Source organism: Mesoplodon mirus, assembly GCF_964341445.2.
Source record: "Mesoplodon mirus genome assembly, chromosome: 19".
Taxonomy (NCBI): domain Eukaryota; kingdom Metazoa; phylum Chordata; class Mammalia; order Artiodactyla; family Ziphiidae; genus Mesoplodon; species Mesoplodon mirus.
This window is the reverse complement of record NC_138995.1, coordinates 10,249,375-10,537,732: the sequence shown is the minus strand read 5'-3', so window position 1 is coordinate 10,537,732 and position 288,358 is coordinate 10,249,375. Positions and strand designations below refer to the sequence as shown.

The 288,358-nt window shown below is 44.5% G+C and overlaps 2 protein-coding genes across 3 annotated transcripts; both read left to right on the top strand.

Moving 5' to 3' along the window:
* The first annotated feature begins 84,330 nt into the window (after positions 1-84,330).
* On the top strand, positions 84,331-95,498 carry NUDT7 (nudix hydrolase 7). Of its 2 annotated transcripts, none has more exons than XM_082606380.1 (4): positions 84,331-84,395; positions 86,556-86,709; positions 89,342-89,500; positions 94,137-95,498. In XM_082606380.1, the coding sequence occupies exons 1-4, from the start codon at positions 84,361-84,363 to the stop codon at positions 94,503-94,505; spliced, it is 717 nt and encodes a 238-aa protein (XP_082462506.1). In that variant the 5' UTR covers positions 84,331-84,360; the 3' UTR covers positions 94,506-95,498. The 2 variants fall into 2 exon arrangements, with proteins under 2 accessions (XP_082462506.1, XP_082462507.1); XM_082606381.1 differs by lacking the exon at positions 84,331-84,395 and adding an exon at positions 84,678-84,820.
* Positions 95,499-135,558: 40,060 nt separating this feature from the next.
* VAT1L (vesicle amine transport 1 like) lies at positions 135,559-286,946 on the top strand. The gene is made up of 9 exons (XM_082607570.1): positions 135,559-136,048; positions 163,067-163,196; positions 167,768-167,983; positions 201,525-201,667; positions 209,416-209,519; positions 211,674-211,729; positions 215,221-215,415; positions 282,443-282,526; positions 284,400-286,946. The coding sequence occupies exons 1-9, from the start codon at positions 135,822-135,824 to the stop codon at positions 284,496-284,498; spliced, it is 1,254 nt and encodes a 417-aa protein (XP_082463696.1). The 5' UTR covers positions 135,559-135,821; the 3' UTR covers positions 284,499-286,946.
* Positions 286,947-288,358: the final 1,412 nt, after the last annotated feature.

Below are 288,358 nucleotides of genomic sequence, written 5' to 3'. Positions count from 1 at the left end.
CCAATGCCTCCCTGTCTCCCCCTGAGCCACCTGGCCTTCCTTGACCTAGGCTATTTCCAGCTCACTGACAGCTTCCCACCCCAGGGTGCCTATGTTTTCCATCACTGGCTCTGCCCACCTCGAAGCTCTGCTCACGGGTGTGTCTTACTGGCTTTTCCCCTCCCCACGCCCCTAATCCTACTTCTTCACCTGTGCTTCCCAGGGTCAGTCTCCTAATGACGCTTTCTTTTGCAGGAACACAAAGAGTTATTCACAGAGCAACTTACGCACAATGACCTAGATTTAAGGTCCAGTTCAGACACTAAATAGGTGTTTTTTTTAAAAGATTTAATTTTTTAGAGCAGTTTTAGGTTCATGGCAAACATGTGCAGAGAGTGCAAAGATTTCCCATATACCCCCTGCCCTCACATGTGCACAGCTCCCCCATTAGCAACATCCCCGCTACAGTGGGACCCACATTACAATCGGCGCAGCTACACTGCTACATCCTTATCACTCAACGTCCATAGTTTGCATGAAGGTTCACCCTTTTTTTTAAAATTTTTATAGGAGTATAGTTGATTCACATTGTTGTGTTAGTTTCAGGTGGTCAGCAAAGTGAATCAGTTTTACATATACATATATCCACCCTTTTTTTTTAGATTCTTTTCCCATATAGGCTATTACAGAGTACTGAGTACAGTTCCCTGCTGTATAGCACAAGAGGGTCCACTCTTGATATTGTACATTCTATGGGTTTGGACAAATGTATCGTGACATGTATCCATCATGACAGTATCATACAGAGTAATTTCACGGCCTTAACAATCCTCTGTCCTGATGACTGGATTTTTTACAAATGAAATCAGATTCACGCTCCAGATTCCAAGTTTTCAGCAGACATAGACATTTTCTCTTGAGACAAGCAGTTAAATTCTCCTGTCAAAATCAAAAGAGTTTAAGCTTTTTCTTCCTTCTGACACTAAGAATTTTTTAAAAAATGTTTTTTGAGAAATAAGTCTGTGTTAGAGATAAAGCATTTTTGCCTTATCTTAAGAAAGTAAGCAGGGCTTCTCCATTTTTGTGCCCACTGGTGAAAGGTCACAGACAAATAATCAGTCATGTTGCTAGAATGTTCTTTGAGATCTAAGAAGGAAACAGAAAAGCTTAAGAAAGTTGAACTCAGGAATTTCTGAATAGGCTGCACATCTGAGGTGGCTCCAGGCGGCCAATTTTTTTTTTTTTTTTTTTAAACAGTGAATAAATTGCTCAAGAAATTAGCTGTCAATAGCAGGGGTATGAAAACCCAGCCAGAGCTCTAAGTTTGGCCAAGGATCTCAAACTGTTTTCCAGATATTTGGGGCTCAGTAAACTCTAACACATTTTCCCCAGAAACTTCTTTTCCCCTTTAATTTCCAAACCCTGAAATTACAAAAGAACTTTGATATATGCTTTTTAAACATTAGTTGATATCAAGCAAGCAGATAAGCATTTTCTGATTATTGTTTTAATGGAAGGATTTTCAAGAAACTAACATTTGATTTTGGTGATTGCGATTTTTTTCCCATATTTAAATTTTGCACACTCTATATGCCGAGGGTGGACATTTATGGTTGAAAGCTCATGAGAGAAACTTACATTTTCACAGGGAAGGAGGGAAGGAGGGAGAGAGACAGAGAGAGACAGAGAGTGGGGGAGAGGGAGAGAGTCTACAGGAGTTTCAGGAGACCTACCCTTAAGAGAGCTGGGAGGAGAGAAATATCTACTAAGGTAGAGAAAATGCAGCCCTTGCCTTTCACCTTGGAGGAGACTGATGCTGTCTAAGGCCAGTTGGACAACAGTCAGAACAGGCATTACAAATAGATGAATAAGTTGTTAGAATCTGTCTGCTCCGCTCTGAGTATTTTCAGAACTGACTGGATCCAGAGTTGTGTGCTTCAAAACACAACTACATCTGACTGCTCTTCATCAAAAGTCACGGTGCCTAGAAATCCATTCCCGGAAGTACCGCTCTTGTGCCCCATGAGGGTGTGACCTGTCACTCCTTCCTAACTGCCTTCTCGATCCTCAGCTCTCATCATACCCATTGCCAGAAACTTCCCACCATCTCGGGGTCTGACCTCGATCCCAGACAAAGGACCAGACCATCTGACTCTCCACTAGCTTAGCTCTGAAACCAGATTTTGTTTTGAAGGGCGGAGAGTCCGTGTGAAAATGTTGTTCTCTGTCATCTTGACCTCACACCGTGGAGCTCCTGCTAATGGCAACACCAGCTCATCCCCCCATTTCCACCCAAGCATCTCACTAAGCATCTCTCCATGGACATTCTACCTATACAATACAGTGCACATCACCTTGCGGGTGCAATCCACCCTCTGTGGATTACATAAGGGGTCTCCTACAGGGAATGTTTTGAGAGAGTGATGGAAAAAGTCCCCTTTGACCGAAAATGACTCCCTCAGAAGCCTGCCATGGGACTGAAAAGCCCACCATTCTTTTCTCTGGATTGAAACATGGAAGGCAACTGTCTAGGGAGATGGGGAACTGGTGAAGTCATAATTAATCATAGGTACTCAGGCTAAAATGAACTTAACAAATTCGCTCTGGCCACCAGCAGGGCTAATGAAAACAGATCATGGACACAAAATATTTGTTTAGATCTGACAAGGAAAGATGCCTGGGGCACATGGGGCTGAGCAATCAAAATGTTTCTCCTTAGAAAAGGGAACCCGCCTACACTGTTGGTGGGAATGTAAATTGATGCAGCCACTATGGAGAACAGTGTGGAGGTTCCTTAAAGAACTAAAAATAGAGTTACCATATGATCCAGCAATCCCACTCCTGGGCATATATCTGGGGAAAATGTTAATTCAAAAAGATACATGCACCCCAATATTCATAGCTGCATCATTTACAATAGCTGAGACATGGAAGCAACCTAAATGTCCATCGACAGATGAATGGATAAAGATGTGGTACATATACACAATGGAGTATTACTCAGCCATTAAAAAAGAATGAAATAATGCCACTTGCAGCAACATGGATGGACCTAGAGATTATCATACCAAGTGAAGTAAGTTAGAACAGAGAAAGACAAATATCATATATCACTTGTATGTGGAATCTAAAACAAAATGATACAAATGAACTTATTTACAAAACAGAAATAGACTCACAGACACAGAAAACAAACTTATGGCTACCAAAGGGGAAAGGGGAGGAGGGATAAATTAGGAGTTTGAGATTAACAGGCACAGGGAACTATATTCAGTATTTTGTAATAACCTAAAATGGAAAAGAATCTGAAAAAGAACACATATGTATGTATTATATATCTGAATCACTTTGCTGTACACCTGAAACTAACACAACATTGTAAGTCAACTATACTTCAGTAAAAAAATGTTTCTCCTTAGTTATGGGAATAATAAGGAGGTGGGCAGGAGTTAGGAGACAAAACAAGAGTACTACATGCCTGTAAAAGAACATAACCCCAAGGAGAAGACACACAGATAGGAAAAGATGATGAAATGACCATGAAAACAATGCTGGAGTCATCATTCAGGGAGAAGACAGTGTTAGACATTTACAATTGAGCCTCTGATTTGATTATCATGATCCTTATACTAGGTGGGTATTCTCATTTCCATTTTACAGATGAGTATACTAAGGCTCATAGAAAATTCATCCCTTACCTTATTCACACAACTAATAAGTGGCAGGTTGTGGGTTCAAGCCCAGATCCCCCTCCAAAGTCATCCTCATTCCATTTGGTCACACCATCTCCCTAATTATGTCTTAGTTGTAGTACAGTTAGGGGCACATATGTGCTTTCTCAGGGAAAGAGAAAGACAGAGAAGGAAAAATTCCACTAGATTTCAGACTAGAGACTTGGCGCAGAGAAGCAGCAATGTCACTGAACTCAACGGACGACTGTTCCTTAGCCTCATGCCCCACGATTCACCTAAGTCTGTGGCTCCCAACTGGGTACTCAGAGGTATTGCAAGGGGTCTGTGTATCCATATGTACATAGAACCTTGTCTGCAGACAACATACATCACGGACATCTATTTCTGTGACTGATAATATACCAGTTGATTCAAAAGTGTTATTGAATTCACAGGAGATATTTATCATTGTATATTTCCCAACCCAGGAATATTAAAAGCATAATTAGAATCACATGAGATGGGAGTTTTTGTTATTAAAAGGGGATTTTCAATCCTACAATCCAGAAATTCCATTCTTAGATATATACTCAACAGAAATGCAGCAATGTGTTCATCCATAGACATTATACAGGAACGCTCATAGAAGTGTATTCATAATTTCCCCAAAGTGGAAACAACCCGACAAATGCCAACAAGAGTGCAGTGGATAAATACAGTGTCGGACAATTATACCACGGAATACAATGCAGCAGCAAATGTGAACAGACTGCAACTGCACACAACAACAGGATGAATCTCGCAATGTGATGTGGAGCAAGGAAGACAGAAACCTAAAAACAACCCTCTGTGTAATTCCACTTATATAATATTCAAAGACAAGCAAAATGAATCTATGCTGTTCAAAGTCAGGAGAAAGTTTACCTTGAGGTGTGTAGTGGAACTTGAGTGGTGGGGGCTTATAATGTTCTGTTTCTTGATCATCTGGATGTTGGTGACGTGAGTATATCCAGTTAATGAACATTCCTTGAGCTGTGCATGTGATTTATATGTTTTTATATTTCTATTTTAATAAAAGATTTTTTAAAACAGAGGCAGTCATACCTATAAGATACATGACCACCGCTCTCTATAAAGGTTCATCGGGCTTCCCTGGTGGCGCAGTGGTTGAGAGTCTGCCTGCCGATGCAGGGGACGCGGGTTCGTGCCCTGGTCTGGGAGGATCCCACATGCCGCGGAGCGGCTGGGCCCGTGAGCCATGGCCACTGAGCCTGCGCATCCGGAGCCTGTGCTCCGCAGCGGGAGAGGCCACAACAGTGAGAGGCCCACGTATCACAAAAAAAAAAAAAAAAAAAAAAAAAAAAAGGTTCATCCCAGCCAGTTGCCTCCCCATTTTCACCCTGGCCATCTCCCCAACTTCAAATCCCCCACCCCACCCTCTCTGCCTATAAAAACCATTTTTTGTTCTTTCAGACTCAGCTCTGTCGCACCACCTCCAAGGAACTTTCTCCCATTCTCTAGCCAGAAGTGAATTCTTGCTCCACAAGCCCCAGAGAGCTTTAACAGCGATTTCTCTGATGACGAAGCAGAGGTCCCCAGAGCCTAGCATAGCACAGTGCTTGCCAAATGATAGGATAACAACAAAGGTCTTCTGTTATTATAGTAACCTCCACATCTTAACCTCCTAATGAAGGATTTATGTTCACCTTACTTCCTGCCCTCAAGAAACTCACAGTCTTGGAAGAAACATAAGTCTGCTAATCTGTGTATTGCTCACCAGACCCAACCCATTACCATGCATCCAGCAGGTGCTCAGGTAATGAATGAAGACATATGTCACCTGTAAAAAGAACTTGCAATGAAAGATACCTTGAAGATCTCAGCAATTCTAGATCATACATGAACAAAGGAAAATAAAGAAGAATTCGATATGAACATTGCCCTTTCCCCCCGGTGGCTGGTATTTTGTCAGATTGATACTAGACTGAATACCCCTTTGGGGGTCCAATGATCTCTACAGGCAAAAATGTGCTTTTGTTTTCTACAATAAGAAAACTGAAGGGCGCTGAGATGTTTGGATCGTGGGGATGAAAAGCTCAGCCCAATTCCAAGCCCCTTGGATCAACCTTGGCACACACTTCCACCACGAGGAAAAGGCATCCGACAACAAAACCGACAAGGCTACATCCCAGGAAAGATGACAGAAGTGGCATAGACGGATAAGCCTTCAAATCCACTTCAGCCTTGTGCCCCGGGAGGGGTCACGGTATTTCTGAAGGGTCCTCAGAGAGTGTCCTCAGTCCATCCTTCTGCTTCTTTCCTTCCCTGTTTCCTCCCCTTTTCTCACTAACCTGCACAGGACAAATTCACTGTGAAATGATTTTTTTTTTTTAATCATTAGGGCAAAATGAGTGTCGCTGGAGCGCTAAGATTCCTGAATTAATAATATTGCTGCCATCCGTGATTTGAGCTTTCTCTTTTCTGTTGGCAGAAGCCAAAACATGAGGAGATATTTTCCAGCATTACAGTCAAACTGTGCATTTTTAGATTTGTGGGCAGGCTGAGTGATCTCCGGCCAGAGTCTCAGCCCTCAGTCCTACATTCCAGTGTCATTCTCTGACCACAGCATCATTTCTGGTCTCCCCCAAGTCACTGCTTCGGAGAAAATGAAGCATGTTTTCAGAATTTAATTTAAGAATAACCCAGGCAACCTAAGGCCAACTGACAAGGTAGTGGGTCCAGTCAACAGAAGGAGGGGCAGATATTGAAGACAGACGTGGTCAGCACCTCCCACCAATGAGACCTTTTATGCCTGCACTGAGAATTTCATCGAAAGTTGGAGTGTATAGGTCCAAGCAGCTTCAAGTGCCCACATCATTTGCGTTTTATTCCAATCACAAGAAAACAGAGCATTTGAGTTAAAACATGTATTCCAGGTATCATTACCATTCAGGTATCAACTGGAATTGCATTTCTCACGGAAGCCTAGCCAAAGGCTTGTTCAAGCTAACACTCTTCCTTCAAAGATTTTACTGCAATTGTCATTTGCTAATAGTTATTTGGGCAATCCAGGAGGGCAAGGATTGAAGCTGTCTTGTTCACGGCATCAGTGGTACCTGGGAAATACTTGGTATAGTTAACACAGGCTAGTTGGCTACACGGACTACTAGGACACAGCAATCAGCAACCCCACCCCCACCCCCACCATGGTTGGAAAGCAAGAGAAGTGTTTTTCATGTTCATGGTGAATCCATGATCAAATTTTCCTTCCTTTTTCTTTCTCCCAGCCTTCAGCGCCCCAAAGTGTCTCCTGTCCCTAATTTATGGCACCACCATCCTCCAAGTTAATCGGTTTCAAGACCTAAGAAGCCTCATTGGTTCCGTCTTCCTTGTCTGCCTGCCTCCGACTCACGGATGCTCATGGATGCTCATGGATGCTACCTCTAAAAGCTGTCTTCCAGCTGCCTGCTCCTCTCCTTCGACTCATACCACTCCTACCCAGGATCTTGTTCCCACTCGCCTGGACATCGAGCTGGCCTCTGACTGTCACTCTTTCTCTTAACCAAATCTCTTCATTTCTAGCTAGCGGATAATTCTTGGTACTTTCAGATCACCCCCTCCTAGAAAAAGCACTCATGAATTCCTCACACTCAGGAATAAAATGTACGAATTTTATGAATTACATGAATAAAATGTAAATGCCATACTTTGGAATACTCCTCGGTCCCCAAGCTGTCTCCAGCTTCCCTCCAGATGATCCTTCTATGTCTAGTTGAAATGCCATTTTCATGCAGGAAGTCTTTCCTAAATCCATCTCCACCTGAAAATGCAACCAAATGCTGCCACCACGTTTTTGGGAATTTTGTAAACGTTCAATTTTATAAATTCTAAAGCATCTCCTAAATCGTTCCTATTAGTCTGGAAAGATCTTCCAGCCATAATCTAGATCATCTTGGTCTTTGTTTACTCCCAAATGCCTAACACTATGCCTGGCACAGAGTAGCTTTTCAAAAACTATTTCTGGAACTTAATTAAATTCATTCCTTCATTCATTCTTTCAAATGTGCAGTCTCTGTTCACCAACCCCGCCCCAGGGATAAGATGTAGAATAATTGTGTGACCTCAGACATGTAACTTTCATCCTTTTATAGTTTCTTCATCTGCAAAACGAGCTATGCTGTGGACCAAATAAAATAATGCATGTGAAGCATTTAGTGTCTGATGCATAGTATATGCTCAATAAATGTTAACCTCTTATTATTATTATTTCACAAGGCAGTCTGTTCCACTGTGGGACAGCTATGGTTACTAAAACATTTTTTTCCCCAGTTCTGAGTTAAAACTGACCTCCTGGGCCTCCCTGGTGGCGCAGTGGTTGAGAGTCTGCCTGCCGATGCAGGGGACACGGGTTCGTGCCTGGTCCAGGAAGATCCCACATGCCGCAGAGCGGCTGGGCCCGTGAGCCATGGCCGCTGAGCCTGCGTGTCCAGAGCCTGTGCTCCGCAACGGGAGAGGGCACAACAGAGAGGCCCGCGTACAGCAAAAAAGAAAAAAGAAAAAAGAAAAAAAAGAAAAAACAGACCTCCTTATAACTCCTCTTCATCGATCAGAGCTTCTTTGCCTGTGGGCAACAAGCAGGCTCAGATACACTTTTAAAAACCTGATTCGCAGCCCCAGGCCTGGAATGAAGAGAGGAAAACTGGGGTCAGTTGGGGAGAGAAGCTGGAATTCATTAAATCCATGGGTTTCTGAAAAGGGCTAAGGTTCTGTAAGTTGGTGTTCATTTTCTACCTTAGGACTTTTGCTCTGGGAGTCCAATATACTGCTTAAATTTCTCTTATTTCCTTCAGCTGTAGGATTTGGGTAAGCAAGGAAAATTCTGCAAAATGACTTCACCATTGGCAGTCATTTGCCCTTGGCCAAATTGGCTTGCAATTACTCTAAGAATGTCAGGAGTTTCCGAATTAGCTTAGGCCGCCTGATGCTAAGTAGTCCCCGTGGGGTGGGTCGTGTCCATGACTTGAGTCTCGCACACGGTGGATCCCGCTGCCCTGAAGAAGTGTGTGCCCTGCTGTCCTCACTCCCCCCCCCCCCAGCACCTGGTTCAACTCCTGCTGGGAACCATGACACCTCAGGACTTGTTTTCATTTCTCCAGTTTCCCACCTCCTCTTCCACTGGGCTTTGTACCTCTGGGTTAATTCTTTTTTTAATAAATGGCCTTCAACTGACAGAAGGCTCCTTTCTTCAAGACACCAGGCTTCTCCCTTTCGTCAATGTGCTCTGTTCTGCAGTGCTGTAAGTTGGCACAAACCAAGCTGTGCAGAAGCTGCCACACCCACACACAGGTCTAAGAGCTGATGACACCACAAGCTAATTTTCAGAAATCTTGAAGTTCAAGAGGAGTCTGTAACTCTCCAGGGGTAGCAATGACTTATTTTCAACTAACTTCAGAATAATCCACAGTTTTCTTCAACTAAAGCATGTTAGGAGAATGAATTATGTAGTATTTTTACACGATTCACTGAGTATCTACTCTAACTCACAGCCTGACAGCACAGCCTCCTGACTGACTTCTGCCTCTACTTTTGTCCTCGATAATCTATTCTCTACCAGACCGCAGAGTGATTTTTTTTTTTTTTTTTTTTTTTTTTTTTTTTTTGCGGTACACGGGCCTCTCACCGCTGTGGCCTCTCCCATTGTGGAGCACAGGCTCCGGACGCGCAGGCTCAGCGGCCATGGCTCACGGGCCCAGCTGCTCCGCGGCACGCGAGATCCTCCTGGACCGGGGCACGAACCCGTGTCCCCTGCATCAGCAGGCGGACTCTCAACCACTGCGCCACCAGGGAAGCCCAATCAAGATGCTTTTGCACAAGGCTCCCAGTTCCTCAAATGTATCAACTCTGTCCTGGCTACGGGCCCATAGTTTTTGTACTTCCTCTTCCCTCCACCTAGATTCTTCTCCCCCAAGTTCTAAATATATGTCTCAGTCACATATTTTTGCTCCCATCTTACATTTAGCTTTCTCTGAGAACTGTAAAATAGGACCCCCTTCCTCAAGCTGCAAAGGTGCTCTTTAAATATTTCAGCTTATTTTCTTTATATCAGACTTCTTGGGATCGCCATGATTTATGTAGTCAATGGCCCCAATTCTATATACATAAATAAGAAGTCTAAGGAGAGTCAACAAACATAACTGGCTGCATTGCCCAGTGTGGGGAAAATATATCAATCCTGTAGTCATTAAACGAATGTGAATCATATATAAAAGTTACCAACATAAGAGCCACAGAGCGCCAGGGAAAAGGATTCAGAAGAGAAAACACTCCTTTCCCTTTAGCAGGGTCTTGCTCACTTTGTAAGAAGGAAACCTTACCCACGATGGAGCTTCTCATTGCCACTGGGAGAGGCGAGTTTGCTGGGATTGCAACAATAAGTTGTTTCTTTAATATTCCAGTTTCCTTCTAGGACTGAATTACCAGCCTACTTCATACTCCTCAGATGTCACAAGGGCCATAAAACTAATCAGAAGAGGAATTTCTCCTTGATCACTGTCCACAGTCCTTTCCCTCAAAGGCAGACTCCTGACACAGAAACTTCTCTCAGTGCTGAACAAAAAAGCCTGTGGCTTGTCAAGTTAGCAACAGGCGTGTCCAAGATTCACAAGGCCTAGAAGCTGCAAACACAAAAATAAAAGTCAAAAATAAAATAGTAAAAATAGTAGCAATATGAGTAAATCCTTGCATAGAGTGTTTATTCTGTGCCAGAAGTGATTCCAAGCCTTTCTTATACGTTATTTCATTTCAGTCCCATATCCATTGCTTGAAGATGCCGATATTACCTCTCCATTTTACAGACGAGAAAACGGAGGCACAAAGAGATGAAATAAACTAGCCCAGGGTCACTCAGGCAGTAAAGTGGAGGGTCAGAATTTGAACCCAAGAACTCTGACTTCAACATCTTCGTCTGAACAATGTACTGCGCCTCCGTGTGCTAGAGAGGCTTGGAGGTCAGGACGTCACCAACAGTGCTGACACCACCCACGTACTCTGAGTCCCAGAGGGACAGGGTTTGCAAAAGTGGCCGTGCAAGGCCTCTGCCAACTTGATGAAATCGTGAGAGACTGAGAAGTGCGACGGGTCCACTCCACCCCGTGCGATAGAATCGCCCAAAACGTTCCAGGAATTCTTGCAACATCTCCCCTCTCCTGCACTGGGCAGGTCTTTTGTATCTAACCCTTGTCCGCGCTGTTTCAGTAGGCGCTCCACCATCCATTTCTTCTGTGTCATCATGGAGCCAACGATTGTTCTCAATCTCATTTCTAATCACGTTGACCCCATTACCCATTACCTACTGAACCACCTGGGTTTGATTCCCAGCGTTGGCGCTTACTGTGTGGGGAAACTTGAACACGTCACTTACCCTCAACTAAGGTTAGGGGTCTTCATCTTACATCGGACTAGAATAAGTTTCTTACAATGTTCTTCTGAGGACCTAGTTCATAGTGACTGCTCAAAAAAAAATGGTAGCTCTGTGGCAAAATAAAGCATTTAGCACGTAAGACTTTCTGTGTGCATGGCTCCTACCAACCTTCCCAAGTTTATCCTTCGTGAATGCCCTTCAACAAATACCGCTACCTCTGGGGTTCACCTGCTCTCCTCTAGACCAGCATTTCTCCAGGGGTGGTCCTTGGACCCTCTGCATCAGATTCACGTGACATGTCCTTAAAATTCACATCCTTAAGCCCCACCCTGGCCTTGTCAATCAGAATTTCTCAGGATGGATCCTGACTACCTTCATTTTTAACAGGCTCTCAGGCAATACTTACGGAGCCCTACAAGGTAGTCCCACTTGCCTTGTCTACGACAAGATTCTCTGTGCCTGGGACTCCTTCCTGCTCTCATATCCATCACCCAAATCCCACCGATAATTCAAATCCTGACTTATATTTCTCCTCCTTCATACAACCATTCGAGATTCCTCCCTCCAGAAACAATGTGTCCTTGCTCTGAGTTATCGTGGCCCTTACTCATGGACGTGGCGACTGTCCCCAACGTTTTCAAGCTCCTAGAGGCGACAGTCAGTATGTAAATCGCACTAGCATCTCCAAAGTTATCTCTCACAGGACTTCGCACAGAGTAGGTGCTCCGTGAAAATAACTGAATGGGCAGCATAAAGCCCAACCCAAGATTTTTAGATCATCTTGATAAATTAAGTAATAACCGACTCACTTGAAGAAGAGAAGGGAAGCTGACTGATCAGACTTTATTTATTTAAATAAATAAATTTATTTATTTCTGGCTGCGTTGGGTCTTCGTTGCTGCACACAGGCTTTTCTCTAGTCGCGGCAAGTAGGGGCTGCTCTTCTTTGCAGTGTGTGGGCTTCTCATTGCAGTGGCTTCTCCTGTTGCGGAGCATGGACTCTAGATGCACGGGCTTCAGTAGTTGCGGCACGGGAGTTTCAGTAGTTGTGGCTCACGGGCTCTAGATCACAGGCACAGTAGTTGTGGCGCACGGGCTTAGTTGCTCAGGGGCGTGTGGGATCTTCCCGGCCCAGGGCTCGAACCCATGTCCCCTGCATTGGCAGGCGGATTCTCAACCACTGCGCCACCAGGGAAGCCCTGAGGAGACTCTATTATCTTTCTCTCCTCCCCTTCTTCTCCCTGATTCCTGCTGCCCCTTTATTCCTTAGCCCAAGTCTTGGAGTGGGAACCCTTCATGTCTTCCCTTTAGCACACTTGAGGCTGGCTGCCAAAGTTAGGTCATTTCTCTTTCTATTTAAGAGTAGGCAAAATAGGAAATCAATATAACAATAATAAACCATGTAATGTTGTCAGATTTCCATGGTATGGGCTCCTGTTTAGCTCAAAGGGCTGGAGAAGGTTCCCCAGCACCTTGGTTAGATTCTGACTTTGTGAATGCTGCAGGTTGGTCACTGTTCCCAGTACAGCTGAGCAGAAACGCTCACTCAATTTGCTCCCTTGTTAAAGCACCGCAGTACTTTTCACTCCTACGTCTTAGGCAGCTCAGGCTGCTACAGCAGAACACCATAGGCTGGGTGGTTTAAACAACAGACACTTACTTCCCACAGTTCTGAAGGCTGGAAGTCTGAGATCAGGGTGCCAGCATGGTCGGGAGCTTGGTGAGGATCCTCTTCCTAGTTTATAGACCACCCAGCATCTCACTGTATCTTCACATGACTGAGAGAGAGAGAGAGAGAGGGAGGGAGGGAAAGAGACAGCATGTCTCTCCTGTTGCTTCCTTTAAGAGCATTAATCCCATTCATGGGGGTTCCACTCTCATGACCTAATTACCTTCCAAAGGTCCCACCTCCAAATACCACCACATTGCAGATTTGGGCTTCAATATATGACTATGGTGGGGGGTGGTGCGGAAGGACACAAACATTTAGTTCATAACACCCCAAGCACTGTGACCTCAGTACAGCTCATCCTGAGTTTTGCTGGAAAGGGCACACCTTACCCCCAGGCAGTGGCCAGCAAGATGGCAGTGACTATGCCACTGTAAGTTCAGACCCAACAGTGTAATCACATTTCAATAAGGCAAGAGCAGGAATAATCACTTTCCCTCCACACTTATCCCACTCACTGTGCTCCAGCCACTTCGCTCGCCCTGCAGTTCTTCAAACGCACCAAGCTCCAAGCTCTTTCCCATCTCAAGCCCTTGCCAATGCCCTCTGCCTGGGATGCCCTTCCCTTATTCCTATAAATATACAAACTTTTCCTTTAAATCATCTTTCTTTTAAGCATCGGCTTAAATATACAGTCTGCAGAGGGAGCTTCTATGGTTGTTGTTTTTTTTAAATTAAAGTAACCTCCTTTCCCAGTTCATTCCTATTTCACCCCCTTTTTATTTCCTTCTTGACATGTACCACAATCTCCAATTCTTTTTTTTTTTTTTTTTTTTGCAGTACGTGGGCCTTTCACTGTTGTGGCCTCTCCCGTTGCGGAGCTCTGGACGCGCAGGCTCAGCGGCCATGGCTCACGGGCTTAGCCGCTCTGAGGCATGCGGGATCTTCCCGGACCGGGGCACGAACCCGTGTCCCCTGCATCGGCCGGCGGACTCTCAACCACTGCGCCACCAGGGAAGCCCAATCTCCAATTCTTGTATTCATTTTTTAAAATTTGCTGGCTCCTTGTCGGTCTTTCCAGAAAGGATATACATGGAACAAGGCCAAGAACTGTGTCCATCTTGTTCACCATTCCTGACACATAGTAGCAGCTCAATGAATATTTGTTGAATGATTGAATAAAATAATTATACAATATATAATCATAAGGAAAGGGGAGTCACAATAAAAACATCACATCTTTTATTCATATATAATGTTACAACCAGGAAATAATCATCTTATTTAATTTTATAACAATATCAGATTTCAACATGAACTCCCTGATTTAAGTTACTTTGTTGCTAAAAGAAACAGGTCCTCCTCTTTATCCTGGACTATAATTTACCATGATACTTATTCTATAGACTCTGAATAATAAATCTCATTTCTCCCAATGGAACTCAACTCCTAGAGACTAAAAGTTGACATCCTTACGAGACATCAACCAAGAAAAGACAACTTGAAGAAGCAAGTGTGGCTATTTTAGAAGGAAAAAATGTCTACATTCTGTTTTGACTTTGCAAGTCTCAAAGAATACTTTCATGACAATGCATGCAGAACTACGTGAAATTAAATAGCCACAGTGGAATGTGGATTTAATTGCTTGAATTGCTGCATTAGCTAAAATAAAACAGCTGTCATCACACTCTGGGGTAAAAACCATTGTTCAACAAAGACTTCTATTAAAGATCATCCCAGTGATGAGTCTGGCTTTCTAAAATCAGGCATACCCCTTCCTGGACCACAGGTTGTCCTTAGGGTAACAGTGATTTCAATCTGGGGGGCATGTGGGTTGGAGAAACGTTGTCTGTGCCATAGGGCAGGGCACAGGACTGCTTGATAGATTTTTCTCTTTTCCCCCAAGTACACAGCTCAAGCTACTCAAAATTACTCAGCAAAGCAAATTCCTTTCATATTTCCATAATCCCAAGACGCAGGAAAGGTGTTGGGCTGGCTGCTGGGGCTTTTAGAGTTCCAATTCACTAAAAGATGAAACTAGAAGCAAACTGTGTCCGAGTTCTTCCTTAAGAATCTGTGTGAATAGACCTTGGTCCCTGAAAAAAAACGAGTCTCTGAGGTGGTGGTTTTTGATATTTCTCAGGATCAGAAACCACCTTCACATAATAAGAAAGCCATAGAGACTTCCACAGAACATTCTTGTATGTACTAATACAAAGTTTGAAGCCTAATCTCCAGAAGCTCTGTGAACACCCTAGAATTATCCATGGACCACAGACTCAGAACTCTTGTTCTAAAACGCAGTAGCAGGGCTTGAGATGGGGAAAGCCAAGAATTCAAATGTTTTTTTCACCAACCACCATCGTGTATCTACTCTAAATAACTCTGCCACACACCACCTCTAACCCATCTGCAGACCTTGAAATGTGATCAATATCATGGCAAGTAACTAAGTAGAAGGGAAAGTCTGAGGGAAAGCACAGAAGGGCAATTAAGCAGAAAGCCAAAATTTTAACTTCTTAATATTCTGTCCAGTCCTCCATTCCTAAGATTCTGTTCCATTGACCTCACAAGTCAGTCACTGTCAAAGTCAAGTGTGCCTCAAAGTCAACCTGAGAAGGTCGCCTTAAAATGCAGATTTCTAAGCTCACCTGGTTTCTGATTCAAAGGGATTCTGTAGTTTTTATTAAACACCCAGATACTTCTGAAGCTGGCGGCCGCTTAAACCACAGTTTCAATTACTTCCAATCCTGTTTCTTAGCGTCTAAGAAATCCCAATATTTCAGGATCCAAAATACATACTCCTTCCTCTTATATCCAGAAGTGACACAAACACCCTTTGTCCAATCCTGAGTACCAGAGATGCCACGCTTTCCTTCTCATCTACACCCCTTTTAAGGGGGAACTTTCAGGGAAGAGATGGAGTGAGCTGTTTCTAGATGACCCGGTGCCTGAGAATTGCCCAACTTCTGATTATCAATTGACTGCTAGCCTTATTTCATCTGCAAAGTCCCTCTTGCCATGTAATGAAACATATCCATAGGTGTGACACCAGGGGAGGTCAGGGGGCCAATATCTTTCCTAAGGCAATTGCCTACCTTTTCTGCCCATCCTTCAAGACCCTTCCTCTCCAGAATGTCTCAATAATGATTTTACCCCTAATTCCTACAGATGATCTCTCCCCTTTTTCAGTTCCTATTTCACCTGGTTTAACTGCTTATTGTGAACTATAAGATAGAGATAACGCCCCTTTTTGTTCTCTTATTGTTTCTTGTTATCTGCCACCTGAGTACTAGTTCTTTGACAACATGGCAATGCTTTAAATGCCTCTTCATCCCATACAATACACAACCAGTCATAAGCACGGAGGAGGTGTAGCAGCACCTGTTGCTTTGGCCTGCCCAGTATCTATTCCCCGCTTTCCCCCATTCTTTCCGGGTAACCATATCTCAATTTCCGTTTAGAAAACTACCCTCCTCCAGCCGAAATCCATTTGTTTCAGAGAGCCTAACTCCACTCCCTGATTCCAGATATGGGCACATGATCCAGGTTGGGCCAATCAGCATAAACCATTCCCCTGGCACAAGTGATTGGTTCACAATTGTCACATGACCCAAGCTAGGCCACTGAGATTCAGTGCCGATACCTTGGCAAGTATAACCAAGGAAGTGAGTAGTCTCTTTCTGTGCAGGTTCCTGGGGCCAGTGAGCTTCACCAGGCATCTTGTCATCACTAGAGGAGGAGCTGCTCAATAAGGAGCCACACAGATACAAGCAGGGCTGAGAGATACAGAGCCAGTGACCGAGGCCTAGGGACCTGGTTCCTGGATTCAGCCAGGCCAGAAGCTAGCCCCACCTCCCAAACTGTTCAATTATACACAGTGTACAACAAATAAATTTCACATAGTATTTGAACCAATTTGAGTGTGGTTCTATCGCTTCAACAAAAAGAGTACAGATTTATTTAATAAATATTGACTGGTTGAATTAATAGCCATTTTCGTCTTGGGAAATGTTGGATGTATTTGCGTTCTTAAAGCCTACAAAGTACTTTTTGGCAGAAGAAGGTTCAGTTGCTTAGCTTACGTCTTTGGCAGTGAACACTGATATGGTCATAAAGTTATGGCCTTTGGAACTGGACAAATGAACTTGGAACCCAGCTCTGCCACTTAACAAATTGTGTAGCCTTGGGCATTTTACTTAGAAATCTTTAAGCGGGGGAAGATCACAGCAAAAACTGTGCATTGTTATTGGAGGATCATTTTTATGTAGATGATGGAATGAAGGATGGAAAGACAGACGCAGGAAACTGTTATCAAGTTCAGGCGATAGCAGGTGAGACTTTAGACGAAGGCAGCATCACTTGAGACACAGACCAGAGAACAGATTGCAAAACCTACAACATAGTAGCAAATTGAATGTGGGATGTGGGAAAAACAAAGGAGTCAACGTTCCTGAAAACTAGTTCAATTATTTTTAGTATGAGACATTAAAATAAAGAAAGAAATGCAGCCTGCTAGCCAGGTGGTGGGGATGCTCTTCAATTCTAGTCTATCTGTTGAGTTATCTTTAATAACACAGCCAGCTTTGGAGGTAGATCTGTAGCTTCCTTCTTCTTGAAGAAGTTCAGTGGCTTCTCATTTCTAGGCAACAGAGGGAGATCTTTCTAGGAGGTGATGCTTTCATGCCTTTGATTTAAACTTGTGTTTTCCAAGGGGCTTCCCTGGTTGCGCAGTGGTTAAGAATCCGCCTGCCAATGCAGGGGACACGGGTTCAAGCCCTGGTCTGGGAAGATCCCACATGCCGCGGAGGAACTAAGCCCGTGCACCACAACTACTGAGCCTGTGCTCTAGAGCCCGCGTGCCCCAACTACTGAAGCCCACGCACCTAGAGCCCGTGCTCCGCAACGAGAAGCCACCGCAATGAGAAGCCCGCGCACCGCAACAAAGAGTAGCCCCCCCTCATCGCAACTAAAGAAAGACCACATGCAGCAATGAGGACCCAACACAGCCCAAAATAAATAAATAAAAATTAAAAAAAAAAGAATAAAGTTGTGTTTTCCAAAGTATTAGAGGGGTCTGCTGGTGGCAGAGTAGTTGGTTTTAGGTGGATTACAGGATGACTAGCTGCACACAGACAAGACATGAAATAACTCTGCATCACATCAGGGAAAAGCTGTTCCCTTTCAGGCCTTTTGATTATTTTGTCAAAGAAAAGAAAAACCTCATACGGGGCCTAAACCACCTTTAACACGTCTTTCTAGCACTTGCTAATCTTCTTGCTTAATAGGGAGCAGGTCTCAGGCTTAAAATCTTGAGGAGGCCACAGTATCCATCTAAGCAATATCATTGTGTCTTTGCTGAAGTTATCTTTACATGTGCTTTCTATCAATGGGAAGTGGAACTTATTTTCCACTTATAATAGCTATACGTCTTTTTTTAAGATAAATTTATTTCATTAAAAAAGGTGACTCCATCTAAAGGCAACTAAAGAAATGCAGCACACAGCCATGGCAGGAATTGGGAAAGGGATCTACAAGAGATGGCTGTCCTGGGCCAGGGGTTCTAAAACATCATTCATCAGTGGTGGAACTTCTGGCACTCTGACAAATGTCTTCTTAGGAGGTATATACTTGGAGCACCACTGAAAGTACACCTTGCAGCTAAAAGCCTACAGTGAGTAAATAAATGTGCCTACTTTTTGGACAGGTACCAGTGCTGAGAACAGCCCCGCTCTGTGTGCAGCAACCCTGCAAGCCCTTGGGAAGCCAGCACGATCTCCTGAACAACTCCTGATTCTAAACAATGCAGGAGTTTGGTTCACTCGTTATGAATAAACACCCTCAGCCCCGATGTTTGGAAACACTGGGGCTTCTGCTCCCAGACGCCGCTCCGCTCGGCTGCGTGTCCGATGGATACATCAGCCCTTCCCGGAAGCGCCGCCACGCTTCTGTAAAGGTGCCGCCGGAAAACTCAGGACACGCACACCAAACAGTCTGGCGTAGGGGTGTGTGATTTCGCGAGCGATCTTTTGTTTATTGAAGAGTCGACTTTTCAAGGGGGAAAAAAACCCACTTCTGGCTGAGCGGGGGAGTTCCAACGCTACTAAACTTCTCCCCCTAGTGGACCTTTCATTAAGACGTAAATCATTCAGAGCTGGAAGCACAAGGACCATGGAGCTGGTAGCTTTTAAATTTCACCGTCAAAAACGGCATTAAAAACCAAAAAAAAAAAGGTAAATTGCTAACTCTGTGCAGTCCTTGCCTTGTATACTACTTAATTTTGTCAACTAAGATCATTAGAAAATATATATCATCTGACATCACTTGAAACTCATAAAAGCATTTTTTTAACACCAAAAAGTAGGAAGGACAGAATCTCTGAGTAAAGGCCAGCACCAGGGTTTCCTCCATGGACAGCGGGGACGGCTTCCCATGCTGAGTTAAGTGGTCTTTCTCCTCCAGCGACCCCATATATGCATTAAATATAAATGCACATGAATATAGTCAGATGACCTTCAAAAGGAACAAAGGTAATACAACAGAGCAAAAGCAGGCCTTTCAACAAATGGTACTGGAAAACTGGATATTGTAAGGCAGAAAAAAAGAGAGAGAGAATCTTGATACAGATCTTTCAAAAAAAATCAATTCAAAATGGATCATAGACCTAAATGTTAAACATGAAATTATAAAATTCCTGGAAGATAACATAGAAGAAAATCTAGATGACCTTGGGTATGGTGATGACTTGTCAGATACAACACCAAAGGCATGATCCATGGAAGAAACAACTGATATGTTGGACTTGATTAAAATTAAAAACTGCTCTGTGAAAGACACTCGAGAGAATTAGAACACAAGCCACAGGCCAGGAGAAAATATTTGCAAAATACACCATTGAAAAAGGACTGTTATCCAAAATATACAAAGAACTCCTAAAACTCAACAGTAAGAGAATGAACAACCTAATTAAAAAATGGGCAAAAGAAGTGAATGGATGCCTTACCAAAGATATACAGATAGCAAATAACTATATGAAAAGATGCTACATGGTTCCTCAAAAAACTAAAAATATAGTTACCATATGATTCAGCAATCCCACTCCTGGGCATATATCTGGAGAAAACCATAATTCAAAATAGATAAAGAAGATGTGAGATAAATAAATAAATAAATAAATAATGGAATATTACTCAGCCATATAAAAAGAATGAAATAATGCCATTTCCAGCTACATGGATGGACCTAGAGATTATCATACTAAGTGAATTAACTCAGAAAGAGAAAGACAAATACCTCGTGATAGCACTTATATGTGGAATCTAAAATATGACCAAATGAACTTATCTACAAAACAGAAACAGACTCACAGACATAGAGAACAGACTTGTGGTTGCCAAGGGCGGGGGGAAGCATTGGATTGGGAGTTTGGGGTTAGCCAATGTAAACTATTATATATAGAATGGATAAAAAACAAGGTCCTACGGTATAACACAGGGAACTATATTCAATATCCTGTAATAAAACATAATGGAAAAGAATTTTTAAAAAGATGCTCCAGATAATAAGTCATTAAGGAATTGCAAATTAAAACAGGGAGGGGACCTTCAAGATGGCAGAGGAGTAAGACGTAGAGATCGCCTTCCTCCCCACAAATACATCAAAAATACATCAGGCTTCCCTGGTGGCGCAGTGGTTGAGAGTCTGCCTGCCAATGCAGGGGACACGGGTTCATGCCTCGGTCTGGGAGGATCCCACATGCCGCGGAGCGGCTGGGCCCATGAGCCATGGCCGCTGAGCCTGCGCGTCCGGAGCCTGTGCTCTGCAATGGGAGAGACCACAACAGTGAGAGGCCCGTGTATCGCAAAAAAAAAAAAAAAATACATCTACACGTGGAACAACTCCTACAGAACACCTACTGAATGCTGGCAGAAGACCTCAGACCTCCCAAAAGGCAAGAAACTCCCCACGTACCTGGGTAGGGCAAAAGAAAAAAGAATAAACAGAGACAAAAGAATAGGGACGGGACCTGCACCAGTGGGAGGGAGCCGTGAAGGAGGAAAGGTTTCCACACACTAGGAAGCCCCTTCGCGGGCAGAGACTGCGGGTGGCGGAGGGGGTAGGTTCAGGGCCGCGGAGGAGAGCACAGCAACGGGGGTGAGGAGGGCAAAGCGGAGAGATTCCCGCACAGAGGATCGGTGCCGACCGGCACTCGCCAACCTGAGAGGCCTGTCTGCTCAGCTGCCAGGGCGGGCGGGTCTGGGAGCTGAGGCTCGGGCTTCGGGCGGAGCGCAGGGAGAGGACTGGGGTTGGTGGCGTGAACACAGACTGAAGGGGGCTAGTGCGCCACGGCTAGCCGGGAGAAAAGCCTGGACCTGCCGAAGAGGCAAGAGACTTTTTCTTGCCTCTTTGTTTCCTGGTGCGCGAGGAGAGGGGATTAAGAGCGCCGCTTAAAGGAGCTCCAGAGACAGGCGCGAGCCGCGGCTAAAAGCACGGACGCCAGAGACGGGCATGAGACGCTAAGGCTGCTGCTGCCGCCACCAAAAAGCCTGTGTGCAAGCACAGGTCACTCTCCACACCTCCCCTCCCGAGAGCCTGTGCAGCCCGCTACTGCCAGGGTCCCGCGATCCAGGGACAACTTCCCTGGGAGAACGCACAGCGTGCCTCAGGCTGGTGCAACGTCACGCCGGCCTCTGCCGCCACAAGCTCGCCCGCATCTGTACCCCTCCCTCCCCCCGGCCTGAGTGAGCCAGAGCCCCCGAATCAGTGGCTCCTTTAACCCTGTCCTGTCTGAGTGAAGAACAGGCGCCCTCAGACAACCTAAACGCAGAGGCGGGGCCAAATCCAAAGCTGAACCCCAGGAGCTGTGCGAACAAAGAAGAGAAAGGGAAATCTCTCCCAGCAGCCTCAGGAGCAGCAGATTAAATAGCCACAATCAACCCGACATACCCTGAATCTGTGGAATACCTGAATAGACAACGAACCATCCCAAAATTAAGGAAGTGGACTTTGGGAGCAACTGTAGACTTCTTTCTTTTTTTTTCTTCCTTTTCTTCTGAGCCATGTGGCTGATAGGGTCTTGGTGCTCCGGCTGGGTGTCAGGCCTGAGCCTCTGAGGTGGGAGAGCTGAATTCAGGACATTGGTCCACCAGAGACCTCCCAGCTCCACGTAATATCAAACGGCGAAAATCTCCCAGAGATCTCCATCTCAACGCCAAGACACACCTCCGCTCAACAACAAGCAAGCTACAGTGCAGGACACCCTATGCCAAACAACTAGCAAGACAGGAACACAACCCCACCCATTAGCAGAGACGCTGCCTAAAATCATAATAAGGTCACAAACACCCCAAAACACACCACTGGACATGGTCCTGCCCACCAGAAAGACAAGATCCAGCCACATCGACCAGAACACAGGCACCAGTCCCCTCCAGCAGGAAGCCTACACAAGCCACTAAACAAACCTTAGCCACTGGGGGGCAGACACCAAAAACAACAGGAACTATGAACCTGCAGCCTGCGAAGAGGAGAACCCAAACACAGTAAGTTAAGGAAAATGAGAAGACAGAGAAACACACAGCAGATGAAGGAGCAAGGTAAAAACCCACCAGACCAAACAAATGAAGAGGAAATAGTCTACCTGAAAAAGATTTTAGAGTAATGATAGTAAAGATGATCCAAAATCTTGGAAATAGAATGGAGAAAATACAAGAAACGTTTAACAAGTACCTAGAAGAACTAAAGAGCAAACAAACGATGAACAACACAATAAATGAAATTAAAAATACTCTAGAAGGAATCAAAAACAGAATAACTGAGGGAGAAGAACGGATAAGGGACCTGGAAGATAAAATAGTGGAAATAACTACCACAGAGAAGGATAAAGAAAAAAGAATTAAAAGAATTGAGGACAGTCTCAGAGACCTCTGGGACAACATTAAACGCACCAACATTCGAATTACAGGGGTCCCAGAAGAAGAAGAGAAAAAGAAAGGGATTAAGAAAATATTTGAAGAGATTATAGTTGAAAACTTCCCTAATATGGGAAAGGAAATAGTTAATCAACTCCAGGAAGCCCAGAGAGTCCCATACAGGATAAATCCAAGGAGAAACATGCCAAGACACATATTAATCAAACTATCAAAAATTAAATACAAAGAAAAAATATTAAAAGCAGCAAGGGAAAAGCAACAATTAACATACAAGGGAATGCCCATAAGGTTAACAGCTGATCTTTCAGCAGAAACTCTGCAAGCCAGAAGGGAGTGGCAGGACATGTTTAAAGTGATGAAAGGGAAAAACCTACAACCAAGATTACTCTACCCACCAAGGATCTCATTCACATTTGACAGAGAAATTAAAAGCTTTACAGACAAGCAAAAGCTAAGAGAATTCAGCACCAGCAAACCAGCTCTACAACAAATGCTAAAGGTACTTCTCTAGGCAGGAAACACAAGAGAAGGAAAAGACCTACAATAACAAACCCAGAACAATTAAGAAAATGGTAATAGGAACATACATATCGATAATTACCTTAAATATAAATGGATTAAATGCTCCAACCAAAAGACACAGACTGGCTGAATGGATTCAAAAACAAGACCCGTATATATGCTGTCTACAAGAGACCCACTTCAGACTGAAGGACACACACAGACTGAAAGTGAGGGGATGGAAAAAGATATTCCATGCAAATGGAAATCAAAAGAAAGCTGGAGTAGCAATTCTCATATCAGACAAAATAGACTTTAAAATAAAGACTATTACAAGAGACAAAGAAGGACACTACATAATGATCAAGGGATCAATCCAAGAAGATATAACAATTTTAAATGTTTATGCACCCAACATAGGGGCACCTCAATACATAAGGCAAATGCTAACAGCCATAAAGGGGAAATTGACAGTAACACAATCATAGTAGGGGACTTTAACACCCCACTTTCACCAATGGACAGATCATCCAAAATGAAAATAAATAAGGAAACACAAGCTTTAAATGATACATTAAACAAGATGGACTTAATTGATATTTATAGCACATTCCATCCAAAAACAACAGAATACACTTTCTTCTCAAGTGCTCATGGAACATTCTCCAGGATAGATCATATCTTGAGTCACAAATCAAGCCTTGGTAAATTTAAGAAAATTGAAATCCTATCAAGTATCTTTTCCAACTACAATGCTATGAGACTAGATATGAATTACAGGAAAAAATCTGTAAAAAATACAAACACATGGGGCTTCCCTGGTGGCGCAGTGGTTGAGAGTCCGCCTGCCAATGCAGGGGACACAGGTTCGTGCCCGGTCCGGGAAGATCCCACATGCTGTGGAGTGGCTGGGCCCGTGAGCCATGGCCACTGAGCCTGCACGTCTGGAGCCTGTGCTCCGCAATGGGAGAGGCCACAACAGTGAGAGGCCCGCGTACAGCAAAAAAAAAAAAAAAAAAAAATACAAACACATGTAGGCTAAACAATACACTACTAAATAACCAAGAGATCACTGAAGAAATTGAAGAGGAAATCAAAAAATACCTAGAAACAAATGACAATGAAAACACAATGACCCAAAACCTAAGGGATGCAGCAAAAGCAGTTCTAAGAGGGAAGTTTACAGCAATACAATCCTACCTCAAGAAACAAGAAACACCTCAAATAAACAACCTGATCTTACACCCAAAGCCATTAGAGAAAGAACAAAAAAAACCCCAAAGTTAGCAGAAGGAAACAAATCATAAAGATCAGATCAGAAACAAATGAAAAAGAAATGAAGAAACAATAGCAAAGATCAATAAAACTCAAAGCTGGTTCTTTGAGAAGATAAACAAAATTGATAAACCATTAGCCAGATTCATCAAGAAAAAAAGGGAGAAGACTCAAATCAATAGAATTAGAAATGAAAAAGGAGAAGTAACAACTGACACTGCAGAAATACAAAGGATCATGAGAGATTACTACAAGCAACTATATGCCAATAAAATGGACAACCTGGAAGAAATGGACAAATTCTTAGAAAAGCACAACCTTCCGAGACTGAACCAGGAAGAAATAGAAAATATAAACAGACTAGTCACAAGCACTGAAATTGAAACTGTGATATAAAATCTTCCAACAAACAAAAGCCCAGGACCAGATGGCTTCACAGGCGAATTGTATCAAACATTTAGAGAAGAGCTAACACCTATCCTTCTCAAACTCTTCCAAAATATAGCAGAGAGAGGAACACTCCCAAACACATTCTACGAGGTCACCATCACCCTGATACCAAAACCAGACAAAGATGTCACACAAAAAAAGAAAACTACAGGCCAATATCACTGATGAACATAGGTGCAAAAATCCTCAACAAAATACTAGCAAACAGAATCCAACAGCACGTTAAAAGGATCATACACCATAATCAAGTGGGATTTATTCCAGGAATGCAAGGATCCTTCAATATACACAAATCAATCAACGTGATAAACCATATTAACAAATTGAAAGATAAAAACCATATGGTCATCTCAATACATGCAGAAAACGCTTCTGACAAAAATCAACACTTGGGCTTCCCTGGTGGCGCAGTGGTTGGGAGTCCACCTGCCGATGCAGGGGACACGGGTTCGTGCCCGGTCCGGGAAGATCCCACATGCTGTGGAGCGGCTGGGCCCGTGAGCCATGGCCGCTGAGCCTGCGCATCCAGAGCCTGTGCTCCGCAATGGGAGAGGCCACAACAGTGAGAGGCCCGCATACCGCAAAAAAAAAAAAAAAATTTTATGAACTCTAAATACAGATCAAGGATTTCCAGAAATTTAGCATCTGATTTGAGATGTACTATATATGTAAAATATACACTAGATTTGGAAGACTCAGTATGAAAAAATAACATACAATATCTTATGAATCATTTTATAGTGAGTATATGTTGAAATGATGATAGTTCAGAGATAATGGAACAAATATACATTAACAAATATATATATACAAATATACATTAACAACAGGTTTCTAAAATTAATTAGTTTATGAAATTAACAGGTTAATTTCATGTTTCTTTTTACTTTCTAGTGTGATTCCTAAAAAAGCAAAATTATATATGTGACGCACATTATATATCTATTAGTATGTACTGCTCTAGACTCCAAGGAAAGTCCTTGAAACTGGAACCAAGTATCTATTTAACTTTTTTATGTTCACTTCCCAACATAGTATATGGTAAACAATAGGTGTTGAAGAAATATTTGTTTGACACTTGAATAAATGAATGATGATCCATATCTGTCAAGGCTGAGAGAGAAGATGGAATATTTGTCCTATATTTTCTAACTGTATGCTAATTTTTTCCTTTGACTAGCATAGGGCTTTGAAAATAATGATAATAATAACGACAACTATCATTTCCATTCACCTACTATGTACACTTTTAATCTATTGGAAACTTGTTATAAAAATTAGAGAGAATGTACGGGAAGTAACTTGTCCAAAGTCACATTATTAATGGTCAGAATTTAGCAAATGCTTTCTTATGAATAATTGAATGAATGAAAAAACAAACTTATGAAGCCCAAGAAGAGGGAGGAGAAAATTTTTCCAGGCCTCTGTTGTCTTGAATGTGAATATGAAGCCTTTCAGTTTTATCTGATTCAAGATTGCTCGCCCCAGCTTAGAAAGGCTCATAAGAGATTTTCAAATATGAAATCCTGGAATAGAAACAAGAAAAATACCCTACTGGCAGGCAAGTAACTTGCTCAGGTTACAACAATAATTAGATTTGGCAACGCTGAAGACACATCTGCCTTCGGGAGCTTAAGAGAGAGAAGGTCCTGGCTGTGGTTCCCTCCTCGTCTGTCATTTGGCCAAAGACCCTCCAAAAGCACCATAAAACCCAATTAATTAGAAATAGATGAACCGCCATGTTCTCGGGCCATACAACATTTCAGGCCAATGAACCAACCTTCCAAGCTCAAGGAAACACATTATGCATTTGACCACATGCTTTGCTCTCAACTTTTAAACCCGTATGTCTATTTCAATGGCAATTTAAGCCACCTATTTCCGATCATTTGCATTAGCCTCATCAGAAGCAATTTTGGAAAGAAGCTACAATCTGGTAACTCCCTCAGTGCTGTCTGCTAGACCTGAACTCCCCTCCACAGTCCCTCCAGCAGAGTCTGCTGGGTGGCATTTGTATTAGCTCGAGATAGCATGGAGATTGAGAACTGGGACCCTTGAAGCCAGACAGCCTAGGTTCAATTATAGAAGCCTCACTGGGTGCCAGGCATGTTTCTAACCATTAGCTATTATTTCTATTACATTTAGGGGCAAGTGACAGAAAGCCAACATTGGAATGGCTTATACATGGTAGCTAACACAGGCAGTCCAGGGCTGGAAGGATGACCCCACCTCACCAAGAACCCCACGTTTTCTATTGTGTTCTCCCAGCAACCTCAGCACACAATTCTCACCTTCTGATCCAAGATGGTGACCCCAGTTCCAGTCAATGCATTGACACTCCAGCCAGAAGGAAGGATGAAAGAGGAGAAAAATCAGAGACGCTTCCTTTAAGAATGGTTTCTTGAAGTTGTATACACCACTCCTGCTACATCCCATTGAATAGAACTTAGTTTCGTGGTCATGTGTCATCTTAAAGGAGACTGGGAAATGTAGCTCTTTAATCTGTTATTCTGTTATTGTTGTAGAAAAAAATGAAGGATAGATATTGGGGACAGCTAGCTGTCTCTGTGACAGAGTCAGAGTGGAAGATCAGAAACACCATCTGACATGCACCCCAATGTTCACTGCAGCATTATTTACGATAGCCAAGACATGGAAGCAACCTAAATGTCCACTGACAGATGAATGAATAAAGAAGATGTGGTATATATATACAATAGAATACTACTCAGCCATAAAAAAGAATGAAATAATGCCATTCACAGCTACATGGATGGACCTAGAGATAATCATCTGAATGAAGTAACTCAGACAAAGACAAATACCATATGCGATCACTTATATGTGAAATCTAAAATATGACACAAATGAACCTATTTACAAAACAGAAACAGATTCATACACATAGAAAACAAACTTACAGTTACCAAAGGGGAAAGAGGGTTGGGGGAGGGATATATTAGGAGTCTGGGATCAGCAGATACAAACTGCTACATATAAAATAAACAACAAGAGGTCCTACTGTACTACACAGGGAATTATATTCAATATTTGGTAATAAACCATAATGGAAAAGAATTTGAAAAAGAATATATATATATATGTGTGTGTATGTGTGTGTGTGTGTGTGTGTGTGTGTATATATATATATATGTATATATATATAACTGAATCATTTTGTTGTACACCAGAAACTAACACAACAGTGTAAATCAACTAGTCTTCGATTAAAGAAGAAAAAACCATCTGGATCTAGAATGCATACAGATGGAGGAGACTTTTGGGTACTGGAATGTACTTTGAGAAATCTGCATCCATATCTTAGTACTCAGCCATCTCCACATTCTCTTTGCTTCTAGATCCCATAAATGAAAGCTGCATAAAACACCAAATAAATGTGTACTCTTATCATTGTACAAAAGTGACCACAAATCTCTTCTTTCTACTCTCACCAGAATTATATCCATGGGAGGCTTCAGATGCTTGTAGATACAGAAAGAAAAGATCTGGTGACTTCTAACACTGCTTCAGCTTAAAAGGAAGACTCCTCAAACACCCAACAGCAGTCACACTCCAAAGCCAACCTCTAGCCCTTTGTCCTCTATCAAAACTGAGAAGGCAGGGGCTTCCCTGGTGGCACAGTGGTTGAGAGTCCGCCTGCTGATGCAGGGGACACGGGTTCGTGCCCCAGTCCGGGAAGATCCCACATGCCGCAGAGCGGCTGGGCCCGTGAGCCATGGCCGCTGAGCCTGCGCGTCCGGAGCCTGTGCTCCGCAGTGGGAGAGGCCACAACAGTGAGAGGCCCGTGTACCGCAAAAAAAAAAAAACAAAAAAACTGAGAAGGTGGTGACACCCCAGCAGGCTCAGGGTGCCCCTCCAGCAACTGACCGCAGATGCCCATGGTAGACAAGGCATCTTCCCATTCTGTCTGAGCCTTCACAAATAAAAGTGGTTGACGACACCTACACAGATAATAGGAAACATGTTTTTGGCTGGTGAGTTAGCTTCTAAGTCGGGCTTGAATACTGTAGCAGATACTCTGGAAGCTTCCCCATTATCCCACTGCACTCTCTCCTTCTGAACAGAAATGTGTTTCCCAGCCTGGAGGTTAGGTTTGGGATTGGCTTAAACCAACCAAGTGTATGCAAGCCTGTATCCACAATAATTACTGCAGTGCTGGTCCTGTGATTGAACGAGATGTACAGGACGATGGCAGGGGCTGGGGGTGTGGCTGGAGAAAGAAGCATCGGTTGATGTTGGCCATTGTCTTGGGTTCACAAAGAATATTCAGCCTTAGAATTAAGACATCAGATTAACAGCCTATATTCCATAGAAACTAAAATGGCAAGACGAAAGCAGGTCTGTAATGACGTTGGTTGGGTCAGTGGCTTGAAACCTACCTAAAGTCCACCATACTAATGGACTTTGAAATTCACAAACCATTAAGTTCTCTTTATAGTTTAAGCCTCCTGAGTTGAGGTTCCTGCTAAGTAGTATTCTAATGGACGCTGAGTCATTAAATGAAAACCTGGGAATATTTAACACAAGACGAATTAATCAGGAAGCTATAACCAGACATCTGCCATATCAGCCATACCAAAATTGGAATGCTGGTCTATCATTTCAGCACTTGTGTGAGCACAGGCAAGTTATTTGAAGAAAACGTGAGACTCTGTTTGTGTTTTCTGCCATGACTTTTTTTTTCTTTCTTTTCTTTTTTTTTTTTAATTCTTATTGGAGTATGGTCGATTTACAAAGCTGTGCCAGTTTCAGGTGCACAGCAAAGTGCATCAGCTATACATATAAATATATCCACTCCCTTTTTTTTTAGATTCTTTTCCCATATAGGCCATCAGAGAGCACTGAGTAGAGTTCCCTGTGCTATACAGCGAGACTCCATTTCTTAATCAGGAAATTGGGAATAACTACTAATCTCACGGATTGTTGTGTGTATAAGCCATACAACCTAAATGAAACTGCCCTGGACCAAGCCTGTTTCCTAGACAGAGAAATCAATAAAGATATAATAAAGTCACAGATAAATGGAAAACTAAGACTTTGGTTTACTGAAAAATAAACTGTGTATGAAGAGTCTCTCTAACATACACCCAAAGAGGAACATGGACAGAGCCTGGATGGACAAAGGTGGACCCCAAACTTCACAAGACGTCACATGGTTGACAGAGAGCCCAGACATTCCTCAAGTAAAGTTTATATATAGTTAAAAAAAAAAAAAACTTTGATGGCACAGTTCCATCAGTTTTGACAAATGCTCGCAGTTATGTGACCATACATCACAGTCAAGGTATGCAACCGTTCCATCATCTCCCCAAATTCCCTCATGCTCCTCTGAAATGAACTCCTTCCTGCATCCCCAGCTCCCACTCCCAAGAGATCAAAACAAACCACTGATCTGTTTTCTACTCCTACAGTTTAACCTTTTCCAGGATGTCATATAAAAGGAATCACGCGTTAGGTCGTCTTGCGAGTCTGACTTCTTTCACTTAATAGGGTGCGTTGAAGATTCATCTGCGTTGGGGTTTAAATTGGTCCTTTGTTTTCACTGCTATCCTGAACATGTGATTAAAGCCTACCTTTCTTCTTAACCATATATCCCACATGAGATGACAGGCTGTGGGCACAGAGAGCTGGCTTCCAATGATCATTTTCATGCCCCTAATTTTTTAAACCCTTTATTTACTGAAGTATAGTTAATTTACAATGTTGTGTTAGTTTCAGGTGTACAGCAAAGTGACTTAGGTATATCTATATCTATATCTTCTTTTTCAGATGCTTTTCCGTTATAGGTTATTACAAGATACTGGATATAGTTCTCTGTGCCATAGAGTAGGCCCTTGTTGTTTATCTTTTTACATACAGTAGTGTGTATCTATTTATCCCAAACTCCTCATTTATCTCCACCACCACCCCCTGCCCCACCCCACTGTTATCCCCTTTGGTAACCATGAGTTTGTTCTCTCTTTTTTTTTGGCCACACTGTGTGGCTTGCAGGATGTTAGTTCCCTGACCAGGGATTGAACCGCACCCTCAGCAATGAAAGCTCAGAGTCCTAACCACTGGACTGCCAGGAAATTCCCCATAAGTTTGGTTTCTATTTCTGTGAGTCTATTTCTGTTCTGTAAATAAATTAATTTGTATCATTTTTTTAGATTCCACATATAAGCAATATCGTGTGATATTTGTCTGACTAACTTCACTTAGTATGATAATCTCTAGGTCCATATATGTTGCTGCAAATGGCATTATTTCATTCTTTTTTATGGCTGAGTAGTATTCCACTGTATGTCCCTAATGTTAATATGTACTTGCAACTGTTGAAGGGAAAGAAGCATGTTAGAGTATGTCATGGACTGAACTGTGTCCTCCCCCCACCAAAATTCATGTGTTGAAGCCCTAACTGCCAGTGTGACTGTATTTGGAGATAGGGTCTTTAGGAGGTAATTAAGGTTACAAGAGGTTGTAAGAGTGGAATCCTAATCTGATAGTGTTGGTGTCCTTAAAAAAAGAGGAAGAGAGACCCAATATCTCACGTGAGGACACAGTGAGAAGATGGAAACTAGAAAGAAAGTCCTCTCCAGAAACCGACCCTGCTGGACCTTGATTTGGGACCTCTAGCCTCCGTAACTGTGAGAAGACAAATTTCTGTTGTTTAAGCTACCCAGTCTGTGATACTTAAATATGGCAGCCCCAGCAGAATAGTACAGTGACTCAGAAGAAAAACCTGGAGTTGGTCATCGGTGAGATGGATTTAGTCCTAACATCTGTTTCTTTTTTGTGGGATAAAGATGGAAACAACCTTCCGGGAAGGCTCATGATGAAGACTAAACTACAAGGGTAATATGTGTAAATTGTTTAGCACAGTTCTTGGCACCTGGAAACGCTCAATATATGACACTTCCTATTGGCGAGCTTTGTGTCCATCCCTATGAACCTTACACATACAGGGATGCTCAGGAAATATTTGTAAGAAGTAACTGAAATGTAATTGGACATGCTAGGGGACCTCTCTGTATTTTAATTTTTTAATTTTCAAAACGAAGTAATTGATGCAAAAGGATGCTTCTGACATCTGACACCCATCTATTCTGCTTCCCACAATCTAAACAGGAAAGAAGCTTTGACTAGTCATTTTCAATGTAGTATAAGCAGATTTCAGTCAGCCATTATCACAATGAGATGTTTGCATGTAATTTACCAGTAATTATGAAAAGGAAACGTGTACTGCCTTGAAGCATGACATCTCTACAATAAGTTGGAAAAGACTGGGATGGGGGGCAGACAGTGAGGTGCTTTCTTGGGCACCTGAAATCATAATTGGTAAAGAGGAATGAAAAGTGTCCTTGGACTTCACAGCTCCCTTGGGGAAGGAAGGGGGAATAGGTGGCCATGTTGTCTATGCGTTGACACCCAGTGGTGTGCTGGAGTAGGCCCCTTCCAGCTCTCAAGAGCCCATGGTAGACTTCTCTTCCTAACTTCACATTCACATTCAGTGATACCATGTTAGTAGCTTAAAATTGGTCATGGTGAGAGTGTTTCCCCACAGAAAACTAGAAAATGCTATAAAGCAGGGCTTCCCTCACCCTCTGCAGAGCCAGTGGTTAAACATTTACCAGCACACGCTGGGTCCATGGCCCAGGCTTGCTACTGCTTCCCAGGGGTTCAGAAATCTCTAAGAATGGATAGCAGGGATCTGAGATGCATGGGCCACAGGAAAGATTCAAGGAAGTTAAGGGGGCCCAGATTTTGGAGTTTGGATGCCAGACCTTGCTTTAACTTTCACCATTTTTGAGATTCAGTGGATTATTTGTAACCTGGCTCTGAGAATTAAACCATGGGTGATATTGAGAAAATTATCCTCACAGACACTGATAGTACTTTTTTAACCTAGCATCTCCACTGCCAAAACAGTCATCCCCAATAAAAGTATTAAGAATATGCAGAAAGATTTAGTCACCAGGAGGTTCCACACAACATTCATTATTATTCAGTATATTTTGGAATCACCTAATGTCCGGCAACAGGGAATCTGGCTTAACTTTATTAAGGTGGATACTATGGATACTATGCAGTCTTTAAATATTCTTCTAAAACTTGATTTTTACTGTTATGGGAGAAGAGTGATGATAAAAAAGTGAGAAAAGTAAGTTGCAAAACAGAGTGATTTAATGATCAGAGTTTTATAAAATGCAAAAGCCTTGAAGGTTACAGAGTAGTTAACTAAGAGTGGTCCACTTTTTTTTCTTTGATGCTTTTCTGCATTTTCTAATTTTTCTGTGGTGAGAATGCACTACTTTTCGAAATAAGAAAAAAAAGAAATACTATTTTCTTTTTTTTTTTTTTTTGCGGTACACGGGCCTCTCACTGTTGTGGCCTCTCCCATTGCGGAGCACAGGCGCCGGACGCGCAGGCTCAGTGGCCATGGCTCACGGGCCCAGCCGCTCCGCGGCACGTGGGATCTTCCCGGGCCGGGGCACGAACCTGTGTCCCCTGCATCGGCAGGCGGACTCTCAACCACTGCGCCACCAGGGAAGCCCAAGAAATACTATTTTCTAAAGTCACTTCTCCAACTAGATAATCTGAGAAGTTAAGTCCTAAAATTTGGTTTACCTATATATAAAAGTAACACTAATTTAATTAGCAAAATTTAATAACCCTTATGCCAAGTAGTCAACATAGCAAGGATTATGAAATCATAGATTGTACCTAAAACAACTGTGTCTTTCTCAGCCTCCTTCGGCCACCTTCCTCTCCTTCTTCTCCTTTCTCTTCTTCTGATAATAATAATATTGTCTAAGCATTTTCCACGTATCAACCACAGCACCAAGTAAATGAAATAAACTTGTTTATTCTTCAGAAAAAAACTATGAAATAGTTACTATTTATATTTCCATTTAGCAGATGGAAAAACAGAAGCTCAGAATTGTGAATAACTTGCCCACATCCTCATAGCCATTCAGTGCCAGAGCCAATGTCAAACCTGAGTTAACAAAAGCATTCATTTTGTGCTGATAACAAATTATCCAGTTAAGCTTTGTGACTCATGTAGTCTCACCTTTAAGGAAATGGTAAGCTCAACAGTGACAATATTAAGGTCAATTCACATTTTCAGTTCCGTGGAGTCCTTGGGCTGAGTTGACAAACATATTCTAGAAGACTAAAAAAAATCCAGATCAATGATCCCTGTTGCGGGTACTCATTCTAAAATATAAAGAAACTTCTTTACCTGTAAACTACCAGCATGACTTAGAGGCAGTCCACAGAGTTTTGGTTTGTTTTTTTTTTTTTTTGCGGTACGCGGGCCTCTCACTGTTGTGGCCTCTCCCGTTGCGGAGCACAGGCTCCGGACGCGCAGGCTCAGCAGCCATGGCTCACAGGCCCAGCTGCTCCGTGGCATGTAGGATCTTCCCGCACCGGGGCACGAACCCGTGTCCCCTGCATCAGCAGGCGGACTCTCAACCACTGCGCCACCAGGGAAGCCCAGTCCACAGAGTTTTTAATCGGTCAAGCAATAACTAATTATTAAGCATCTCGCGTATACAAGGCACTGTGACTAGATTCTGGGGATACAGCAGCAAACAAGGGAAACATGGAGCTGGCAGTTTTCCAAGAAGGAGTAAGGCACTCAGTAAGCAAAATGGATGACGCTATGATGGAAAAGCACAGGGTTCATTGTGATCCTGCCACCCTCTCCTCTGACATCCTAACGGGAACGCTCGTAGCTATGCTAAGTCACAGCCTAACCTCATCATCATTTTTATAAAGCTGACTACGCTTAGCAATTTTTTTTTATCCGCTCTTTATTCTTTGCATCCCCTCTTCCAGATTTTTGTGAAATAATTTCCAAGATTTACAAACTAGAAAAGGGCAGGACTCCTGCAAAACACCTCTTAGCAATATTCTGGGAGTCTGAGACCTAGTAAGAGAGCAGTGATGAGGTGGCTGAGGTAACGGCATTTGCTGTATTCCTCTTAAAAGAAACACCAATCCTCCCATGCTCAGCCCCTGCTCCTTTCTTTATTTTTCTTTATTATTATTATTTTTTTTTTGCCCTGATCCTTTAATAAAAGCACAACACTTTCCATCCTGGCACTAGATTTCCAGGAACCGCCCCTACACACACCCCAAGGTACCCAAGGATTTCCTCTTCTCCTTAGAGAGAGCGTCTCTCAGTGTGATGTCTGGCTTGCTTTGTGGGTGGACTTCACCTGAGCTTCCCTTTGCGTCAATACATGTGTTATCCAGCAGAGGGTAGGCTTGCACAACGCACCCTGGTTCCTCTCCCGTTAGGAATAAAACGATAGAGATGGTCGATTTACCAGCATCAAGGCAGATTAAACCACAGAGCAAACTCCAGCCTGTGTGCTTAGAGATCACAGCATGAGAAACATTCTGCCCCAGGAGTCAATGTGCCTGGGCCCCAGTGTCGGTCTGGGAGTCATTTCACCTGGTCTCAGGCTATCGTAACCAATGTCATGGCTGGACGGGCCCTTGTGGTTCTTATGATTGCAAGACACCCTCGGCAATAACCATCAGGAAACTTTGAAATGGGAAAGATTGATTACTTACAGGTCCTGGAAATTACATGGCACACCCGAAGCCACACAGCGAAGTCACGTGGGGAGGGAAGGAGGGACGGAGGGGGAGAAGAGGAGAGAGAGACAAGAGACAGACAGACAGACAGACAGACAGAGGATGCCCCAGCACTACACAGTTCTGCTAGTACTGGGTCCACGGTGGGGCTGGGGTTCTGCAGGCTCACCCTTTATTGGTGAATTGAAGACATAATAGGGAATTCAAAGCAAGGAAAGAGGCCAAATGATCAGTTATTGAAATCAACCGAGATTTCCAAAGCAAAGAAGCCTGAGGATGACGGGGGTGGAGGGCTGTTTTTTTATGTAGCCTGTGACTGGTGTTTATGTGAGAGAGCCATCTTTGAAGTGGATGCCTCGGCCGCGAAAGCTTAAATCAGCCACTCGCCTTACAAAAAGAAAAGCCAACTGTCAGTATTTACACCGTAGGGTCTCAATTTCCCCAGCTGTGTGGCGAAGGCATTGTCTTAGATGACCCCCAGATTCTATTTCTCCTGGAAATTTCTATAATTAAATTTCTAAGTAATACTACACGCTGGTCTATCCTGAAAAAACCCTCTTGAAGTTGTCATCTTCCTAAAATGCAAATTGCAGCATGTGTGTCCTCAGTTGATAATCTGGGAGTAGGAGTTGGAATGTGAGCTCATTCACCCCAATGGCTCCAAGCTTCTCCTTCCAGCAGAGGGCGAGACTGTCTTCCCAAGTCTGAGTTAGAGGTTGGGGTGATTGTAGTAGTAGTAATAATAATCGGCTAATATCCATTGATGTGCCAGGCAATGTGCAAAGCACTTAACGTGAGTTATTTCATGTACTCTCCCACCCACCCCATTTTCCAGGTAAGGTCACAAAGCCACAGAGAGATTCCTTGTTCAAGAATGGGCTGATGGGAAATGATGGAGCTGGGATTTGAACTCCAGAGAATGAGCTCACAGCTGTTCTCCTCGGTGCCTTCCAGGAATCTGGGGATGGGAGAGGAGCTGACCAGAGACAACTATGGGTCCTGTCAACTCACAAAATATTCACAACCTAAAAGGTGAGAGTTATGTTTTATTCGGCAGGAATTTTTAGGACTTCAAGCCCGGGAGGCATCATCTCAAGTAACCCTGAGAGAACGGCTCCAAGGAGTGGGGGAGCCAGGTTGTATAAAAGTCTTGCAACAAAGGGCAGGCAGCTGGGGACGTCAAAGATTATTGTTAATTAAAGGAAAACCAGATATGTCAGGTTAAGGAATTTAGCGCTTTTCTATGTATGGGAAGATGCAAGGGCCTGGGCTCACTGAAATCATTCCTTTGATATGCACCTCAGCTCTCTGGGACCAGCATCCTGTGTTTACACATCCTGGGTTTCCTCAGGGTGCACCATGGGGAGTGGCTGCAGTCTGATGGCTGCTACATGGCAGGTATTCTTTCCTTCCTGAGTTCCCTCAGGGCTCACGTTGGAGGGCTGCAATTGCTGACGGCTGTGACATCCTTTGTTTACTGATATGGCAGGAAATATTCCATTTCTCAGTCCTTACATGGAACAAGACTGGTTCATTCATTCACTCACTCACATCCTCTCTCAAGATATACCAAGTGCCTACTATGTCACTGGAACTTTATTAAGCGCCGGAATCCATAATTTTGCAATGATGGCATCCTGTCCCGTCACATGATTTTCTACGCAAACTCAGAAGCCTGGGGTTAAGGCCATTTCAACGCTGACCTTGAGCTGAGGTTTTGCTGGGTAGGCACAGCGAAAAGTGGATTTGGGGGGAGTGGGTAAAAAGTGTCACGGAGACAGAGAGTCAGACAATCAAGCATGAGGTCCAGTTAAAGACAAGAATCCCCCCACCACCTCCCCTGGAAGCTGCAGCTGTTCAAGGTTTTATGAATGTTCTCCCCTCCCTTTTTCCTAGCACAATCCTCACTCTCTGTTGCTAAATGGGCCAGTTGCACCAGATGAATGACCAGGGCTACTAAGTTCCATCGTAGCTCTGCCCTGACCGTCCATGCAACGTGGAAAAACCATTCGCTGTCTCTGAGCTTTCTTCCCTCACCTATAAAATGAGGCACCACTCACACCAGTCAGAATGGCCATCATCAAAAAAATCTACAAACAATAAATGCTGGAGAGGGTGTGGAGAAAAGGGAACCCTCCTACACTGTAGATGGGAATGTAAATTGATACAGCCACCATGGAAAACAGTATGGAGGCTCCTTAAAAAACTAAAAATACAGTTACCATATGATCCAGCAATCCCACTCCTGGGCAAATACCCGGAGAAAACCATAATTTGAAAAGGTACATGCACCCCAAAGTTCATTGCAGCACTGTTTACAATAGCCAAGACCTGAAAGCAACCCAAATGTCCATTGACAGAGGAATGGATAAAGAACATGTGGTACATATATACAATGGAATATTACTCAGCCATTAAAAAAGAATGAAATAATGCCATTTGCAGCAACATGGATGGACCCAGAGATTGTCATACTGAGTGAAGTAAGTCAGACAGAAAAAGATGAATGTCATATGGTATCATTTATATGTGGAATCTAAAAAAATGGTACAAATGAACTTATTTACAAAACAGAAATAGAGTCACAGATGTAGAAAACAATCTTATGGGTAACAGGGGGGAAAGGGAGGGAGGGATAAATTGGGAGACTGGGATTGACACATACACACACTACTATATATATAATAGATAACTAATAAGACCTACTGTATAGCACAGGGAACTCAATTCAATAGTCTGTAATGACTTATACGGGAAAAGAATCTTAAAAAGAGTGTATATGTATAACTGAATCACTTTGCTGTACACCTGAAAATAACACAACATTGTAAATCAACTGTACTCCAATAAAGTTTTTTAATTAAAAAAATAAAAGTAAAAAAAAAAATTAAATGAGGCACCATTCAGTTAAATTACTAGAGAAATATTTTGAACCAAGTAAAATGTGCCTGGTACTATGCTTCATGCTGAGGACACAGAACAACAATTTCCCGGCTCAAAGTGGTCACATCTGAACACATTCTAGATATTTTCAATTGATGATAATAGAACAGTGGTCCTACCTCTGATGGAAGGTTCTACAGAATACCACAACTACTATGACGAATAGACCATGATTTGAGGCACCTAATTTGGGCCAAACTCTATATATGAATTATTTTTGTAATCCTGTACCCCAACCCTCTGGAATAGATTCAATCATTGTTTCCATTTTACTGATGGAAAAACTGAGGATTGAAAAGATTCAGTTACTTACCAGAAGTCACACTGATAGTGTCACCTGCCGTATCAGTAAACAAAGGATGTTTTAGCCATCAAGCCACCACATGACAGCCACCCCACAATGGTGCACTGAGGGGATTCAGGATGGAAAAAAACAGGATACCGGTCCCAGATGGGTGAGGTGCATATCAGAGGAATGATTTCAGTGAGCCCAGACTCTTACATCTTCCCATAGAGAGAAAAGCACTAGATCCAGTAACTTGAGAAGTCTGGTTTTCTTTCATTAACAGTCACCTTGTGATGCTCTGACTCCCTGGTTTTTGTTGCAAAAACTCCTATATATCCTGGCTCCCCCCTGACCTCTTCGGAATCATCCCTCAGAGCCATCGGAGAGGCTATCTCCTGGGCTTAAGTCCTCAGAAAAGTCTGCCAAACAAAACATAATTCTTAACTTTTAGGTTGTGCTTTTTTTTTTTTTCAGTTGACAACAGTAAGAACTAAAACCAAGCCTGTCAGAAACCAGCGACTGTTTGTTCCTAACCCCTGTGGAAGCACAGAACAAGGGACCCAGCTCTCCTAGGAGGTGAAATTTCAAGTGAATTTCAGGTGACACCTGCCTGATTCTTGAGAATGGATTGTGCTAATCTTATCAGTTCCTCTCCCAGAGCTAAATTGCTCTGCAGAATTTTCAGTCCTGACCCAAGAAAATTGGTTTAATAACCAGAAGTGAAATTTGAGAAAACTAGATTTCTTCAAATGTTTCCCATGACTTTCAGTCCAGAGCTCTTCAAAAAAGATGTGAGGGCTTCCCTGGTGGCGCAGTGGTTGAGAGTCCGCCTGCCAATGCAGGGGATACGGGTTCGTGCCCAGGTCCGGGAAGATCCCACATGCCGCGGAGCGGCTGGGCCCGTGAGCCATGGCCGCTGAGCCTGCGCGTCCGGAGCCTGTGCTCCGCAACGGGAGAGGCCACAACAGTGAGAGGCCCGCGTACAGCAAAAAAAAATAAATAAAAAATAAAAAATAGATGTGAACTGTTACTTTGATACATACCCCTCAAAATAACACTGTCTTGTTTTGGCTAATTCATAGCTCTAGGTTGAGGAATGTCATTTATTTCCAGGGCCATCCTTGGGTACAACACAATTATGGAAAAGAACTATCGGTGCTTATCTAGATCCATCATAGGCCCAAAAAGTCCTACAGAATCTGAAATGCTGACAAGAAGTTCAGATCTGCTGGAGAACGTCTATAAATCATATATCTTGTCATTTTAACTAACGTGATGAAAATGTTTAGCTTCCATGACTTACTAGTTCCCTGAGCCACCTTTAAAGTCTTGTGTTCTTTTCTAAGCCAAGGAATGAAACAGATTTGAAGGTTATGTTTAAAAGAGTATACAGCCAAGATGGCGGTTACAGTCGTTAATATTTAAAATGACATTTCAGACGCTCCAACTAACTCAAACAGAAATTTTAGTAGGCTATTGGTCATTTTTTTAAAAGATTTTTAAAGGTATAATTATGTACTGTAAAATAAATTTGTTTTAAGTGGACAATTCAAGTATTTTTAGTGAATTTTCACAATTTCTCAACTATCACCACAATTCGGTTTTAGAACATTTCCATCACCCCAAAGAGATCCCTTGTCCCAGTGAGCAGTTATTCTTCATTTCCACTCCCAGCCCCAGGAAATCACTAATCACCTTTCTGTCTCCAAAGGTCTCCCTTTCCTGCACATTTCATATACATGTTAGCCTAGGTTTCTGAGGTTCATCCATGTGGTAGCATGGAACAGAATTTTGTTCCTTTTTTTTGCCGAATCGTGTTCCATTGTATATAAGAACACGTGCTGTTTAGTCATTCCCCATTTGATGGACATTTGGGTTGTTACAACTTTCTGACCTTATGAATAAGGCTGCTATGAACATTCATGCATGAGTCTTCGTGTCAATGTATGTTTTCAGTTTTCTTGGGAGATACCTAGGAATGGAATGGCTGGATCATATAGTAAATGTATGTTTAACTTCTTTTTTCACTTTATTTGTTTCACTTTCCTTTTAGGTGTAACTTTTGAAAGTTTACGTGCTAAACTGTTTTGCAAAATATCTGTATCATTTCCCTTTCCCACACTGGTCATTTTTTATCAAAACACATTAATGGGAGCATGAGTTTTCTGAGCAGTGGCATTAACTCCACAATGCTGGGAATGTCAATTCTCTTTAATCCATTGAAGGCTTTCTGGTTTTAAGCTGCTTCAGACTTTATTTTTGCTCCATGGGTGGGGGGAAGCTGAAAGAATATTAGGCCTCTCACTAAAGAATCCAGTAATTGTATATTGAAGTGATCACCTCCACCCTTGCACATTTCCTGATTGTTTGCGATAGCCTTCTGGCTTCTCTTACTGGCTGCAGGCTACAATGATGAACTCCACTCCCACCCCCAAATTTGGAAGAAGTGCCTTTTTTCATGGTTCTCACAATATCCTAGGCATGCCTTTTGTTTCTATATAATTTTCCAGCTGCTCTCAAGGAACTACATTTTGCTCACCTTTGTTTGCTCAGTACTCAGCATAGACACTGCCTCATTGTATGTACTCAACAATATCTATGGATCAATGAATGAATTAATGAACACAGAACAAGCCTATCTGTTAAGTGTATCATCATGGTCTTAATCTCATTTAACGGAAATATGTTACAAACGCAGGTAATGAAAAACTTGAATCTCTGTCTAGGTAATTTCTGATTTTCTTCCAAAAGAACTAGGAACTAAACCTAGCATCAACTTAGTCCCAAGGCTCTAAAGGAATCTGCGAGCTCTAGAAAAAGGCTGTCTGTTCCATCTCTCATCAGCTTTGTGGCCTCAGTCGAGTTAGTTAATTTCACTAAGCCTCAGTTTCTTTATCTAAAAGCATTGCTGTGAGGATTAAAGGAGATAATCCACATAAATCCCTTAGTTATTATTTTATGGTGTCACCATTTTAACATTTATTGAGTATTTACTAAAATCATTATGAATATGAGGAAGGAGGTAGATGTGTCTTGCTTGTAAATGCAATATTCCCTGCTATAGGCCATCCTAGAAAGTGATGGTGCAGGTCACACCCCCAGAGAGCTTGACTTACATCACATAACAATCTCATCAACCAACCTCCAAATTATAGTCATCGATTGAGAGATTGTAAAATACAAGATCCTAAGGCAAAGATAGTGAAAGACAACGAATATTTGTACGTGTGTGTATGCACATGCACGCACACACACACATCTCCGCTGTATTCGGATCTCAGTGGATTCCTTTAATTTCAGGACTCACATCTAAGTGTAACCAAGCAAGTACCTGGACAGACCCCTCCCCCATATCCTCTGCGGAAGCTCCTCTCTGAAGTACCCAGGTAATAGGATCTGATGCATATTTCCTGAGTTTTTCAGATGCTAAAAACCACCAACAAATTGAAGAAATTAACTACTTGGTGATTATGATCAGGTAGACCCCAGACCTTCTGGCGCCTAAAGATCGATCATCATCAACCAATCAGAGAACTGTGCATGAGGTGATCACCTGCCCTGGGATGCCCCTCCCTCACCTGGCCTTTAAAAATGCTTTGCTGAAACCCTTTGGGGAGATTGGGGTTTTCTGAGCATGAGCCACCCTTTCTCCTTGCTCAGCCCTGCAATAAACCTTCCTCTCCTGCAAACTCTGCCATTTTGGTTTGTTTGGTCTCACTGTGTGTCAGGCACACGAACTTGCACTGGGCAAGACAAGGAGATTCTTCTTGAATGGAGGTTGGTTTTAGCACAACACCCAACATCAGGAGACACGCTGCTCTCCAGTGGTTTCACTCAATGCCACCCACCTCTTCAGTCTCTCAGAGGAAAGAACAAACACCACCAGAAAGCTCTTTAGAATCCTCAGACAGAGAGAGCAAGCCATAGCTGTGGAAATGCTTTCACCACACGTCATCCAATTTGAGAATGTCGGGGTTGCTAGGCTGCGGTACATCCTTGGTGCTGCATGGCCCAGTGACATGCATCGTGCAGCCCTGTGAGGCTAAGGAACCGTGAGGTGGCGACAGGTGTGTATGTGAGCATGTGCACATTTATGGGAAAATGCCATCTTTGGAGAAAAAATTTGACTGGAGTCCTCACCTACCCTTTGTTAGTCTTGGATAAATCATTTAGCTTTTCTGAACCCCAGTTTTCCTCATGTGGAAGTGGGGATCAAATACTTGGCTGACAGGGACTTCCCTGGTGGTGCAGTGGTTAGGAATCTGCCTGCCAATGCAGGGGACACGGGTTCGAGCCCTGGTGCGGGAAGATCCCACATGCCGTGGAGCAACTAAGCCAGTGAGCCACAACTACTGAGCTCACGTGCCACAACTGCTGAAGCCTGTGCGCCTAGAGCCCATGCTCCGCAACAAGAGAAGCCACCGCAGTGAGAAGCCTGCGCACAACATGAAGAGTAGCCCCCCCTCCTCACTGAAGCTAGAGAAAGCCCGCAGGCAGTAATGAAGACCCAACGCAGCCAAAAATTAACTAATTAATTAATTAATTTAAAAACAGTACTTGGCTGACATAAAAAAGAATGAAATATTACCATTTGAAGCAACATGAATGGACCCAGAGATTATCATACTAAGTGAAGTAAGACAGAGAAAGACAAATACCATGTAATATCACTTATATGTGGAATTTCAAATATGCTACAAATGAGCTTATTTACAAAACAGTAACAGACTCACAAAGAAGACAAGCTTATCATTACCAAGGGGAAAGGGGGGAGAGGGATAAATTAGGAGTTTGGGATCGGCAGATATGAGCTACTATATATAAAATAGATAAACAACAAGGTCCTACTATATAGCACAGGGAATTATATTCAATATCTTGTAATAAACCATAATGGGAAAAATATGAAAAATAATATATATATACACATATATATGTAAAACTGAATCACTTTGCTGTACACCCGAAACTAATACAACATTGTAAATCAACCATACTTCAATTTAAAAAAAAATTTTTTTAATACTTGACTGGGTCATTATGATAATTACATACAATAAATGTAAAATTGTCCATCAAAGTATATGGCAAATCATAGTCACTCAAAGGTAATAGGTGTTACTACTCTACAATGTCTATATGAACATACTTACACACACACAAATAGGACATTATGCTAAATCAATTATTCAGAAATATACTTATGAATACATATCTGGTGACATAAATCTCCCAGACAGAGAGATGAGAAGATCAAGATAAGCGCTTTCCCAGACTCTTCCCCACTTAGTTTGCAGAGTTCCTTTTACATTGGTCCTCCCGTTTGCACTCACTGATCGCCACTAAGCTAACTTTTTTGCACATGTATATTCTGATGACCTGTAACGGATGCCGGTGTCACAGAGACAGCAGAATACATGAGCTTGTGGGGGACAGGGGGGCCACCCCTGACCTGCTGGTTCCTGGCTACCCCGTGAGATCAAGCAATGAGGAGAAAGGTGGCGGACAGCGGTCCCAGCTACACTCAAGCACCTGAGTTAAGGGCACGGCCCCCAGGCTCCAGGGAGGAGAACACACAAGGAACACACCCCCTCAGAAAACTGGCAGCTCCTCAAACCGCACCCACCTGCCCCTTCCCCCGAGACCACTAACACCCCAGAACACACTTGTCAAAAGAGGAAAGACCATTGCCCAAATTGGTTTGGAATGCTTTTCCACTTCAGAGAAAGGTAAATACTTGTTTGTCAAGGAGAGAGTGTTGTCTGGCATCGTGGCTAGTAAAACCCCAATGTAATTTATTACACTGCATTTTCCTAATTGCTTATAAAATGTATCCTACCGCTCTGTGTAAATAACGGCGAGCCTTGCAGTCATTAAGTGTATGTAATCAACAGATGTCAGTTGTTCTCCACTTAAGCAACTTAGAAAAAAACAAAAATGAATTAGGATTATTGAATGCCGATGTGGAAAGCTGAGATGTTAAATATTTAACGCCCCGAACATAACGATGCAGTTGATTTTGTGTGCTTGTTAGTTGCGGCTTTATCATTTTGCATGAGTGATCCTGCAAATGCGTTCATTTCTCTGCAAGGCTCATCGGGTGTTGCTATGGAGACAAGAGCTGCTCTGCCATATTCCCACCGGCCCTGTTTGCCGGCTTTTTCCGTAAACACTTAATATGCGTTGCATTCTGCAATCAGTGTGGTTGCAGGACAGTTCGCTTAGCTGATTTCAGGAGAAAGATGAGTTCCCCTCGGAAGCAGATGCTTTCTTAAGTGTTGAGTGTGATTCTAATAAGCGGAGCAAAATCAAGAAGCCTCCAAGAGAAAGGCAAACCAATGAGGAGGCAAGGATTCATTCTAATTACTTCTGATTACCTACCTGTATGAAAGCTTATCAAAGTCTTAACAACAACTTTAACTCCATACTGAAACCCTTGATAGTTTGGGGAGGAGGAAGGATTATTCTAAACCACATAACCTAAGCATACAAACAAACAAACAGATCAACAACAACATATATATATATATATATATATACACACACACATACACACATATGGGGGCTATTCTGTCTAGGAAGAAGGTATTATCCAAATATAAGATCCTTCTTCTTTGGTCAGGGATTCTCAACATAAAAATTGACTTCTGGGCTTCTGGGGACTGTGATCTTCCCCATCTTTCCATAGGTGTAAGCAGCATATTGTTTCTGTGTGTATATGTGTGCATCTTTCCAGAAAGAAGCTCCATAACTTTTATCAGAAACCCAGAAAATCATCAGACAAAACAAGATAAAGAACCAATGATCGATTGTATTCTAGTGAAAAATACTCCATCTCCTCCTGAGAAAGTGTGAACTCTTTCCCATCCTGTGCGATTACCAAAATGCAGGAAGCGTTTCTGTGGCAGGCACCCCACCCCGAATTTGTTCTTTATCCAACTCTGGATTTTGATAGAGACATGCCTGGAATTCTCCCTCATTTGAAGGAACAAATACTGGGCTAGATGAAGTAAGCTGATCTGTGCCCAGCATTCTAAGGTACAACAAAAGTTGTGTCCCAGTGGACCCTTTCGTTTTACGAAAATGCTTCAATTTAATGAATGAAACATTTATTTGACAGATTCTCGTAGGAATCAGATTTCTATTTGATTTGCTTTTTACTAGGTATTTACTGTGTACCAGGCACTTCCTTATACACACTCTATTCTATATCCCCCTTGTGATTTCAATGTAGTTATTTGCACTGAAACTAGAAAAGGGAGACAAGGGTTTAGAGCCAAGCATAATTCAGACAGAACTATTGATACAAATTTGGGTATGAAAGAGACATGCTAGGAACAGCCAGAAAGGAAGGGCTCACCCTTCACCTTTACTAAATGTCAACAACGTGAATGTGAGTATTTGTGCAGCCACCTGGCATGTGTAACACCACCTTGAAAGCACAGCTGTCTCTTATGATCACTCATGGTTCTATGGGGATTCAGAGGGGCAAGCTTGTCCCTTCTCCACAATGTCTGGGGCTTGCCCTGGTTTGACCCAATGGCTGAGGACTGGACCACTGGGACTGCCTAGCGCCCTTCTTTATGCAGCCTCAGGGTCTCTCTGTGTGCTCGCACACAGAGTTGCCTTAGCATTAGAATTTCAAGGCATTCACACTTCTTGCATGAGGGCTCACCATTCAAGTCCAAATTTTCCAAAAGCCAGGGCAGAAGCTGCAAGGCTCCTTAGGGCCTGGCTTCATCAGTCCCAGAACATTATTCTATTCATCAAGAAGATGCTCAATGGGACTTCCCTGGTGGCGCAGTGGTTGAGAGTCCGCCTGCCAATGCAGGGGACACGGGTTCGAGCCCCGGTCTGGGAAGATCCCACATGCCGCAGAGCAACTAAGCCTGTGTGCCACAACTATTGAGCCTGCGCTCTAGAGCCTGCGAGCCACAACTACTGAAGCCTGCACGCCTAGAGCCCAAGCTCTGCAACAAGAGAAGCCACCGCAATGAGAAGCCTGTGCCCACAACGAAGAGCAGCCCCCGCTCGCCGCAACTAGAGAAAGCCCGTGTGCAGCAACTAAGACCCAACAATGAAGACCCAATGCAGCCACTCCCCTCCAAAAAAATAAATAAATATATTTTTTTTCTTCTTTGAAAAGAAGATGCTCAAGCCAGGGACTTCCCTGGTGGTCCAGTGGTTAAGACTCCACGCTCCCAATGCAGGGGGCCCGGGTTCGATCCCAGTTAGGGAACTAGATCCCGCATGCCACAACTAAGAGCCCACATGCTGCAACTAAGACCTGGCGCAGCCAAATAAAAGAAGATGCTCAGGCCAGTCCAGACTGAAGGAGAGGGGGATTCAGCTCTACCTCTCAACAGCAGGAGTAGCAAAGACTGCGTAGCTAAGTTCAGCAGCTCAAAAGGCAGGGCAGATCTATTAGGTAACATTGTTAAGCAACTGTCCTAACTTCTATACACACACATGATGTCAGTTACCTCTACAAAGCAGCCCCATCACCCCATGTTACAGATATGAACACTGAGGCAGAGTGGGGATTCAACCCAGGACGGTCCTCAAATTCTGTACCATCGACTACGATGCCTCCTGGTTCCACCACCATTTCACTCAAGTTACAGTCACTGCAGCCTCCGCCGATTTCTTCTCCCTTCCTTCACACTTGCTACTTGGATCTTACATGAAAGATAACGTAATTACCCATCATCTTTTGTGGTATACAGGCGTCTCCCCAAAGAGATCACAGAATCACAAAATGGGAGAGCTCTGGGTTCTGAGATGGGAAAACAGAAGGGTACACAGGGCCAGCATCTTGGCTGGGATTACACAGATGATTGGCGGGAAGAGAACTGGGCTCATAGGAGGGGAGTGGCTTCTGGTCCTACTCCCGGCTCTGTCTTCCTGTCTACAGCTTTCGGCACCATAGGGGAGGAAGAAATTTTCCTCTACCCTTCTAGGTTCTTTTGGCTGGTCTACTAATTAAATCGACATAAGACAGATTAGCAGGAGGAAAACAAATTGAATTTTGTACGTATGGGAGCCTCACATGGACATTGAAGCTTCTATGCCATCCTGAGCTAAGGAGAAAGAGGTAGGGGTCTAGGGCTTCAAAGGGAAGGAAGACAATTCACAGGAAGATTGGTAAACAAATCTTTGTCCTGGCATGCGCAGACACAGTGGGACACAGAGAGGAGTTTGAACAAACAGGCCCAGTTGAGGTCCTCCAGCACCCTACACTGAGTCTCTACATTTGTAGTTATCCTGGGTGATAGCTCTCTTCCTGGACCAGGCCCTCTATCAAAATTCTTTTTTTTTTTAAGAATTTGATCGAAGTGCAGTTGATTTACAATGCTGTGTTAATTTCTTCCATACAGCAAAGGGACTCAGTTATGCATATATATATTCTTTTTCATATTCTTTTCTATTATGATTTATCATGGGATGCTGAATATAGTTCCCTGTGCTGTACAATAGGACCTTGTTTTTTAATCTATTCTATACACAATCATTTTTTAATTTAATTTTTATTTTATATTGGAGTATAGTTGATTTACAACGTTGTGTTAGTTTCAGGTATACAGCAAATTGATGCAGTTTTAGGCAGTTAAGAGGGAGATTAAAAGTTCTTCCTGTTCCTTTTGGGCTTTGACTGACTTCAGCTCAAAATAATCCACATGCCAAAGTGGCACATTAGGGGGAGGCTGGTTCTGAACCCCTTCTGTACATAGGAGCCTCTGAAAAAACAATTGTGTGGTGAAACCAGTGATTACTGGTGATATTCCTTTCCTCTCTGTCTGGTCTAGGGCTGAACCTTGTCTAAGGGAAGATCATTTGCTCTCTAATGAGAGTGCTTGAAGTGCATTTCTTTCACTTGCTTTGAGATTTCTGTCAATTTTTTCATCTAGTTCTAATCTAATAGAGCCTAAATCCATTTTCAGCTAATTACAGGAAATGTTTCTAATGGGTAAATTAAGTCTGCTTCTACTCCGGGAGGCTCACCAACCAATACCTTTTCCTCTATTCCCAACAATTCACTTTTCCTCCTTCTTAAAGGGCTTGTCACTCCCAATCTCCCCAAATCACCAGCCATGGTAGAAGCTTCCAGAGGTAAATCTGCCCTCAAGAGGAAGTGGCCATCCACCAATGACATGTCCAAGACCCCTGAATTTACTGACCGCAAATTGCTGATCGTTGTAGCGCTACGAAACGTTCCTCTGGCTTTATGAAAATAAAAGATGGTTTTGCCACTTGCTTGGAAGCTACAGTGTCTGCCAAAAGCAAAGTGGTGGGAGTTGGAATTACCCAAAAGAATGCTTTGAAAATGTGAAAATGCCTATCGCATCCACAGTGCTACTTTGCTTCCTTTCAGAAATGCGCTGAAGGAAACTCCGGGCCACACAGCCCTCAGTGCTTGTGCTCATGAAAGAACTAGGGGAAACTTGGCTAAGATTATGCTTAGCAGTAAGTCCACCTACAGATATAATGGCAGCTACTGGCTGTTAAACAGAATTATCCATCATGTGGCCCATGAGGTTATAAGGGTAAGGGAAACAAGAACCAACCAAACAAAAAAAACAGAGAAGTGTACATCCTTACATATTTCTCAAGCATCCAACTGTTTTGCTCAAAACCAAATATGTTGGGTGGGGGAGAACTTGCCACCCCAAAACGTCTCTTTGGCATGTAGGTTATTTTGAGATGAAAACAATCAGGGCCCAAAAGACTTGGGAAGAAACTTTGACCTTCCCCCTAACCACCTAAAAGAATTTAGATTGAGAGCCTGTTCCCAGAACAGAGCTATCACCACAGATATCTGCAAAAAAGGTGGGCTAAGTGTGGTGGGGAAATTCTAGGCTGGGCCTAGAGATCAGAGTCCAGTCTCCATCCCATTGTCTCTGCAGGCCCAGCCAACATTTGTTTACCAAATATTTGCTTTTCCACCTACACGTGAATTGCCTTCCTCTCCTTTTAAATCCCAAACCACTACCCCCAACATCCTCTTTTGTCTTTGGCTGAAGACGATATTTCAAGTGAGGGCATCAGTCATTTTGGCAAGTTACTCAGTTTTCCTGGGTCTCCCCCATGTATACATGTTTTTTAACTTTTGTTTAATTTTCTCTTATTAATCTGTCTCGTGTCAATTTAATTCTTAGACCAGCTAGAAGCACCTAAAAGGGGAGAGGAGAATTCCCCCCACCACCACCAACACTGGTCAACTACCCCCACTAATCCTTAAAGCAGTTAATGATACGTCTGTAAAACAAATAAAGCAAGGCATAGTGTATCATCTCCCTGGAGGTATCCTACACCTCATTGACTCTATCTGCAACCGACTCCTCACAATTCTAGCTGCCCAGAATATCCCTCATCCCTGCTTTCTGATGTCTTCGCTTGTGGTTAATGGTGCACAGCTCCCTAAGATCAAAACAGAATTTTATTTTGCCTGCTTAGCCTCCAGGGTTAATCAAACGTTTGTGATAGATATTCTAATCATTGACCTAGCAATACTTACAAGAGAAAATTGATGGCTGGCAGAATTAAACAACAGTCCATGTAAAGTTTATCCACCATTTAATGGAAAGGTTTGAACCCAGGTCTCTAGTCTCCCAAGACCTTATGCTGTTTCCTATCTCAAGCTGCCACTTCTTCCTTAGATTATTCTGTCTCCTCATGAGGCTTCATCACTTCAGCCTGGTCCCGTTGCCTATCCTTCTCTTAAATTGTTCATGGGATGCTCTTCTCAAGCAAAACACCAACTGAGAAAGTGGTGATCTTGGAGGTTAGATGGTATTAAAATGGAATTAGGACAAGGGAGCTGGCAATGCCTGAATCTCACCTTTGCCAAGCATCCCTTTGTCCTCCTAGGAACTGGTGAGATGGATGCATTGGGAACTATTGTACCTGAAAAATGAGACTCTGCTTTATAAGAGAGACATGGTTCCTGCCCCCATGGAGCTTACATTCTGATGGTAAACATGCTGTGCTCCCCTGGTGATATCTGTAATGGACTCGGCAGGAAATGGCGATAAGGGTGTGCTACGTTCCTGCCAGCTCGGCACACTACTGCACACTGCTCACTAACCACCACCAGAGAAAAACTCTCTACAAGAATCAATACCTAATTCATGGAAATGTTTTCCAATACCCAAGCCAAATTATGAGGTTTCTCACTTTTCCTCTCCCTCCAATAAATCTAAAGTTTGGCCAGCTTACTGAGAAAAACGTACATATATAACTTAGGATTGAAACCACCTGCAAATTTCATTTTGTCATTTTTGTATTCCTTCCTTAAACCAACCAGGCTTTTGACTTGAAGTGTTCAAATAGGCAGGCTTGGCTTGAGGAGCTATTCAAACCATATTCAAAATCCACAGTCTGCCTTTTTTTATGAAACGCATTGCTTCTGCAGACATGATTTTGCTAGCTTTTAAAAACGGGCTATTAAATTTAGAATATCAGAGAGCGGAGCCCTGGGGATTCTAGACAGTGGGGGTGGGTAAGCAAAACCTTGATGTTATGAAGATAGACGGTAAATTCAGGGGACAATGACAGGCCATTCTGGGAAGCAGAGCATGACCCCTAAGGTGTGGGCCACGCTGGGTGCAAGGGTGCAGGGGAGAGGCCTGAATGACAGGCTAAGGCATTTGGTGGTGGTGGTTGTTTTTTCCATAAGGACTTTCTGTTAAACACAGACATTTCCTTATTACTGAGCCATAAAAAGAAACGAAATTGAGTTATTTGTAGTGAGGTGGATGGACCTAGAGTCTGTCATACAGAGTGAAGTAAATCAGAAAGAGAAAAACGAATACCGTATGTTAACACATATATATGGACTCTAAAAAAAAAAAAAAAAAAGAAATGATCATGAAGAACCTAGGGCAAGACGGGAATAAAGACGCAGACCTACTAGAGAATGGACTTGAGGACACGGGGAGGGGGAAGGGTAAGCTGGGATGAAGTGAGAGAGTGGCATGGACATATATACACTACCAAATGTAAAACAGAGAGCTAGTGGGAAGCAGCCTCATAGCACAGGGAGATCAGCTTAGTGCTCTGTGACCAGCTAAAAGGGTGGGAGGGAGGAAGATGCAAGAGGGAAGAGATATGGGGATATATGTATATGAATAACTGATTCACTTTGTTATAAAGCAGAAACTAACACACCATTGTAAAGCAATTATACGCTAATAAAAATGTTATAAAAAAAGTATCTACAATAGGATCATAATAGGTAAAACAAGGAGAAGACTTCTCACAATTCTCAAACACACTTAATACAATCATAATAAAAAAAATAGACATTACCTGTCTAACAGTACAGTGGGCTGATTTGTGAGGTAGTGAGCCCTCTGGCTCTGGGGGTGATCAAGCAGAGTACAGTACTCTCCGTCAGAAATGCTGCAAAATCAGATGGAAAGGTAAACTAATTCAGAGGTTATAATGTATGCCCCACAGAATCTGCTTTTTTAAAGGGGTACATGGAGGGGGGAAGGAGACATCAACCCCCAAAATTGGTGAGATAACACCAAAAGACTCCAGATTTTCTTAAAAAGTACAGAGCTCTAGAGACACTGGGCCCATTCCATTTGGACACATTTGATAACTAGGTTTTGCTGAGTAACTGTTTATCCTTTAGGGTCAGGTGCACTAGTCTGCCAGCTCTACGTCATTGATTTCAAGCACCTGTTGGGTCCCTGAAGGCATCTGCATATTTGACCCTGGGCCTTGATGCTATGTAAAGTTTTTTCCTATATTCGATGGTGAGCAATCATGCTTGACCATTCTGGACTTGAGAAAAGGGACTTGCACAGTCTTCAGCCAAAATAGGCCACCCAGGCTCACTGCGCTTCCTGAAGCAGGGCAGGGGACAGGTCTGAGTTGATTTGTCAACGGGGTCTCTCAGGAAAGCAGGGGAGCACAGTTTGCCCCTGGAGAATGTGTCGCTTTGGCATGAGGATTCTTTTAGGCTGGTTGTTCTCAAGAAATAAAAGGCTCAGGAAGAGCTTTTGCCTCCTCCCCCTTAACTGCTTAAAAGAATTTAGACGGGGGTGCGGGTGCTGCCCCAGGAAGAGAGCCCTCACCAGAGCCGGCTTATAAGGAATATAAGCTAGGTGTGGCTGACTGCAGGAAACTCAGCAAGGCCTGTTTCATCAAAGTCCCTGTGTCCCATGGTCTCTACATAGGACGGCAAATGCGTTGACCAAACATTTACATTTTCCCGCCTTCCTATAAATTGTCTGAAGTCCCAAACTCCTACCCACTTTTCCTTCTCTCAGATGCCAGATTAGCCTCAATTGCCTAACTTGTTTTTGGGAATCACATTCTTACGGAGCCCCCATACGTATGTCTTTCAATTGGGTTTTTCTCCTGTTCATCTGCCTCATGTCAATTTAATTACTAGGCCAGCCAGAAGAGCTCAGAAGGGCACAGGGAAAATCTTCTTCCCCAACAGGAACTACAGTGTCTCTCAGTCTGCATTTTCACAATAAAATTCTTCTCCCATGAAAAGATGTTACTTCCCATCATAAAGCCTCTTAAATCTTGAATTCATCCAAAACACTCATGAGATGAGGCAGAATCAGAGGCTCTTGGGTTTGGAGGGGAGGGGCTGGTGATGCCTCCATCATGAACTCAGAAGTTTTCAATACTGTGATTCCCTCCAGTCCAACCTCCAGTGCTACCACATTTCTGCAGGCAGAGCAGAGGAATCTTATTTGTGTAATTATCTGAATTTTGCAGATAATGAATGAGAAGCATTTTGAAAATCTAATTCCCTTTCCACTCTTCTCTCCACACTGCCCCTTGAGTGGTGCATCTAAAACACAGATGTGATCTTATCATGTACTCACTTGTAATCCTCCATCCCCTCTCTTTACCTGCAGCCTTATTAACAAAGAGAGACATTGCATGTGTGAGGTGATGTGGGCAGTGCACAGATGAGCCTTTTATATGTCAAAAATCATGTATGGGGACTTCCATTGTGGCGCAGTGGTTAAGAATCCGCCTGCCAATGCAGGGGACGTGTTTGAGCCCTGGTCCAGGAAGATCTCACATACCGCGGAGCAACTAAACCCGTGAGCTACAACTACTAAGTCTGTGCTCTAGAGCCCATGAGCCACAACTACTGAGCCCATGTGCCACAACTACTGAAGCCTGAGTGCCTACAGCCCGTGCTCCGCAACGAGAGAAGCCACCGCAATGAGAAGCCCGCGCACCGCAACAAAGAGTAGCCCCCGCTCACCACAACTAGAGAAAGCCCGAGCACAGCAACGAAGACCCAACACAGCCAAAAATAAATGTTTATTTAAAAAAAATCATGTATGCAATTTAATATGTATTATGTAAAAACATACCAGCACATCAAACTCATAATTTCAGTTGAAATGTAAATTTTCTTTAAAATATTATGTTCTTAATACATATAAGTAAACAATATAAATTTAAAGAAAAAGCCTTCATATGTGGAATCTTATTTTTAAAAATGATGCAGGTGAACTTGTTTGTGGAACAGAGACAGACTTATGGATATTGAGGACAGACTTGTGGTTACGAAGGGGGAAACGTGGGTGGTGGGGAGGGATAAATCAGGAGACTGGTATGAACATACACACACTACTGTACATGGAATAGATAACCAACAGGGACCTACTGTAGAGCACAGGGAACTCTACTCAATATTCTGTGATAACCTATATGAGAAAAGAATCTGAAAAAGAATGAATATACGTATGTGTGTGGCTGAGTCACTGTGCTGTACACCTGAAGCTGGCACAGCATTGTAAATCAACGCTACTCTGATAAGATTTTTTAAAAAAGAAAAAAGCACTATAAGTAAACAGTACTGGCAAATTCCAGCTAATAATTGTAGCATAAATGATAGGGGGAAAAAATTACCATCCTGTGACTCCTAATAAAATAATGTATGTAGTCAAAAATCATCAGTGACTCTTAAAACCATTAGGTTGGAAGGCTGGTGGGAGTCTTTTTTTTTTCTTTTTTTTTTTTTTGGCTGTACGTGGGCCTCTCACTGTTGTGGCCTCTCCCATTGCGGAGCACAGGTTCCGGACACGCAGGCTCAGCGGCCATGGCTCACGGGCCCAGCTGCTCTGCAACATGTGGGATCTTCCCAGACCAGGGCACGAACCCGTGTCCCCTGCATTGGCAGGCGGACTCCCAACCACTGCGCCACCAGGGAAGCCCGGTGGGAGTCTTTTTAATAGAGGGACCAGGCTGACCCCACCGGGACCCACTGATCAATCTTAACATTTCAGAAAGTGAAACCATCAGATTTTATGTGCTTCTTGATGTGCTGCAATCAGAAATGTCCAGGGCTTCCCTGGTGGCGCAGTGGTTAACAATCCACCTGCCAGCGCAGGGGACATGGGTTCGAGCCCTGGTCCGGGAAGATCCCACATGCTGCGGAGTAACTAAGCCTGTGCGTCACAACTACCGAGCCTGCGCTCTAGAGCCCACGAGCCACAACTACTGAGCCTGCATGCTGCAACTACTGAAGCCCGCACGCCTAGAGCCCATGCTCCACAACAAGAGAAGCCGCTGCAGTGAGAAGCCCGCGCACCGCAATGAAGCGTAACCCCAGCTCGCCACAACTAGAGAAAGCCCACGCGCAGCAACGAAGACCCAACACAGCCAAAAATAAAAAGTAAAAAGAGTACATGATGCTTTTTCTCAGTGCTTGCTTGCACCAGTGGTGTTCAAGCTACTTCCCACACTCATTTTTTTCTGGCAGTTTGAAGAAACCTTCCCCCACAAAAACCATAGTAAGCACTTAATACATTAAAAATAAAGGGCCTTGAATACATATTGAGCACTTACTTAGCACCAGGTCCTATGTTGAGTGACTGGATTACACTGGTGAAAAAGATTGGCCTGAACCCAAAGATCTTACAATCAAGGCCTTTTCTACTCATGAACCAAACATCTTCCCAATTAAACTGTTTCAATAGGGAAGATTGTCCCACCTGTTCCTATAGTCCTAACCATCTCCTGAAAACAGTGGCTAGGGGTCCTTTTTCCTTTACCTTAATTCCTGCAATGAATTCTTGCACATTCTGACCTTTGAAAGGAATATTCTTTACAATTTTCCTTTTTTTTTTTTTTTTTTTGTTTATCCCCTCCAGGACTGAATGTCTGGCCAGAGTCATCATGCAGGTTATGAAAAATCAATGCATTGCTGCTCTGAGTGTCCGCAAAAGAGGTCATGCTCTATCGATTCCCCAGACCACATTAAAGCCCTAAATCAAAATACTGACAAATCCTTACCCATTTTCAATGATTTTATCTGGCTCAAGAGCTACTTTGTAAGTTTTCTGCTATAATAAAATTCTGCAGCCTACAAGAGCCTCTGGTTTCAGACCACCGAAACTATTTGATTAGAATAAATCCAGTATCGGGTGCTCTGGAGAGTAATTGATTTATGGTTTAATGACTTTCCAAATACAGCATATTCTTCGGCAAATTATCTGCCGGGAACAGCATGCTGTGGTGGAGCGTAGAAGAAAGCTGTGTTAAGGATTCTCAGTGCCTGTTCTTGTTGCCAGAAATAGCGTGATTGCTCTGTGCTTAAATATCACCTAAGATATCCTTGAACCTTTGGCACTTGATTGAAGAATGGCTTCAGGATTCAGATTTCCATGTATACAGTTTAAATTTAAGGATGTTGCCTGCCCTTGTCAACTGAAAAAAAAATTGTACAACCTAAAAGCTGAGAATTGTGTTTTATTTGGGGGACAAAACTGAGGACTTAAGCCCAGGACTCAGCCTCTCACGTAGCTCTGAGGGATAGCTCTGAAGAGATGAAGGAGGAACCAGGATATACAGGAGTTTTTGCCACAAAGACCAGGGAGTCAGAACTTCAAAAGGTGACTGTTAACTAAAGAAAACCAGACATCTCAAGCTAATGAATTTAGCAGTTTTCTATGTATGGAAAGATGCAAGAGTCTCGGCTCATTGAAATCATTCCTTTGCTATGCACCTCAGCTCTCTGGGGCCAGTATCCTGTGTTTTTGCATCCTGAGTGTCCTCAGGGTGCACCGTTGGGGGTGGCTGCAGTGGCTGATGACTTGATGGTGGGCATCCTGTTTCTATCCTGAGTTCCCTCAGGGCCCACTGTCAGGGCGGCTGTCATGTGACTGGCTTGATGGCTGCAACATCCCTTGTTTACTGATACGGCAGGCAACACTTTTTCACTCATCCACTCTACAAAATCAAAATGGCTAGAGAGAATGAAATTCATGGAACAGCACAGTGGAAGAGGAATCGAAATAAATGGAAAGTTAGGAGACCTGGTTTCAATCCCTAACACTTCCATTCACTGAGTATACACAGATGTCACTTTTCTCCTTAGCATCATGACCTGTGAAATGATGTACCTGGACCACATCAGAAATCACAAACTGGCAGCCAACTGGCAGGATGTGGCTTGCAGACAAGTTTTCTTTGGGCTGCACAGTATTTAAAAAAAAAAGAGAGCAAACAAACCCTAAAAACAACATAGTAAGATTTTTAAAGGCAAGAGATGTCCAAGCAAATTCCACATGTCCAGCTTCTACTAAAAAGTCAGAAGATTGGGTCACATACATCTGCATTCCTCATGGACACAGCTGTTAGAGCTGTGTAGCTTCTACCCACTTAGATGGGGCCCTAGCACTCCAGTTTCTCACCACTGCCACACTCCCCATATTGGTCCTTGAGATTGAGGTAGAAGTTATTTTTTATTTATACTCACGTGACTCTGTTGTTCTCTTATAGTAGAGAACCATTTCATTTTCTAAGTAGTGATAGAAAAAAATATGTACAAGGGCAGGCAGACTATAAAAGCCACTTGGTTCAATAAAAGTGGCAAAGAGAACATGTTTTGTGGAACCGAAGACTATTTCTAAGTGTGTCATTTACAAACAGGATGTGTCCTTGCTGAAATGATGCAACAGGCTGATTTCACTCATTGAATAACATGGACATTAGAGTTTTCACCTCTCAGATGAGACGGTCTCAAGGGCTCCTTGTACTTCTAGAAACTTAGTCTATGAACATGTATGTTCTGTTATTAGAAAAGCCATTTATTTAGGACTCTCTCTTTCATTCTATTTAAGAGTAACTCACATACAAGCAAACTGATGTCTGTGGAGAAGAGAATCTTACCATATTAACTGGAAAAGTATGACCTGACAAAATGAAAACCTGCTGATGTTTAGAACACACACAAGCCCATCCATATATACTCTGCCTCCATAGGTGAAAAATCACCTATGCTCTGCAGCTGGGGCAGAAATAAAATTGCTAAGGTATTGATAAATTGTATATAGAAAGACAGTTCATTGCTCTAGGTGTACATCAGCATCCACCATCTACAGCAGGAATTCTTAATCTGGAGTCCACGGATCCAATTAGATCCTGCACTGGAATGGGCTTGAGAGAATATCTGAAACGTCCTAGAAAAATGCAAATTTTTGCATACCTATGCCTCTGTGCATTTTTCTAAATGATGATCCATAGCTTTCACCAAATTCCCAAAAGTCCCGTGACTCCCCACTCCCAAAACTTAAGAACTACTGAGATACACAGGGTATCAATTTAGCAACCAACTGTTATGAGTTCTTGCTGGGGAAGAATTACAATGACCTTATTTTCAAAACCAAAAGTTGGGGTGAAGATTTGGCTACAAAGCTGGAAACCAAGATAGGATATTGAAATGAGGATTGTTCCAGAAAACTCAGGACATAAGGTCACTTTAGAAATAGGGTCCTCAGGATGTGATGGGAGCTGGGAAAATGTGGTTTACCAGGGGCCATGCCAAACCAGGTAGAACAAGTAGTTGTCCTGAAGACCACAGTGTTATTGGCAAAATCGGTACTAGAATTGGGATCTTTTGTCATCTTTTGCAGTGGCATTTCCATAACCCCACCCCCTTGTGTTTATTCTAGAACAGTCCCTCTTCCCTGTCCGCCCCACACACACACACTTCCTGTTTTATCCTTAATCGGAGAAACCCTAGCAAAACATCTCCACTTATGGCCTCCTGTCTCTGGCTCTTCCCCTAGTCCAGGGCCACATGATATAGTGATTATATACCCTGGATTTATTTTTTCTTTTCTCGCTCTTTTTTTTTCTCTTTTTTTGGAGCACCTGTGATTTCAAATACCTTTTTCTTTTTCTTTTTTTTAAAAATTGAAGTATAATTGACTTACAATATTATATTCGTTTCAGGTGTACAACACAGTAATTTGTTATTTTAATATATTATAAAATGATCACCACAATAACTCTAGTTACCATTTGTCACCATACGGAGTTACTACAATATTATTGACTGTATTCCCTATGCTGTACATTATCTTCCCATGACTTATTTTATAACTGGAAGCTTGTACGTTAATTTTCCTCACCTATTTCACTCATTTCCACTCCCCCCACCCACCACCATGCCTGTCCCCTCTGGCAAACACTTGTTAGTTCTCCATACTCATTAGTGAGTTTTCATTTTGTTTTGTTAGTTCACTTGTTTTGCTTTTTAGATTCCACATACAAGTGAAATCAAACTGTATTTGTCTTTCTCTAATTTCACACAGTATAACGCTCTCTAGGTCCACCCATGTTGTTGCAAATGGCATTATTCCATTCTTTTTTATGGCTGAGTAATATTCCAGTGTGTTTATATACCACATCTTCTTTTATCCATTCATCTTTCAGTGGACACTTGGATGCTTTTATATGTTGGCTATTGTAAATAATGCTACAATGAACATAGGGCTGCATATATCTTTTCGAATTAGTGTTTTTGTTTTCTTTGGAAAAATACCCAGAGTGGAACTGCTGGATCGTATGGCAGTTCTATTTTTAATTTTTTGAGAAACCTCCATACTGTTCTCCATAGTGGCTGCACCAATTTACATTCCCACCAGCAGTGCACAAGGGTTCCCTTTTTTCCATATCCTCACCAAAACTTATTTGTTGCCTTTTTTTTTTCTTTCTTTTTTTTTTTTTTTTTTGGTACACGGGCCTCTCACTGTTGTGGCCTCTCCCGTTGTGGAGCACAGGCTCCGGACGCGCAGGCTCAGTGGCCATGGCTCACGGGCCCAGCCGCTCCGCGGCATGCGGGATCCTCCTGGACCGGGGCACGAACCCGTGTCCCCTGCATCGGCAGGCAGACTCTCAACCACTGCGCCACCAGGGAAGCCCCAGTTGCCTTTTTGATGATAGCCATTCTGACAGGTGTGAGGTGGTATCTCATTATGGTTTCAATTTGCTTTCCCCTGATGACTAGTGATGCCCAGCATCTCTTCATGTGCCTGTTGGCCATCTCCAGGTCTTCTTTAGAAAAATGCCTGTTCAGGTCCTCTGCCCATTTTTTAACTGGGTTGTTTGTTTCTCTGATGTTGAGCTGTGTGACTTCTTTGTATGCTTTGGATATTAGCCCCTTATCAGATACGTCGTTTGCAAATATCTTCTCTCATTCAAACGCTTTCTGATGCAGTCCCATTGGTTTATTTGTCCTGTTGTTGCCCTTGCCTGAGGAGTCAGATCCAGAAAAATATTGCCAAGACCCATGTCACAGAGCGTACTGCTTGTATTCTTCTAGAAGTTTTATGGGTTCAGGTTTCACATTTAAGTCTTTAGCCCATTTTGAGTTTATTTTTTTAACATGGTGTGAGAAAGTATGCAGAGACCTTTTTCTGGGCTTCCCTGGTGGCACAGTGGTTAAGAATCTGCCTGTCAATGCAGGGGACACGGGTTCAAGCCCTGGTCCGGGAGGATCCCACATGCTGCGGAGCAACTAAGCCCGTGCGCCACAGCTACTCAGCCTGCGCTCTAGAGCCCACGAACCACAACTACTGGGCCCGTGTGCCACAACTACTGAAGCCCGTGTGCCTAGAGCCCGTGCTCTGCAGCAGGAGAAGCCACCGCAATGAGAAGCTGGCGCACTGCAACAAAGAGTAGCCTCCGCTCACTGCAACTAGAGAAAGCCCACACACAGCAACGAAGATCTAATGCAGCCAAAAATAAATAAATTAATTAAAAAAAAAAAAGACCTTTTTCTGATGTCAGACCTTGTTTCAAAGCTCAAAACCCAAATTTTGGTCAATTAATGAGTCTGTATCAAAGTAACAAGACAGAAAAAATGAAAAGGAAACAAAAACTTCTCATACTGTACGTGCTTGTTTGTCAGTCGACCCGCAAAATGTTCTCCAGCCCCTCACTCCTGCACTAGACTGTAAGTTGCTCTTCAGAGTGTGGTCCCAGGACCAGCAGGATTGACACCACCTGGGAACTAGCCAGAAAATGCAAAGTCCCAGGCCCTTCCTCGGTCTTAGAGAATCAGAATGTGCACTTAACAGGGTCCCAAGGAGATTTGGATGCACATTATAGAGTTTGAAAAACTGTGTTAAAGGCAGAGCCCAGCTGATGGTGAGAGCGCCCCTGCTGGCCAAGGGTTGTTATTACATCCATTTAAATTTAATTAGAGAAACCAGAAAAGGCTCAAACGGGCGCTGTGAAGTCGCCTTATAGATCATGCAGTGTCCCTTTTCCTTTATAGAGACTGTAAAATGGTCCCCCTCCAGTCTGTTGAATGGAGCACGATGGAAGAGCCGAAGTACTAGTACTGTAAATGTCCAAAACCTGACTTCTAGTTGTAATCCTGCACTTACTTTTATTTCACCTTATTTCTCTATCTGATACAAGACAGAGAGAAATCACCTTTCCTGTCCATGGGGCAGCCTTTCTGTGAATGTCAAATGGAAGGGAGTGTAGGGTCATGGTTAAGAATGTGGACCCTGGGTTGAAACAGCTCCAATGATAAAGCCTATCTAGCATTGCTTAGCTGAGTAACCTTAGCTAAGTAGTTTGCCCTCTCTATAATAATAGTACCTATCCCATCAGCTTGTTGTGAAGATTAACCGTTACAACATTTAAAAAGCAAACAGCACTCTGTAGGCACATAATTAAGCAGTCAGTAAGTGTTATCATCTATGTGAAAGCATTCTACAAATTGTGAAGAGCTCTACAGATGAGGGAGCTTATTTTTACTGGTGGGCAGACATGCAAGGCTATCAGCTCTAGATGACAATTAAAGATGTCACCCATGGCTCACTAAGGAACTTCCCAGACCTCTGTCTCAGTGTCCCTAAAACACACATAGAGAGGCACCAGGACCTTACTTGCAGAGTAACTCAGGCTTCTCCGCAATGCTCAAGCAGCAAAGCCGTGAGGTCACGGGCTCTTTGTAAACATCGATGAAACAGTGTCTAATTATGAGCGTTTGTACTCACTGTATGCTCACCAACGTTAACTGCTACCCTTGCTGTTGTTTTTAGTGTTGTAGAAAATTATCCTGTGAAAGATCCTAATAAACAGAAGAGGTGGGGGGGGCACCAAAGGGTTAATCAATAGGAGTTCCTCAATTTCACCCACGTGATGTTATCACACTCATTGTGTGCACCTTAGAGGCTGTTTTGTGAACACACCTGAAATATACATGATGGCCCATTCTCAAGGCTCTGCGTCCCAGGTTTGACCTTTAAATTATCACACTTTTCATTCATATAGAGATAAAAAGTTGCAGAACAGAGACTAATATTTGTCCTGTTGGAGGTTTCCAGGAACACTGTGACCTGACCTACACAGACAGCTGCAAGAACAAAGGATTCCGGCACCAAGAAGTTTATAACAACCAGCCACACCCCCGCCCCTTGTAGCTTAAGAGAAGCTTGAATCCTAACTCAGAGAAGATAGTTCTTTGGGACACTAGTCCACCATCTTCTCCGTCTGCTGCCTTTCCAAATATAGTCACTATTCCTTGCCCCAGCACCTCGTCTCTCTATTTTTTTATTGGCCTGTCATATGCGATCAGTATGAGTTTTGGACTCCGTAACAAAACCATCACGTTTTAAGTACTTTACATGTAGAATCACATTTGGTCGTCACAATAATCTTATGAGTTAGGTACTAATAGCATCCCCATTTTACACATGGTGAAACTGAGGCCCAGGGAGATACAGAGATTTGCCCAAGGCCACACAACTGGGAGCAGGTGAAGGCAGGACTCTGGTCTGAGAGATTCCAAAGCCATTGCTCTTCCTTCCCAGGAGACAGCCTCACCCTATTGCTTGGTTTCTGCCAAGGTCCAGTTCACTGAATATCTGGGAGAAAAGAGTATGAGAGCCACCAGGACGATGGGCCTGTTGCATAGCAACCCTGAGCTTGAGCCTGGTGAGGGGAGATAGGCTCCTTAAGTTTGTAAAACACCATCACTAAAAATAGCCTGAGCTATGACAGCTTAACACGAGGTCTCCTCCAAGAAAAACCCATCTCCCAATGGAATGTCTTTGCTGTGCTGTCCTTGAGAAAAGCACGTGAAATTATGGGAAGCTGGGTACCAGCAGCTTTTCCCAGAAAACACACTATTTCATTCCACTCCTTCACCTCAGAGGGGAGGGTGCAGCCATGTGTATGCGACTCATTAAATTGCTATCTCCGTATTTTTTTCCCACTCCAAAGCTGGAATTCAATCCAGGTCGGGGCAAGAGCAGTCTGCCTGATTGCAAAACATGGCCTTCGGCTTCCCTGTATTAATCTCCCAGAAATTAATCACCTTGGTTGGAATCACCTTAGGTACAAACATTTATAATGCCTACATTTGTCACTCCAGAAGAAACCGTGCCAATTCCAGGGACACCAACTATAAATCTCATACCTTACAAAGAATATTAGATATTTAATTAGATCTTAAAAAAACTCTTCACCTAGTACCTTGACGATCTCTGGGTCCTCTTCTAAGGCTGATAATTAAAAGAACTCCTGTCTGAGCCTGCTGTATTTCTCTGGGAATCAGAAAGCGCCTATCACAGTAACTACTGAGCCTGAATATTGGCTTGGCTTGGGTAGGCACACGAAGCAACAAAAGAAGTTTAAATGCAGCCACTTGCCCACAAAGGACAGATGGCCATTTATTTATTCAAGGCAGAATAATGGTCCCCCAAGGTGTCCATCTTCTAATCCCCAGAACCTGTGAATTTGTTAAATTACATGGCAAAGGGAATTAAGGTTACAGATGGAATTAAAAGTGCTAATCTGCTAACTTTAAAATATTGAGATTACTTGGATTAACATATACACATTACTATATATAAAATAGAAAACCAACAAGAACCTACTGTATAGCACAGGGAACTATACTTAATATTTTGTACTAACCTATAAGGGAGAAGAATATAAAAAAGAATAGAAATATATTATATATATGTATAACTGAATCACTTTGCTGTACGCCTGAAACACAACATTGTAAATCAACTATACTTCAATTTTTAAAAAAAGGAGTATTTAACTCAAAAAATAAATAAAATAGTGAGGTTAGCCTGGATTACCCAGGTATGCCCAATGTAATCACAAAGTTCTTAAAAGTGCAAGAGGGCAGCAGAAGAAGAGAGTCAAAGGAATATATGATTAGAAAAGAAAGGCACACAGAGATGCAACACTGCTGCCTTTGAAGATGGAAAAAGGGGGTCCATGAGCCCCTGAATGAAGGCAGCCTCTACAAGATGGAAGGAGCAAGGAGACGCTTCTCCCCTAGAACATCCGGAGCCTCCCAACACCTTGGTTCTACCCCAGTGAAACCCCTTTTGTACTTCTGACCTCCTGAACTATAAGATGATACATTTGCTTTGCTTTGTCACAACGTTGTGGCAATTTGTTACAGTGGCGATAGACAGGAAATGAATACAAGCACTTACTTGGTACTTAATTATCAGCACAGTGGTCAGTACTAGGCAGACAACAGTGAAGCTATGGCTACCACCTTTCCCCTCTTGCAGTTTATACTGTGGTGGTGCAGACAAGAGGGGGAAATAAATAATTAAAGGCGATAAAACGGGCAAAGGAGAAAAAACAAAGAGCAGTTGGCGGAAAGGCTAACAGAATGGGGATGATGGGAGGTATCTCTGAAGAGGTGACATCTTACTCTAAAGAGAAGGAGTTGAGGGGGAGAGAATTCCAGGTGGAGGGGACATATGCAAAGGTCCTGGGGTGGAAAAGAGCTTGGCACATTCCAGGCACTGAGGGAAAAACAATGTGGTTGGAGCACAGCAGGCCAAAAAAACAGAGAGGCATGAGGTGACACTGACCAACAAAGAAAGGGACAGTTGTGCTGGGCCTCGAAGACCATGGTTCCAGTTTGGATTATCTTCTGAGAGTTTTGGGTTTGAAGGATTTTAAGTAGACTGCCAATGCAATTCAAATTTAAGAAGATCTCTTTTGCTGCTGTGCAGAGGAACAGGTTGAAATGGAAGGATGCAGAGACACTAGGCCATTCCCCACGTGGGGAAATGACTGTGGCTTAGATTTGGGCAGTAGCAATGGAGATGGAGAGGGTCAGGTTCAAGATGTATTTTGAACACAGAATTTACAGACTCGCTGATAGGCTACCTGTGAGAAGCAAAGGATGAGGAAAGTATAGCACCTTTGGGTTCGTTTTTATTGTTGCCACCATGGTTTTCTTCAGCAAGAGACACACAAGAGGTTGGGTGCCACCTTTATCTTGTACACTAGTCAATTCTTGAAAAAAAATTCATTCATTCAACAAGTGTTTATTGAGTACCGCCCATGAGCCAGGTGCTGTTTAGGTGCTGGAGATACAGCAGTAAACTCAACAGAAGCCCTTTTCCCATAGTGTTTATCTTCTAGTGGGTTAGACAGACAATAAATAAATGTAAAAATGTACAATGAAATTTCAGTTTCATAGTTACAGTCGATGAAAAGAAAAGCAGGGGATCGTTACTTCAGATAGGACGGAAATCCTGGCTAACTCATGGAAATCACAAGTTCATTAGATAGCCTAATTAGGAAATAGAAAATAGAGATGTTAATTGCACAGTTAAGATAATTAGTAATAACTGCAAACAGGACTTGTCATGAGCCCTGAGGCAGCTACCTCATTTTCTGTCAAAATGTGTTCCTTGGTGAATCTTGAATTGGGCCATGGAGAATGCCTTTATTTTTGATACAAGGAAGGAGCAGAAAGAATAGTATAAATCAAAGGGTAGAGGGGGAGGGGGCGGAAAAGAAATGGGCAGGCTGAAACCAAGCAGGACCCTGTAAGGCCCTCCCAAATACAAAGGCCTTTTTGTGACCCCATTGCTTGTTTGTAGGAAAAAGGTTTCAGCCTCCTAGACCTTCCCTGAGTTCCAAAGGGCAGATTCAAATAGCTACTAATTAGGGGAGTGAGGAAATGCAGAAAGAAACAATAGTGCAGCATGGGACCTGGCGCCCATTCTTCCTGGGGGCGGGGCGGGGCAGGAGCTGCGCAGAGAAATCTGATACAGATCTCTGAGTTCTTCCTCCAGAACCAAGCCCTCCACCCAGGCAGAGGATGGTAACCTCAGGCTGAGCACAAGCCCAGACTGGTTGGAACCAGAATGCTGATGGCTGAGATTCCCAGAAAGCCATCCTGTTATCTCACCACCAGAGAATCAGAGGGGGGTCACACACCTGCAGCCCTCCCCCCCAAATGTTGCTTCTATAAAAGCTTCTTCCCTGAAACCCATCCGGTCTTTTGCGCAGAAGCCGCCCTGTTCTCCTTGCACGGCCCTGCAATAAATAATCCTTTCTCCACTCCAGACTCCAACATTTCAGCTTGTGTGGCCTCACCGTGCACTGGGCACACGAACGCGGCTTCAACAACAATGACACGGCCAGGTCTCAGCGCTAGACTTTGCCAGTCTCATCACTGACAACTGGACCACTGCACGGTTTCTTAGAGACGCGAAAGTATCGAGAGGAAGAAGTAATGGGGAATTCCAATCAGGCTAACAGATTTATCTTTAAGATACCTGAACTGTATGATTTGTGTTGTATATTTAAATACAGAATTCCCCTACAAAATTAAACTTCCTTTTCATTCAGATATTCCTGAAATTGCTAAGACCAGAAAAACCCTGCTGCTCAAACTGGAGGTTTACCAGCCACCGCCAACAAAAGCAGTCCGGCAGGTAAAGTCTTTTGAAATTGCTCTGTGCTAAAAATAGAAGACTAGCCAAATGCTGAGCACATCACCGACACAAAAGAGATGTTAGACTTTCGGCTTCTTGATGGCAGGGGCCAACTTGCCAGTGTTCGGTTCTGGCCTAGTGCATGGTGGGTGCATATGACGATATGAGAAGACAGATTAGTTGGTGTATTTGAGGAATAAGTAAAATAATCAAGCGTGACTATACCACGACCATGTACAAAATGGCTCTGTTTCTTGCAGCCATGCCTGGGACATAGTCTTTAAAGTAAAAATGTCTATTTATAGAGAAGGCAAAAGACGTATGAAATGATCGATAAACATTTGTTAAGCAACTGCACCTAAGTCTGGGACACGATGCCCAGCGAAGGTCAGACAAGATATATGTCAAAGGAGAGCTTCTGCTTTTTGAGAGGTTTTCATGCTCGAGAGAGACAGAAAATATCCAAGTAAAATGTGAAGACGATGAGGATGATGATAAGAAGGAGGAGGAGAATTTCCACCATCGGTTGAAGTCTTACTATTTGCTTAGAATTCACTACAATGTTGTATTTATCATCACATTTAATCCACACAACAGCCCTATAAGGAAGTCACTGGATTATCCACATTTTACAGATGAGAAAAGTAAGGATCAGAGAGGGTAAGAAACTAGCCCCAGGTCACACAGCCTACAAATAGTGGAGCTGGGATTTAAACCCCTGTATCCTGCCCTCAAAAATCCTGTTTTATGTCACTCCCGCTGATCGGGTAATGAGGGGGGCACTTGATTGAAAGAGAAAACATCTGGGAGTATAAACTGCAGCCTCATATTCCATAATAAATACAGGAAAAGTTAGCAGCTATTCACTCTACCAAATGGAATAGAAAGACTCCTACTTTCTGGCAGAAAGAGAGATGAAAAGGCACTTTTTTTAGAGGTTGTAATTAGCATCAGTGTCATCCTCAACATCATCATCCTTTGAGAGAGAATAACTTTAATGACATCATATTCTTAGCCTACACTGATATAACAGAAACTGACTCAAACTTCAATCCATCAAAAATGCAAGTTTTGGGCTTCCCTGGTGGCTCAGTGGTTGAGAGTCTGCCTGACGATGCAGGGCACAAGGGTTCGTGCCCCGGTCCGGGAAGATCCCACATGCCGCGGAGCGGCTGGGCCCGTGAGCCATGGCTGCTGAGCCTGCGAGTCCGGAACCTGTGCTCCGCAACGGGAGAGGCCACAACAGTGAGAGGCCCGCGTACCACAAAAAAAAAAAAAAAAAAAAAAAAAAAGCAAGTTTTATTCAACTATTAAAACTATATTTTTGAAAAAAAATGATCTGGAGAAAAGTCCATGCTATACAATGTTTAGTGATAAAAAGAAGGATAGAAAACTGTATATAGTGTAGCATACTCCTATTTGTATGTCAGAAAACACCTTTCGAAGAATATATGAGGGAATTCCCTGGTAGTCCAGTGGTTAGGACTCTGAGCTTTCACTGCGGCCACCCGGGGTTCAATCCCTGGTCAGGGAACTAAGATCCCACAAGCTGCTCCACGCAGCCAAAAAAAGCACAGCTTTAGGACAATTGAGAGAATTTGACTATGGATGGTAGTAGTATCATATCAGTGTTAGAAATCATAATTAGTGTAAAAAAATTAAAATGAAATTGGAAAGAAATGAAATAAAATATTCATAAAAAAGAATATATGAGTTAAAATATGTAAAAAAAGTTACAGACAAATATAAATACTATAAGTATTCCTGCATGGTGGTATTTCAGGTTATTTCTATTTTCTCCCTTAATTATCTTCTTTTTACCAAGTTTTCTAGGCAGATTTATAGTATTCCTTTATCTGAAAAATTTTAATCTCAAAATCTATACACACACACATCTACTTACGGTATTAAAAACCAAATAGAAATTATACTGTTGTTCACAGACTATTTCTAAATTTATAAAAGTCAGTTGGTATACTGAAGAAGAATCAAGAATCCAGGATAATATTTCTTCTTGATTCATTAATTCTACTTTATTAATATGATGGAAGTCTATTTTCCTAGTTCCAGGAGGGTGTGAATAGGCTTTTCTCCTCTAAATGAATAAACATTACCTGGAGCCAAAGACTCATACACGACAGGGAGAAAAACACAAACATGATTTAAGGCTTCCTCTCATTTTCCCAGAAATCCAGTGTAAAAGAGAAGAGAAGAATCTTAGCAAAAAAGGAAAATAAGAGTTATAATTTCTCAACAACCCAGACAGAATCACATGTACCAGAGGGGGAAGGGACCATTGGACCTTGGTTAGATGTACTCTAACTTCCATGGCCAGAGAGGTCAGGCAGACCAGCCCTCCTTCAACCTAATGAAGGAGGCTGGAAAAAAAACCCACTATCCCCAGGCACTGCCAAACAAACATTTAGCATATTCTGTGTTTCAAGAAAAATGGGAGGGAGTATTTGTGGAAACGAAGATGATTCCTATTTTTTTCCCAAAGTTTGAGATGTAGGTAAATAAACAATTTCCCTCTCATCTTTCTCTCACTTGTGCTAATGTTTGTCTTACAATGATGGAAAGGGATGCTCAGCTCCAATGACTAGAGGACAGACGATAGGGAATGGTACAGACTATGGTGAACTTAAGGGGCAGCTGTCAGCCATCTCCAGCTAATTCGTGGCATATTCTAAGCTCAAAATGTAGCCTGCAGCAGAGTTACTGGGGACTCTTTTTAAAATTAATCGTGAGCCACAAAACCAAAGACTCCACTCACTTTGTGCAGACCACGTTTCTGGAATCTGCATTTGAACGATCGCCCTGAGTCAGCACGAGCCCATGAACAGACAACGTGTGCTACGACTGCGAAGCCACGCTGCAACTGTACAGTAGGCAGTCGCCACATGTCTAAAAAGTAAAAAGAAACAGAAGGCGGCAATGTTAATAGCATATTCCATCTCACCTCTCATTTCAGCACGTGATCCTAATTAACGAAATTATTAATGTTCCCTACTAAGTCTTCAAAATGTGGTGCGTATTTTACACTACAGCATACCTCAATTCATTGTAGCCACATTTCAGGCGCTCAGGTGTTATTGCAAGGCACTTATCTTTCTGGTTCATCTTTGTGAAAGTCATACTTAATACTGATTCCCAGTGCTGAAGTGTAAGCTGCTTGTCTTAGTCTGCTGAGGCCCCTGTAACAAACTACTGCAGGCTGAGTGGCTTATAAACAACAGAAATTTATTTCTCAAAGTTCTGAAGCCTGGATGTCCAAGATCACGGTGCCATTACAGGCGGGCAGGGGAACCTCTTCCAGGTCCCAGACTTCTCATTATCTCCCCACAAAGTGGAAAGACTCGGGAGCTCAGCAGGGTCTCTTCCATAAGAACATTAACCCCATCCATGCGGGCAGCACCCTCATGACCCCACCACCTCCCAAAGGCACCACCTCCTGATACCAGCACTTCGGGCAATACGTTCCAACCCGTGAACTTTGAAGGAATACAGACATTTAAACACAGCAGTGCTCAAAGCCAAAAGATGTACTTGGCCCTCACGTGCTCCAATACCTCTCTCCAGCTCTGCCACATAGTAACCCCACGACCTTGGACAAGGGGCCCCTTCCCCTGTCAAGATGACAATTTCCTCATCTACAGCTGAGTCACTTGAACTAGGAGATCCCTGGAGACTCTTCTTTGACGGCATAGTGCTAATACATGGATTATCTGTCCTTTGGTCCCAAGAAAAGAATATTTTTCTTTTCTTTCTGTCTTTGTTTTGTGATGCTTCTCAGGAAGTTAAAAGTGAGGCAGGAAGGACCTGGTAGAGACATGGTCCAAGGCATGACCTGGTGTAGTTAGCCAACCAGGAAGCTCCATTTCTGTGAGGCTGTGAGGAGGTGAGTCATCACCAACTTGTAAGGCACTCACATCTGGGAGAGCCCACCTCTCAGAAGAAACGCTGCTCTCAACTTCATGCCCCCTGTGAGCAAGCTGATTACTTACTGTGCGTATCATTTAAACTTCTGGTGTTAATTAGGACAAGGGAGACAATGCTGATACAACAAACAACCTTCAAATCTCAGTTGCTTAAAACAGAAGTGTATTTTTAACTCATACAACATATCCAATGTGGGCCAACACTGTTTTGGGTTTGAATTGTGTTCCCCCAAAATGCATATATTGATGCCCTAACCTCAGAATGGGACCTTATTTGGTAGTAAGGTCATGATGTAACTTGTTAAGATGAGGTCTCCTGGAGTAGGGTGGGCCTTTAATCCAATATGACTGGTGCCCTTATAAAAAGGGGAAGTTTGGAGACAGATGCACACAGGGAAAGAGCCATGTAAAGATGAAAGCTGAGATGGGGTGATGTTTCTACAAGCCAAGGAATGCCAAAGATTGGAAGCAAGCCACTAGAAGCTGGGTGAGAGGCATGGAATAGGTTCTCCCTCACAGCCCTCAGAAGGAACCAACCCTGATGACACCTTGACCTTGTGTTGATACTTCTAACTTCCAGAACTGTGAGACCACACAATTCTGTTATTTAAGCCACTCAGTTTGTGATACCTTGTTTACAGGAGCCCAAGCAAATTGTCCCCCAGCAGCCTGAGATAATGAATAATTTGCCATCTGGTGGCTGTGCCCTGTGGAACTCATGGCCTTCTCAGTAGTAAGACCCAGGGAAGAGCTGCCAGGAGGATCTTCCATGCTTTGGCCCAGAAGCCATACAGGCCACTTCTGTTCAAAGGCTGTTGGTCAGGGCTAGTCCTACAGATCTTGACAGCAGGGCTGAGAAACAGACACAACGTTGGGTGACCATTACTCTCTGGCACCTTCCACCAGGGACCCTCCCCAGAGACTAAATATTTCTGCCAAGCAATGCTTTGCTGGGTGGTAACTACGTAGTCATTCTCATCTTCCCCCTTTGCAAGTTGCAGGGGCGTTGGAAGAGCTATCAAGAAGTACTAGAAGCCCACGGACGGTTTCATTTCATTTCAGATGACCATTGTAATTGAACTGTTGTAACTTTAATTGGCTGTCAAGAGTGTTGTATCAAGACAGACTCAGCTCTGCATGGGTTCTGGGATGATAACTGATAGCAATTATGACGGGTGAACAATGGAAGAGAAAGAGAGTATGTATACCATGGACTTGCCCCTCCAGTTCGAGGGGGAACAGACTTGGATGATGGGGCAGCGGTTATATCTGGGTCAGCACAGAAAAGGGGTCAGAATGCCTGAGCTTAGGCCTCTTTTCCATATAACATGATGAAAATCCTTCCCCAGATATGTGTATCCCTTTGTGATTTTCAAACTGCTTGTACTTCTGTTACCTCGTTTGGTATTCTCAACACTCTTAGAAGATATGCATTTTAGATAAAGGAAAAACATGTTTCAGGGGAGTTAGATAATTTTCTGGAAGGTATGCAGTGTGAGTGGTTGTCAAAACCAAGGTTATAACCTACAATTCTTGCGGTTCCTAGCAGGAGCCCTTGCCATAGCCCTGGCACAGAGGCCTGGCTCTCATTAGTGACTGGAAAACCTCCTGGTCTCTGTTCTAGAAAAGTTTTTGAACCAACAACCAAAAAAGAAAACACTTTGCTCAGCAGCCCATGAATAAGACACCCTCTTCGAGCAAGGTTGTGGAAAGTTCTTGGAGTGACATCAACAGGGAGTTGGCCGCCATGATTCCTCTTGACCTTCAGGACTTAGTAAGGTATGGCTGGTTCTGAAGGATGCATTGGTTAAAGTGCTTTTGCTCCATCCAATCTACCTCACAGGCAGCATTGTAAAGGAAACCAAAGCTGCCTGCTCCAGAATTCAACAAAGAGGCCAGCATAGAAATACACATGCAAGCACCAAGCTTTTAGGTGTCCAGGGAACGCAATCAGGTAGGCATTCCCCTCCCCAAACCACTGGCTTGAGAAGCTTTCCAAATGCACAGCCTGAGAAAGATTATTAAAGTGTTTCTTTTAAGATGACTTTTTAATTGCAAAATGATAATATCCCAGCATCTCTGCCTCACAGACATTAGGGAAATATTTAGAAAGCGTTTGTGTGTCCTAAGAGAAAGGCTGGTACATAATTGTAAATTATTACCACTTTTGCAGGTCATGCTGACAAGATTATCTCCCAGCAGGCTGACAATCAGAAATCTGCTTCTAATCTAGTGGTTTTTCACAGCTGGTAACCTTTTTATTTATTCCTGGATAGAATGGAAATGAGTGCTGTATGTCTTCTCCTCTCACTTTCATGGACCATTTATCATATCAAAACCCATTTGTCTGCGTACCAGCCTAACCAAATTAGGTAAACAAAGTTCTAGAAGCAACCGACAGCTGTTAGCGAGAGAAGTAATCACAAGACACAAAGCTTCATGGCAGCAGCTGCCACATAAACACAGTTTTCAAAAATATGGCAGCTCAGAGGCAGTTTCAGGAGAGAATCTTCAGAGGACTGTTAGAGCGCTCATAATGCTTAATTTGAAACAGAGATTTGAATTTCCAATTCCTTAATATGGTAGGAAAAGCCCTGTATGATCGGGCCCCGCCCATCTCTCTGAGCTCTTCAACTCTCTGTCCATCCCCCTCCCTCCCTGCAGTGCCCTGGTCTTCTTTTGGGTCCTCCAATACTCTGAGCTCCTTCCGCCCCAGGACTTGAGTGTGTACATCCCTCCTTCTGCTGAAAGGCAGAGCGAACACACAGACCACACACAGACACCTGCATGTTCATTCATTCACCCAACACTTACTGAGCATCTAAGGTACCAAAGGACTTGTGCCAAGTGCTGTCAAGATACAGAGATAAATGAGACATTGATTCGCAAGTTCAGCCATCAGCACAGCCCACAGGTCGTGTTTAGACACCCATATAAGAAATCATGATAGAAGCCAAGACTTGAAAAGCTTCATAGGAGAATATATGCCCACAGTTGTTCTAAGAATTTTATGCACATTAACAATACAAAACAATCCTAAGAGGTAGATCCTGTTATTAGGCTCCTTTGAAAAGGAGGCTTAGGGAGATGATCTGGTCCAAAGTCACAAAAGAATAAAGGAAGGAAGAGGGGAAGGAGCTCTGGGGCAGGGCCTGAGACTCTGCAGCCTAACAAGCTCCCCGGTGATACAGATGCTATTAATCCAGAGACCACCTCTGGACAAACAGGGCTCTGGAGTGGCAGTTCTCAATGTGTGGTTCCTGGAGCAGCAGCAGCAGTATCACCTGAGTGCTTGTTAGAAATGCAGATTCTCAGCTCCACCCCAGACCTGCTGAATCAGAAACTCCAGGGTGGAGCCCAGCCGCCTGTGTGAACATGACCTCCAGGTGATGATACAGGCTGAAATTTGAGAACCACTGCCCTAGACAGCAGTGTATTCTCTAGTCTCCTTCATTTATGGGTGTTTTTTTTTTTTTTTTCTTCCCTGCTGGACACTCTGTCTCATTTCCAGATGAGGGAAAAGCCTTGATGTCCTTACTGCACGCACGGCGGGGCCAATGCACAATCCTCCCTGGCAAATCCTCTCAGCTTCTCAAAGATGGTGAATTGTACGGAGCATTCCTAAAACCCCAGACCAGGCCCCCGATTCAGCTTTTTCCAGATTCGCCATTAGCCCTTTTAGCCTGAGTTATATAACTCTCAAAAACCATGTGTATATATATACACATATATATATAGTTTATACACCTGTGTGTGTGTGTGTATATATATATATATATATGTGTGTGTGTTTTTGATTTGATAGATTTGTGGTAAGATACACACTGGACTATAAGGAATGTTTCCAAAATCTAAATGTAATAACAACAACACAATAGAAATGAAAACTGCTGAACATGTAGTATTACAGAAAAACACCTCACTTTGATTAACATGATATCAGTATTTGTTAGATAGAAGATTATAATCTCTTAACAAGGGTACAAGCAAGGGTACAATCATAATTTTATGAGCCTTGACTTTAATTTCAATAGAAATTAGAGACATTTGTTTCCACTGTATCAAATTTGCCTCCGGATTCTGGGAATCTGTACGAGTCAAGATAGAATGGGCTGAGTAGTAAATAAAAGAGATTTTCAGTGGTTTGTCTCTTTCATGATCACATGGCATGTCCAGCCTTGTGTGTGTGTGCGTGCGCGTGCGTGTGCGTGTGTGTGTGTGGTGGTGGGAGTGGGGAGGAGTGCTGTGCTCCACCCAGTCACTCAGGACCCCAGGCTACAAGAGCTCTGCCATCTTGGGACACAGCTCCCTCAGCCTGTGCCCCCAGATCCTGGTGCAGGGCAGAAACTGGAGACCTAGCTGTGGCTTTTTCACTCTCTCAACCAGAAGTGGTGCACGTCACTTCCACTCACATTTCATTGGCCAGAACGAGTCTCATGGCTCTGCTGAGCTGCAAGGGAAGCTGGGAAGAGTAGTCTCCTATACATCCAGGAAGAAAAAGAGAACTAGAAATCGATGAACAATAGTAATGCCTCCACACGCAGCTGAAATAAGTCGCATGTGCATCTCCATACGTGTAATAAGGTATCAAAATGGGTGACAATCAACTGAATAAGATCTCTATAAATCAGCATGTGTGAGACTGCCATTGATGAAGCATTTATTATGTGCCAGGCACTGACTATCCTATTTTGCGTACATCATCTCAACAGGTGTGGAAGCAGCCCTCTGAGGTGGTCCCATTTTTTACTTAGCCAGGGTAAACCTCTAGCCAAGATCTGAGGCAAGATTTGAACTCACTTTCCTCTGACTCCAGAGCACTCAAACCCAACCCATGTGCAGTCCTCATGGGTGACAACGCCCATCTCCTCCCATTGTTTCAAAGCTCCTGCTGGTTCTATATGGCCTTTCTGTGGACTACATAGCTGCTTAAATCAGATCCTACTAAGGATGGTCTTTAATCTCTGCAGGGCATTGTCTAGTGTACTGAGTCCAGGACTGCAGCCAATTAGAACTTTGTAAGGTCAGCTCTCTGGAAACATCATTATTAGTTAAACACACACACTTGTGTACACACACACGCAATGCCCCCACCCCTCAGGGGTCAGCACAGCCTTAAGACTTAGATGCTGATCTATTCTCACTCTGTCTTCTGTTCTATGAGAGAGATGGGGGCCCTGGCCCTCCCCAGAGCTAGAGGAGCCTATCATCTGCGGACACGCTACAAGGAAAATGTCATTTGGAAACATTTAGCAGGACATAGATGTGGAATGAGCAAGAGAGGAGGCTTCTTGCTTCCTTCCCTCAGCTCCCTGGAGGTTCAAAGATAAACTTCAATGCCATGAACATCTTCCCACCTTGCCTTTGGCCTCTGGTACAATGTCCTCCTCTTTCTCATTTGTACGAGTCATGTTCTCCAGTTGTCTTTAGTTTTATATCAAGCAAATCGTCTTAGACCAGTTTTTAATAGGCAGAGTATACATCACAAATAAAGGACATCAGAGGGCATATATGTATTCATATATATGCACATGTATGTATGTATATATTAAGTAGCAATCAAATGGACACAGAAAAATAGACCTAAAAAGTCTAAAAACCATGTTCAATAAGGAGCAAAATGTTATAGGACATTTTGATATGGACATTGGAGTGAAATGGTTTATATCCAAATCCTAGCCCAGATATGCCTGCTCTGGGATGCTCAGTTGTCTATCTGCTCGCTGCCTCAGTGCACTCACCACACACACAAAAAAGAAAAGCATCTCTACCTCGGAGGGTGGTTACAAAGGTTAACTAAGCCCGTCCATGTAAAGCAGTGAACGCACTTTCCTACAACGCCTCACACAGGGCTTGAAACAAGTGGTCGTTGTTGATGCTGATGTGTTGCTACTGACCTCATCACCCTTCAGTTGGGGTAAGGAGCGTAAAACTCACGTGACTTTGGCGGAGGGTCCAGGAGGGAAAAGTAGCAACTCCGGGGCTGCCGAGGCTGAGGAAGCTTCTGTGGGGAGCACCTTCTTACCTAGAGAGAACAGGATGCACATTTTAATCTCTGCACAAGGTCGGACAGGACTCACATTGTAGAAACGATGAACATCTCATTTCCCATGAGGCTGTACAAATTAGCCTAGTTAGCTGCACAGTATCTATTCGGGGAACAAAACGTTTCTTTAATTAGGAAGAAAGACAAACAACATTAAACATGTTCTGCTTTTTGTCCCTGCCTCTAAAGCACATCTGTATTCTGAATGACAAAGCAGAGAGGAAATACAGCCTGACGGGCAATGCCCTTTTTCCCAGAAGGATGACTCATCTCCTTAACATCCGGACAAGACGTTTATAAGGATGGCAACTTTTTTTTTTTTTTTTTTTGCTGTACACGGGCCTCTCACCGTTGTGGCCTCTCCCGTTGTGGAGCACAGGCTCCAGATGCGCAGGCTCAGCGGCCATGGCTCACGGGCCCAGCCGCTCCGCGGCATGTGGGATCCTCCCGGACCGGGGCACGAACCCGCATCCCCTGCATCGGCAGTCGGACTCTTAACCACTGTGCCACCAGGGAAGCCCCAAGGATGGCAGCTTTTGAGAGCCACTGGTTTGCACGTTTTAGGCTATGTCTTTTACTTCCCTGTAGATACAATGGAGCAAGTTCATTTTAAATGCAGAATCTTATAAAAATGTATAAAAGCGGGTACCAGGCATATTTCATGCGTGTGTATCATCGGTACAGATATATCAGTGGATTTGTGTGTGGGCTGGTAACCTGGCCAGAATTCCAGAAAACAGAGAGTGGCTTACTCCTCTAGCACTTTCTCTTCCCCAATAGAGAAGCCAGCACCTCCTGGAGATAGCGAGGTAACTCCAACATCTTGATCCTCTTAGAAGATGCTCCTATAAGGTGATTCTCTCCCTCCCTCTCTCTCTCCCTCCCTCTCTCCTCTCTCCCTCTCCTTCTTTCTCTCTCTCTCAATTCATGTACTGGCGTCGGGGAATCCTTGCCAAGTATTATCTCCTGTCACTGGGAGATCGCACTGTGTCTTCAAACAAAGCCAGCTTCTCAACAACTTGCTAAGTGCTTTTATTCTTCCGTGTTTCTCCTTCCTTCTAGAATGAATGTCTAGCCAATTAAAATCCTTCCACTCCTTCAAAGCCCAGCTGAAATATTTTCTTTCTTTCCATATTCAGTCAAAAGATATGCATTGATGAACTGGGTACTGAGGCCACAGCAGTAGGAAAAAGATACACTGTACCCTGTCTCCTGGAGAGGAGATTTTAGTGGCAGTGAAGTAGAGAATTAAGGAAAACTAAATATGTACCATATCACCTAGTGATGAATGCCATGAAGAAAAGAAAGTAGGTTGAGGGAGTAAGGAAGGGTGGCAACTTCAGGCTTCTCCATGGAATTGTCCTTCACCCTCAGGAGGAAGTAATTCATCCTTCCCCCGTTTCCTTACCCTTCACTCTAAGGTAGCACCACCCAAAGAGCTACATTCACCAACAAAACACAACAAAACACCAGTTCAGATGGATATTAGTGGATATCATGGGGGCAAAAAGAAGTCTGTGGCCAAGAGAAGAGAAAAGTTGGGCTAAACAAAGTAAGGTCGATTTCTTTACAGCTAAATATTTTGAAAACTTTACCACGTGTGGAATTAAAGGAACTTCAGATAAAATGACGGTCAGGACAGGCCTGTAGGGGGAGGTCTCATGCCCCTGCCATGCATCGTCAATTTCTCCAGACAGGTTGAGACAGCACCTGTACCTCCCACGGGAAGGTGTTGTCTGCCGTACTGTCCAGCAGAAAGAAGAAACCTTCTCTTTGCCCAACAGCCCAGCCAATCAGAGACTGGAGCAGCCCCACCAATGAGAAACCTCCATACACTGGGCTCCCAATATCCTCCAAAGGACTCTGGTTTTTATAGCCCTTCCCAACTACCCAGCCCCAACCTTTTTCCCTATAAAAGCAAATTCCCCTTCGTTGTTCTCTGCATTTGCCTAAGATCTGCCATATTTACAGGTCCCAAATTGCAATTCCTCAGGCTATTCTCAAGTAAACTCGCTTTTGTTGCTAAAATAACTGGCTATTATATTATTAAAGTTGATACATGTTAAAAAGGTTCCATACCTGCAAGAGGAGGTACCAAATGAAATCTTCCCAAAATATATTTGACCACAGTGCCCCCGTGGGTCTAAGGTTGCTTGGAACATACTTCGGAAAATACTTTATTTCCACTTCCACGATATTAATTATTTAAAGAGAGGTATGATAGCCAACCGTTGTGTCCAACATATAACTCAACACAACTCATGTCATGTAGTAGGTAGGTATAAACAAATAAGCATTTTTGTTGGTCTTGGGTAAAACTAAAGACCTGGTTTCAAAGCCCTCACTAATGTGACAGGTGGTGGGATAGGAATGGGTGCCCACTGGGGGGTATGTGAGCTTACTTTTTTCTTTTGTCAAAGAAAAGAAGTAAGATGCTTGCTTTCAGCTCCATCTCCCCAAAATACCCTGGGGAAAAAACTCTAAGAATTTTTCTCAAAGCAAGTTTTTAACCTGGAAGATATGGTAACCCCCCTCTGTAGAGGACTTGAGCTGATGTTTCCAAGAAGGTTGCAGGACGGAAGGAAACTTAGAAACCCTTTGACTGTACTAACACGGTAACCACAAGCCACATGTGACTATTTAAATTATCTAAAAGTAAAAAAATTTTAAATTTAGTTCTGTCACATTAGCCACATTTCAAGGGCTCAATACCCACATTTGGTTAGTGGCCACTGTACTAGAAAGTACCAATAGAGAGCATTTCCATCACTGTAGAAAATTCTACTGGACAGTGGCTGCTGGAAGTACAATCCTCCACCATCGGACCCTTGAAATTACTTCACGACAGCCCATGTTCTTTTCTGGCTTCCACTGAAGACCTTAAACCGTGACCAGTGCCCTCCATCCCAGACAAGACTACTGTGTGGTCATTTTAAGACAGCCCAGCCAAAGGACCGACATGGAACCAGAGGCTAGCAGCGAACGGAAGGCATCTCAAAGAGTTTCTCCATCTGTCTTTTTGCCCACCTGGCAGTGTTCATTGTCCCGGAGACACCAGGAGAGGCTGCGGGCCACCGTGTAGTCCCTGTGTGCAGAGCGCACAGAGCATGGTTTCTGTTGAGGAAGAAAGAATGGGTTGGGTGAGGCACCAGGCTAGGTAAGTGGTGGAGTCTGGATTTGGGGAGGGATGTGAGTTTCCATCTCCTCTCACCAACCTGTACAAGCAAAAGAGTTTAACCAGGGTTGAGTGGTGAGTTCCTGGTGGGCAGACCCAATGCCAAGGTGAGGACGCAGATGACGAATTCCCTGTAGAGCAGCATCTGTTTCTTCCATAGAGGCTGAGCTTCCCACATGCGCTGGAAAATCTTAAGCCAATTTCCCAACTAATTCACAAGCTAATTGAGACCAGACTGCTTCTCGTCGTGCTGCGCAGTCATGCCATTCCATGCATCCTAGGCTGAGCCTTCATTTAGATTACAAATTTCCCAGCACAGTTGTTACTGGTAATTAAACCTACTTGATTGTTCCATTACACAAAGATTACATGACGGTAAAGGAATCAAACATAACTAATCTTTATCTCATTTCTAAATGTGCATGGAAATGAGACCCAACAAGGGTAGAAAAATCTGTGAAAGATGGGCGCCCATCAGTTTTTAGCAGGTCTGGATCACGGAAACTCAGAGATTTAAGGCATTTTAATATACAAGCGTATACCTGTTTTATTGTTACACAATGAAAATTAAACGTGAATGAAAAATCATCATGAATTACTGTGAAAAATCACATTGGCAGTACCAAGAAATAAATTCCCAGCAAGTTACATTTTTGTAATCCAGGGCCGTGCTAGAAGCATTTTTCCAATATTCCCTATCTAACCTTTTGTTCCCAGTCCACACTCGCCGCCAGAAAAATAAAGGACTGCCTCAGGTCACCGACTTCTTGGCTGAAGTGTTTATCCAGACTTCCTGGGCCTGGCTGATTTCCACTCTTTTATTTTATTTTTTCAGATTCGAGTTCCATTTCTCCCCCTTTCAAAGTGTAGACTTATATCTGAATCACGCAAGGGTCTGGCTGCAAATGCAGATGCGTTTGTATTGCGAATGAGGCCACAGCCCAAGAGACTACATGTTTAATTAGCCCCCAGAAGATTCTTGTGCAGACTAGAGTTACTTGCCGCCATATTTGACATCAAAGTCCTCAACAACGAGGATCAACTGTCAGGTGTCCCTATATCTCCAACATCCAACTTGATGCCAAGCCCAAGAAGGAGCGCTCAGCCTTGAAAACATGCTGAATCAAATTCACAAGCTCTTTCCTTTTTAATGGGTCTTTTACCAAAAAGCAAGCACCACATTAAGTAGGGATCTGTACACTTCAGCCCACTTTGTACAAAACAATCCACTCAACTTCCCTGGAGTCTCTCCTGAGCTGGACCTGCCCCAGTTGCCAACTCCCAAGCCCAGAAAGGAAGATTGTTCCAGTGCTACCAGGAAGGACACCTCCTGGCACTGGTGGGCACCAACTGCCTTCCCTCTGGGGATTGTACCTCACCCAGTGTTCAAAGGAGGTGGCCTTACCCTCTCAACATCAGATGTCTCCCTTGGGAGCACTTAAACTTGTGTCTTCACCGTTACAACAGGATCACCTAGAAGCTTGCTCACAAATGCCTGTTCCTGGATGCATTTCCACCCTGAGATAAGTACCTGTAGGGTGGGATTCGGGGCACTTAGATGTCCACGCAGCCTCCTCGCCCCCAGATGATATTGATGCTGAGGACCCCTGACCCATTCATAAAGGAATTTCTACTTCAACCTAGTCCTCAAAGAACACTGTCATCTTCCTCTGCTAAAAGGGCAGAAGGCTGTGCCTCCTTAACTCTCTCTGACTTGCCAGGGGGAGGGGTGGGGAGTGGATGGAGGTGATGGGAGAAGTGTCTACTCCTCCAATACCCAGCCCAGCAACTGTAACCGTCATCCCCTGATGGATATGTGAGAACGAATCTGAAAGCTGTCCCCTGGGACTTCCCTGCAAGAGTTTAGAGACCCTCTGCAAATTGAGGAAGGAGTGGAGGAAACTCACATTTCTTGAGCTTTATCTTCTTAGGAAAGTAATGCTAAGTGCTCAGTGTTTCCTTATACCTTACCTTCTCACCACAGCCTACCTAGACCCCACTGCCTACCCCCAGACAGAATTAATTGCTTCCCCGCTGCTCCTGGCCCCCAGAGCACTTTGGCTCCCCTCCTCGATTAGAGCGCTTACCTGGCATTAATGCTAATTGTTGCAGGTCTTTTCCCCAGACATCCTTTGCTGCAAAGGCTGGTTGGTATTTCCTTTATCTCTGTACCACCCAGGCCTGGCCTTGAGGTGCTGCTCAACAATGTTTCCAGGTGGGTGGACTGCAGATAAGCTTCACCCTGGCCCCTGGGATGTGCTTTTTTGAGAGAAATGCACATGGAGGTGTTGGCTTTGCAGGCTGGCCTGAAGCTTTTTATAGCTTTGCTTTTCTTCAACACGTTTTCCAGAATTATGTCACTACCAACAAATCTGTGTGCAAAAGCTACAGAGACAAGTCATTTCCTCTAAAAGACATTGCCCATTAATCTTGAATCCTGTATTGTTTTGCAGATATATATATATATATCTTCTTATAATGATGCATTTTACCTTGTGATGTTCCCTGTGCTATTGCTTCCAGAATTACAAAAGCCATAAAAGCTAAGTGTTTTTCCAGCAGTATTTCTGATCTTGAAAGTAGATGCCCTGCATATAGCCTTGGTATACAGCAAAGCATCTCAGGACTCTACTTTTTACATGAAGGCAATCCAAACTCCTGCTACATTCTGATTTTTGAAGTCAGGAGTATGGATGGGGATTTTTCAGAAGGTTTAAAGCATTTTTTTTCTGGTTCCTTCAGCGCAGACTTTTGGAAGAGCTGCCCCCACCCAACTACCTCCAATCTCTCCTCACTTCCAATCCATCTCCCACCCTGATTCCACAGGGATCTTCCTGAAAACCCAGACCTGTTATTCCTTTCCTTTAGAAAGAAGGTCAACCTCCATCTGCTGTGGCTTCCAAAGCCTTTTCCTCTATTCCCAGGGCTCTACTCTACAAAATGACCTTTTTTGTTTGTTTTTTGCGGTACGCGGGCCTCTCACTGTTGTGGCCTCTCTCGTTGCGGAGCACAGGCTCCGGACGCGCAGGCCCAGCGGCCATGGCTCACGGGCCCAGCCGCTCCGCGGCATGTGGGATCTTCCCGGATCAGGGCATGAACCCGTGTCCCCTGCATCGGCAGGTGGACTCTCAACTACTGCGCCACCAGGGAAGCCCTGAGCTTAGTGGTTTTAAAGGTCTTGGGAACCGTGGCCCAACTATCCCATGACCCAGGGCCACACTGTGATTTTCATGGGCCCTAGGTAATTTTGGGTTTATGGACACCCCTTCCTCCATAAAATAATAAAATGAATTCTATTTTAAGATTGCATTGGTATAGAGATGAATATAAGCCAGGCTGGATTCATTATTATATTTTGCATATTATTGTATTCATTTTCTTCGTTTAGAAGAAATTAAAATTAAAGTATTTTCATGGGGTCTTGAAATTATTGAGGACCCCGGGCACTGCACCTTCTGTGCAGGATGGAGAAGTCAGCCTAGCCTTCAGCCTCTGAAGTGACCTCTTAAGTGTCAGCTCAAACCAGGCTCCCTCTCACTGCTCTTCTCCAGCTACTTCTGGGGTCTCTGCACAAACTTGTCCTTCTTCTTGGAACGCTCTCCCTGCCCTTCTCCCTCTCGGCGCATCAGAATCCCCTTCCAGTACAGATCGCTGTGCTCTACCCTCAGTTTCTGATCCAGCAGCCCCGGGGCGGGACCCCAGAATCTACCTATTTTTAACAGCACACAGGTGGTGCTGACGTGGACGGTCATGGCTGGTCCCAGGACCACACTTGGAGAATAGCTGCTTTCGACGTCAGCTCCGCTGTCAATCTCTCTGGTGAGCCTTCCCTGATCTGTTTCTCCCTCACATGCTCTCCAAGGACTAAGGACTTCTGCTTTATCTATGTAATTTTTTGATTCGTGTCTCTCTCTCCCATTTGACTGTAAGCTCTGCGGTGTCTTTTCGCTCACTGCGGGAGCTGCATCCAGCACAAAGTACGTGCTGGGTAGTCATGTGTTGACTGCTGTTTAGAAAAGTTGAACCAACTTGACCTCCTAGCAACAGTGAGTGCGAGTGTAAGAATACTCTCAACTCACCAGCACTGCATTTTCACTTTTGTCTTTTTTCACAGTTGTCAATTTCAGAATGCCTCATTTACCTCCAGCATTTGAGGGAGAGCTGAGAGCTACTTTGCGCGACCGGGAGGGCGCGGCTTTTAAAGCCCCACTAGCCCCGCCCTCACGTCTCGCCCCGCCCCGATCCTCCGCCTACGGCTCTCTGCTCAGTCCTGCTTCTGACCCTAGAACCCGCTCCATCCCCGCCTCCGGCCACAGGCCCCGCCCCATATCCGTCCCCAGGCCCCGCTTCTCTCCCTGCCCCAGGCCCAGAGCTGCTCTGCGCATGCCCGTCCGGGCGATTTGTTTTTCTCCCCCGCCCGCCCGGGTAGGAGTTACCGGAAACAAACTTTCCCGGGGACGATGTGGCGATCCTGTCCTCCCCAGGAGCCAGTCAGGTAAAGCCTCCCCGGCCCTGGCACCCCGAGCCCTGCCTGGCCCGGCCTTGCTCGCGGCGAGGCCGAACAGATCGCTGGCCACGTACGACCGGCGCCTTTTGGCTACTTTTTGCTGAGCCCGCTTGCCCACCCTCCGAGCCCGCTCTCCGGGGCGCTCACCTCTCTTGGCCGCTCGCAGGGTCCCTGGGCCTTCGCAGCTTCTCCCGCCAAAGACAGAGCCGTTTGTGGCTATCGTGGGTGCACACCCCTCCTCCAAGGACTTTCTTCTTCCGCTCACCCGGTCTCCAGAGTCCGACCTCAGGGACTGCGAGGCCGCGCCAGGCAGCTCTGGGTTCCAGGTCGGGATCTTGGGTCTCAGTTACGTAACCGCTCTGAGCCAGGACGTGATCGTGTTTTCACCTTAATGAGAAAAGCATGGGAAGAAGGTGAGGTAACCCATGGCCAGAATGGGGTGGATGCTACTCTTGGTGTTTTTATGGCGATTACCCCAAGGACCAGCCCCCTAATGGGAACGTTTTTGCAGACTTGCTTCTGCTGGTCCCTCTGGTCAGTTCTGGGCGCCTCTGAAAAGCCACACTTTTAAGTAGTCCCTCGCATTCCCGGTAGGGACAGTGTCCTTTTCTGGACGCGGGCCTGTGTGCACGGGATGCGCTCTGGAGTCCCCTCCAGTGCCAGCATTCCGTTTCTCTTTTCAGGCCATGTGGTCGCTTTTGACATCCACTGCTGTTACCCAACCACATTACTGAGCATTCTGCCTCGTAGAAAGAAGCAAAAATAGCAAACATCTCTGGCAACAACTGCCTAAGGACTGAGACATTTGTGATAACATGTTACCATTCCTTGGGCCCTGAGTGTCAGCCACAGAACCATGTCATTTAATCATCACAAATATCTTCAGCATGTCACAGATGAGGAAAGGGAGGCTTAGAGAGGTCGTTCCTAACACTTTGAAACCAGTTCTGCCTCACTTAAATACCCGATTTTGCCCCTTATGCAAAACTGCCTTAACCATAGAAAAGTTAAAATCAAACTGTTAGTTTCTAGGGCTGCCATAACAAAGTATCCTAAACTGGATGGCTTAAAACAACAGAAATGTATTCTTCCACAGTTCTGAGGCTAGAAGTTCAAAATCAAGGAGTCAGCAAGGCCATGCTCCCTTCTGTCAAAAAGACCAAAACAGACCCATATTTATGGATTCAGGGCATCATTTGTGCTTATAAATCTAAATACTTGGCTTTTACTAAGTCACAGGTAGACCCAGCAATCTATGTTGTAACAAGACCTCTGGGTGATTCTGTTGCTGCTTAAGTTTGGGAACCACTGTTACAAGGCATTTGAAGACAAGGGTTTGATAATGTGACATAAGGGCCAGGTTAAGAGAAAGTCCTTAACCTTACGATGGTCTAACCTTACAGTGACTTGCTCTGCAAACCTGTCTTCCTGAATATTATTATGGATTTCAACACTGAGCTACTGCACTGTTGAAAGAATATTTACCATCATTTAAAATTCATTTAGCTTCTAAAGTGAACTCAGGTACGGAACTGTGTTCTTAGTTTTTTGCCTCATTTTAGCTCGCCAACAGTCACGTGATTTGGGTATTATTACTGCTGCCATATTATTAAAAAGTACACTGAGACTCAGAAATGGTAAATGCCAGGACACACAACGAAGCAGAAACACTGCTTCAGGATTCAGAACTTTTTTTTTTTTTAGGACTATAGATGCTTTACAATATTGTGTTAGTTTCTGCTGTACAATGAAGTGAATCAGCTATATGTATACGTATATCCCCATATCCCCTCCCTCTTCAGCCTCCCTCTCCACCCCCCATCCCACCCATCTAGGTCATCACAGAGCACCGGGCTGAGCTCCCTGTGCTACACAGCAGGTTCCCACTAGCTAGCAGTTTTACACATGGTAGTGTATATTTGTCAGTCCTAATCTCCCAGTTTGTCCCACACACCCCTTCCCATGCTGTGTCCACACATCCATTTTCTATGTCTGCCTCTATTCCTGCCCTGCAAATAGATTCATCTGTACCATTTTTCTAGATTCCACATATATGCGTTAATATACGATATTTTTTTAATGACTTACTTCACTCTGTATGACATCATAACTCTGGTTACTAACCTGTTTGGTTTGTTTCCATTTTAGAAACAGTTTGATAGATGACGCTAAGGCCCTCTTAAGAAAACATGACGTTGGGACCAAATATTCTCACTTGTTGTCTAACAAATGTTCCATCCTTTTACCATTGTTGGCTAAAGAAGGAAAACTCCACCTGTTGTTCACCCTTCGGTCAGAGAAGGTAGGTGACAAAAAGGCTCCTTCCATTAAAGTCTCAGGACATGTGAAAACCCCATGAAATGCTGTCACTGGCACATATTTTGAGGTTCTAGATTCTCACCTGTACTCTCAAAATTGTGATGTTTGAGAAGTACATGAAGCCACAGGATAACAGGGCTGTTTTGGAGAAGTTTTGGAAAGTAAAATAAGTAATTTAGCTAGCAAGTAATTTAAAATACTTTTAGGCCAGGGTTTCTTATCCAGCCACTGGCATTTGGGCTGGATAATTCTTTGTTGGTGGAGTTGGCCTGTGCATTATAGGATGTTTAACAACATCCCTGGCCTCTACCCACTACATGCCAGTAACACACACACAGACAGACACACACACTCACACACACTTTTGTGACAACCACAAATGTCTCCAGACATTGCCTACTGTTTCAGCAGGGATGGGGAGGGGATAAAATTGCCCCCACTGAGAGCCACTGTTTTAGACTACTCCCACCCCAGGTATAATGTGAAAATTCTAGAGCACTAAAGTTGACAGCCTGGGCCCTAAGCTGGCTGCCTATGTTCAAATGCAGAGTCTTGTTGAAGCTGTGTGACTTTGTCCTAATTAATTACCCTCTCTGTGCTGTAATGTTTTCACTTGCAAAATGAGGACAAGCTATTAGTACCTGCATCATAGGGCTGCTGTGAGGGCTTGACAGGGTAACAAATGTAAAGCACCTAAAACAGTGCTGGCACTTGGCAAGGATTCAGTAAGTCTCAGCTGTCACCATTAGTATCATTAGCAGATGTGGCCTGAGTTTTTACGATAAATCGTTCCACTTTAAAGAAATGTTGGGCTTGGGAATGGAGTTCCCTTGGGTACACCCCTGGGTACTGTCACTCTCCCTTGCTATTGGGAGTACTTCTGAGGAAAAGTTGGGGAAACAGTCATTTCAAAGTTATCCTAGTAAAAAAAGAAAACAAGCCACAATAATGAGAAAATAGGCTTTGTAAGCAGAATAAGAAATATCCCTTGGGTGCGGTCAGGGGGAAGCTGAGGAATCAGCTGAAGATTTTTGGGTTTGGGATTAGACATGTGGATTCTCTGTGGTCTGGGTCTGGCAACAATGACATAAACACATGAGGTGATGAAAATCCAAGTTCCAATGGGAGGTACTCAGTGGGAAGCAGGGACCAGGGTCTGTTCCCAGCTCTGCCAAAATCACCAGAGAAGCACTTAAATATATTCTTAATATTATCAGACAGACAGACAGTAGTGTAGAAAATCTAGAGAACCCCAAAATGGGTCTCGGTTTCACTCGGAGTTGCTTTGCCTGTTGATTGTTACGTAAGAATCATCTTAGACCATAAATTTCACAGACCTTTTCTGTGAAAAGGTCACATTTTTTTTCAAAGAAGTATTTCAATCTAATTACATCTGACTTTAGGCCCTATTTGGCTGTGGGAGTAAGAAATTCCCTGAGGCATTACTGGAGCTGTGTCCCTCCCTGGAGTCTCATATAAGCAGGGCCCCAGGAGACAGACAGATGATCGATGGTGATAGATCGATGATAGATAGACAGGTAGATGACAGATAGACAGACAGATGATAGATAGATGATAGAGAGATGATAGATAGACAGAGAGATGATAGATAATAGATTATAGATGATAGACAATAGATAGATGATAGACAGATAGATAATAGATAGATGATAGATAGGCAGGCAGATAGATGATAGATAAGTAGACAGATGATAGATAGATACATACATAGATGATAGATAGACGATAGATAGATGATAGATGATAGGTGATGATAGATAGATGATAGACAGATAGATGATAGATTATAGATAGATTACAGATAGCTGATAGATGTTAGATATATAGATGATAGATGATAGATGATAGATAGGCAGATAGATGATAGACAGATAGATGTTAGATAGATAGATGATAGATGATAGATAGGCAGATAGATGATAGAGATATATATCTGATATATATAGATATAGATTCTGATATATATAGATATCTGATATATATAGATATAGATATCAGAATATATATCTGTATCTCAGAATATATGTATCTATATATATAGCTGAATCACTTTGCTGTATACCAGAAACTAACACAACATTGTAAATCAACTATACTCCAATGAAAAAACATATTAAAATTTTTTCTCTTAAGGGTTAATTTCATATTATGTGAATTTGACTTCAATTAAACAAACACTTTAAAAAATAGTCACTTATAGAGCTGTGCTGAGGACTCAGTGAAAAGAACTCCACGTGAAGCAGCATGCCCAGAACACGGTAAGCACTCAGTAAAGGTCACTGAGGACATTGCTCTTTTCGTTCTCCTTTTGTTCCACTTTTTTTCCTCATCCATGTAAATCTGTTTGTGTGTGTATGGTATCTTTGGAGGGCAAGGAGAGAAAAATCAGAAGTGAGGGTAGTTGTCCAAGTTCATTTTTTAAAAGGATTCAAAAAAAAACACCGAACTTTTCTTTTTGGTCTTATTCCCACTTGTTACCACGAGTGTGGGAATGGTCTCTGGCACAAGACAGAAATTCAGTGCATACTTGTTGAATGAGTGAACGGCACCAAACTTGGAATCCCACACTGCAGCTCTTTTCCCTCCATATCCAGCTGAGGAGGTCGCCTGGAGAGGTCTGCTTTCCTGGAGGCAAGTGCGAACCTACAGATGCGGACGACGTGGCCACGGCTCTCCGGGAAGCCCAGGAGGAAGTGGGGCTGCACCCTCATCAGGTGGAGGTCGTCTGCCGCCTGGTACCAGTGCTGTTTGACGTAAGGCTTGGGATGGAACTGGGTTTCTTAGACTCTCATGAGCACACAGTGGATATCTTCAGGATTCCATGTTTGGCCAAACAGGGCCCTCAAGAGTGCTGTACCGAGTCAAGAGCCTGGTTCATGTGTGGACTTTGCCCCTTGTGAGCTAAGAGGCCTTAGGCAAGCCCCCCTTCCTGTATGGGCCCCTCCTTCCCCATCCAGAAATGAAAGGGCTGAACTCCATCAGTGGTTTTCAAACCAGGTGCTGTGGAACCCTGCAGATGGCTCAGAATTGTTTCATTAACATTCAGTTCACATTTAGTTTTCTCCAGTGTGCATTTATTTTGAGAATTCTCTTGAAACAATAATACACACTTGAGCATACCAAATTTCAGCCCCTCGGAGGCCACCAGGGTATCACTTTTGCCCTAAGGATACTCATTTTTGCACATACCGTGGAACCAAGTTTCTCCATGTCACATTAATTGAGCAGTATCCTGAGATCACTAGGGTAGCTGTTTAAAAGCAGTTACTACTTGTAACTGCATTTCTGTGTGAAGCAGGATTTCCTTGATAGTATATACCAAACAAACAAACAAACATAACAACAAAATGAATCCTGGGGCTGAGATAGCCAGACCTTATTTCATATGAACTGAACACAACAATTTCGTTGTTGTACTAATTGACTTTAGAAGAAGTAAATACTAATTGACTTTAGAAGGAGTAAATTTGAAGTTGGATAACAGCGTTGTTTTATCAGTGTAACATTATTCATATAAACTTTTAATTTTAGAATAGTTACAGATTTACGGAAAAGTCACAAAGATATCACAGAGAGTTCTTGCATACCCGTACACGGGTGCCCCCCTTATTGACATCGGACGTCACTGTGGTACATTGGTGACAACTAAGAAACCAATGTTAGTACATTACCATTACCTAAACTCCACTCTTGTCTTTTACTAGTTTTTCTACTAGTGTCCTCCTTTCTGTCCTGGATGAGATCCAGGACACCATGTTGTGCTTGATTGTCATGTCTCCTTATTCTCTGATCTGTGACAGTTTCTTAGCCTTCCATTATTTTCATGACCTTGACACTTTTGAGGTGTACTGGTCAGGTATGTTCTAGAATGCTCCTCAGTTGGGGTTTATCCGATATTTTTCTCCTGGTTAAGCTAAGGTTATGGGCTTGAGGGAAGAATATCACAGAGGTGAACTGTACTCATCACATATCAGAGGTAGGTGTAAATTTTTTTATGTTTTAAATAGTATCGGGCTTCCAGGTGAATTTTTATGTCAAAGGAAGAATCCCACTGATACCTAAAAATTAGAAAACCAGATCACCCTTTGTGAAGATCGGTGGTGCTGAGATATGTCTTAGTTGGGTCCATTTTAAAAATAGAAAGGTCACCACTCAAGGGAGATTTAGTTTGGAAGAAGCTAATGGCAATAAATGCATCCTCAATGAAAAAGAAATGAGACAGAGAAAAGGAACATGGGATTAGGACAAGATATGTGTCAATTACTTCCTCTTCAACTGTGTTTTCTACTGGGACCCCTTTTCAGAGGATGTCTGCAAACCCCCCAGCACATCTTAGGGATTGATTTTAGAACTCTTGACAAAACGCATAATGGTTGTAAGTTCCCAAAGTAAGAGTAACTCCATGTCCAAGGTCCCCAGGAGCTACTGAGTTCTGCCCTTGAGGGGATAGGATATAACAGTCTTCAGAGGTGTTTATGGGTCTTCAGGAGATCTCCGTGGACCAGATGCTCCCGGAGCAGGAGGTTTCTAAGATGACCTGCCCTTGATATAATGCTGATCACATCAACGAGAAATTAGAATGAACAAAGGCTTTCACGAAAGGTGTACTGTGTTTTAGAAGCGCTAGTGAGGGTCATTTTGTTTTTTGGACCTTGCAGATCTTTTAAATGTGCTACCAAAATGCCATTTATTTAATGCTTAGAAGCTTAATCTAATCCAGTGGTTCTTAACTGGGGGTAATTTTGTCCCCCAGGGAACACAGGGCAATGCCTGGAGATGTTTTGGGGTGTCATTGGCTTTTACCCACACCCGGCGTTAACCCTCCCACGCCTTCCAGCCCCCAACCCGCTTGTCCTTTTGTCGTACACGTATGAACTTCTCTCTGCAGAGCCCTTGGGGGACCGTTCTCCTGTTTCTCTGTACGTGGCCCATGCCTGCCAGTCTCGATCCTTTTCTTTGCCTCCCAAAGGCCCAATTCCTGTAACATTTCAGTGGTGTATCCTGACTTCCGGGGATGTTTCTAATAGCCTGCAGCTTCTTCCAGGGGCCCTAAAGCCTGCCTCACCCTACGTCCACAGCAGAAGCCTGTCTCCATGGCATTTCAACTCAGCAAATGGCCAAATTCAGAGTTTCATGGGTCCTAGGATGTCTGCCATGCACCACCTTTTTTTCCCCTGCCAATTCAGACACCTGTGTTTCTAGAGACCGGATGTCCAGAGATGCTACTTCATCCACAGATTCCCAGAGTCTCTCTTACTCTTCTAAGCTTGAACCATGTTGAACGTGCCTGACTCTGCATCTGAAACATTCAGTCTTAAACCATGATCTCCTTTTGAGGCTTTGATTTTTTTTTTTCCCCACCAATTTCCTCAGACTCTGACATCCAATTTAAGGGCCGGCACTGCCATGCAAAGTCACTGTCCATGCACCTGCCTAACAAGTGTGGCCCTCAGTCCTCGGGAGGGGATGAAATCGGAGCTGCAGCTGGGAACTCTCCACCGTCGTATTTAAGCCACCCGCTGGTGTGCCATCTCGTGTTTGATAGAATTTGAGTGTGTGGGCAGCAGGCCCGTGGTCGAATCCTGGTTTCTGCCAAGTGTTAGCTGGACGTGACCTTGGGCAAGTTTTTCTTGTCCAGTTGCCATTGTTCAAGCTTCCTCGTGGGCAGGTTGTTGTGAAGAATCAGGGGGAGGGTGTTGGATTCTAGAGAAGGTTATGGTCTTTGAATGGAAATAGCAGCCACGGATGCGTGCTGAGCGATACTCCAGGCTCCGTCCAGATGCCTTCTTAGTCCTTTTAGGCCGTGTCTCTGATACACACACCAGCAGCTTTCTTCCAAGACCCGTGCCCTTGGACTACTGGAACCGCCTCCCCTGATGCACAGAGAGGCAGCACTGCCTTGATTTACTTCCAGCCGGGCAGTCCTCAGCCAATGACTGAGCGGCATGAAAGCCCAGCCCCCTCGCCTCGTGGGACAGACTCGAAGGTGTACTTTACATCCCACAGGTCCCCGCAGCATCCTTGCCTGGCTTCCCCGATACCCGTCTTTCTTCCCCGCTCCCTTCCTCACCACTTTCTCCTGGGAGCACTTCCTTAAGAAATCACTTGCATCTGAGTCTGCATTGCAGAGGCCGCCTTTGGGGAACCCTGGGACAGAAGAGGCTGAGCCTTCATGCAGGGCCAGGCACAGTGAGGGCTGCTGCTGGAACAAAGCCTCTGGCCTCTGGCAACTCATGACCCCAGATTTCCCACCCTAAGGATGTCTAAAGTCTGTGCTCCCATCCTCCGCTCCTGGTCCAAATGTTGACTTTCATCGTTAATTTGGTTAATGGTCTGAGTCATCACTGTTCTTTTTTTTTTTGGCTGCACCATGCGGCATGTGGGATCTTAGTTCCCCGACCAGGGATCGAACCCGTGCCCCCTGCATTGAGAGCGTGGAGTCTTAACCACTGGACCGCCAGGGAAGTCCCAGTCATCACTGTTCTTAAACATGCTTTAGCTGTCCTTCCTCAGAATTTTCCACAGGCCTGTTTATCCTCCTATAGAACCCCAGCCTCACAATGTATCCCTGGATTTTCCCACCCACTTCCTCTTAGGAGTTCTCCCAGGAATTCCTGATTCTTCTCACTTTCTAATTCAAGGTCATGCAGCCTTTATCAGCTCCTACACTAAACTCCAGGCCTCCCCTCAAGATTTTCAGTAGAATCTTTCAGTTAACAGCACCCTACATTCATTTCAGCACAGTAGTGGTTGTAAATAGAAATCCCCCCCCCACTTATAAACATATATGTTATATAAAACAGTATAATATATATATATATAATTTTCCATAAATGGGAATATGCCACAATTAATATGATGTCACTTTTCTATTGATAAGATGGCACATGTCTATACTGATAAGGAAAGGTGTCTTATCATATTCTTTTTAAGGGCTGCATAGTACCCCATTATATGGATATAGTTGTAATTGATCTACCCTAAATATCCATCCATTGAGCAGTGATAACTTTAGTTTGGGACTACTGCAAATAATGCTTCAGTCTTGTACGTTTATCTTTTCTCACTGGTAGGAATTTATCATACAGGTGTACTCACACAAATGCAATTTCAGGGCCAAAGGGAGCACATTTTTATAATAGTACTAAATCTCTGTTCCAAAAGATTGTACCAATTTATGTTCCCCAAAAATAGCATTTCCAGACTCATGGGCAGAGACCACTCCCATTTAGGGGGACATAAAGTTTACTTATGGAGCAAGTTTTATGTAACTGATTGCTTTGGCCTGTGAGCTTAGCTTATGTAGAAGTGGCATGCTTTTAACCATGTTTTTTTTTGAAACGGTATGTCTTCACTTCTCAGTTTGTATCTTTTGTGTTTTGCTTTCAGAGAGATACACTGATAACCCCTGTTGTAGGATTTATAGACTCCAACTTCCAGGCCAAGCCTAACCCTGATGAAGTTAAGAACGTGTTCCTGGTGCCTCTGGAATATTTCCTGCATCCCAGCGTCTACCAGCAGAATCACCTGACACGCTCTGGTCATCATATTATTATTCACTGCTTTGAGTACACGAACCCTGAAGATGGTGTGACTTATCATATCCGGGGAATGACTGCAAAATGTGCCTTGTTTGTTGCCTTAATTATTTTGGGGAAAAAACCCTCCTTTGAGGTTGAATTTAATCTCAACGATCTGATGTCATCCTCTGAAGAGTCTTTACTGAAGCTTCATAAACATGCTATAAGCAAGTTATGATTTATGAGACCAACACCCCAATAACTCTCTAAGCGGTGTTTGTGTGGGCTTATCCACAGAACAACAATAATGCCAGCTGTTGGAATTTGATAGGTATGAATATGTTTCCTGCAATATGAAGGTAAAACCCTTGCCTTTTTTCCAGTTCCCCTCTATTATCTGAAAAAGCAAAAGTCTTTCAAAAGTAAAAAAATGGGGACTTGCCTGGTGGTGCAGTGGATAAGACTCCACACTCCCAATGCTGGGGGCCCGGGTTTGATCCCTGGTCAGGGAACTAGATCCCACATGCATGATGCAACTAAGAGTTCATGTGCCACAACTAAGAAGCCCATCTGCCACTACTAAGACCTGGTGCAACCAAATAAATAAGTAAATAAAAATTTAAAAAACATTTTTTTAAGTAGAAAAATGTGTTTATACTGTTGCATAATTTCACCCACAGTATATTTAACAATGCTTTCCTTACACATGTACGAAAAAGGATCAGGCACATAGTAGGCACTTAATAAATATTTTTTAAATGTATGATCTTGTGGCATTCATCTTGTTTGTAGGAGGTAATACCTCTGTCTGTCGTTACATGTGACAAACTTCTGACTAGCCATCAGAATCCATCCTCCTTTTTTTATCTGGCAATAGAGTAGAATCTGAGCCCATAGCTGCCCAGGTAGAAACAGCATTACTTAAATTCTGGTGCAGTTCAATGTAGCTCTGAAATTTAACTTAAGCCAATGGGATATGAGTGAAAATCATTCTTGCAGTCATCTCCAATTTAGGGGACAAGCCAGATTCCCTGGATTCTCTTTCCCTTTTCCATGATTTATCTGCAACCCAGCCTTGACTACACAGATGAAGACAATTCCTGCAGGAAAGTTAGAGCCAGAAGATGGTAAGAGCTTGGATCTCTGAATGAGTCTGTGGAGCAAAGCAACCCACCATCCTGGACTATTCACTTGGGACTGTTACATGGGAGAAAAATAAAATTCTGTCATATCTGCCACTGTAATTTGGGGTCAGTTTGTTACAGCAGAGCTATAGCCCTAATAATACACCATAACACTTGAAAATGGTTGGATGGATATTCACCCAAACTTGAGGTGTTGCCAGCAATTAGAATTCAGGATGATCTGCATTTAACATATGAGTTCTGGGACATGCACAGGACAACTTTAGGTATTGGTGGGGTTTGGCAGTCATCATCCAAAATAACTGAAATGAAGGAATATGAGAGGCCTGCAATCAGAAGAGAGAACATTATCTGTCTTAATATGATAGCAGAAAAACACTGATTTCAAGCGCAATCCCCAAATCAAAAGCCAAAGAGACAAACATTCTGAATCGCATGCCTTGAAATCTACCACATCTTACATGGGCATCACCATATATCATGCTTTAGAGTTAGCAGGGATTTCTTCGTTTAATTATGGTATCAGCCGTCCTGCACCAGATCAGGGGCAAGGTGTGTGGGGGGTCTTGAATAAAGCCACATAACCTCAATTGTATGATGGCACTTTCCCATTTCCCTGAGTATTATTAGATTTTTAGAAAGCCAGACCATTTTTAATAAGACTGTGTTGTAGCTGAAAATGGGATGCCCACAGTAAACTCATCAGTCAGCCATGCAACTGTCCATTGCTACTGAGTTTTGATTTTCCGAGTGCTGGCAGAGGAAAACATTTGATCTGCTGCTTTATACCCATAAACGTTGAAATGGCGCAAATCTGGCTCCAACCACGAAAGCAGATGGTGGGTGAGCTTCCCCATTAACATTCTGTAACTAGCCCTGCGTGAACAGGCCTGAACTGTTTCTGAACAATTTTGGAGGCATTTGCAAATGTGTATTTACAATCTGACAGCGGTGTAATTGCCGGGTAGATGGCTGACCTCTCTGGCAGTGTGGAAAGCCACCTTTCTGAACTGTTTGTTTATGCGAACGCCACAGACCTGCCTGGTTTCTAAGAGGAGGTGGCCCAGCTGAAGTCTACACTCTGAATGACACCCATGGCCACCCACTTTAAGGGGCTCAGTGATGGAGGTATTGCCTCCACCCCCCTTTTAGTGGTGTTAAATAGCCTGTTACAGGGACAGACATCTAGGAAGTCTGGCTCAAATAAAAGAAGTTATTGGCAGAGTACTGATCTCACGGAATATACAAAACCACTGAAAAAATCAGTCTCAAGGAACACAGCGATGGGGATCAACCCCTACCTCAAAAGCAAGAGGATGTGAACCTTTACTTCTGCATCCTGTCGTTATTATGACAATAACCATCCTACTGAGTTTATTGATACAGACAGAGAAAAACAACAGAAACAGTGCTTCAGTCCCTAATTCCTCAGAGGAAACTCCATTTGGCCTCGCTTGGGTAACCTGGCAGGTTTCTAGGAACGTACAGACATGTTCAAGGGCAGGGGTCAGAGTTGGGGCCAAAATTGCATGTGTCTCCCTAAGTCCCCTGAGTCAGCAGGCTCTGGGTGGGAGCATTGCTGAAGATGGAGGGGGCTGGACAAACATGCCCAAACAGCTACTGCCTCCAGTCCTTAAAATCTGTAAGGTCTGTGGATTCTGCCAGCCAGGCATCTCAATTCTGTCTCCTTCTTTGCATCCCTGTGGCCTTGGTAAGCAGGTGCTTAAGTCTGAGTCTAGAAGTCAGGATGCCTAGATTTGAATCCCAGCTCCAGTATCAGTCCTTTCGGCGACCTTTAGCAAGTTACTCATTCTCTATAGGCCTTAGTTTCCTCTTCTGTAACATGGGGTAGAGAAACTATTTTAGGGCTATTGATGGGATTAAAAGAGTTAGTACATGCGACTCCTTTACTTAAAGCTCACCCAAATGCTCAGAATAATGCCTGGGAAACAGTAGCAGTATTACTGTTAGTAATTATGGCATTATTATAACCGTGACATTATATTACAACCATAATAATAAGCATTGCTATTTCTCTAGTTCTGAATATTATCATTTTCCTACACCAGAAGTTCCTGAATTTTCTTGGTTCACAATGAGTACCCTTGGCATCTCAGCAATTTTTTCACAGTACATCCAGGCCAAAGGAAACACGTAATAATTTGGTTTGTTATGTTATTAGAGGCAAACAAGTTAACAAGTGTTTATGTCCTCCTAACTTGGTAGCCGTTTGAAAATACACTATATACTAGAAAAATACTATTTTCATTTCAGTTTAAAAAAACACAATTGCTTATTGATGGGATGTGTGCACCAGCTGGTCACCCAAGTAAATGGAAAACTCAAACACAGTCATATAATAATGGGAATAAACACACAGTCACAGAGAGGAGGGACAAGATTTGAGACTCAGGGAAGCCATCCCAGAAGAAGTGGCGGCTGAGCTGAGCTTTGATGGGTAAGGAGATGCTACCCAGGTGAACGGGATGGTGGTGGTGACGATGGGGACTATTCTTATTAAGCACCTGTTATATACCTGGCCCTTCACTTTGATTATTTCATTTAACCCTCCACCAACTCTCTGCAGTGAGTACTATGATAATTCCCATTTTTAGGTACGAAAATTTGAGGGTCAGAGAAGTTCAGTATTTGCCCACGGTCACAGAGCCAGCATCCAAATGCACAGGTATGAATTTCAAAGCCCATATTCTTTCTACTACATCCACTGACTCAACATAAGACTCATTTCCTAGGGACAGAGGCAAGAATAGAAGGTTAACTTTATGTTTCCCTTGAATTACCACGTGGGAAAGGGAAAGCAAAACTAAATAAATTGGGCGAGAGCAGAGTTTATGTTTGCCTTTGTCATGTCCTCCAGCTTATTCAGCTGGTGTTGCACACAGTGAAACGAGTGATTAGCTACGACGATTTTAATTAAAATGGAACATACCAATAAATAAATGAGAGTGCTGGCATCCTTGCTCATTTAACCACCCCTTTTATGGTGCCAGCTTTCCGGTTAAAGAAATGAGACGGGGAAATGTTCCTCCACCCTTTACACAAGATGAATAAATATAATTCAAGTCTTTTTCTTATTTCCAGTTGCTTTCTTACCTGAGACTGGCACAAAGTTTTGATAAAAATTGCTGCCATCATCAGCCCCTGGTCCAGCTGTCTTTGATGTGGCATATTGGGGTCCCTCCTAGGGGCTGTGTATAGACTCCATTCAGAAATCCTGCCTGCCCTCCCAGCATCACTCAGCCACCTCCCTCTGCCTTCCCATGGTTGCACACCACTCAGACTTAAGAGTCAAGTCCTCTATGCCAACTCCTCCAACCACCCCTATTTCATAGCTCGGACACTGCTTCCTCTCACCCCTTTGCGTACCTGTTTAATATATGTATATCTTTCCGCTTATTCCAGCCATGACCCTGGAAGGAACAGATCCTCAAACCATGAGACCCCCTCTGTCTGACTTCCCCTGGCCTCTGGTGAACGGACCAAGGATCCATGGTCAACCCAAAGGTAGCATCTAATTTGATGGCCAGTAATCCATGACTTGTGTGGTCTACTTAAATAGCTGAGCTAAGTCCATTAGATTTTCCAAAGAATCTGAACTATGCCAGAAGATGATAGATGCCCAGGAACTATTTTGACCCACATGCAGGCTGAGGAGTAAGCCCAAGAAGTTAGAGTTTAAAGGTTAGTTGGACAATAATTGGTGGAAATGTCTTTGACGTAGGTAGTAGTTGTCATGTCAGACATTCCACTAGAAACAACTAGAAGAAGAAGAAATATTTCCCAAAGCAACTTAAAGATCCTTTTTAAAGGTCTCATATTCAAGTGCATAAATTTTTATTTTCTAGATGTAGGCTTGGTTTGATATTTCCTTGACTATAACTTCCCTCATTTTTTTCATTTTATATGTTTGAGCTTTTGTTCCTTACTTCATCATGATTGTCAATGGTACCTCTGTTTCCACTTTTTCTTTTTCACTTACTTCCCATGTAGAACTTGAAGTTTTTCTTCTGGTGATTTTGTTCTACCTTCTTAGTTCATTTCTCTTTCTTTATTAATTTGTGAACAGATTCTGCTCTGGGCTCATTTCATGTCCTTCCACCAACCTGGAGTTTTTCTTCTAAATCTGCTACATCCCATGGATCCCATAAAGCATTCTGAGAAGCTGCCTACATTTTTTTTTCTGACTATAAATCCATATGGCTTAACATCAGACCAGATGATAAACTGAAGATAGTTTTGCTAGAACTCCTAACCTGTTGTAAACATATACCGATCTCAGCCCTCTGTAGTGAATTGAATAGGGGCCCCCAAAAGACATACTCAAGTCCTACCCCCCCAGTACCCGTGAAGGTGACTTTATTGCAGATGTAATTAAGGATCTTGAAATGAGATCATCCTGGATTTAGGGGGGACCATAAATCCAATGACTAGTGTCCTTATAAATGGCAGGAGAGAGAGATTTAAGACACACAGACACAGAGACACAGGGAAGAAGTGTCATGTGAAGATGGAGAAGAGATTGGAGTAATGCTACCACAAGCCAAGGAACACCAGCAGCCACCAGAAGCTGGAAGAGACCAGGCAGCCTCCTTCCCTAAAGCTTTCAGGGGAAATGTGGCCCTGACCGTACCTTGATTTTGGACTTCCGGCCTCCAGAATTGTGACAGAATGCACTTCTGTTGTCTAAAACCACCAAGTTCATGGTCAATTGTTATATCAGCCCTAGAAAACTAAAACCTGCTGCTTCTGAAACCACCACCCAGTTTGAGGGCTAGCTCTCCCCTCTGTCTCAGGAGTAACATAGAAACAGCCAACTGTTCACTGCCCTGGATTGACACACAGCCTAAACTCAGTTAATCAGATTTATTCCCTCAGTAATTCCCTTGAGATTAGGACAAAGCAGGCAGAGTCTATGTGCCTGTTCCCTGGAGAGCAACCTTGGGTGTCCTCACAAACTAGCTCAGTTGCTAGACTATACATTCCATGAAGGCAGGGGCATTCCCAGGGTCTGGTAGTAGTGTCTGGCATGCAACATTTTCCAATGTTTCTTATCTCGGCAGCTCAACCCAGAAATCTAAGTTGCCTTTGACGCTCACCCTTACCCACTACAGCACTCAGTCTGTGCCCCAACCATATCCCTTGGGCCCTAGCATTGCCATGAGCTCCAGACCACTTCTAACAGCCAATTCGCACATCTCTGTTCCTGAAGACGTTTTCTAAATCCATAGCAGGCAGGTTGGGAGTGCCAGAAAATGAATGCTCCCACGTCAGCCTTCAGCCAATGACGGGTGGAATTTGGTGTATCAATAGCCCAGCTTCTTTACCCCTTGAGTGGGATAATTCTGAGACATGATTCTTCCCTGGCTCCCAGAATGACCTAAGCCCTAGTCCCGTCGCTCACTAAAGTAACTGGCTTAATACCTCCTTTTTTAGTGGCTGCCTTCCCTCCTTTGTCTCTTTTCCCCACCCCCATAACAATGTGCCCCGTATATTCCAATATGTTGAGTCTTTGGCTCAGAGTTCATTTCTGGGTGAACCCAAACTAAGATCCTCCTATATCCAAACTTTCACCAAACTCTATTGAATTTACCTTCAGAATATCTGTCAAATCTAGTTCTTCCTATCTCTACTGACATTAGCTTAGTTTAAGCCATCACAGACTTGTGCAAAATATCTACTTAGGAATTACCATCGCTCGGCACCATTTTCCTGTACAGCCAGCGTCATTATTTCAACCTTTCAATATGATCATATTTTCCTTGAGACAATTGGATGGTTCCTCGTTGGGTTTTTTTAACATTTATTTTTATTGTATTTATTTATTATAATTTTAAAAAATTATTTTTGGCTGCATTGGGTCTTAGTTGTGGCATGCTGGATCTTTGTTGTGGCACGTGGGCTCTCTCACTGAGGCACACAAGCTCAGTAGTTGTGGCACATGGGATTAGTTGGCCCGTGGCACGTGGGAACTTAGTTCCCCGACCAGGGATCGAACCCACGTCCCCTGCACTGGAAGGTGGATTCTTTACCACTGGACCGTCGGAGAAGTGCCCTCATTGTTTTTATGAGTAAGAGGAATGGAACTTGTAAGCCCTGTGTTCTGGCTCCTGTGTGTTGTACCATATGCCTCTTCCCTGCTCACCCTGCTCCTACAACACTTGCTTCAGTTCCTGGATGCCACAGGACTCTTGCACACACTAACGGCTCAGTCTGGAACGATTTCCCATTTGCCTTTGCCTGTTGTTAACTCTTACTCATCATTCAGATCTTAGCTCCTCAGGGAAGCCCCCTCTGGCACCTTAACTAGGTGTGTTTCCCTGGTTCTATGTTCTCTTGGTACCATATACCTCTCCTATAACTCCCATCACAGTTACAGTACCATATCCCTTTGTCTGCTTCTTTGATTGATGCCTCTCTTCTCCTCTAGACTCTGAGCTCCGTGACAATGAATCATACCTCAGCAGTGGTCCATCACTGCACTCAGAGCACTTGCTGCAATGCTTGGCCAGAAGGAGAGGCTCCATAGATATTTCTTCAATGACAGAATGAAAGGAAATGAGTAAACATGCAGCTATTTCTAATCAAAGAGCCAATTCAGTAGGCCAAGGAAAAAATTCAGTCTCTTCCCAACTGTCTACCTGACAAAGGGTAACCTAAGGTGGCACAATATCATTGTGAGTCATCTCCCATTTACTGTATGAAGTATATTAAGTGCCCTACCATGAGTCGACATGAGTAGCTCCTATCTTTAGCCAATTTTTGCCTTGTACCTTAGTTATTTCCATACCTAGCTGTCTGATGTACTTTCCTACGAGCTACCAGAGGACAAGAATTAGAGCCTCTTCCTCCTTCTATCCCCACTGCCTGGATATATTTGGGGCCCATGCCTCTTCAGATCTAGATAAACTTGACTGGACTCCCCATGGTAATTCCAATGCAAACTCAATTGTCTCCCAAGATTTATTCAAACCCTTAAGGGCTTACATTTCTTCTAATCGCCTCTGGTTCAATTTCCAGCTTCAATGAATCTTAGTTCTGCATCCTATACCTTGAGGTTTTGCCCCGCCTCCTTTACTGTAGTGTCAACCCAAATTCAGGATGGAGACCACTTCTTGTTTTTCCCAAGATTGCCTTTTACATAAATCTCTGAGTGACTTTAGTTGGAGACACAGGGGTATCAGCCAGGTAAACATAAACTGCAGAACTTATATTTGAATATCGTGTTTTCTTGTTCTTAAAAAGTCTTGTCCATTTCTGCCAAATCAGGTTTCAGGCTGACGCTGTGTTTCTTAGTGCTCTCTCTGGCCTTTGTCTTCTCTAGCTGCTCGCACCACCAATGAGGCACTCATTTTTTCTGCAGTAGAGTTGAATCTACCTATTTGATTCCTTGCATCTCATGCCCTCTAGGACTTGTCTTTCATATCCAATAAGCCTAGCAATGAATTTTCCTAAATAAGAATAATTTATCTATACATGGTACATTAATTCCAATAACACCTTTTTCTGACTCCACTGGATCTTCTTCTTTCTTTCTTTCTTCCTGTCTTCCTTCCTTTCTTTTTTTTTTCTTTTCTTTCTTTCTTTCTTGAAATGACTGGGTGAAGTGAGGACAGCCTTATAGCCAAACCCATGGGCACTGGTTTAAAAATATCCATTTGTAGGGCCTCCCTGGTGGCGCAGTGGTTGAGAGTCCGCCTGCCGATGCAGGGGATACGGGTTCGTGCCCCGGTCTGGGAGGATCCCATATGCCGCGGAGCGGCTGGGCCCGTGAGCCATGGCCGCTGGGCCTGCGCATCCGGAGCCTGTGCTCCGCAACGGGGGAGGCCACAACGGTGAGAGGCCCGCGTACCGCAAAAAAAAAAAAAAAAAAAATCCATTTGTGCAAAACACGTTTGATCTGTAAATGCACTGATCTTGTAAGGAGATAGATGAGCCTGGGAAATGGTGATGGGAGTGAATGATAAGATCAGAAGGACTTGGAGTAAGAAGCTGCATTTGAGGCGTGGGCAAGGGGAGGATAGCGATGAACAATAAGGATCAGAGATTGAGACTGGGTTGCAAAGGGTGTAGGTGAAAGAGAGTTGGATGTGAAGAATTTATACTGAAGGAGTAGTAGGGGTGACTTTTAGGAGAGAGGTGGTGAGAGGAACAACCTTGAAACAGAGACACCATTGGGTCACCAGCCAGGGGAAGTGAGCATTGGCCCTGGCACTGCCCATTAGTACACTGTGTGATGGTGGGACAAATTGGGAGATTGGGATTGACATATATATACTACTATATAAAACAAATAACTCATGAGAACCTGCTGTATAGCACAGGGAACTCTACTCAAGAGTGGATATATGTATCTGTATAACTGATTCACTTTACTGTACAGCAGAAAATAATACAACATTGTAAAGCAATTATACTCCAATAAAAATTAATTAAAAAATATACCATGTGACCTTGGACACATAAATCAAACTTTCTGAACCTCAGTTTCCTTATGTGTAATGCAGACTTGAACTCGTTGGTCTCTAAACAATGTCTACTTCTGAAATCTTGAGTTCTGGACTCTCTCCAACTCTATTTGAACACATACAGTTAATTAAGCAGTTTTGCTGAATGTTTTACAAAGGAAAAATCTGACTGAGGAAAAGAAAAGAACTGCTTTTTGTCTACTGTTTGAAGCTAGCAGCATGCAGAGTTCATTATGTGAAAATACCATTTGGGGAGATTAATTAAAAATTCTGACATTCAGAGCAGGGATTTGGGGCAGGAATGTACAAGTCCAGAACTCTGGGTAGAATTAGGCATCTAAACATTGCACCTTATTAGGCATATAGTCAGGTGTTAGGAGGGGGACATGTGGAAGCCAACATTCCAAACCCAAGTGCTGGTAGGCTTTATGCATTTTGTTTGAATTACTGCACGTTTAATAGGATTTAGCTACAGTGCCTCTGCTCAGCAATCTGTTTCCTTGGCAATGCAATCCTCAGAGGGGCAGAGGCCATATGGAAAACAAGGGTCATTTTGTAATTTAGTAAGTGAGGTGCAAGGAAGAGAATTTCATTCAATGGACATCTTTGTATTCCCTCTACACACACAGTAAGGAAAAGAGTGACCAGCACATGGTAGGTACTTAACAAATGGGATGCACTCATTATTATGAGAAAAAAATTCACCCTATGCATCATATTATAATAGGTGCCCAAACATGCTCTTTTTCCAAAAAATGCTTGGCAGACACAATAATTATTCTCCATAGTTTCACTGGCTCTTTTCTTCCTACATCTCTCACATGCATTCCATCAGCAAGTCTTGTTCATTCTGTGTCCAATTCATATCCCAAGTTCATCCAGGTCTCCCCAGCACTGTGGCAGGTGGTCCAGCCATTATCACTTCCCACCTGGGCCTACAACAGTCTCCTAATTTGTCTATTTTTGCCCCCTGCACTCCATCCTTCATGGAACATCTAGAGTGTTCATTTGAAAACATGAGTAACATCATGTCACTTCTCGGCCTAAGACCTTCTGGTACCTTCCAAGTGTGCCTATAGTAAGTTGCAAACTTCTTTCCTGGTTGACAAAACTGGCACATCCTGGACCCTTCTCATCCTGGGCCACTTTTCTGGCTTCCTTAGTGAGCTAAAATGTATATGGCCTTCCTTGTCTTCCTGAAACATGCCAAGCTCACTCCCACCACAGGGCTTTTGCACTAGCTGTCCCCTCTCCCTGGAATGGTCTTTACCCCTGGTCTTTGCATGGCTGGCATGAGTTTATCATCAATTCTCTGTATACTGGTCCTTTCCTGGGAGAGTCTCACCCTATTCCACTCTCTGTCACACACCCATATTTTAATTTTCTGCACACCATTTCTGTATCTGATATTTTTGTATATTTATTTACTTGTTTATTTGTTTTTTTCCCCTCTCTCTCCCTCTCTTCAGAACATAAGCTCTGGGAGTGTGGGGACCTTTTATTATATTTTATTTTCTGCCAGGAACTCAATAAATATATCTTGAATAGATGGGTGAATTAATTTTGTCTAAAATTAATGGTCAAGTCATGTTGCCACAAAGAAGTAGGTCAGCACAATAATGGAATAATATCATTGATTACGTAATGAGTCTGCCGGAGCACTTCAGTTTTTATTTTTAGTACTTTTTAAAATTGATAATTTGCTTCACTATATGACAACTTTATAACCATATATGTGTCTTTAGTTATGTTTCATAATTGTTAATTTTTTTTTCTTTTTAAAAAATATCTAATTTATTCCAGCTAAGTGCCCAGCTCTACATCCGTATACATTATGAAAAAATGAGGACACTCTAGACACCCAACAAGTTGTGAACTGTTTAAATAAATTATGATAAATTACAGAAAAACATAGGTAACTCCATTTTGTCAAATAATTATCCATACTTCTCTATTTAGAAGGATGTTCACCAAGCTGTTTAAAATTCTCTTCTCAGAAAGGGGGGTTGGGATTATGACTATCGTTTAAAAGAAAAACTTTGAAAGGCTATAAAATATAAGGGCTTGGAATGTTTGAGTTGGAGGAGAGAGTTTTTCACTTAAAAAAAGAAAAAAAAAAAAAAGCCAATCCCTAAGTGAAAAAGAAAAAAGACAGGAAGTAAAAATTCAAATTCTGAAACCAAGATTTTCTATTCGCAAATTCAGCTGGGGTGCTCAGATAACGGTAATCCTCAGGACATCTTTGCAGGCATTGGCTTAGCTGGCCGGGCCACACCACGACAGAACATCGATGGCTTTGAGACCATTTCCCTTTTGTTCTCTCTTCTTCTCCATCCCTCTCACGCCCCACAGCATCATCCGTCTACACCCCCGTGGTGTACTATATTCATGTGCCTGAATTGAAAATCGGCTCTGTGTAAAACACTCAGAGAAGGTGGAGAAGGTTTTCTACATGTGGGCTGTGACGGCTCCTCCTCTTAGGCATCTCTTCTCATCTACTGATTCACATGGGGTCTGAGCTCTGTCCTGGGAAAGTAAATTGAAGCCTGCCAGCAGTGGGAACCAGCAATGCACAGGCATGTCAGGGCTTGGTGGAACACAGCAAGTTGTCAGGAGACCCTCAGGGCCCCTAGGAGAAAATCAACCTGCAAGAAAAAGAGTCTAGAATAACAGACTGAGACTGGGCAAAGAACCAGAGGTTTCTTTGGAATTTTTCAAAAGGGAAACATCACACAAGATGCACAGGGGTGCCTGCTAATCCCCCTGCCACTTCGGCAGTGCCCGTGAGCATGGCTTCATAGAAGGGGTCTGAGGTTCTTGACACTCACTTGCCTTAAACAATGTTGCTGTATCTCTATTACAAAACTATGCCCTAGACTGGTCCAACAAGATGGGGGAAAAAGTTTGTAATCATGCAAAATTTCAAGGCCACGTGACAATCACAAGCTTCCTGAATTGAAGATATGGGTTTACATTATGGCCAGATGTGGGTAATTATTTGAGGGGAAAATAAAGGGGGTCTGAGCCTTCACGTGCAGAAGACACTTGCTTCTCATTCCACAGATTCTTTTTTTTAAAATATTTATTTATGTATTTATTTGGTTGCACCAGGTCTTAGTTGTGGCAGGCAGGCTCCTTAGTTGCAGCTCCCAGGCTTCTTAGTTGTGGCATGTGAACTCTTAGTTGTGGCATGCATGTGGGATCTAGTTCCCTGACCAGGGATTGAACCCAAGCCTGCTGCATTGGGAGTGTGGAGTCTTATCCACTGCACCACCACGGAAGTCCCCTACAGATTCTTAATATAAAACTAAGAGCAGGTCCTTTCGTAGGATCACAGATTTTGAAAACCTTCATTCCTCTGCCCACAATGATCAGGCAACTCTTCTCCTGTGGCCTCCTCTTCCACCCACCCCTCCTGGAAGGAGCTGAGTCTAAAAGGACTCAGATAACAGATGGAATGAATAGTCGTGTGTCTTTACAGCGCTTTCACGCTGCTTCCTATTTAGCAGTCCTTACAATCCTATGTGTGAGACTGGACAGGTTACCCCTGTGTATAAGGAGTAGTATAAGGGTATTTGGTTATGTTCAGTGCTTGCCTAAGAACCCGAGGCTATTTACATGAGGGTCTCCACAGCAGAGCCGATTCCCCAGTTCCACCTCCATCAGATTTCTCATGAAAGACAAAGGGAAGAGAAGCTGTGCCTCTCACCAGCGGGCTCTGTGGTAGCTACGCTTGTGATCTGCCCAGCACGTTTTCCTTTTGCCCTTGGCCATGGGTCATTAGTGAATGTCCCAGTTGCATTTGTCCATACAACTATTTTTTGCTTAAGCTGGTCTGAATCGGGTCTCTGTCTCTCATAACCACAGGAAGCCTAACACCAAATGCATTAATGACCAACAGCTTTGTCTTGCCCCAGTCACTCCTTTTGAGGTTCCTGTCATAGAGCCCAGTGTGGCTTTGCTCCTGTTTGGGCAGCAAAGTTTCAGATATTTTTAAAGGATATTATGGAAGTAGGGGGAAATACAATACTATTCAATCTTGCGCCCTGAGAATTCCAGGCAGCGTTGAGTTCAGAAGATCCCTAGGAGTCACATTAAGAAAAAACACTAAGCAGATGACAGAGCGGAAACTGACTGCCAAAAATCCTATCCTCTTCTATCTCCACTGGAGGCAATCGGACAAAATTTATTAATTTTGATTTCCAGCTAATAACATATCAGGAGATAAACTCACTGATGAACTTTTTCATTTGGAACAGAAGGCCATCGGTGTTCAGAGGGCACAAGACACTGTTAAATTAACGCTTGTGCTCTGCTGGGAGGACCAGAAAGTTGTGTTTCTTGGACTAAACTCATCAAATAAATTCTCTTGGCTATAAGTACTCAGGCCTCAGGGACAGACAAAAGTAAACAATGAGATTATCTTGATCTGCTCACACTTTACAGTGATTTGTTCTGTATAAAATTTCCCTTCTCCAGCTCTCCACTTGAATCTTGGCTGTGCTATTAAGAGAAATGAACCATGCTGTCTATTATTTATTTCTCAAATTATCCTCAGTTACTCTAAGATTGATCAATAAAAATGAAATCATTAAGGGGCCAACATATTTAAAAAGCCATATCCAAAACAGTTGGATTACAGGATTCTGTTGTCAGATTTAAAGGCCAGAGGAAAGAATCCCCCCTCTCCCTACTAGCACTTCTATAAAAACAGCTACTCCAAAGAGGATAAAAATGAATGGGACCAGCCCCAATTTTGGAGAACCTGGTGGCTGAAAGAATAAGGATTAGGTCCATATAATGATGCTTCTAACAATGACAGCAAAGAATCATAACTGCTATTACCACTTTTGAAGGCTTATTGCTACTGGTTTTTTTTGTGGTGATCACAATTTTATTTAATTAGTTTATTTATTTAATTGAAATTAGTTGATTTACAATGTTGTGTTAGTTTCAGGTGTACAGCAAAGTGATTCATACATATATATTTTATATATATTAGTGTGTATATGTATTGTTCTAAAGCAGAGAATTACAAACTATGGCCCCAGGTCTGTTTCTGTCAATAAAGTTTTATTAGAACACAGCCACACCCATTCATTTACATATTGCCTGTGGCCACTTTGGCTCGACATTGAGTATTGCCACAGAGACCTATAATCTACAAAGCCCCCAAATATTTACTCTCTGACCCTTTATAGAAAAAAGTTTGCTGAACGTGGTCTAAATGCTCTTCTAGCATTTTCTTACACAGCCCTCATAAAGAACATGAGGTAGGTTAATGCTATTTCCATTCCCACTTTACAGATGAAGAAAAAAGCCCAGAGAGGATTAAGTAACTTCTTCAGGTAAAGCGGAGCTCCATCCACTTCTATTTGTAAAACCTACATTCTTAATGAAGCCACAGTGCTGTCTCCCTAATGCAAATAATACTATTGTCCTCCACTAGCGCCGTCTAGAATGTATAAAATCTGCTGCCCAGGCAAGAAAAAGTAGCCTTTGGCACAAGGCTCTAAATAGTAGATTGAGGGGGTGGGTGCAGGAGGGATTAGAGAGAAGGAGAAGGCCCTTTTGTATCATGCATTACATAAATATCAGTCAGCGGTCAATGGTGCCACCACAAAATTAAAACTTCTCTGCTCAAATGTACTCTCTCCTTTCTCCTCCAAACCTCTGATGATCTGGAGTAATTTAGGAAATATTCAAGCATTTCCCTTATGTTCTATGCCATACAACAATACAAAAACATTGCAAAAAGGAAAAAAAACCAAAACACCTTGTTAATACAGGACTTCGCCATTCAGAACTTGGAGGAACTCTGTGGGAAAGTCACACGTTAGGTTATTCAATTCCATCTGGGACTATAAAACCAAGAGCACATCAAGACCAGCACAGACATCTTGGCTGTTTGAAGAAATCAGTCATTTTCATAATGGCTGGAGAATGATGGAGATTTATGTAGATTTGTTCTGATCATCACCACACCTACAGCATGGCTATAACCCTTCCTATATACAGGTGAGGAGACCTACCCAAGCCACAGACCTGATGAGGGGTAAAGGACACGGTCTCCCTCTGTGGCCCCTGTTTGGCTCCCGATACCATTACTGTTCCATTCTAGTTCTGCATCTGCGCTTTCTTTTCCCATTTGAGCCCTGTTCCCATCCCTTGAGTTTGCCAAATGCCCTTGGCTTCTCGGATTTGACCCCCGGAGACAGCCCTCTTTAAGGGCTGGCTCACGCTCAGTCCTCCACTGTCTCCTCTACCCACCAAATGGAAGAGGATGCCTTGTATTTCTCTACCCCTGATGCCCATGCTTTGCACAGGACTCTGACCACTCGGCATTTGGACTGTCGCTTTACCTAAGAGGATGCCCTGGCAAAGGCTCTGGTTCCTTCTCAGCCTGGGTCTTGGCAAATACAATTTTAATCCCTGTAATATGAATATATTTCATTGGGGGATTTGAGGACCTCCACTGTACATATATATTACCCATTATTGAGAAAAGGTGGTGGAAGAAAGTAGGGAAAAGCCCTACTCACTCTGGAGTTAGATACTTCTGGACCTATCACCTCTGACCCCATGTAGGTGTGGCCAAAGTCCTTTAATCCTGTAGGCCTTCATGCACTCATTCACCAAATGAGTGCATTAAGGTGTCTAGTCTGCAACATTGTTGGAAGTAATAGAGGCAATAAAAGTGAGCAGCTTCCAGACTCCCCACCAACAGGGGCGCTGCGTGATAAATGGTAGCATCAGACACCCACTCCGGGGTCATCACGGCACAGACTCCTGCCCATCAGATTTTTGTCTCCAGAGTTCTGTGCCCACAGCCACCTCTCTAAAACTCTTCATTCTGATCAGTCTAGTTTGTGTTCACCCCACGGCTCTCTAGTCCATTTCTACTCCAAGTGTGGTCCCTGGACAAGCAACGTGGTCCTCACTCAGGAGCTTGTGAGAAATGTAGAATTTCAGACCCTTCCCCAGACCTAGTGAATCAGAATCTGCATTGTAACTGTTTCCGGTGATTCTTGTACATATTAAAATTTGAGCAGCACTGTTCTGTTTTGCTCTTCCCCTGTAATTATCATCTGTAAATTTTCTCCCATAATACATATTATCTAATGGATTAGATTCCTATTGCTGCTGTAACAAATTATCACAAATTCAGTGGCTTAAAACAACACCGATTCAATCTCTTGAGCTTCCGCAGGCTGGAAGCCCACAAGCAGCTTCCTGGGCTGAAACCAAAGTATTGGCAGGGCCGTGCTCCCTCCAGAGGCTCTCAGGTATAATCTGTTCTGTTGCTTCTTCCAGCTTCTAGAACTGATTCCTTGGCTTGTGGCTTCCTTCTCCGTCTTCAAAACCTTCAGCAGCGACTTGCTCCAGCCTTCATATTGCCTTTTACCTCTCCCTCTGCTGCCTCTTTATAAGGACATATGGGATTACTTTGAAGACCCAGCCAGACAATCCAGGATTCCCTGGATTATAATTTGAAGATTCTTCACTTACTCACATAGGCAAAGTTCCTTTTGCCATATAAGGTGGTATTCACAGGTTGCAGGGGGTTAGGACATGGATATTTTGGAGGCCCATAATACATCCTATCATACCTGGGTCTCTCTTTTTTTGGCACTGAGTAGGTCTTTAATAAAAGTTTGTTGACATTTTTGTTCGTTTAGTGGGTGTCATAATTAGTAGATGCCTGCCTGGAGATGCCTTCAGGGAGACAGGCAACTAAATAAATCGACTATCATTTATCATAACTGAGTATTTATGAACATATCCCTCAGGTTCATATGTTTTCGATGGAAGAGGTAATTAACCTTGAAGGGTTCACAAAAGAGGTGAATGAGTCCTGAAAAATGAATAGAAATTCAGCGGGTGATCGAGACAGGGAAAGACATTCCAAGCAGAGGAAAAAAGCATGGAGACAAAACAACAAAGCCTACTTAAGGAACTGTAAGTATTAGGGGAATTAGAGTGTAAGTATAAAGCCAGAATCAGAAGATGAAGCAAAGGCAGCTGGTAAGGATCACATCAGGAAGGGTTTCAAATATCTCACCAGGGAAATCAGTGTCTGTCCTGTAGAGAACAGGCAATTATTAAAGGGTTAAAATCAGGAGACTGAGAAGATCAGAGCATCGCTGAAGAAAGATCATTCTGGTGACAGTGTAGAGGCTATTTTGCAAAAGCTTGGCACAATTAAATTAACTTTTCAGTTCATGGTAGGTGTTTGAATACATTTCTGCTCAACGTCCCTGGTATGCGCCATCACGCTTGTCAACACACAATTTAAGTGATGGAGAAACAGCAGCACAGAGACAACATGATATAATGGAACATGTGCTGACTCGACCGCTGGAAGTTTCTCACGTGCTCAACCCTCATCCCTGACTCCTACTAACCTATTCCAGCCTCACGCCACTCAACTGTACCCGGGGCTCGATGACTCGCTTGACGCCAGCAAACATCTGTCCCTCCTATGAGTTACATCAAGGATCAAAAGTGCTAAGTCCCTTTGTAAACATCAGTTCTTATTTCCCATTCTTGAAAAGCTCACTTTGCAAAGAAGATGGAAAAATTCAAAGCCCTTAGCTTTGTACTTTCACAAAGAAAGCAAATAGGAAAGTCATGGTGTTCCCTGTTACAAAAAAAAAAAAAAAAAGGGTCTGACACAACAGGGCATTTTGCCAAAAAAAAAATCCTGTTTCTTTCCAATAAAGGAAATGAAGCTGTTTGGTCACCTCGTTGACATGTGCCCTGCAAGGAGGGCTTGTCTCTTCCAGGGCCACTGGGGATGTCAGTGCTGGTCCCTGGATGCCCATTCCCACCACCACTCACCCAGGAAAGACAGACTATTAGATACAAAGTGCTCCTGGGCTGGGAAAGTTTGTCCCTCTATTCATGCGACTTCTGTCTGTTCTCAGCTCTCCAAATGATCCCTGGGTCTTGAACACTAGAGGACAAAGTGGCAGAAGATATGTGTGGCAGGTGGCTGCGAATTGAGAAATATCAAAGTCCAATATCAGAAGGGAGGTCTCTCCAGAATCTTGAAGAACAGGCCGCAAATGGACGTACACCAGAAAGTCTGCCAACAGAGCCAGACGAGATTGGCGTGCACAGCAAGCACCGAACCAGACAATGCTGCAATTGTGCCCCATGCTGTCCTCTCACCACCAGCCTCGTCCACTGTAGCGTCCTTCCCCGGTAATGTCAGCTCCACGCAGGCAGCTCACCCAAATCCTGGCCATCCTCCAATGCTGCCTCACCTCTGATGGCACTAACGTTTGATCTTTCTCTTTTTCCCTTTTTCCTTTCTCTCTCTTTCTCTGTACCCACTTCTCTCTCTTTTGTTCCCATAGTACTTTTCCGGCACTTTAACTCAATTCGACAGAAACATAGGTTCCAAGACTGCAACACACTAAATTCCTTAATAAACATAATTGTATAAGAAAAAGAGTGTGGATGCAAATCTCACTCTGCCTCTTACCAGCTTTATAAGCAAATCCCTTCACTACCATTCCACATAGGCCCTGATGGGATAAAACCTGGGATCTGGGGCCACGGTACTGGGTTTTAATCCTGCTTTTAGGAGTAACAACACATAGCATGTGGTGCATGTGGGCGAGGCACCAACTAAGTCTCAGCATCCACATCTGGAAGTGGAGGAAATGCTACACCTGCTTCCCGGTGTAGCTTTGAGGATGGGCGCGTTCGTAGGACGTGCGTGATAACACAGTCACCATCCCAAGGCTTCCCTGGTGGCATAATGGTTGGGAGTCTGCCTGCTAATGCAGGGGACATAGGTTCAAGTCCTGGCCTGGGAAGATCCCACAGGCCATGGAGCCACTAAGCCCGTGCGCCATGGCTGCTGAGCCCACGTGCCACAACTACTGAAGCCCGTGTGCCACAACTACTGAGCCCGTGTGCCACAACTACTGAGGCCCGTGCTCCTACAGCCCGTGCTCTGCAACAAGAGAAGCCACCGCGATGAGAAGCCCGCGCACCACAAGGAAGAGTAGCCCCCGCTCGCCGCAACTAGAGAAAGCCCGCGCATAGCAACGAAGACCCAACGCAGCCAAAAATAAAATTAATTTAAAAAGTAAAATAGAATAAAATGTGTAATTAAGAAGAAGAACAACAACAAAAGCGCCATCCGAGGCCGTTTCAGCATCGGGCTGCTGTGAGGGTGGAAGGAGAGGCGGTGTGGGAGGTCCCTAGGGCTGCCTGTGCACTAGGAGCGGCTTTTATCTGCTCTCCCTGTCCTGGGCTGGGGAAAAGGGAAACCCTCCTGCTTTCTTGTCCATTCTTGAGGGCTCTCTCTGTGCCTTACAATGTGCTTTGTGCACAGCAGCCTCCTGGCTAGAAGCAGGTAAACCAAGATCAGGCCAGATCTGGTCTCCCAATGTGGGGTCTAGGAGGGGAGAAGACACCACAAAGAGTCAACCAGTAGCTTGCTGAGGAATGCTCAGGAGATGGGAGGGCGGGGCACTACAACCAGAGTTTGGCAGACGTTCCCTTCCCATCTCCCTGAATTCATTCATTCATTCATTCACTAGCGAATGAGGCTACTCTTTCCTTCTCTGAGTTTACTAAACCCAAGGAGAAAACGCGTCTTCAACATCTCCCTCTGAAACATCAACTTGGCCAGACTTAAAGGCCTTCACTCCAGCAATCCAAAAAACCAGAGTCACGAGGACGGACTGCTCTCCCCAGACAGACTGCAGAGTGATGCGCAGGGCCAGAGCTGACACAGCATTTCCTCTGCACACGACGCAGCCAGGCCCATGGTCCTGTGGAAAAACACGGGGCACAGGGCCAGGTGCCTGCCCTCCGGTCCCAGATTTTCACCCACGTGCTGTGTGCCCGTGGGTGAGTCACTTGACCTCTCCGGATGGAGACCCATATGCGTGCTTCTTTATATGTAAATGTGGCTCTACTACAACAGAGTCCCCGCTCTCAGCCCCGTCCTGTGCATTCCTGAGCTCATTTCATCTCCACAACAACCCTGTGTGGTTGGAATTCCAACTAGAGCTGGTCTGACTCCAGACACTAGGCTTTTCAGCCCCGAGTGTTTCTTAAAAGCCCGCCGGCTTGTGTACCATCTCTGTGGCTTTCGCCACCGCCGTGTCCCACTTCTACTATTATTTTCAAGCTGAAATACACTTATCTTAAAGGGAAAGTATATTTCACTGCTGTGGAAGGAAAACCAGTATCACTTGCTGCTGAGAGAAGATAAACTCAAAGTGAGGAACAAAACAATGGTATAAAGTTCCAGCCAGAAAGCAGTGTTTACTAGTGTGAGTCCGGGGCTCGTCAGAAAACAGAGGACAGCCTCAAATGGGGAAACTGAGGAGAGTTTAATGGGGAAACTGTTAAAAAAGATGTGCTGCAGGGTTAAGGGAAACGAAGGAGCTGGAAAGAGTTGAGAGCAATTACCCCCTAGGGTGGGCTCCACAGATTTAGCCAATAAAAATACAAGATGTCCAGTTACATTTTCAGAAAACAACAAACAAGGTTTTAATATAATTCTGTCTTGGGCATATTTTGTACCTACTTGCACTAAGATTATTTGTTGTTCTCTGAAATTCAAATTTAAGTGGACATCCTGTATTTTTCTGGCAACACTCCTCTAGGACAGAAAGAGCAGGAGAAGAAGTGGCTATTGGAACACACAGGGAGAGCGAGATCTGTAAAAGCAGGGCTGCCTGGAGAGAGTTGGAGCCTTTGTCAGAGGAGCATAACCAAATGCGGCAGGGAAGGGGCTGGGGGAGAGTCAGGATCGGAACTGTGTCTCCTCCTCCAGGCTTCCCATCGCCTGCTGCTATTTCCCATTCTTAGAAACTAATAGTCAAGTAAGCCCGTTCCAATGGTTTCCATGAAGATCAGCACAGAACTTGGTAGAAAAAAAAAAAAAGGAGAGTGGGTGTGGAGGGCAAATAGAAGATACTAGCACACCTCCAGCTATTTGAACCCAGAGTCTAATCTCTTTATTGTTAAAAGATTAGCAAGCGTTAGCAAAGTATCAAATACTTCTGCCACCCAACCTGCTACTTTCTACTTAACTTGGTCAAAAGGTCTGGAAAAAAATGGAAAATAGAAAAAATCCCTTTCTCATGAAGTGGCTAGTGTTATTTAGTGTCATGGCAACGGACCACCTAAAATTACCTTGTGTGTGTCCTACACCTCCGGAAACCTTGCTGTAGGTAAACCACCACTAGGGTCAAGTGAGGGAGGCACCCACCTCAGATGCACAATTTCGGGGGATGACAAAAAAAGTAATCAAGGTAAATAATATTCTAATGCATGATCTCTAGAAATCACAATGAACACAAAAATCCATGATAACCAAAATGTCAATATTTTAATAAAGACCAGATCCACCCCTGCCTTTGTAAAACTCAGCCTCGCTTGCCCCACCCCAATCCGGGATTTGTAGGTGGGTGGGGTAGTCCTGGTACTTTTCACATCTAGAGAGCCCTCTCATTCCCAAGACATTATTAGCATCTTATTTGCATTATTAGCATCTTATTTGAAGTTCCCAACCAATCCACGAGGGATCCAGAAAAAGGAAAGTCATTCTTGTTTTACAGTCATAGAGTGGTGGTTTTAGTCTGAGAGACCTGAGTTCGAGGCCTGCATCTGCTGTTTAGAAGGGTGTAATGTAGTACAATCTGCAAATCCACCTTCCTGGAGCCTCCAGGCCTTCATCTGCCCCACTGCCTTCTGCACTGTCCCCCACGGCAGAGCCTACCCTGCACCCACTGAAAGGCACTTCAAGAACTTAGAAAGAGAAAGTCTCTGTTTTTGACTCTTCAATTCCTAAACTCGTGAGGTTTAAACTCATTCACTGTCATTCACCAGAAAAGGTTCCTACTGGTTGACTTATTTCCTTTCTTATTCATGAAAAAAGTTGAGGGAAGGTACTGGGGGTCAGAACAATCATTTTCCACCATATGCTCGGAGAAGGGAAAAAGTGGGGGAGGGGAAAAAGCAAATTTTCAGACAGAAGCAAAGACAAAACAGCCCCAAAGACTGAGCAAACGGCAGTCTGAGTTCCAAACACCCTCCTTGTTCAGCTTCCCCATCTGCCCTTGGTGTCCTTCCAAACACCACCTCACTTTTTCAAGGTCACTGTTAAAGGTTTTCTTTTACTATGAAACCGCTTTTATAGTGCATCTAGTTAATTCATTTATAGCTCTTCTTGGAGTTTTCAGTGCTTCTCCGTTCTGGGGTGAATTTTCTCCGCTCCGGACTAACGGGTGAAATTGAATTATGTAATTCACAAAATATGCCAAATAAGTGTCCATTACGGCTTCATCTGCTTATTCAGGATCACTCCTGGAGATGTACAGATTTACTTGTACAGACTCTAAAGCATATACTACTTGAACTGCTCTGTACTTCTTGAGCTTCAAAGAGTGCAACAAAACACATCAAGGTGTATTTTTTCACTCTCTGAAAGACTGTGGTTTCTGTGATCGTGAAGTAATTGTGGGTTCAGTTACTGAGAAGTGTTACGCCTTAGAGAAGATGGTGTGGGGATTTGCAAGTCAGACATAGGCTACAAATTCCAGTTTTGCTTATTTCTTGTGCGGTCCTGGGCAAGAAACCTAGTCTCTTTGGATCTTATACATTTGAAATTTATAAAGTGGGAATAATATCTTCCTGCCAAGAGTTCTGTAAGAATCAAATAAGATAGTATATATGAAGGGGAAATGAATTTAGCTTCCATATACAGGGTGTAAGAAATGTCACATTTGTTTCTCTGAATGAAATTTGACCTAATAACAGCCTTCTGCATCTCAGCTATAAAGAAGTAAGTAAATAGAGGGGAAAAAAATCTATGCTGATCCCTCATTCCACGAGGATGGCAGAGAATAAAATAAAGGGACTCCCTCCAGCTTGTGAAGGCCCTAGAGGTCCTCCAAAGAGCAGAGCAGTCATTCAGGAGCCTCCAGGTCCTTATTGATATGCTCCCAAAGGAGGATTTTGTTATTGCCTCCAGGCACAGTGTGAGTACAGGGGCTTTGCCAAGGCTGAGGGTCCTGGTACCTGGGGCTTGGGCCCTTATGAGCTTCCTCCCTAAAGGCACTTTCCTCTGATGTCTGTCACCTCCCTGGTGCACTGTGAGGGAGTGAGGTGTGGGTCCCCATCATTCGTGGAACCTGAGGCCCTCCCTCAGCCTTGGGAAAGGTTCTCCGTACCCATCCATGAGCTGGTGGCTTCCACGTCCCCCAATCTTCGAACCCCAGTGCCCTCTCCTTCCCTTGGGGACTTTTCAACTCTATGCACAGGCCAGAGATGAAAAATTCACAGCTCACGGATGTGTTTTATTCTATTTTAAAATTTGAGTTTAGTAGTCAATATTTTAAAACTAGAGAAGCTTCATTAGGTCCCATTTGTTTATTTTCATTTTTATTTCCATTTCTCTAGGAGGTGGGTCATAAAGGATCTTGCTGTGATTTATGTCATAGAGTGTTCTGCCTATGTTTTCCTCTAAGAGTTTTATACTGTCTGGCCTTACATTTAGGTCTTTCATCCATTTTGAGTATATTTTTGTGTATGGTGTTAGGGAGTGTTCTAATCTCATACTTTTACATGTACCTGTCCAGTTTTCCAAGCACCACTTATTGAAGAGGCTGTCCTTTCTCCACTGTACATTCCTGCCTCCTTTATCAAAGATAAGGTGACCATATGTGCATGGGTTTATCTCTGGGCTTTCTATCCTGTTCCATTGATCTATATTTCTGTTTTTATGCTAGTACCATACTGTCTTGATTACTGTAGCTTTGTAGTATAGTCTGAAGTCAGGAAGCCTGATTCCTCCAGCTCTGTTTTTCTTTCTCAAGATTGCTTTGGCTATTCGGGGTCTTCTGTGTTTCCATATAAATTGTGAAATTTTTTGTTCTAGTTCTGTGAAAAATGCCAGTGGTAGTTTGATAGGGATTGTATTGAATCTGTAGATTGCTTTGTGTAGTAGAGTCATTTTCACAATGTTGATTCTTCCAATCCAAGAACATGGTATATCTCTCCATCTATTTGTATCATCTTTAATTTCTTTCATCAGTGTCTTATAATTTTCTGCATACAGGTCTTTTGTCTCCTTAGGTAGGTTTATTCCTAGATATTTTATTCTTTTTCTTGCAGTGGTAAATGGGAGTGTTTCCTTGATTTCACTTTCAGATTTTTCATCATTAGTGTATAGGAATGCCAGAGATTTCTGTGCATTAATTTTGTATACTGCTACTTTACCAAATTCATTGATTAGCTCTAGTAGTTTTCTGGTAGCATCTTTAGGATTCTCTATGTATAGTATCATGTCATCTGCAAACAGTGACAGCTTTACTTCTTCTTTTCCAATTTGGATTCCTTTTATTTCCTTTTCTTCTCTGGTTGCTGTGGCTGAAACTTCCAAAACTATGTTGAATAAGAGTGGTGAGAGTGGGAAACCTTGTCTTGTTCCTGATCTTAGTGGAAATGGTTTCAGTTTTTCACCATTGAGGACGATGTTGGCTGTAGGTATGTCATATATGGCCTTTATTATGTTGAGGAAAGTTCCCTCTATGACTACTTTCTGCAGGGTTTTTTATCATAAATCGGTGTTGAATTTTGTCGAAAGCTTTCTCTGCATCTATTGAGATGATTTTGCACAGCAAAGGAAACCATAAACAAGACCAAAAGACAACCTCAGAATGGGAGAAAATATTTGTAAATGAAGCAACTCACAAAGGATTAATCTCCAAAATTTACAAGCAGCTCATGCAGCTCAATAACAAAAAAACAAACAACCCAATCCAAAAATGGGCAGAAGAACTAAATAGACATTTCTTCAAAGAAGATATACAGATTGCCAACAAACATATGAAAGAATGCTCAACATCATTAATCATTAGAGAAATGCAAATCAAAACTACAATGAGATATCATCTCATACTGGTCAGAATGGCCATCATCAAAAAATCTAGAAACAATAAATGCTGGAGAGGGTGTGGAGAAAAGGGAACCCTCTTGCACTGCTGGTGGGAATGTGAATTGGTACAGCCACTATGGAGAACAGTATGGAGGTTCCTTAAAAAACTACAAATAGAACCCCCATATGACCCAGCAATCCCACTACTGGGCATATACCCTGAGAAAACCATAATTCAAAAAGAGTCATGAACCAAAATGTTCATTGCAGCTCTATTTACAATAGCCAGGAGATGGAAGCAACCTAAGTGTCCATCATCAGATGAATGGATAAAGAAGATGTGGCACATATATACAATGGAATATTACTCAGCAATAAAAAGAAACGAAATTGAGTTATTTGTAGTGAGGTGGATGGAACTAGAATCTGTCATACAGAGTGAAGTAAGTCAGAAAGGGAAAGACAAATACCGTATGCTAACACATATATATGGAATCTAAGGAAAAAAATGTCAAGAAGAACCTAGGGGTAAGACGGGAATAAAGACACAGACCTACTAGAGAATGGACTTGGGGATATGGGGAGGGGGAAGGGTAAGCTGTGACAAAGTGAGAGAGTGGCATGGACATATATACACTACCAAATGTAAAATAGATAGCTAGTGGGAAGCAGCCGCATAGCACAGGGAGATCAGCTCGGTGCTTTGTGACCACCTAGAGGGGTGGGATAGGGAGGATGGGAGGGAGGGAGGCGCAAGAGGGAAGGGATATGGGAACAGATGTATATGTATAACTGATTCACTTTGTTATAAAGCAGAAACTAGCACACCATTGTAAAGCAATTGTACTCCAATAAAGATATTAAAAAAAAAACTAGAGAAGAATAGTAATGTTCAAAAAAAAGTATAAAGCTTGATATATATTATTCTAAGGGTCTGTGAGTGAATAAGCTTTTAAATATCTTTCAGACTATTAAATATATCTTTGTATTAAATACATCTCTGTATATTTTCCAAATTAGTATTGGCAATGGTGCTTTTCCAAGATGTCAAACTGCTGCTAATTTCAGGGCTTTTATTTAAATGTTTTCTAAATAAAGTCTTAATTAACAGCAACAAAAAAAAACCAAAAAGCAAAAAATCAGGAAAAAATAAACCTTGGTATTTATAAAACAACGGATTACTAGGAAGCTGTAAAAAGAAATAAGAAAGATCCCTATGAACTGCTTACAGAGTGATTTCCAGGAGAGATTAAGGGCAAAGAGAAAAGTGCAAAAAGGCATATATAGAATGCTACCTTCTGTGTAAGAAGAGGAAAAAGAAGAAAATGTACATAAATATGTGCTAATCTACCTCAAAAGAAACACAAAGGATAACCCAGAAAACGATGAACTTGGCTACCTTTAAGGAGTAGGCAGGAGAAACAGGGTGGAAGGGGTGCCAGAAGGAGAAACACTTCTCTGAGTATACCATTTTGTATCGTTCTGACTTTTGGAAGCATGTGAATGCTCCACATATTCAAAAAAATAAAAATAAAGTTAAAGCAACACGGATGAGAAAGAAAGAGCGAGCAGTAGGATCCACGGTTAAACCCCCTAAGGTCAGTCGGTCACTTACACACGTAGGGTCAACGTGAGGTAAGGTGTGACATGTGCCCAACAGTCCTTTCTCTGGGGTTTGAGTTATACCATCCAACCCACACCAGCCCTAGGGCCAATGGCTCCTCTGGTTCTTCAAGTTGGCCCAGCCACTGAGTAGAGATGGGACTTCTCATCCGAGCATTTGCGGCTATGCTTTAGCATCACCTATTCTGCAGTTAAAAGATTAAAAAATACTCTTCCCCCTTGGAAATTCTCTCTGTTCCTTCCCTCCACTGCCCTTGGTATCTCTAATCCTTTAGGGCTCCCCACCCACTTCCCATTCATTCACTCATTCATTCATTGTGTTTCTCCTGGGCCGGCTCTCCGGGGATGAGCGTGCAGGATCTTCTTGGACCTGGCTGGTGGAGTATCTCCAAGGCATCTGGGCTCTACACTGCCACGTGCAGCCTTTCCTTTGTGCTGTCCCAGAGGAGGCTGCCTCTTTCTGCACCTGGTGTCCTGTCACCAAATACTATCTACTTTCTTAGACTTGGTGTACTCTCTGCCCCAGGAAGTGGGGCAACAGGAGAAATAATCCTACCTGGAGGGTAAATAGTTGTTGGGTGTTTAAAATCTGATAGACTAAAGTCTTGCCTCCTTTTTTTTTTCCCTCTGAAAAGGAACGTTGGTCTCTCAAAGCCAATTTGAGGACAGAATTCTGGGAAATGAAAAGATGTAAGAGTCCTCAGAAGACCCTTTGGGATCTGGGTGATGTGGATGTGATGAACGTATGTAGATTTGGGAACCAGCCAACCTGGGTTGAACCCAGGGTTTCCATTTTCTAGTGGTGTACACCTCAGTTTCTTGTAAATGGGAGTAAAATTAAAATAAAAGCACCTTCTACCTCACAAGATATTGTGGCAATTAATGAAATGATGTATATAAAAACATCAAACACCACATAGCTATGCATTTACTTATTAAAAATTCCTTCTCCCATCAAAAGAGCTGGAAGGGAAGATGTATGCTATATTTTTTTTCTTAAAACAAGTCATTTTAAAATGTTTAAGTATAAAAGCAATATATGTTAATTGTAGAAAAGTTAGAAAGTAAAGATATGCATAAAGACTAAAAATTTCAGCATATTCATAAAATTATCAACCAGAAATAATCATCATTAAGAACTTCCTTGATATTTCCACATTTTCTTAATATCAAGTACATATGTATATGCATAGACATCACTCATCTGGATGCTTCTTCAACCTGCTTAAAATATTCTTCCATTGATAGTATTTTCAAAAGTCCCATGGTTTTCAATTGTATGGCTATGGGAGAGAATCTCTTATCGTGACTCTTGAAGAAGTTGAGATTTCCAGGTCTGTGGTATTATAATTAATGCTGCAGTGAAAATGCTTAGAGCGGAAATATTTGCACATGTCTTTAATAATTTTCTTAAAATATCTTTCTAAAAAGGGAATTGCTGAATCAAAAGTTTACACCTTCTAAAGGCTTTTGTTTCACGTGCACTAATTCCCTTCTCAAGTGTTTGTACCACTTTACACCCCCCAAAACACTCCATGTGGATCCTTTGCCTTATACCTAAAGTCACACCGGCTTGCGGCATTCAAAGACACACACACACACACACACACACACACACACTTCTCACACACTTTTCATGTTTACTGGCAAAAGAAAGGAAGTCAGCATTTAAATTTGTATTTAAATTAAACGCTTCCAGCTTACTAATTGGAAAAATCTTTAATAAATCACTGCCCTGTCTAGATTGTCTGTCTTGGGCCTTTTCTATGAATAGGGATGGCCTTCTCACTTGAGCTGTGTTTATCTGAAAAATGACTTCCATTTCTGAGCATATGCCTTTCCATGAAATCCCAAGTTAATACCCAGATGCCCAAAACCACAGATGGAAAAATCTTGGATAGATTACGCAGCCCATCTGTTTCCAGTACTCTTCTTAGGGGAATAATTTTATTTTTACATAATTAGAGAAAGTTGGTAAAGTAAATTTACTTGGGACCCTAGAATGTTTTATCAAAAATAATAAAACTTCATTTTCCCCCCATAGAAGTTCTGGTGTGTTAACTGAAGTCATCCAAAGCTGCTGCTCAAGGGGTCTTGACTAGCAGATTTCCTTTGAGTTTTATTTCCAGGGCAAAGACTGTGGAAAGCCAAGTTACCCTTGAATGTTTCCCTTAAGCACTTTTTCCTCTAGAACATTCAGTATTCTTATAAATACTTTGGTCTGTCTTGGTTTTATACCATGGTTCTTTCTTCAAACCATAGCTGAGTTTCCCTGGGCTTCAAAACACCTTTTCTTAGACCCTCTTCCCACACCAGGTGGTATTCTTCTCTGCTCTACCCTAGAAATTGCACTTCTCAAAAGAGCAAGAGCTAAGTGGCTCCCGCTAACTCAATGCCCCAACCTACTCATGTTTAACAGCTTAAAACCTAATATAAACTGTTTCCTCTCCCCGCCCGACCCTGCTTGACACCTCTTTCCCCTCCTGTAGTCAATGCCTATAATTACCCACAAAGAAAGAAATAAGACATAACCCTTGCTTTCTAGGATGAGAGGTAGTAACAGGTGCAGAATTAACACTACCTTGCCCACATGTACTGAGCACTTCCCATTTCTCTATTTTGGGAACTTTAAAACATTTTTTTAAAAATTTGACCACTTTGATAATCTTTGGGGATAACTTTTAGTGGACGGTGACCAGCTCATCTAGTTTTTCTTTAGCCTCTTTAAATGTGACATACTAATAAGAAAAAAAAAAAAAACTGTAGTGGACACTAGTCACCTTTTTTTGGCTACACAGAGTCTGAACTTTCTTCCTATGTCTGGGGAATACCCCAGCCTTGAACCTTGGAGGTAGGAAACCCCGAATCCCACTCTAGAACCTGATGACACCAGATGTCTGCTTTGCCAGCTTCCTTCCCAATGAGGGTGCAGGCTCATGGTCCAAGCTCCACTAGTCAGATTCACACCCAAACTGGGCTTTGAAGCAAGGCAGCAGAGAATTGATTCTGAGGGTGGCTGGCTGGAGCAGTGGCAGCAGAGTCAACATCTGAGCAGCAACAGGGTGATGGAGCAGCAGGGGCACCCGATGTCTGCTGCTGGTGGTGGTGGCACGGGCAAAGGGGTCCCGTATTTACCAGAAGTGGCAAGAGCAGTGTCCTCACGAGACAGGTTCCGTGGCCTGATTTCAGCGGGGGTTCTGGCTGCTTCCCAACGTCCATGATTCTACAGCCTCCCCAGGGACCCTGTGAGCTGCCCAGCACCCTCCAATTAATTCCTTTCCTTTCCAAGTTAACTCAGTTTCAAGTAATCACCTTGACTGATAAAAGGACAATACAAAATAATGCACGTATGTCCAATGAAGACCAGACGACCTCACAGCTGCAGGGCTGACTTTTTGTAGCAGCTGGAATTTAGAAAAGTTGGGGGGAAAAGCTAGTGATCACAAGATGTAACTGGAATTCTGGATTCAAAACAACATGCTCCTTGGAAGTCAGGATCACACTTGCATTACAAAGCTTGACTTTATCTGACCAAACCACACCACCCAGCACACAGAGTTATTATTGTAAATTTGATCCATATGGCTTTTTACTGCTTAAAGATAGAATATGTAAGCATGTTTGGCTTTTATGTAGTTGTTTATAAGAGCTATAAGCATACGGATATTATAGTTGGCTTGCATTCATGTAAGTGGTAGGATGACAGTAATAATTCAAATCAATACGCTACAGCAGCCGCCAGCACTGCCCAGCCCTCTGCCCTGAACACTTAGCTCTGCGCTCCTAAAGCTGCTAGCAGGGAACACCTGCTACTCTCTGCCTGAGGGCTTTTGCCGTGGGAGCCTGCTTGGCCTGAAGGCAGGGCAGGTCAGCAGTTCTGAAAAGTTAATGCTTCTGAAAGCAGCTCTCAACAAATTACAGAAGGGGAATTCCTGGTGGATAAATACCCCAGCTTCATCAATGACTCAAAAGCATGTTCTACACTGCCTTCTATAATTCCCCGGTGGGGATGAGCCCCAGGTGCCACTTGACTGAAAATGTACACATTTCCTGTTTGCTCTCGATCCCTAACTCTCCCACTCCATTACCAGTGTTTCCTGGGATCTCCTCCCAAATAAACTGCTTGGATCAAATCCTAGTCTCAGGGTCTGCTTTAGGAGAAACCATAACCAAGACACGTGCACAGCAGCCAGCATTGTGCCTTGACCTGCATTTCAAGTGTGTTAGGGACCGGCAGGGGTTGTATGCATTCGCTCGTACGCCTGCCATACAATTAGATTGATTTCCCAACTCAGTAGGCTAAGGAGACAGGAAGTTATTGGAAGAGTGATTGCCACCCAGATAAGGGGCAGATGTAGCAGGTTTGGTGCAGTTCCTCTGGCCCCCAGGACCCTTAACAAGGGCACAGCTGCTGATGACATCACCCGCACTGCGTGGAAGTGTCGCTTTGCCACTGCTCGTGTATCCTCAGGCTCACACCATCATTCCAGAAGGACCAGCCCTAACAATCTACACACGTTGCTGTTAAAGCAAACGCTGCAAACACTTGGCTCTCCTGGTTCCTGAAACTCAGCATCACCAAAGGCACAACCTCCTCTCTCGGGATCATGGGGAAAAGGGTCAGGGCCCAGGAGTCCCGCAACAACATCCCTGCCTCTACCTCTGCAGGATCGCAGAAAGCCCTTTCTCCCTAGTCATTTATCTCTTTGAGAAACCCTGCAGTGCGCCCGGGGGGAGGAGGAATGATGTCACACGAGGGCAGTCTGTGTAGTGGGTGACTCAGTGCCTGGAGATGGGGTCAGAGTTGACATCAGCAATAATGTGCTGGGTGTATTATTGGAGACTCCAGGCTTCATTACCTTCATTTATTCTCTGTCCCAACCCCCAGCCATCATTGCTTATCCTGGTCAAAGAATCTACCCCCCTCCACGCACCTCATCCTGCAGCCTGCCTCAATTCCACTGAGGGCATGATTGAATTAGATCCTTAAGATAAAAACAAAGAACCAAAAAACTTTGCTCTTCATACCAACTGGATAAGCAGGCTCGTGCGATGCCAAAAGTCAAAATCAATATCTGAGAGACTCTGTCTATTTGGAAAGGCATTGGTATATTAGATTAAAGCATGTCCTTTGATTTTTGCCTTAATAAAATATGAACGGTCCCTACAACAAAATTGCCCAGGATGATTCAGTAGCTTCTAAAATCAGCTTCCAATTTATTCAAGTGTATGGAGTGAGACTTGCAGGAAACAGGCTTCTGAACTCATCAAAAGGACAAACAGTTTTCTAGGTTGGAAACATTCCCCCAGTGTGTGTTGTCATTTCAGTAGCTACCATTTCTGATCAATGTCGTCTCTGCAGACAGCCCGTGTGCCAGGCCACCGCCAACCTTGATGATTGATGTGACCTCAGCCCCTGGGCTGGAAAGTCCCTTGAGCATCAATTAGTCCAAGTATCTTCTTTTACCACCTGGAACAAGGACGTTTCCAAGGTCACACAGGCGGCAAGTCAAAACCAGAGACTTCCTCGCTCGCGGGATCTAAGGATTCATGGCTTAGAGCAGGATTTCTCGACTTTAGCAATATTGACGTGAGGGGCTGAATAATTCTTTGTTGTGGTGGCAGTTCTGTGCCTTGTAGGATATTCAGCAGCATCCCCACCCTCCACCCGCTGGATGTCTGTAGCGCCACTTGTGACAACCAAAAATGTCTCGAGACGTTGCCAAATGTTCCCAGGGGGCCCAACTCATCCCTGGCTGAGAACTCCTAGCTTAGAGCAAGAATTGCAAATTGGTGCCACATGGGCTAAATATAGCTCACAGATAGGTTTTGTGCATCCTATGTAATATTTGTCAGGATTTTTTACATTGGGGAGATTTCACATAAAAATCCAGACTTCAGGCTTCTCTTGAACATTTGGAAGACCTGGCAACACTAAGCACAGTCCTCACGTGGCAACGACAGACTGAAGTTGAGGTTAGAACGGCCATCTGTACCCGTTTGCCACAGTCTCCACTGCTCCCTGTTGTGCCCCCCATCAGACCCACTGTATCTGCTTCATAATCTTTCTGGGTCCCAGTTTAGTGCTTAAGGCTTCTCAAAACTCTTTGTACTTTTCTATTCTCTCAAGGACGCCTCTCAGCTCACTGAGAGCAGAGCGTGCTGTTTTCTCTTTCTCTTTCCTTCACAGTGGCTACCACTGAGCAGCCACTCAAGAAACAGTTATCCACTGATTTGTCTAGAGCATCTTTTCCCAAAAGACATCCTGCAGAATGCTAGTCTTCAAGGGAAAAAGGCTGGAAGTCAAGCAATTTTGGGTGAAGCTGCATTCAGGATCTCCATTTAGAGAATCAAAAGATTTGCATGTCTCTAAAATGACCTACATTAAAGAAAGAGGCTTAACTGCACTACAGAGACACAAGAAAATTTAATCACAGAACTCCCTTTTACCCTAGCATCAACCAATATCCCAAGAAACTACTGTGTTATTGAATGAACTTTGTAAAAGGCTGGATTGGAACTCTCTACTTTATGAATTAAACACAGTTATTGAAATATTAAGTGTGATGACAAAGGCAGCTACAAAGCACTAACATATAAAGAGTATTTCTTCTAGGCATAGACATTTATTTGGATTACTTCTTTAAAATTTCCACCACAAATCTGTAAAATTGGTGTGATCAATATCCATATCTTACAGATTAAAAAATAAAGCAACAGAAAAGGAATTAGCCCAGATTTCACAGCTAGGAAGGGTTCAAGCCAGGACTGGAACACAGCCCATCCAATCCCAGAGCCTATGCACCTATTCTCTATCTGCACTGTATTGCCTCCCTAGGACATTGTGCCATGTTTTTTATGTGTCTGTCTCCCTCTCAGGACATGTACCAAGCCTTACCCATGAAGGAAGCAGAGAGGAAATTACTGCCCATTTATCAATGGCTTTGTGTGGGAAATAATACTTGGAAGGATTTGGCATGGTATCTCATATAGTTTTCACATCCTGAAAATTAGGTCTTCTGACCCTTATTTAATGTGGGCAACTCTCTCAATCTCTTGGAACCTAGAAGCCACATAGCTAGTAAACAGAAAACTGGGACACAAACAAGTTCTGGGAACAAGGTACGTGTTCCTTCTACTTTGCTTATTGTCTAGTAAGAATACAGGAACTGGATGGATGGGTGGATGGATAGATTGATGGATGGATGGATGAATGGATGGTGGATGGATAGACGGATGGATGGATGGATGGACTGGTGGATGGATAGATGGATGGATGGATGGATGGATGGATGGATGGATGATAGATGGATATTATTTCTTGCCCACTTACTTTGTGTAGAGCACCCCACTAAACTCTGTGAAGAGGAGAGGCATACTAAAAGGAAAAGGGTAGGATGCTTTCTCCTGAAGAGATTTCCCCTATTTCCTGGGGTTTGATCCTTCTAATCTCAGAACAGGAAAGGCAAAATGTGCCCTTCTCAGATTGAGTATTTTCAGTTTACATCGAGATCTTGTAGCTTCACACAGTCTTCACTCTTAGAAAGCCCCAAGGATATGGGCCCATCAAATAACGATGGAAACAAAACTCAGGGGAATCAGCTCTTAGCCCAAACCAGAGACATCAGGGAACTAAGAGACTGAGTTAGCTGGAGGGTTCATTCATCCTGATTTGTAGTATGATGTTCTCAGCTTGTAAGAAAACGAATGGTTGGGATGGGGTCGGGGAGGGAATTCTCCCCCTTTCGGGTCTCTCCTGGACTCCATCTGAGGAGTAAATGCTTTGTTTACTTCTGAACCTAAATTTTTCATCCCTATCACATTACCATTATTCACAATGATCTGTAGCAAAGTACTCTGGGAAAAACACAGCACTCTGCAGCATTTGAAAGAAGCAGACGGCATCATTGCAGTGATGATGCATATGAGAAATCATATGCCTCACACTAGGTGGAAAACCCTTGAGAAAATTCAGAGGGAGGGGTAAAGTAAATCACTCAGAAATTATCTTTTAGCTTGAACAAGGCTTCAAAAACATAAGCTACTTGACTGAATTTTTTTTCTCACTCCTGTGCAGTATATTGTTCTCCTATACCAAATAATACTAACTGATAAGACCATGACTCCAGGGATAACAGCTGCTTTCGGATATAAGAATAAGAGCAGGTGAAATGTTTCTAATTGTATTCATATGTGACTGGGCTCCTCAAGAGCTCAAATGGTCTTCAGTGTCTCATGACCAGCATCGTTTGGTTATAGAAAGAGAATTAAGTCTTCTTGTTAACTTTCATTATAAAATGACAGTCAAAGTCCTTTGAAGAGAAAAATCCAGAAGGGTGAAAAGCTCTCTTAGAGGAGTTGTTGAGAGAGCAGGATTGAGTCACATGATTGAGATCCTTGGATAATGTTGCACTTTCAGATGTTATGAGGATTAACCTCCATTCTCCATAATATCATTCATTTATTAAAAGCCCTTCAGTGACATCTCAATATACCACATCCCAATATTATCTTTCCTATTCCCCATCAATTATTGAACCCTGACTCTCACCTCCAGCGTGGTCACTTAACTAAGAAAAAATGACATTTCCCAGTTTCCTTTGAAGCAGGATATGGCCATGTGACTAGGCTCTGGCCAATAAGAGGTAAGTGGATGTGAATATTTTGGTGGTCTCCTCAAGTTTCCTTTAAAAGAAAGATGTGGGCCTTTCTCTCCCATCCCACATGTCTCGCTCCTGCTACCTGGAACATGGGTGTGAGGGCTGTATCTTGAACCATGAGAATGCAGGCCAATCCTTCATCTAGATGAAGTACAGAGCTGGAAGGAACATTGGTCTCGATGATGTTGTGGAGACACCATACCATCCTTAAGTGTATTCTACTTTCTTTAAGCTCCTTCTTATTTGGAGGTTTTGTTATTCATAGCTGAATCTAATACTTTATCGTCACTTTCCTAGTGAAGCCTTCTCTGACCTTCCAGACAGCACCTTCTATTCCTTCTTTACAGTGCTTACCATACTAGGATTTTTTTGGTTTCATGTATATAGCAGCGATTGTTTTTGTTCCACGTACACCTTCTTGGAACTCACCACTGCCGTGCACAATGACCCAATGACTTTAAATCAAGACACCTGCAACTCTTTCAGGATAGCTAGGTCTAACTGCCAATTCCAAAACAATCCATGTACAGGGCAGATCAGAAACGGTAGATGGTTAGCAACCCCCAGAAAGAGCCCTCGACCAACAGGACTGGAGGACAGATAGGAGTCAATGGATACTCCATTTACCTTGCTTCTTGATTAGGAGACCTTTGAGGTGTGTTCTACACTGTCATCTAGAGTCCTCCAGCAGGATTTAACCTGAGTTAATGACAGTGATAACCTGCTAGATAATGTACCTTGTACTGACTCCTTTCCCTTCCCTATATCAGTTCCACAGATGCCTACTTCCTAGAATCACCACTCAAATAAGCCATTTGTACTCAAATATTTGAATTAGGAAAGATTTGCTTCTGGGGAACCCAACCTAAACCAATATATTTTTCCTTAGTTAGAATGCTAGCTCCATTGGGACTGAGAATGTTTGTCTTATTTGCCATTCTATCTCCAGTACTTAGCAGTAGTACAAGGTCAGCACTCAAAAGGTGATGAACAGATATCAGTTCTTTTTTTTTTCCTCTGACACATCTAGAGTTAACCATCTATGACTGGTCCTATGATATATAAATAGGAAGTTTATTCTACCACCTTCAGGATGGGCTGCACACCTATCCAGTACTTCTCTGAAGATAATGCTGTATTTGTGTCAATCATGCTTCATGACCTTTTAAATTACATCAACCCAAACTATAAGAAATTATAGCATACATCCTTGAATATGAGTTCTTGGATTTTACTGAGATCTTTCAGTGGCCATCAACTACTAACCGTTCTTCATTACTGACCTTCTAAATTTTTCTCCTTCCTCTCAACCTATTCTATGGAAATTCTGAAACACATAACAGCTTATAAAACCATAGGCATTAGGCATAGTGGTTAAGAATCCACATTTTAGAGTCAACTGACTCCCACTTCAAATCCCAGCTCTGCCACAGACTAAGTAGGTGACCTTGGGAAAGTTACTCAGTTTCTATTAAATTTTGTCCTGTGTAAAATAAGGATAATAGTACCTATGGCACAGGATTATTTTTTAGATTAAACAATGTATTATAATAAATGACTCTAACTGTATTGAGGAAAATACAATAGAAGAAATCTTACTGAAGGATATAGTTTCAGACATTGACTGTTTGCTCCAGGTAACCTATTTCTCCGGAAAGTTACTGAACCATTCACAGTTACTTAGAAAACCATTCTGAAATCATACTAAGATTGTTTCCCATATATTCTTGCTCAAAGATAGCACCTCTTTTGTGTGACACTGCCCTAGGATGGCTAATACCTTGAGCAGTTCCTATTTTGACTGTCTATACTCCTCCCAAGGGGACACACACCTGTTCCCACGTCATATACAAGCTAATAGAGCTGAGTTGTAATGCTGTATTTCACCAGCAGTTGTCTCTGTGTGACACTGCCCTACAATGTAAGATATTTCACCACTGAAGCTCTAAATGAGCTAATGCCCAGGGAATCAATTTTATAAATTGAACCTAGATTTACTGTGCTTATTTGGAGAGATGCCTTGCCGCATGGCACTTGTCATATTCCACCAGAGAGGAAAAGATTTGGGAATACTTAATGATCCAAATGGTGGTATATAAGACTCAGAGGAAGGTATTCCTCCCCAAGCAGCACAGATTCCTCTTAGTTGTTGTCACAATCGGCTGCAAACCAATTATAATCTGGGGTTTGTAAACAGCCAGAAGATTCCCTTGGAGGAAGTAATTATATTCCTTTTAACATACTATAAGGCAAACACTTTCTCTTAAACATGCTGTGTGCTGAGTGCAAAGTAGATTAACTTTCTGTTGCTAAAGGAAAACCCTCAGAATCAAGGCAAGGGATCTTAGTGGGACAGAAATATTAGGAAGCCAATAAAGGGGAAAAGGACAGCAAAAATGCCATGGAGTATTACCAATCAGGGGGAATGACTCATTTGACCCATCCAAATAAACATGCGTGGTGACATGTCAAGAGCATCCATTTGGTGTCAGTTGTGTATCACACCACAGTCACTGTGTTCCTTTGAGCAGGATAATTCACCATGTTAAGACTCGGTTTCCTCTTCTGTAAAGTAGGAATAATGATGCTTACCTAATAAGGTTATTCTGAGAATCAAATTACAAAACGTACCTAAAGTGCCTAGAAGAGTAGTCACCCCCAAAACAATACCACACCTTGCAGATGTTGTCAGCGCCAAGTCCATATCCCCTTTGAACTCACCATTCCCTGTCTAAGGTGATGGCTTCTTACTGAGAGCATCCTGACTGGGGCATCTCAGCCCAGGTACCTGGAGCAGGCTGGAAGTGCCAGGGAGTTAACACTTCCAGGAACAGCCTTTAGCTGTTCAATCAGCAGAAAACTTAGTTTAAAAATACCCATTTCCTTACTCCTTGGGAGGGATAACTCTAAGGCTTGTTCCACACTGTCTCTGGGTTTGAGCCCCATTTGTCCCCGTGGTAACACACCCTATGTTGGTTTCTATTGCTTCCCTGCTCATTTTCTGACTTCCTGATGGGAGCTTCCTGGGGTTACCTCCAAAATAAACCACTAGCACTCAAATTCTTGTTTCAGGGACTTCCCTGGTGGAGCAGTGGTTAAGAATCTGCCGGCCAATGCAGGGGACACAGGTTCGAGACCTGGTCCGGGAAGATCCCACATGCCGCGGGGCAACTAAGCCCGTGCACCACAGCTACTGAGCCTGCGCTCTAGAGCCCGTGAGCCACAGCTACTGAGCCCGCACGCTGCAACTACTGAAGCCCGCGCACATAGAGCCTGTGCTCGGCAACAAGAGAAGCCACCGCAATGAGAAGCACACACACCAATGAAGAGTAGCCCCCGCTCGCCGCAACCAGAGAAACCCCGTGCATAGCAGCGAAGACCCAATGCAGCCAAAATTAAATAAATAAATAAATTTATGAAAAAACAATTTTTGTTTCAGGGTAGAATCCAGCCTCAACGTTATATCTTACAATGTCAACAGGCTTAATAATTTGGACAATTGGGTTTACAATAAAATGTTTAATTCACTAGCCACGCCTTGTCTATTCAGCTTCCTTCTAATCTCCTCTTTTCCACCTCACAGCCATTGCCTCAGTTGAGCCTCTTATTTACTGATGGATTTATTGATTTTTGTCTGTCTAGTCTCTAACTGATCTCCACGCTTCCAGTAACTGTATCCTCTAAACCATCACCCCCTTACTGCCAAAGTTGTTATCCTGAAATGCAGTCTGGTGATGCCATTCCCTTGTTTTTGTTTTTCAAGCCTTCAGTGATGCCCATTGCCTCCATGATTATGTCCTAAATTTTATAATACAGTATGTAAAAATCCTCAAAAGCTGGTGCCTACCAACCTTTCAGCCTAGTCTCCAGTGACTGCCAAACAGAGCCAATGCTCAGCTCACGTAGAATAAGGCAGTGTCTTCCCAAAAGTCCTATCACCTGTCACCTTTCCATGTGTTTGAAGGTGCTTGAGGTCACCCGCTTGAGGAATCTGGCTCATCTTCAAGGTCTGGCTCAAGTCCCCCGCTCTCTGAGGTCTTCTTCAACTGTACCCTCCTCTGGGTTCCCACGGTAGCATCTGCATTCACAAACTCATTCATTCATTCAACAAGCATTTTGCTGAGTATATTCTACTATGTACCAATCATGTGTTAACCTCTCGGGGAAACCATGCTGGATAAATGCAGAAATAGCTCCTGCTCACATGAAGACCACAGCTGGAAAAGGGAAAGACATTAACAGGTAATCATATAAAAGTTTGTTACAAACTGTCATGAGAGTTTACCATACAGGACAGCCAACATACCCTGGGGTTGGGGAGCTTCTCACTAGGAATGGGTTTGAGTTGAGAGTGAACTAAGAATTAACACAAGGAGGTGGGACATACATTCCAGGCTTGGAGACAACAGCGGGTAGGAGGGAACCTAATACTCTTTTTGAGGAATAGAAGGCCAGGGCATTGAAGCAGAGAGGCCGAGGGAGAAGAGGCACTGACACTATTCGTTGTGTCCTGTCGATTTGCTGACTGTGTCCTCCCTGCCTCGCACTCTGAGAATGAGCTCCTCAAAGGTAAGGACCATGAGTTATCGAAAGTCATGTCCAGCCCAGCAATTAGAACAATGCAAATAAACAAAATTAATGTACCCATTTTATGGATGAGGAAGCAGAGGCTTGAAAGACTGAATGAGTCATCCAAGATCCGAAGGCTGGCTGTGGTTGCACAGTAACTAGAATATACACCTATCACTCCTCAACCGCATCTTTCCTTAAACTGCTGTAAGGCAATCCCCCAACTTTTTTCCTTAAAAAAAAAAAAATCTAAGATTTTCCCGTGAGCTCTTTTTCAAAGGCCTCGATAACAAAAGACAAAAAGCCAGTTATTGCTGTGCGTGCACACACACACACGTGTGTGTGTGTGTGTGTGTACATGACTGTGTTGCGGAGGGGTGCACACTGATCTGATCTGGGGGGGAGGTCAAATCAAGTACAGGGCCGCTTTCTGGTACTGAATTCTTTTTGGAGCCTCTTTAACGGCCCCAAATGGTGCGGGTACTGAGAATTAGCCATCTGAAGATGCTCCTGGCGATGCCGTAGAGAGCATCCGCGATAACCCTGGAGGTCCTGAGTGCGAAGACCCTGGATTTGGACTCCTTGGGGCAGCGAGAGGGATTTCTAGTTTCCAGCTTCCAGAACCTCTCCTCTCTTCTAGCTGGGACTGATGGTTTGGGAAAAAGCACCATTTCCAGTCTATCCCGCCCGCCCCCTCATGTCGGTGGGAGAGGAGGCAACCTTGGGGCGGGGAGGCATCCTCCAGACCCAGACATTCATCTCTGTCCATTTCAAGGCGCCCAGCCTGCGCCGTATATAACGAAGTATTGCGCCCACAGCGGAGGGCAAGGCGTCCTCTCTGCATGTTTAACTCACGAGTTTGGGGCAAATCTGGACTCTGGGTCTACGATCAAGAGCTTGATTTGACACTGGTTGAGAAACTGGAGTTGAGGCTTTGATCGGGCAGGGAAGAGCGGTGGGGAGCGAGGTGGGGCGGACAGGGGCGCGGCTCTTGGGAGGATTACGGCGGAGGCTGTGGACCGCGGCGCTGCTCGCAGAGGCTGCAGCCATTGCACCGCTGAGCATCCCACATTCAACAGGAGGAACCCGCGGGAGAGGAGCCCCGAGCCCCCCGCGCCTCAGCCGCTGCAGCCCGTGCGCCCCGCGCCCGCGCGCGCCATGGCCAAGGAAGGCGTGGAGAAGGCGGAGGAGACTGAGCAAATGATCGAGAAGGAGGCAGTCAAGGAGCCGGCGGAGGGCGGCGGCGGCTCTCACCGCCTCGGGGACGCCCAGGAGATGCGCGCCGTGGTGCTGGCCGGCTTCGGGGGGCTCAACAAGCTGCGGGTCACCAGGAAGGCCATGCCCGAGCCGCAGGACGGCGAGCTCAAGATCCGCGTCAAAGCCTGGTCCAGTATCCGCGCCTTTCTCTCTTTTTCTCTCTTTGCGCGCTCAGTGCTCCGGGGAGCAGGTTGGGGGAGAGCCTCCGTGGACACCCCCCTCCGCGCCCTCACCCGGGTCTCAGAGCCTCCCCGAGGCCCTGGGCCAGCTGATGCTGGGGAGGATGCTGAGAGGCGGCCCTCGCCTTCCCCAAGCCGGATCTAGGGGTGACCGGAGGAGCCTGTGAGAGGGGAAGGGTCGATGTGGCGCCCAGCACTCAGGGTCTGGAAGATTGCGCGGCGGAAGCTCTCCGTGGGGTAGGACAGCTCAGCTGCCAGGAGAGGCGGTTTGACGACAACATGCTTAAAAAATAACCGTTGGCTTACTGTGTACGAGCTTTCGTTTTTTAGAGTTTTATGTGAGCGATCTTATTTAATACTTCCTGGGACCCAGTGAGTTAGGTACCATCATTGTCCCCCATTACAGGTGCGGCAGCCAGGGTTCGGAGAGTGATTTACCCAAGATCTTTCGGCCGCCACTAAGTGGCATGGCCAGGATTTGATACTGGATCTTTTCAGCCTCTATGCTATTGTCCTGGTGGGGCTGGGGACGGAGTGCGGGGCTGGGGAAATGCGTCCTTCCTCCTCACCGCTGCACACTCCCGTCCTAGTGGTCTGATACGGGGAGAGGAACTGGGAAGCATCCTAGGTACCCAGCATCTAAACCCCGTGAGGGGTGAGGCCAAAACTGCTACTTCATCACCCCTCTTTCCCCACAAGCATCTTCTGTGTTTCTCTGAAGAGGAATGACACAAACAAACAAAACAACTGAATCTTCTCCTAACTCCCGCTGCCATCTCAGGAGGAGCTCAGCAATCTGAGTACCCTTCTAGTCCCCACTCCTCCCCAGGGAACTTCAGACTGCCGCCTCCCTCCTCCCTTCCCCCTCCCCCTGCCGCCCCCCTCCTCCCTTCCCCTCCCCCCACCCCCCGAACCGGCTGGGATTCCTCCTGGAGTGTTTAAGCCTCTCTTGTGCTGTTACTATATGGTCATTTCCTTGGAATTCTGGGGAGGGAGGGCTCACCCCAGAGGGTTCGCTGGACCACCACTCTTGAGTTGTCCATGCAGCAGCGTGGGAAGCTTTTCAGGGTAAGTTGCTGTTAGCACAGTGAGATGGGCCCACCCCTTCCCATCGCGGTTTTTTAAAGCCCCCAACAGACACTGCTCCCTAAAAGCAGCAGCCAGCTCACCAGGTTAGACCCCCAAACTCAGAATCTGGGAACAATCTAGAGTCAAGAAAAAGGCAAAGGAGCTTCCCCTCCCCTTTGCCGCTTTGAGAGCAGACGCAGGTTTCATTCGCCAGACTGGAAGGAGGCTGGAGAGAGGCGGTCGCTGCTCTCTGGCTCACTCATCACATATGGGGCTGGTCATGTTTGACTCTAAACACAGGGGCCTCTCCCTGGGAAATTCAGGGCAGGGGACAAGGCTCTGGCCAACTGGGGGATCCTATACAGTTCTATTCTGTTAACTCTTACTGAACCAAGCTGGCTGATCCCAGAAGGCAGAGCTTACCTCTGCCCTGCTCACCAATAAATTCCCAGTGCCCAGCGCAGAGCTTGGCACCCAGTATATCCTGAATAAGCTCTTGCTGAATGACTAAGTTACTGCGGGATGAATGGATGGAGGAAAGACGCCTGGAGGGGGATTGTTGAGTCATTATTTTTCTTCACTTGCTGGTTGAAGAATGTCTATCTAGTAACATTAAAACTGTGTATTGATAATTCTCCTTCCTAAACCACCTATCAAAAATACTGTGTGTGTGTGTGTGTGTAATTTATGACCCTCCATTCAAATTGAGGACTGGGTTCTAGGACTCTTTGTCAGAGTGTATTTTCAGAGAGTGAAAATGTTGAAGCTACTTTTTAAGAGAAAAGATTGTCATCTGCAGGGCAAATAGGTCTGGGTTCTCCAGCCTTTTGCTTACTGCATAAATGCTGAGAGGATCTGAAGCATTTGGAAATAATAACTGTCAAGATGAAGGCCGGGAGATTGATTTTCAAAGCCAGACACTGAAGCCTGTTTTACACACACACACACACACACACACACACACACACACGCACACACACACACGCACACACACACACGCACACACACACACAATGGAATCACTGCAGATCCCCCACCCCAGTTGTTCAGAAAGCTAGCTAGCCATGGGGGGTGAGGGGGCGGATTCGGAATACAGTATTGCAAAGGCCCAGATTGATTTTCATTTCCCCAAGCTGGAAGCAGAGATAATCGGTTTTGCAAGGGGGGACTGGAATCTGTGAGGATTGCCTGCTGGGCCCTTCTTTGTCCACTAGGTTAGGATTGGCTGGCCAAAGATGCCCATTGATTGTAAGTTTAGCCTTGGAGCCAGGATGACTCATTCTGTAGTTTTATGAATCAGCTGATCGCCTCCTGGATGAAGGTTTCCCTCTTATCTGTTCTCCCTCTCTCTCTCTCATTCTCTATTTTTAATGTAAACCTTTTATCATCAAATAGGATATGCTTTTTGCTAGAGAATAAAGCCTAGTTTATCTGAACTAGTAGTATTCAGACCTGGAATGAGGGTCCAAGTTGGTTACTGTATAAATTTTATGGAAATGGAAGGGAAGAGGCTGGGGGAAATACATATTTTATCTCATTTACCCGTCTCATCTGTGGTCTAACGCAGTAGGTATTATGGTAGAGCAAACTGAGGCCTGGAGATGTTTGGTAAATTGCTAAAACATCACACAGGTAGTAGAGATAGGATTTGAATCCTGGTTTGTTTCTCCTTAAAGCTCTGCTGTTTTCCTTTTATTCTATTTTGTCTCCCTCTGTGGAAAAGCCACAAGATATGTAATTTACTTCTCCGGACCTTTGGCACATAAGCTTGCTTTCTTTCTTTTCTTCAGTGAATATGGCTCCTTTGATCTGTTTATGTCTGGCTTAAGGAAACATTCTCTGGCCATTCCCAGAGTAATACAGCTTTCCCCCCAAAGTGGAGGCTTGATGGTCAAACGCAGCTCAGAAAGAACCACTGCGGGGTGTGCAGGGTGGGAGGGATAGCCCAGTCTTCCATCTAAATTGTTGCCAGAGCATCAACTTTAATGGGGAGCCTGTTTCATCTACCACTCAGTGAACAATTTACACAGCAAGCGATTTAACTGGCCGAGGGGAAAAAGCGCCCGGCCTTTGGAGAAAGATGTATCCATGTAACCTCGGTGAGCATCTCTCTTAACTTCTCCAAGATTTTTGTGCCTCAGCTGCAAAATGGGGATACTGAAATGAACATCATGGTATTGAGAGGATCAGATGCAGGACCCAAAGCTGGCACTAAGTAAATGGTAGTTGTTGTGACTGTTGTCATATCTATGCCTGTACGACATACTCCCTGGAGACTTGATGACTTGGAGATGTATAATATAGGCAGTGTTATATCACATCTGCTTAGTGATGAAGAGTGAGACCTTCCTAGACATGAGTCCCAGCTCAGCCACCTGCTAACTGGCTATCCCAGGACTGGTCCCCCGGAGGCGGAGCCTGGGACAGGGATGCTTTTTTTTTTTTTTTTTTTTCTTTTTGCGGTATGCGGGCCTCTCACTGTTGTGGCCTCTCCCGTTGCGGAGCACAGGCTCCGGACGCGCAGGCCCAGCGGCCGCGGCTCACGGGCCCAGCCGCTCCGCGGCATATGGGATCCTCCCAGACCGGGGCACGAACCCGTATCCCCTGCATCGGCAGGCGGACTCTCAACCACTGCGCCACCAGGGAGGCCCCAGGGATGCTTTTTGAAGTGGCTGATGTAAGAGGTGCTCTTGGGAGACGGGGAGCAAGGGAAGCAGGATGGGGCTGGGCAAGTAGCCAAGCAAGAGCTGGGTCTCAGCTAGATCCCACCAGGGGTTATGGAGCATGAGTTGTACCATAGAGTCAATCTGACCTTGTAGCAATGGGGGAAGCCTTCTGGGCCACACACCCCCCAGCCCCTGTCATCAGTCGGTTCTGGGCTCTGGGCTGCTTTCCAAGGGGGGACGTGGAGCCTCTGTTCCCCGTGGAAGAGGGGACGGGGACTGCTCTGAGCTCTGAGCAGCCAGCTCTCCCAGCAGCCGGAGGATGGGTGCACTGCCCAGTAAAAGGGATCTGAGTGGGGCACAACCAGCGCCCTCTACACTGGTTGACCTTGACCGTGTCGCCTACTGCTCTAAACTTCAGCTTCCTGCTCTGTAAAATGGAGATGATAATAGCACCTCCCTTCAGAGTGCTGTAAGGGGGTTTCTGCTGAGTCACACTGAGCCCACGGTGCATCAGGACCTTTATGGTGATGCGTGGCACAGAGCAAGGGATCAATGAATGCTAGACATTATTATTATTACTATAAACTATTATTCTTGGTTGCCATAGATACCTTTTATAGTCTACCATTCAGACCAGCACTCTTTGGAGAGTGAAAGAACACTGCTAGTAATTACTCTGGGATAGCAGGGACAAACTGGAACCGTTCTAGGCAAACCAGGGATTGTGGTCTCCCCCGCCCTGCCCCCCGCAGGTGTTAAGGGTCTGATCTATGCCTTTGCTGCCAGCAGTCTTGTAACAGTGGAGGTTCTTTTGGACAGGAGCTGGTGGGATTTGAGGCTGAGGGTCTCCAGACTGGGCTGCAGGAATGTATTTAAGTGGCCATTAAGAAGCTGGTCTGTTTTGTGGCTCAAATTGGCTTGTGGTGGAAAGGCACTAATGGACTGGGGACATTTATTTTCCCAGACTGATTTACAGCAAGAGGCCACATGAAACTGCTGGAATGAGACCAACTGGATGAAAAATAGTTGAGCCATCAGCCAATGGCTCCATTGGCTGATCTGAAAATGGGCCGAGGGCAGGCCACGCTAGAGGAAAGCCAACAGATTGGTAGGATCCTAATATATCATGAGGGTAAAGTGCACTGGAGCTGGGGAGGGAACTCATATCTATTGGGCACTTGTTAGGAGCCAGCAACTGAACTGCCTGCTATACACTCTTTGTTTCATTTTATACTAATGGCAACTCAGCAAGGTCAATGTTACGATCTCCATTTTAACAATGGGGAAACTGACATTCGGAGACAAGTTAAGATCACAAACTCTTAAGTGGATGAGCAGTATAAAAATCCTAGTCTGTCTTGTTCCTGGACTCTTTACATGTGGGAGTCTGATTATCAGAGAGACGCAGTGACAAAGGCACAATGGACAGAGAGACAATGAAAGACCAAGAGACAGAGAGAGGCAGACAGACACAAAGACCAGAATCGGAACTACAGAGAAAGAACCATGGATGCATTTGACTGATTTGAAGTATAGCTGATAAGACTCAAAATTGCATGGTGCCATCTTGTCTCCCAAACTGGCCATTGTGCTTCTGAACCACATTCACTTTCTGTCCATTTCTGTGGTCTGGGATGCTTTTGGGACCCACCTAGGATCACACTGCTATGGCTGTTGACCCAGAACACCCGTGCTGATTCGATATAATCATCACTCAAGACACTGAGTTCCTTCCTCTGCCCCTGTGGCCTCCATTGGGCTATGGCTACATTGGCAACTTGAGTGCAGGATGTTACCAAACCACACAGCATTAAAGTGTCCCTGACAAGGCCAATCCAATGAAATATGGCCAATATGATCTTCCCTGAGTTTATTTAAATAAACAAATGGAGTGTATGAGGTTAAGTGACACAGATGTTTGTAAAACTGAGAAATTGCTTCTAGGGTCTCAAGACCCGAGCCAGGAGCCACCATGGCACAGAGACTGGAATAAAGTGTTCTGAGTCACCTGTGTTGGATGGGGCCATGAGGACTTGATAGGAAAGGATGACTCTGCTGAGTCACACTGAGCCCCGTTTGGTGACGAGAAGGTAGAGATGCTGCTTCTGGGGTTTTTCTTATTCATCGAAGTTTGCGTTTCCCCATTATCTGTGTCCTCCCTGGAGAGGGCTGGTGATGGTGGCAATGTTTGCTCTTGATCCAATAATGGAATGGACTTCCTGTCTCCCCAGCAATTCGAGGAAGAAAGGAAGCCCAGAATCAGTGTGTCTTCTATTTCATTCAAAAAGGAAATGTAGACCATGTTATAGGACATCTGACATAGAGCAGGTTCCCATAAACAGCAGCCTGATCTTAATTAGACAGAAGCCAATGGCAGTGGCTCATGATGGGCAAAGGGAGTGATGACTGATACTCAAGCTCACTCTACCCTCCACCAGCAGCATCTTTGTAGCAATAAAGCCTATCATCCTCGTCATTTTTCATCTGCCGCTCACCCATGAGTTTATCATCTTTACTTGCTAAGGAAAAGGGACTCCGAGATGAAGTGTAAAGAGTGAGAAGCTACAACAGATCTGAGCTCTTACCCTAACCCTACCTCACCCATGGCTGTGTGACGGTAGGCAGACAGCACTTTCACCTTGTCCGTATCCTCACGTTGGTAATAACACCCTCTTTTTGGTATTGTTATGAAGACTGGCTGAGAGGCTGTGAAAGTCCTCACTGCTCCTTGCACATAGTGGGCACTCAGTAAAAGTTATTTTCCTTCCTCTGTTACCAGGGCTGCAAAAGACAGAACTGGGACATGATGACCCCATCCTCCCATTCCCTGTCCTGATAATCTCCCACCAAACTACGTGGGCAGCAGGGAGTAGGGTGCTGGCTTTTGAGTCTTATGCCCAGGGTTGGGAATGGATTTGGACTGAATGTATTGCTACCCTAACACCAGCTCTGCGCACACTCATTTGGGGGTAGCAGCACAGATTTCTCTGATAGCTGGGTGTGCAAAACAGCCCAGCCTCTGGAGTTTGGTTCACACTCATCCAGAAGAACCCAAAATCCCACGACCTTTGGGCAAATCACTGACATTCAGCGCCAACAACAAAGCTCACCTAGACATGGGAAATAGCGCCCCCGTGACCCCAAGTTCCTGCCACTTCTTATTCTTCATAGGGATCTTTTTTGGCATCTTGGCATTTGTCAGAAGAAAACGTTTAATTAGAAACAAGAAGACGCTCTTCCTAGGAAAGGGCAGTGGGCGTGTAATCTCAAATTAGTTTAATTCCTCCATGTGTGATCTCACACAGAACATCGGTTGGAGCCATGGTATTAAAATGAGTAAATGTAATGTTTGAAGACCCAAGAGACAAAACAGATGCTCCAGTGAAAGGGGCTTTTTCATCTTTAAATGTGATATTTTCTTTTTTTTTTTTTTTTTTTTACGGTACGTGGGCCTCTCACTGTTGTGGTCTCTCCCATTGCGGAGCACAGGCTCCGGATGCGCAGGCTCAGCGGCCATGGCTCACGGGCCTAGCCGCTCCGCGGCATGTGGGATCTTCCCGGACCGGGGCACAAACCCGTGTCCCCTGCATCAGCAGGCGGATTCTCAACCACTACGCCACGAGGGAAGCCCGTGGTATTTTCTTGATGACAGCCTGCAGTGAGCTTCTGTCCTCAATCTCCTTCCGTCAGTGACCCTTGATCTCTCAGCCTAAGCCTCTTCCCCAGCACTGTCCTGGGGGCAGGAACATGCGAGTCAGTGGTTCCCCAAACAGAAACCCCTTGGCAAGTTAAAGCACTGGGTTCTCTTACTCCTGACTTTTCCAAACACCTGTAGTCCCCAGAGCCCATTGCAGGGTAATTATCTTCTGTGAGAAGAATGATAATGATTCATTTTTTGGGCTGGCACTGACTAAACACCCAAACTGGATGGGAGGCAGGATGCTTTTGGTTATAAAAGAGTTAATGTTTGAAGTGAAGCAGATGTGGATTCAAGTCCTGAATCTGATCATTTTAAGCAATCTCTATAAACTTGGGAAAATGACTTACTCATTTGAAACCGCAGTTTGCTTATCTGTAATATGGGTATAATTATAGTCCTTATGGGATAATTTTGTGTGTGTCAGGATCAAAAGAGAGATCATGTCTAAAGTATATAGCAATAATGTTGGCATATTTAATATTTGTTGAATGAATGAAGTCCTTGTCGTATAATGTATGTTTAATATATATTAATGGTGTGGTAAGGAGGAGGTGCAAAAAAATAGGACATTAGAAAGTCCCTCCATGTGTCATAAAGTTTTCTGAATGGAGTCCCTATTCAGATTCCACATGTCTTCCCCAAAGGGTACAAGACCCTAACATCAAAAGTAGCCTGGACAGGGCTTCCCTGGTGACGCAGTGGTTGGGAGTCCGCCTGCTGATGCAGGGGACACAGGTTTGTGCCCTGGTCCGGGAGGTTCTCACATGCTGCAGAGCGGCTGGGCCTGTGGACCATGGCCACTGAGCCTGAGCGTCCGGAGCCTGTGCTCCACAACGGGAGAGGCCACAACAGTGAGAGGCACACATACAGCAAAAAAAAAAAAAAAAAAAAAGTAGCCTGGACAGAATGTGCCACCATGGCATGATGTAAACAAGAAGATCCAGATGAATTCCTGAAGGAACAAGAGAGGAAATGGAACCACAATGTATCGTGCTCCTGCTGTGTTCCAGAAGCTGGGCCAAGCTTAGGGATCTTCAAAAAGAAGACCAGTCGCTTTTGCTCTGACCTCTCTTTCCTTCATTTCAGCCTTGGTGACTATCATGATGAACTTGTCCCCGGGCTTCTAGGCGCTCCCCTTTCCTTCCATCTTTTATCTTCTCTCTCCTCGTCTGTTAGCTTCACGTGCTCCTACTGCAATGAGCTGCCTTCTTGAGACTTGGAAAGATGGCGGCCTTTCGCCCCAGCTGCCTTCTGCAAGTTTAGCAAGCCCCACTGCAAAGAGAACTTTCTTCTCCTGATTTTCATATATCAAGGAAGAAATCTGATTGGCCCTTCATGAATCACACACCAGCCCCTGGATGTCCCTCTCTCTGTTTGGCCCAAGGGAGTGTGGTGATTGGCCACATTTGTGCCCCATTCTGTTCTATTCTGACCTAGAAGAATGGAGCCTCACGATTGAGAGCCCCACCAGGAGCTCATGAAGCGTGTGTGTGTGTGTGTGTGTGTGTGTGTGTGTGTGTGTGTTCGGGGTGGGGGTGGGGTAGATACTCTAAATGGAATGGAGGGCAGTTATCAGACGGCGCAGGTAAGAGACACACTGGACTGATCAAAATGGCCGTCATCATGGGGGACAGGAGATGCTTCTTCACCCAGGAAAAGTGAAGAATCCGGCAGGGGACTGGAGAAGGCAGCTCCATTCCCTGTCTTGGGACTTTACATCTCTCAGCACCAAGTTACTAAATCGTATTAAATAACATATATAATATTTTCAACTTTGAGGCCCATCATCTTTTAAATCTCTGGTCGTCTTGGACATTCCAGAAACTCTCTCTGTTCTCATTTAAGTGATGAACACCAAGCCTGGGGCTTGGGTAACAGTAGGTGCTCAATCAGTGTTTGGGGGAATGAGTGAATATATTGGGTTGGCCAAAAAGTTCGTTCGGGTTTTTCCGTACCACCTTATGGCAAAGCCCAAACAAACTGTTTGGCCAGCCCAATGTTACCGACTTTCCCCAAATTGTTAGTGAACGTTTTGGCAGAAGCGGCAGTGTCACTTGTAAATGTGACGGTCCTCATACAAACAGTGGCCCGTCCACGCTAGAGTGCCTTCAGCCTCCCCTCTGCCATCTCAGCTTTCTCTGACAGAAGTCTACATCTCTCCAGCACGCGGGTCTTTGAGTGGGGACTTGAAAGAATACCAAAGGAGCTATGTTTTTGGAGAGTTTTACTTCTGCTTGACACAGTCTGTTCTCTTGAAACTAGAGATCACTTTTTTTAAAAAAAAAATTTATTTATTTATTTTTGGCTGCGTTGGGTCTTCGTTGCTGCACACGGGCCTTCTCTAGTTGCGGCGAGCGGGGTCTACTCTTCGTTGCGGTGCGCAGGCTTCTCATTGCAGTGGCTTCTCTTGTGGCGGAGCATGGGCTCTAGGCACGCGGGCTTCAGTAGTTGTGGCACACGGGCTCAGTAGTTGTGGTGCACGGGCTTAGTTGCTCTGCGGCATGTGGGATCTTCCCAGATCAGAGCTCGAACCCGTGTCCCCTGCATTGGCAGGCGGATTCTCAACCACTGCACCACCAGGGAAGCCCCTAGAGATCACTTTTTGAACCCTCTAATAACTACTTTCCCGAGGCTGGGAAATGTGGGCCTCTGACTTCTCAAGATGCTCTGTCATTTCCTCCATATTGCCGTGCGGCTCCATCGGGGACCGGAGGCTAGGGCTCTTGGAGAGAACCCGGTGTGCTGCTTCTGATGATGGTTATTCCAAGAGCACTTGAACTCAAGTGTTCCTGCAATGCTTGTACACCTGGGGATGCCAGGCCCTGCCAGCCTGGGTGTTCAAACAATATTTCTAAACTAAACATATGGTGGTAATCCCTTGTGTAAGATACACACACATCAAATCATGTTGTACACCTTAAATTAATAGTGTGTCAATTATAGCTCAGTAAAACTGGAAAGTAAATGAATAAATATTTCAAGCTATTGGGGAAAAAAAAGCCCCTTTTAAAACAGTATGTCCATGACTCTGTTCCTACCTTCCTTTGTGGGTGTCAGGCCCCCCACCTTCAATACTTCCCAGATAGTTGCAAGGGTTTCTTAGGGGTTGTAGCTTGGATGCTCAGAAGCACAGTTCTGGCTCCCCATTGACTGTGACCCTCGCCTGTGGCTCTGTGCTTCCCATAGACCAAAGCCACCCAGCATGTTTCCCCATTTCTTCTCCAACCCAGGTGGAGCCTGGCCCTCTGCTTAGGCTGTGGTCCCCTTTCCACCCAATGCAGGTTATAAAGCAGCATATGCTACCTTCTGTATTATTCCTCCTCCTGTTTGGAGCTTATAATAATGACACTCTTGTCATTAATCATTTATCATCATAATTATCATAATGACCTTTACTGAGTGATTTCTGTGTGCCATGGGCACCACATTAAGGGTTCTTTAGAAATTTCTATGATACCAAACATTTTCCAGATGAAGGGAAAGGATCAGAGAAATAAGGGAACTTGCTAAAGATCACACATCTCATAAGACAAAGAGAGCTGGGATTTCAGCCCGGGTTTGCTGAAATCAAACTTCACTCCCACTCTTCACTGCTCAGTCCTAGACACAAGCCCCTGAAGTTGAAGGGCAATCTGAGTTGGACCAAACACCACATTCAGAGTCAAACCTTCCTCTTGCATTGCCACAGGCTTCTTCATCTAGGCTTCTGTTCTCCAACTCAGATTACCCTTAGGATGAGTTTTTCTCTTTCCCCCAGAAGGCTTATCTGCTCTTCAGCCAAATAGATACATAGTAGGGCTCAGACACTCTAAATTCTGCAGTAAACTCTGATGAGACTTTCAAACTGCACTCTACAAAGCCTCCTCTCCTTCCTCCCAATGCAGACATACCTGCTTCTTAAAATAGACAATCCATCAAGTAACAGACTTAAATAAAAAATAAACAGATCCCTGCCTAAGATCAGAAAGAATGGCTTTTCATTTATCTATTCTACACAGAGTGCAATCAGCTAATGGGGAGCTATTAAACCCACTGTTCCTATGATTGGTCTGAATGATTTCGTAATTGGATTCTCTGTATCCTCCAGCTAAACTGAATGAAACTGTTCCAACTGGGGACCCTGTAATAAACTCTTGACTCAACGTTTCTGCAGCCAGAACCCAGGATGCGTAATGCAGCTAGAAACGTGCCCACCTTCCCAAAGACAGCCCTTTCTGCTTTCAGATACTGGAGAACATTTCTGTCTGACCGCAGAGGAGACGTCCCATGCCCCTGGGACTGCTCCTTCGTAGGAAATAAAGAGCAAAGGCAGTTTGCACCCCCTCTACCCACTGAGTCCACATCTCTGCCCTCAGCCAACAGCGTTTATGGGACACGTGACTTCTTTTTGCTCTCTCAACATTTTTTGTTCCTTTTCCTCTTCTTTCTTCCTTTTGTATCCTAGATTTAGCTGGCATGATTCACCCTTGAATAGAAACCCAGTTTCCAATATAACTGAGAAGCACTGTCAAATTCTGTTGAGTCCTTCAGAAAACACCAAAGCTGGATCCATCCGTGCCATGGAGAAAAACTTCTCGAAAACCTTCTCTTCCCGTTTAGATCCCCTCACTGCCTCCTGCCCCCTCCAGACTCTCTCCCTGTGCTCTTGAAACTCCCCCAGATGCTCAACCCCTGCCTGCCCTTGCTATCTCTCGTCTTTTGCATCTATCTTTGCTCACCTTTCACATCTATTCTTTTATCTTCCAGGATAAATATTTGCTCTTCCCAAAGCACATCAATCAAGCAGGTCTTTGTTCTTCTCGGCTTTCCCTTTGGCTTTCCCTTTGCAACACAAGGCTGCCAACCAATAATTCCCTCTAGCAGAAGGAAGGAAAGAGCTTGAATCACTCCTCGGTGTTTTCCTACTTACACCTTCAGTGGAGGAATCATCGTTGGCAAGGCTAGAATATACCCTGGGCTAAGCAGAGAACGTGGGAAAAATGGATTTTAAGGCAAACTCTGCCTTGGAATTGCGCACAGTCCATGAGGAGGACAGCAGGGTAGTGACTGTGTTACTGCCTCCGTCTTAGGCTAATTAATTTGTTTAACTGAAGTAGAGTCGATTTACAACGTCGTGTTAGTTTCTGATGTACAGCAAAGTGATTCAGTTTTACATATACATATTATGTTTCATGCTTTTCCTTTATGGTTTATTACAGGATATTGAATATAGTTCCCTGAGCTATACAGCAGGACCTTGTTATTTATCTATTTCATATATAGTAGTTTGTATCTGCTAATTCCAAACTCCTAATTTATCCCTCCCCACCCCCTTTCCTCTTTGGTAACCACAAGTCTGTTCTCTATGTCTGTGAGTCTGTTTCTGTTTCGTTAATAAGTTCATCTGTGTCATGTTTTAGATTCCACATAGAAGTGATATCTTATGGTATTTGTCTTTCTCTTTCTGACTTCACTTAGTATGATAATCTCTAGTTGCATCCATGTTGCTGCAAATGGCATTATTTCATTCTTTTTTATTGCTGAGTAGTATTCCATGGTATATATGTACCACATCTTCTTCATCCACTCATCTGTCGATGGACATTTAGGTTGCTTCCAAGTCTTGGCTATTGTAAATAGTGCTGCTATGAATACTGGGGTGCATGTATCTTTTTGAATTTGAGTTTTCATCTTTTCTGGGTACATGCCCAGGAGTGGGATTGCTGGATCATATGGTAACTCTATTTTTAGTTTTTTAAGGAACCTCCAGACTGTTCTCCATAGTGGTTGCACCAATTTACATTCCCACCAACAGTTTAGGAGGGTTCCCTTTCCTACACACCCTCTCCAGCATTTGCTATTTGTAGACTTTTTAACGATAGCCCTTCTGACTGCTGTGAGGTGGTACCTCATGGTAGGTTTGATTCACATTTCTCTAATAAAGGCTAATTAAATTTAAATACTAATTAAGTAAAATTAAAAGTTCAGTTCCTCACCCACACTAGCCACACTTCAAGTGTTCAGTAACCACACATGGCTAGTGGATGCCATACTGGACAGAGCAGATACAGAACATTTCCATCACTGCAGAATATTCTTTGGACAATGTTGCTCTAGTCTACCTTATTCGTTTTCCCATTGAAACAACTGTTTCAGGAAGCATAGTTTTTATCAGCAGCAATGACTTAGGAGATAGCTGTCACGTTATAGCAAAAATTGACTGTTTCTCTGTGGGAACCCTGCCCCTCTGGGGCTCCAGTGAGAAGTCAAGCAGTAAGCGCTCTGCACTGTCTCATAATGCTTTCTCCCCTCATGGAGAGGTGGGATGAGGCTGGAGAGCTTGGGAGAATGGAAGCAAAGGGCTTAGCTGTGGAACGTCCATGACTTCTGCAAAGTGAGTTAGTAACTGCCCTCCCTGCACTAGCTGTGACCCGTATCCCACTGCCTGTTAGGGAATTGTCATACTGTGAAGTCATTTATTTCATTGATCTGTGAACTCTTGGGACACAGAGGTGTCATTGTCACTGTTGTAACATTAGCCCTGAGCCAAGTCCCAAATCATGGAAGGTCTGATGAATTTAAATTAAGTTAGTTTGAATGTTCTACACAACCAGTCATTGCCAGGCACCTGTTTGAAGTCAATGACTCTGTCAACATCTAACCTGAACCACAGAGATTTTAACCTTTTCAAGAACCTTCTTAGGAATAAATACCTGCTGTGTCCCCAGGAGAGGCTGAGAGTAAATAAATAACTCCAGGTCCAGAAATCAAGGGGTCAGTCTTGGCATCAAGGAGAGCTTGTTTTGGACCCATTCATGCCATGCTTTTCTGTTGCTGTTGAAAATGGCTCTTGATATTTAGATTCTCAGTGTACCTCCTTGGTCATTTTGTTCCATGTTTGAAATACTACTGATGTGTTCTGAATACTAATGTGGACGTATGATCGGAATATATTTCTTGTCTCTGAGGAACAACAGACCTGTACAACTATAGCTCAATCTGTATTGCCCTCACAATTCAGGTCCTATGTTGTAGATAAAGGGATCTGGGCTGGGCAACAACAGCATTATTTACTTAATAAGTAAAGCGGTAGGTTATGAAAAACATCAGATGTGTCAGAGAACTTCATGTTTCACACCTAAAAATAATGGTTAAACAAGGTAAGTAGGATCGCGTGGAGGCAGACACGAAGGAGGCCGCTGTCGGGGGCCGTGGCCAGTGACGGGCAGAAGGGGGTCTGAGCGTCCATAACACACTCTTTTTTTTTTTCTTATCTTCTTTATATTTTATTCTCTCTGGGGACGGAAGGAAAATGGTGTACTTGTAACCAGAAAGTTTTCTGGGTTTTTTTGTGGAGGTTTTTGTTGCTCTTGTTGGTTGGTTGGTTGGTTTTTAAGTAGAGGGATGAGATTTTTAAACCAGGAGGTTCATTTTAGAATTCGGGCTCTTAACTCTATCCCATGCTGTGTTTTAGCATCAAACATGACAGGCTGTTTAGAAAATGTGGTGGAGTCGAACATTTCTGAGTTGAAAATTTCTCTCCTGTCTCTTTCGCTTACATGTCATTTCAAATTATTTAGTCAATTTGAATGTCAGTTTTTAGTTATTTATTCTGGGTTGAGGATTTGAAGAGTAGTCTACACACTAGTCGATGAAGATCTTAGCGGAAGCAAAACTATTTGTTCAGAGGTTACTCCCTCTTTTCTATAATGTTTTGTTATGTTTGCATTCCTTTTTTATTACAGCATAGTTGATGTACAACACTGTGCAAGTTTCAGGTGTATAACATAGTGATTCACAATTTTTTAAAGTTATGCTCCATTTCTAGTTATTGTAAACTATTGCCTATATTCCCTGGGTTGTAGCTTATTTATTTTATACATGGTAGTTTTTACCTCTTAATTCCCCACCCTTTTTTGCCCCTCCCCCTTGCCTCTCCCCACTGGTAACCACTAGATTGTTCTCGGCATCTGTCATAAGACACTCTTTCCAACTTCTGATAGAGCTCAGGTGGGTTCTGTCTCCTGAGGTCCATCCAGGACAATTCTGGCTGTTCCCCAGTGAAAGATGCCATTTGAGATGTGCATGAAAGGTCTCCTTGTTCTGATAAAAAGTGTTTATTCTTCCATAGCAGATTTGTATCAGTCTATTTTCATAGTCTTGAGATCATAAAATAGGTACTTAAAGCCAAAAAGAAAGGAAAAAGAAAAAAAAAAAGAATTGGGAGCAAGATTTTCTGAGATCAATGCCTGTGGTCCTAGGTGTTTTCAAGTTATCAGCTGCAGTGAAGAAACAAAAACGAAAACTTCCATTCTGGGAACATGAGGGAATGATTCAAACGTGTACTTCTTTGGCCCGACTTGGATTGGGAATTCAGTGCTTTGATAAACATTGCAGCAGCAAGACCAGAGCAGAATGAGGAAGGGCACAGCTTCCGGGGCTGCTTTTGCTCAGAGCAAAGCCTCCCATTAGGAGCCTCTGGGAGAGGCTGCCATGGGTGCTGGGTTGTTGATGTTCACCAGGTAGAGGGAATTGCAGACTCCCCATGTGGGATTTGACCATGTTCCCCTGGTGTCTGGGTCTTCTCCAGCATCCTGTGATTCCCGCCTTCCCGCAGACACCTAGAAAGCCCTGAGCTACTATTTTTCATGGATTTCCCCAAGCAATTTACCAACCTTGCATGCATATTTTTTCATAGTGAAAATTGTCTATTAAACCCTGTAAAAGGCTCTTTTTTTCTTTCCCCAGCATCATTGAGATACACTTGACACTTAACATGGTGTAAGTTTAAAGTGCACAAGTGTACAACTTTTGTAAATTGCAAAATGATTACCACTGTCCTATTAGCTGCCTCCATCCTATCACTTTGTGACCATTTCTTTTTTGTAATGAGAATATTTAAGATCAACTCCTGCATGTGTTTTGATGGTTCATCCACCTTTACCCTTCTCTTTTTTCTTAGTCTGTCTCCTCAACGCCTTGATCTCTACAAATCTTCCCTTTCCCTTTCCTCTCATTCTTTCAGGCCCCAATTTAAAGATCTCATCCTCTTTTCTGCCTTCCCAGCATTGGTTATAAGAATGCCTAGACCTTTCCTCTTCAGGGACCACTGTACAAAGGACACCTCCATAAATGCTCACCATCAGTGACCACTGCTCTGTGCCTGGAGGGGAATAAAACCCAATAAAGGAAGATCACAACATCCCTCTTGTAGTGGATACTGTGGTACACTACCCAGAACCCTCTTTTAGGACCGAGGTGCTCATTCCCCCAGCTACAGGAAGTGATGGCTGCTGAGGGTTCGCAGCTGCGTGCCTCCGGAGGAACTGCCCTCAGCAGAGGCAAGCATCCTTGCCCAAGATCAGATCCCCTCCCTGGGGGCGGCTCTCATCCAATGACCAGTTGATGCAAGGGTAAAAAGTTCAGTCCCTTTGCCTTGATTCATCATAACTTGAGGGGACCGTCCTAGTTCCAGAACTTTCCATGGATAAATTGAGTCCTTTTTACTATTACATCAGTGTTTCAACCTCTTCATCTACTCAATCCAGTTCCCCTCACCCCCATACAGGTGTTCCCTGGAGAACTCCCTATAAACCCTCTGGCATGCAAACCTCAGTCTCAGAGTTGCTTCCTAGGGGGCCTGACCTATGACGCCTTCTTTGTGTGTTGATGATGATGATGATGGTGGTGGTGGTGGTGATGGTGGTGATGACGATGATAGCAGCTCACACTTATTGAGCACTTATGGTATGTGAAGCATTCTGCTTTACATGTACTGTCACATGCCATCCACACCAACCCCTGAAAGGGTGAGGGTATTACTAACCCATTTTTGAGATAAGGAAACTTAGGTTCAGGGAGATGAAGCTACCCACGTGAGAAGGAGCCAGTAAGCAAAAGCTGAGGATTTAAATTTAGCTTTGGTGACTGCAGAGGGTGTCAGCAAAGCTAACAATTCTTTGGGAAAGCCTTTCCAGGGCTCATTGTTTTGACTCCATGGTTATGTTGTCTGTGAGCCCATCTCCTGGTGTCCGGGTGAGCTCTCTAGCTACACTTCTGTAAAACCACTCATCACGCCACATTGTGAGCAGCTTTCATGATTCTGTTTCCCCATGAGAAACTGAATCCCCTGTGAACTGTGGATATCCAATACTAAGTGTCTGCTCGGGATATAGTAAGTGCTCAATGTGACAGATGAGTCGAGAAGTCCCCTCTTTGTAACTGGGAAAACTGAGTGATGCTCTCTCAGAAGAAAAGCAAAGGGCAGTAGCCTCTGGAGCCATCACTTGCCTTCATCCCTTGGCTTTGTAAACCTCGATGCGCCTCCGTTTTGTTCTCTGTGAAATGGAGGTCATGTCGTGTATCTCTTTGCCTTGTTATGGTTGTTGGAAAAATTAAATATCGCACTTATAAAACACTTAACCCCAAGCCTGATACACAGCAGGCACCACATAAATGTTATCCACTGCAATGACTCACCACCAGTAAGTCCTTTTCTCCCCATGCCCCATCACTTGAGGAATTAGAATGGGGATTTCTAGAGATTCTACTAGCTTCTTGCCCCCCCCCCTTAACAAAGCCCTATATGAGAACCGGTCTCAGAAAGGGTCCATCTCTTCTTAAACAGTCTTCTTTGTGGGAACAGCTGATTTGCGGCTACTTAGAGCAATTTTTCTCAGTGCTGATGGCATGTGAGAATGTGTGCTTGGGTGAAACAGACTCTCACGAGCTACAGCCAGGATGTACACGTTAAAATATATATATATATATATATCACCACGATGATCCTGACATGCATCCAGAAAATGATTATACTTGAAACTTGGTCAGCCTGCACCCACGGGGTCCGCAGTTATTGCCGTTGGGGGAGGGTACTGACTGCCATCGCTCACAGAGTGAGGCTCATGATCTTAACACAGTATTTGTTTAACATGAATTCAAAGTATCTTGGAGATGTTTCAGAGAATCATAGAGGTCATGATTGAAAGAAACTTAGAAAATGTCAGCTGGTCCTATGTCTTGAATTCCCTCCATGACATCTTTTGTGATCTTCACAAACACCCTTGGTAACCTGGAACGTGACAGCCTATCCAACATTTTTTTTTAATGATTAACTTTAATAAACAAAATTACTCTGTCAAAATCTTCTAAAAGTTTCTGAATGCTTACTCTCAATTTCTGTACACATCTTCTCCCGACCGACAGTGACTAGTTCAAAGACCGGCATCCGTGCATGGACCACATTTTGATTAGCTTTCATGTAGTGGAGACCGGAGTAGTGATGATGTAGAAGAGATGGGAGGATTGCTGGAGTGGTGTTTGGAGTGGCAGAAGAGATGAGATGAGGTGCGCAGTGCAGGGACTGACTTTGCTCTCCAATATTTTAATCAGCAATTTAGACATAAAAATTAATGGCATGATAACTGCATTTTCAGAGGACACAAATCCAGGAGGAAAAGCCAATTTTTTTGGATGAAAGAATTAGGATCCAAGAAAGAGCCAGACAAATCTGAATGATGAATCTAATCTAATAAGACCACATTTAACAAGAGTAAATATAATTCTTTGGACTAGGATCAAAAAATTCAACTGCCCTAGAGGACGAGAGAGCTTTTCATTTTCTTATCTATTTAATCATCATCTATTAATTTTTACCTTGTCTCGTTCCAAAGACAGCTTGAAATAGCTTAAAAAGAAATAGATACACTAGCGATTCTCTAAGTGTGCTTCCCAGACCAGGAGCAGCAGCATCACCTGGAAATCTGTTAGAAATGCAAATTCTGGGACTTCCCTGGTGGCACAGTAGTTAAGAATCCACCTGCCAATGCAGGGGACACGGGTTCGAGCCCTGGTCCGGGAAGATCCCACATGCCGCAGAGCAGCTAAGCCCGTGCGCCACAACTACTGAGCCTGTGCTCTAGAGCCCGCGAGCCACAGCTACTGAGCCTGTGTGCCACAACTACGCAAGTCCGCGCACCTAGAGCCTGTGCTCTGCAACAAGAGAAGCTGCTGCAAAGAGAAGCCCGTGCACCACAAGGAAGAGTGGCCCCTGCTTGCTGCAAGTAGAGAAAGCCCACGTGCAGCAATGAAGACCTAACACAGCCAAATAAATAAATTAATTAACTTTAAAAAAAAGAAAGAAAGAAATACAAATTCTTGGACCTCCCTTATAGACCTACTTAGTCAGGAACGCAGGGATGGGGCCCAGCAATCTGTGTGTTTACAAGTACTCCTGCGAATTCTGATGCACAATCAAGTTTGAGATCGAATCTAAGAGAGTTTAAGATTTTTTTTAATGGAAACTCCACAGCATTCAGAAAGTTAAGATGAAGTTGAGTGTTAGGATAACACAGAGAATGAATGCCAGAAAGTTCTGCAGTGAGTGGGGAGGGGTGCTACAAATTTGGTTCACAGCTTCCTGGTAGCCAATGCAAAGAAAGAAATATAATCAGTTTCTACACTGCACTGGGCCTGTAAGAGCCACACAAATAATCTCTGTGCTGAAATTTGAGGAAAAATTCCCTGTCTTCATAAAGAAGAGAATGTATATTTTAACAAATATTATGTTCAACAATACCCCTCCAGTAAGTAAAACAGTGGGTTTCTGAAGGTTGTTTCTGTGGACATGTATCTCCCAATTGAACCAATGATGGGGCAAGATTAGGGATTTCTATTGAGTGTGAGATCGAAATATATGATTGGGCTCTACTGAGCTGCATCAGTAAAGAAGTAGTCTTCTGGAGAGGAAGATTTTCATCATACAGTTCTTTGTGTAATGGTCTGAGTGTTTGGATTCTTGTGGTCAGTGCTGAGGATACTGATGATCTGAGGGAGGAACAAGATGGCAAGAGATCTAAAATCTTTTCCCATGAGCCACCCCTGCCTTCCTTTCACCTGGAAAATAAAAGGGGACCTTCTCCATATCTACTTGCCTCTTCTTTGCTAAATCCTTCACAGGGCCAATTTTATCTCAAATTGGAAAATTAATAAACTATAGCTGGGCTGATTCTTCTGTCATCCACTTAGTGGTGTCCTTTAAGAAATAATTTATAAGCTTTTGCATAGCAAAGGAAACCAAGAACAAAACGAAAAGATAATCTACAGACTGGGAGAAAATATTTGCAAATGATGCAACCGACAAGGGATTGATTTCCAAAATATACCAACAGCTCATACAGCCCAATATCAAAAAAACAAACAACCCAATCAAAAAATGGGCAGGGGCTTCCCTGATGGTGCAGTGGTTGAGAGTCCGCCTGCCGATGCAGGGGACACGGGTTCGTGCCCCGGTCCGGGAAGATCCCACATGCCGCGGAGAGGCTGGGCCCGTGAGCCATGGCCGCTGAGCCTGCGCATCCGGAGCCTGTGCTCCACAACAGGAGAGGCCACAACAGTGAGAGGCCCGCAAAAAAAAAAAAAAAAAAAAAATGGGCAGAAGACCTAAATAGACATTTCTCCAAAGAAGACATACAGGTGACCAACAGGCACATGAAAAGATGCTTAACGTCGCTTATTAGTAATGAAATGCGAATCAAACCCACAATGAGGTATCACCTCACATTGGTCAGAATGGCACCATTAAGAAGTTTACAAACAATAAATGCTGGTATAGAGAAAATGGAACCCTCCTACACTGTTGGTGGGAATGTATACTGGGGCAGCCACTATGGAGAACAGTATGGAAGTTCCTCAAAAATCTAAAAACAGAGTTGCCATATGATCCTGCAACCCCACTCTTGGGCATATATCCAGACAAAGCTATAATTCGAGAAGATACATGAACCCCTATGTTCACAGCAGCACTGTTTACAATAGCCAAGACATGGAAGCAACCTAAATGTCCATCAACAGATGAATGGATAAAGAAGATACATATATACATATATATGCATACACATATACATACATACAGTGGAATACTACTCAGCCCTAAAAAAGAATGAAATCATGCCATTTGCAGCAACATGGATGGACCTAGAGATTATCATACTAAGTGAAGTAAGTCAGTAAGAGAAAGACAAATACCATATGATATCACTTATATGTGGAATCTAAAAAAAATGATACAGCTGAACTTATTTATAAAACAGAAATAGACTCACTAACATAGAAAACAAACTTATGGTTACCAAAGGGGAAAGGGTGGTGGAGGGATAAATTTAGGAATTTAGGATTAACAAAGACACACTACTGTATATAAAATAAACAACAAGGACCTACCTATAATGGAAACGAACCTGAAAAAGAATATATATATGGATATGTATAACTGAATCACTTTACTGTCTACCTGAAACATTGTAAATCAACTATCCTTCAATAAAAAAGGAAATAATTTATGTCTTCTTTGATATTATTAGCATATCCAACGGAAATTAACAGAGCCCAAGCCAGAGCTTTGGGGACAAGAATACACAGCAACCTACCATGGTTTATAGGTAACAGAATGACAGCCTAGTGGTGAGAAACTCAAACTTTTTAGCCATATAAAAAGGGCTTGTACCCCAGTTCTGGTACCTACAATAGGGCCTTGGACAAGGTACTATATCTTATTTAGGCTTAACCATCCTCCTGAACAAAATGGAGATGAAAATGGCCCATACCTGAATACCTAACCTGTAGCATCATCATCAAGTGAGCAACATTTGTTGAGTCTAGTAGAACATAAAATGAAAATAGCTAGACATCTCCCATGAGACTCTACAGGGTTGACATCCATCCCTTCATAGATAATAGAAAACAAAGTACAGATGCCAAGGCTAGCTTGCCTTCCTTCAGCTTCTAGATAGAATCTGAGCATCCCAAGTCAGTGTCGTTTACCAAGACCACCAAGCATCTCTTCCTCTCTACCTCAGCTTTCATTTTGATAATATTTTAAGCAGAGCCCACAGGATAAAGAACCATCAAGCAAACAGAGTATGAGAGCTGGGGGGGGGCGGGGGGGAGTGGGCTTCAAAGACGGAGCCAAGGTCCCGCAGCTCACTGATGGCAGTGCAGGAAGTGGAACCCACGCACCCTACATCTGTTTCCTTCCACCATTTTTCTCTTAGTCTTCTTGCCCCTGATTCTTGACATTACTGATTTTAGTAACATTGAATTTACTTGCATTGCAGATTTCATGGTGTCAAGTCTCAGCTCTTCCATGGACTAATTGTGTTGTCTTTGACAAGTCAGCTTTCTTATTTGAGGCTCAACATTCACATCTATCTAATGGGAATAATAATATCTGCACTTCTTGCCTTTCTAGGATTGTTACAAGGTTTAATGAGATGTGTATAAAAGCACATTATAAACTGCACTATGCTATGCAAATGAAAGTGTTATTTTTTAAAGAGACTGCCTCCAAATTTCCCTGTACCTCCCTCATTCTGTGTTTTGCGTTTTTCAGGGTCCCCTTCTCATACCTCCGCCTTCATTCCTTCAGGATGCTAAGTCTCAGTAATAACCCTTTAAGCCTATTATTTGACTAATAATTTAGTGTGGGAGGGAAACAAAACAGCCTTATTTTTATAATTATACCAATATTTGAGAAACAGAGGATTACTCAGAAGACCATTACATCAAGCACTTTGCAGCACTATTTCTTTTTGCAGTGCTCTCAAATGTTTAAGAGCCATGTAAAAATTAGGTAAGAGAGACATTTGACAATTACCCCGATATGGGCCTGAGTCATCAGGCTTAGTCATTGCACCCCCTCAAAATTTCCAGGTGAAAATCAAATTATCTTAGCGAATACTGGACACTATAATTATGATGATGTATGGCTTGATGTGCCCCTGTGTTTTCCTGTTGTGTTGGGGAAAAAGAGGGTTTGACAGACCCAAGTTTAAGTTCATGGGTTCACCATTCATTGTCCATGTGGCCTTGGGCAAAGAACTTATTATCTCGAAACAACGTTACTGGTTTTGTTTGAAAAAAGAAAAAAAATGAGGTCAGTAATGGCTGTCCAGTGGGTGATTCAGGGTTACTGATTATGGTATTGGTTTTAATTTGTATTTTGGTTTCATGAGACAGAGACCACACACATAACCTATTATAAAGACATGTGTGAAGTATCAAAGGAACTCTTGGATATTGGAGGGCAGGAGGCATGTGGGGCTGGGTTTCACCCCATGTAGAGACTGAACCCTTCCGTCCTTGATAACTCAGCAGTGAGGTTTGTATAACTCACCCTGGTATATAGCCTGTTAGGTTGGCTCTGTGACCCAGCTCAGTTCTGTTTTTTTGACCTCCTTTCTGGTACTAAGTTTTTCTCTTGATGCATGTTTCCCAATTCATAGTTTTTGAGAGAACATCCAGTTCTTGGGCCAGCTCATTTATTTTATACTGAATGGGCTCCTGCTTAGATTATGAATGGCCCCTCCTCCACTGGGTCAATCAGCGGGCAAAGAGATAAGAAGTCATAAACATGGTCCCCTGGATGCCCCCCTTCGTCAAGAGCAGTGGGTGAAGTTTCCTTAAAGACGGAGTAGGGCGCCATCTGTGAGGGCTCAGTTTCTAGGCTTGGCTTCAACTCGGATCCTGACTTTGACAGTTTCTAAAGATGAGACCTTACACAAGGAACTTAATCCTGTTGAGTCTAAGTTTCCTCATCTAAAAAATGGATATGATAGTTCACACCTCGTAGGAGTGTCACTGAGTCTTAAATAACAAAAGGGAAGTGTTGAGCACGGTTTCTGCCACGAATTGAACCCTCAGGAAATGCTGGATAGGCCCATATCAGGAGGAGGCGTGTGGGCAGGCACCATGAAACAGGTCTGATGCAACACATCAGGGTACCTCATTAACAACTGTTCACCTGCTCTGTGTGTCGAGATGAACAGCAATGACCCGTCCCCTGTCCCCTGGGATACACCTCCTTCATGTTTCTGTCCTCAAGTTGGTTGGCATTCTCCATGATCCTGACAGAATCACTGCATGCCTCACTGACAAAATGGGGTGCTACAGGATTTTATAAGGCCTGTCTTAGCCCTTCTCGCTGGAATCAAGTAGCTGGCTCCCCGTTTACAATCACTGGGCCCACTTCACGCTGGATGGAGATTGAAGGCCGCCTTATTGAGCAGCGTAACAAGCGTCTAGGATGAAGCCTTCTCCAGGGGGCTGGGACGTTTACAGCACCGTCAAGTCATTTCTTCTGGCATTTTTCCATCAGGGTCTTGGGAAATCCTAAGTTTTCACACAGAGGATATAACACAGTGAGCTGAAATATGCGTGAAATGAGATGGGGTGTTTGATTTGGGACGTAGAAATTCCTTTTATTGTCATACAGCGATGCTGTATTTATTTGATTGTGTCGGAAAATGGACTATTTCACAGAAGTGAAGCTTAGAGATACCTGAAGTTTTCCCACTTCGGCTCTGAAACTATTTTTAACTCTTGTTTAGTGGGAATCTTCCTAAAATGTATCTCACACGTCAGCCTTCTTCTTAACAGAAGATGCAGATATTATTATTGAATACTTACTATGTACTTGGCACCATTCTTAATGCTTAACTCTTATTAACAACCCTGTGGCATGGGTGCTACCATAGCCCCCATGTCACAGATAAGGAAATTGAGGCTTAGAGAGGTTGAGTAACTGACCCAAGGTTACACAGGGAGGAGTCATGGAATGAGATTTGTGCCCAGATCTCCCCGAGCTCTTGAAAAACTGGCCACATTATTGGAGAACATTTTGGTTAATAAATGACCTTAATAACTATTAACCATCAAAGCAGGACCTTTGGAAGTCTACACATACATTTCAGGAATGTGTCCATGACTCTGAGCATCCCTTGGCTGCTTTTTAAAAGGAGTTAAGGGACTTCCCTGGTGGCGCAGTGGTTAAGAATCCACCTGCCAATGCAGGGGAAACCGGTTCGAGCCCTAGTCCGGGAAGATCCCACGTGCCGCGGAGCAACTAAGCCCGCGAGCCACAACTACTGAAGCCTGCACGCCTAGAGCCCGTGCTCCGTAACAAGAGAAGCCTCCGCAATGAGAAGCCCACGCAAGACAACGAAGAGTAGCCCCCGCTCGCCGCAACTAGAGAAAGCCCGCACACAGCAAGGAAGACCCAACACAGCCAAAAATAAATAAAACAAATAAATTTTTTAAAAAAGGAGTTAGTACTCAAATTGGCAGTACATTGTTTTGGATATTCATGAATATTCCTTCATTCAGTGGATGCTGCTTGAGCCCCTACTGTGTTGCTGTGGGCATAATGTGTGCCAGGTATTCTGGAAGCAAAGAAATATGAGGCATGCAGCTGCCTTCAGAAAAGGCACATGTTAGAGATACTTCAACGGGGCAATATGTGCATCTCGCCTCATTTGTGTCCAGAAACACCTAGAGAAAGGGATGACTCTTGAACCCACCTTTCAAGGAAGTCATCCTCCTTGCCCTTATCCATTCCTTATGGGTGAGACTGATGAGTAGAGACCAGGGGATGTAGGTAGAGTTAGATGCTTCCTTGGCTCCAAAGAGGCCAAGGAAGAAATGGGCCATCTGTGTTTAAGAAAGAGTTCATCTCTTACTTGAAAAAGAAGCTGTGGCTGGACGCTAATGGGCCTTGGGCCAGACCGAGGAGTTTGGTTTCTATAACCGTGTCTTTCTTAGATGGCAGCTTATGAAAACAGGCAGTACATTAGAACCACAGCTGGTGGGAAAAAATACATGTTGAGTGAGGTATGTGTTCCCACTTGATTAGTTCATGGGTGTTAAATGCAATTCCCAATTGTAGCTCTTTAAAAAAATCCAACAGTTCGGAGCATTGGTAGCATCATTAGAATCAAGTATGTGGTTTTCCAAGGCAATGACTTTGATATATTTTAATGATAACTTTCTTATTTCAAAAGTAATATGTTTGTAGAAAATACCTCATGACTTCTCTCAGCCAGAGATAACTAAAGTTTTTGAAATGAACCCTCCAGTCTTCCCTTACCCATTGGTCCATCACTTTGACCTGTATTCTTTGAGTCACCCTCCTACAGCTGGACCCAATGTGGTCTCTTAATGGCTCATAGTCACCATTATGGGTACCGTTTATGGCTCCGCGCTCATGTAAGTCGATGGGTTGGTTGAGGTGTGACGGTTGTTTTGAGACCTTTTAGGTTAGGTCTTTTTTCTCTTTGTTTTTCATAGAATGGCAGATGGCCATTGTGTCTGGCTGCTTTCCATGTGTCTTCTTATAACCTCTTCCTAGTATATTTTTTACCCTTGATTAACTGCTAGAACAGCTAATGACCAGGCTGGTTAATACATACTTTTAAAATAAGAGTAAGGAGGCTCTGAGTGGGAGCAAAGGGACCGTCTTTTGAATTAGAGCGTGAACTCTGCAATTGCCATTTGAAGGGCTGGGAAAGCATTAGTTGTCTAGAAAGATCACTGCTTTACTTTATTGGTGACATCTAGCTAAGTAACATTACTGTTAGGCATGTTTCGTCAGAAAATTTAAAAAGAAAGGAGAGAGGAATTGGGGAGCGGGGGGAGGGAGGGAATGGGAAGGAAAGAAAAGTCAAGCCAGTGCTTTCTTTCGCATCTCATGTGAATTTCGTTTTTCATGTTTGCTCTTCACAGTGGTTTAAACTTCATTGACTTGATGGTGCGACAAGGGAATATCGACAACCCTCCCAAGACCCCCCTGGTGCCAGGATTTGAATGTTCTGGGATTGTTGAAGCTCTGGGGGACAGCGTTAAAGGATTCGAGGTAATGCTTTTGACTTCTGACTGAAAGGATGATAGCTATCTGGAATCCATTAAGATAATAAAAGAGTATGCAAAATATGTTTGAAATAATCTATAACATGTCTTATTGTTATTGTCTCGTTATTTGGGTTTATTAACAGTGGTTGTAAATGATAGGACTTTCCAAACATCTCATGCCTTCCTGCGTACCGTCTTGTTGTTCCTGGCAACGGTCTGGTGAAGGGGCCAGGGGAAACCTTAGCATCCCCTTTATTCATTTTATACTGTTATTAATAAGATTAAAATTAATACAGCTATGAACTTGGCCTTGGATTAACTAAGTGTCCATCCCTCCTCTCTCTATCCGTGGCTCTCATCTCCCCATCACTTCAGGCTCAAAAGTCAATTACAAAACGCAAAAGTTGGGGAGAAGTAGCCTCTGTATTTTATAATTGGGTTCCTTTAAATATCTACTTCGCTGATGCATCTAAGTGATCATTTATAAATCGTTATTTCAGACACTGGGGAAGTGGCATTTTTGGATGAAGATTTTAAAGCCAAAGGGGAGAGGTAACTGACAATGAGAGAGAATCGGCGATGGGTTGGTGGCTTGGGGAGTAGGGCAAGGGATAAAAAGGGTTATTATATTATTCTGACTACTTTTGTACATGTTCAAAATTCCGCATAATAAAATTTTTTTAATCGCTGAAAAGATGTATGACCCTTCCTGCCATTATCATGCAAATCAAGTCGGATCTTGTCTATAAAAACTGAAAAACTATGGGCAAATCAATTGCACAAAATTGCGGTAGTTTGGAGCAAGAAAAAACAGTGGAAATCAGGCCTAAGAGCTCTCGCTCGACTTTAAATGCTTCCCGTGGAGAGATGAAGGGACCTCACATTTGAGAATCTACCCTAACTAGAAACATGGGGAAGTTACTGTTGTTCAGCCTGCAAGGTAAATATTGTTATTATCCCCTTAGAGATGAAGTTCAGAAGGGTTCAGTCATTTCCATGCGGTCAGAAAGATAATAAGTAGTAGCTGAAGCTGGATTCAAATCACCAGAGCCTCCTGACTCTTCCTACAATCCCACGGTCTTTCCCCCTGCTCCCCACCGGCTACCGCTGCGACACTTAACACAGGGAGAGAAACACTATAAAAGCCAAAGCCAGAATGCGCCCCTGGAATTGATTCTGAGGCTGCTCAGCTCGCGGTGCCTCGGAGCCTCAACACATTGTGAAAATATCAATATGCTGCTGATTCATTATGATGAACGTCTGGAAATCTCATCCCGCTCATCCGTCTTTTTTTTTAGAAGATGTTGGGGGTAGGAGTCTATATATTTATTTATTTATTTTTGCTGTGTTGGGTCTTCGTTTCTGTGCGAGGGCATTCTCCAGTTGTGGCAAGCGGGGGCCACTCTTCATCGCGGTGCGCGGGCCTCTCACTATCGTGGCCTCTCTTGTTGCGGAGCACAGGCTCCAGGCGCGCAGGCTCAGCAGTTGTGGCTCACGGGCCCAGCCGCTCCGCGGCATGAGGGATCCTCCCAGATCAGGGCACGAACCCGTGTCCCCTGCATTAGCAGGCAGACTCTCAACCACTGCGCCACCAGGGAAGCCCTCATCCGTCTTTTCGTCGGTGGTTTCCAGATAACATGGCAGAAAATCGTTGAGAGAGAAGTAAATGCGCTTTTCCTTTTCTTTCCTATGACTTTACATTTCCTGTCCCCAGGTAAGCAATCTAACCTCACCTGGCAGCACCATCTCTCCCTGAAAGTGCTGCACATGAGCACTGTGATCTGCTTCCAAAGGAACAGATCATACCGTTCACGCTACTGATCTTGAGCGCTGGATAAATAACCCATCATTTTAGAGTGTACCAGCAGATAAGGGTGTTGTTGGCCTTAGTTTAGAGGGAGGAATCACTGTGCTTGATTATATGTATCGTTTCCCTTATATGTGATCGTTCTTCTGCTAGTTATAGCCCTGACTTGCTATTGTCAAACCGATCCATCACCCCCTCCACCCTCCTCCAGCACTTTCAGCTGCACAAACAAATAAAAGCAGCCACCTACAGCTTTCCAGTCAGGGTGTGATTTGGGAGAAAACCAATACTAATAGGCCCTCTATAATTTTGACTTAAAATTTTCAATCATGTTGGAGATGGAATTCCACATGGCAACACACTGAATAGCTCTCTTGGCTTGATGGATTGCAAGGGAGCCTTGAAAAGTTGTTGCCAGAGGCTCAGCAGTAAAGGAATAATGTGGGCTCAGTCGCCCAGGACTAATTTCGTTTTTTTAAACAGAATCAAGTAATGAGGTGAATTGGATGTTTAAAAAAAAAAAAAAAGGTTCCCCACCGCTGGACTCTTGAGACTGGGGCTGCTGATCTGAGAGCTGATCCTCTTTTTGCCATTTTGATAGTGAAACAAGAAGTCTGGAGCAGTCAACCCTGCTGGGATGGCTATGACCATCACTGTCAAGTTGGTCTGTGATGGCACAACCATCACTGTCAAGGTGGTTGAAATACTCTTTTCATACACTCTGTTGACACTGGAGGCCATGAGCTACTCTGTGGCGTTATGGATCTTTGGGTTTGCGTGATTCTGTGCAAAAGAGGACGCCAGTGTTAGACCCTAGAGATCCTCTGGTCCAAGCTAGGGCATCTGAGATGATATTCCTGACATCATCACTTGGTTTTTAATGCTTCCAGAGATTGGGACACTCACTGCCAATGAGACAGCCTCTCCCATCCATCAGTTTCTTCATTAGACAGCTGTTCCCCTGCTTCCTGAAACCCAGTGGGTCGATATTTAGCTTTTAATCATTCAACTGTGAATTCCATGAGATCAGGAACCAATCTGTTCTTTTTTTTTTTTTTTTTTTTTTTTTTTGGCGGTACGCGGGCCTCTCACTGTTGTGCCCTCTCCCATTGCGGAGCACAGGCTCCGGACGCGCAGGCTCAGCGGCCATGGCTCACGGGCCCAGCCACTCCACGGCATGTGGGATCTTCCCAGACCGGGGCACAAACCCGTATCCCCTGCATCGGCAGGCAGACTCTCAACCACTGTGCCACCAGGGAAGCCCCCAATCTGTTCTTTTTAAGAGTTAGCATTAATTGTTCTTTCCTTGTTTTACATGCACCGTGCCAAGTGGATTGCATGCATATTATGTCATTTAATCTCCATAAGGACCTGTTCCTAATATTATACCCATTTAAAAGCTGAGAAAACTGAGACTTAAAGAGTTAGACTAATATTCCCAGACTTGGTAGGTTCCCCTGTTGTACACCCTTATATAAATTCATTTCTTCTTTGTAGCACTTAGGTGTAATGAATTAACTATTTGTATCTGGAGTCAGCCTACCTAGATTCACATCCCAGTACAGCTACTCTTTGGCTACATGACTTTGGGCATGTGCTTTAATCTCTCTTTGCCTCAGTTTAAACGTCTGTAAAACCTATGATCATTCATCTGTAAGATGGGGCTGTAACAAAACCCATCTCATAGGAGGCTTTTGTTGTTGTTTTTGAGCAGGGGTGAAAGAGAAATCCTAAACTAGAAAGAAAATAAAACAGTAGAGTCAATCATAAAAATATATATACACTAAGACACACATATATGAAAGCCGTTAATTTACTGAGAAATCACTATGACCACAGCAATTTGAATACTGCATTTAAAAGTTATAGTATAAGCAACTAACATCAAATAGCAGACTGGTTCAATTGAACGAGCACTTGGCAGCTCATGTAAGCCATCAGTGATAGTTTACTTTGTATTTACCTTTAATAATGATATGCTGTGAAAAAAACTTAGCATATGATTATAACCACCTTAAAGGGAAGACTGCTTTTTTTTTCTTTTTTTTGAATGGTGTCTGGCTATGTAAACCACTAATTAAAAAAAACAACACAGGGGCTTCCCTGGTGGCACAGTGGTTGAGAGTCCGCCTGCCGATGCAGGGGACATGGGTTCGTGCCCCGGTCTGGGAAGATCCCACATGCCGCAGAGCTGCTAGGCCCGTGAGCCATGGCCGCTGAGCCTGTGCGTCCGGAGCCTGTGCTCCGCAACGGGAGAGGCCACAACAGTGAGAGGCCCGCGTACCGCAAAAACAAAAACAAAAACAAAGAATCCACCTTCCAAGGCAGGGGAGACCGGTTCGATCCCTGGTCGGGGAACTAAGATCCCACATGCCACAGGGCAACTAAGCCCATGTGCGGCAACTACTGAGCCTGTGCGCTCTGGAGCCCACTCACCACAACTAGAGAGAAGCCCACGTGCCACAACTAGAGAGAAGCCCACGTGCCACAATGAAGAGCTCGCATGCTGCAATGAAAGATCCTGCCTGCCGCAACTAAGACTCGACACAGCCAACAAATAAATAAATAAATAAAATTTAAAAATGGTTTCTCATTAAAAAAATGCCTTGAAAGGCACGTGAGGTGAGGGTGTGCATATTTGAGGGTTTTGGGTTTCTCTTTTTTCTGGGAAGGACTCTATAGTTCTCATCAGATTCTTAAGAATATTTGAGAAATCTCTCAGAAAAGATTAAGAAACCTCCACTAACTCTGTGCTTCCCTATTCCCAGATCGGGGACCGTGTCATGGCATTTGTCAATTACAATGCCTGGGCAGAGGTGGTCTGCACACCAGTGGAATTCGTCTACAAGGTCCCAGATGACATGAGCTTCTCCGAGGCTGCTGCATTCCCTGTGAACTTTGTCACAGCCTACATGATGCTCTTTGAAGTTGCCAACCTCCGAGAAGGGATGTCTGTGCTCGTACACTCTGCTGGCGGCGGCGTGGTAAGTGGGCTGCTTGTGAGTCCTCCTCCCCAAGGTCAGAATGGAGAAAGTGCAGTGACACCCAGTTGATGATGAGATTCCTGTATGAGCTGTGTCCATTTGTACGGATGATCGCTATGGTTCTGGTGAAGCTCGCATGGATGGTGGAATTCGTACAGATGATTGCGTGTGGGGTAGGATGAGCCTCAGAGATGGTTTCCCTGGAGTCTGGAAAGGTCTCCAAGATGGCGTGTTAGGACTCAGTGTGTCTCAGAGATGGATTCTGTAGAGAAGCACTCTCATTCTTGGTATCTCAGTGATCTGTTATGTCAATCATTGTGAGACGCTTCATAAGTCATGTACTACTAACATTATCTGAAACACCAAAATGGCGGATGATTTACTTTTTCAATAAGTTGCCACGAATGTGTGATGCTTCCCATAGTAATGGTACCCTTATTCATTTGTGTTCTGATATATTTTCTTGAGTGGGAGAGAGGTAGATAGAGATTGTCCTAGCACAATAGGAATTACGCTTTAACCTAAGTCTACCCATGAGAGTGGTTGCCTATGTGAATGTCATCTGTAAGGTGTGTTTTTGACAAGGGGGGAAATAATGGAAATTAAAATCGCTGCTCTGGAGCTAAGGGATGGCAGAGATTTCTCCCACGGCTTGGATGGGTCTCGGTACCAGTCACTCCATTGTATTGCACAGCTGTCCCGTGGCAAGCACTGTGTTCCCATCATGGTCTACTGGGGTTGGAGGAGAACTCTTTGAGAGGAGGAGACATTACTCATTAATTCAACAATTATGTATCGAATACATACTATGTCTTGGACTTTATGGGGATAGAGATTAAAAAGAGAAGGTCCAGATACACCATCCAGTATCTGGTGTGAGAGGTTCTTGGTGTTGGGGATTCTGTGGTTTGACAAACTCAGAGATGAACTCTTCGGTTAGGTGTATCTTGATGTTTTCACTGGAGGTTCTACTAACATTGATTTTTTTTTTTTATCTTGGCTTTCTACAACTACCAAAACCCTACATAGTGTAAAGCACATTTCTGGTTTTCCTTTCCAAGAAGACAAGCTCACATACAAAAATGTGAAGGCAAAGACGTGAAACTTTAGGAATGCTTTAAGAGGAGTCTCATCAATCACTTTAGCAAATTTGCCAATGTCTTTTGACCATGAGCAAAGATACAGTAAAAGTTAAAATATCCCTCGGAAAAGAAATGGATTTTGGTGCCACTGAATCTATTAACGGCAAGCAAGCCATTCAGAATGCTGGCATTTATGAGCTCGGTGTGCTCAGCATACAAAGCGTGAGAGACCTGTTTCCATATTATCAACATAAGCACCAGGCTTTACAATGGGGCTGGACTCAGTTCTGCTGAGAGTCCATGCTGAAACATTGGCACTGATGATGTTTCGTTTCATGTTTTGATTTTGTTTGTTTGTTTGTTTGAGTTTGTTCTTGAAACCAAGAGAAATGTATCAGGGACATGGGTCTCACAAAAGAGAAAAAAAGTCTTGGAAAATAACAGTTCTTATCATGCCTTGTTCTAAGCACACAGACAGTACAACAGCAAGAAATTAAATGTGAAACAGATGGAGGAACTGGGGGAAAGGAACAATGAGGGTAGGTAACTAAGGTGGTGCGTGTAATGCAGGCTTTGATGTGCTAAAGCTTTGGTGAAGGCGCTTGCTTCCTAACAGTGAGTTGTGCAAAGAGAAGAATGATCAGTCACGTGCACTAATGTTCATTTGATGGAAATAAACCAGTTATTAGGAAAACCATAAGTAGTACTGGGTTTTAAGACTGGGGGAATCTTTCTCTGTGGCTTCTCATAAGAAATGTATGCTGACAAGCAATGAACATACATCAACAAAACAGTTATAATCAATGCAATTTCTGTGATGCTTTTTCTTATGGTATGCTTGTAATGTAGTCTAATTGCACCGAAGTAATGCAACATTTAGCAAAAGCAAATACCCTAGGCCAAAAAGGATGTGGTCTGGCTTAATCCATGGACAGCTGAAGGGTGTGGTTGGACTGCCCAGCTCTCAGGTGGGTGGGTCTCCTTAAATAACGTTTTTCCAACCAAGATTTGCTAAGTGGCATGCAGCACGGAGTTCAAGGTTTCCGTGAGAGGAAAGTTTTTTGGCCAAGTGCATAACCACGTATGTGAATGCTCAAGCAAGCTGAGGTGGAGTTGACACTGTCTTACAAAACCCAACAAGTTCTAAAGGGAGCACAGACCATTTCACCACCCCACGGGGGAAAGACCAGCGAGTCGCCCCCGGGCAGCAGTAGACTCCTCCTAAGAAGACAACCAGCCACGGCTCTCATGATGGGGGGAGCTCCCTGGGGAGTACTTTTCATGCATTATCTGTGACACCCTGGAGAGGTGTGGAGCTGCTTCCCGTCACTGCTGGGTAAGTCTGGCGCAGTTGCTGTGGTAGGCAGGATGATTCCTTTCCCCCCACACTCACTCCCCAGACATCTATGTCCTAATCCCTTACATGGCAAAAGGAATTGTGCAGATGTGATTAAGGAAAGGACTTTGAGATGGAGAGACCATCCTGGATTATCCAGGTGGGTCCGATGTACCCACAAGGGTCCTAAAAGATGGAAGAGGGAGGGAGGAGAGTCAGAAAGAGACTCAGAGATGTTACCCTGAGGGCTTTAATGATGGAGGAAGAGACCATAAGCCAAGACATGTGGGCAGTCTCTATCTGCTGAAAGAGATAAGGAAAGGGATCCTCCCCTGGAGCTTCCAGAAGGAACACAGCCCTGCTAAAACCTTGATTTTAGCCGAGGGAAACCCATTTTGGGGAATTCCCTGGCGGTCCTGTGGTTAGGACTCTGCGATTCCACTGCAGGGGACCCGGGTTCTATCCCTGGTCAGGGAACTAAGATTCCACAAGCCACGCAGCGTGGCCAGAAAACAAAAAGCCAAAAAACCATTTTGGACTTCTGATCTCCAGAGCTGTAATATAATACATCTGTATAGAATGACATTCTTACTTATCCTCTTACAGTATAAAACTCTAATAGAATGAATTGGTTTTGTTTGTTTGCTTTGAGCCAGGGACTCGGTGGTCATTTGTTGCAGCAGCGATAGAAAACAAATACAGCCACCTTCTCTGGGCTGCCCCCCTTCCCAGTGTGGAAAGCCCACAGAGGCCTGAGGAAAACACAAGCGACAAGTAATAGAACTAGGATTCACACCCTGATCTGGCTGATTCTAAAATCCATTCTCCTTCCACTTGACAACCCAATCATTCATTCCTTCATTTATTCGTTCGTTCAACATATATTTGTCCATCTCCTACCTTAGTGCCAACTACAGACATTTCAAAGAGCCAAAGACTATGGCCTGGGTACACGTTTCCTAATTTGATGATGGTGACAAAGAAAGTTCAACCTGATTAGGATAAAGTTTCCTAAACTGAGTTCCTATAAAGTGTGCAGTTGTAATGGCACCAAGACTTCTGTCTGCTTTTTATCAAAGGCTGTGATGGGAAATTTGCAGATGGGAAGTGAGAAATGCCAGCCTCAACTGTAATATGGAAGGAACTTTAATATATTATAGGAAAATACTTCGATCCAGAGCCAGGCACTTTCTCATGGGAATCGCCCAAGTGTCAACACTGCTCTGTCGCATCTCTGAAGACACTGTTGGTTTCCTCTGACAGTAGGACGGCCAGATGGTGTAAGACAATAACGCCACTAATGAAATCTTTAGAACCTGGTTGAAGATTCCTTACAATCTCATAAAGGAAAAGTAAGAAAATACATAAGCAAGTGGGGCTCTTGTCAGGAACTTCCATAGCGGGTTTTGCTGCCAATCCCATTAACAAGCTACCGTGACCTTGAGCATCTTAACTGGGGGTGTGCTCCATTTCTGGAGAATAACCTTACTGTTACTGTGTGGATATTTGCATCCATGTCTGACATTTGATGCCTTCCGGGCTTTCAGAGCCCTTTGACCTTTTTCATCATCTCATCTGAACAGAGAGAACAGAAATGGGCCACAGATCTTGGAAAGGAAAGCAGAATTTAACTTTCAGACAGAGTTAAATGGCTACTACTCAATTATTAAATTCTATTCATTATGGATGGGGCATTTCCCAGTGTCATTCAAATCACATCCAAGGAGGTACCACAGAGGGAGGGCCAGAATCTACAGGGGTGTATCATGAGCCCCGCCCCCCCGACCCTATATAAGGGCTCATGTGTTGGGGGTCCTTCCTGAATGGCTTAACCATACATCATTAACCATACACCATTCTAACAAGAAACTGGGAAAGCATGGGGTGAGCAGGAATCCTTAGTGTGGTGGAGGAATGGGACATATTGGAGAGTCATTCCATGTCAGCAGAAAAGACACGGCCATCTGCAAAATCACTATAGGAGAACAGTTTGTTGAAAACAAAACCATTGCTGATCATGAACGGCACCAACATCTACCCAGCTACTCAAGTCAGCAACCCCCAAATCATGGTTAAGGCTTCTTCAAGTGCCTCATGTTTGAAATCCTGTGATTCATTCCTGCCACATCATAAATGCAGCAAACATTTGTGAATCAAAAGCTGTTGCAATGGGCTTCACTGGTGGCGCAGTGGTTGAGAGTCCGCCTGCCGATGCAGGGGACACAGGTTTGTGCCCCGGTCCGGGAAGATCCCACGTGCCGCGGAGCGGCTGGGCCCATGAGCCATGGCCGCTGAGCCTGCACGTCTGGAGCCTGTCCTCCGCAATGGGAGAGGCCACAGCAGTGAGAGGCCCACGTACCGCAAAACAAACAAACAAACAAAAAAATCTGTTGCAAGCCATTTTTTTATGTTCTGGAAAAGTTATTTGCTGAGCTAAGGAGGGCCCCATCATTGAGTTAATCTCAGAAAAAAACTCATTCCTAGGGATCTTGTAAATTTCAGTCTAGTAAGCAATCTTTGGCAGTCTAGCTCATGCCATCCCACATTCTGAATATTCTTCTGAGTTTTCTGTCTGCATCCAGTGTGCATTATTAATTGAACGTGGCCTCCTTTTCATGGCCCTGTGGCTGTCTCACCACCCCCCATCATCCCATGGTACAGCTATGCTCAGTCTGTACCCTTCAGCACTCCACCTAGAGGGCGCATGCATGAGATCTCAGAGCTGGAAGGAGACAAAGACACCAAGTTTTGTTGCACACTAGCTGTTGAAAACGTTATTCATCTAGCCCTCGTAACAACCCTCCCCGTGGGAGGGTGCGTGGCAGTGAAGAGTTCAGATCACGAGCTCTAGAGCCAGACTCCCTGGGCTTAATGCCAGCTCCCTCTTCCCAACCCCTCTAAGGCTCTACTTCCTCATTTGTAAAGTGGGGTGACATTAGGGCTAGCCTCAGGTGGCACTCGTGTACTTGGAGCAGTGCTTGCACAGGATAAACACCCGGCGAAAATGAGCTATCGTAATTTCCCAGATCCAGAATTTCAGCGTCGTTCCCAAGGCTGCAACGTCCATTAGGAGAAAAGCTCAAATGTGAACTTAAAATCCAGGGCCAGCAACTCCCAATCCAGTGCTCTTGAGACGACCCCACAGCAGTGGCCTCAGAATCGTCTGCACCTCCCCTCCTGTCTTCCGCCTGCCCCACCCTGGGCCCTGGACAAGAGAGGCTTCACTATAGCAAGACCTCCTGGTCCCCAGGGGCCTGCGACGCTAGGAAACAGAACCTCTGGAAATTTAAAGAGGACAAAGTGCCTCTGTCACATCCTTCCTGAATAATCCAGGAGACAGGATTAGCTGCCTCTCGGCCTCAGCAGGAAGGGCTGTGGCCTGGGGACTCCCTGGAGTGGTTAAGACCCTTACTCCATAACTGCGCACCCCAGGTAACAGGACCTCACCCTCCTAAATGTCAAAGATGCTGCAGAGACGTGTCATGGACCAAGGCCCCACCTCCCTGCTTCCAGAAATCTCTGATGCTGGCAGCCAGTGCCTGACTCCTCACAAGTCAGCAATATGCCTTAGGTTAAGAAAAAATATATCTAAAAACATTTCTTCCAAGCTAGGTTGGTCTATGTCTGCAAAAGCCTCATGTGATCTTTATTCTAGTTGCTTTTCACTCCATTACAGTAAGTCATGACTGAGCCAAAGAAACTATCTTTATTACAAATATTATAAAGGTTAAATTAGGCCTCTGAGACAGGATTCATTCGCTCAATATTTGTTGAACATATGTATCAGCTCATGAGGGAATAAAAGCTAAACTAGATGGAGTCCAGTAATTTCCATACACTGTGAGGTAGATACTATTACCTCCCCATTTTAACAGAGGAAACTGAGACACAGAGAGGTTAAGTTACTTGCTTCAGATCATACAACCATGGAGAGGATGAGCTGGCATGTGAACTTGGGCCTCTTTGAATACAGAGCCCACGTTTTTAAGGGCTGGGAGGCCATGCTCAGAGCAACTGTGCTTCTGCTTAGAATGGAGTGGAATGGATTCCATGCTATGGGTTTTGTTGGTGAGCTTCCTTCCCTAGGAGCTGAGAACCACCTGGGGTTACTCAGGAGAGCTGAGCTATCTTCAGGAGAGGGGAGCATCTTCTGTTGACAAGACCATCCTTTCAAAGAATCAGGCAGATTTAGTGCTGAAGCTGCCCTTGATGTTAAGTATCCAGCTGGAAATAAGCCCTAGGTTGCCATGTCCATGAAGGCGGGGATGGTGTGATCTCTTCATCCCTGTATCCTGAGCACACAGCCCACTGCCCAGCACAGTGGGGTGACCTGATAAATATTTGTAGAGGAAATGGAGGAAGAAAGGGGCCAAAAGGCGGCATTCAAATTAATTATGAAGACAGTATAGAACTTAAGGACCCAGGTTCCAAAGTCAGAGCTGGTTTTCATTCTAGCTTCTCTATTTTCAAGGTCAGAGACCTTGAACAAGTACTTTAACTTCATTGGATCTTGTTTCTTCATCTGTTAAAAATGGGTATAATACCTATCTCAGTTTTTGTATGGTGTTTTAAAAGATGATTATAGGGACTTCCCTGGTGGCGCAGTGGTTAAGAATCTGCCTGCCAATGCAGGGGACACGGGTTCGAGCTCTGGTCCGGGAAGGTCCCACATGCCACGGAGCAACTGAGCCCGTGTGCCATACAACTACTGAGCCTGTGCTCTAGAGCCCGCAAGCCACAACTACTGAGCCCACGTGCCACAGCTACTGAGCGTGCGCGCCTAGAGCCCACGCTCTGCAACGAGAGAAGCCACCGCAATGAGCCCGCGCACCGCAACGAAGAGCAGACCCTGCTCACCACAACTAGAGAAAGCCCGCGCGCAGCAACAAAGACCCAACACAGCCAAAAATAAGTTAATTAATTAATTTTAAAAGAAAGAGGATTATGGAATGGGCTTTGCAAGCTACCTGCACAGAGGAAACTCAAGTGTCAGCTGTTGTTATTACTATTACTATTATCATCATAGTATTATCTATCTGGTTAGAAAATATTACTCACTGCCACTCTGGCACTTAGAGCTGGAAGCAAGAGAGCAGCAAATAGGACAGTCAGCTGGCGGCTGGTTGTTGGAACTTGGAGCAAGGGGCAGATAAAGCCGACCTCAGCATCCTTTGTTCATCTTCCCTGACAGGAGGCTGCACAATGGTCTCGTGAATTAGTGGGGTTGTCTCATACGCCCCTTTTCAAACATCACTTCCCTAAAACACCTAAGACTTTAAGAAGATTTACCTCTATAGTTCCAGGCCTTGGACATGTACCAAGAACTCCAAATACACAGACTAGACTTTGCTGAGTTTATATAACCCCAGGGACCTGCCCACTTCCCCAGCAACACACCCAAAAGGCCACAGTTGCTTTTCAGAATACTATTGCCCATATTAGGATGAAAAAAATCAGTTCAGCTGGGAAAGAATGAGATGTGGAGCAAGAAGCAGCCTCGTCTGTCCTCACGGGTACCCACCAGGCTATCAGCCATGGTCCTGGGTACTCTACCCACCCTGGCTGGCCACTGGTCCCTCTGATGGCGTCCATCCTGCAGCTCACAGCTCACTCCATGAGAAACGCAACAGAATCCCCCGCTCATCCCCTGTTCAAAATGTGCTCAGGCTCCTCAGCGGTATGACCTGATACACAGATGAACATTCAACCCCACCTTTCCTCACGCCACCTGGAGTTCTCCCCCCACCCTGCCCCCCCATTCTTCCCACCACCCACCCCCACCGAACTTGGTCATTATTCCCCTCCCTCCCCACCCCCAGCCCCTGTCTCTGTCTCTCATCTCTCTCATCTCTCTTTGCTTGGCTCTCTTTCCATCTCTTCGTCTATCTTTCTGTCCGTTTCTCTGTCTGTATCTCTATCTCTTGCTCCTTTCTTTCTCTTCCTCTGTACCTTTCTCTCTTCTTCCCTCTCCTTTCTCTCCTTCCTCCCTTGCTTTTATCTTTGTTCTCTTTCCTTCCATCTTTCCTTCTTCCTTCCTTCCTTTCTCTTTTTCTCTCTCTCCCTTCGCCCTCCCTCCCTTCCTCCCTCCCTCCCTCCCTTCCTTCCTCCTTCCTTTCTTCCTTCCCTCCCTCCCTCCCTCCCTCTCTCTCTTTCTCTCTTCATCTATCTAGTACAAGCCCTGAGGATAGCTGCGTTAGTCTCTGGGTATAAAAGAATGAGCAACATAGGCCTGATCCCACCATCCTGAAGCCTACAGTCTTGTGAATATAATACATATTTACCAGGGACACATGAATCATCGATGACGGTGGTGACAGGTACTAAGGTGGGGGAGGAGATGGTGCCGTGACTGTAGCACAAGAGACCTAAGCACCTGGTCTAGGGAATCAGAGATGACTGTACCGAGGAACTAAACTTAGAACTGGTATTTAAGGAGGAGGAGTTGAGGAGGTAGAAAGAGTGAAGGGAGGAGGGAAGGAGGTTATGAGAACGGGCAGCAATGGGGATCCGGGTACATTCAAGAAACTGACCAGAGTGTGGCAAGAGAGGAGAAGAACAGAGAAAAAACGGGACTGTGAGGGACTGGCAGATGAATAACCACACAGCAGCCATGTTGGCAATTTTATCCTTATCCTTATCCTAAAAGCCATGCGGAGTCATAAGAGGGTTTTGGGCAGAGATTTAACTCATGGTTGACATTTTTATAAGATCCTGTGTTGCTGAAGGGTGAACAGATTGGAGCAGGTCAGTGTGGAAGCTGGGTGATTGAGGGATGGCTGTGTTCCAGAGTGTCCTTCAACTTCTCTCATTAGAGCAATTACTGCCCTGGATGCCTGAATGCCAGATATTCAGGCGTCCAGGACTCTATCCTTGGGTCGGACAGCATCACAGTGCAACCCTGGATAAGCCCTTTCCCATCTTGTGCCTTAGGTTTTTCTGTAAAATAAGGTAGACCAGATGTTTCTTCTGTAAAATGAGATAGAGTCAATATTTCTTCAGTAAAATGAGATAGACCCAGTGGTTTCTAAGGCCCTGTCCACCTTCCTTGGTGATCCTTGCTTTCTTGTGAGGCTGCCAGTCTTTATCTCCTGGATGAACACCTCCTTACCTATCACTCTCCTCACCAGCACCAACTCCCCCCACCATCCGCCCCCACCACGATCCCCTTCTTTAAATTTTTAGAGTCAAGAGAGACAGTTAACCGTTGTTAAGCATTCAGTCTTTGGAACAGACTTCCTGAGTTTGCATCTTGATTTCTCTGGCTTATTACTCAGCTGTGCTTTAGTTTCCTCATGTATAATATAGTTATTATACTTATCTCATACTATTAGGAGGCTTGAATGAATCAATATGTGTAAAATGTTTAAACAGTGCCTGAACCTAGTAAGTACTCAAAAAATGTTACCTAATAAAACTAGTGGATGCTGTGACGTGCCATCTAGTACGCCCTTCGGGACTGAGGTACTCATGTCCCCGAGATGGCAGGAGCATTGGCTACTGATGACTCATGGCTGTAACCCTCCCCAGTAATAGTCCTCAACGGAAGGGAGTGGCCTTGCTCAAGGTTTCCGGCAGCCCCCATCTAATCACTGTTGAATGCACGGCTACAGAAGCCCAGTCCCCTTGCCTCAATAGAGATAGCTCTGAAGGGCTAGCCCATCTTTAGAGCTCCTTAGGGGACCGATTAGAGCATCTCTTGCAGCTGCACCACAGCTCTACCTCTCTGTCTGCCCAGTTCTGCTTCCCTCACTGGTCTGCAGATGCTGTTCCTGAGAGTCCTTCCCGATAAACATTCTGCGTGCAGGTCTCCACTCAGAGTCCTTTTCCAGAGAACCTGGCCTACGACAATTACTGTGATGACCATTATGATTACCGTCATCATATCTGTAGCCCGTGCAGACCTGCTTGCCTACCTGGTCCATTGGTCGAATTTCCAATGACGGCCGTCATTTAGACCTTGCTTCCCAGCCCTATGCTTAGTTCTGGAAGCTTATCTCCTTTTTTCTGAGAATCATTCCTGTTGTCTAGAACTCTGCTGAGTGCCCAGAAGCAGCTAATTAGTGCTAATGGGTTGAATCAGTGTGTGGACAAGGGAGCTGGTGAATACTTGCTTTTTCCTAAACCATTTGGGCTCCACTTGATATTAATAAACCCAGGATATATGCCAGACAAAACATCAGAATAACTTCACAATATGGCCCTGAGCTGGGTAAACTGAGCCCTGGGCTTTAGTCTCCTATGGTGGGGTTTGCCTTCAGTATCAAGAAGAGAGAACTAAAGCTGCTCTGGGCTCAACTTAAAGAAGAGGAGCTCAAATGAAAGATTAAAGGTGTATTTCTCTTTATTTAGACAAGCTACTAAACCCTCAGGACCTTGGTTTCTTCATCTTCATAATGAGGATGAAAGTGTTGATATGAATTGTCAGTGAGTTAATTCATATGGAACTGTGGTTTTCCTTGGGTCCCACCCCAGACCTACTATGGAATCAGAAACTCTGGGATGGAAGCCAACAATCTGTGTTTTAACAAGTCCACCAGGAGACTCCAATGCGTGGTCAAGTTTGAGAAGCAGCGAGGCAGAGATCTTCCAGCAGAGCCTGACGTTCAGAAGTTCACTAGGAATTAGAAACCATTGTCATTTGTGTGGCAGAACTTTGTAATGGTGATGCACAGGAAATGTCATGCAGTAAAGGACGTATGAGTATTCATTTCTACCTTCTGTGTTAGTACACATTAGTTTAGGTTTATGAGGGCACAGAGGCTTAGATTCCTTGAAATCCGAGATTCAGCAATTTACTGGATGATCTTAACCAAGGTGCTTCATCTAAGTCTCAATTTCCTTGTGTATAAAATTCACATCATAGCGAATGCTTTGTTAATGGTTTGAGTTAATGGTTAACTTTTAAATCCACATAGCTCACTCCAGGTTTGCGATTGCTCCAGGTTTGAGACTGCTCCTAAGCTTGCTGTGTAGGTAAAGAGATAATAGAATCCTTAACACAATGCCAGCTCCAAGTGACAGCGCAGTAAATGGTGCCTGTGATCCTGTGCAAATCATGCCCTACCTCAGAGAGAAGAAGTAATGGAATAATTATCCTGTACGCATTTTTGTGTTTGCTAAGAAAAGCAGACGTGCAACCCAGCTTATTGTATGAGGAGGAGGGAGTTCCTCATAAAATGGTACCCATCTGTGTCACACGGGAATGAATGGTTATTTTCAAAATCTCACAGCTGTGAACTCCTCCACTTTTGAGCTTTTCTCATGCCCAACCTATCGGGCTGCATGCCCAGCTGGTGGAAGGGCTGACTTCTTGATAGAGGAGGAAGTTTGTGGTCCGAGAATGTCAGGAACACACTTTAGTGTAAAAGGACAAGAAAAACAACCCACAAGGAGTACTTGAACACTAAGGATGCTATTTATCCTCCTCGGTTTCATTGCTTATTTTGTGTCCGTAAAATCTGTCTGGCATTCATATCCTCTTTCTCCACCTGGAGCAGGCATTCAGCTTTGTGTGCATCAGAAAACATACAGACGGGAGGTTCTGACCAAATACACAGCCTAATTAGGAAGGAATATGTCTACTCAGGTGGTTAGGTGAGGTTAGCCCTCTGGCCTTGGCAGACGTGGTTTCAAATCCTGGCCCTGCTATTTGCTGATTGTATAACCTGGGGCACATTTCTTAACTTTTCCAAGTCTCATTCTTCTCATTTGTAAAATGAGAAAACTCATTTAATGTATACGAGTAGTCAACACAGCACATGACACCCACTCTGCTATTTTTAATTGTACTACCGGCAATGATGTTAGACCGTCCAGCATGGATTTAAGGAGACAGATATTCGAATTACGTAGGCACTCTTGTTTTTGCACTTTTTTTCTGCCCTGTCCATCCTCAGGTTAAACTGGGTTTACGATAGCTTCAGTCTCAAACCTGGAGTGATCTACATGGATTTAAAAGTTAACCATTAACTCAAAGCCCTCCTGCATGACAGTGACACATTTCCCCGAGCACTTCTAAATGCTCATATGTAACTCTGACGTCAGTCGGCGGCGCCCCTTTTATTCCCTCCTTGCTGATCCACTGCATGTGACAGATTGTCACCCCCACCAATGGTGGTGGTCTTGGGGGCAGTGGAGGGACACACGGCTGCCTCCTGTTCTCTCTGATAAATGTCTGGGCCATGGTCAGACTGTGTCAGGTGTACAGGGATGCCATGAATGTCAGAGAGCTGACAGAAAGTTCCATCGGGCCGTCAGCCTGTCTCCTGAACACCCTGCTTTTCAGAGCTGGAGCTTCATTGTTCTGACAAGGAGAGGACTTGCTTGGTGACTGGAAGAGCCTGGAGGCTGCTTCCTTGGGAGGTAACAGTCTTGGGCTCAGCCTAGGGTTGGGATGTAGTATCAAAATAAGAGTCCCAAGTAATTCAAGGACAAGTCTGGACTCCACTTTTTTGGAAAGCAGTAGTGGTACCCAAGACTGTCCATCGGGGGACGCTATCAAGGGCTTTCAAAATCAGGCTGGTCACTCTCTTCCAAGGGGAGACTTTGAAAACTCTTCCTGGGGCTGAATAAACCTGAGGATCTGTTGACACAGAGCAAGATATACAGATGCCCATTCTGTGGAGACGAAGATGCGTAAGGCAGTTCTTGCCTCGGGAAGACTCCTCAGTCTCTGGAGGAGACAGATAAGCAACTGCATACGTGAACTAGAGTTTGGAGTCTGCACTAATAAAAGCAATGGAAGCATTTGGGAGAAAGAGGGGTTAATTCTTTATGGGGGAGGGATGGTATGTCAGCAGAATTCTCACGGACAAATAGGAGTTCTCCAGGTTGCCGGGAAACACGGCACAAGAGCCCAAGGGAGGCATGGAGTTGCAAGTCCCGGGCAGGTAATGACAGTGAGGAAGGAAGACAGGGCTCCATCATGCGGTCCCTGATCCGCCTGTGAGTGAGGTCGGCTTCACGAGCCTCTTCCCCTTGCCGTACTCTCGGCACAAGTATTTGAAATTTATTCATAATTCTTTGAATAGATAAAACTGATGGATGAATGAGGTCTAAGATAATACTTAGTAGCAATTTTTAAAAAATTTAATTGTAAAATTCCAATTTTTCAAATTTTGTGAAACATATATATATATATATATATATATATATGGATTTAAGCATGGGAATGTATGTGTTGTTTAATTTTTTAAAAACATGGTGCCAAGTACCTTGCTCTCATTATCTTACGTGTGCTTACAACAACTCCATGTAGTATATACCATTATCATCAACTCATTTTGAGATTCAGGACATGGACGCTTGTGGAAGTGAAGCTCAGCATCCAAAGCCACGTGGTTGGCAAAGATGGAGACGGAATTCACGCTCAGATGGGTCCTTCTCAAAGCCCGTGTTTTAAACCACGAAGGCAGGTCAGGAAACGAGGAAGGAGACGGCGGGATCCATCTGCTCAGGCTTTCTGCCTACTCAGCTATTTTTGGAACATTGAAGCGACCTTGCTACAAGCTGTCTTTTCCAACGGTGTAGGGGGTCACACTGGCCTCTGAGGAGCCCGGCGGGCAGTGGAAGGACCGTAGTGAAGCCTGTGGGGCGGTGACGGGCAGGGGAGGTGGAGGTGCTATGCACCAAGCCAGCTTAGACGGGTGGGTACGCCCCCCCCCGCACTTCTCCGGAGCCGTAACAGAAGGTCAATCCCAGTAGGGTTGCCAGATTTAGCAAAATACGGATTTTATCTGGCAATCCTTCCTTCCCAGGGGCCCCCGAGCCCTCCCACAAAAAGTTCTAAACCTTTCAGGGAACTAATTACACTAGTGAGGCTGAACTCCTGGATTTGAGATGATTAAGAGATGCATCCAGGCAGGAATGCATTAAGGAGGGCAAATATTTTAAGCCCCAAGAGAAGTGACTGAAAGGAGCCCTGTTCTCTAGAGCCCATCCCGGTGATGAGAAGGTGACTACGTGCTCAGTGCCAAGACTGGGACTCCCCTTCCCAGGGCCAAGCAGAGGGCAACTTCACTGCCACTAACCCCCCGCCCCATGCTGCTCAGGGCTCTTCCCCAGCCCCGCAGCCCCAGGACAAGGGAGGAGACAGGAGAGGAGACTCCATCTGCCAGAAAGGACATGAGGCGGGTGGGGGACCCCATTCCTTCACCCAACAGACCTTTATTAAGCACGTACTATGCGCCAGGCAGCATGCTAGACATCTAGAATACAGTGGCAAATAAGGGAGATAGGCACATAGCCAAAGGTCAAACAAATATATGCACGTATAGACATATTATATATATATACACACACAGACATACATATACATAGATATGCATATGCATACCTATTACATGATATATATGTGGAAAGGATCAAGATGCTATCATAGAGAATAAACAGGGAGGAAGACGCACTGCAGATTGAATCATCAAAGATGACCTCACCGAGTGGGTAACATTTAAGCAGAGACAAGGTGGTAATTATGTGAAAAGCAGGAAAGAAGTCCACTGCAGGCTTTAGGAAACAGCGAACACCCGAGGCAGGAAGTGCTGATGGTATTAACTCATTGGAAGAGGATTATTCTTGTCTAGTCAGAGTTGCCTCGCTGAGATGGAACCTGTTACCCGCTAGGCTTTGCGGCACATGCCCCGGCTGCCCAGCCATACCCACCCCCTCCATCCCTGAGGTCAGTGCATGGTCCCAGTTCATGCCAGCAGATTCCTGCAGCTCTCTGCCTGAGGTCATTTTTTCTGGTTTGCAACTTCGCCCTTGCTTGGGGCAAGGTGGAAGTGACTGGGAGTTAACGCCCCCCAGAAGCATCCTCAACAAGTGAGTGATAGGACTTGGGGGCATAAATACCTGAGCTTCCTCCCCCTAGGTGGGAGAATCATCAGGTGTGTCCTACCTGGTTTCTCAGAAGGTCCCCACTAGAGATGCGCTCCAGCTGTTCACTGCGGCGAGCCGTTTTATAGGTCCGTAGGCTTTCCTTCCTCTCCTGACTTACCTACCATACTCCTTCATCTTACTTCCTGGGATCAATTTCCAAATAAACCATACGCACACAAATCTTTATCCGAGGGTGTACTTTGGGGGAAGCCCAAACCTTCTGAACAAGTTATTCATGACCAGCCAAAGATGAACTCAAGCATCCTTCCCCATCATTTCCTGCCCACCCACCTCTTCATCTCCAGCCATGCCCATCTGTCCATCTTCCCCTTGCAACCACGCACGTTTCAACCCTGCAGCCTTTGCTAGCTCCTCTTATTTCTCCTCCTGGAGAATTCCTATTCATCATTTAAATGTCACTTCCCTTTGGAAGCCTTGCTTGCCCTTTCACCTCTACACCCTCAACATTGTGAATATTTCCTAACCATTCAAAATAATGATGTTAAAGAATGTTTCACAATTGTATTACTGATAATGCCTTCACCAGACTGCATTCATCCATTCATCCATCCATCCAACCATCCAACCATCACCCACCTCTGTATGCCAGACACTAGCATGCTCCAATTGTCCTCGGGTCTTCCTGTCTACATCTTGAGGTCAGAGTGGGTCTTAGGCATCTCTCTGCTTCTAGCACGTAGCACAGGGTCCATGTGGAGTGGGTGCTGGACAACTGTTTGATCAAATTAAATTGATGAACTTCACCTGTTCCAGGCAGACAGCATCTGTGCAATGATAATGAGGTTCTTAATCACACAGAGAAGGATACATTTATTAAGTATGTGGAATTAACAAATGAGTATGTTGTCAAATTTGAACCACACATAGACACCATTTCATTCCTTAAGATAGCTTGTAAGCTATTAAGTCAGGAACCATGTTTGATTTCCCAATACCAAAATGTATTCTTCAAAGCAAAAACGACCATCGGCAGGCTCTACTTTATCAATCTGTGGACCACAAAGTCTGGAATTCCTGCTTTGCCTCCCATATCTTCTCTTTAGAACTATACTAAGCTGTTTGACCTTATAATTTTATACTGGTAGGGTTGCCATATAAAATACAGGATGTAACCCTACCTACTGGCAACGTCTTCTAAAGAAATAATCAAGGAGAGAGTCAAACAGGCGGCCAGTCCGTATTCAAACACTGAGCATCTACAGTCTGTCTAACAATGTGCTAGACACAAAATACTCAGTAGCAGATAAAACAGATTTAGACCCTGCCGCCTGAAACTTACAGTCAAAGATCTACACTCAAAGATGTTCACTGAAATATGGCATATAATAGTACAGCATTATAATTTCCTCTAAGATAGGGATTGGGTAAAAGGAATTATAGTATATCACACAATAGAATATTCCCCAACCATTCGAAATAATGATGTTAAAGAATGTTTCACAACCCACGAACGTGCTCACAATGTAAGCTTAGAAAGAAAAAAAATAATCAGGGTACACAGTGGTATATTTGGTGTGATTCCAATTCTGTGGACAACCAAATATTGATCTATACGTGTCAGAAAACTACTGGAACAAAAGGAGCCCAAGTATGTAGTGTCTTTATCTCTGAGATATGGCATGATGGTTGACATGTTTATCATCTTCTGTATTTTCCCCATTTCATTCTTTACAAGGGACACGAACATGTGTTGCTTTATAGTAATATATTTTTTAAAGAGCTTAGGATCAGAGTAGACTCTTCCACTGCAAAACGTGCGACTGCATTCTCTCACCTGTCGAGAGAGCTTACTAATAGGATCAGTTTGTGCTGTGCTTCAGGAAATAATAGCTTTGGTCTTTTCCAGAGCTTTTGGGGAATGAGGACGCGGTTAGGAAACTCTGGGTGTACCTGTATGAGCTCTTTCGTTGACTGCAGCCTATAAATATTTAGTGGCCAAAAGCAGTGGGTGCTGGGGAGGAGGAGGCAGGGAGCCAAAAGCCAAACTTCCCCTGTTCCCTCTGTCCCCCAGGCTTCTCAGTGTAAACCTGCAGCCCTCGATGGTGCTGTCCTAATGCTGGACCAGTGACGCACCTGAGACCTTGGCCATGACCCACCCATGTGTACAGTTGACTTTTGCTACAACTGAGGATACATATCCTGCCTATCCATCAGAGTGTGGACATGAGAGAGCTCTGAAATTCATTACAGCACACAATACAACTTGCGAAGTAACTGTACGCTTGTTGCCTTTACAAAGAAAGTCAGTGAGTGAAAGGAGAAGCTTAAATTGAACCTGTTGCCTAAGGAAGATCTCCTATTTACTGGGCCATGCAAGAAATTTGTCTCATGAATACATGTGAAAAGAGCCTGATCAGGCCACTTGAGACAACTGGTGAAGCCAAGGAAACAGTGGAATGACTGTCATTGCCCTTACGGAGACTATGAGATATTGCTGTGCTGTGGTTGTGAATAGCCATGTCATCCTCCCTACCTTTTTAGTGTTATCTTGATCTTTTTGATCCATTCAAGTATACTACTCAAAATTCTGTTTTATGAAAGTAGGCTGCAAACACAGAAATATCTAGAACCGCTAAGTGCTCAACTGGAGGGAGGTGGTCCCACTTTGCCACTGGACCATAGTTTCATCTGCCAAAAAGAAGGGTTAAACAGATTGAATATAGTTGGGCTGGAGAAAAGAAGACTCAGGATGCGGGAGCAATCTTGGAACCCTCAACAGAGTAGTAAGAAGGAGTAGGAGACACACAAGTCTATTGTTTAGTGGTTCATACCTCCTAGGAGCAAAATCGACAGGGGGACCACCCAGAGCACAATACAAATAAACCCTTCAGAGCCATCATAGTTGCCCCCAAATAGAACGGGCTAACTTGGGAGGTAATGAACCTCTGTCTCCATTTCATTAGTTTTCATCCTGGAAGTATACAGGAGGGAGCTGGGTTAGGCTTCCTATGCCAGGTAGGAGGATGGAGCGAATGATTCAAGAAGATTTTTAGCTCTTAAAGTCTCCAAAGCTCCTCAGGTTGCTGCCTTCTTGTCCCACCATGTGTCGCTGCCTGGTCGGAGATGCTGCAGAAATAGGAGACCAAGTCCTTAACTACCATACTAGCTGGTGCCAGACAGGATGCCCAGCCCCTTACAGGGTCACAGGCTTCACTCCTCACACCCACCTTGAGGAGGACACCATTACCACACACGCATGAGAGATGAGGGTTCTGAGCACTCACGGGACTTGCCCAATTCCAGATGGCTAGTGAGTGTGGTCAGGGGTACCCCACAGGTGATCTGTGTCCAGAACCTGTCACTTAGGATTCCTAGAACCCAGCACAGCATGTGGCACGAAGTAAATGTGCACAAACCACACTGATTTCTGTGCATGGCATTGATTTATGTCCACGGCACACACATTTTCACTGAATAGAACAATAAATAAACATGTAAAATTTATGGGACAGGAAAAGGATACCAGGAAAAGAACAGGGTGTTCCCTTACTGAGATGTGTCAAAGGGGGAAAAAAATGCGAAGAGATGTTCACTCATTCATTCATTCATTCCCACATTTTATGAACACTTCCTGCATGCCTGTCGCTGTGCCGGGGGCTCCAGATAAAGAGGTGAGTCAAGGCATGGTGTTGGAGCTCGTGGTGTCAGCGTCTAACCAAGGGAGATGGCTTGATAAACAATATTAAGAGTGAAATAACTGTACCCTTGTTGCCTTTACAAAGAAAGTCAGTGATCTTTGAAAGGCAGGACAAAGATTTGGGAAGTGAGCTGCTCTTTTTAAAGAGAGCAGGTCTGAAGGTGGAGAGGTAGAAAAGGTCGAGCAGACAGGGCTCAACATCCCCGCGGGAATTCTTCTCTGGAGACGCCACACCTCTGCTCCCTAGAGGACTGAACATGAAGCATCCCGTGCCACCCTCCAGCTGTGATGGGCTCTGCACCACAGCCTGGGTCAGAACCTCAGCTGAGGGATGTGACATCACAGAAAGAGTCCAGAGAGCTGGCAGGGGGAGCAGGGATTTGAGAGTCTGAGTATTGTGTAGCCAGGGCAGGGGCTTTCCTATGAAGTTCTTGATCATATCCAAAGGGTGCTGAAATCAAGGTCAGGCTCTTGGTTCTGTCAAGAGGCCTGATTAATGAGGCGCCTTCAACAAACAGGGACACTCAGAAAAAGGCACGAAGCCAGACCGCTGAGCTGTGAGAATCGTCATCTCAAGCAGGGAAACTTACTGCCTGCCAGGCACCGTTACCCGTTGGTTTCACAAATCCCCATGGTTATGGTGCAGACAATGCAGTAGATGGGCAAGGAAGTGAGCTTTTACTGCCTAAGCCCCTACTTTGTGCTTGACCCCATGCAGAGCTTTCTCTATGTCTGTTTAGCACATAGAGGTAGGTATTATCATCCCAACTTTAGAGATCAGGCTGTCAGTTGAGAATAATTGGGCTACGGCCCCCCAGGTGGTGAGTGGTAGATCAAGTCTCACAATCCAAGTCTCACGGACGCCTATACCTTTGCCCTCCTCTCCCAGCCACCCCATTTGTTCCTTTCCTTGACTTGATATTAGGGTGGCCACACAATAATAGGTGTGGGCACTCAATCGGCCGAGGGCACTTCTACTTTATGCGTGTTGAGTGAGCAAAGTTAATAATAGCATCCCACCCCCCGCTCTCAAAGCATATCCCAATTTAGATGAAAAATTATACGCTCAGCCTACCTAACAAGTTTTTGGTTGAAAGAGATGCACTTATCAAAACCACAGCTCCAAAATGTGAGTACAAATTGTAATTTGGCTGGAAACGTGAATCCGGCATCCCACTGTGCAAAAGTAATCATCCAGGAAATGTATCCAGATTCACCGCGTGGAAAGCAGCCAGCCTGGAAGTGGCTCTGACCCACCACGATTTAGAGCCCTGTGAAGGGGACTTTGCCATCTGGTAACCTGGACCGGCTCCCTGGCCAGCATTCCAGCCACGTGGTTCCTGGAGTCCAGTTCTTAGGCAGTGTGGGAGGCTCTGGGCTCTGGCTTGTTCTGTGGCCACCCGTGGTCTCTGTTGGAAAATAGTCCCGATGAAAGACACAGACTGAGTATGATTCCCACGAGGGCTGGGTTAGCAGAGTTACCATGTGCAGTTGGGCGGGCTGTACACTGCACAAAAGCACTCAACCCCTGGGGCAAAAGCGAGGGATGCTGTTTTGTATTCTTTTCTGAGATGGTCAGTCAGATGCAGCCACAGGAGGGGACGGAGGAAGGCTCAGGAAAACAAAGGGTCCTATACTCTCCAGCCCTAGGGGCAGGAGGCACACCATGTAGGGCCACCTGGGAAAGATACCAGGGTGCTCAGGAGGCAGAAGACAGGAGCTGGGGGCGGGTACTTAGGCTCTGATCTTTATTGGGGTTTCTATGGGAAAGGCAAGGCAGGGCAGGGTGGACAGACAGCTATTGCCTATTCTGAATAATTTCAGTGGTGGTTGGGCTATAGAGACTGTCTCTACATGCCTGGTACCCGGCCCTGGGAGGGATAAGGCAGAGGGGTGTTGCCTCCAGGAGTGAACGGACCAGATGGAGGAGGGAGGGCTCTGGTTTAGTTAGTTTGTGCGTCGAAGATTGCCAGTCGCTCCTGGGGGAGCCCTTTGTTACTGAATCGGTGAGCCCAGGGAGGGGCTGTCTCTCCCCAGACAGAAAGGTTCTTAAGATGTCAAAACATCATATAATAGAGAGAAAACTTAAAATATTTACAATACACATGCCCACACTCTGGTTGCCAAGGCTCACAGCTGTGCCTGCCGGGAGGGAGGGGAGAGGGGAGTGGTGACCCTGAATTGAACCCTTCCACCTCGGCTCCCTGCCCCGCAGTTGACAATCATTAAGTCCCAGAGCACCTGGGGAAAAGCTGCTTGACCTGGAACCAGGAGGCGGACGTTCCTAACACAGCATGCGCGTTCTTGAGGGTAAGAACTGCAGAAGGGCCCTAAAATTTACTGGGCTTCTGCTCTCTGCCTGGCACTGGACTGAGTACTCTAGTCTGTCTGCATGTGAGCTTCAACACTTTGGCGTCCTTAGCCCTTTCTCCATTTTATAAATGAGACCACTGAGACGCAGAGAGGTGAAATATCTTTCCAAAGTCACACAGCCCATCCGTGGGGTAGCGAGGTCTCCAATTCAGGTTTGCCCGACTCAAAAGATGCTCAACATCACTGACCATCAGGGAAATTCAAATCAAAACCACCATGAGATAGGACCTCACACCTGTTGGATGGTTATTATCAAAAAGACAAAAGATAACGAGTGTTGGCAAGAAGGTGGAGAGGGGCTTCCCTGGTGGCACAGTGGTTAAGAATCCGCCTGCCAGTGCAAGCGACACAGGTTCGATCCCTGGTCTGGGAAGATCCCACATGCCGTGGAGCAGCTAAGCCTGTGTGCCACAGCTACTGAGCCTGTGCTCTAGAGCCTGCAAGTCACAACTACTGAGCCCGTGTGCCACAACTACTGAAGCCCGCATACCTAGAGCCCGTGCTCCACAACAAGAGTAGCCACCACGATGAGAAGCCCGTGCACCACAATGAAGAGTCGCCCCCGCTTGCCGCAACTAGAGAAAGCCCATGCATAGCAACGAAGACCCAACGCAGCCAAAAAGTAAATAAATAAACAAATAAATAAATAAAAATTAAAAAAAAAGAAGGTGGAGAAAAGGGAATCCTTGTACACTGTTGGTGGGAATGTAAATTGGTGTAGCCACTGTGGAAAACAGTATGGAGTTTCCTCAAAAAAATTAAAAATTTCACTACCATATGATCTAGCAGTCGCACTTCTGGGTATACATAAATGAATTGAAATCAAGATCTTGAGGAGATATCTGTACTCCTATGTTCACTGCAGCATTACTCACAATAGCCAAGACATTGAAACAACCTAAATGTCCATTGACAGGTGAATGGCTGAACAGAACGTGGTATAGGTGATGAAATATTCTGCCTTAAAAAAAAAAGAAGGAAATCCTGCCCTTTGCTACAACATGGATGAACTTGGAGGACAGTACCCTAAGTAAAATAAGCCAGACACAGAAGAACAGACACTGCCTGACCCCGCTTCTATCAGGAATCTAAAATAGTCAAACTCAATAGAAGCAGGGAGTAGGATGGTGGTTACAAGGGGCTGGGGGCAGGGTGGGGAATGGGGGAGGTGCTAGTCAAAGGGGCAGAGTTTAGTTATACAGGATGATTGAGCCTTCCAGATCCACTGCACAGCACAGCGCCCAGAGCTAACACTACTTACAAACTTAGGAAGAGGGAAGATTTATGTCAAATTTCATCACCAAAAAAAAAAAAAAAAAAAAGGGAAGGAAGAAACTTTAGAGGTGATGGTTGAGTTTAGTGTGATGTGTTCATGGGTGTACACTTAGCTTAAAACTCATCAAGATTCATTGAGTATGTACAGCCTTTTTCTGTATCAGCCACACCTCGATTTTTATAAAAAGTCCATATTCTCCTCCCCCTGTACGTTGAGCTGTCTTGTGTGGGACCCCCAGAGATGCTGTGCTCTGTTCATATGAACAGGCCCTTCCTGGTCATATGAGCAACTCCAGCTATGAGGGGCTGAAATGGTGGAAGGAGGGTAAGGACTCAGTGTTTCTACTCCTGTCTGTCCAAGGCTCTGTAGGGGCCAGGCTGCTTTGGTCTTCGGAAAGAGGGGTCCCCTACAGGCCATTTCCTAAGACCCCACCTGAGCCTCTCTCCCGCCCCTGTCTTGGAGCTGCCTCTCCAACAAAAATGCGCCATCTTGTTTGACCCTCAAACATTCCATGAAGTGAAACCAGACTATCTACCCTCTCGGCCAGAGCAGAAGGCTGAGCTGTCACCGGTCCATCACCCCAGGAGGCCCCAGTGCTCACGGGACCACGTCCTAGGAGAAACTCAGGGAATGCGAAAGTCACCTCCCTCCTACCCTCTGTCCCAAAGATGCCTGTCGTGCTCGGTGATGCCCTGTCCGTAGGAAACCCAGCTGTGCTGAGACCAAGTGTTTTAGGCACCAAGTGGGAAGCTGGGCTCATGATGGGCCGTAGGGCTCACTCTGACCAAATCCCTTCATGAACATGTCCCTCCGTCCACCCAGGTGACCAGATTCCTGGAAGCAGGACTCTGCCAGTAGGTTGCATGGGTGGGAGGGGCAAAAGCAGGGCAGACGCTCACCCCAGCCCAGCTTGGGAGCGCCTGCAAACTGCCTTAGGAGGACCCAGTACCGCCATCTAACTGTAATTAGTCTCTGGGGGCTCTTTGAGAAATATATTTCTATGCCCAAACCTGATTCATCCCAACATTCTTTCTATATTCTTCCCTTAGTTATTACCCACATTTGACCCTTCTCCCCGCTCCATGTCTATAGTGGAAGGGAAAAACCAGAAAATATTCACTCTTGGTGAGCACATACATTTCCCGCCCCCTCCCCATCACTGCCCAAGGAATGTGGGGCAGACCTTGTCCGCATCCAAGCAAGGGATAAAGCCAAGAAGCTGCTGGACCTTCCTTCCAAGCCTCCCCTTCTAGAAAGGGCACATGTGCCCAGTCCCAGCCCTCAGTCGCCCTCTGACACCGTGAGTCCTCTTTGACTACCTTGCTCTTTGCTCATCAAACTTCTGTCATTTCTGCTACTTCATTCATTCAACATATAGCTACTGAGACCTACGTAGGGGGACCCACTGCTGTGGATAAAGGCAAATAAGATGTGGTCCTCCCCTTAAGGAGCTGACAGGCTAGTGGGAGACACAAAAGAAAGAGATTTTTAAAAAGGAGGAGAGAGCAATGGAGAAGGAGGAAGAGGAGGGAAGAGGAGAGAGAAGAAGAACCACAGCACGGCGTGCAAGATGGTTGAGAAAGGGTATGTGTGAGTTTTAGGGCAAAGCAGGAGATGTTAACTCCTCTGGGGATATCCAGGAAAGCCTCCTGGAAGAGGTGGACTTGGAAGCCTGCTTACTGAGCACCTGCTCTGAGTCTTCTCTGGTGAATCACATCACATGTGTTACCTCCTTTGACCCACATTTGACCTCTTTGACCTTGTGGAGTAGACGTTACCATCCCGGACTTAGAGAAGAAGAATCTGCCACTCAGCCAGCTTACGAGGCAGCTCCAGGACGTAAGTGGTCTGGGATCTGAGAGCTGTAGCTTTTGCTCTACAACCTCGGATGGGTCTCATTTCTATTTAATTGTTTTGATGTCACAACAGAGAACTTGGGCTTAGTGACAAGGAGACTCGGGTCTACATCCCATCAGTTCCCGCTGCTAGTTCTTAGCTTTTCTGAGCCTCAGTTTCCAATGACCAGCAGGATAACCTTGATCTTTCTGAGCCTTCATTTCTTAGCCTGTCTTCATGATGGGAGTATGATGTTGGCAGAATAAAATGAGATATATGTAAGGTGTCTGGCGCAGTGCTTGACAAAGAGCAACTGGCCAGTAAGAGACGGTTCCCCTTCCTTCTCTTCTCTTGGTCTCCAGATCCTCTACTGTTCTGTAGCTTGGGGGAGCGGTTAAGATTGTGGACCCTAGAGCCAGGGGATGTTGTTTCAAATCTAGTTTCTGTTGTTGCTGTATGACTTTGGGCGGTTACATAACTTCTCTGTGCCTCAGTTCATTCTTCTGGAAAACAAGGATGAAAGAGTACCCTCCTCATGGAGGTCGGGATGCAGATCGAACGAGCTGGTGTTTGCAGAGCATGGAGAACCCTGCCCAGCACACAGGAAGTTCTGTGCAGATGACATTGGATAAATAAATCTATACTCTTCACCACCTAGCCCTACCGCTTCTCACCTGAGAGCCTCTGCAGTGAGCTTGGTGCAGCCTGAGCAGAGGAAAAGTTTAAATATTCACCTTGCAGACAACTGATGGGCAGAGCTGTGAGTGGCTGGGAAACCTGGGTGTTCAGCAGCCTCGCCGAGGCCCTGGGAGCAGGGAGGCTGAACGTCTCCAGGCATCCAGAGCTTCAGATCCTATTATTAAGGGTGGGGGATTATTTTCTCTTCCTGCATCTCTGATTCACAGAAGACTGTTAGTCATACCCTCACCTACGGGATCCCACATACTAAACCCATAGGCTCTGATGTCAACCTCGACCCAGAAAGGAGGAAGTGGATGATGGTCAAGGCCATAACTGACCAAATTAGAAGAAGGAAACTTTTAGAGTGCTGGCTCTCAGCAGAGGCTGCACATTAGAATTACCCAGGGAGCTTATAAAATACATACTAATAACCAGACCCCACCCTGGTTTGAAATAAAACATGTGCTATTAAGAGATTCTGAGCATCCCGGGGGCCTTAGCCTCTGCATCACGGGGAGTGGAGCGGCGCCATGAAGGATGAACTGCATCAGTGGTTTCTCAGCTTGAGCTGCATCAGGACCTGCTGGAGGGCTTGAACTCCGAGTACCAGGCTCCACCCCCGGAGGTTCTGACTCTTCAGGTCTGGGGTGGGGCCTGAGAACCTGCATGTCTAACAAGTCTCCAGAGCTGGTGCTGGCACCTCATACGGAGAAGCACTGAGCTGTACAATAGATAAAGCCAATCAGGGAAAGATATTACCTGCCAAGGCTTCCCCAAAAATGTGTCTATGTGTTTGTTGGATTAAAAAAAAAAATTCCACATTTACACCTTGAGCAACTGAAGAATGCCAGAGTCCCAGTCAATCTTCACATTTTCCCTCCTTCTCTCTCTCCTCCCTCAGTCACCGGCCCCTGAAGCTTCTCACTGTTGAGAGTCTCAGCACATGCATGTTACACAGAGTGTCATGCATGGTTCAAGAGTTTTGCAGCGACAAACGAGCTAAAGAAAAAGAGGCGCTGACTGATTCTGAGAGTGTACTAGGGGAAAACAGAGAATGTTCTTTGCTGCCTTTGATGGCGGGTCACATGGATCAGCCCACACTGTGGGATGTGAACTTCCCCCTCTTACAACAATTGAGTCAACTGAATTGTTGAGCAGGCAAATGACAGCACTGATCTGGGGAAAAAGAAAAATTTCTAAACCTGTGTCTGAATCCCAGCGTGGGAGTTTGTATTGTCATACGAAAAGCATACGGAGGGCTCAGGTATCCAATGTACTAGATTTTGTGATAACATTCATTTATCTCTCCCAGTCCAAGGGCCTCTCTGCCTTGATGAAGATGAAAAAGTAAACTGACAGTTCTTTGGAGGAAAACAACCTGACCTCACCATTTCCTCCAGGCATCTTCTTTAGATATCCCCAAGCTCATTTTCTTACATTTGACTACTAGAATGGTTTGTGGTTTCTAGGAGCTGTTTAAATGTGAAAACAGCTCTTGGGAGAGGTAAACCTAATTCTGTTTTATAAGTGATTTCGGAAATGGTCAAGTTTGCAATCGAAAATTCCATTTTTCACTAAATGTAGGAAAATGTGTAAACTCTCATTCTCTTTGGGAGGCTTTTCAAATAGATTTTCTTTAGACCAGTTAAGACCAGCCCATGTGACCTAGACATCATGGAACTGGAGCGACCACGGGGATCATCAAGTTCAAGTTCCCATTTCATCTAGTCTCTCTCCCCAGTGCATTGTCCACATACACTTGAGTGCGTGCCCCTTATTTTCCACATATTTGCAAGACTGCAGCGCACCAATGGGGTCTTATCCCAGTGGCTCAGTGGTTGGAATTGGCATTCTCACCCTATTGGTTTAGGTGTATGACTGTACTTTTAATAGCATATTTATTTTCTAAGTATCTGTTGCCTCTAGGGGAATGCAAGCTCCAAAATGATAGGGACTGTCTATAACTTGTTCACCTTTATCTTTCCAGGACCTCTCATAGTGTCTAATCTATTTGTGGCAGTCATGAAATAGCCCTATAATGATCGAATGAATGACAATGAAGTGACAGAGAGGCTGAGATGACAGGGATGACTAGGAATCAACCAAGAGAAAAGACAAGGGAGAGGGCTGCAGGCAGTGAAACGTGCATGTGTGCAAATGTCCTGTGGTGAGAGGGGGTGGCATTTAGGAAGGACTAAGCATTTTTCCATATGCTCAGTCCTTCCAAAGCTAGAGTTCTGGCATATGATGAGAAACAAGGCTGAGGAGGTAGAGAATATCTGTATCATAGAGGTCCTTTATTATTTTTTTAAATATTTATTTATTTATTTGGCTGCTCCAGGTCTTAGATGCAGCACGTGGGATCTTAGCTGTGGCATGCATGCAGGATCTAGTTCCCTGACAAGGGATGGAACCCAGGCCCCTGCATTGGGAACACAGAGTCCCAACCGCTGGACCACCAGGGAGGTCCCACAGAGGCCCTTTTAAGCCATCCTTTCTTTGTCTCCTGTTTACTTGAGTCTCTGATGCTGAATCCTGAATCTCAGTGCCCTGATAGGAGCATCTATCCTAAATTCCCACTTAGTGGATAACCAGAATTTCGACCAGTCTCAGTCCTAATTCCAGAGCAGTTGTGTTAAAAACTGCCAGTTAATGAGTACTGAGTATGTACCAGACAGTGTACTAAGTCTCTTATATAAATGTATCTGCTCCTCTAATTGTTTGTCTACTGTGCCCAGCCTTTCTGGAATAGGATCTTGCTTTGAACTGCCAGTCTGTTGATAACAGTCAAATTTCAGGGACCCCCAAACAACTCTCTTCTAACTATTGGCCCTGGATTCCCTACTGTCTGTGCTCTGCTTGAGGGGACCCCAACAGCCCTGGAGTTAGGACTGAGCTGGTTGAAATTTGTTCAGCCATCTAAACCTGAGACAAAGCTATCTGGAGTGGATCAGTGAAGCCTTCCATACTGACGTCAAGGACCCATGGTGTTCTCTAAGATTTCCATGTCAGCAACTTGAGTGCTTAGTGGGATGGACAAGAAGACTAATAGCAGAGTGGCCGTGGAGTCAGGGACAGCTGGGTAACCCTGACCCCAGGTTTATCGCTTACGAGGTACATAACCTTGGACAGGTTCCTTTCCCTCTCTGAACCCCCATTTTCAGGTATAAAGGGAAACAAACAAACTGTATTCCGAAAGTGGTTCCAGGGTGTAAGGAAGCACCTTCGCCCGGTGCCTGGCACAAGGTGAGAGGCAGGGGCCACAGATGCTGTTACTGCTGCACTGTTAGACGCAGGGAGGGGAGGGAGAGGCTTGCTGCCGAGTGCTTACATCCTACAGAGGGAAGGGAAAGTCAATTAAAAGCAAGTACATGCAAATCTCCATTTACTGCTGTTGCCGGGAGACTGGGTTGTCTTGTTCATTTTATCTTCTGCGTCTGCAGGTAAATTGCAGAATCCTTTTTATTGAAAATTCGCTCCATCTTCCACAAGTATTTACTGAGTCCATGCTACTTGCTAGGCACGTGGGAGAAATGAGGATAAATTAGATGCTGATCTTACCCTCATCTTGGGGCTTGGAGAACGGAGGGCACAGATTTTCTATAAATGCGAGGGACAGCACTTTTCTGCTTAAATACAGAATGCTGAGCATTATTTACTTTAGAAAATCATTGAGGATCTTGCAAGGGCCTCTCATTGCCTGTGTGAATTATTTAAGAGCTAAAAGAGGGGGTAGGGATGCTGTAAATAGATATGCGCTGAACTTGTGTTTACTACCCATCATTATTTATATAATAATACAAATTATGATATAATATTACATATACTACTGTATATTATGCTAATAATATGTGCATGTATATTACACATGCACAAATAATAATCATATTAATTTATTATTATACTAATTATATAGTATGAATGGAATATTATATGCTAGGTATTACTTATTATATATGCATATATAATACTACTTGTACATATATACATATAATGCATATCATACGTTACTCTAATTATATATACATAATTGTTCTAATTATATATACAGTTGTCCCTCGGTACCCACAGGGTGGTGCTACCCAAGACCACCCCCTTCCCCCCACAGATACCCAAATCCAGGGATGCTCAAGTCCTTGGTGTAGTATTTGCAGACAACCTATGCACATCCTCTCGTATACTTTAAATCATCTCAAGATTACTTATAATACCTAATACAATGTAAATTCTACATAAATAGTTGCCAGCATGTGGCAAATTAAAGTTTTGCTTTAGGGAACTTTCTGGAATTTTTTTTTTCCTATTTTCGAACCATGGTTGGTTGACTCCACAGATGCAGAATCCATGGATACGGAGGGCCAACTATAATTATAATATATAATACATTTATGTATTATATATCACATATAATGTTCAAATATATTACATAATAATTTAAATATGTAAGTAACCCAGTTACTTATATTATTTCATTTTACTACCACATGTATCTTTCTCTTTAAAATGGAAATGGTAAAATTCTGCTTGGACCAGAGACTAGATATGCTCATTAAACCTATGCTTTATTCCCACTCTGCAAAGCTAAAGAACGTAGAAATCTGCAAAATGACGAGGGGCTTCCCCATTACATCAAACCCCTCTCATTTCTCATGCATCTATTTCAACAAGTTTTACCAAACACCTGCTCTGTGCCAGGCTCTGCCCTGGGCACTGGGGTCTGGAGCCACATGCGGCACCGTCCCTGACCCCATGGAGCTCACAGATGGGTCAGGGAGCAGCCCCAGCAGGCCGTGGTGGCCACTGTCCTGGAGGAAGGTCAATGGTGGCACAAGAAGAGGCAAGAGACTCTGCCTGGGATGCTAGGAAAGATTTCTAGAAGACAATATGCCTCAGGAGGAGTGGCTGTGATCTGCAGAAGACACTGGAAGGCCAGGCCATGACAGGAAGGGGAAGGTGTGTGGGAAAACCAGCACTGATGCAAAATAGCATGAGATGTTCTGGAGAGTAGGTAGTGGATATGCTTCCACTGCTGATATAACCATAATAATGTGAAGAAAAATAGTAATAGGCGTCCCAGTAGTAATGATAGCAAGTATTTATTAAACATTCACTATTCCAAGCCTGTGGATGCATAATGTCATATAATCCCACAACAATCTTCGTGTTTACATAGTATTGTGTATAATGCATATTAAGACAAGTGATCAGAGGAGCTGATACTTTACTTAAGGTCACTCAGCTGGTGAGTACAGCACATCAAGGTCTACCACATCGTACCCTAATGACCTTGGCCCAGGTCCCTAACCTCTGTAAACCTCAGCTCCTTCCTCAGTAAAATAAGGTTGAAGGCTCATTCTGAGAACGCTATGGGATGAGGGTCATGACCAATGTCAGTGATGGCTCACGTCTGTGTGTTAGGGAGCAGATATTGGAAAAGTGGAGGGCAATCATGTTAGTGAGGTAGACTGGGTCAGATCCCAGAGTTCTGGCCTTGTGTGGTCAAGTAAAGGGTGTGCATTTCACTCTGAAGGCCATGACAGGCACTGGGAAGCTTTGAAACACATAAAGAAATGCTCAGTGTTGTGTTTGAGAAACATCACTCTGAAGTGCACGTGGAAACAGCCAGGCCGGTTAGAAAGGTGTTGTCATAATCCAGGAGAGGAAGTGACACTCCCAAGAGATGCTGAGTGGAAACAACAAAGGTGCTAATTGGATGTGGGGTGAGGGAGGAAGAGGGGTCCAGGATGACCCCCAGATTCCTGGCTTTAGCAATGAGTGAGTGGTGCAGTTCCATCCACCGAGGCAGCAAATGCAGTGAGAGGAGTGTTATGGGTTGAATTGTGTCCCCCCACCCTCAGCCAATTCATAAGTTGAAATCCTAAACCCCAGCACCTCAAAATAGGCCCTTATTTGGAGGTAGGGTCTTCACAGAGGTCAAGTTAAATGAGGTCATGAGGGGGAGTGCTAATCCAATATAACTGGTGTCCTTATAAGAATGGGAAATGTGGACACAGACTGGCATAGAGGAAAGACCAATGCAAAGAGACCTAGGGAGACCACCACCACCTACAAGCCAGGGAGGGATGCCTGGATCCGATCCCTCCCTCACAGCCATTAGAAGGAGCCAACCCTGCTGATACCTTGATTTCAGACCTCCAGCCTCCAGAACTGTGAAACAACAAAGTTCTGTTTTTTAAGCTGCCCGGTTTGCGGTACTTTGTTCTGGCAGCCCTAGCAAGCTAATATGAGGAGTAACTCATCTGGAGATAGCCACGAGTTGTGTTTTGGATGAGCTGAATTTGATGTGTGGTTTCTGGAGAGCCAGGTGAAGACAGACGCCAAAATGGTACTTCAATACACAAGTCTGGGACTCGGTGGGACTAGAGATAGAGATTAAGGTGTATCAGGCACCTCTGCTGCCCCAGCATCGACAGCACAATGTGATGAGGTAGCACACAGTAGGAATCTGAAAAGGAGTTGAGTGGATAAATGTCAGGCTTGCTGAAGGACAGAGGAGGGGCCACATGGCTATGAGAACCAGTTCTAAGCTCCCATGCCAGAACTGACAAGGTTAGCTCAAGCCCTGTCGAACTTTTGAGGATCGTCATGGTGGTTGCTGATATTGACACTCACTAGGAAGGAGAGTCCCTTTTTTGTTCTTTAAAATCAGGGGATAAAAAATTCAACCAAATACCAAAGCTCTTCTCAGAACAGAGAACTACAGCCTGTCTGGAGTCTCAGGTTCACACCCGTGTTCTGAAATACTGACCTCCAAGTGAGCGTGTCAGTAATGTGTCTATTTTAGGCAGCAACTTAAAAGTCTGCTTAGCTTTAAATGCCAAAATAAGGAGACAGCATGCATGGCCTAATGGAAAATGGCAGTAGCTGGAAGTCAGAAGACCTTGCTTTGAATCTCAGGTCTGCCTCTGAAGAATTGGGTTACCTTAACCTTTCAGAGTCCCCTCTCCCTGGTCTATAAAACAATAAGGAGGGGGTAATTGGATGATCTTCCAACTCTGACATTCTCTGATTCTCTCAATGTTGCCTCTAATAGCAAATGTTGGGAAAAAATCACATCTCCACAAATTGACCTTCCAACCTGATTGAGTCCACCAACATGAAGACATGTAAATAAAGTGAGAGGCTGTAATTCATATCACAGACGCCTGTGGTAGAATAATTTCCCTCCTTAATAATTTCTGCCTTCTTAAGATGGTAGATGGAACACTGGAAAGAGACAGTACTTGGTTTTAGGATGCATCTTAATTAGCAGCAAATTGGGTTTTACTGGAAGGTTTCTGAATGCACATGATCACAGTATTTTGTCCAATGACTTAAGCTTCTAACGATATTGAAAAAGGATATGGGAAGATTAACCATTCCTAACTACATCTGTGATTTCTCTTGGACCACTCGAGATTTAAGCCTCATGCACTGGCATTTTCTTTATATGCCTGGACATCTCAGCCCTGGGTGTAATAAGCCAATAAGGGGTACAGATGATTGATTACCTATTAAGTGTCGTGTTTTGTGCCAGGTGCTGGACCTGTGTTACTTGTTGCCTCATTTAACACCCCCTGCAGCAGATGCTGTCAGCCACACCATACCTTTTCTGCACTCAACGTGCTGAAGGCTGCTTACTTAGGGCTCCTGACTGGCTGTGGAAGCACATTTGGCCTCTGAGGACAAGTCAGACGTGCCTAAGAGTCACTGCTGCAGAAGCAACCCTCAACTGGTATCAGACAGAAATTTGGTGGATAAATACTCCAGCTTCCTCACTACTTGGTTTGGATATCTCCGAGGCGTATTCTACACTTGCTCATGGAGCTCCTCAGAGGGACTGAGTTCCAGTTAGTGTAGTGGATGCTGACTTGATAAACACACCCTTTATTGGCTGCCTTCTACCCTGGTATTTCCTGCGATCCTATTCCAGATAAAGGACTCACTCTCAAACCCTTGCCTCAGAATCTGCTTCTGGGAAATCCAAACTAAGACATCCTCCAAGATCCTAGGGAGTAGGTAGTATTAGTCCTAATTTATAAATGGAGAGCCTGAGGGTCAATATGGTTAAATAACAGCCGTTATGTCTTGGTACTGGGGTTTTGCTAGCTCACCTTCCTCTGCACCAGTGGTTCTCAACCAAGGGAAATTTCGTCCCCAGGGGACATTTTGAAATGTCTGGAGACATTGTTGGCTGTCACAACTGGGGGCTTGCTGCTGGTACCTGGTAGGTAGAGGCCAGGGATGCTGCTAAACATCTCACAATGCACAGTTCAACCCCCCCAACCCCACCACAACAAAGGCTAATCCAGCCCAAAAAGGTCAACAGCGGCAGGGCTGAGAAATCCTGCTCTACACCCAGTGAGACCAGCTGTTGGATGGTAGCTCTCTTGTGTGACTCGTCTGTTGTATTTCACTCCCAGGGCCAAGCCGTGGCTCAGCTGTGCTCCACTGTCCCCAATGTGACTGTCTTTGGAACAGCTTCTACTTTCAAGCATGAAGCCATCAAAGGCTCCGTGACTCATCTCTTTGACAGAAATGCAGACTACGTGCAGGAAGTGAAAAGGTAAGATATTTGCTACGAAGAGCACCAGGATGGTCCCTGCACTTCTCTCTTAAAGGACAGGAGCATTCATTTAGAGGAGGGCTAATAATACTCACAATTGTAAACATATATATTACTAGTTCTGTGCTATTTCACACGTATTCACTCATCTAATCCTCTCAACAACCTTATTATTATCCCCATTTTGGAGACGATAAACCCGAGGAACTGAGCAGTGAAGTAAGTTGCAAAGCTAAACTGTGAGAGCTGCTGTAACACTACCTTAACCCAGAGAAGTTTACTGTTCACTCATTCATGTAACAGCCCCAGGGAATGTGGACTCCAACCAGGGTGTGACTGAGAGCCGACAAAGGACCAAGGCGGTGACATGATCAGATTTGGGTTTGGAAGAGTCACTGGTGTGTCACAGAGAACGAATGGGAGGGGACATCCGTCTGCTGGCTGTTGTGGTCTCCCCGGGGGAGACGTTGCTTTATAACATGATCCATATTCCACCTATGATCCTGATGGCCCTGTGCATGTCAACACAGGAAATCAGATGGAACACCCAGCTGCCGCCATGCTTTCAGGTGATTTGTGTGTCTCGCCCCTGCTGATTCCCAGGTTCTGCTCCACTCACAGCTCCTGGGGGGTTTCAGCGACGTCCCAGAGCCACTGGTTCTGTATTTTCATTCTCCGGCACAAAATGGGAAGGTACAAAGGAATTAAGTTGTCTGGCTAGCATAGCATCATAACAAAGAAACAATTTCCTCCAAAGCACTGATTAAGATGAAAAATTGAAGGGTTGGAGGATGGGAGATCTGGTTGTTTGAAGTGATAGATTTAGACCGGATTAGGTGAAACTTGGGAAGTTTTTCGGAAAGGAGAGTCTTCTGACAGTCTGAATTCTCAAATTAAAAAAAAAAAATGTGAGCGTCAAGATTTGCGTGTCATTTAAGGTTACCCCAGTATTTCCCATGTGATGTGAAAAGAAAACTTTAAAGCTAGATATTGGAAATTTACCACCCATTTCTCAGATGTCCGGAGATTGCAGGCATTTTTTTTTTAAGTTAAGTATAGTTGATTAACAATAGTGTGTTAGTTTCAGGTATATAGTAAAGTTATTCAGTTATACATACATATATATATATATATTTCAGATTATTTTCCATTATAAGTTATTACAAGATATTGAATAGAGTTCCCTGTGCTATACAGTAAATCCTTGTTGCTTATCTATTTTATGTATAGTAGGTTGTAAAGACTTCCAGAATATATCTTTGCCTACTTTTATAAACTTCCTTCCTTTAACGTGCATCTTTCAAGCTGTGGTCTGGAAAATGAACTACCACTTTCCCTTCAGCCACCTTTCCTTTCACCCTCTTAAGAGATATTTCTTCAGGCATCCTTTCCTCTGTTCCTGCACTGACCTGCTTAATAAATACTGAGTACCTAGCAGGTACTCTGCTAGGGCAGGAGATCCAGCAGAAACCACCTTGAGAATCACTGTCTTCATGGAGCCTGGAGTCTCGTTGGGAAGCAGGGACAAGAGATATTGTAAAAATTCATTGATTCATACTTTTGATATGTGCTTTGGTGGAGAAATGCAAGGTGCTAGTGAAATAAACATAGGCAAATGGGGAAATCAGACATGTCATCCATCAACAAGTGAGATTTGGGCTGAGAACTGAGGGCTGAGAATTTGGCCAAAGGAAGAGCGTTTCTGACCAAGGAGAATGGCACGTGCTAAGGCCCGGGGTCAGGAAAGACTTGGTCAGTTCAAGAATGTGAAAGGAGACTAGTGCTGCTGGAGGCTGTGGTCAGAGGATGTGTGAGGTAGTGGGAGAGGATCAGGAGGTGGCGGCGCTTCTGAAGAAGTGACAGGCCATAAGCAGGGAGCCTCTGCTGTCCCCATGTCCCAGGGAGCTACACCATCCCCTCATCCCCTCAGTGTCCTTGACCTGCTGCCTTTAGCCCCAGAATCAGTGACTTCTTCTGATGTCGGAAGAGCAGAAGGTAACAGCATCTGAGACCCACCTTCCCATCACCTTCCTGCACACGTGACCTCCAACAGTTCCGTCCTTACATTTTTAAGTAGAGATTCTGGGATTAGTCTAAAAATGACTGGGAAGGTGCAAATATGTTTGTACTCTCTGTCCCACGAATCCTACCCTCAGGATATAATCCGAAAGAAAATAAAAGCCACAGGTCCACGCTGCTGGCTGCAGACCCAAGCACTGCTTCTGCTTCATTGTAGGCGCTCAGGATATGACGACAGGGTGAATTACGGCATTGTCTGTAAAAGCGAAAATTCAGAACCAGCCCCCACTATCAACAGAACGGAAACGGTTTGGTAGATTACACTACACCCACACACTTGAGTATTATGCAGCCCCTTAAAAAATGATAATTATGAAGACTCTGTCAGAAAATGAAAAAAATACCTGTGGTAGCATATTGAGTGAAAAAAAGCAGAATGCCAAATTCCAGCTACACTGTGATCACAGCTTTGTATAAATTCTTGGCGCATGAGGGCATAAAATGAAAGGGGGAAAAAAATCCACCCACTGAGATGCACTAGGAGTGGAATGCTGAGTGATTTTTCTTCCTTTTCTGATCATGGATATTGCTTGTTACACTGTGTAACGCACTGTGTAACACAGTAACACAACACACTGTTGTGTGTAATCAACTAGAAAAAATAGTAACATAAAATTTCTTGGGATGAAAATTCTTTTATCAACCAGTCACTCAGTAAGCTTCTTTTGAATATGTTTGCAGCCTAGAGCCAGGCATTATAAAGGGAACAGGGGAAAAAATATTTATAATACTGACATAACCTTTATGTCACTTCCCCCTTCTCTGTTCGGGAGGAGAGAGAAGAGGATGCCTGAAACCAAGTGGAAGAGTTAGAAGCCTTGAATTGTGTGCATCTGACTGTAAGGGCTTTAAAAATAAAGAGGGAAGAAAGACCAGCGAGCACGCCAAGGTGGACAGCCCCAAGGGGGTGCTTGAAGAGTGGGAACTATTTTAGTCGGTACGGAGAGGTAGGGAGCGTGTCCCAGGCAAGGCGAGGGGGCACCAGGCTTTGTCTGTCTCCTCCCACTCTGCTGAGCACTTCAGTGAGACCATTGTAGGTGCATCCTGAAAGATGAAAATTCCTTATCTTATATAAAGAAACTGAGACCTAGTGGAAATTAATTAAGAGTCTAGCCACCAGGAGAGAACAGAGAGAAAGCGATCAAGAAAGGATTCCTAGAAGTGGTACTACGTGCATGTGGGAACCGTCAATAGTAAACTTTTACTAAGCAGCCTACTGTGCGCCAGGCACAGTGCTGGACACTCTGACATCGCCTCATCCCTCTGTCATGAGCTTGGAGGTGATGGTTAAAGCTAAGGCACAGATGAGTTCTCAGAGAAAAGGGAAGTCTGAACGAGAAGAATTGCATGGAGAGCCAAGGACCCAACTGGAGATGAAAGTTACGGTAAAGGGGAATTAATTTCTCGACAAAGTTGAAGGGCTGCTTACCCAGGAACGGCTCTATTGCAACTACCACCGCTCAAGAGGAATTCTCCACTGATCCGAGTGGATGGGAAGCAAAGAGGCGGTATTCTCAATAAAGGAGCAAGGGGTTGGGGACGGAGGAAGGACAGATGGGAAAGTCTCAGATCAGCAATCCCAAAATACCTTGATGCTGAATTTGGCCCAGAGGATCTCTGAGCTGGGGCTATTTCTGTTTGCTGTTTAAGTCTGCCGAGATTTATGACAGAGGGAGAAAGCAGAATAGGCACTGTTGCCTTTAACCCTCTGCTCTTACCCTCTCTGCTTTTATGGAATTACGACTACACAAATGCAGGCAAGGCAGACACTCCCAGAAATTGGGGAGCAGGGGAGAGCTAAGAAATGAGGATGGCCTCTGTGCCTCTGATGGGCTACCTGCTCTGCTTGTGATATTCATGATTATTCCATTAAAAGATGCTGCTAAGGTGCTTTTCAGTGTAAGGATGACCAAGGGAGGACCTGACCCAAGCTTACTTGCGGGGCCTGGAGCAATTTAACTAGACCCACTATCCAGTTCAGTCTGATCCACTGATTGGGCTTATAAGGGCTTATAAGGACTGAACAGGGGATGGAGAGCTTTTCAGTTTTGCAACTCTCACCTGAAGGGACGTTGCTGGCCTCGAAAGGAGCAATGTCTGCTTAAAGGTTTGACTTCTACAGCAAAGTGTCCTCACCCTCAGGGCCCTGGGAGTGACACCTGCCTCTACCCAGCTTCTCTTCCACAGAATCCATCTCCTCCCCCTCTCTTTGCCCCCAGTTCACCACTGACCTTCTAAAGGATGCAATGACAGCAACGGGGAGTGAATTTGTGGCTTATTTGACCCCTGTGCATGGCCAAACCCTGTCTTGCCTGATTCAGCTATAGAAATGCCAAGAGAGATGTGGGAGGAGCAGGTGGCCTGGATATGCAGGGGACCTGCAGTGTCTCCTTCCAGTGTGAAGCCCAGTGGAGCAACCCCCAGCTTTGCTCAGCCCTCGCTGGGAGCTAGAAGTGGCAGTGGTGGTCACCCCTGGGCTGGCCACAGCCCACCCTATAAAACCCTACTCCATCTCTGGGGCCCTCACTTAGTTTCTGGATGTGATGGATCAAACCAGGGTCCGCCCATTTCCCACAGTCACCTGACCCCACTGAGCCTCAGTTTCCTCATCCATCAAATGGGTATAACAAAGGCCCTGAGTCTCAGGGTTGGCATGAGGTGTCATGAGACTTAGAAAGGCTTAGCGCTGTGCCTGGCACACAGTAGATGCTCCTGAATGTGGGACTTTAGGAATAGCTAGAAGGTCAGACTGGAGTGGTTCGTGGGAGGTGAGGATGGGGAAGTGGGCAGAGCTTATGGTCACCCATTGCTGTGGGCCTGCCCTGCATTTCTGCAGAACCATAGTCCGCAGGAGAGAGCAACAAGCCGAGGCGGGGCAGCTAGCGCAAGGAGATGTGATCGGCAGAGGAGAGAACGTGGACCCACAAGCAGACTACGGATATGAGGAGCATCAGGCACGGAGTGAGGAGAAGAGACGGGCAGGTCCATCGGGGGTTCCCTGGAAGGCGTGCACAGCCGCACATTTGATAGGCTGCTCCTACGCACGCGCGGCATCCTTCAGGCAAGGGGAGAGATGTCAGGGAAACGAAGTTCACGGGGAGGACTTGATGGCCCAAGCGGGCTGTCTAGGAAAAGCAGAGCAGGATCTTACTTCCACGCAAGGGAGCAAACTTGGCAAAAATGGATCTGCTCAACGTGAGTAAAACAGGTGCATAGCTACCCGGCCTATGATGCGAGGTGAGGAGCTGATCAGCGGGTCTGCGGCCCAGCCCAGAGCCCCCCCCAGAGTGTGTACTCAGACCTCCCGCCTGCCTCTGCAGCCTCAGCATGCAGCAAGCTCCCTCGCTTCTTCTTTACTCCAGTCTTCCTGCCCACCAGGCTCCTCCTGAATGGGGCTTTTGCACATGCTGTTCCCTCTGCCTGGAACACTGTTCCCACCACTCTTTCCCTACCTACCTCCTCCAGCTGCCACTTGTCACTTCCCCAGGGACATCTCCTCTGGCAGCCCTGATTGGGCAAACCCTCAATCTGAACAGCTTCATAGTACCTTTGTGACACTAGACCCCATTCACTTTCAATTTCATTTTTATTTCTTTAACTATTGATTGATGTCTGCCTAGTGTAAACTCTAAAAGGCGAGAAATCAAATCTGTGTGGGCTCACCATGATACCCCCTAGGCCTAGTGTGGTGCCAGTGCTAAATATTTAAGGAACAAATTAATTACTACTTAAAAAAAAAAAAAAGGCTGCCTCAACCTCTGAGTAACTAGTTTAGACGAGGCGTTTCCACATTGTGGAGCTGGAATCGGCAGCATCAGCATCTGGTAACTTTCTAGAAATGCAGATCCTTGGGCCCCACACCACACCAAGTACATCAGAGCTAAGAGCAGAGGGAGAGGGAGGGCAAACTGCAATTGTACCTTAATGAGCCCGCCAGGAGATGCTGACACACATGCAGCTTTGAGATCCACTGGCCTGACTCCCTGGTCATGAATTTACAGATGGGACTCGAACGGACACCCCCACGAGATAAGCACTCTGCTGGGTGGGAAGCTAAGCTGATCACTTTGGAAGAGCCTTTGTAATGGGCTGCATTTTGGTTAAGACCCGAGGGCTTCTGAAGGGCACATTCATATCAAGACTCAGGTGCCCCCTTCAGCAGCACATATAGTAAAATTGGAACGATACAGAGAAGATGAGCATGGCCCGTGCGTAAGAATGACATGCAAATTCGTGAAGCGCTCCACATTAAGAAAAAAAAAAAGACTCAGCTGTCAGGGGCACGGAGCATTCAACTTAGTGTATGAACCCAGGAGATGCACGTGTAATTTCCAGTTGGTGACACTCCAGACAAAGCTGTTGACGTCAGTTAGTGGCAGTTCCTGAACTTCGCTGGGGGATGAGGGTGGGGGTAGAAAAGGTGAGCAATGTGCTAAGACAAGGTAGCCCTGCAAAGGCACAAGTCTGAGGAAGTGCCATTCTTGTCTGAGCAGAGCACGGCCCGGCCAGACTTGGGAACTCTGTGGGTAGGAATATATTTCCCACAATCCCCAGAGCCTTCCGGTTCCACCGCCCCTCCTGCATAATCTCTTTTAACCCAAGACGCCCAGTAGATATTTGTTAAGTGCACGAGCGAGTGAATTAATAAATGTATAAATAAATGAATGGAAGAAGGGATCTTCTTCCTAATAGAGTACAAATGTGGATTCCCTCTGGAGCCCTCCGTCACTGTAGGAAAATCCTCTCTATTTAACCCTTTTCCTCTAGGAGTATGTTTATAGGTTGAACCTGGAGATTGGACGAAGAGAAGTTTGCAAGTTAAATGAATGTGCCTTTATAGCTTCACTGAGGAGGGAGGTGGAGAGGGAAGAAAGCCAATCCTTGGTAGACCAGAAGCCCCATGAAGACAGGGAGCTTGCTGGTTTTCACTCTTCAGCACCTTGGACAGAGCCTGGGACACACCCCAATTTCCACAAATATGAGTTGTTGATTGCCTTACGGAGCAACTATTATGTGGCTGGCAATGGGCCAAGCACCACATCTGCCACCTCACTTCATTCTTAGCACAAAGAAACATGCTAGCTCCACTTTATTTTATTTTTTTAACTTTTAAAAAATACTTATTTAATTTATTTATTTTTATTATTTTTTGGTTGCTCCAGGTCTTAGTTGCAGCACATGCTGGATCTTCATTGCAGCATGCGGGATCCTTAGTTGCGACATGCAGACTTCTTAGTTGCAGCATGAGGACTTCTTAGTTGTGGCAGGCATGTGGGATCTAGTTCCCCGACCAGGGATCGAACCCGGGCCCCCTGCACTGGGAGCGCAGAGTCTTACCTACTGGACCACCGGGGAAGTCCCGCTAGCTCCACTTTACAAAGGAGACAGCTGAGGCTCAGAGAAGTTGAGCAAGGTGGCTAGACTGACTGTGATGTTCTCTGCTGGCACCACCAGCCAGGTTCTTAGCTGTCTGCAGCTTTGTGAAATTCTCAGAGTTGGACTCAGGAGGATACATCCACCTCCTGGGCTTCTGCCCTATTTATTTCTACTCCCAGAGCTCTCTCTGTTCCTGATTCTGGCAGTAAACAGTATGACACAGGAAGGAAAAGGGACTGACAGTTTGGTCCCTGACAGGTTACAATATTTTACTTTGTCTTCTCACCATTTAGAATCTCTGCTGAAGGAGTGGACATTGTTTTGGATTGCCTCTGTGGGGACAACACTGGAAAAGGTCTCAGCCTCCTCAAACCACTGGGAACCTACATTTTATATGGTGAGTGCTAAACAGAAGCAGGGGACATGGTCGGCAACAGGCAGCACCGCATGTGTGCTTACAAGGGCTCTGAAAAATGAGATGTGTTGATATGCTGGCGTAATGAGATGGGGGAGGTGTTAGTATTTTAATATTTTCTATAGTATCGCTACTGTTCTCAATGATAAAAGTGCCTACTGCCCTATTATCCCATGAGCATTTCTCATTCTAAAAGAAATAAAGCAAGGCCGAGCCAAGGTAGTGACGAGATGGGACTCGACCCACAGAAGGTGGCACAGGTGGAAAATACTAATAGCTTCAAAGGACGTTCCAAAAATGAAGCAATAAAACACCCATAAGAGGATGGAGAAGAGTGGCTAGGGTGTGTTGGTTTTAAAAGGGAGCATCTTCACTATTGGAGATGAAGTTGCAAGGCACAGCATCTCCTTCCTCTAAACCAGTCCTGTATGTCCCAGTCAAGACAGAAGCCCTGGATGGATAGAGCCCATGTCTGCCTCTACATTCACTTATATGCTCTTGGGTTTGGGAGGCTTCATGAGAGACATCTGGGAGCAGGTTTTCTCCGGCAGAATGAGACCCCAGAGACTCCTCTCTCCCCTCTTCTTCTTCTCTTTGTCATAGGCAGGTAAACCAATTTAAACATTAGTCTCTGCAAAGAAAAAAGCGTATCTGAAGCCAGATGTCACATTCCAAAGCCAAATGATCTTGGAGTTCTCCAATGCTTGAGATTTTTGGCACTCTGTCACATGGAAGTAGAGTAGAAAATTGAGCCTTAGTCCTGCATAACTCAGAAAAAAATACTCATTTCCCTACTATTAGCTGAGAAGCTTATAAAAGAGATATCTGAGAGGTATAAGTAGTCAAGCATCATTTTGTCATCATCAGATCATTGTGACAGAAAGAGAAGGACGAAACTTTCATTGCTGGAGTATCCTGGCATTATGAGTAGTGGCCATGTATTTGAAAGTCTTTAGCGGTGGATGCACAGTTTTTAAATTATTACTATTGATAAGAGAAGCTATAAATGTCAGTGTAGGGATATTGGCTATGACTAACATGTGAGTCAAATACAGATGAGCATTTTATCCATCCTTATTCATTTACTGGTTCTATTTTTGCCCCAGTTCCATGACGTCGTTTTGGTGTACACAACTTGATCATATCACGAGTATCTAATTTATTACATCAATTACTTGACTACTAAGTAATCAAAACCTAGTGCTGTGAAGCTTGGACCCCGTAAAAGTCACCCCATAAAAGGAGAAGCAGTGATTAACTGGCTACTAGTTTACCAAGGCCAAAGAACTAAGTTTAAGACCTACATTGTTTTTTCATTTAATGGTTCTCTGAGAGGAACTTACTCCCAAATCTGTTGGGGGGGAGGCAGAAAAGTCGCTGAAAAGGCACCACGAAGGCACTTTTAACCCTCACCCAACCCAGAACCGCAGAAAGGGGTTTTTCCTTTCTGTAAGAGCATGTCAGGGAATCTTTCCTAACTCGACTTCCTGTCTTAACTCTGAATATTGCTCGTTCCCATCAGCAAGGCTCCGTTTCCCACACCATGGGTCTCCAGTGGTTTTCACCCTTCTGCCCAGACCCCTTTGGAGCTTACACATGGGTCACACCATTTCCTTGGCTTGTGAACCTATGTTCACCCTCATGTGCTCCTCTGTATCCCATCTTTCCATCCGTCTAAATTCTAGTTCAGCCCCGCCTCTCTCCACTACTTAAATGCCCAGCCGAGGTCAGCTCCCCCAGCCCCTCACTTGCCGAGGAATCAAATTCAAGCCATAGAGTAATCTCACAAAGGAGTTCATTTCTCGGTCTCAGAGAATGGAACCAACAAGACATTTCGGCAGCTCATCATTTTATTAGAACGTTGGCTTAAATCACATTTTTGCCACGTGACCTGTTGTCCAAAGTAATGAAATAGTCACCTTGAGAAATGTTACTTCCTCTCTGATCCAGGGATACTTAGTTAAAATTGAGTCAACTCGACACCACCCACCCCCTCCAATTCCCTCATTTTTCCAAGGCTGACCTAAATTTCTTTTCAAGTTCTTGACAGTTCGGGGCCAGACAACTGCCATTCTTCCGTGCGAAGCAAGAGATGTTGATTTTCGTTAGCTTGATTTGGGAATCTTCCATTTGCAGGTTCATCCAACATGGTGACTGGAGAGACCAAGAGCTTCTTTAGCTTTGCAAAATCAGTAAGTATCCATGCACGTGTAAAGTACGCTGGTGGTGTGGGGCTTGGCATGTTGTAAGCTCTTCCATCTAAGGACGTGGACCGAATAGCCTAAATCTTGCTTGTCCTTCATCTGCATCATTCATTTGCAAGAAAGCCTGCATTCTCAACCTGCTCACCACACATGGACAGGACTGTGACTTGGGCCAATGAAATCCAAATGAAGCAGAGAAATGAGAGTGCCCGAGAAACTCCAGAAAACTGTATTTTGATTTCAACAGAGATTGTTTAAGTGTTGGTATTTTTAATCACTGGTCAAGAATAAAGTTAGCATTAGTGCACTTTACTTGGTCCATGGAGAGACCAGCCTTTCAGTTTGGCCACTTTCTGACCAGTTCTCTAGGGCTACTTGAGATTTCTCTGCAGCCCCATCCTACTGGCTTGGAGAGACAATAGGACTCGACACTTTTCGCAAGCTCCTGGGGTGATTTTTTGACACAGGCGAGCGTGTGAACCACTAGCTTACGCACTCATGCTCTGAACACAGTGGATATTGCGTCTGCAGTCGAGAAGCTGCATCCCTGGGCGCTCACCCCACCACGAACCTCCTCAGGTCTACATTCCCACCTGGAGCCACACTTACGAGAATTGAACTAATTTGGGCTTGAACTTCCATGTTTACAAAGCCTGTCCCCACCACAGGGGGTCGCCGTGTCTCATCAGAGCTTGCCTTTGTCCTCTCTCCTCTGAGCCTCCTCAGCAGCCAGTGAGGCACTGATGGATCCACGCTCTTTGCAAGCATCCTCTGAGCACCTACCGCTTGTGGTGCTGTGCCAGGCACCAGGGCACCACAGCGAATGAGACAGGTGCATGTGAGGCCCTCGGGACTCTTGCGTTCTAATGAAGGAGATGATGAAATAAGTAACACGTATTAATAAGATGATTGTAAATCGTCATAAAACCTCTGAAAGCGATGAAAACAGGGTGCTGAAGTAGAAGACAGCAGAATGGGGTGGGAGCATTGTGAACAGGGTGGTCAGACAATGCCAGGGAAAGGGGTTTAGAATTTACTCTTTGTGGCACTGTGGGATATTCATATGCCTCCAAAGTGCCAACGCTGGCTGCCAAAGGCTTCATCTCCAAACACTCCCTGATTCTGGAATGATAAGTACTCCCTGCACTGTGAGACTAGAATTAAAGGGCCTCGGTTTGCATTTGAGCTTTAAAGTTCAGGTCAAGGTTATCACAACTTCGGGATAAACAGGGGAGCAAGAATGGAGTCTAATAAAGGATGCTGTCTGGAGCGTGTTCCCTGAAGACAGGCTTTGTGTCACTCGCAGCTGTTTTGTTGCTGTGGCTGCAATTAACATGATGCTGACGGCCTGCTGTAGGGAACCAAATTGGTCCCAAATTACATACAATTGTCAGAAGTGTTTTCCCTTTCTCCCCTACATGCACAATCACAACACACAGCGTTAATGAAATAATTGCAGTGTGCCCACGTTCAGTGAAGGCACCCGTGAAAACAGCCAAGATGGAGGGTGAGATTCTCCTGCACAAAGCAAGGGTGCCGACTACCGAAGGCTTTATAGTTGGAGGTCAAGAATGAAGACTGTTCCCTTTCAGAGGCCGGGTTCAATGTTAGTTGTTCAGTTAGAAGCAAATTGAAGGTAGGGCATGCTGAGGAGTGGGATGATGACTTTGTTCTGGAAGGTTCTAGAAAGGCATTTTCTTCTATACATTGGAGAAAGGCTTAGAAATTAAAGGCATATTTGGAATCATACAGGAATTTCTCACTCAGCTATCTTAATGATGTTCCCCCTTAAAACTCTTATGGGGAGCTTGTGTTCACAGGCCATTTGCTTTTAGATCCTAACGATGACGATAATAGCATATGTATCAACACATTTATTCCCCATGAGGACCCCATGAGGTACAGTAGGGAAACTGAACACAGAGAGGTTAAGTGATTTGCTTAAAGTTGCACAGCTAGCAAGTGACAGAACTGGGATTCAAAACCAGGCATTCAGCTCTAGAACACAAACACAACTGGGCAGCAATTGTAGCTTCGGCAAGCATTCATTTCACAAATGCTTTGTGGAAGCGCTGCAGATACACTGTGAATCAAGTTACTAATCATTTCTCTACCTTTGCTTTTGTGGCAAGCAGCCCACGGCCAAATACACATCTCTCCTAGAGCTGGCCCCCAGGCCCTTGGGGAGCGTATTTTGGTAAAAAATGTTGTGCATGAACCTTGTCCCTGTTTACAACCTTTTTTACACTTATTTTCTGACAATCTGATTTCCCCACTTAAAAAAAACAAGATATTTTACTTTTTTGAGCTTCCTCAATCCTGGAAGGAGGCAGGATGTAAAAGAAACACACCGATAACATAACTATTATAAATGTTCCTAAGTGTCCACCACACTCCTCTTTGCCTTCTATATTAAACTATTAAACATTTTGATCTCTTAGCACCCTCTAGAAGCTGGACCTTTGAATGTCTAAATTCTAACCAGCACCAGAAGAAACACAATTAAATCAGAACAAAGCAGTTGGATCACCATTTCTGCAGTTTGTTAATGGATTATCTACTTATTTTCATGTCTGGAGTGGGAGACGAAAGACAGGAAATAAGGGAGCCATATGTGCCAGGTGTGGGTATCCCACTTAGGACTTTAGCGCTAGTGACACTGGGGGCTGGATAATTCTGTTTCGAGGACCTGTCCTATGTATTGTAGGATAGTTAGCAGCATCCCTGGCTTCTTCCCACTAGATGCCAGTTGATTCCCCCCCTTGAGTTATAACAAAAAACATCCCCAAACATTTACCAAATGCCCCTGGGGGGTAAAACCACCCCCAGTTGAGAACCATCGATTTAGTTACAACACTGTGGCTTCATCGCTCCGTTATGCTGTTCCTTCTTCCTATATTACGCTTCCTTCCTCTTCTTTATCTGATGCATTCTGACCCACCTCTCCAGCCTTGCTGTTGTTCCCCCAAGGAAAGCTGCTCGCGCAGGCAGAGGCATCACTCCCACCACATCCCCCCACCCCTCCCCGCTCCCTTCACCAGCCCCATCACCACTGCCGCCATCCACTAAGCCAAGCGCTTTACGCTAACTTCTCCCAGGAAACCTCGGAGGCAGCATCCTGCCAGCGTATGTTGCTGAGAAAAATGAAGCACAGAGGGTAACAGGGAGCGAACTGTCGAGCCAGGATTCAACTCCAGGTCTGATGGTCCCAACCGTGTGACCTAACATTCCGATCACATGTGGTCTAGGAGTTGTTTTTGTAAAGGGCTGTGCCCCACCTACATCCTGAGCTCTTCTGGGAGCCATCACTGTGCATCTGTAGCAGTGCCCAGCCAAAGAGGTGCTGACAGAAATACACCAGCAAGAGCTACCACCTGGGCAGCTGGAATCCACCCAAGTGCAGCCCCATTGGCTCCCTGCAATGCTACAAACATGGCCTGGCATTGATTCCTTGTAACCCACACCTTCTCTCTTTCCAGTGGTGGCAGGTTGAGAAGGTGAACCCCATCAAGCTATACGAAGAGAACAAAGTCATCGCTGGGTTTTCCCTTCTAAACCTGCTCTTCAAACAGGGCCGTGCTGGCCTCATTCGAGGAGTGGTGGACAAACTCATTGGGCTCTACAACCAGAAAAAGGTCAAGCCCGTGGTGGACTCCCTGTGGGCCCTGGAGGAGGTAAGGATGATGTTTCCCCAGCAAATAATCTCTGTCTTTTTAGTCAGCTTTGGGCAGCCAGATCCGATCTTTTATTAAGTGATTTTTCTCCAGGTTTGTTTGCTTTAAATGAGGGTCCTAAAAGTCGTTGTCCTGTAGTATAGAGTGCTTTGGATGTAAGAAATACTTTAAGTTTCGCAGTGGTTCTCAAACCACGTGTGTCAACATGCCATTCATGCCATGAACCCTTCCCGGGTAGGTCACCAAATCTTGATGGGTGTGTACGATTCACCTTGGTTACAAGAGAGCGTGTACATTGTGCAGCGTCAGTTATATCCTCACCATGTGGGTATGTGAGATCAAGGCCAGGGCAGACAATGGTTCAGAGCTGAAATGAATTGTGTGCCAAGCCCGGATGCTTGGAGCCCCTTCCAGACGTTGTTGGCTGTCACCCTGGGCACTGTAACTATGAATGAATTGTTGGATCTAGTGTTTGACTGCGTCTTTCTATTAACTGATCTGCCAAAAGTTCTAGTATTTGAAAGCATTCCTTGATCACACAAAAAAATTGAGAGCCCCTCGTGTCACCTTTAAGGATACTGAAGTGTGAACTGCCCATATTGGTTCAGGGGAGATGTGCTAGGAAGAGGCAGCATCTAGAAAATTCTTCAGGACAAGGGAAGTTTTGGACATTTGGGAAGCCAGTCACGGTAGCTGCCCGTGAGGAGAAAATGAAGAAATGTGGTCTAGGTTTCAAGAGGCATTCCACTAAGAAATCTTCCGAGGTCAGGATGTCATGACCTTGGCTTCAGGGAGCCATGAAGCCCCTGAGAAAGATGTGGGAGTGTGTTTTTTGTTCGTTTGGCTGGTGTTTGCATTTTGCATGGGTGAGTGTCTTACAGTACAAGTACATTTTTGTACTTTGGGGAGTCACGGACACCTTTGAAAAACTTAGTAAATATAAAATTCCATGGAACAGATAGTAGCTGTCATCCTGGCAAGAAAGCTGGTGTTATTTGCTTAATGGACTAGGTTGGCCAAAATCTAATGGCTTTCCTAAGCACAGAAATCCCCCCAAAAAAAGCTTTGTGGGAGTCACCATGTAATCAGAGAGGCCTGGTCCTGGATCAGGCCTATATATGCCTCTCCGATACTGCAATATCATGAATGATACTTTAAAAACCCGACCACCAAAACCCCTTGTTTCTTATGATAAAAGAAATACATGCTTATTATAGGAAATTCCTAAATTAGCCAAAAACATAAGGAGAAAATAAACTGCAAGTCCACATTCCAGAGATAGATAACATTGTTACTATTTTGGTTTGCTTCCTTCCAGTCTTTTTTCGACAGCATATGCTCACTGTAATTCAATTTGTTACTAAATCAAATCAGATAATCATACATTCCTTCTGTTGTGTAATTTCTAAGATGGTTAACCTATCGTTATACTTGAAAATGTTTTAATTTAATGGGTCAAAATGTTTTAATTTAATGGATCAATTGTTTTAATTCAATGGGTCAAACATCCATATGGTATTCGCTATGGTATGTCAGTGGAATAGAGAAGGGCTGGACTGCAGAGTGGCTGGGTCTCAGAGGTCAGGGAGGAGAGAAAATTTGAGCTACTTGAGACCAGGGCTAAGAGATTAACTTGACCATGGAGGAAAGAAGGGGACTTAAGCTCACTGCCCAAAAGGGACCCAACGAATCTGGGAGCATTTAAGTGAGGGTTGAAATCGAAGAGGGGTCTGGTTGGCCCAGGGGGTCCTTGGTTTAGTACTGGAAATCACTCCTTGGTTACAATGCAATTGAATCACCAAATATGGATTGAATATCTAATACATGCCCAACAATGTGCAGGTGTTGGGGGTACAGTGGCAAACAGATGGCCAAGATCCCTGGGTTTCAAGGAGCTCGCTTTCAGAGGGGTGGGGAGGGGCAGAAAATACTCAAGTGAACTAAAAATAAGTAGGGTATTCTCCAATTGCAGTAAGTTCTGGAAGGAGGTAAATTAGGGTATATGTTGGCGAGTAAGTGGAGGGGGGAGACAGTTTCCACAGAGCAATATTTTTCAAACTTTTTTTCATTATTGCCCCCTAAGGAGCTTTTTCAGACTTTTTTTTTTCTTAATCGACCACCTCTATGAAATTTTAGTACCATAGATACACCAGCCATCTACCTATCTACCTATCATCTATCTGTTTATGTCCTGTATGTGTATTTGTGCTTTACATACATTAAAAGAGTAAGATTTTAAAAAATCCTCCAAGAATCCATTTTTACCCCTTTGGGGGTGGTCTTGCTCCCACTGAGAGTGCATGCTGTAGAGTGGCTTTCGATAAGGAAGGCTAGGTGTTGTCTGAACTGGGACATGAAAGAGGAAAAAACTGGAAGAAGAGTATGCAAGGCAGAGAGACCCTCAAAAGCAAAGGGACAAGGGAAGATAGATGTTTAGCAGCATCTCTGGTCTCTACCCAGGAGATGCCTGCAGCACCTCCCACTGCCAGCTGTGACAACATAAAATGTTTCCAGACATTGTCAAATGTCCCCCAGGTGGGATGGGGACAGAGGCAGAATCTTCCCTGGTTGAAAACCACTGCTTTAAAAGAAGCCATATTGGTTAAGACAGTCACCAGGAAAACAAAGGAATTATAGGTCACTAGTCATTCACAGAGGAGAGGAAGAAGGCTGCTGCCCTGTTGGCCAACAAAAGCACCCACGGCCACTCATCAGTAACACCCACCAACTTTCTGATGGTTCTGTTCTGTAATGTTTACAGACATCTTTTTAGAGCTGCCGGTGGGCCAAGCTTAGCTATTTATCAAGCCCACGCAGCTCCTCTGGGCTTGAAGAGAATAGAGCATGCTTATTACTTGCAAACCTCCAAAGGAGGACTGTAATGATTTTTCCCTCTCCCCTCTGGTAAATGATTTCACAAAATTGCTTCTCAGGCCAGCTCTATAACTTCATCTATGGAATAGAAAGACCATAGGGATTAAAAGAAATTTTTCTTAGGCTCTCTGAGAACTCAGACTAGAAGATTTAATAATATCAGAGGTGATTAGAGTTTCTTTTTAGCCATCTATCTTTGACTTTATTGTAAATGTAATACACAGAGTGAGTGATACGCTGCAGCCTCAGGTTTGCTCCAGATACTAAATGTGCAGCTGTACATAAAGCTGGAAAAAGAGCTCAAAGGTGGGAAGGGGACAAAAATTACTGACATCTGTCAACCAAGCAGCAGACACATTATTGAGCACCTGCTATGTGCTTGTACTATGTTAGGATGTCAAGTCTACAGAAGGGATAGGTCACTTGTTCCCTGACCCTTGCGTTTATGATTTTGTTTCAGAGACAACACTAAGACCTAGAAACAATTAGAGAAGAACTTCGTTTTCAATCATGGGGTGTTTGTTTCAAGTGTGACTGGATTTGAAAACAAGAGAGAATGATGTTAAGGAAGACTGAATGTTCAGAGATGGTTTTGAGAATGAGGTGGGTCTTGGCTGAGATTAGCAGGATATAAATTCTTAGGATGATGTTGGAGTTAAAAAACAAGGTATTATCAGGAGGGACAGTGTGAACACAATCAGAGACGCAGGAGTGAGTATGAGGTACATGGGGTAGAGAGGTCTGGAAAAAAAGCAGAGGAACAGGAACAAAGGAAGAGAGGAAAGAAGGCTGGTTCAGTCAATGGAGTCAAACCTTGGGGGCCTTCACTGCCAGGCAGAGGAGTGTGAGTTGACATTCTGGGTGAGGGGATTGCTATTAGAGACTGTGGCCTAAGGAATATGACACCCTTTGATTTCCCAATTCCCAGAAGCCCATCCTAGTCCCAAGTATGTCGCTAGAAAGATACACACCTGAACTATCCAGTTGTGACCTCTGATCAAAAGTGCCTTTACCTGTCTGCTGTTTAATAGTGCACAGAGGGCTCTGTTATGAGCTGAATTGTGTCCCCCCTCAAACTCATATGTTGAAGCCCTAACCCCCAATACCACAGAATCTGACTATATTTAGAGATAGGGCCTTTAAAGAAATAATTAAGTTAAAATGAGGCCTTTGGGCAACGCTTATCCAATCTGATTGGTGTCCTTATAAGAAGAGAGATTAGGACAAAAAGAGGCACCAGGGATGTTTGCATAAAGACCATGTGAGGACACAGTGAAAAGAGGGCCATCTGCAAGCCCAGGAGAGAGCCCCAGAATGAAACCAACCTCACTGACACCTTGATCTTGGACGTCTAGCCTACAGGATTGTGAGAAAATAAATTTCTGTTATTTAAGCCTTCCAGCCTGTGGTATTTCGTTATGGCAGCCCTAGCAAACGGATACAGGGTTGCAGAGAGATCTTGGCAATTTTGAAATACTCTATAAAGATATTTTACAACATAATTTACATAAAAGTCTGTGATTACACTCTCCAATTATGGTACCATTAGCCACATGTGGCTATTCAAATTTAATTAAGATTAAGTCAAATCAAAAATTCAGTTCCTTGGGTATACCAGCCACATTTCAAGTGGTCAGTAGCTGCATGTGGCTAGTGGCTGCCATACTGGACCATGGAGAGATGGAAGAATGTCCCCATCACTGCAGAAATTCTCCTAGAGCTGGTCTATGAGATGATTTCATCCTGTTTGAAGGTAAATTTGTCTCCCCAGCAATCTGGCATGATTACCTTTAGTAAATTACGTTAATTTTCCCCTTCTTTGTATATTGCTCTTTGCCTTGGCTGTAGTGAAGTTCATTGACCAAATGCAGTCACTTATTTAAGTGCTCCAATCCCTCGTTATGTGCCCCCCCACATTTTTCCTTTCATGTTAATAGTTGTGGCTTAATTATAACGTGTCTTTCATTCTATGACATCAGAAAACCTATACAGAGATGGGTCTGCCTAAAAGAATAAATTAAGGAAAAATAATGTGGTGCTGAGCTTGATAGGGACCCTTGTCTGACACAGAGCAAGAGGCTGACTGGATAAAAGGCAGATTAATGTTGAAAGAGAAACAGGGAGGGTGGGATGACTCAAGAGAGAAGGATGGGTGGAGGTGTGATTTTCAGTTTTAAAGAAGCCACAGGCTTCACCTCCAACACCAGACTGAAAAGAAAGGATGAAGCCAAGCATCTGAAACATATACCCAAACCAAAACTAAGAGGCAAAGACTCGAGGAGAAACCATGGAAAGTCCCACTTAATTATGGCAGTTGGCGACTGGCTCGTGGAGACCCTTTTTAAAGATTGAGAAACTCTTTCAGGGGCAGAGTTGGGGGTAGGGAGAGTACTTAGAAGCATCATCCAGAAGTGGGCAATGTATTTTGTCTCATGTGTACTTTGGTTTGGTGGATGGACTGGGGGCAGGCAAGAGGTCATTGCAGACTTTCAGACCTGGGTAGGCAAGACCCAGCCAAAAGTGGGGGCAGTGAATGGGAGGGAATGAGCAAATGTGAGTCACTGGGAAGGATGAAAACTGGATAGAAAGGACAAAGGAGATGCAAGATGACCAATGGTCTTTCGACCTGGGAAACCAGGACTGGGGGTGCCAACCATGTGATTTGAGTTAGCAGTGATAGAAGCTGCCGTGAAAAACTGATGAGCTCAGATGTGATTTTGGTTTAAGATGATGGTAGAACACGCAAGTGATGTCCACGGTCCAGTCAAACCCACCATCACATGGAGGTGAAAGATGAAGGCTGGATAATTACAACTACTGCTGCTACCGACATTTCTAGAGGATTTACTACGTGGCAGGCATTGTTCTAAATGGTTTGCATGTATTAACTTATTTAACCTCTCCAACAACCCTAAGACCCAGCTACTATTACCCCCGTCTTACAGGTCACAAAAGTGAGGCTTTGGGGGAAGCTATACTTGCCCAAAGCCCCTGCTTATAATTGAATTTAATGGAAATTTGAACCCCAGCGAAGTGTGATGCATAGAAGTCACTGAAAAAACATGGCTATGAATAAACTCAATTGAACAAAAGAAGGAGCAACATAATCATATTAGCAAACACTTATCGTAGCCTGTTTATATGTGCCAAGTAGTTCTCCGAGCAAGCACTTCCTATGAATTAACTCATTTAGTCCCCACAATAACCCCGAGGGATGGGTACTGTTACTCTTCCTGAGATATAAAAAAGGAAAGTGGACTTAGATGAAGTCAGCTGCCCAAGCTCACACGGCTGGTGCATGGCGAAGCTGGCATTCAGACCGTGGGCATTAACTTCTCCACTGTAGAAGGTAGAGAGTGAGGAGAGAACCCTAGCATCCCCCACCATTCACACAGCAGGGAGAAGGTGAGGCGTCCCGGGCAGGGCAGTGGTAAAGGGACCACCATGACGGGTCTTAAAGTCAGGGACTGCTGACAAGTCAGGAAGTACGGAGCGGAAAAGCCTTTGAATTTGGCCCCGGGGTCATTGTTGACCTTTCAGAAAGCCTTTCAGTCGAATGATGAGGGCAGAAGTCTGAAGGCAGAGGGTCAGGAAGAGAATGCATGGGTAGGACAGTCTGACAGCCAGCATAAGCCTCCTATTTGGCACTGAGCAGAGAAAAGGGCTGGCGAATAGCCAGGGGGTGCTGGGTCCAAAGAAGGGCTGTTTAGAAAGTAGGTTAGGGGTTGCCTAGGGCTGGGGGCATTTCTGTTTAGAGAGATTAAAATGTTCTAAAATTAATGACAGTTGTATAACTCTGTGAATACACTAAAAAACATTGTGCTGTGCACTTTAAATGAATGGGTTGTATGGTATGCAAATTGTATCTCAATAAATTATACACACACACACACAGAGGGAGAGAGAGAAGGGCTATTTAAGGTTGGGATAAGGGGACATGGGAGACGGGAAAGAGGTACAGCTTGGGAAGTCAGATTGCTGGCCTCAGTCCTTAGTAATATTCTAGCTGCATGGCCTTATAAAGCCGCACGTTCAGCCTGGTCCATCCTCCCAGTTTTCAGATAAGGAAACTGAGACTGCAGAAGTAACCACTATGTTTGCTTTATGTCCCTTTTATTTTTATTTTTTGCTGCATGTCCCCCTTTCAACATAATCACCCTCGGCTCGCGCACACATTCCCAGTTTCCACGCACATTCTCCCAGCATGCCCTGCTCACGTGTTTTCTGCAATTCAGTCACGCCCCCAACCCTGCCATGCACCAGCACTCACCGTGCTCTAACTGTCCAACAGATCGAGCACAGTGAGTCAAAGCTCTGGGTCAGCATATTCATCTGCGCAGGCTGAATAACAGCCCCTCAAGATGTCCACAACCTAATCCCCAAAGTCTTCGAATATGTTACCTCATATAGCAAAAGGAACCTTGCAAATGTGATTAAATTAAGGATTTTACGATGAGGAGATTACCCTGGACTGTGTGGGTGGGGCTGATGTAATCACAAGAGCCTTTACAAGAGCATCAGGAGAGCTAGGGTCAGAGGAGATGTGGCAAAGGCAGCAGAGGGAAGGCGATGTGATGCAGGACCACAAGCCAAGGAATGCAGGTGGTCTCTAGAAGCCGGAAAGGACGAGGAAGCAGAAGCCTCCAGAAGGAAACAGTCCTGGGGACACCTTGATTTTAACCCAGATAGGCCCATTTCAAGCTTCTGACCTGCAGAACTGTAAGAGTACATTTGCGATGTGTTAAGCTACTAAGTTTGTGGTACTTTGCCATAGCAGCAATTGGAAATTAATATGCCATCCATTCAACAAGGAGCAATCAGACAATACACCAGTGGGAAATGAGCCCTGGAGGAGGGTAGCTGGGTGGGGGTGTCACCCACCCAAGCATGCACCACATCCCAGGGAAAGGCCTGGAAGCTGGAGAGAGATGGGGGTTGGAGCATCCAAGCCTCAAAAAAACACACATGAGGCTGAACACAGAGTGATGGGGAGGCCAGGAAGGCCGGCCCTGGGAGGAGGTGGGATGGGTGGAAGCCCCCACCCATTGCCCACTGTCCCCATCCCTCCGGCCGCACTGGACCACTGTGGTTCTTCAGAAACCTGAGTCTGTTGCCTCCTCGCCTCGATCTGTGCTCTTATCTCCACCTCTCATGCCCTTCCCTCGTCCTTGTCCTCCTGCAAAATTCCTGCCCACCTGCCAAGACGTAGGGACGGTGTTGACTCTTCTGCCATAACATTCCCAACATCCCCCAGTCTTGCCATGACGCCCACCCCTGGTTAGGAACCCCTGCTTTCAGGTCCCAAGGGTTTGCCGCCCCCACTGACATGTTCACTGACAGGTACCTGTGAAAATGGAGAAGATAATTGTACCTTCCATCAGTTTGGAGGAACTAAAATGTGCTGAACCCAAAGCTGACCGGATAGTATGAACTGGCAGGCTGCTCTTCCAGCGCATCGCAAATGTGTCCGCCAGGGAGTTGAGGTCTTTGGGGTCAGGGACTCTTAGGCAAGGTACCAAGCAAGGAGAACACGGGATGCTCTGGGCAGAAGGTTCCTGGGGCCTCAGGACAGGTACTTGCGCTCCTTGTTAAGAGGTCTGGGAGCTCAGCTCTGAATACACATCTGGTACGAAGAAAATGATCACTCTTGCTTTTACACCTGTCATTTGGCTGAAAACACATCACAAAACTGGGTTTCCTTGTGAGCCAGGGACAGGGTCAGTGCAGACTGCTCTTGGCTGTGTTTTCACACGACCCAGATGAGATTCTGCTGCTTCCAAAGGCTGGAAATGGACATGTCTGTTTGCTTCCGTTTGCCTTCCTAGGTGTTGGAGGAATCACTTTATATGTCTTATTTCCACGGTGGCATCAGAAGGACTGTTTTCAAATATTTTCCGAGGTATCTGTCCTGATGTGTTCATCACAGATTCTGGCCTATTCGCTAGGCCCGAGAAGAGGGATAAATAACTCTCCTGCAGGCCAAGATCATTCGAATAGGAGAACATAATTTCAATCAGAGAACACATGAATAGAGGTCATGTCCCGGCAGGGAAACGCACTGTGGGTGTCGCCTTCACTTTCACCTTCCGGAACCCTCCTCCTTCCTGAGCACCCCTTTCATCCACTGAAAATGGAGCTACTACCACGTTCCCTGTTATTGCAAAGGATTTTATGTTTATTGTGCCATCACTTGAGCCGATATGTGTTGAACCCTTGCAAACTGTAAAGCCCTCTGCCAATATGTGGCGTACGGTAATAGGCTAGAGCAGCTCCAATCAGGTGGGATAAGCTTTGGAACAGGAAGCAAACATACTGGGTTTCTTAACCCACCCACTTCTTGGCTGTATGGCCTGTAACACTTCATTTCTCTGAGTCTCCTCTTCCTCGCCTATAAAATAGGAGCAACCGACCCTGTTTCCCGCAACAGTTGTATATTTGTTCCTAGGGCTGACGTAACAGAGTATCCCAAACTGAATGGCTTTAAACAACAGACATCGATTGTCTCCCAGCTCCGGAGGCCAGAAGTCAGAAATCAAGGTGTCAGCGGGGTTAGTTTCTCTGAGGGTCGTTAGGGAGAATCTCTTCCAGGCCTCTCCCCCAGCTTCCAGTGGTTTGCTGGCCGTCTTCAGCAATCCTTGGCTCACAGAAGCACCACTGTCTCTCTCTGCCTCCGTTTTCACATGGTGTTGTGTGTGTGTGTGTGTGTGTGTGTGTGTGTCTCCAAATTTCCCCCTCCTCTAAGGACACCAGTCATATTGGATGAAGGCCCACCCTGCTCCAGTGTGAACTCAACTAACTTCAGTGACACTATTTCCAAACAAGGTCCCATTCTGAGGTGCTGGAGGTTAGGACTTCAATATATGAATTCGCAGGGGGTGGGAGAGGACAGGACACGATTCAGTCCATAACAAATGGCGAGTCAGATAAGATCAAAAGGGAAAATATTTTGTGAGCTATAAGGGGCTGCAGAGACAAGATTTCCCATAAGGCTCAAAGGGCAGGCTCCAGAATCGTCCAAGCCCTCCAATCATAGCTGTGAGTCCTTGGGAAAGGTACTTTGCTTCTTCTCTTCTTTCTCCATCTGTGAGATGGGATAACAGCAGTGCCTCCTCTATGGGGTCATTGTGAAAATGTCAGGGGCAATGCGGGGGGCGGGCACGGCCGGGCCCATGGTAAAAGTCAGCCTCTGTCATCACTCTGAGGGGTGGGACGGGTGGGCCCTGTCTTTCTGTCCTCTGGCAGGTGAATGCCCCCAGGACCCATTTCCTCCCTGATTTGCTGCTGTGTGATGCAGGCAGGCAGGCTAACTGGGGTCTTAGGCTCCCCTTCCTTCCTGAAGGCATCAGTAGGAGCTGCTTCATGGAACAGAAGCGCAGAGCAGCACAAACGATAAATACATGCTGCTGTTTGGATCCTCTGAGCCTCCGCCCATCTCACCTCAGATTTCTATAAACTGTCAGCTGGTTTGGGGAGGCGCTGCCAGGAGAGTGCCGTGCTCTGGTTAGTCATTTAATAAACTCTAAATGAGCAGCTGTGGGTCCTGGACAAGTGACAAAGTAGTAGTGGCAGCTGAAGGTTGCCATTTACACTGAGCCAGGCACTGTCCTGAGCACTTCACGGGCACGGGCTCCTCTAGATTCATAGCCATCCCGTCAGGAGCCATTATTTCCCCATTTTACAGATGGGGAGACTGAGGCTTGGAGAGAGGGCTAAGTGGCTTTGTGGACGAGGTCACATAGCCAAGAAGTGGTGGAGCCGAACCTTGACTCTCCGGCTGGCTCTCTCCTAAAGCTGAGCTCGTAACCAAGTGTCAGCCCCTCTGGGAACAGGGATGACTGTCCCCGGCCCTACACCCTGCTTGCCCCATCACCCTCCTGGGTCAGGAGGGAAGACTGGTGTTCGAAACCCCGGTGCCTCTGTCCCTAACTTCTGTGAGTGCAGACAGGTGACTCTGAAGCACAAGCCTTGGTTTTCTGCCTCTGTAAAATGGGGCTGATGACCCTTGCTCTTCCTTCCATGTTAAAGTCTGGGGCAACCACGTGTCAGCTATAAACCGTGTGCTGTGTACAAATGTCTCAGAGTGGGCACTGAATACAATTTTCGTTTGTTTCTTCCTTTCCCTGTCTCTTCCCCAACGCGCGTCACTTTCATCACTCCCTGGCACACTCACACGCATTGTCAAACAGCACTTGGGTGAGGATGGGGCCGTGGTGAGTCAGCTGACAGCCTCAGTAGTCAGATGCTCACCTCAGCCCTCTGGGGTGGGTTTTACTCAGGTGAGGAGAGCTGATCCTTCTCCAAGACATGGGACATAAAGGACAGCACAAATTCCCTCGACTCCCAGGCCAATACTTGAGTCTCACCTCCTCCCTCTCTGCCGGCCACAGTGGCTACAAATTATGAGCTAGCTGGGCTATTTTCATTGCACTTTTATTCTTGGCAAGTGAACATGTTCCAAACGACCATCTTTACCATCCAAGTCACTGTATCCAAGGCTATGGTGGGAAGTGTAGGGGTGAGCTGCACCCACCCCCCATCAGCACAGCATTTTACTTGCCTTGTAGGAATCGAGCCCCACAGTAAACCCACAGAAAACCCACAGAGAAAGGCAGGTCAGCTGTTATGCCCATTATACAGATTTTTAAAAAGAGGGCCTGAGCAAGGTAATTTATACAAGGAGGTAGAACCAGGAATCCAAGCAAGGTTTCTTATTATGGAGCTCATGTGTGTTTGTGAGTATGTGTGTTTGTAAGTGTGCTTGTGAATACGTGTGTCTTTGCGTGTATGTGTGAATAGGTGTGTGTGTTTGTATATATGTGTTTGTGTGTCTGCTGTGCTTATGTGTTTGTTTTGCCTATTTCCCCAGCATACTTTTTTCTCACAAGTAAAAGATTAAATGATATAAGTATCATATGACCACAATATAAATTTAGAAAACAGGAAAAAAAATAAAGGTCACCCATAATTGTGCCACCCTAAACAGAACTACTGTTATTGTCTCAATGTACCCCATTCCCGGCTTTATTCCTATACATCTTCTCCCCCACCACCCCTGACAGTTGTTAAGCGGCCCAGATTGGCTCCTGAGCCTGTGTGAGCACGTTAGGAGTATATTATGATGCTTGTTTAAGGAGGGATGTGGAACCACAACAAAATGGAGGAAGTGCTTGCTTTGGAACATTGCAGGGTTAGGGCTTCAACACAGGAATTTTGCAGGGACACAAACATTCAGTTCATAACACTCCCTAAATTCCCTAGAGAGACTTAGCTCATTCCTTCTTTTCTTTTCTTTCTAACTAATGTAAAAACTTGGGGTAAAGAAGTGTACTTCCAATAGTGTTTGGGCTGCCTATGGATTCTTTCCTTGACCTGTTTTTTTAACTTTTTTTTTTCAATTTCCATGTAGTTGCACATAATAGTTTTTCAAAACCACCTTGCATTTATTGAGCATCTACTATTTACCAAGCCCAGAGCTAGGCCCTGGAGGGACAGAAAAGCAAAGTACTCTCAAGGAGCACACCAGTGGTAGACATGTAAACAGATAATTAAAATATCGTGTTGCGAGCTCATTAATGGGCGGCACGTTCATAAGAAATACTGATGGTAAACGGCAGGAATTCAACTCTGCTTGAGCGTCCCTGTGGTTGTGAAAGACGTTTATAAACCACGCCCTCCCCATGACAGTTTCGGGCTTTACTTGTCTGCCTCTTGTGAGCAACTTGTAAGACAGCGGAATGCTTGGGTGCTCTAAATTTTGAAGTATAATAATTTCCTGATGGTTAAAAAAAGAAAGGGAGCGTTCAATGTGTTGGCAGATCTTCATTGTCTTTAGAGAAGAAAAAACCTAAGGCAGGATCAGTACAGCAGAAGTAAGAGCTAAAAGGAGACACCTGAAATTTTGCTCACTGTCCTTTGTTTTGGCCAAGAGGCTAACTTTATTTTCTGTGTTTAAAAATTTGACAAGGTTTCTTCAGCTCTTCCTTGGAGGATGCTTCTGAGAGCAAATATGGAATAGTCCCTGCCACACCCACTGGGATCATTTTTCTGTTTGGATCCATATTTTTTAAAATTTTATTATTTTTGGCTGCTCTAGGTCTTTGTTGCTGTGCGCGGGCTCTCTCTAGTTGTGGCAAGAGGGGGCTACTCTTCCTTGCGGTGCTTGGGCTTCTCATTGTGGTGGCTTCTCTTGTTGCGGAGCACGGGCTCTAGGCATGTGAGCTTCAGTAGTTGCAGTGCGTGGGCTCAGTAGTTGCAGTGCGTGGGCTCTGGAGCACAGGTTCAGTAGTTGTGGCACATGGGCTTAGGTGCTCTATGGCATGTGGGATCTTCCCGAACCAGGGATCAAACCTGTGTTCCCTGTGTTGGCAGGCAGATTCTTAACCACTGCCCCACCAGGGAAGTCCCTGGATCCTTTTTTTTTTTTAACATCATTATTGGAGTATAATTGCTTTACAATGTTGTGTTAGTTTCTGCTGTATAACAAAGTGAATCAGCTATATGTGTACATATATCCCCATATCTCCTCCCTCTTGTGTCTCCCTCCCACCCTCCCTATCCCACCCCTCTAGGTGGTCACATAGCACCGAGCTGATCTCCCTGTTCTATGCCGCTGCTTCCCACTAGCTATCTATTTTACATTTGGTAGTGTATATATGTCCATGCCACTCTCTCACTTTGTCACAGCTTACCCTTCCCCCTCCCTGTGTCCTCAAGTCCATTCTCTACGACTGTGCCTGGATCCATTTTTCTGTTGTTTTTCTGCTCCTGGCTTCCACTTGGCTGCCATTTTTCAGTGTCCTCTGCCGCTTTATTATCTACCCACAAGTTGACTTTCTTCTTGTTTCTAGGCAGCCAGGCTTCCCCACATCATTATCCTCTGTTTATATCATTAGCTGCAATTTAGCCTTGTTGTGTGACAGGATCATCCTCAACGCGCCGCAAATATGACTCACTCGCTGTAACTTTCATCACCTATGTTTGTGCTTCCTCTAAAGTGTTGATAAACTTATCACAGACCTGCAGTGTTAAGAAACATGGCTTTTAAAAAATAGTCCTAAAACTTGGTCAACAGCAGTGGCTTCTGCTTCTCTCACTGACATTCCAAGCGTTTTATTTGCTTTAGGAGGTTCAGGCTTAATATTTACTTATTTGCTACAGGTTTAAATTTTTACTTTTCCTTGTCTGTTGTTCGAGTTTCTTCTCGCCATCGCTCTGTGGTTTGGGGATGGCCTGGGCTCACGTCAGGAACATCCTTCCCCACCTTCTACCCACAATGAGCGCTGAATGAATGACTTTTCCCAGTTGTGCTAAACAGTAAACTTTTGAAAAAGAATGCTGTCTGCATTCACTCTTCAAGAAGTTTACTGATACCTACTCTGTGCTAGAGGATGTTGTAAGATGAAGAAACTCATGTCCCACTGTCTCCTGTTCCAGAGTCGGGAGGGAGAGAGGTCTGAGGTATAAACCCATCAATTCCAGTGCAGTGCAGTTCCCAGAGGGGCAAAGCACGACCAGGTCTGAGGGGAACCAGGTAAGACTTCCTTCAAAGAGGAGGTCAGTCACACTTGACCTGCTTCCCCATCACGAGGCCCCTTCCTGCTTGTTACTGTTATCAGGAGAGTCATGTGAGTGATGGACAGACGTCAACAGACTCTGAGGACGTCTTAGGCTGAGATCCCTTCAAAGCAGGGCCTGGGATACAGGCTTGGGTGCAAGAATTGATGTGAGAAATGATCCCAGGGAGGAAAAGTAAAAGACATGGAGAACACTCAGGACATGAAGAAAGGATTGTTATCAGAGGCAGCTATTGCTATGATGAGTGCTTTCCAACTGTTTAATTCCAAGAACCTGAGATGTTCCCATGGGAACCACTCTTAGGAGGAGGAAAGGGGGGGTGAGCTGGTGAGCTGGCTTGACAGGCAGAGACAATACACGGGCATGGAAAGACACACTGGCCCTGTGACGTGGGTCCACATCCCACCTCCTCCACCACCAAGATGCGCGATCTTAGGCAAGTCACTGACTCTCTCGGAGCCTTCATCTCCTTACCTGTCTTAGTCGGACTGGCTGTCAGTGGACTGCAGAAGACACAGGTACAAGGTTCGGTTCTTGGGGAGACTTGGGAAATGCATCTCAGAACCGTCTTCCTGGGAAACCAAAGAAGGATGCATTGTCACTGACTGTTACTACCCATTCGTCCAGGTGGCCCCACAGGTACCAAGTCCCCAGTGCACCAAGCTGTGCATGCATGAGGATGGGCTCCCCCGCTCACACATCAAGGACACCGCAGGGTGAAGCCCAGGTACACGCAGGGCCCAAGGCACATGCAGGGTACTCAACACCTGCATGGTACAGGTCCCAGCAGCAGTAGCTAGAGAATGAAAGGGACCCAGAAGATTCCAAGTGCTGTGCAAGAGGGGACCAATACAACGGGTGTAAAGTTTCTATAGCGAAATGAGATATAGAGACCTGGAAAGTGGTAGGTCCTGCAACAGGTAGCACAGAAAGCTCCCCAAGTGGAGGTACACACAGTGGTGCGCTGGGAAATGTTTAACAACTGGCCTTGGCAAAGAACGCCCTGATGGGTAGCATTTGCCAATTTCTGTGTTGTAAGTACTCTCCATCAGGACCAGTATCAAGTTACCATCATGAGTGCACAGCTGGGAAGGGACACACACCATCAGCTGTCAGAGCTACCTTTTCTGGGACATGTCTCCTGGGGGCAAGTTCCCGGGGTTGGCCAATGATAGGATACGGCTTGGAGGGTAGATTCCCTCAGGAACCATCAGGCGGAGCGCTCATTTTTGCTGGTCTCCTGTGTGGAGAAACCCTGGCTCCGTGTCAGCTTGCCCAGCTCGTGCAGTACAACTGGGGGAAACCATATCAGAAAATTTCAGAATATTTACTATGAGATGCTGTAAAAAAAATCAATATCCAACCAACAAGGACCTACTGTATAGCACAGGGAACTATGCACAATATTTTGTAATACCCTACAAGGGAAAAGAATCTGAAAAAGAAGATATATAGACATATATATATATATATATATATATATATATATAGTATAACTGAATCACTGTGCTGCACACCTGAAACTAACACAACATTGTAGAGCAACTATGCTTCAACTTAAAAAAATAAAAATAAATAAATACATAAATATTTTTAAAAAGTCAATATCCAGGCAGCAGCTCCCTCCCTCAGCAACGCCAGGCCTCAGACCATTTCTGCCTTGTTCTTTAGGCCTCTGTTAAGCTCTCCTTACTTGGACATTCATCCCCAGCTCACGTTCCTCCTGTGTTTCCAACACTGAAATACATTGTCTTTTGTTGTGTTTTTTGTTTTTAACATCTTTACTGGAGTATAATTGCTTTACAATGGTGTGTTAGTTTCTGCTGTATAACAAAGTGAATCAGCTACACATATACATATGTTCCCACATTTCTCCCTTCTTGCATCTCCCTCCCTCCCACCCTCCCTATCCCACCCCTCTAGGTGGTCACAAAGCACCGAGCTGATCTCCCTGTACTATGCGGCTGCTTCCCACTAGCTAGCTATTTTACATTTGGTAGTGTATATATGTCCATGCCACTCTCTCACTTCATCCCAGCTTACCCTTCCCCCTCCCCGTGTCAAGTCCATTCTCTACATCTGCATCTTTATTCCTGTCCTGCCCTTAGGTTCTTCAGAACCTTTTTAATTTTTTTTTTAGATTTCATATATATGTGTTAGCATACGGTATTTGTTTTTCTCTTTCTGACTTACTTCACTCTGTATGACAGACTCTAGGTCCATCCACCTCATTACAAATAACTCAATTTCATTTCTTTTTATTGCTGAGTAATATTCCATTGTATATATGTGCCACATCTTCTTTATCCATTCATCTGTTGATGGACACTTAGGTTGCTTCCATGTCCTGGCTATTGTAAACAGAGCTGCAATGAACATAGTGGTACACGACTCTTTTTGAATTACGGTTTTCTCAGGGTATATGCCCAGTAGTGGGATTGCTGGGTCGTATAGTAGTTCTATTTTTATTTTTTTAAGGAACCTCCATACTGTCCTCCATAGTGGCTGTATCAATTTACATTCCCACCAACAGTGCAGGAAGACTCCCCTTTCTCCACATCCTCTCCAGCATTTATTGTTTGTAGATTTTTTGATGGTGGCCATTCTGACTGGTGTGACATGATACCTCATTGTAGTTTTGATGTGCATTTCACTAAAGATTAGTGATGTTGAGCATCCTTTCATGTGTTTGTTGGCAATCTGTATATGTTCTTTGGAGAAATGTTTATTTAGTTCTTCTGCCCATTTTTGGATTGGGTTGTTTGTTTTTTTTGATATTGAGCTGCATGAGCTGCTTGTAAGTATTAGAGATTAATCCTCTGTCAGTTGCTTCATTTGCAAATATTTTCTCCCATTCTGAGGGTTGTCTTTTCATCTTGTTTATGGTTTCCTTTGCTGTGCAGAAGCTTTTAAGTTTCATTAGGTCCCATTAGTTTATTTTTGTTTTTATTTCCATTTCTCTAGGAGGTGGGTCAAAAGGATCTTGCTGTGATTTATGTCATAGAGTGTTCTGCCTATGTTTTCCTCTAAGAGTTTGATAGTGTCTGGCCTTACATTTAGGTCTTTAATCCATTTTGAGTTTATTTTTCTGTATGGAGTTAGGGAGTGTTCTAATTTCATTCTTTTACATGTAGCTGTCCAGTTTTCCCAGCACAATTTACTGAAGAAGCTGTCTTTTATCCATTGTATATTCTTGCCTTCTTTATCAAAAATAAGGTGACCATATGTGCTTCACTTTATCTCTGGGCTTTCTCTCCTGTTCCATTGATCTATATCTCTGTTTTTGTGCCAGTACCATATTGTCTTGATTACTGTAGCTTTGTAGCACAGTCTGAAGTCAGGGAGCCTGATTCCTCCAGTTCTGTTTTTCTTTCTCAAGATTGCTTTGGCTCTTCCAGGTCTTTTGTGTTTCCATACAAACTGAAATTTTTTTGTTCTAGTTCTGTGAAAAATACCATTGGTAGTTTGATAGGGATTGCATTGAATCTGTAGGTTGCTTTGGGTAGTTTAGTCATTTTCACAATGTTGATTCTTCCAGTCCAAGAACATGGTATATCTTTCCATCTGTTTGTATCATCTTCAGTTTCTTTCATCAGTGTCTTATAGTTTTCTGCATACAGGTATTTTGTCTCCTTAAGTAGGTTTATTCCTAGGTATTTTATTCTTTCTGTTGCAATGTTAAATGGGAGTGTTTCCTTGATTTCTCTTTCAGATTTTTCATCATTAGTGTATAGGAATGCAAGAGATTTCTGTGCATTAATTTTGTATCCTGCTACTTTACCAAATTCATTGATTAGCCCTAGTAGTTTTCTGGTAGCATCTTTAGGATTCTCTATGTATAGTACCATGTCATCTGCAAACAGAGACAGTTTCACTTCTTTTCTGATTTGGATTCCTTTTATTTCTTTTTCTTCTCTGATTGCTGTGGCTAAAACTTCCAAAACTATGTAGGATAACAGTGAAGAGAGTGGGCAACCTTGTCTTTTTCCTGATCTTAGTGGAAATGGTTTCAGTTTTTCACCATTGAGAACAGTGTTGGCTTGTGACCGTCATATATGGCCTTTATTATGTTGAGGTAAGTTCCTTCTGTGCCTAAATTCTGGAGGGTTTTTGTCATAAATGGGTCTTGAATTTTGTCGAAAGCTTTTTCTGCATCTATTGAGATAATCATATGGTTTTTATCCTTCAGTATTTTAATATGGTGTATTACATTGATTGATTTGCACATATTAAAGAAACCTTGCATTCCTGGGATAAATGCCATTTGATCATGGTGTATGATCCTTTTAATATGCTATTGGATTCTTTTTGCTAGTGTTTTGTTGAGGACTTTTGCATCTATGTTCATCAGTGATATTGGCCTGTAGTTTTCTTTTTTTGTGACATCTTTGTCTGGTTTTGGTATCAGGGTGATGGTGGCCTTGTAGAATGAATTTGGGAGTGTTCCTCCCTCTGCTATATTTTGGAAGAGTTTGAGAAGGATAGGTGTTAGCTCTTCTCTAAATGTTTGATAGAATTTGCCTGTGAAGCCATCAGGTCCTGGGCTTTTGTTTGTTGGAAGATTTTTAATCACAGTTTCAATTTCAGTTCTTGTGATTGGTCTGTTTATATTTTTCTATTTCTTCCCAGTTCAGTCTCGGAGGGTTGTGCTTTTCTAAGAATTTGTCCATTTCTTCCAGGTTGTCCATTTTATTGGCATAGAGTTGCTTGTAGTAATCTCTCATGATCCTTTGTATTTCTGCAGTGTCAGTTATTATTTCTCCTTTTTCATTTCCAATTCTATTGATTTGAGTCTTCTCCCTTTTTTTCTTAATGAGTCTGGCTAATGGTTTATCAATTTTGTTTATCTTCTCAAAGAACCAGCTTTGAGTTTTATTGATCTTTACTATCGTTTCCTTCATTTCTTTTTCATTTATTTCTGATCTGATATTTATGATTTCTTTCCTTCTGCTAACTTTGGGGTTTTTTTGTTCTTTCTCTAATTACTTTAGGTGTAAGGTTAGGTTGTTTGAGATGTTTCTTGCTTCTTGAGGCAGGATTGTATTGCTATAAACTTCCCTCTTAGAACTGCTTTTGCTGCATCCCATAGGTTTTGGGTCGTCGTGTTTTCATTGCCATTTGTTTCTAGGTATTTTTTGATTTCCTCTTTGATTTCTTCAGTGATCTCTTGGTTATTTAGTAGTGTATTGTTTAGCCTCCATGTGTTTGTATTTTTTACAGATTTTTTCCTGTAATTGTTATCTAGTCTCATAGCGTTAGGGTCAGAAAAGATACTTGATAGGATTTCAATTTTCTTAAATTTACCAAGGCTTGATTTGTGACCCAAGATATGGTCAATCCTGGAGAATGTTCCATGAGTGCTTGAGAAGAAAGTGTATTCTGTTGTTTTTGGATGGAATGTCCTATAAATATCAATTAAGTCCATCATGTTTAATGTATCATTTAAAGCTTGTGTTTCCTTATTTATTTTCATTTTGAATGATCTGTCCATTGGTGAAAGTGGGGTGCTAAAGTCCCCTACTATGATTGTGTTACTGTTGATTTCCCATTTTATGGCTGTTAGCATTTGCCTTATGTATTGAGGTGCTCCTTTGTTGGCTGCATAAATGTTGACAATTGTTATATCTTCTTGGATTGCTCCCTTGATCATTATGTAGTGTCCTTCTTTGTCTCTTGTAATAGTCTTTATTTTAAAGTCTGCTTTGTCTGATATGAGAATTGCTACTCCAGCTTTTTTTGATTTCCATTTGCATGGAATATCTTTTTCCATCCCCTCACTTTCAGTCTGTGTGTGTCCATGGGTCTGAAGTGGGTCTCTTGTAGACAGCATATATAAGGGTCTTGTTTTTGTATCCATTTAGCCAGTCTATGTCTTTTGGCTGCAGCATTTAATCCATTTACATTTAAGGTAATTATCAATATGTATGTTCCTATTACCATTTTCTTAATTGTTCTGGGTTTGTTATTGAAGGTCTTTTCCTTCTCTTGTGTTTCCTGCCTAGAGAAATTCCTTTAGCCTTTGTTGTAAAGCTGGTTTGGTGGTGCTGAATTCTCTTAGCTTTTGCTTGTCTCTAAAGGTTTTAATTTCTCTGTTGAATCTGAATGAGATCCTTGCTGGGTAGAGTAATCTTGGTTGTAGGATTTTCCCTTTCATCACTTTAAATATGTCCTGCCACTCCCTTCTGGCTTGCAGAGTTTCTGCTGAAAGATCAGCTGTTAACCTTATGGGGATTCCCTTGTATGTTATTTGTTGCTTTTCTCTTGCTTTTTTTTTTTTTTTTTGCTCTACGCGGGCCTCTCACCGTTGTGGAGCACAGGCTCCGGACACGCAGGCTCAGCGGCCATGGCTCATGGGCCTAGCGGCCATGGCTCATGGGTCTAGCCACTCCATGGCATGCGGGATCTTCCCAGACCGGGGCATGAACCCGTGTCCCCTCCATCGGCAGGCGGACTCTCAACCACTGCACCACCAGGGAAGCCCTCTCTTGCTGCTTTTAATATTTTTTCTTTGTATTTAATTTTTGATAGTCTGATTAATACGTGTCTTGGTGTGTTTCTTCTTGGATTTATCCTGTATGGGACTCTCTGTGCTTCCTGGACTTGATTGACTATTTCCTTTCTCATATTAGGGAAGTTTTCAACCATAATCTCTTTGAATATTTTCTCAGACCCTTTTTTTTTTCTGTTCTTCTCTTGGGACCCCTATAATTCGAATGTTGGTGTGGTTAATGTTGTCCCAGAGGTCTCTGAGACTGTCCTCAGTTCTTTTCATTCTTTTTTCTTTATTCTGCTCTGTGGTAGTTATTTCTACTATTTTATCTTCCAGGTCACTTATCTGTTCTTCTACCTCAGTTATTCTGCTATTGATTCCTTCTAGAGAATTTTTTATTTCATTTACTGTGCTGTTCATCATTGTTTGTTTGCTCTTTAGTTCTTCTGGGTACCTGTTAAACATTTCTTGTATTTTCTCCATTGTATTCCCAAGATTTTGGATCATCTTTATTATCATTACTCTAAATTCTTTTTCAGGTAGACTGACTATTTCCTCTTCATATGTTTGGTCTGATGGGTTTCTACCTTGCTCCTTCATCTGCTGTGTATTTCTCATTTTCCTTAACTTACTGTGTTTGGAGTCTCCTCTTTGCAGGCTGCAGGTTCGTAGTTCCCATTGTTTTTTGGTGTGTGCCCCAAGTGGGTAAGCTTGGTTCAGTGGCTTGTGTAGGCTTCCTGGTGGAGGGGACTGGTGCCTGTGTTCTGGTGGATGAGGCTGGATTGTGTCTTTCTGGTGGGCAGGACAGCATCCAATGGTTTGTTTTGGGGTGTCTGTGACCTTATTATGATTTTAGGCAGTGTCTCTGCTAATCAGTGGGGTTGTGTTCCTGTCTTGCTAGTTGTTTGGCATAGGGTATCCAGCACTGTAGCTTGCTGGTTGTTGAGTGGAGCTGGGTCTTAGCAATGAGATGGAGATCCCTGGGAGAGCTTTCGCCATTTGATATTACGTGGAGCTGGGAGGTCTCTGGTGGACCAGTGTCCTGAACTCGGCTCTCCCACCTCAGAGGCTCAGGCCTGACACCCGGCCAGAGCACCAAGACCCTGTCAGCCCCACGGCTGCTGGTCTTGCAGTCCCCTGGAGAGGTGGGGGCGCTGTCCCTCCCCCGGGCCATTCATCCACGTGAACCTACATTGTCTTTGTATTGTCCAGATCCCCCACCAAACCCTAAGCCTCCCAAAGCAGGGGCAGACACTGTGTTTAGCGGATATTCCTGGCATTGGATTTACTAGCACAGGGCCTAACACTTCATTGATCTTAACCCCTGTTCTCTCCTCTCCTTCGAGGAAGAGTGACTAGTAGTGCTGAGTAGTGTACGGTCCCCAAGCTGGGGAGTTTAGGTCTATGGAAAGCTGTGATTCTCACCATCAACAATTAGAGTGTGGGCCTTGAATCACTGCTTAGTGCCTGTGTAGAGAGAATGGTAATAAAAGCATAAAGGTGCAATGACAGATTGGGACAACAGCTCAGATAACTATAGAAGAACCACCATAAGGCTCTCCGTGATTAATTTCCATGTGAAGGCCCAGATAATAGGAGCTGTTGGAGCTTGGAAAAAGCCAAGAACACTTACAGAACCTGCAGGAGGATGGGCGTTCATCTTCTGACAGTGATGCTCTTTTAATGGCTGAAAAGATGTAAAGGAAAGTAGAGCTGAGGGAGAAGAAAGGGCAAACAGGAGGAGCTGGGCAAAGGATGCTAATAATAATAATAATAATAATAATAATAGGGACTTCCCTGGTGGTCCAGTGCTAAAGAATCTGCCTTCCAATGCAGGGGACGTGGGTTCGATCCCTGGTCAGGGAACTAAGATCCCACATGCCGCGGGGCAACTAAGCCCGTGCACCACAACTACTGAGCTCACACACCTCAATGAGAGAGCCCGCATGCCGCAAACTACAGAGCCACACACTCTGGACCCCATGCAGCACAACTACAGAGAGAAAACCCACACACCACAACTAGAGAGAAGCCCGCACGCCACAACAAAGAGCCCGCACCACAGCGAAAGATCCCGCACACCTCAAAGAAGACCCTGCATGCCGCAACTAAGACCCAACACAGCCAAAAAATAAATAAAATAAACATTAAAAAAAATATATATATATAATAATGATGAGGAGGAAGATGAACACACTTTGAGCCTATACTACAAACTGGGCACCATCCTAAGCTCTTTATGTGCTCTGTACCTCATTTCATCCTCCCAATAACCACAGGAAGTAGATGGTATTACTTATCGCTATTCCACAGGAAGGAAAATGAGGCACAGAGGAGGTAAAGTAACTTGCCCAAGGTCACACAGTAAGACATGAAAACTAAGACAATCACTTCTTTTTAGAGAGGCTTTTTTTTTAATTAGGTGATGACAGTTCATTCTGAAATTGTCTGTTACCTCCAATCCTTACCTCCTTCTGCGCTTCTTTTTCTCGCTTCTCTTCGAGAAAGAACTGTAAAGACTTCTTGAGCTACTAAGTATTGGGCACTCTACCTGTATTTTCTCATGCAGTCTACTCACAACCAGTCCAGCTTTGGCAGTTCAGGAGACAAAGGCTTAGAAAGAGTCAGCGTCTTGCCTAAGATTACACATCTGCTTGTGTAGTGGAGGAGATGGATTTGAACCCACATCTCCGGGACTCTGCATCTTTCCACGCCTGCATGCTGCTTGTGCCCATCAGCCCAGGCCTCCGCTCACCCTCCCCTCCTTCCTCCTGAGAGCGGCACTTACAGGAACACCTCAGGCTCTTGGAAGAATACAACTGGAAACCACATCAAGCATATGTCAACAACCCAGTTGCTGGGGAGGGCAGACCTAGGAGATTCCTCTTCTGATGTCTTTTGGAAACCAAGAAGGACCATTAAGGTGAAATTCAGTTTGAGTTGGAATATTCTTCGCAAACATATGAATTCTTCCCACAGGAAAAACGAGGGTCCCTAAATCTCCACTCATCTCCCTGTATCTGAGATGTAGGCATGAATAAGAATTCTGCTTCAAGGAAAGGGAACATGAAAAGCTGAGGAACAGCAGCTGCTCTTTTCTCCTGAAGGGACATTTGAAAGATTTCCAGAAAAAGTTAAACATGGGCATCTCAGGGAGTTTCACAAACGCAAATAGTAGTGGTTTTGGAAATTGAGCACGCGGTATCACTTCTTAGGAATACCCTAAGCGTCCTGAGATCCTGAGGACTTTTAGGAGTCCTGCGTTAAAGAAACCTCATTAATACTAGTTGAGCTTCTATTCCCCAAAGTTGTTAGGCTATTACTGTTATTATCATCATTTTACATGATTTGAGTACATACTATCTGCAAGACATTGTGCAAAAGCTTTACGTGCAATTTCACATTGAATCCTTACAAGATTATAAGGTGCAATGACTGTCCCCACGTTATAGATGATGAAACAGTCTTAGAGAAATTGAGTAACTTTCCCAGGGGCACATCGCTAATCGTTGGCATCTGAACCCGAACAGTCTGACTCCAAAGCCTTGCTTGTAACTGTTACATGCACTCGTTTACTATCATCCAATGGGACAGGACCCCAGAACTTGTTTGCAATGGCCAGCCAGTGTCTAACCCAGCCTGACCCACCCAGTAAGATCGATGTCCAAACCAGAATGCCAGTTTATTAACTGACAGTGAGAAACATAACCGCAGTCTCAGACATAACAATACCTCTGGCTAGCCCGGTGTCTCTGTTGAGAAGAAAATAGGGGAACCCACTGCTAATCAGCCACGATACTTGGTTATAAGAAGGAAGGAACCAAGAGGTGATGGGCAGCTTCCACTACGTGACCCTTCTCCCCAGTATCAGCCCAGGGACAAGACCCTCCCCTCCTCTGGCTGGGTGCCCTGAGCAGTTCAGCAACATTTACTGAGGAAATGTCTGATGGTGGCCTCATTTCCTCAAGCTCTTTGGTCATCTGTCCCTTAGAAAGCTAAAGCCACTCACTCACACAGCAAGTATTCAGAGAGCTTTGACTGCCACCCAGGCCACACTCGACAATCTGAATTACAAAATAGTTGCAGTGGTGTGCTGGGGCTGGCTCCTACCAGCTCACAAGAGCCTATTGTTAAATGTTCAGGAATTCTGTGAGCCGGTCAATCAACAAAACTATTGTATGAAATATTAAAGTATATAAACTTACAATTTAAAAAATTCTGTTGTAGACAAAGGTAATAAATACTTAAAACTCATCACTTCTTAATTTTACTACATTTGATCGTCAGTGCTCTCGGGGTTATTTACATTGATTTTATCTGTACCGGGAAAGTACTGCACAGTGATGTGCTGCACGCATTGCTTCCTAACTGCCTGCGGTGACATCACGTGCGTAGCTTGAAAATCAGCCCTGGTTGGAGTATTTACACCACAGACATCAGAGCTTGAGTTAGCATTTTGTTGATCGTCCAAACTTAAGAAAGGAATGGAGAAAATGTGAATAATCCAGATTAAACTTTTAAAAGGTGTCATGTCTCGTGCTGAATCAGAAAGAGGTTACCGACAATTGAGCACAAGTTTGTGTGAGGGTGAGAAATAGTTTAGAGATTAATCAGAGATCAGTCACATATCAGGATCAATAACAAATAAATTGGGTAGTGAGTGATTGGATTAAGGTGCAACTCAATTTGTCAAATCATGACTGAATTGTGGCCACAGGTTGGCTACAGATAGGCCACCATAGGTGGGCAAAAATCAATGAAAGCGTTCTATGGGACTTAATTCACTATATGGACTTCATAAACAAAGAGTATTGCATATTTTATTTATCACTTTTATTATTATTTTATAAATAATCATTTTTATTATCACGTAAAAACTGGGGACTACACATTCTTTATGTCAGTAAAGTTTATAATAAACGTATATATGTAGATATAGGCATACATTTTTTTTCAGAGTTGGTTGTTAAACATTTACCAGCACACCACTAGCTGTGAGCAAGTTCCTATATAGGAACTTAAAGTCTATTTAGTGGTTAGAACAATGGCATGGATGAAAGAAGGATTAGGGGACAAGAAAACACATGACAGAGGAGTACATTGTTTAATGTTGGGCAGTGTCTCAAAAGGCCTGGGAAGAAGATGGGAGGGACCCGTGTAGGAGTCATCGGGGACAACTTCTCAGAGGAGCTGGACTTGAGCAAGACCTTGAAGGACGTATAGAAGATGAGAGTGCAGAGCAGGGGTGAAAACAGCGTGAACAAAGCCTTGGAGGTGGAAGAACATGCTGGTGGTGTTTCATCACTTTGTCTATTGCAAGACCAAGCTCCTGGAAGTGGATGAGCAGACAGAGAAGTAATAGCAAGTGGGGGTGGAAAAGATGAGATGCAGCCAATGGAGGGTCTCATAAGCCACAAGCAGACCCTGAGACAGGGGATCAAGAGCAAGATATTTATTTGGATCTAGAACAGCCAGTGGGAGAGGTGGGAAAGCGAGATCAGAAAGGAAAGGTAGTCACTGCATGGTGCCATATCCAGCCAGCAACACCGGTGGGTGACTGGAGGTTGACCCCATGGGGAAACTTTGAGAGGCAATAGGAAACGCCCACCTCAGTCATTCCCCCCGAGGGACGAGGGGTTCGGAATATTTAAGCATCAACTCCCAACGGTCGTTAGTTGAAAGCTGTTCCGAGGGTGGGTGACATGAATACTCTGGCACTTCTGGCCCTCTGTGCGGGCAGTATCAGTGAGAGAAAGCCTTCGGACAGAGAAATGGGCCAGCATCAGTGTGGGATCAGTAAGGATGAGGGGCCGAGAGCAGTGCAGCCACAGCGTCTGCTACCCCCGGAAGCCAGTTTGGGTTTGGTGAACCCAGCAATAGAGATTCACTGTGGGTCTTTGAGCAAAGATGCATTTTGGAAATGGTGCCTCCCCAAGAACTTTCCTTATGTTAGGGTCCCTGTGACTCCTACAACACGGTGCAGAGAAAAACTCAAGGGGCTTGGGTTCAGAAGATCAGAGTTTACTCGGTGCCACTTAGTTGCTGTCTGACTATGAAACTCAGAAGGGTCTTGTCTCCTCATCTGTGGAATGGGTATATTCCTATGTTCACCATAAGGTTGTTCTGAGGATTAAAGATACATGTTAGGGAGGTTTGTAAATTGTTATTTTAATATTGTTTTCACATGTAGAAATTTCAAAGAAAGAAATAAGGAAAACTCCTTTAGCAGAGGTTTGCCTTTTTTAACCTATGCCTACAGGGATGCTTCTTATGACATATTGAATTTTGTTCTTTTTTTTAAAAGGCAGGTATATCTTCAAAGTGACCCCTGCCATTTCTCCACTTTGTTGTGGGCGTCCTGTGCAGAGAGCGCCCTCTGATTCGTGGTGATGGCATTTCTGGTGACATTAGTCATCACCGTTAAGAGCCCGGCAGCAGCAGTTCTAACAGACGCTGTTTTGATAAAAAATCATCTCTATGTATTACTTCAGTGAACCAAAGTTTATTATTCATCCACCAGCACTTGAAGGATTTAGATAAGAGATAATCTGGAGTAATTTGTCTCCTTGGCCTAACGGAGCCTCGGAAAAATAACCCAACTCTCAAAGAGTCGCCTTGGAAGCCTCACTTCATTAACTGAAGGGCCAATTTGGAAGGAGGATGAGGGAAATAAAGGAAGTGGTTAGAGGAAATCTAGGTTCATCTGCTAGTAAGTGTTAAGATGGGAGGTGGAATCAGAAGGGGAGAAAAATTGAATGAGATGAAAAAGGGAGGGGTAAACCATCTTGAGCGCTAAGATACAGCTATTATGGGGAAAGGCATATCTGTGCTTTATAATTTCAGAGATATTACCTTTGATTAAAGTATTTCCTTTAACCGTATCATCTGTAATATTGGATAATAAAAATTGCTAAAGGAACTCAGGTGGGTCCCACTGCAGATTTAACAGCGATAATGAAATTCATCCCAAGGCAGTCCCAAAGACCCCTGTTCAACTTGAAATCATTGCATTGCAAAGAAGGCACTTTTCAATCCAGCTCAGAGACTTAACTGTGTTTTCTTTATGTTTTGCTTTGTTTGTAGTTTCCTGTAATAGGCAGTTTATAAGGCTAGATATGAGAAAACTGAGGCTCAAAAAGATTGCTACAGGGTGGAGGGGGATTTGGATCCTTTTTCTCTCATCTAAGGGTCTTTCTACTCTGTTGCCTTGCTTTTTTGGTTCCAATGGATTTCTTGGAATTTAGGAGACATTATTACAGAAGTACACAAAGGAGTAATGAGGAAGGTATGTGATTTGTTCTGCCTTTGAGTGGGAGACATGTGGGTTGCAAGGATTCTGAATTCCCAGACATCCCATTTTCATACTTGGGGGAGCTGCAGGAATAGAAATCAACTGAAGCCAGACCCTGAAGTTCTAGATCAACAGGCAACCCCTTCCCATCATCCTAGGAGATGATCAATTATTTGCCACCCAACAAGGCAGGGAAATAAATAAAGAGCAGAAACAGAAGCCTGAATCTTTTAGACCAAAAAGACACACTTTGAAGAATTTCATGGCCCAGTAGGCATGTGAATGGGGAGTTTCGGGGATGCAAAGTGGAAGCATTAAGGAATTCGATAATTGGCTGAAGAAGCTGGAAGGTTCTCTCGCTGACCCCACAGCAGCTGGCCCAGCAAGCTGTTTATTCTATGTTGTCTCAGAGGCCAGGAAAAGGTGATACAGTGAGTCCAAGAAGCTTGTTGCTGATTCAGACACTTGGAAATGTTTTCCTCATTGTATCCTAGTTAACGGTACTACCATCCACACAAGTGGCCATGGGGGGAATCTTTCCACCTCCGCAGACACCTATGCAAACACGTATTTGGTCCATTCTTCCCTCTACACTTCTCTTGAATCTAGTACTTTCTCTTCACTCCTACTGCCACTGCTATCATCCCACCTGCCATTTTCCCTCAGATAGACCACTTCATTGGCCACCTGTCTCCCTGCCTCTGTCCCCTTGACCCCCGCTCTCCTGTGGCCAACACGAGAATGTCAGGGCCAGATGCCTGCTGGGAGTTTAGGTGCTACCCATGGTGCACTTGGGCGACCGGAGCTGTGGGGAAAATAGAAAACCTCCTCTTCTGATTGTTTCTCAACATCCAGTTCCATCTGTGAAAATATAGGCTTAAAATGGGGAGGACGTGTGTCCACCCTCCCAAGCTGACCGTGAGTGTGCCTCCCACAGGACAGCGAACAAGGTGCCTTGATCTTTCATTCCGTAAATGGTCTACTTGGTATGACCTCCAGTGCTTCCTTGTCTTCTGTCCACCCCACAGTCTCCTGGGTCATCATCCTCCCCTGATACCCTACAGGGCCCTGGCTCCATCCTGGAGTAGCACCCCTGCATATCACCCCAGTCTCCACCCTTGTCAAAGAGGCATGTTGCCTTGCACACTCTACAAAAGGGTCACCCACATTTCCTCTTATTGACATTGACACCCTCCCCAGAATACAACTTCAACATGTTACTATTCTAATAAGGTGCCTGTTTCTTTCTACTCTCTTATCCAGAGGCCACGCCACCCACAACATACACACACACACACACACACACACACACCCCACAGTAGATGAGGAGGGATAAGGAGGAAGGGCACAAGAAGAGAAAGAAAATCCTCTTCTACCAGAAATTCTTTCAGCCGCAAACCAAACATCACCTCCTCCAGGGAGCCTTCCTTGTTTGCTCCCCAACAAGAGCCAACCATCCCACCGTCATGCTCCCAGGACCCCCTGGGTTTCCTCTGTCTTACCTCTCACCACACTCTACATAATTCCCACTTTGCTTGTCTCCAACTCTGAGCTGCTTGGAGCAGGAGCCTTCCTTTAGTCGTCTCTGGGTTCAAATTTATAGCAGAATATCTGGCCCAGGACAGCCTCCCAGTAAATGTTTGCTCAATGCAATAAGTGTGCGCTCTCTCTCTCTCTCTCTCTCTCTCTCGCTCTCACTCTGTGTGTGTGTGTGTGTGTGTGTGTCTAGCATGGCTATTAGTTAAGAGTTAAGTGCCTACCTACCTTCTTGTTTATTTAAGAGACACCTGGCTAGATGAACGATGCTGAGGCGTCCACATCTCCTCTCACAGCACAGGCTATGCCAATGGGGAAAGGAAAGAGCACTGAAACCGACCAGCCGGTAGCGCAAAGTCCTCTTAGAGCTTCCAGGTGAATGAATGTGCGTGTGCGTGTGCGTGTGCGTGTGTGTGTGTCTGTGTGTCAGGATGCTTTGCCTGCAACCGGGGTACACAGAGGGAAACAGAAAGCTGCCTGTGCTTCCCGATTTGCAAACCTAACCAGGCCCTTCGGGGATGGCTGTTGTACCTAGACCAGAATGTTGTTTTGATTAGAAAGGACGCTGGGCTGATTAGCTGAAACAAAACATTCTCTAATTAACAGAAATAGAGTCTGGAGCTGGGGTGAGGAGAGTTCAGCAATGGCGTTGCCAGGCAGGCAGTTTAAAATTAATTCAAGGTGCAGATATGTGGCCCCCTAGAACATCCCCGTTCCCTGCTTCACAGGCTGGGATGTGGGGAACAGGATGTGGGGCTACGTGAGTGTTCTTGGGGGGGTGTGCACCGCCTTCTCAGATCCCATTTCTTCAAGTGGTAGCTCTTAGGTAGCATGAGCTGAAGTGTGCCTCTGTGAAAAAGAGGAAAGACCACTGTGACACGGAAAGAGGAAGGTATTATAAAATATCCCTTACTAGCGAAATCTCCTTGGCTATTGGGTGTGCAGAGTGAGAGTTCAGAAAGCAAGAAATACCTGGAACTATTAAGGCAGGCTCAATATATGTCATTTATCTAAAAAGCAACCGTATCTGGATACAGCCGTAAGTCCAGAAGAAAGGGCAAAGTGGTCACTGCTGGGACCACACAGAGGTGTCAGAAGCATACGCCTCATCAGGCAAGACCTAGTTCAGCTCCTGGGGACTTTTACTTTTCACAGTTCTAACCGCTACACATCTTGGTCTATTGCGGGATCTGAAGTTTCAAAAGCTGGAGGAAACTGATGGAGGCAGGTCCTCTTAACTGCCAGAGTGATAGCCAGTAGCCCAGCAATGGGGCAGGAAAGAGCAGAGTAGACCTGCAAAAAGCGGTCCAGAGTTCTCCCCCAAACACAGCTGCCACTTATAGTAAGAAGAAAGGAACTCCAGATACCTCGTTAGTACTTGAAAATCCCCAGTGACTTATACTTGAACACATTACCTGATAATCATAATGATGACCTTGTATTGTATCTTCTAAGATGACTGAATACTGTATCCAAATGTGTGTATTTGGTCCTCAGAAGACTGAGTATCTTCTTTGTATGTATTGCATGTATATAATATGTGTATATATGAATGTATGTATATATAGTGTGTATACACACATACACACATACACACACATAGTGAATCCATCAGAAGTTAACACAAATATCCATCCTTCTAGATCAGCAGTGGCAAATAAATTTTTATCTCATACGTCAATTTCAGTGGGTTGCCAGTAGCTACCCGAAAATCTGTTAGGAAGGATTCTGAGGCCAAATCTTATCTTAGAAAAAAGAAAGGCTATTACTTAGAGGTGATAATCTGTGTCATGGGACTTGGGAGGGAAGCAAGCGGTAACAGGCTTTCTGCTCTTTTCTGGTTGGAACAAGTCAGAGCCCGAGAACACTGTAAATCAAAACCTTACTGCTCCAAGTCCTCATGGAATTGCTTTTACTCAACTGTGCTGACATCTTCCTATCTTGTACCCAGAGATATCGCAATAAGAAGAAATTCCACTGTATATCTCAAAGGGCTGTTAGAAGAACTTGATCCATTCCACAGATTCCCCTTTACGAGGACACATGGGAGAAATACATCCAGTGGGAGATAGACCTGTGTTTCTCTTAAGAAACTGGTTGGCTCTGATCTTCTGGGGACCACGAATCCTGTAATGAATTATGTTTCCGTCTTACAGTGTCTGTGGGAGCTGGATGTGGGCTGTCCTGTAAACCTGTACAGGCCCTTTTCTCTGTTTTTTACCTGCTCATCTTACCCCGACTTAATTTTATCTATTAATATTTTCCCTTTGTCCTAATTTGATCACTTTGAGACTTTCAGGCATATGCATTTTTCTAAGTCCCCTCAAATCCTAACTGAATAAATAATAATTAGGGAATCTTGGACACTTCAGAGAAACCTTTTTTTAGATTAGCGTCTACTGATACAAGTCGTGACTATCTGGAAAATTCAAGCGTGTGGAACACTGTATTTGCTAAAAAGAGTAACTGTATGTGTGTGTGTGTGTCTGTGTGAAATACACATGGCTCTTATCATGTCTGGGAATTAAAAGGCACAGTCTTCAAGCTGAGCTACTCAGAGCCACAGAATTAGAGTAATTACCAAGGCCAGTTCCATCAAGGCAGCCGAGCTAGACAGGTTTCAACTGAACAAAGGGAGCCCGGGCCATTGTTAGAAATGCCGCTGCTTTTTAATGGCTGCAAGGGAACATTTTTCTGCCTTGGCCTCAGAATGAGAGGCGATTCATTCCTTAGGATGAAAAGACAGGCAGCTACTGGAGGCTTGTCACAGCTGGGAGTGTCATCAAGAGAGTGGTGATGTGGCCTCTGCCGGCAGGGACCGTCATTACGTGGGAGAAGCAGGAAGGGATTCAGCCTCTGAAATAGAGGCCAAGAGGGAGAAGGGTGTTCACGTTTACGAAGTGCCTACTGTGTGCCAGGCACTGTCAGGCACTTTTTCGAAATTCTCATTCCACTTCCAGAAACAATTCCCATGTGATGGGTGAGGAAGCTTAAGCACAATCAGCGGCCTTTTATCTTTTTGTAGTTGAAATTCTTTTAATAAATTTGGATTTCCAGTTGGATCAGAAAGATGAAGAAGGAGGGGGGAGGGGGAGGAAGAGGTGGAGAAGGGAAAGGGGAAGAGGAGGAGGAGGAGGAGGAAGCAGCAGCAGCGGTAGTAGATGCTCGATTTAGCACCGAGGGACCAAGCCCCTCGCTCACGGCCCCGTAGCTATGCAGCTACCATGAGGCAGAGCCAGGGTGTCCACCTGGCTTTACCCGGCCTCCCGGCCCATCCCGTGTGCGCGGTACCAGTGCCCTGCACAGTGTGGTCTGTGGACCGCCTGAGTGGGCATTCCTGGGAGCTTTGTAATGCAGATTCCCGGGCCCCAGCCCAGATCTATCAATTCGGATCTTGAGTGATTTCTACATGCACTCAGTCTTGAGAACGCCGCACCAGACCTGCTGGCCTCTCAAAGCCAGCACGGTCTTGTCACAGATGTGGGCTTTGGAAAGCTCCCCCAGCTCACGATGCCTTCCCCCGGCAGCATGGCCTGAGGACCCCCAGGACCTCAGCTTCCAGAGGGCAGTGCCGTGGTGAAGGAGCAGCTGGAAGTCTCACAGCCAGCAGGGGGTCGGGGACTGGCTGGGGGGACGAGAGCACCAACCAAAAGGAGCACCCGCAGGGGCCCGGAATCAGGTCTGCAAATCCTTGTCCCTGGGAGGATTAATTTTATCAAAGTCAAGCAGACTTCCTCACTTGCCAGGCCTTCTCTGCTCTCTGTTCTGTAGAATTCCTTTGGCATTTTTCAGAAGCCAGCTTCCTGCCTGGTCACAGGGCTTTCTCCTCTGGGCCTCAATGTCCCGATGTGTAAAATGAGGTGGATGGGCAAGGTTTTTTTTTTTGCGGTACACGGGCCTCTCACTGCTGTGGCCTCTCCCGTTGCGGAGCACAGGCTCCGGACGCGCAGGCCCAGCGGCCATGGCTCACGGGCCCAGCCACTCCGCGGCATGTGGGATCTTCCCGGACCGGGGCACGAACCCGCGTCCCCTGCATCGGCAGGCGGACTCTCAACCACTGTGCCACCAGGGAAGCCCCAAGGCTCCTTTTTGCTCTAAGATTCTACCCAAGTTGGGGACGCAGCTTCTGAAAACACACTGCCTTCACTGAGAAAAAAAAAAAAAAAAAAAAAAAAAACGACTGCAGAGAAAACTGTTCAGGGCAGCAACTCTGAGCTTAGCGGCCACATGCTGGCCTGTGCTGGGCTCGTTTGTCAAGCTGGCTCTCTGGCCACCAGCCCTGATGTCTCCCTCCTGGTTTGGCCCCCCCTCCCCCCTTCCCTTTTCTCAGCATGGGTGAGGATGTCCATTTATGCAGCTATGAAGCTGCCACACCAGAGGCTGGAGCCCACCCTCCGACCAGCTGTGGGACACTGAGCACTTGATTCAACCTTTCTGAACCTCATTGTCCCCATTTGAACATAAGACAGATGTCCGCTGGGGGCCCCTCTTCCCCGTAACCAGGTGTACTGACTCAGACCCCCAGCCAACCCTGTGGTCTGCCAAAGTCTGAAACTCTTCCTTCAATACTGGCTATTTCCTGGGGCTTAGGATCCGGTGGTCTTCCTTGGGACTATGGGCAGGGTCTCTGTTTCACCTGGGATCACGCAGGCATCAACTCAGCACCTTCACTGAGTCCCATAATACGCCCGCCATCCCCCCCGCACGGCCCCATCACACACAGGAGAAGCATTTTGAACTTTAGCAAATTTGCTTGCGCCTCGGGGGCTTCTGAGGATGGGAGCGGGGACCATATCAAAGGGCAGGAGCCCGCAGCCTCTGAGCCACCACCTGCTTCCCCGCTCTTTCCAACTCCCCTCACTTCCTTCCCGAGACTGTCACATCCTTCTCCCTCTGGCTGGCAGAGTAATTTGCTTTTTCCCCTTTGGACTTGGTATCAGCAGCACCTAAGCCCTGGACCAGGGAGAAGGCCAACTCGTTCCCTGTCCCTTTTCTTTTATTAAAGGATTTCTTTGCAAATATATTGCCCTCTTGCTGGAAGAGGAATTCTGGTGCATACAATTGTTTCTATCTAATCATTTACACTGAAGGCATGGGAGAGGATGGGTGGTCCTTTATGTACATAAAGCTCCTGGCACAGTGTCCAGTTCATAGGAGGTCCTTAGGTTAGTAGCCCATTTGCTCTCACGCGCCCCGCGCCCCCATCAATCAATGCTGACAACTCAGTGGATGGACTGGGGGTGGGGCCGATGAGGCACTCAGGGTGCAAAAGTTAAGGAGACATTCACTGTCTCGGGTTCATGTCCATACAGCCTTGAGCAGGAGTTCCTCCTTAAATCTTGACTTACCCTGGTCCTAGCCCTGCTTACAGAACTGTCTGCCTCTTATGTTTATTTGAATCTGACAAGTGTGAATTTGATCCCAGCTTCATCAAATAGTTATTATTTGAACTTGACCAAGTTGCTTGAGCTCTTGAGAAAGTCAGGCTCAGACCCCTTAATGTAAAGGCTTGTTGAGGGGATTAAAGGGGTCCATATATGCAGAGCGCTTCATTCAGGAAATGCTACTCTTCTCTGCCCAGAACTAATCTAAGAAAAAGGGACCATTTCAGCTTCCCAGGTTCTGGTGTTTTCTCTGCTTCATTTAATAAAATGAACTCAGCGGGAGATGAGACTAACCCATACCATTTTTCACAGTTTCCCTTCCTAAAATCAATTTTGTCTTTTCCCCATCACTGGAAATGATGTAAAGTCTAGAGGAGAAACTAAAGGAAATTGAAAGAATAAAATAGATTGTGGACTTAGGGAGTCATTGCTGGATCACAAGACAGTGCCCTTTGAGAAATCTTTAAAACAATATAAAAAGCCGGAAGCATCATCTTTAATTCCCTCACCCACCTCTTTCTTTGAAAGTCCTTGACCATGAAATTGACTAGATGCTTTATTTGGTCCTTTGATGATCAATGGTATGTGTTCATTTGATCCTTTCCTGCCAATGATTCATCATAAAAAAATAATGGCAAAAAAAATAGAACACTCAGAGATGTGGTGTCTGATTAAGCGCATGGAAATGTGGCCAGATTTTTTTTAAGTATCTCAGAATAAAAACTAAAGTTGGCTTCACAGCCCTCCCCAGCCCCTCCTCCCCCCACGCCCAATGGCTTCTCTGACTGTGCAATTTCCCAGCCTAGAGCTCAGGCTGAGCCTTTGTTTTCATCCCAGAGACACAGCCCTGTCTCATTCTTCCTGCAGTCTCCTCTGTGGGGGTACCTCTACCTCTACGTGTGACCTGGAAAGGGACTCTGCCTCTGTAGGTCACTCCAACGTGGCTGCCCCTGAAGTTAGAGATCAACCAACCACTCTCTCCAGTGTTTTGAAGTCCTTTATACATTTACATATTCTACCTGTCTGCTTAGGAGTGTCTTATTTATTTATTGAGAACTTGCTACCCATCACACGGTTTGGTGGGCTTCGCATATAGTGAGTTTTCCTATTGTTCCCATTTTACAGATGGAGAAACTGAGGCTCAGCAAGGTTCAATAATAATGTGATGAAGGTCAAACAGCTAGTAGGAGGTAGAACCAGGATCAAAACCAGTGAGTCCATCTCCAGAGGCTGCACTCTTTGCCCCAAATCTGTGCTGTCTCCCTGCGGTTGCCCTAGATACACCCACAAATTCACATCAGGCCATCTGTCCTGATCTGCAGTTCAGAAAATAAAATTGCCAGCCATCAAGTTTTCAAAATTCTTTTTAAATTCTTAGCATTTCTGACCCATGGTTCTGACTCCCTTTGTTCATGAAAATCAAAAGTCCTTTGACCTCTAGTTCAGTCCTTCCCTTTACAATGAGGTGCCTCTTCTTTGCACTGTCAGAATAATGGAGTAAAATTTCATATCTCTGGTGTCTGTCTGGCTCAAGTGGAACACTGGCACAGCAGGACTTATTGGCAAAGCCATTTTAATGCTGTGTCCAGTCAGAGACCACAGAGCTGGCCTCCCTTTGTGAAGGCTTGAGGACAGTGAGCCCTGACTCTGGACCATTTGTTACACTTGAGATGCCAGGGAAACCATCGTGTCTCTGGTCACCAGCCTCCTTTCTGATGAATGAATGTCAGATAATTCTCAATGACAAAAGCGACATAATCGCCTAGTACAGTACTCGGCACTTAGGAAAACTCACTGTTCACTCATCCCACTGCTGTCACTGCTACGATTTCTCTCTTATTATTATTCCAACATGGATGAGACAGGACTCAGGGGTGGAGAGAGGTTGTCTCTCAGCTTCTAAAAGCTCCTCCATCGAGTGCTGAGACTTTTTGCAACAGCACATTATGTGTGAGGCAAAAGTCACGTACAAGTGCTCAATAACTGACATCTCAGAAACCTGGAAAATCGTGGGTATTACATCCAACCTTTTCCCCTTAAAGCATGTGTACCTCACTCTCCCCATCATGGCAACGTGTAAAGAAACAGTTATGATCAAGGTAATCAGATTTGAAAGCAAGCCCCTCTTAAATGACTTGTTGGATATTAGTCACCAAAATCAATTATAAAACCAATTGCACAAAACATCTTATACTGATGGACAGAGGAGTCAGAGAAGTAAGAATCTTTTTTTTAATGAGTGTTTGGAACTTTCCAGGTTGCTGCACGAGGACGCTCTGTGACTTTTAAGCTGCATGGTGCTGACTTACTTTGAATGCCTTTTATGTGAGCTCTGAGTTCTCTGGATGGATGGCATATGACATCCTTCTTTGTCTCCAGAAATCCCCTTCCCTCTCCTTCAATAACTAGTTGCTTGGCTCAGGGCCACCCCGACAGTGGGGCACGCGCTTCCAGACAGGGATCGTGAGTGAGGGAAGGATCAGCAACATGTCTTCTACTTTGGTGGAAACCGGAGTTACACGACCACTCTGTGCATGTGTTTTTACGGCCATCTATTTGCATTATTCCCTAAGGAGTTTCAAGCCATGCTGAATTTCTGTCCGTGTTTAATACGTCATAAATAAAGGCCTTAGCAATTCTCAGCTCTAGCAAATCGTGGATGTGTTCCAGAGAACACTTAAAATACAAAAGTAAATTTCAGATGGAAGAAAAGAGCCCCGTTTTCCCAAGCAGTCAGCATATCTCAAACCACTGACATTTTCAGAACGGGGAGGGTGGCAGATAGGGAGTCGGAAGGGAACTCTGGCGGGATGGAGACCCCTACAGAATGAAGCACAGGCCACCCTCACCCCTACCAAGCGCTTTCATACTCACAAGATGACGTGAGGTAGGGGTGTAATTACCTCCACCGTACAGTTCAGGAAGCCCTTAGAGGTTATGCAGATTATCTGAGGACACCCAGCTGTGAAGTGATAGAACTGGGACTTCAAGTCAGCAGAATGAGTCCAGAACCTGCCTTCCAAGCCACTGCCCTATCCAGCACAATGCACTCCGCTTCCTGCGTGTCTTTCCAGAAAAAGCACCATATTTCCCAATGAACGTCCAGCCCACGTCCATAGCCCATGCGCTTTATCCTTTCTGGAATGAACCACCAACACAGCCCCTCCTCCAACCCACATCTCTTATCCTTCTTGGCAGGAGCCAGAGACACCTCCCTCCCTGCCAAGCCCAAATTCCTTCTCTTCCTTGGAACGGATCACCAATACTAATACCCGAGCTCCTATTTTTCATACTTCCTGGGATGAATCACTCACCTAATCCCAGTCCCGTACTCCTCATCATTCTAGGAATGACCCCCCGAATTCTACCCCCAGCCTATATTCATGCTGTTTCCGGGCCATGCGTAGCCTCGGTGGCAGCCACTAGATTTTCCCTACTGTTAACCACTGCTGGTGTTCTTGGGGGCCACCTCCTTTTACCCCATTCATTGGTTCTGTGTCTCTGCACAGTGAGGGGGCCAGCAGGAGTTGAGTCTGACCCTGTCCTTTGAATTCCTCTTTGCCATAGCACATGAGACAGGTTCGGGGTCGGGGGTGGGGAGGTGTCATACAGACAACATTTTGCTGAATCATACTCAACCATGCACCCCTAATTCTGACCCAGTGTTTTAAATGGCTCCAGGGCTCTGGCCTCACTTGCATCTCAGGATGAGTTCCCTGACACCCAATAATACCATGTACACGGCCTGGGTCACTCTGGTGCTTCAGTGACGTGATTCCCAGGGCATCAGAAGCCTCTACTGTTAAGCCGACCCTTCACTCTTGCTCCCAGGAGAACTATATCTTGTCTTGGCCTCCCCAATGGTGCAGAATTGTCCAAGGGAGCCTACAGGTGAGGGCTCTTCTCTCTCCTCCCCAGTGTGTTTGTCCTTCTAGAAGGAGCAGGTGGAGAAAGCAGGGCTAGTCTCCTGACACTTCGTTCTATCTGGCTTAACCCTGACCCAACCTAAGACATAAGATTCAGCATAATTTACTGAGTACTTAGATGTGCCAAGAACTGTGCTAAGGATCTTCAATTCTATCTCACTTCAACCTCACAGCCTCACAGGGAGTGGATAATGGTTTTACCCATTTTACAGATGAGGCTAAAAAAACTGGTCACTTGCTCAGGAACCCATAGCCAGTGCAGTTCAAACTGACATCATTGTAGTCTAGAGGCCAACGGCTTAATCCTTGTATTAGACTGCCTCCCAGATCAGAATGATTGTCTCTTAAGAACATTCTTCTATTGGAGGGGGTGACTGGGCATCCAGCAGCTTAGCTTCATACAAAATGACATCAGCGCACACAGGACAGGATGACGAGATGTCAGAAGTGAAAGGTTCTGGGCTTTAACTATTTCAGTAGCTCCCTGTTTTAAAGAGAAGGAAACTGAGGCCCAGAGAGAGGAAGTAACTTGGCCAAGATCACAGATTTTCTGTCTGAGAAACAAATGACAGTAGCCTATGCAGAATTAACTTTTTTTTTTTTGCGGTACGCGGGCCTCTCACTGTCGTGGCCTCTCCCGTTGCGGAGCACAGGCTCCGGACGCGCAGGCTCAGCGGCCATGGCTCACGGGCCCAGCCGCTCCGCGGCATGTGGGATCTTCCCAGACTGGGGCACGAACCCGTGTCCCCTGCATCGGCAGGTGGACTCTCAACCACTGCGCCACCAGGGAAGCCCCAGAATTAACTTTTACATCAGATTTTCCAACATACATTCTGTGGAAGAATCAGGCCTGGGAGATGTTAAAAGGTAGATAAGGGGAGGAAGGGGAAGTGTCCTGGGGCCAAATACTGTATTTGCTGGTGTGCAAAACTCACCAGTTATATGAGACCTATGCAATGTCATAAATTTTGATCAAAATAGTAATTTTCACCATACCTTTTAGAAAGTGACTTCATAGCGGGAAAAATTTTATACATGCAAATGCAGAATGTTGTATAGTGGAATCCTAGTTGGAAATCGTAAAGTCTGGCTATGTAGTAATACCTAACAAACTCCTGAGGGGACGTGGAAATCACCCAGCTATGTGAATGCTGGCACCTGGCAGGATTAGTAACAATACATTTAAATTCAAAATATTAGGGAGGGAATTCCCTGGCAGTCCAGTGGTTGTGACTCCGCGCTTTCACTGCGGGCACCCAGGTTCCATCCCGCGTCAGGGAACTGGGATCCCCAAAGCTGCACCACCATGCAGCCAAAAAAAAAAAAAAAGAGAGAAAGAAATTAGGGAGAAAACCCAAGTTCTACACCTTAGCAGCTATGTGGACTTTAACTTGCTATTTCTGAGAAGAAAACTTCTGATCAAATGTGGGGAAAAAATGTATCTTGACCGTGATGTTTTTAGGCTGCTTGTTTTACCAATAAGGGAGTTACCATATATTATTTTGCCTTGGGTTTCATTCATCCATCCATTCATTCATTCATTCATACCTGGGCATTTAGTGCAAGGCAATTTGGGGATCCTTATTCTTTTGCTGCAAGATGGGGAGGAGAAATCAGGAAATGCACCCTGTAACTTTGAAATAAGGTTTAAGAAACGCTAAGTTAAACAAAGTTCAACAGGTCTCTTTCCTGCAGGACTCCTTGTTTAGAGAATATACTGCACTGTCCTACTTATTTGACTATGGAAACGTTTTGCTTTGTAGCTCACTTAATGCCATTTCCTGAGGCACGCTTGTTCCATGGAACACAGCTTGGGAAACTAACGTCTTTACGAACATATAGCTCTGTCTCTGTCACCAGATTGTCAAATCTTAGCCGTGCAATAGTGCAAATTCAGGGGAAGAACAGGATGGCGCTTCATCATTTAGAACCCACAGTAGACACAGAGAGTGTCCGGGGAGAAGAATGCCGCTTCCTACCAGTGAAGCAATCGCTGAGATGTCACGGCTCACACTGCTTGTGAACTCCCAGGCTCCTCTCTTGCTCTGCCCACAAACCTGCATTCTTGTTTGCCTCCATGAATTCACAGACATCCAGAGGGGAAACACAAAGGGGGAGTCTTTCTTAACCAGGAGGGCTGAGCTAGCACACAGGAGAATGAATGTTAGGAGGGAAGCATGCTAGGACTCCACGCAGAGGGACAAAGCCGTGGGATTCCAAGGACTTGGGGGATAGTCTCCCACACAAATCTCATTGGCTAAAACTGGTCCCGTGGTCCCACCTCACTGCAAGGAGACTGGGAAATGTAGTTTTCCTGAGTGCCCAGGAAGGAGAGGAAAATCAGATGTGGGTAGCACAAGTGTCCCAACCTCAAGCCCCTAAGTTCTTGATAATTTCAGCGGCCAAGAGAAGAAAAGGAAATTCGTGTGATAGAATACTTCAAGTATCACATCCTGCAGTTTCACTGCCCTGTCTCATTTGAACTTACAGTAAATTTGAAGCATATCTTAGTTCCTCTTTTATTGGTGAAACTGTAGCTCAGAATGGTGGAGTAACTTGCCCAAGGTTCTTCAGCTCATAAATGACAAAGCCAGAATCAAACCCATATCTAAAAACTGTATCTTACAGGGCTGTTGTGATGACTGATTAAATTAGATATCCACTCATTCATTCAAATATTTATTAAACACCTATCTGAGGAACAGAGAAAGCAGTCTTATGCAGAGCTGGAGGAAGAAGAAACAGCCAAGTGCAAAGGCCCTGAGGTGGGAATAGCCTGGGCACATTTGAAGAAACAGCAATAAGGCAAACATGGCTGGTGTAGGGGATTAAGAGAGGAAGCACTGTGGTCTGAATGTTTGTGTCCCCCTAGAATTCATATGTTGAAACCTAACTCCCAAGGTGATGGCCTTAGGAGGTGATTAGGTCATGATGGTCTTAGGAGGTGATGAGGTCCTCAAAATTGAGCCCTTATAAAAGGAGCCCTAAAAAGCTCCCTTGGGGGACTTCCCTCGTGGTTCAGTGGTTAAGAATCCGCCTGCCAATGCAGGGGACACAGGTTCGAGCCCTGGTCCAGGAAGATCCCACATTCCACGGAGCAGCTAAGCCCGTGTGCCACAACTACTGAGCCTGTGAGCCACAACCGCTGAGCCCGCATGCCACAACTACTGAAGCCCACGTGCCTAGAGCCCGTGCTCCACAACAAGAGAAGCCACTGCAATGAGAAGCCCGCGCACCGCGATGAGAAGCCCGTGCACCGCAACAAAGAGTAGCCCCCGCTCGCAGCAACTAGAGAAAGCCTGCGTGCAGCAACAAAGACCCAATGCAGCCAAAAATAAATAAATAAAATTTTAAAAAAGCTCCCTTGGGAATTCCCTGGTGGTCCAGTGGTTAGGACTCCACTGCAGGGGGGCACAAATTCAATCCCTGGTTGGGGAAGTAAGATCTCACATGCTGCATGGCGTGGTCAAAAAAAGCTCCCTTGTCCCTTCTACCATGTGAGGGCACATGAAAAAGTGTCTCTGAACCAGGAAGCAGGCCCCCACCAGACACCGAATCTGCCAGCACCATGATCTCGGACTTTCCAGCCTCCAGAACTGTGAGAAATGAATTTCTGCTGTTTGTAAGCCACCCAGTCTCTGGTATTTTGGTTATCATAGCCCAGAAGGACTAAGACAGGGAAGGAAGCGTAAAGGAGGTCAGAGCAGCAGCACGGTCTGGGGTGGGAAGCACCGTACGGAACCTGGGAGTTTTCCACCTCCGATAGGAAGGGAGCCACTGGGGTCCTCTGAGCAATGGACTGACATTGTCTGATTTTCTTGTTTTGAAAAATCCTTCTGGCTCCTTTGTGCAGAATAGATGGTTCTGAGAAAAGGGGAGTAAGAGTAGAATCCACCAGACTTTCTGGTAGGTTGGAGGTAAAGGGCGGGAGAAGAGAATCAAGAAAAACTCCAGATTTTTGGCCTGAAAAACAGATGAATAGTGGTTGTCGTAGACAGAATAATGGCGGCCAAACACGTCCACGTCCTAATCCCTGAAACCTGTGAATATGTTATTTTATACAACAGAAGGAACTTCACAGAGGTGACTAAGTTAAAGTTCTTGAACTGGGGAGATTTTCCCGATTCGTCCAGGCCGCCCAATGTGATCACAAGGGTCCCTGGAACAGGGAGCAGGAGGGTGAGAGTCATGGAGACCTGAAGGTGCCGCTGGCTTTGAAGATGGAGGAGGGGCCGCGAGCCAAGGAGTGAGGGTGGAAGCCAAAGAAACAGATTCTCCCCGAGAACGCCCAGCAGGAAGACAGCCCCGCTGACACCTGACTTTAGTGCGGTGAAAGCCAGTTTGGACTTCTGACCTTCAGAACTGTAAGATGATACATCTGTATTGGTTTTAGCCACTAAGTTTGGGGCAGTTGGCCTAAGAAGCAGCAAGAGGAAATGAATGCAGTGGTGTGTGGAACCGTCTTTTGAAAACCAGAACACTAAACAGTAACCACCATGAAAAATTAGGGATTCCAGCGGAGCGGACAGACGGAGGCAGGATGGGTTTACGGTTCAATTGTAATATGGAAAGTACTTGACCGTGTGGTACCTTAGAGTTTCAAAGCCAAGCAGGAGGTACCAATTATGGCAGGTCCTGCATCAGACGATGGAGGCGTAAGGATGGGTAAGAGGCGGGTCTCCAGGTCTGATGGAAAAACTCACAGGCTGGGGAACAGTTTCATGGCAGCTTAATGACCCGCCTCTTATGCTACCTCCAAAAGCGACTCCGATCTAGTTTTCATTTCTGAGTGAGAGAAAAATGCATCAAGATGCTCTGTTCCCTTATGGTCACATGGAACATTTCTTTTCTTTTTTTTTTTTTTTGCAGTACGCGGGCCTCTCACTGCTGCGGCCTCTCCCGTTGCGGAGCACAGGCTCCGGACGCACAGGCCCAGCGGCCATGGCTCACGGGCCCAGCCGCTCCGCGGCATGTGGGATCTTCCCGGACTGGGGCACGAACCCACGTCCCCTGCATTGGCAGGCAGACTCTCAACCACTGTGCCACCAGGGAAGCCCCCACAGAACATTTCTTCATGCAAATTTTTTTTCTCTCTTATTAGCGCCTCACCGAATGTAGTTTATTTCACTTGGTTCTTACTTTCAGTTGAAACCAGCCAACTGATTCACAGAGGGTAGGACATCTCTGAAAAAATAATCAAAGTTTCATTCAACGAGTGAAATTTCTTTTTGGTTGTGGGACATGTCTCTTCATGTAACCTGATGTAATTCTAAAGTGATAACTGAGATTTTTATGGAATGTTATTAAGAAATGTCATCACTGCTCATTACAGATAATGAAATAAATTGGCAGTGCAGGGAACAGAACTGATATTCTATAGAATTACAACTGTTTGGGAAATCAAAGGAAAGCCACCTCTTCGGGGCATCGGGAATTTTTTTTAACACTTTCCAATCAGAAGGAACCTTGTACCCAGTCCTTCCTCCACTGTCCTTTCAATAATGTTTAAGAGAAAACTTTACCCTTACCCCAAATCTGAGAGAGAGAGAGAGAGGGAGAGAATGAGGATCAGAAAGGGAAGTGGGAAATGATACAAATGAACTTATTTACAAAACAGAAATAGACCCACAGACATAGAAAACAAATTTATGGTTACCAAAGAGGAAGAGAGTGCAGGGAGGGATAAATTAGGAGTTTGGGATTAACATATACACTCTACTATATATAAAATAGAGAAACAGCAAGGACCTACTATATAGCACAGGGAACTACACACACGATTTTGTAATAACTGATAAGGGAAGAGAACCTGAAAAAGAATGTGTGTGTGTGTGTGTGTGTGTGTAAGTAAGTGAATCACTGTGCTGTACACCTGAAACTAACACATTGTAAATCAACTCTACTTCAATTTAAAAATAAATAAAATAAAATGAAAATAAATAAAGTAACTTTTTTTAAAAGAAGAAAGGTAAGTAGGAAGCATGGGAAAGAGGGTTAGACTTACTGGATCGTGTCTCCTGCCATTACTGCTGGAGACAGAATTGCTCAGTAAAATCAATACTGGTTGTAACGTTAAAGTGAAGAAATACCTGTTTGCGGGGCTGTTGAGACTTGTGATGTGATGATGTGTCTAGAGTGCCTGGCACTGTCTAAAGCATAGTAGGTGCCTAATGAATATTCAGTTCATTCTCCAGAGCAGCCTGCCTCCCTCTCTCTTTCTGACACCTCCTGACTTCCTCCTCCAAGGGTCAGTGACATATGCCTGGGCGAGGGGAAAGCAGGCAGGGAGAAAGTGGGAGATGAGATAAGGTCGTAGGGAGATCAGAGCACCGATGGCTTGTCTTACAAACTCCCTGGCCTGCTGCGGGAAAGACCTAGTGGGTACAGTGGGCGCTTCCAAGCTCTGGACCTTCCTGGTTATCGTAATATACTGAGACTTAATGTTAAAGAACACTTGTACTTCTGTAGCCAAATTCCCTCTATACCTCTGGAGCGACATATAGCCCATGTTAGAGCTGAAGAAACCGAGGCTCAGAGGGGCTTCATGATTTGCCCAGGATTGCAAAGTTCAGTAAGCGGAGCCTGCATCTTCCCAAATCACCACGCAAGCAGCTCTTTCTGCCCCCTCGTACCTGCCCCCTACCTTCAGGTAAAAGCCAACAGCAAAGGGAAGGAGCCAAGTCCAGAGACCTGGAGAAAGACCTCTTGGACCAGGCGAGTTGGGTCTCTAGATTTACACAAGTTGAAGAGACAAGTCGAAGCCCCTACCAGGTGAGGATTCAAAAGAGGCTGTTACGCTGGAGGTGTCAAGAGAGCTGACAATTACCTAAGAAAATGTGCCCAAAGATGTGAGATAGAACTATAGTCTTCTGAAGGAAGATGCTAAGTCATTGAAAGTTTAGGGACTGGGAAAATGTGCAGTATTCCCACCGTGGCTGATTTCAAGCAACCAGCATGACATCAGTGAACTGAGACTGGGGAAGAAATGCACACAGTCAGGTTTCCTGGACCAGCACACACTGGATTCAGCCCCCTCTTACAGCTGCTTGTGGATTAGTGCAAGGTGCCAGACCAGGCAGTTTCTCATGCCAGCCCATGCAAGCCCCAAGGCTATAGTTGCTGATAACAATTTTCACCATTTTGCAGATAAGCAACTTTGGGGCAGAAAGGTTACAGGATACACCCAAGGTCATACAGCTGGCGAGGGACGGAGCTGGGATCTGAACCCAGTTCTCAGCACGGGCACGCTCCCTCATCGTGGGAGGAGGCACCCACCCCCCGGTGCATCATCCCCCAGCACGAGGTGTGTGGCTCCCTTTCTTCTGCCTGTTGAAACTCTGTCCATCTAGCCCGTCTCATCTTACCTCTCTCGATACACAACTTCTGCCCCAAGCCTATCCATGTAGGACTCAAGGAAAAAAAAAAAAAAGAAACAAACACATTTTCTCCACCATGTCTTTCATAAGGTCCTCATTCAGCCTCAGAAAGCCCCAGTCACCTCCCTGTTGGCCATGACATTGAACATCCTGCTTCAGTAGGGTGAAGAGGAGAAGGGGAACCTCTTCTTTATTGAATTCCTGCTATATGCCTGGCTTTGTGCTGGTGGCTTTACCACATTGTCTCATTTTATCCTCACAACCACTCCATGAGGTGGGCACTTAGGCCACTTTACAGATGAGAAAACTGAGGCTCTGAGAGGTTGAGTGACCTGTGGAAGGTCACCCAGCTTGGAAGTGATGAGACTGGGATTGGAGCTCCAGTGCCCACTATGTCTCCATTAAACTAGCTCTGCCCCAGGGCCCCGCACGATCCCAGACACACTGAGTTCAGAATTAATCTTCTGTGTCAAGGTACAGGGCAGGAGGGCAGCAGAGGAGGCCTCTGACCTCATAAAGGCTGGGCCTTTTGCGGCAGAGACTCCACGATTCCCACTGACAAAGCTACCCCAGGATCTATTCATCGTACTGCAGCACTAGAGAGATTCCTTGGATTTCCGTCCAGAGGAGGAGTGGTAGAGCCCCTGGGAGTCGTAAATAAACCTCACGCTCTCCACACAGAGTCATGGATCATCTTCTTGGGGCGCCAGCAGTGCATGCTTCATCCCCCCGATATAGCCCCCGCTGTTCTGCATGTGTGTTTATCTATTTGGCCCTCTCTGCTCCCCAACACTGAGCTCCTAAGGCCAGGAGGAGATGGTGTACATGGTGGCTTATATGTCATCATGTCATCCCGCCTGGATGGGAAGCCACCACGTGACTTCAATCATCCAAGAACAGTGGAACAAGCCTCCTTCTCAAGTCAAAAAAAAAAAACACTTGGATTTTAATCCAAACTTTGTCACTTATTAGCTGTATGACCTTAGGCAAGTCACTTCACCTCTCACTGCTGATTTCCTGCTTGGTGTACTGCATTCTCTACCACTGCAGGGTTACCATGACACTAAGAGAGGAAGTCATGAAGGATGAGTAAATACTGGAGCAGGTTATGTCCGAGCCTTACGTTCAGTCTTATTTACGTGTTATAACCAATTCTCAACTCGTTCAATAATTAAGTAAAAATTACATCGTCACGCTTGGGCCAGAAAGTGAAGGACATCAGCGCCCTCTACAGGTCAGCGTGGCAATGGCAGCAGTGACCTGTGACATCTTTGAAGGGGGGATAATTCTTTGGGGGAACAGAAGTCTTGCATCCACAGCCCTCTTTCTCCCCTTCTCCAATTAATGATCCTCCTAGCTTAGGAGGATCAAGTTAAGGGGGGACCCAGGATGACTTACAGGCTCCCCCCCAGTCTCCTGTTTCTAATGCCTACCTCTAAGGCAGTGGTTCTCACCTGGGCGAGATTTTGTCCTCCAGGGACTTCTGGCAGCGTCTGGAGGCATTCTGGGTCCTCACAACTGGGAGGACACTACTGGCATCTAGTGAGCAGAGGGTTGGAATGGTACTAAACGTCCCACAATACACAGGACAGCCCCACGCAACAAAGAAGCATCCAGCCCGGAACGTTACTAGTGTCGCGGTTGAAAACCCCGCTATAAGGCGCTAGGGAGCTGTGTCACTCTGGAAGCTCTGTTTATTCTACTGGAATCCTGGAGAAATCCCTTCAGTTCCCATCCTGAGGAGGAATGGCTTAGCCTCCAAGCATTGGAACTAAATCTTACGCTCCCCAGGCAGGGCTTGGGACCATCTTCTTGGGATCACAAGGGCACTCCCTTCATCTCCCCACAATAGCTCCCACTGCACTTTCTCCTGGTGACTGCCTCCCATGTGACAGTCAAAGACACCTCCCAGCAAGGCAGCCCCATGGAGCAGCACCGAGTTTCTGGAAGAGCAAAACCAATCACTCGGGGCATGAAGTATTTCTTTTTACCTCTGCAGTCCTAGGTGTGGATGGACACACTGATGGACACAATCCTTCAGTAGTGATTCCAGGATGATTGATTGTTGGTTGATTGTTTTGTTTGGGATGGACGGAGGCACCTTGTCTTGCTTAAAGATTCTCAGCATTTATATGTCATGTACTCATCCTTTTATCTTTTTTAAGAATCTGCTCGGTAGGGGGTCCAATGTTAAGTGTTAGAAATGAAATATTCGCCTAACATTCTTTGTCATGCTTAGGAGACAGGGCCACCGTGCTGTCACAGTTGGGAAGGAAGAGGCTCTAGAGACACATGGACACTAGCTGGGTTCAAATCCCAGCTATGCTGCCTTCTTGCTGTAGGATGCTGGGAAAGCTACTCAACCTCTCTTAGCTTCACTTTTCTCATCCTTAAAAACTGCAATGATGCCTCATTCTCAGACTTGTTAGAAGCACTAAATGTCTAAATGGTCATGACAGAACAGATTTTAAGTCTCCTGGTTTCCATCTTTATATCCTAGCTCTTCAACTTTTTTTAGCTGTGTCACCTTGAGCATATTAAGTTCTAGGATTCTCAATCTCATCCTCTGTAAAGTAGAAATAATGACCCACCATGTACAAAGTTGATGTGAAGATTAAGGGAGATGATGCCTGGAAACCAGTTAGCCGGTTACTGCTGGCATGTCGTAAGTACTCAATAGATGTAACCATTATAATCATTGCCATCTATTACTATTATATTGCCTACAGTAATCAGAGCTCAAATAGCTGTTTTCATCCACACTAGTATTTAGATCTATTTCAGTCTCTTAAATGGCTGTGGGCGGCTGAGAGGCATGTATACCTACCTCTTCTTTGTGCCAAGACTGCAGACTGATGAACTGCAGGAGGGGAAGACAACGCAGGCAGATGGGTCCTCCATGGGGGCAGGTTTCTCATAATCCCACCTGCACACATGCAGGGATAAACTGAACGCTCTCCCAAGCTTTCTTCATCCATGTGATAATTTCTTTAAAACCTGCGTGGAATCCCAAGCAATGAAAACTGATGAGCCTAATTATAGACTCCACATCGTACAGAGGCCTGTCTGCTGTGTTTCATACAGATGATCTGAGTTGAGTCGAGGTCTGTTCAGAGTGCTCAGTTATGGAACATCCAGAGGCAAACAGACCTAGTCTGTCAAATCCATGGGGGCCAAGACGCTGTATCATTTGGTTTTGCAGTTCCTGCAGTGCCTAGAATTGTTTTGATGATAGAAGAGTCCAAAAAATAGTGTAATAACTGGCTTCTGGGACCTGTATTTGGTGAGACTATTGACTTATTCACTTGGAAACATGGCTGATTTGAGATTGTGGAACTTTTAAAAAAATTCTTTTCTTCCACATACAGATGGCCAATAGGCAGATGAAAAGATGCTCAACACCACTAATTATTAGAGAAGTGCAAATCAAAACTACAGTGACCTCACACCAGTCAGAATGACCATCATTAAAAAGTCTACAAGTAACAAATGCTGGAGAGGGTGTGGAGAAAAGGGAACCCTCCTACACTGTTGGTGGGAATGTAAATTGCTACATCCACTATGGAGAACAGTATGGAGGTTCCTTAAAAAACTAAAAATAGGGTTATCATATGATCCAGCAATCCCACCCCTAGGAATATATCTGGACAAAACTATAATTAGAAAAGACACATGCACCCCAGTGTTCACTGCAGCACTATGTACAATAGCCAAGTCACGGAAACAATCCAGTTGTCCATTGACAGATGAAGGGATAAAGAAGATGTGGTGTATATATATATATATATATATATATACAACAACATGGATGGACCCAGAGATTATCATACTAAGTAAAGTAAGTCAGAAAGAGAAAGATAAATACCGTATGATATCCCTTATATGTGGAATCTAAAATATGACACAAATGAACTTATCTATGAAATAGAAACAGAATCACAGACATAGAGAACAGACTTGTGGTTGCCAAGGGCGGGGCAGGGGAGGGATAAATTAGAAGGTTGGGATTAACAGATACACCCTACTATATATAAAATAGATAAACAGCAAGGACCTACAGTATAGCACAGGGAACTATATTCAGTATCCTGTAATAAACCATAATGGAAAAGAATATGAAAAAGTATATACATACATATATATATATAACTGAATCACTTTGCTGTATACTGGAAACTAACACAATGTGGTAAATCTACTATACTTCAATAAAAAATAAATTTAAAAAAAGAAAAGCACTAAAACCATTAAAAAATTTTTATTCCAATAGGAAAAATGTCATATTCAATGGAGACATTTAAAAATATACCCCTTCAAAGAAAAAAGAATAAAGGCAGAAAAAACCATCTATATCCCATCACCCAACAATAACCCTTGTATATATTGTGTGGGGTTTATTCCTTCCAAAATTTTCTTTTTGTGCATTTGGGGGTTTGTTTTGATTTTCTTTTGTTCGGGGGTTTGACATTTTTTAGAAGTTATAATCACACAGTAAAAAATTCTGCAGACTGCTTTCTTTTCCCCTCTGATAGACTCTTTCAGCATTTTTAACTCTCATGGTCACATATTATTCCAACAAATGAGCAGCTCAGGGTTTACTCAACTGTTCCCCTGCTCCTGGACATCTAGGTTATTTTTTATTTTTATTGTTGTAGCTGCAATGAATATTTTTGATATAAAGCTTTTTCTCCTGTTATTCCAAATGTAGCATTATTTCCTTAGGATATATTCTCAAAAGTGGAATTGCTAGGTCAGATAATTTTAAAGACATTACAAGGTGTTTTAAAGACCGTGTAAAGACTCTGCAAGCATTTCCTACACTGCTTGGTGTGGATGTGACTTCAGTTTTGTATTAGTGTGGGTGAATTGCCACCCACCTCTCCAACTTCTACCAAACTCTTTGTCTGCTATGGGGACCTTCCCAGATCCACCCTCCCCTATGACTCCAGAGGGGTCTGACTGTTGTGCAAAAGCTGTTCCTCGGGGATCAGTGTGACCACCCTGTAACCCGAGTGGCCCGTCCACCCGGTCCCCAATGTGTGGCCCTGTCACCTGAAGCAGTGGGCCCCTGAGCAGGAAAGGAAAGTGGCTGGAAGACAAAACCTCCCTCAACCGTTGACTTTTTTACCCTGTGTATTAAGCCTGTGTATTTTTCCATCTCGTCGCCGTGGCAACACAACCTCAAGGCTAATAGATACTCCTTGGTGCTTAGAGGGAAAAACTAAGCGAGGAAGATGCAGGAAGGAAAAGGTTAGCCCCCATGACCCTCTGTGCCTCGGCAAACGGGCAGAGATAATTAAGAACTTGACTTTAGAATCACACAGGGGCCGACAGAGGGGAGGTTCCAGACCTAGCAAAGTCACCTGTTCGCAACGCTAATTAAAATGGACGAAGAGGGCTTCCCCGGTGGCGCAGTGGCTGAGAGTCCGCCTGCCGAGGCAGGGGACGCGGGTTCGTGCCCCGGTCCGGGAAGATCCCACATGCCGCGGAGCAGCTGGGCCCATGGGCCATGGCCGCTGAGCCTGCGCATCCGGAGCCTGTGCTCCGCGACGGGAGAGGCCACAACAGTGAGAGGCCCGCATACCGCAGGAAAAAAAAAAAAAAATGGACGAAGATATATCAAATTACCTCAGATCTCCTCTCTGCTTGACGGAGAATCTTTCAAAACATAGGTCTTTTTAGAGGATCTTTCTCCCCTTTGGGGAATTACATGACTTTCAAACAGCCTGAAATGATCCCAAAGGCCAGGTGGGATGGGCAGCCTACTGAGATATCCCACCATCAAATTTGTCAATTCCACCTCACAGCCCCCCTAATTCCCATTTCTCCTCGTCCCCTGCCCCACCTGCCGGCATCCCTCTCAGGCCATCTTCTCAAGACACACCTCCGATCAGGTCCAAGTGAAGATGTCTCCAAGCCCCACCTCCAGCCCCCAGCTGGCACAGCTCGGCACAGTGTCCCCTCACGAACTCTCAGGTCCCCGTGTGAGCCATCCTTCCCCTTTCAGGACTCTGTACATGCATTTTCTCTTCCTGGAAAAGGCCTCCCACCCCTAAACGCCCCGAGCAAATGCCATTTTTCTCTAAACTGAGTCATTTCCTGCCCCTGGACTTGCACACCTCTTGATGCATACCTAGAATACAGCTCTTCCCACGCTCTCCTGGACGGAGTGCACGGATGGTGTCCCCACCTCGGCAGCCTGGGGGCTTGTCTGGGGAAGGGGCCATGTGCGATCATCTCCCTGAATGCTGCCTGGCCTGTGGTAGGCGTTCAATATTGGAATTTATTACCCTGGCAAAGCTGGGTGATTTGCTGAAAAGGATACATTATTCTATCTGGGGGAATGGGGTAAGACCTTGACCTTCTCCAGCACCAAGCTTCTAAGGAGCCCAAACCCCTCATTTATAACATCAGTATCCAACGTATACAGTTGAGCATTTGGGTGCTGAAATTGCTGTTATAGTTATTGTTTGGGGGAACAAAGTCAACGTTCATATTTTATAACCTTTTTGGGAAATTCCAAACATATTCAAAAGTAGCAAATACTGACCCACCTCCCACCCCCACCAGCCATGTACCCATCAAGGCAGCCTCCACAATGATGAACATTTGGCCAATTTGTTTCCTCTGGTGCCTCCCCTCCTCCATTATTTTTCTGGAGTATTTTAAGGCAAATCCCAGACATGATGTCATTGCATCTGCTAGTATTTCATAAGCAGTCTAGGTGAAAATCCTAGCTCTTCTACCTCCTAGGTCTGTGATCTTGGGCAGATTGACCGTCCCGATCCTTGCATTCTGTATATGTAAAATGAGAATAATTACGGCACGTTCATCATAGGGTTATAATGGGGGGCAAACGGACTATTCCGCAAAAAACACTTGACACTCGGCATCTGTCCAGCTTGTGTGCTAAGTGGTCGGTGTTAGCCATGAAAATCACTATTATTATCATTATCCTTACTGAATTTATAGCCCAGTCCCAAGCATTTGGGACATGAAAGACACACAGCTGTATCGATCACTAATCATAGCTCTGGCAGTAGAAGGAGAGCAGACTGGAGAAACTGGAGCCTCAGAGACCAAATAGGAGGCTGGAAAAATCATCCTGGAGGGAGGTGATGGGGCCTTGAGCTACACAGTGATGGAGAGTGGAGATAGGACACACAGGGAGATGAGAACAAAGACCTCTGACTGACTAGCTGCAGCAGGGGAGGTGCTTGCTGCAATTAAAGGTCAAGTTTAGATTCTGATGGCCTGGAGAAAGTAAATTAAGGGAGAGGAGAAGGTGTGAGATAATGAGTTTCCTCTTAGAGGCTTTGTCCTTGCAGTACTGATGGGACATCCTTTAATGGGGCAACCTCTGATGGGGCTTCCTCTGATTGGACAACCTCTGATGGGACAAGCTCTGATGGAGCTTCCTCTGATGGGACATCCTGGAAAAATGACAGCACATGGCTTCTCTTGCATAGCTGGTGGTTCATTTTGCTTTGGAGTTATTTACACCTCCCTGTGAAAGGCTCCAGACGCCCGCCCTGATGAGCTTCCTTCTATTCCTGCTCTGTAACCTCCCTTCACTATCGTGATGATCAAAGTGGAGTTGGTGCTTTACCCACCACTGCTTTTAAAACTTACTCTGCATGAACACATGCTCACTGTGGACATTTTAAAAAACACAGACAATATGATGTCACATATGTGGAATCTAAACTGTCAAACTCACAGAAGCAGAGAGTAGAAGGGTGGTTACCAGGGGCTGGGGGGAGGGGGAATGGGATGTGACAGTCAAAGGGAACAAAGTTTTATGTAAGATAAGTAAGTTCTGGAGATCTGCTATACAGCATAGTACCCATAGCTAACAATACTGTATTGTGTACTTAACATTAGCTAAGAGGGTAGAGCTTATGTTAAGTGTTCTTACCTCAAAATACTAACTATAATAAAAAGGGTGAGAGAAAACTTTGGGAGGTGATGGGTATGTTTATGGCTTTGATGGTGGTGATGGTTTCATGGGTGTACGCTTATCCCCAAACTCATTCAGCTGTAACCATTAATTACATACAGCTTTTTATGTACCAATTATACCTTAATAAAGTGGTTTTAAAAATAAATAAATAGGGCTTCCCTGGTGGCGCAGTGGTTGAGAGTCCGCCTGCCGATGCAGGGGACATGGGTTCGTGCCCCGGTCTGGGAAGATCCCACCTGCCGCGGAGCGGCTGGGCCCGTAAGCCATGGCCGCTGAGCCTGCGCGTCTGGAGCCTGTGCTCCGCAACGGGAGAGGCCACAACAGTGAGAGGCCCACGTACCACAAAAAAAAAAAATAATAATAAACAAACAGAAAAAACACAAAAAGTATAATAGAGAAAATGAAAACTAGCCTTACCACAGATATACCCAGGGTAGTTGGGTTGATACAAGCTCTTGTTTATTCTTTATATTAATATATATTCTACAGAGGTGTGATCACACTGAATATACAATTACTTTTTCTCCTTATCACATCGGTAAGAAATGGGATGAGGTGACCTTTCAGGGATATCCTGCAATTCCCTCAACCACCCTACTCCTGATGGACATGTTTTTGTTTTTGTTTTAGATTTTTTTTTTTAATTTATTTTTGGCTGAGTTGGGTCTTCATGCTGTGCGCGAGCTTTCTTTCTAGTTGCGGCGAGCGGGGGATACTCTTTGTTGCCGTGAGCAGGCTTCTCACTCCGGTGGCTTCTCTTGTTGCAGAGCACGGGCTCTAGGCGCACAGGCTTCAGTAGTTGTGGCACACGGGCTAAGTTGCTCTGCAGCATGTGGGATCTTCCCAGACCAGGGCTCAAACCTGTGTCCCCTGCACTGGCAGGCGGATTCTTAACCACTGCGCTACCAGGGAAGCCCTGATGGACATGTTTTGCTCCAACTTTTTCCTTTTAAATATCAAATAAGAAATATTAACTATTCAATTAGTGAATGGTTTACCCATAAAGCTTTATTCAGTTTCCTTAATTTTGCTCCTTTTAAAAGGCTGCTGCTCCAATAAAAATAAGGAAAGAATCAATTATTTATTCTCCCTTTCTTATATGAGATGTTTATCACTCGTAAGCAACTAATAGATGAAGGGACGTGTCTCTTTAAAAAATTATGGCAGCTAATAAATGAACAGAGTGTTAGAATCAGAATATCACTGTTTCACAACCCCCAGTAAATTAATGGGTCTAGGCATTGATTATCAGGAAAAGAGGGTCAACCAGCCATTGTGTGTCTCCCAGAGGACACAACAGTACCTACAGTCTTGGTCTGATCAAACCTCCTACCGACTTGGAGGAAATACAGATCACAGGGGCCGTGCTGGACAACACCAACTATCTGCAATCCACAGAATCCAGACAGTGCGAAGGAAACCACCACCAAACAACCTGGACTCTTCACCTTGCAAGGAACAGCAACAAAAAACCAGAAGAAATAGAGTTAAAAGGACTTGTCCATTTTTTAAATGGGCAAGATAAAGGTGTCCGTATAAGAAAAGAAGAGACACAGGAACACAGGGAAGAATGGCGCGTGAAGACAGAGGCAGAGATTGGAGTGCTGTGATTACAAGCCAAGGACACCAAGCACTGCCAACAACCCGCAGAAGCTAGGAGAGAAGCATGGAAAAGATTGTTCCAGAGCCTTTGGTAGGAACCAATCCTTCTGACACCTTGACTTTGGACATTGAGCCTCCAGAACTGTGCAAGAATAAACTTCTATTATTTGAAGCCACCCAGCTGGTTGTCCTTTGTTACTGCAGCCCTAGGAAACCAATACAATACCCAAACACTACCATGCGTTCATAATTTTTGAAAAAATGAAAACATTGGTTAGCTTTGCTGTAGACCGGGTGTGGTTTTTCAAGGTAGGATTTCCAGGTTCTTGTCCATAGGCAAACTGTTATTTACTTGGTTGTAGTGATAGCCAGATACAGTTTAATCTCTGGGCTCTCTCTTCACCTGACAGGTTTGCGATTTAATTCAAGGATACGCATCACCACCAGCCATTGGGTCACACTACATCGTGACGTTTCCTTTGCCAAAATGAAACCAGCCTTCCACTGCATTTCCAGCATGTAACTCTGCTTCTAATTTTTTTCTGCTCACATCACAATCAGATCAGGCTCATTGCACCGTGGGCCATGGGTCGCCTGAGTAACACGCTGATTCGCACTTCTGCACACACACCCTGTGACCCCACTTCCACAGAGATCTTCCCCTCGAACCACAAGCAGATGAAACTCTGTGAGCAACAGGGACTCAAGGAGAAAAGGGAGAATATTTGTATGTATACCTGATTGACAGTCTGACAAATTGCCCCCTCACCTCACAGGGCTGGTGCAAGGAAAGGAGATCAAGCACAGAAGTGCTTTGCTTGGTGACAGCACCTGCTAAGCATTCGTCGTATGTCAGCTGCTGTGATGAGAATGAGCACTGTCCCCCACCACCCCATGGACGTACCACCTCTGCCTCGTCCTTTACATTTACCTGATTTTTAGATTCAGCTCTTTTCTTGAGACCCTTACCTTCTCCTAATATAACCTACGGGCAGGTGGTGACTCTTAAATCACTACGGCCCAAAACCTATAGCCCTCCCTTTCCTTCCTGTCTAAGTGGTGGAGGGGATCCACAAGAAACCCCCCTTCCAAGTGGTGGAGAACCAGCTTTCTACAAGAGCTCTTTGTTTGCAAACGCCTCTTGCACAATCACTCTTTTATTTCACTCCTTACTTTAGGGCAACCCACGGTCCCCAAACAACTTGTGCCAGTCATACCTGCCTCGGTTGGCCACCTCTGATTTTGCACCCTGGGTACCCCAGCACTCATCTAAATGACAGCCATGTCTAGATGACATAGTCAATGCTATCTCAATTCCCTTAGGTACTAAAATGCCCCCAAACACCTGCAAACAAGCCCTTTCCCTTCAGGCCTAAGGAAAGGGCCTTCTAAACTGTACTCTCCTAAATGTTAGCAGGTCTGGCTGTCATCCCTTTGAAAAGATGAGACCTTTTTCAAGAGTTTGAAAGGTCTTTGGCCTCCTTACAGTTCTGACCCTTTTCCATAACTCTCACATTTGACTGTTCCAGGGGAAAACTTTCAGGTGCCGTGGGATGGAATCAGTATCCATCTGGGAATTAATAAAACCAGTATTATCTGAAAGCAAAGGGGTACATCATTAGTAAGGAACTAGAGTCCTCCAAGCAGAAAAAAGTGCTTCTCTAACTGGTTGGAGGATTTTGCTAAAGGATCTGAAGCAAGAACCAGTTGAAACTACATTTTGTAAGTTCTGCCATTGTCACGTGGGATTTCAGGAGTGGCAGGAGCTTGTTATGATGTAACCCATTCCCAGCAGACTTGAGGATCTTAAGTAATTCAAGAGGATTTTCAAAGCATAATCGCCAGCATCACCCTCAGTGCTCTGGTGGCCATGATGACTCATTCTCTGCATAGAGTAATACTTCCTTAGACTATTTCTATGTCTTTCTCTTTGGCTGAGTGACAAACTTCTCCCTGACCTTCAAGTCTCAGTCTAATAGTTCCTTTCTGCCAAGAGTTTTCCCCAGGTTTTCATCCTTCTCCCAACCCTAATTGCTGCCTCTTCTATGCCCATCACACTTCAAACATCTCTCTGACAAACTGTACAACAGATAATTTTCCGCAGGGGACAGGAACCATCTCATGCATATTTTATCCCCATCCCCAGACCTCACTTACGTGTTGGAATAAGCATCCACAAGTGTCCACTTCAATTCTACTCCACCATCCAAATTCGACACTGGGGAACATTGTTAAGTAAGACCAAACAAATGTTGGAGGCAATTCACTAGATTTTTTTTCATCTTTCGCTTTAGTTTGGAATACAGCTGGACAAGAATATATAGTCTGGCTTGATTATGGACTGTAGATTTCCGCACAACAGTTCTGGCTTTTAACTCAATGTTTATTTCATTTGAACTCCTAGTGACCATGATACATATCTGGTCATCAGTGTCAGGGCCATCCAAGTTCCCAGGGAAAAAGGACCAGTTACTTCATCCCAATTCTACTGTCTTGCTTTTTTGCCTTCCCTCTTCCTCATTCTCAGAACATTCTTTACCTCTTCTAAGCCGGTACTCCTACCAGTGGCCCCTTAAAAAATCCTCTAGGATCATCCACATTGGCCATTCTGTGGCGCCAGAACTGGGAAGGGGCAAGAGAGATGACTAGCGTGCAGAATTTAAGGAGGCACTCAGTCTCAGGTGCTGAACCACCGCTCGAATGACCCTGGGAGTGAGCGGCTTCTTAAATGCCCCGCCCTTCCCCACGCCCTGCATTATGGCAAAGACCCACTTGCAACTAACCCAAAAAGTTGTGTTTGAATCTTTTCTCTGCCTTCCCAGTGGATCAGTCCATGGTCCCTGACATTTTATTTTTTCAGTCACTCTTCCACGTAGGTCAAGATCTCGGGGCTCACTCTCTTTAGACTCTCGCAGCTACCTGACAGAACACAGATTCCAGATTTCAAGTCTACCTGCAATGAACATGTTACTTTTCAATACCCACTTTGGGTTTTAAGCAATCCTCAATCCCTCCCAAAGATGGACGTCATTAATATGAGTCATCTTCCAGAGAAGAGGTGGGTAGATGTGTTCCTTAATTAGAGTATGACTCATTTCTTCTTTTTCAAAGCTTTTAATTTATCATCTAATAGGCACAGTGATCCGTGGAATAATCCATCTTAATTTTTTTCCTCTTTTAGATGGCTAGCCTTATTACTATTCACAGCACAAGCCAAATGCTTTGGTTATTAAGTGGTATCATTTGTACCCTAATGAATTTACGCCTTTCACACCATTGAAAGGGAAATGGAATATCGTGAAACATTAAAGGAAACCCCAAACAAAGACGGAGCAGTGTTAACCCTCATTGCTCAAGTGTGAAGGAACTGACCACTCAGAAGGTGACTGGATAGTGTAGATGCACAGGATCTGCTGTGGGCAACCGCACCCTTGCAGACTCTTTGGGATGTAGTGCCATCGGCCCCAGGCAACCTTCCCAGCATCTCGTCCCAGGTTCACTTTTATTCTCTGTCCTCATGCCCTCTGGCCTCTTTGCAGTCACTGCTTTCATACTCAGCTCCCTCTGCTTGGAATGGTCCTCTCTCCCCTCTTTTCCTAGTTATGTTCTACTCATCCTTTAAAATCCAGCTCAATTATCACTTCTTCAGAGGAGTTTTTCTTGATCTTCCCAACCAGGTCAGTTCCCCTATCCACGTTCTCATATCACCATCTTGGAATTATCCAATGGCAATCTTACATTCATTTGAGTCACTTTGATTGTTTAAGTCTGTGTCTCTGTAAGACCATAAGTTTCATGAACGCAGAGGATCTTGTAGGTGTTTGCTCACCATCATCTTCCCAGACTTCCAGAAAACCACCTCTCCTAGATCCACGGCAGAAAGAAATAAGAATGACCACAACTAGTGTTCCTCTGTGAACATGGTCTGAGCCAGTCACATTGTCCCCAGGGGTCATGCTTGAACACCAACTTAAATGCTACTGGACTTGGTTGAAGCACCAACCAATGGTACAAGATCAACTCTGATGGGCTGCGGTCCATTGGGGTGAAATAAACAAATCGGGAACACATTTTTTAGACTGTGAAACTCATTATGATGATTAGCCTATTTAATAAGCAAAACAGTGATTCCCTCAGGGCAGAGAGAGCGTGTCTGTTTCGATCATTACTCCGCACACAACTCCTAGAAAAGGGCTTTGGCACTGTTGGATGAGTGACAGACAGAATGAATGGATGGATAGAAGAGTTATCATTTAAGATATTAAGAAGATGAGGGGCAAAGAGGTGAAGTGACTTGCTGGAATGACATCAGTGAGCCAAAACAGAGCCGGAATCAGGGATGTTCCCACTGCCTCCTGCCCCCATCCGCTTGGGATGGTTTATCAAGGCAGCCTCCCAGGGACAAGAAGTGTCAGAAAAGACTGAGATGGCCTCTGTGCTCAGGATCTTGGCCTCTTGAAGCGTTTGAATGACATGACTCAAATTTCCTCCCGCTGTCTGGATGGGAAACCAGCTCTAGAAGAGATGGACTGACTGTGGCCAGAATCCCTAGCCCTGGGAAATCCAGCCTCTGGCCAGCCACGCAGCTGGCACTGGCGTCTCAGACTGGGTGTGGGGGACCATGACCCTGTTTATGAACAGACTCCACTGGGCCATCCAGGCAGCACCAAGCAGGCCACCAAGATACAGCTGCCTGGGCCAAGGGCACTGGGACCAGGGATAGACCTGACAGAAACCTCTGGGCATGGCTCAGCCACGTGAGTCTCACTCTCCCCTCAAATCAACTTCCTCGTTCATTCATTCATTCATTCCAGAGGCTGTCATATGCCAAACACGCCTTTGCGCTGGGGTCCCTGAGGTTGGTGCTATTTTCCTGCCGTCTATGGCTGCACTCTCCAATACGGTAGACCTGAGCATCTGAAGTGTGGCTGGTCTAAACTGAGACACGCTCGAAGTGTAAAATACATCACGGATTCCAAAACCTTAGTACCAAAAAAGGAACATAAAATATTTCATTCATACTTTTTATTGTATTGAGCATATACTGAAATGATGATATTTGGGATAGATCTGGTTAAAGAAAATATATTTTTAAAATGAATCTCAGGAGGGAGACGCAAAAGGGAGGGGATATGGAAACATATGTATATGTATAACTGATTAAATTTGTTGTAAAGCAAAAAATTAAAAAAAAAAACTGGAAAAAAAAATGAATCTCAGCAGCGTCTTTGTACACTTCTTACTGTGACTAATTAGAGAAATGTTCATTTCATCCACGGTTCACTTCATATTTCTATTGGACAGCAACGTACAGGAGAGGCTGATGGGCAAGTTCTAAGCTGGAGGTGAGGGTGACGTTACTAGCTGGTCCAGGTGCCAAGGGAGCCCAAAGGACACTTAGCCCAGACTGTGAGGGGCGGGGGTGGGCGGTGAGAGCAGCTTCCTAGAAGAGGAAGCTGCATCTAAATCAACAGACAAATCTGAGTTAGTTCCAGGACCAGGGCACTGTGGGAAGGAACTGGGTTTATACATCGGCACAAAGCTGAGAAGTCCAGATGTGTCTCCAGTGATGGGAGTGAGGGGGGCAGACAAGGGGAAGAGGAAGCAACAAAGCCAGAAAGGGCAACAGACATCAGCTCTCAGAAACTGAGTCCAGGGCTGTCCGGCAGAATTATAATGTGAGCCACACGCAAAGTTTTAAATTTTGTAGCAGCCACGGGCAGAAAAGTAGAAACAGGTGAAATTAATTTTAATTATATGTTTTCTTTAACCCAGGCTATTAAAAAGGCTATTGTTTCAATATTTAATCAATGTCAAGGAGAGAGTTTGCACTCTTTTTCATTATGATTGTCTTTGAAGTGTGCTGTGTATTTCCCAGCACACCACAGTTTGGACCAGCCACAGTTCAAGTGCTCAGTGCCACACGCGGCTAGTGGCGACTGTAATAGGCAATGCCACATCCGCTAGACTTTTCTCTTGAATGCAGTGGGGAGAGGTTCTAAGCAGAAGGGTGCCTTAGACAAATCTCCCTGCCAGCCATAAGGGAGACCAGTAGTTTTCTGGAGGCTGTCACGACCATCTTCTGTACCCTGTCACCTACCCAGGCACCTCAGTTCATAAACTGTTAACTTGGGAGCAAAATCTCTCTTTGCAGACTTTACCCTTTGATGATGTTATTGGAGGGAAGTTTAGGGATGCAGACAGCAGAGCCCCATCTTGGGTTTTTCCAGAGTCCTGAAAAGGGCAACTTTCCCTCTCTCAATTCCTACGTGGTTCCCACACCATTCAGAGGGCGACCTGCAACAGATCCCTGCAATCTTTCATTGAGTTTCTCCTCTGTTGAAACTCTGATGCCTATACTCACCTAAGAGTATAGGTGCAGATAAAATGAAGCAAGATATGTAAAATGCCTCACACTGTGCTTCATAAAGAATTGATCAAAAAATGGTAGTTTCTTTCCCTCTGAGAGTTGACATAAAAGACTCTTCACATCCCCAAGAGCAGCCCAAGAGGATGTAAACTCAAACAGCATGACTGGGGATCAGACTCCTAATCCTTTCTCCAACCCCCATATAACGAAGTTCAAGGAGTCAGTCCCTTTCAGAAAGAAATGTCCCCAAAATATGCAGGTTACAGACAGCCCAGCTGGGAACTTTTTTCGAGCCTCTTCGTCAGCTTTAACTGGTAAAAAAACAGCTTTTCAGTTTCCCTGGGCTCTACCTTATTGGAGAAGCAGTTTAAAAACTGTTCCTAATCTCCAAGGAGTTTCCAGGTGCTTAATGACTTGCCAGGGTAAGAAACAACTGAATTCTGGGAAACCATTATGTGAGAATCAAAGGAAGCAGCATGATCTGGGCACAACTGGGAAAAAGCATTGGTTTTTGAAGTCTGCCAAATCTGAGTGTGAAGCCCATTTCTGTCGCCAATAGTCATGTAGTCTTTGGACAAATTGCTTATGTCTTTGAGAACTAAGGTACTTGTCTGTAAAATGGGTATAATATGTATCTTGCAAGATAAGAATTATACATTCAAGGTAACAATGTATTAATTATCTATCACTGCATGACAAATTGTCCCTAAGACTTATTGGCTTAAACCAACTTATGATCTCAGTTTCTGTGGGTGAGGAATCTGGGTAGGGCTTAGCTGGGTCCTTTGGCTCAGGGTCTTTCCCAAGGCTGCAATCAAGGTGTCAGCCCAGGCTGTGATATCATTTCAAGGCTCAATTGAGTAAGGATCTGCTTCCAAGCTCTCTCGTTGCCTGTTGGCAGGATCCAGGGCCTCATAGGCTTTTGAACTGACGGTGTCAGTTCCTCACTGGCTGTTGGCTGGAGTTCTCCCTCCATTCCTTGCCATGTGGGCTTCTCCATAGGGCAGCACACAACATGGCAATTTGTGTCATCAGAACAAGAAGGCAATCATAGCACAGGGAGATCAGCTCTGTGCTTTGTGACCACATAGAGGGGTGGGATACGGAGGGTGGGAGGGAGACACAAGAAGGAAGAGATATGGAGACATATGTATATGTATAACACACCATTGTAAAGCAATTATACTCCAATAAAGATGTTAAAAAAATAAAATAAATAAAAACATGTCAGACTTTTAAAAAAAAAAGAAAAAGAAGGCAAGAAGAGTCAGAGAAAGAGAGAGACTGGAAGACAGAAGTCACAGCCTTTTATTTTTAACTGGTAAGAAACTGATTTTTTGATGATGGCCATTCTTACCGGTGTTAGGTGATACCTCATTGTAGGTTAGTTTTGTTTGTTTTTAATTATTTATTTATTTTCATTTTTGGCTGCGTTGGGTCTTCGTTGCTGCGCGCAGGCTTCCTCTAGTTGTGGCGAGCGGGGGATACTCTTTGTTGTGGTGCTCGGGCTTCTCATTGTGGTGGCTTCTCTTCTTGCGAAGCATGGGCTCTTGACGCATGGGCTTCAGTAGTTGTGACACGTGGGCTCAATAGTTGTGGCTCGCGGGCTCTAGAGCGCAGGCTCAGTAGTTGTGGTGCACGGGCTTAGTTGCTCTGTGGCATGTGGGATCTTCCCGGACCAGGGCTCGAACCCGTGTCCCCTGCACTGGCAGGCAGATTCTTAACCACTGCGCCACCAGGGAAGTCCCCTCATTGTAGTTTTGATTTGCATTTCTCTAATGATTAGTGATGTTGAGCATCCTTTCATGTGTTTGTTGGCCATCTGTATATCTTCTTTGGAGAAATGTCTATTTAGGTCTTCTGCCCATTTCTGGATTGGGTTGTTTGTTTTTTTGATATTGAGCTGCATGAGCTGCTTGTATATTTTGGAGATTAATCCTTTGTCAGTTGCTTCATTTGCAAATATTTTCTCCCATTCTGAGGGTTGTCTTTTCGTCTTGGAAGTGACATTTTGTCACTTTTGCTGTATTCGGTTGGTTACAAGCAAGTAGCTGGGTCCTGCTCACATTTAAGGGGAGGGGACTACACAGGACTGTAAGTCCCAGGAGGTGGGTGGGAGCTGTTTTAGAAGCTGTCTGTCACGAGATTTAAAGATTCTCAGTAAATAGTAGCTGTTGTTAAGACTGAATACAAAAGCACTTGGAAAGCAACGTTCATCACAGAAATAGGAGAAATCTGGATTATGTATTAGGGTGAGGAAATTCAACAATCACATGACATTGTCAGTCTATAAAAGAGGTTGATTCTAACCAATGCTCGCTTATCCAAAGACTGCATTTAAAGATACATTTAGGGACTTCCCTGGTGGTGCAGTGGTTAAGACTCCGCGTTCCCAATGCAGGGGACCCGGGTTCATTCCCTGGCCGGGGAACTAGATCCCACATGCTTGCAGCAACTAAAAGAGTTCACATGCCGCAACTAAGGAGTCCACGTGCTGCAACTAAGGAGCCCGCCTGCCACAACTAAGACCCAGCACAACCAAATAAATAATACATATTTTTAAAAATTAAAGAAATAAAGATACATTTAATTTATATCAAACAGCAGTTTGATAATACGCTACCAGATAACAATGTTTGGACATTAGAATTAAAAAGCACCCATTCCCCCTACATAATGTTTTATCATATATCCAAATCCCTTTCTAGTTATTTTAGAATGCCCGTGTTTTTATGGGGATGTAAATAAAAATATGCACCTCGATTTTCTCATTTAACAATATTATAAAGACATTTAATCCTGCTGTACATTCTTTATAATTAGCACTCTAACAGCTACAAATCATTTCCATTCGGTAGATAAATGTCAGAGCCATGGTTTACTTAACCATTCCCTTATTCTGTGACATATAAGTTGCTTCAATGTTTTGCCATTGAAAGCAATCGAGTATCTTTTGCGTGGTGTTTTTTCCCCATAATTTGAATTGTGTCTTTAGGATAAAGTCCCAGAAAAGCAATTCGAATACGCACATTTTAATGGCTCCGTCAAGTTTTTATTCAAATGGGAAAATGGCTTTGGTTTTTATATAAGCAAACACTGCTCCATCAGCCCCAGACTGAGTTCCTCAAAGGCAGACACCCTAGCTTACTTTAGAAAAAAAATTTTTTTAACCATAGCATCTATAATTCGACTGTACGTCAATAAAAAATAAATTTAAAAAAAGCAATCTGACTCTGTAAAAGATGACATAACTAAATCTATCTGCATAACAATAATTGAATGGGAGAAACTTGCCAACTAAAAGAAAATACTTTCAGATATAGTTTAAAAAAACTAAACGGACTTCCCTGGTGGTGCAGTGGTTAAGAATCCGCCTGCCAATGCAGGGGACACGGGTTCGAGCCCTGGTCCGGGAAGATCCCACGTGCCGCGGAGCAGCTAAGCCCATGCACCGCAGCTACTGAAGCCCGCACACCTAGAGCCCATGCTCCGCAACAAGAGAAGCCACCACAGTGAGAAGCCTGCGCACCGCAATGAAGAGTAGCCCCTGGTCGCCGCAACTAGAGAAAGCCCACGCACCGCAACAAAGACCCAACGCAGCCATAAGTAAATAAATAAATTTATATTAAAAAAAACTAAATGAAAACATATGCTATAATAAAAGATATGCCTAAAATAAACCGTAGCATCTAGCCTATAAGCAACACGTAGTGAATATTTGTGCACTGAATGAATGCATGAACAAAAATACTTAAAAATCCGAGACTTAAGGAAAAATATGTCAACTAGATCTATCGCTTTTTTTAAAATCAAGAGATGTTGCATTTCCATTTAGATTTCACTAAGAGATGTGGAGGACTTACCCATGCCAAGTGCTGGCATTCTGTTGTCCTTTCCTTATTTTATTTTATCCTCACAGCACCCCCTAGAGTTCATTTTCCATACAGCAACAGAATGAAACGCTCAAAGGCTACATCAGATTACATCACACACCTGCTTTTCTCAGAGGGTCCCAGGAGGTGTCTATGTACTGATATTTGTCTGACAAGCTCCCATCACTTGAAAAGAAACAGAAGGTCCTCTTCACTGGGGATAATACTAGTTCTGGGGAAACCTCTGCTTAGGTGGAAACAAAATTTCCACTCAATAACCAGGAACCATGGGAATTTTCCTGAATGTAGTTCAGCCTCGGTGATGGGTCATTTTAGCCAAACTACGAATCAGAGTTATATAACATTGAGGTAAGCAGGGCGAAAATGACCCTTGAAAAGTAATTTAATTGGTCAAAATTTACTCTGGCTACTGTTCCTGGCCCCTGGGCAGCATGTTAACTCTTGGAATTCTATAGGACCCTCCTCCCCCAGCCTTTTTTCTTTTTTAAAGAAATGTTCATCTTTTTATTTCTGGAGCTATCACTCTCATTTTTTAGACTTAGGAAACCGAGTCGCTTGCATAAGAGCAGAGAGTGTGAGTGACAACCAGAATTTATTTGCACGCGCTTTTGGAAACCATGGCTAGTTTAGCTGCTAAACTTGAACCGCCGCGCCCCCTGGTGGACAGAGCGTGGTTTGGTTTTTCCAGGCCCTGTTGCCACCTGGGCGACATCTCATCTAACCGGCACTTTCTCTGCCTGTCTCTCAGGTGAAGGAGGCCATGCAGCGGATCCACGACCGAGGGAACATTGGAAAGTTAATTCTGGATGTAGAAAAGACCCCGACTCCGCTGGTGAGTCAAAAGCAGAGGGATCCGTTCAGTTCAACACCAGAAGTTTTATCCGGTGCAGGCACAGGTGGGATGGAGGGAAGCACAGGAAGCCCTCTGCCGGGCTGGGGCTGGTGGGGGGAGACCAGAGGTAATGAAACGCGTGTGCAAGTGAGGGATTAGTCACAAATGGGGTGAACGCTAATAAAGAAAGGAAAACGCTTTGGTGAGAACGTTTCAAGAGCAATCTGAGGTCAGGAGAGGACAAGACCACACCCGTGTCGAGTACACCTGCTCACTCTTGGCTGCACGAGTGGGAGGAATTCCTGGTAAAATTTAATAAATTCACATTCAGATGCCCAGCAGGATGACGCCAACTGCCTCCGAAATGCCTCCTGATGGGTCCATGGCTTTTCTTTTCTCTTACCAGGACAATACCCTTACACGCAGGGACCCCACGAGGAGTGAAGCATGTCACACTCACATCCCAGACACTCTTGCAAGGGTCCCTTGAGGGGCTCTGCAGTGTGGCGGTCGACACAGAGACTGCCACCAGCCTGCACAGATCCAGAGGTGGGGCAGGTGGACATCCATCCACAGGCCATACGTAGAAATGGGACACTGCAGCTACGGATCCGGGCCACAAAGAAGGGCTCGCAGTAGGGGGTCTGTTCCCATTAGGGAAGTCTGGGAAGGCTTCCTTGAGGAAGCGGGCTGAGCACAAAAGGAAGAGCATTGAGTAGACAGGAGGGTGGAGGGACGACGCTGCATGTGCTGTGGCCGAGAGGGAAGTCTGGCTCCAGGTCAGCCATGTGGTACGGGCGGGGGACTGAGATTCAGGAGATAATTCCTGTTTGTAAGAATAAGTGGGGAGAGCAGAGGTTCGGGGGCTCGAGGGAAATTACCTAGCTCGGGTCTAGGAGCAAGAAGAGTAATCCGAGGCACCGTTCATGAAGGGGGCTGTAAATGGACAGGATTGGGATGTTCTGAGCATCTGTCGTGTGCTCAGCAATTTGCCAGATGCTTCAAATACATCATTTCCCTTTGTTTCACTTGGCTCCCGTGACAACTTTATAAGGCAGGTGGGTTTATCCTCGTCCTAATGATGGAGGAAATGGAGGCTTAGAGAGGTGTGACAAGTGTGCCGGGTACTAGCAATGACAAGAAGGCAGGTGGGTAGGTAGATAGATGGTAGATGGATGGACGGATGGATGGATAGACAGGACCAGAAAGAGTCCACATCTTCACAGAAAGGACATTCCCATGGGGGAATAGACAACAAAGTGGATAAACCCACATTTGTTAATAGTGTTCTTCTGGCTCGTACAAAGTGATAGCATCAGGATTTGAACCCTGGCCGGCCGGTGCAGTGGACGCTGTCAGTGCCCACCCATGCCCCCGGCACTCATGATTCCCCTGCGTGCCGGCGCCGTCCTCCTGCTGGCCGCTGCCCCTCTCTGCCTGAGAGCGTGCTCTGGCCATGGCAGCGGTTTGGGTTATGCACAAAATCGGACCTCCCTGGCTTCTCCCCTGCTCATGTGTCCCCCACTGCCCCCCAGTGGTCCCCAGCAGGACTGAGCCCAGCTGCCCATGGCAGGACCTATTAACATATCCCGTGCCAGCTTCCTTGCCTTTTCTGTCTCCTTTCCTCACTCCGACCTGTGCTTCCTGGGATCATCTCCCCAGTTCCAAGCACTTGCAGTCAAATGCTTCCTCAGAGTCTGCCTCTTAGGGCACCCAACACAAGCCACCTGGCACCACACTGCCTTCCTGAGGAATCAGGTGACCCTAGTGTTCAGCCCTCAGAGAAATCTTTCCCAAGGGCCTTCATCAGATGCTCGAAGAAGGCAGGAGACAGATTGCAGAACCCTCTAAAAAGTCCCCTGTTGAATTACAGATGGCCAATGACAGCACAGAGACCAGCGAGGCGGGCGAAGAGGAGGAGGACCACGAGGGTGACAGTGAGAACAAGGAGAGGATGCCCTTTATCCAGTAACCCGGGACCCAGGCAGGAGGATGTGAAGGATGCTCTGGAGAAAGAGGAGCCGGCTGAGAAGACTCTTCTGTGCCCCAGTGAACAAATGCTGTAGTACACTGTGTGCTGTGTCTGTCTGCTGTCAGCTGAGCTAAAAAGCTGTTGATCACTGTTGTTTTTGAAATTAAGTGCCAATCCCACTCCATGCAGTATTACGTCCTTCCCCCATCTGTGTCTTACACTCTCCCCACTCCCCTGTTTCAAAACCATCCACCTTTGGGTCCTTCTCGACAGTTCTAGAACAGCCTTGCAAAATGATACAAGTCCACAGGTCCATTGCTTAAGAGACCAGACATGGGCAAAGACGAGTTTGGATTGAAAGGGGTTATCACAGAGCCCTGTCCTAGAATTCTTCAGGCCAATGACACTTTTTGCTGCCAGCCGCCCATGCTTCCGACAAGAGCGCTTGCCAAGTTGGCTGGCAGCAAGAGGGTAGGCCAGGAGATGTTTTCATAAGCCCGTAAGTTAGGATCTCTCCAAGCTGTACTGTCCTACTTCCCACTGAAGAGGCAACCTCCTTACATTCGATCAGGTGTTTCACGGTCAGAAGGTTAAACCAACCTCCCCTCACCCTCTGATGCTTGATTCCTTCACCGGTTCTTAACCATAAACATAGGGAAATAGATGTGGTTATTTCAGGATAGAAGATGGGTCAACAGCCAAAGTATGAGGACCAGCCACAGAGATCCCTCCTCTGAAACCACATCTCATGAGCAAAATCCTCTCCCCGCCATATATATTTAATTTTAAGAAAACTCACCAGGTGTGGGACTATTTCAAAGTCATTACTGAGACTCGCCTATGTTTGCACACTGGCCATTGGCATTACCGATTTTGCTCTTTTCATTTCCTGGTACTGAATAGCAGCCTTTACCTTGGATCCCCCAAGAAAGATCTCCTTTGTAGACCATATTTGGGGGAAAAAAATCAACGAGTATCTTTCTTCTGGCCAAAGCGTGTTCCAACGTGTCACAAACTCTAGCGATACAAAAGTCGGTGTTTAGTACCTGACGCCAAATATGTGTTCCTCTCCTCTGAAATATAAAATTATGGTGCAGACTCTTTGCAAGGCCCTGCTTTTTGGAAATCCGGTACCAAATTACTTGACTGCACACCCTTGATTAATTTCCCAGTTCCCAGACTCCTAAGAAGCCCACCCCCCGCCCCACCGCACTTGACATGGCTTGAGGTGAACAGTTGCTCTGGAGGGGGGACAAGAGGCCCAGTGTCTCCACGGGGCAGGGGGGGTGCGCCTCACCACCTCTTCCCAGTCCTGTTGGCCCAGAGGGTGGACTCCGTCGCTCACAGACCAAACAGGAGACACAAGGAGCCCGCAGGGTTAGCAGCCCAACCCACTTGCGTTCTGGAAGACTTCCGAGGGCTCCTGCATTGCCCAACCTCTCCACCAATGAGCCTCAGGGTACACCCCACACTTCCCCCAAGTGATGTCAAGGAATGCATTTCAGCAACTACCTGTTTTATTCCCTAAGTCCACTGGTAACAAAGGTCACCTCATTAATCATGCTCTTTTTTTCCTATCCTAAGCTTGTGATGATGACTTATTTATGCCAAGTATTTATCTGAAGGAAGTGTCTCCTCATTATGAATGTACATGTAAGCTATGAAGATGAGAAAGGGTGGTGCCATCTGATGAGCAGAGGGATGAGAGCATCTCAAAAGAAGACGCCAACATCAACTTCTCTTCTAGGGGTCATTTAGAAAGATAACATAGAGGTTGTATCCCCCCAACAGGTTTGCTAAATGCAGTACTATTGGTCATGTTTTTCCCATAACCAAGCCTTTAGTGAGGTCTTAAGAGGAACCGTTACCCAAATGACATTCCTGGTGAGCTGGCCAAAGATGGCATTTTTTAGGGCTGGAGGAGCAGAGACCCACTGGCCATATCAGGCCTTTTATTTGCCAGGGGAGATGGAACTCTCCATTCAGAATCCAAGCGGCCTTTGTTATGTCCAGAGGATTAGCATGAAAAGACATTCTTCCCCAAATCTTCCCCAACTATAAGGTTTAGACAATAATCACAAATTATGCTGGTTAGTTAAAGAAAACCCTTTTGTCTCCTTGGGATACAGAATGAGAAGAGAAAACTAGTGTTTGACCAATAAGACCAACTTATGCCATGAAGAATAGGGGAAAAAAATTAAAGTATCAAAATTAACTGTTTAACACACTCTCGTTCGAAGCGTCTTGTTTGCTGTCACTTGACTGTTTTTCTGAAGGAAGTACATAGAACGTCTCAGGTTGCCTTAAAGGAACTGTGAAGGCTTCTCAGTAATTTACGTTTGATCGGAGGGAACTGAAACATTGTCTAACGTATTTGTGGCTTTAGAGCTTCTGTTATATTGTGCCTACAAAGCAAATTATGTTTACATAAAAAAATATAAATAAAGTATTCAGCATAGCATAACCTCGCCTGGCATGTGTTACTCCACATACATAGTTGTTGCAAAAATGGTCCCACTATTAAAACGCAAGGCATGGGTGAATGAAAAAGAAAATATAAAAAACATGTCATAGAAGAATCTTCAGATGAGAAACTAAAGGCTATATACAGAAAACAGGAGTCAAGATGAAAGAAGCCTTTAAAAATACATTCAGCTTCCCTCAAGCAAGAAAATAAGACACCACTAAATAAAAGAACTATTAAAGGCATCATGTAATAATAGTAATGATAAGAATAACAATAATTATAATAGTATTTATGATACCTACTATATGCTACTAAAAGATATATATGTGTATATACATATTATATATGTGTGTGTGTGTGTGTGTGTGTGTGTATGTATACTCTCTTACCCTCCCAACAGCCCTGAGAGGTGAGGTTTACCATTACGCCCATCTTATAGGTGAAAAAACTGAAGACTGAGGTTCTGCACTAAGACCACACAGCTAGGAAGTGATGGAGCCAGGATCTGGAGCCAAGGTAGAATCCATGCTCTTAACCACCCCACCATGCTTCTTGGCTTAAATAAGGGTAAAATACAATGCATTTCAATTACCAACCCTTCTCACTACAAACTGTTCAGGGATTCTCTTTCCTCTGATTTCAAGGATATGTTTATCCATTTGTTTTGCTTTGTAGCAAATAATATGCACATCAAGAAGCATTTTTTTGTCTGGCCCTCGATCCAAGTGCTCAGTGAAGTGCTGATTTCAAAACTCACACACCTCAACCATTTTCCTTTTCATGACCCAACATCCTCAAGGTTATCAAAGAGATGCACAAAAGTGAATCTCCAAGGGCAAAGATTTCATGAAGGAGGAATTCATGATTAGGGAGGCTTGGCTGTATTTACTATATTTCTCAGCAGGAAGCCAAAACAATTAGAGCTAGGTCCCATGTCAATAAAACACCACATACATAAACCTGAATTTACAAGGTAGAACGGTTAGTCCCCTTGTCAGTGAAATTCTTATAAGATCACTGTGCAAAGGATCTTCCCATTACGCTCTCATTTAATGCTCACGTGCTCCGTGTAAGGCATGTAAACACAGTCCAGCAAGAAAAACTGGAATCTAAACTAAAATCCACATCTTCCCTTATAACTCTGAGAGTGGGGAAGAGGTCTTGCAGTTGGGAACAAAATTCTTTTCAGCCATGTGGGTGAGGTTAGAGCAGAAATGGAGGTAAACCTTTCAAAAGCCATCTGGGGCAGAAGGAAACATTAGTGTGAAAGCAAGGAGGTGGGAACGTTGAAGGGCACATAGGAAGACAGGAGAGTAGAACAGTAGGTGAAATACACGCACGTGGAAGTGCAGCGGAGCTGGAGAAAGGCATGATGGGAAGTCCCAACCGGGCA

Coding starts and splice junctions, on each gene's coding strand:
- NUDT7 (XM_082606380.1), top strand. CDS start 84,361: ATGTGGCGATCCTGTCCTCCCCAGGAGCCAGTCAG. Junction 84,396..86,555: donor CCTCCCCAGGAGCCAGTCAG/GTAAAGCCTCCC, acceptor TTTCCATTTTAG/AAACAGTTTGATAGATGACG. Junction 86,710..89,341: donor TCACCCTTCGGTCAGAGAAG/GTAGGTGACAAA, acceptor CTCCATATCCAG/CTGAGGAGGTCGCCTGGAGA.
- VAT1L (XM_082607570.1), top strand. CDS start 135,822: ATGGCCAAGGAAGGCGTGGAGAAGGCGGAGGAGACTGAGCAAATGATC. Junction 215,416..282,442: donor CCCTGTGGGCCCTGGAGGAG/GTAAGGATGATG, acceptor CCTGTCTCTCAG/GTGAAGGAGGCCATGCAGCG. Junction 282,527..284,399: donor AAAAGACCCCGACTCCGCTG/GTGAGTCAAAAG, acceptor GTTGAATTACAG/ATGGCCAATGACAGCACAGA.